Raw genomic sequence first — 288,358 nt, 5'->3', positions numbered from 1 at the left:
CCCTACTTCATTACCAAGACAACCAAGTGTAATGAGTGCCAAGCAAGCATCAAGCACTGAAGCTTTTTTCCTCATCAAAATGCATTAAATTTATCAGGTTTTGAAGCAGGCAAGTGCTGAGAAACTACTATACTATATTTTCATGTTTATTATGTTTCACATTTATTTATATGTCTATATGTTTTCCTTCAGTAGAATGTAAGTTCCTTGAGTACAAGACTTTTTTTGGTTTTCTTATTATCATATTCCCAGAGCCTGAGACACTGAATTGAAGCAAATCTTTTGTTCTTCCCACAGTTCTTGGAAAAAGAAAAATATGGCCAAAAATGATCTATGCCCAACTCTTGTCAAGTACTATATAAACCATCCTCAAAGAACAATTCAAACTGCTCCCTTGAGAAGAACTCAGCAGGTCATCATTCTAGGGGAAAGTTTCTCTTGAGAAATCTAGCATGGCACAGTGGGCATCCTGTCAAATACAAAATGTTTTAAGCTAGGAAATGGTGATGTGATGCTATTTCTATAGCAGTATGAGATGCTGTCAGGGTCACTAAAGATGATGCCCATTAAAGACATACTATTTCTGAGAGCCTCAAAGAAACCCCTTAGGAATCACTCTCTGACTTGCTGTATGTTAAAAGTTTGCGGGAATTTTCTGAATTCAGTCTTTTATGATTCATGGTTCATAGCAGCAACTTTAGCTAACTAGACCTTCCAAAAAACCTTTATGAAATATGTTCATTCACATGACAGGCATTTCTCACATAAAAATCATATGCTTTTATTATTACTGTTGTTAATATTATTTTTTTTTGATTAGCAAGCATTTATATAATATCTTAAAGTTTGCAGGGTGCTTTCCACTTTGTCTCATTTGAGCTTCAACAATCTGTGAGTTAAGTGCTATTATTATCCCATTTTATAAACAAAGAAGGGATGACAATGAAGGGGGTTAAGTGGCTTTCTCAGGGACACTCACCTACAATTAGGCCCTGTTTAGTTCATATAACTAATTCCCTTGAATTGGCCATATTCAAATTCACACTGCACATTTTCATTAGGTTGGAATTGATAACTATATCTTACCTAATTATAATTTTGAACAGTAAGAATTCAAATACATGCAAGTACTTTGCAACATTCATTATTTGAACAAATCAAGGCCTAGTTATAATAAGAATCTGAGGTAAGATTTAAGATTTAAGTCCTTCTGACTTTAATTCCTTCTATTTATTCAATATAACACTTGGCTGCTCTTCTAGAGAAACACTATAATGAAATAGAGAAAGCATCTAACTTGGAGTCAGCAGAAACTGGGTTTGAACCCCACCTTGATATGTGATCATAGGAAAACTCTCTGAATCATAGTGTTCTTAGCTCTAAAATGGGAAGAATTATAGATTTTTCTTGAAAGAGTTATGACAATGAATCATATTATAGAATTTCTGCAAAGTTTTAAGTTCTCCAACAAAATATTATTTCTTTTTACTAAAACATCCACAATTCATTCTATCCCCATCTTCAAATTTCTATTCTAATTTAGCCCTTGTTCCCTTCCTCAGTTGTACCCTAGAAAGGAATTAACAATCTTTTGAATACATAATTGGGCCACCTGAAAGTAAGGCACAAACAGTTAAAGAAAAAAGGTAATAAATCCAAGGTCACATAGCAATACTCTTCCTAATATACTATATGGCCTTAGTTTATAGATACAGAAACTGCAGTTCAGAGAAAGCAAGGATTTTCCTAGCATCACAGAACCAAAAGAATCATTATCCTATTTTATTTGAGGGACTATCACTGTAACAGTTCCAAAGTCATATGGACTATTTATGTTATTTTTCTTGTCCTCAGTTTTCCACTTTGTAAAGTGAGAGCATTGACACTAAAATGTCTCCAAAATCCTTTCTAGGTTTAACCTACTGTAACATAAGATCTTTTCCAGGAGGTAAAGATAGTTAACAAAAGATATGCTTCCTTAAAGAGGCCAGATGGTTTATTCATTAGTACAAGAATAGTGAAGATCTGTAAGGAGAATATAACAATGCAGTATCTTTGCATTTCTCTGAATTGCATTTTTCCAACAGTTTTCATTAATTGACCCAATGTGATGCCTGTATGTTATGGGATTGTACGGCTAGATAGTGGAAAACTTGCAAAACAATATTCAGGAACACAAAATGCTAAGGTTAAGATATAGAGAAGGAAAAAAAAATGAAAATTCAGGGATGGAAAATGGAATATGCCTTCATTTCTTCTAATTCTATCCTCAATCTGATCCTTTGTCTTAAGATCACCCCCACAATCATTCCCCCTTTTTCTGTAATCCTCAATTACCTTATCTATTAGATCCTCCCTTTGTAACTACAAACATGCCCAGATTTCCCTATCCTTAAAAAATTCTTACTAGATTCTGCCATCATTATTAACTATAATTATATGTCCCTTTTCCCTTTCTCAGCCAAATTCCTTGAAAAGTAATTTATACTCAATTCTTCACATATCTTTGTATCCCCAATGTTAAGCACAAGGTCCAATACATAGAGAGTACTCAAATATTGATTGATTGATACGTTTCCCTTTCTTCTGACTTCAGATATTAAATACAAGCTTAGAAGGATTAATGCAAGAGGATTCATCTCTGCCAATGATGACAAGCTTGGAACTCAATGTATACTGAACCATTCTAATCCATGCAGACTTCCTCAGATACAATAGGAATAGTACATGTGTCCAATGCAATAGTCTGGTCTTGTGTTGAGGGGCAAGGTATCATCCCAATATTTAGGAGAGCATTATCCCAATATTTCTAGTTTCTGTGTAATAACCAAAGAATTTGTACATTGTTGCAGTCCTGGGGATGAAAGGGACTAGAAACCTGAGAGAAACAGATAGAAACAAACAGAGGAAGGATGAAAGGAGAGGAGGAAGAGGAAGAGGAGGAAGAAAAAAGAGAAAAATACTACTGTATTAGGTGATATGATTAATTTTGGCAAAAAGGAAAGATGCTGTGGGTGAGGACAGAAATTACAATGAGTTTTGAGCCTCCAAAGTAGGAAGATTCTTGTATATAGCAATTCTATCTGAAAAACATAGTTCTAGAGTTAGACGGGATCCTAGAGCTCTGAAGAATGTGAAGAAATACATGAAAAGAAACTAGCTACTCTGATGGACACTGAGGTTTGTCTCCTTTCTTTCTATTCTGAATTTAAGTGTCCTAACCATAACACATATAACTTAAAGCAATTTCGTTATCTATTGATCAAAAAGATGCAAAGGTAAGCCAATGCTTTTCACAACCGTGGCTCATCAGGAAGAAAGATGGACAGGACCAGTCTTATATGTCATGGCTTAATTCCAGAGATGATCCCAGGTCACTGGGTACAACAAATTGTGTTAAGTTCTTTGCATTATTTGCTGGGAGACTTCTTTTGACCTATCCTGTTTCTAGTTTCATTGCCACCTGCTTTGACCAACTCACTCTTTCACCAACTCTTGTTGCTACTTTGCTACCAACTATTTCAGTACAACATTCATTTCATCAGAGTCATAAATAGAATGGAGTAATAGGGCTTTGTGCCAGGGCACCTAAATTTAGGTTGTTGAAGGTACTTCAGCAACATGGAAAGAACTGAATTTAGTACCCACTTACTAAGACTAGTGAAAATAGAATTCAACCGGATATTTCATCTCCTCCTGTGAAATCCCTAAACCAGGATAGATCCTTCCTACTCCACCTTCACCTTCAATTGAGTTTTTCTTTAAAAGTTAATTTCACAGTATATTTTGTTACATTTACCCCAGGCAAAAGAATGTTACTTTTAACTTTGGTCCTTAGGATGTTTTGTTATTCTGCTTTTCATCACCTTTTATTTTATGGATCTATCCTTTGTCTCTAACTACTTTGGATCCTACCTATTACTGGCCATTTTATTACGGACAAGTTACAGTCCTACTCCCAATCCTTTCTCACTAACAATTAGTTGACCCTATGTTACCAGTTTTGAAAAGCTTCCAAAAACTCCATGCCATAAGCTTCTAGTCTGGATAGACTGGAGATAAGACATTAGTAATTCCATGCACTCAAACAAATGACTACTTATTGATCTACATACAATTATGAGTCTAGGGGAAAAGATAATTCACTATCATTCAGTTGTTGTCAGTGCTTTTAAAACTAAGTGTTCATGATTTTTTTTTAGGAAACGTCTCTTGCAGACTTCTTGGAGGGATTTCTCTTTGTCTCTGTCTTTTTGTCTCTTTGCTTGACTCTAGGTAACTGACTTAGATTTTGTCTAAGTTGAAACTATGTAAAAATGTTCTTTTAGCTCTCATCAATAAGTGACAAAAAAAGTACAATATGGTGTCCTGCTATAGAAAGTTGTTTGTGTAGGGAACTAAGATCAGCTCCTTTGGGAAACAGAAAAGAGTATGACCAGCCTGTATCAGCCCTTCTCTTACAAATATATGGTACTATATATTGTATATGTGGACATTTTTGTAATCTAAAGGGGCAAAGAACATTTTTGTAATGAAAACTGAACTTAACATAAAGAGGAAAGTAGACAAACAGATTGTTCTGAGAAGCTGACAGAAGACTGTCTTAAATAAATATACTGAGAAGAGATGGTTTGAAGAAAAAACACTGACTTGGGTAATAATGATTTCAAGGCATTAGGTCCATAAATTTATTTTCACACGTCTGTTTTCAGAGTTTTGAAGACTACAGCTTATATATCATAAATTGATCTTATCCCTGCTTTAACAGCTAGAAAAATAGCAGATATTTAGCTTTGCCCAACAGAAGAACTTTGAGATACAGAACGAAAGCAGCAGAGAAGTACTTTTATCCAACAAGTGATATGTATAAACTATTTTCTCAAAAGATTAAGGACCTCAAACAGACTTGTTGATATTTGCCCTGGACATATGGATTTCCCTAGCATAAAATTAAAAGTAGCATGAATAGCTCTATTTTGCCTTTATTGACCATTTTATGAAGTTAAGTTCAAATTTCTTGGTTCTTGACTTTCCCCAGAAAATAAGAAAGTCACAAGACTTCCCTCCTTACCTCAGTATCTCCTAATCCCCTCTAATAACAAATCATTTTCCTCAATCTTGTTTTTCTCATTCCCTTCAATTATATAACAACTATAGAAAACAATGACCTGGTAAACAATTAATGAAGGGACGGGCTAAAAGGCTTTGGTTCTTCCTTTTGAGAACATAGTTTTCTCATGAGACAAAGCTGCCTCCAGCAATCTGGACAGGAAAATCCACCTTCACCCAGATCACTCTAGTTGTTTTTCCCTTTCGTGAGCTAGAGTCTCCTGAAATATAATGGGGAGGGGGTTTTACAAGGAGTAATCTTGGGGATTTTTTTGGGGGGGGGCAAAAGTTCACCTAGACTGAATTCTGTTTAAATTTCCCTCTATAGTGGTTGGGTACGGTCTAGCCCATAATGAACAGCATGTTCCTGAAGGGTTAGGGATAATCCCATCACTCAGCCATGTCTTTCAGAAATGGCTTTCTATGGGGCTGAGTCCTAAGTGAGAAAATAAAAATAATTGGTTATTAACATAATAAAAATTCTTTCAAAGCTTTGCGATTGCTTTCAGAAACTGTACACATATACTTTTTTGATTAAACTTTCAGTGGAAGATAAAAAAAGAAAAAACTTTGACAGCAAATGGGTCTATCTTGTTGCATTATGTTTTTTGTGTCTTGGTAAATCAAACTAACTTCTTCATATTGCCTGATCAGCCAAAGAGGGGGAAAAGTATAAAGAATGAAAACTTTTCTGAGGAATTTTCAGTCTTCAGAAAAATAGTCTCTCTCTGCATTTCTAATCCTGGCTGGGATTGGAGATTATAATGACAGATAATAGAGAAGATAATTATATCTTCCAGTGTGCAGAAATTCCTGACATTATAAACTGACTAAAAATTAAATTTATGACTGAAATATAGGCTATCTACTATAAATTCTCAAATCATGTTTTGAATGTCTTTATAAATGCTGATTTTTTTTGTTTTGTTTTGTTTTTTTTGCTGAGGCAATTGGGATTAAGTGATTTGCCCAATCACACAGCTAAGAAGTGTTAAGTGTCTAAAGTCTGCTTTGAATTGAGGTTCTCCTGACTTCAAGGTTGGTGTTCTATCCACTGTACCACATAGCTGCCCCTGATGCTGAATTATTTTAATGAATTTGGGAGTGCCAAGAGTACTCTGTAAAATTTGCAGTAACTGGGTACTCTGTAGAATTTGTTTTAAGGGAAAATAAGAAACAAGATAAGGTGAATTTAAGAAAGTAAAAATAAAGAGAAACAAGAATCAGAATATAAAATGAAAGATTAGTTTCAAAGTTGGTAGGCTTTAATCAAAGCCACTGAAGATATATAAAAGGGAAAGAGAGAAAGTATAAGTAAAGATGAGAGGAAAATGTTTAGAAAAGCTATAGAAAATTGAAATCTGTTTGCACCAGCAGTGTGAATGTTGGGGAGGATTGAAAATAAAAGATTTGCAGTTTTAGAAAAGAGAATTGAAAAAAGTTTGATCGCATTGTGATAAGAAATCTTTGAGAAATTTTTAGAAAAATGACTTCACAATATCAGATAGATAATATCATATTAAGTTATAATGTTTACTAAATAGAAATGCTCAAATATAAATTTGTTGCATGAAATTATTTGGATGAAAACACTAACATTCTATTCTGGGAGGACCATTTGAAGGAAATGTCCTAACCCATAGTACCTTTTGCTTTCCAAAGGAAGGAGATAGAAATGCAAGACAAAGAGTTTTAGTGTTAAAACTTCAGGGAAGAATAAATGTCTTGGGGAAAGGTGAGATATGCACTTTATCCATTCTTAAAGTTTCCAGAGGGATGGATTAGAACATAAAGGAATTGAAGTGACTCTTTGGGTGATTTTATAAATGACTCAAAAGCACTATATGAATCTTAGTAAATGTAAGTATTCTCTACTAATCTTGAATGCAATATGTCTAGAATGCCAAAAGTGATAGAAATGAATGATTCTCTATGCAAGATAATTTATAAAGACCTTTAACTAAATTGCTGTTACCTGACTGATAGTAAGTTTTGTTTCATGTTTTAAATACATGATATTGTATATGTTATTAATGTTTCTAAAGTTTTTTTCTTATGCTGTAAAATTTCAGAAACCATTATCATAAATGCTGTTAGAAAAGTAACTGTTAAATTATGAATTGAATTGTTAAAAGAATACAGTCAAAATGTTTGAAAATACTTAATGGGGTGTATTTGCTCTAAAATGAATAATAATAATAACTTACTATTGAGAGAAAAAGTAACAAAGATATCTTTGAGTTATTCTTATCTGTGACTTTCTTCTTGGGCAAGATCATAAGATCTTCTTAACCTTGCTGACTTGATAAAATTCATAATACTGAAGTTTGAGAAATTAGGACCACCTCTAGTCAAAGGGAGGACTTATAGATTGACATACCAAAGAGTGAATTCTATCCCATAGATTACTGGCTATCAGAATCAATAAGAGTGGCTATCACTCTTGAAAATTATTAAATCATATCTATTAACAAGTAATATTTATTGACGTTACATCTCTGAACCATTTTAGTAGCAATAGGCCCTAAGTCAAACATTTCATTTTGCCTTAAAGGTTAATAGGCAATACTAATGTCTTAAGCTGGAGCCTTATAGTGGCCATAATTCTTTTTCTGGAGTTTTGAGTCAACTATCAGGTATTCACTGTATGTATTAAACTCCAGAATGTGGTTAGTCTTAATTTCTAAATGAAGAACAAATAAAATATAATAGGATTTGTTTCTGAAACCCCATGAACTGCTAAATAAGTCATTGTGAGGATGTGACTACTTGGTATGTTTATTTCATCATAACAATATGTACTCTGTGGATTCACTCTTTCTCATAGATACTATACACTTTGGTGGAAGATTGTGACCCAAGATTACATATGTTTTATTATATTATCCTAGTTCTTGCTTTCTAGTAAACACATGTTATAATTATTTCCTTTTTTCTAATAGTATTTCATTTTTCCAATTATACATATAGTTTCCAACATTCATTTTTGTAAGATTTTATGTTCCAAATTCTATGTTCTATTTTCTCCTTCTTTCCCTTCCTTTTTCCCTCCCCAAGACAAAAGCAATCTGATGTAAATTAAATGTGTATAATTGTTATAAACATATTTCCATATTTGATGTATTGTACAAGAAAAATCAGACCAAAAGAGATCAAAGGCCAAAAAAGAAAAAAAAAAGCACACAAACAAAAAAGGTGAAAATATTATGTTTTGATCCACATTCAGTCTCCAAAATAATGTGATTGTTTCTGCTCTCTTCTTTGCGTTTATTGAATAAGTGTTGTTCCTGAGATTTTTTCCACTTCTTGAGATTATTTTTGCTTTTTGCTTTACATTGAGTAAATGTCTTTTTTTTTTTTTTTTTTTTGAGGCTGGGGTTAAGTGACTTGCCCAGGGTCACAAAGCTAGGAAGTGTTAAGTGTCTGAGACCAGATTTGAACTTGGGTCCTCCTGAATTCAAGGCTGGTGCTCTATCCACTGCACCTCCTAGCTGCCCCCCTTGAGTAAATGTTATAATTATTTCTGTTCTGGTCTTTACTTCTATTGAATAAATGCTATAATTATTCTTATGTTTCACTTCTACTCAGCTGTGATCTGAGTTGTTTTGTGTTTTCATTTAGCAAATGCTTCATGTTTAAGAGTTAATGGTGTCATTGAGACTGATTTTGCATAGATGGGAAGCTCATTGGTAGGAATTCATGAGATACTGTATAAGCAGTAGGGATATATCCACTGCATCCTGATAGAATTATCCCCATATTCTGAGAAAGGTTAATTGGTTAATTAATTAAGACTTTAGTTATGACTGATCCTCCAATGGAAAGGATCCTTAAATCCTCTAATGTAGGGATAGGTTGGGGCACATGAGCCAAACCAAAAAGAAAGAAAGAAGGCGATATCACCATGTTGGGTTCCAAGTCTATAGGCAGTCTGGACTGCACATTTTACACATAAAGATTTTTACAGAGATGACAAAGCAGGCATACATATGGATCAATAGTTATTGATATCTTCTCAATAGTCACTATTTAGCATTAAGGGTATCTAGGATTTCTTTAAACTGTTCATTATCCTTCCTTTTTTTAGATATCTTGAGAATACTTTCAAAATTCCTTCAAACATCCAGCATAGATTTGGTTTGTATGTTTAATAAGTCTCTCACACCAATGCAACAGTAGTTTCTGGTCTTATCACTCCAAATTTGTATTCTGTTTGACTCATGTGAACTCATTCCTCTTGGGAAATTGCTGCTTCCTCGCATTCTGCATACTATTCACAAATCTCTTCAGTTTTTTGGTGTAATGGAAGTAAATAGTTTCATTATAAAAGGAAAAATGAGGAGGCGGAGCCAAGATGGCGGAGAAGATACACCGATTTTGTAAGCTCCCTTCTTCCCTCATTACCAATTAGTTAAATCAGCCTCAAAAATAACACTGGACTGATAGAAACCACAAGGACTTGGAAGCACGACTTACTAGCTGAAGAGAATCTGGAGTTTCAACAGAAAAGGTCGGTTCCCAGGGGAGGAAGAAAAAAGGCCAGCACAGACAGGGTGAGGTGCTAGCACACTACGTCCAACGAGCTGGGGAGAACTCTGGGATCAGAGAAGCCACTGAGATAGAAGAATCTGTCACAGGCTGCTAGCTCTTCTCTGCTTATAAAACAGCAGATCAGAAGAGAAATCAAGCCACTTTAAAATATAAAGCCAGATACTAGAACCACCCCAATCCAGAAGTGACCTAACAGATCTAGGTGGCAGTGCACCCAGCTTCCGCTGCCTGGGGCTTCACCTGGGGGTAGTTAAGAGCTTGAACAGCAGGGACACAGCCTGAGGCAATATCTAATCCACATAGTGCCGGTCTTGGCTGGAGGCTGTGGAACTCAGCACAGAAGTCCCAGAGAAGTGGAACCTTTGAAATAGGGACTGCGGTTTCTGGGCAGACACTTCCAGTTTGAGCGCAGGGGCTTTTCAAGTCAGCTGCTGATATCCATGCCCCACGGGATGCATTGGCTGGGCTTTGTTTCGCCTTTACTGATCAGTCTTAAACCTCAGGGAGGTCTCTAGGAGACACAGCGGGGTCCTTCATTGGGCAACCCTCTACAGCTCACTCATACTAATCACCTCTGAGGCACTTCCAGGGATGGGGAGGGGAACTCTCTCCCAGAGCTATCTCTTAAATCAGGCACAGGACCACTGCATCCATCCAGTCTGGGAGGAAGCTGGTATAGAGATAAATAAATAAACTTCTTACCCCAAGGACAGACCCCAAAAGATTTTTTAAACATGAGCAAAAAGCTAAAGAGAATCATTGATTCCTTCTACACAGAGAAAGAGCGGGTATCCAAGCCCGAGGAAGTTAATAGCAGAGAGTCAATAGATAACAGCCTACAGGGAAACGATACCTGCTCCCCATCACATAACTCTCTCCTAGAAGAGACTATTAAAAAGTTGAGAGTTTGAAGAAAAATGAGGAAAGGAAAGAGAAGCTATGATAGAGAATAACAACGTTCTGAAATTTGAGTTGAAAAAAATAAAGAATTCACAGGAGATGCAGGGAAACAAAATTTGTGAATTAGAAAAGGTTAAAAAATCACATGAAAGTAGGGTTTCTGAATTGGAAAAGATAAAAAATTCTCAAGAAAGTAGGATTTCTGAATTGGAAAAGATAAAAAAGTCTCAAGAAAGTAGGATTTCTGAATTGGAAAAAGAAAATAATTCTCTAAAAAAATTAGAGAAATGGAAAAAAATTCAATAGAGCAAAATAATTCATTTAAAAACTCAATTGGGCATATACAAAAAGAACTAAAAAATGTGAATGAAGAAAATAACTCATTAAAAATCAGGACGGAACAAATAGAAATGAATGATTCATTGAGAACCCAAGAATCAGTCAAACAAAACAAAACAAAACAAAACAAAACAAAAAAACAAAAAAAAAAAATGAAAAGCTGGAGAATAATGTCAAATATTTACTGGGAAAATCTATAGACCTCGAAAATAGATCTAGGAGAGATAATCTGAGGATCATTGGACTTCCCGAAAACTATGACCAAAAAAAGAGCCTAGATTCTATTTTACAGGAAATCATCAAAGAGAACTGTCCAGAGATAATAGAAACAGAAAGGAAAATAGGCATTGAAAGAATTCATCAAACACCTTCTGAAAAAGACCCTAAAAAAAGAACTCCATGGAATAATGTGGCTAAGCTGCAGAATTACCAGACAAAGGAAAAAATATTGCAAGGAGCTAGAAAAAAGCAATTCAAATATCAAGGGGCCACAATAAGGGTCACTCAAGATCTGGCTGCCTCCACATTAAAAGATCAAAGGACCTGGAACCTGATATTCCGAAAGGCAAAAGATCAAGGATTGCAACCAAAAATAAACTACCCAGCTAAGTTTAGCATTTTCTTCCATGGGAGAAAATGGTCATTCAATGAAACAGAGGAATTTCATTTGTTTCTAAGAAAAAAACCAGACTTAAACAAAAAATTTGATCTACATCCACAAGACTGAAGAGAAACAGAAAAAGGTAAAAAGAACTCTTGAGAACTGTATCTCTGTTGTGGATATATAGAAAGTCCGCATGGATAATTTGATTTTACTGATATAAAAAAAGGGGGGGAGTAGTAACGGGAAGGGGGTAGTATCAGAAAAAGGAGAAGGAGTGATAAAAAGAGGGAAACTACATCCCAGGAAGAGGCATAGAAAATATACTATATCTGAGGGAATTTAGAGAGGGGGAGAAACATTGTGTGAATCTTACTCTCATCAGAAGAGGCTCAAAGAGTAAATAATTGACATATTTGTTTTTCAGGGAATTCTCACCTCATTAAAAGGAGGGAGAGGAAAAGGGAAAAGGAAAAGAGGAATAAGGGAAGGGACTTGGAAGGAGGGGGGAGGAATACTAAAAAGGGAGGGCTGCACGTCACAAGTGGGGTCTATAAATTAAATGTTGGGGAAGGGGTTCAGGGGGGTCAAGGGAAAAAGCATAATCTGGGGATAATATGATGGCAGGAAATACAGAATTAGTAATTTTAACTGTAAATGTGAATGGGATGAACTCTCCCATCAAACGGAGATGGATAGCAGACTGGATCAAAAGTCAGAACCCTACAATATGTTGTTTACAGGAAACACACTTAAAGCAGGGAGATACATACAGAGTAAAGGTAAAAGGTTGGAGCAGAATCTATTATGCTTCAGGTAAAGCCAAAAAAGCAGGGGTAGTCATCCTTATCTCAGATCAAGCAAAAGCAGAAGTTGAACTAATTAAAAGAGACAAGGAAGGAAACTATATCCTGCTAAAAGGTAGCATAAACAATGAAGCCATATCAATACTAAATATATATGCACCAAGTGGTATAGCATCTAACTTTCTAAAGGAAAAGTTAAGAGAGTTGCAAGAAGAAATAGACAGTAAAACTATAATAGTAGGAGATCTCAACCTTGCATTCTCAGATTTAGACAAATCACAAAACAAATAAGAAAGAAATTTAAAAAGTAAATAGAACATTAGAAAAACTAGGTATGATAGACCTTTGGAGAAAACTGAATGGCGATAGAAAGGAATATACTTTCTTCTCAGCAGTTCATGGATCCTATACAAAAATTGACCATATATTAGGACATAAAGATCTCAAAATTAAATGCAGGAAGGCAGGAATAATAAATACCTTCTTCTCAGATCACAATGCAATAAAAGCTACATTCAGTAAGAAATTAGGGGTAAATAGACCAAAAAGTAATTGGAAACTGAATAATCTCATCTTAAAGAATGATTCGGTGAAACAGCAAATTATAGAAACAATTAATAATTTCACCCAAGATAATGACAATGATGAGACATCATACCAAAATCTGTAGGATACAGCTAAAGTGATAATAAGGGGGAATTTTATATCTTTAGAGGCTTATTTGAAGAAAATAGAGAAAGAAAAGATTAATGAATTGGGCCTGAAACTAAAAAAGCTAGAAAAAGACCAAATTAAAAACCCCCAACCAAAAATTAAACCTGAAATACAAAAATTAAAAGGAGAAATCAATAATATTGAAAGTAAAAAAACTATTGAATTAATAAATAAAACCAAGAGTTGGTTTTATGAAAAAGCCAATAAAATAGATAAACCTTTGGTAAATCTGATCAGAAAAAGGAAAGAGGAAAATCAAATTGTTAGTCTTACAAATGAAAAGGAGGATCTTTCCACCAATGAAGAGGAAATTAGAGAAATAATGAGGAGTTACTTTGCCCAACTTTATGCCAATAAATTTGATAACTTAAGTGAAATGGATGACTTCCTCTAAAAATATAGGCTTCCTAGATTAACAGAGGAGGAGACAAATTGCTTAAATAGTCCCATTTCAGAAAAAGAAATAGAACAAGCTATTAATCAACTCCCCAGGAAAAAATCCCCAGGACCAGATGGATTTACATGTGAATTCTACCAAACATTTAAAGAACAATTAGCCCCAATGTTATATAAACTATTTGAAAAAATAGGGAATGAAGGAGTCCTACCAAACTCCTTTTATGACACAGACATGGTACTGATACCCAAACCAGGTAAGTTGAAAACAGAGAAAGAAAACTATAGGCTGGTCTCCCTAATGAATATTGATGCTAAAATCTTAAATAAGATACTAGCAAAAAAACTACAGAAAATCATCCCCAGGATAATACACCATGATCAAGTATGATTTATACCAGGAATGCAGGGCTGGTTTAATATTAGGAAAACTATTAGTATAATTGACTATATTAATAATCAAATTAATAAAAACCATATGATTATTTCAATAGATGAAGAAAAAGCATTTGATAAAATGCAACATCCATTCCTACTAAAAACACTTGAGAGTATAGGAATAAATGGACTATTACTTAGAATAATCAGGAGCATATATTTACGACCATCAGTAAACATAATATGCAATAGAGATAAACTGGAACCTTTCCCAGTAAGATCAGGAGTGAAACAAGGTTGCCCACTATCACCATTACTATTCAATATAGTACTAGAAACGCTAGCCTCGGCAATAAGAGCCGAGAAAGAGATTCAAGGAATTAGAGTAGGAAATGAGGAAATCAAACTATCACTCTTTGCAGATGACATGATGGTATACTTAGAGAACCCCAAAGACGCTGCTAAAAAGCTATTAGAAATAATTCAGAATTTTAGCAAAGTGGCAGGATACAAAATAAATCCACATACATCCTCAGCATTTTTATATATCACCAACAAAATGCAACAGCAAGAGATACAAAGAGAAATTTCATTCCAAACAAATGTTTAGAGTATAAAATATTTGGGAATCCATCTACCAAAGAATAGTCAGGAATCATATGAGCAAAATTACAAGGCACTTGCCACAAAAATAAAGTCAGATTTAAATAATTGGAAAGACATTCGGTGCTCTTGGACAGGCCGAGCGAATATAATAAAGATGACAATACTCTCCAAACTAATCTATTTATTTAGTGCTATACCAATCAGACTCCTAAGAAACTATTTTAATGACCTAGAAAAAATAACAACAAAATTCATATGGAAGAATAAAAGGTCAAGAATTGCAAGGGAACTAATGAAAAAAAAAAAGTCAGATGAAGGTGGTCTAGGTGTACCTGATCTAAAGCTATATTATATAGCAGCAGTCACCAAAACCATTTGGTATTGGCTAAGAAATAGACCAGTCGATCAGTGGAACAGATTAGGTACAAAGGACAAAAAAGGGTACATCTATAGCAATCTAGTCTGTGACAAACCCAAAGATACCAACATTAGGGATAAAAATTCATTATTTGAAAAAAAAAACTGTTGGGAAAACTGGAAATTAGTATGGCAGAAATTAGATATGGATGCATACTTAACATCATATACTAAGATAAGATCAAAATGGGTCCATGATTTAGGCATAAAGAATGAGATCATAAATAGATTAGAGAAATAGAAAATAGTCTACCTCTCAGACCTGTGGAGGAGGAAGGAATTTATGACCAGAGGAGAACTAGAGATCATTATTGATCACAAAATAGAAGGTTTTGATTACATCAAAATAAAAAGTTTCTGTACAAACAATACTAATGCAAACAAGATTAGAAGGGAAGTAACAAATTGGGAAAATATTTTTACAGTTAAAGGTTCTGATAAATGTCTCGTTTCCAAAATATATAGAGAACTGACCCTAATTTATAAGAAATCAAACCATTCTCCAATTGATCAAAATTGGTCAAAGGATATGAACAGACAATTCTCAGATGATGAAATTGAAATTATATCTACTCATATGAAAGAGTGTTCCAAATCACTACTGATCAGAGAAATGCAAATTAAGACAACTCTGAGATACCACTACACACCTGTCAGATTGGCTAAGATGACAGGAACAAATAATGATGAATGTTGGATGGGGGTGTGGGAAAACTGGGACACTAATATATTGTTGGTGGAGTTGTGAAATAATCCAACCATTCTGGAGCGCAATTTGGAACTATGCCCAAAAAGTTATCAAAGTGTGCATACCCTTTGATCCAGCATTGCTGCTATTGGGCTTATATCCCAAAGAAATACTAAAGAGGAGAAAGGGACCTGTATGTGCCAAAATGTTTGTGGCAGCTCTTTTCGTAGTGGCTAGAAACTGGAAGATGAATGGATGTCCATCAATTGCAGAATGGTTGGGTAAATTATGGTATATGAACGTTATGGAATATTATTGCTCTGTAAGAAATGACCAACAGGAGGAATACAGAGAGGCTTGGAGAGACTTAAATCAACTGATGCTGAGTGAAATGAATAGAACCAGAAGATCGCTGTACACTTCAATGCTGTATGAAGATATATTCTGATGGAAGTGGATATCTTCAACATTAAGAAGATCCAACTCACTTCCAGTTGATCAATGATGGACAGAAACAACTACACCCAGAGAAGGAACACTGGGAAGTGAATGTAAATTGTTAGCACTACTGTCTATCTACCCAGGTTACTTATACCTTCAGAATCTAATACTTAACATGCAACAAGAAAATTGGATTTACACACATATATTGTATCTAGATTATACTGTAACACATGTAAAATGTATGGGATTGCCTGTCATCAAGGGGAGGGAGTAGAGGGAGGGAGGGGATATTTTGGAAAAATGAATACAAGGGATAATGTTATAAAAAAATTATTCATGTATATATACTGTCAAAAATTATAATTAAAAAAGAAAACAAGAAAAAAAAAAGAAAAATGATTAGTGATATCAAAACACCAGCAAGAGTTGACATATAATCCTTAACATTTATTTAAGCATAAATGTCAGTCTCCTGAGTAGAAATCCTTCTTTTCACTTTAGAATCTCTTTGGAGCACTTCAAGTCCTTCCTCAGTGCTACTATAATGTACAGAAAGCAGTGGATAAAGAGGAATACAAACTTGCCAGACATAGTAGGTCACAACCGATACATTCTAAAGCTGTTAACTACTGCTGCTAGTCTTGCAAGTGATTGAGAACTATACCAAAAGTCATGGCTGCCCCTGCTGCTTCAACAGATGCTCTGAGGTCAGGAATCAGTGGTGGACAAGTGCCACTCTCTAGAGATAGAATATATTGTATCAAGCCTTTGCCAAGTCATGGGAACAAATGATTCCTGCCCATACCAGGTGGTCACATCAAATATCAAAAGCTACTTTTCACTCCCAACAGTTGTTCCTCTATGCTTTTTCTCCTTCAGGCTCTTTACACTATCCCTGAATTCTGCATCTCATCATCAAGTCCATTCATCTAACCTAATCTATATTTATATCCCTGGTTATAAGTATCTCAAGGGGAAAGGGCAAATGATGCTATGTAATTAAAACTTCTTTCTTTATATGGTTCAACTTCTCTTTCCCATTTTAATCTTCAGTTATACCATTCTGCTTCTCCATGTTACTTACACATTAGGGATGAGATATTAGTGTCCAAATGTTGTGATTCTAATATTGATGAAAATAGTTTGTTATAAAAATACTAATTGATGATACTTATTTCTGTTTCTCTCCTTCCAGGTTCACTTTTAAATACCTTTTAAAAAATCTGGCTTAATTAGGTTTCACATCAATATTATTGCATCCTTTCACTCCTCTACCATTTCATACAATTTTATGAATTGACATTTTTCACAATCCTCTATTATTTGGTTTTGCAAATAGATTTACATACTAAATTCACGTCCTTGGCTGCCACATCTTTTTTGCTTGGCAAAGAGATCAAGACTTTTCTGGCAGAGACAGAAGCAATTGCTTTATGTGAGTTGAATTTACATCAGAAATGGTGATAGTCTGAGTTGAGGGCTTTTCCTTTATCTGCTAATCATTTTTTTTCACTATTAGTTTGAATAGGTCATCTTGGAAGTGTTGAATTGCTGGCCATGCATCTGACTATTCTTTATACTTCTAATTTTGTATTGATCTCATAATTTTTCATTGGTTTAAATATGTTTTCAATAGAAAGGACTCTAAAATCTCTTGAACTCCAGTCATGCATACCAACTGCCAGATGGATAGCTTTTCCTAGATGTCCCATAGGCACTTTGAATTCAACATATTCAAAAATAGAACATTTTACAGCATCCCCATATACCTCAATCTTTTACTCTTCTAAACCTTTCTGTTTTGGCTGAGTACCCTCATCTTCCCAGCTATCTAGGGTCTTTCTTGGCTTTTCTTTATCTATCCCTCATTCCCTGAATTCAATCATTTGCCAAGTTTTGTTGATTCAACCTCCACATATGTCACATGTCTTCTTTCCATTTATAAGACTATCACCTTAATTCAAGCTTGGGATTACTGTTAAACTCTCTTAAAAGTTATATTTACCTTTAATTTTCCCTCTCTCCAAGCAAGTCTCTATAAAGATGCCAAATTAATCTTCTCTATTCATTGTTTCAAAGTCTTATTCTGAGAAACTAGTGCTTTTTAACTTTTTAATCCATCTTATAGTTTGAGGTTCTACTATTTGGAGACTAAGAGTTGAACCAAGACCTACTGGATTTATTTATCACTTATTTTTCACAGAAACCACAAGTTTAACCTCTGAATTTGAGATCTTTCTTTTCCTAAGAAGAAAAAACATTCATGTTGAATTGTACTTTATTGTACTTCTTTTTGCTTTCATGTTGAGTTAATGTTTTTCTTCAGTATATAATTATTTTTAAGCTCATACTTTACAAACTAAAAATTCCATAGTTTTCCTACTTTGTAACTTTTGCAAAAAAAAAAACAAAAAACAAAACAAAACCTGACCAATTCTTTCTCACTAACATACACTTTCAAAAAATGGCATATTCTTTCAAAACCATTCTTGAATTAAGTATTAATTTCAAAAAAATTTCTAACATGCAATAAGAGCCAAGATCTTTAAATTAATATATTCCTTAGACTAATTATGAGAAACTTCTTGATATAGCCTCTAGTCTCTGAGCCTCCAAAATAGTGATCTATTTCTGAGATCACTAAAACAGTATATGTCTCTCAATACAAAGGTGTTTAAAGGACTAACGATTAATTCAGAAAAAAAAACTATACATTAATTCAGACACCTCTACCTTAATCAACTAGTTCTCAAAGAATGACACAGCCAATAAGTGTTGTAAGAAATAGAACTTTTTCTCTTTGCAAGCAAGCACAACTCAGCCTCAAACTATAGTGCTGTGAGTCTCCATTTCTAGCACTTCATATGTGTGTGAGACTTCAGTGTCATATATAAGCCTTCTCTTTATTGTTTCTTAATCTTGAGTCACACTGTCCAACATATGTTTTTGCCATCTTCTCTTAGCCATCTTTGCCCTGAGTCACCAAGTATTCATGATCATAAATTTAATTTGGAAGTTTTTATTGAGTTCTCTCCCTCTTCACTCCTTGCAACACATTTTGATGCATGAGCAGAAATTACCTTTATGCTTTATTTGTTTGTTTTGCATGTGTTCACTGAAAGCATTACAATGAGAGATGATCAATTGCCCCATGAAGTTCTGGCATGTTTCATCCTAATTTTCTCGTTACTTTTTTATGTACAATAGAATTAATTATACTAACTCCTTTCTTAGTTTCTCCAAGGAGAACCTGTGATCTTTACTTCTATTTAGCTGCAAATTCTCTTTATCTGGTTTCACTTACAGGAAAAATGTCAGTGCTGATAGGGTTTAGTTCGGTGCAGAGAAGATTTCCTCCCTTCCCCTGCTCCCTAGTGAGAACTCTCTAATTATTTAGATGTTCCAAATGGAGATTTACTATGATACACTGACAGTAACATATAATGGGAGTGTTAGGATTACTGAAATAGATAAAAAGGGTAGTGGTTTCAAAAGATGCCAAAATTCTTATGCTTTTCTTGATTCCCAGTGCCAATGAGAGTCTAATCTCTTTTTCTTTCTCAATAATTTATTTTTTAAGTAAGAAGTATTTTTATTAATCTTTCTCTCCCATTAAAGAATTTGTCTTTAAAACATGAAAAATAAATCCCTCAATGCATATCCACATAATTCAAAACAAATTCCCAATTAGCCATGTCTGAAAATATATGTCTCTTTTTGCATTTTAAGCATATTCCCTCTCTTTCAGAAAGCAAAAATCACATTTCATCTTCATTCTTTTAGATTCATGGTTTATCACTGTGTAGATCAGAGTTCTAAAATCTTTCAAAATTATTTTTCTTTATAATGTTATTATATAAGTTGTTCTAGCTCTATTCATTTTTTCTCTACATTGCTTCATAAAGTCTTCTCAATTTCTCTGAAATTATCCATTTCATTACTCTTCAGGGAACAATAATTTGTTGACTTATTCTTCAATAGAAAGACTCTTTTTAAATTTTCAATTTTTTAGCTATCAAAGAGTTCCTATAAATATTTTATATAGATATAGGTCCTTTTCTCTTTTTTTAATTTCTTTGGGGATATAAATTTTTTCCCTAGTTACCTATATGTATTCTAATTTTTATGATATACTATGGGAAAAAAAAACTTGTTAATTTTATGTTATCAAAACCTGTCCATTTGGGGCAGCTAAATGGCACAATGAATAGAGCACCAGCCCTGAAGTCAGGAGGAATTGAGTTCAAATATGGCCTTAGACATTTAATATTTACTAGCTGTATGACCTTGGGCAAATCATTTGAACCCAATTGCCTCTCCTCATTTAAAAAACATAGTTAAAAAAAACCAACTATTTTATTTTTTGTGACCCTCTCTAACATTTAATTAATCATGAATTCTTTCCCTGTACAAAGACGCAAAAGACAATTTTCCTTTTTGTTTCTCCAATTTGTTTATGATAGAACTGTTCTAGGCCATGTATTCATTTGGAGTCTTTCTTGGTATATGGTGTGAGGTATTGGTCTAAATTGTACTACCAGACTGCATTCTAACTTTCCCAGAAAGTGTTGTCAAATAATTAGTTCTTTCCCCATTTGTGTTTTTGAGTTTATCAAAGATTATATTACTATACTAGTTTGCTTATATATTGAGTATCAAATCTGTTCCATTGATGTCTATTTTTTTCTAACCATTAAAAATAATTTTAATCATTACAGATTTGTAGCACAGTTTGGAATCTGGTATTGACAGAAGTTATTCCTTTCTACTTTTTTTCATTATCACTCTTGAGATATTTGACCTTTTGCTCCTCAATATTAATCCCACTATTTTTCTACTTCCATAAAATATTTTATAGTTATGTGTTTATAGTTTATATAGTATGTGGTTTATAGTTATAAGTTTTATAGTTTATATATCTTTATAATGTTTTATGGTTAGATATAGTTCCTGAGTGAATCATGGAATATATACTCTAAAGTATTTTAAAACTTCTATACTTATTTTGAATAGAATTTCTCTTCCTTGTCTTGCTGGGTATTGTTAGTTATATAAAGGAATAGTGATGATTTGTGTGAATTTATCTATATAAATATTTAGTGAAGTGATTAATTACTTCAATTAATTTTTCATTAACTGTGTAAAGTTCTCTAAATGCACCATCCTATCATCTTCAAAAAGAAATAATTTTGCTTTCTCTTTGTCTATGTTCATTACCTAATTTTTTTTTGTCTAATTTTTATAGTTAGTGTTTCCAGTATTATGTTAAATAGTGGCAACACTAGGCATACTTGTTTTTGCTTTAATCTTATTGAAAAGGCATGAAAATTTCCTCCTTTACATATAGTGCTTGCTCTTGGATTTAGATTAATACTATTGATTATATTTAAGAAATTTCCATTTGTTACTATTATATTATAGAATTTTATATAATTATAATTTATTATATATGTTTTATTGGCATTATTTTAATAGAAGTGTGTTGATTTTTTTCAAAATCCTTTTAAATATCCATTGATATAATCATATGGGTTTGATTATTTATATTACTGATATATTTCATGTTGGAACTAATCCTACATTCCTTGCATAAACTCAACCAGGTTATAGTAAATAATCTTTCTTATCTCTTATGGTAGCTCACTTGCCAAAATTTTATTTTAAAATTTTGCATCATGTTTCTTAGTATTATTAGTTTTTAGTTTTCTTTATTGTATTTCTCTAGTTTTATATATTGATACTATATTTCTACTATAGAAATAGAAAAAGTACCTATTTTACATGAATATTTGGGCTTTCTTTTCTTTTTAAAAATGAGTTGTTTATTTTGTTATTTTTTCAATTATTAGTTTTTATTACTTCAACTTGATTTAGGATGAGGGTGAGGATTTTTTCATGGCAGTCAGAAATTTTCTTAGTTGGTTCATGGTGGGTTCTTGAGTCAGGCTTCACAAGTGAATGGTGTGGACAAAGGCTACCTGGTTCTGGTGAAAATCCAGATTAGGCCTCCCTTTTAAGGGTCTAAAGGAGCTATTCTTATGCTGATCTCTACCTGAGGACTTTCTCTGCTCATAGAACTCTAGAATCTCTTCCTCCTATGAGTTTTGGCTGGGATCTGTCCCCCAAGTAATAGGCTCAGAGATTTGTTTCAAGCTGGGCTCCCAACAAAAGGTATAGAACTGCTTAGTCTGGATTTTGACTGAGGTCTTTTTCCAGGGTCTTGACTGATCCCATTGGTACCATGATGGAATGCATTAGAATAACTACAGCTGCTCTCTTCCGTTATCCCAAACTCAAGCTAGCTGGTGTTGGGTCCTTTGGAACTCAGGCCTAAGGATTCTAGGACTTCTTTCTACCTCATATTCTTTAATAATTTTCCCTTCTCTAGTTTTCCAATCTTGATATCTCCACAAGTTTTTAGGGGTCCCTCTGTTGATTCTTTAATGGATGAGGAAGTTTAGAGGTGATTTTTCTTTCAATTAGTAGAGTTATCCATCTCTTAGTGTTTTCTGGGATCTGAGGTCTTCTTAGTCCTAGCAAGCTGCTATCTTCCTATAATCCTCCAACCTAAACTTCTTAGCTCACTTATTACTTAATCGCATACCCAACCGTGCCCATGCTGTAAATTCCATTCTAATTCCTTCCTTTTATATTTGGCTGGACAAGTTTTTATATGTAAGCTCTCTGGAATCTGCTCTCTATCCTGTAATTTTAAGTGTAGGAGTCTAGGGTTTAGATAAATTCTCTATTCTTATATTTGTGTTACTTTTCAACCCATTTTAGTCCAGGCATTCTCATATTATGTTCCTATGGATTTATAAAATGACAACTTACTCTCCTTCTCCCCCCTCATTTTCAGTTAAAAAGACTGTTTTCTAACTGGGTCCAAAAGCTATCTCCCTACCCCACCCCCCAAACCCCACCAACTCTCCACCCACTGGATTGTCCTTGTTTAGGCTGTAACTTTGTCTCTCAGATTCTTCTTTGTGTCCTGCTTTTGATGTCTGGTTGCTTCCCCAGCAACAGCTATTTCAACCAGTCACCAAGTATGGAACAAGCCCACACTGAGATGAGGCAGTATGGTTCAATGAGTAATGAATGAGTAAGGGATAAGGAATCAGAGATCATGGATTCAACTTCTGACTATGCTACTTTCTAGCTGTGTGATCTTGGGCTAGTCACTAACTGTAAGGGTCCCCAATGACACCATTTTTAAATTGATAAATTTGGACAAAGTGAAATCTGAAATATTTTCCAGCTTTAGATCTGTGGTCAATTAGTTCAGGTTTACCTGTAATTGCATTTGCTAAACCTTGTTGTCAACAACAAATCGTGAGATGTAAACACACAGTAAAACTTCATTATAAAATACCTCATTTCATGACCAACAGGATGATTTCAGAAAGACCTGGAGAGACTTACATGATCTGATGCTGAGTGAAATGAGCAGGACCAGGAGATCGTTGTATACTTCAACAACAATACTATATGATGATCAATTCACACTCACCGAAAAAACTCTGAGAGATGACTATGAACCACTACATAGAATTCCCAGTCCCTCTAATTTTATCCATCTGCATTTTGGATTTCCCTCACAGGCTAATTGTACACTATTTCAAAGTCCAATTCTTTTTGTTCAGCAAAACAACTGTTTGGACATGTATACATATATTGTATTTAATTTATACTCTAACATATTTAACATGTATTGGTCAACCTGCCATCTGGAGGGGGGGGAAGGAGGGGAAAAATTAGAACAAAAGGTTCTCGTGTATATATCTGGTAAATAAAAACTATTTAAAAAATAAAATAAAATACCTCATTTCTTATCCTGAATATCATACTCTATCCCTCATACAGAAAACAATAATATGCTACATGTCCTTCACTAGAACATAAAAAGATGTTATTTTTTAGCTTCAACATGACAACAGAAAGGTTATTCTGACTTCAACAAAGACATGAAAACTCAGATACACATTCCTAAAACAGGATTTTTTGGAGTCTCTTTTGGTCACCACATTAAAAAAATTTTTATTAAACTCTTACTCTTGGAAAGCTTTGGACTAGATAGTGAAGAGCTAATGCAGGGTATCAACTGTCTTTTTTTTTTTTTTGAGACAATTAAGAGTTAAGTGATTTGTCCATGATCATATAGCTTAATGATAGGAACTTCCCTTGTCATGACGAAGCTAATACAACTATTATCAGGCATAATCAAGTTCCAGACTATCCTGTTATATAGAATGATTGTGAGAAGGGAACTCTTTATCAACTTCCATTGTCTATCCCGCAAATCTCTGGGCATCTTTAAATAACCTTTGAGATATTGAGATATTGATTGATAGACCTTTTTAAAAGGTCTGGGACTTGGTCTGCCTGGTGCATTTCATCTCTCCTCCTTGATTCCTCCCTCTGAGCTATCAAATACTTCCTCCCATTCCTGAGAAATCCCCAAGTTTATATTTTCCTCATAAAAGATACTCTCCTGATGAAAATCTTTGCTAAATCCTTTCCAAGAACAAGCCAGTTATGAGGTATTCTCTCTCTCCCTCATATGTTCTTCTCTTCAATGACATCTTTTTCCTTACAATAGCTAACACTAGTTAGTATGCTAAACTCTATGGATTTAGGCTTTCAGTCAATGGCATACTCAGGCCTCATGGCATATTCCTTAGATTCTTCTAAACTCATTTCCTTTGTCCTTTCCATGGTAAACTGATTATGCTCCCAAATCTATTTCATATTTACTACTCCTGGTACCTCTTATTATACCTCTTATTTTGTCTATAACCTCTTCTCCTAAATAAATCCACCTTTTGGTGAAGAAAATGGTCATTGTGAACTTATCACATGATTTTTTTGAACTAGGAATTGCTATCCTGACCTGATCAGCTAATAAGGGTCTGAGTTCAGATGTGAACTCAGGTTCTCCTGACTACAGGGCCAGTGCTATATCTATTGCATCACTTAGCTACCTCATACCAAAAGTCTTTTTTAAAATTTCAATTCTCTCTAGATCTTTGTGGTTGTTTATCATTTCACTTGTGTTTGACACTCAGAGAGATAGGAGTGGTTTTTCATTTTCTTCCCCATCTCATTTTACAAATGAAAAAACTGAGACAAAAAGGGTGAAGTGACTTCTGCAAGGTTATGCAACTAATAAGTGGGAGGCTAGATTTGAACTCAGGTTTTCCTGACTCCAGGCCCCAGAATTCTATCCACTGAACCAAGCTGCTCTAAAATTTTATTCAAAATGAAAATTAAAAAAAAAAACTTGATGCAATTATACATGGTGTTTCTTCACTTCTATTCAAAGTTGGCACACTTCATAAATATTACAAATGTCTAAAATTACAGCTAGTTTAATTTCCCAACACATCACTCACAATAATGAAAAAAAATTGTTGTGGGAGAAGAAAAGAATGTGATACTTCTATAAATATTTAATCACTTAGCAGGATTTGGGTCTTTTAGAAAGAAAAACCAGCTTTACATCTAAGAAATTTGGATATTTAAACTCTTCTCCAATTCTCTCCTTTTCAAAGCATAGATCCTTGAAATCTGACACATCTTTCCATGGAATTATGGTGTTTCCAATGTATAAAACCAACACATTACTAGTATTTGAGTCAGAACAGACACTTAAGTGAACACACTTACATATCAAAACAAGGGCTTAGCAGGAAACAAATTGCTCCATAAAAGAGTGAAGAATTATAGGTAGTTTTCTACTGATACCCAAATAGTATGTTTATGGAATTCGTTTTAGACCTATTTTTCTTGAAACCTGACCCAGTTCCTAATCTCTTTATCTGTAAAATTCCTGACCACTTTTTAAATCCTTAACTCAAATATCATCTCATCTTGGAAGCCTTGTCTAATCCCACCCCCCACAACCTCAAGTAATGACTTCTTCTCTCAAACCTCAGCTTCTGTTTTGTAAAGCTTGAATACGTGTGCATCTTATTATTTTTTATAACTATACCTGATTACCTTGCCTGTCTCTAAGTTCTTTGAAGGCAGAATTCTCTTAGGTAAACTTTTATTTCCCAAAGGGTGCTGGATTACATTATGTTGCACTGTGCCCTACATATTGTCTCAGTGGCCCAAGACCCAATCACCTGAGAGAACTAGCACAACCAAATTGTGAACCTGCAGCACTGAGGATCAAGCGTGCACCAAGATGTACAAGCACCCATAAAATTTGATCTCTTACAGTCAGCTGTCTTCTATATATACATAGGATCTTTAGTGCAACTGTTCTTTCTCCAAATAAAGACAAGAAAATGCCAGGGTGATTGACAGGTGATGGGAACAGGATCAGAGCCTCCCTTTAAAAAAAAAAAAAGGTCCAGACAAATTCCATCACACTGGGGAAGGAGGTGGGAAGTTCTTATTTAAGCAGTTGTGATTAAGGCACCAGACATTTCCTGGAAATGAATGAACTACTTGGAGGTGTTATTGGCCCAAAGTATCATTAACCCCACTTGGTAATTAATCTCAGGAAATGCTGAACTCGGTAGATCACTGTTAGGAGTTAAAGAGACAACTCAATATAGGTTAAATATAGACATGCTATTAAAATGCTCCATTCTGACATAGCTCCAGGCAGCTAATGATGAACAGCTATAGGGCAGCATTTGGCAACAAGGGGCATTGCTGGAGAAATGAGTGCATTAGCTCATTGAATTAGTCCTTCTCAGGACCTTCTGAGTCTATTTAAAAACAAACAGAAGAAATTGAGGTTTCATGCTAATGAAACAATTGTAGGAAAATATCTAAGAAAATGGATATGTAGTATCCTTCTGTAAGCTACTGAAATCATTCTTACAAATCACTAATTTGTCTCTCATCCTATTTTGGAGTGTTTGACATTAAAAGTGTTAGTATTTGATTTCAAAGCAGTCAAATAATCTCAAGAGATCTAGATAGAGAAGTTTAAAGGGAAGCTGGGACGGGACATATCCCCTAAGAAAACTGAGGGCTTTGTTAACATCATTATGCTCAGGGGCTGGCTTCTCACAGTTAGGATGACATCAACAGAACTGAGAAAAAAAAAAGACATGAGATCAACTTAACCACAAGAAGAGCATCATAATGAAATATTAATAATGATAGCTCATATGCATCCATTCACATAATGCCCAACATCTACAGGATATATATATATATATATAAAATCTCTTTTGATCCTCCCAGCCCTCTCAGAGAAGCAGGCAGTGTGGACCAGAGAATAGAGTGTTCTCCTCATAATTAGCATTATCTAAATCTGGGATCTGGTTCTATATATACAAGCTGGATGACTCTGGGCCAGTCAGTCAATTTAACCACTCGATGCCCTAGGCCAATATTATCAAGTTTCAATCAAAACAATGGCCATTGAATAGTACATAAAGATCCCTGTGGGCTACATATTGATGTAGAAAACCACATATTAATATTATCTTTATTTTATTTCATTTAATTTATTTTGTTAAGTATTTCTCAGTTGCATTTTAATCTAGTTTAGGGTACACTGGGGAATGTTGTATACCATGAGCTCATGACCACTCTCTAATAACTATAGGTAATAGAGCAATTGCTGACTTGCATTAATAGAGAAAATTTCCCTGCCAAAGTTCATTAAAACAAAGAAATATAAAATGCAAATTCGCTTTCCCAAAGTAGAATCTAAACCCTATGAAATAAGCTCATTCTCTAGACAGAGAAACTGAGGCTCAAGAAAGTTAAATGAATTAAGTCATATAGCATGTATATAACAGAACAAAGATTTGAAGTCAAACTTTCTAATTCATCAATGACAATGGGGTTCCCCAGTCAATGTTAGGGCAATATCAAGCTCCAGAAGAAGCAGCAGCATGTAGTATACATTAAGCTCTAGATTTCTTGGAGTCAGGAGAACTTAGGTTGGATTTCACCTAAATCACTGTGTATCCCTAGATAATTCAGTTAACATCTCTATGTCTCAGTTTCCGTATTTGAAAAAAATAGGTGGGTTGGTATCAATGGCCTCGTAAGACCCCTTCAAACTCTATAAGCCTATTTTCTTACAATGATAGTTCTGCATAACCTGGACATGGTTCATTATTTCTACAGAGGTGACGAAGTGGTAATGAGCAGAACAACCTACAGAGATTTTTTGAGTTTGAAGAGATTTTAGAAAAATGGTAGGAAGAAAGGAAGGAAGGGAGGGAGGAAGGGAGGAAGGAAGGAAGGAAAGGAAGGGAGGGAGGGAGTTAAAGAAAAGAAATGAGGGAGAAAAGTAGGAAGAAACAAAGAAACATTTATCAAATCCTTATTATGAACCAGGCACTGTGCTAAGTGTTTGATAGATATAATCTTATTTAATCTTTGCAACAATCCTGGGAGGTATTAGTAGTATGCCCATTTAATAGTTGAGGAAACTGAGGCAGACACTGTAATGCTGGAGAAACTAAGGAAAGACAAGAAATTAGTTTTTAATATTTTAATAGTGGAGAATTTGAGCAAACCTGTTGGATGAAACTCATGTCCAAAAGATGTCCAATCCCTAGCAATTAAGGCACAGACCTTTTATATGTTCTTTTAGCTACACAAGATATATGGCCTGAATAAGGCAGATAAGGAGGGGACAAGGATACTGGATGCAGGGTAAGCCATAATTCCAGGGAAGGATCATAACCATAGTCCTAACAGGATGCCAAGATAAGGAAGTCAAGGGTAGGAGACATGTCTGAGGGGCAAATCCTAGCAGGCATTTGAGAGTCTTATAACTCTTTGGAATGTAAAGTGGTCAGAGCTTCAATATTTTAATTCTCTCAGTCCTAATGGCCAGGAAGGGAGCTTTGCCATAATAATTTTATTCAGGGAAACTGAGGCATTACAACACAGGTCAAATGAATTGCCTAGAGTCACATGTCTAAGGTCAGATTTAAACACATCTTTTTTCCAGGGTGTGCCACTTCACTTGCTTCTAGACTGCTTTTAGAGATCATCAAGAGCAACCTTTTCATTTTATAGATGAGGAAACTGAGTCTCAGAGAGAAGTGTCTTCCTCAAAGCCTGGGTTCCAGTTCCAAATTCTGTGATCCTTTCATTACACCATATTTCCCAGCAAACTGCCTGTACAACTAAATTTTCTGGTATTGATTGAAAAACAAACGAGGAAATAGGTAGTTACCTGCTACTAGGAAGATGATTCCTAGGCTTTTAAGGCCCCTCAAGACTTGTCACTCCACTACTTAATTCTTGTTGATGAATTATGTGAAAACAATCATCTAGACCTAGGATTCTTAATCATTCGGAATAATGTTTTTAAAAGCATAAAATAGAATACACATTACTATAAAACTAAGGGAAAAGGAAGACAAACACCTTACTAGATCTGGAGGGTTAGATATGTTCCAAGAATGTTTGCATTTTTTTTCATTCAACAAATATTTATTGAGGGTCTAATAATTATGCTTGATACAATGGGACCTATAATAAATGATGACAAACTTTCTGATTTATTTTGGATTTCTCCAATCCCTGTTGTTCAAAAATACATATATCTTCCTGGGTTCTTTTTGTTGGTTTTTGTTTGGGGGAGGTTTGAGAGAAAGTGAGGCCATAACTTGCCTATGATCAGTAAAGTGGCAGATGTTAATATTGTATTCAATTGCTATTTCTACAAATGTAGAGGTTTTTCCTGCTGCATTCTAAATATAATCAGATAGACCAAACATCACCCTGGTACATCATCTTTCACTGCTTGAAATGCTAGGCTAGTTCTGGATGGCTGGGTATCAGGCACAGCATGTTCAGTTCTTATATCCTGAAACTCAGAGAGAGCCATTGGTTTGGGGAACACATATCCTCTTCATACATATGTAATTAAATAGGCAGGTGAAACAAAAAAGACAGGTGAAATTGGATAAAACAAAGGCACATAAATGGAGATATATTACATTTTTTCTTTTTTTGTGTTTAAGACAAATATTACAAATTATCCCTGGAAGAGGAGGCACAAAATACACTCTCACTCTGGAGGAGAGGAAACAGCTTCCCTTGAAAGAGAGACTGAGGCTCTTTTCAAGTCCTTTGCAGGGGAATCAAGTGGGAGAGACATAAGGGAATATGAGGGGCAAGTATAGCTTCCTATTTTATTAATTATGCCTTAAACTAAGTACTAAGTTCTATTGTTTCTAATTGCAGAAGGGCTGCCAATGCTTTTAGTTCCTCTAAATTCAGCAGCCTAGGGCAAAGCTAATGCTAATTAGCTTTGTACTGATTATAGTTTTTACTCTACATCTCCAAGAATATAAAAATAGAAATACCCTCGTCCTTCCAGAACTCAGGAAAAGCAACATATCCCCCAGCAATGTGATGCTAGAGTAATTCTGTCTACCAAAGCCTTACAAATTCAGGGGACTTTAGGAATCATAATTAAAATGAGATTCCAAAATATTCCACTAATTCCTCAAAAAATTGGATGATTTGGGATAGACTGCTGGACCTAGAGTTAAGTCCTCTCTCAGATACATATTACCTCCATGACCCAACTCAAATCACATAATTTCTCTCATTCTTAGTTTCCTGACTCACAGGGTTGTTATAAGGATTAAATGAGATAATGTTTATAATATGCTTTTCATACCATGAAGTGCTATATGAATGCTAACTATTAAAATTTCTCTTGCTAAGTGGTAGATTCTGTATGGATAAAAAGGTAACAAAAGGTTAGTAAAGAATAATTGTAGAGAGTCACAGTTAGTGGGGGAACTCTGGGTGAGGCATAAAACCCTTCAGCCCAGAGGGAACCTGCTGACAATGTCTGATTTGACTCCCTAGCTCCCCTAAAGTCTCTTGGTCTTCCTGAGAAGTCAGGAGGTGGTGATAACCTGTGTTGTAATTGAAGCAGAGTGATATCCGGTGGCAATGAATGGAATAAACGGACTCCCTATTTTAACCATCTTCAGGAGTCTCGTCTCATCACTCTTCCACTAAGTCAGTATATTTTTTCATCCTAGAGTGGGGGCTCTGGAAAGCACAGTATATTTTGTAATTCCAACTTGGGGGCTCTAGAAAGCAGGGCACAATAAATAATTTCCTTGCAGTTCATAGAGCTCTCGATACTCTAATTTCATAAACTATTTTGTATTTATTTATGTACCTGCTGTCCATCATCCTCTACACCAGTAAAATGTAACCTCTTTAAGGACAGGTACCTTTTCATTTTTACATTTGTATCCATCCCTGTATCTTGTAATACACTTGTAGGCACTTAAAATACTTGTTGAATTGGTTTTCAATATTTTTAAAAAATTAGTGATATAAATCAAAAATTTTATATTACCTACATTGTCCAAAATGTCCTTCCCTTTTATGCATACACAGAGGTGGGGGTGGAGAAATAGTTCAGCAAAATTAAACCAGCTCATTGTTCAGTTCGATGTTCCATATTCTCAGTCCCCTGTCTCTGTAGAGAAGGTTGGAAGATGCGTTCTCCTATTTCTTTTTTGGGGTCAAGCTTATCTATCACAGTAACAATGTTCAATATTTAATGGATTTTCCCTCATTTACATTGTTGCAGTCACTGTTCACATTGTTTTACTGGTTCTTATTTCACAGGGGAACTAGGGGGCATAGTGGAGAATACTGGACTTGGAGTTAGGAAGACCTATCTTCATGAGTTCAAATGTAACCTCAGACTCTTTTACTAGCTATGTGACTCTGGGCAAATCACTTAACCCTGTTTGCTTCAGTTTCCTCATTTGTAAAGAGAAATAAATAGAACACCACTCCAGTACCTTTGCAAAGGAAATCTTATATGAGATCATGAAGAATCAGACATGACTAAACAACAACATATATATTTTTCCATACTTCCCTTTCAATTAAATTTGATTGAAATGAACACTATGGTATATGTTTTGGTATATGTAGTATGAAAGGCACTGTACTAAATATTAGAGATGGGGATAGAGATTCCACCTGTGTTTTCATTAGCAGAGAATTATTAGATGAGACATCTCCTTATACCAAGGGTCATATTCTCTGAAACTTGCAGTCTTGGTTAAATGGTTTGTCCAGTCAGAGACAGGATTTATAGCTAAGTCTTATTGGATTTGAATCTAGGTTTCTATCCAGTATAACACACTGTTTCTCATTCTTAGGAAATACAAAAGAATCAAAATATGTAGTATTTGACTTGAAGAAACTTTTATTTTATGCTCATGTACATATAAAAGTTACAAATATAAAACAATAGGAATGAAGAAAATCGATAAGCCCAAGTTGAATTGTCTAAGAATGGTCAAAATTAGGAAATATTTGAAGGATTACTGGAAGAACCTTTTTTTTTTTTTTGAGACCAGGGTTGAAAATGGAAATTAAATGTTACAATGGAACTTTCTTATGTTTTCATCCTAATTCTGGTTTACACATTAGAAAACACTTTAACAGGGAAAACTAGAAATTAGTATGGCAGAAATTAGATATGGACCCACACTTAACACCATATACAAAGATAAGATCAAAATGGGTCCATGACTTAGGCATAAAGAATGAGATAATAAATAGATTAGAGGAAGAGAGAATAGTCTACCTGTGAAGGAGGAAGGAATTTATGACCAGAGGAGAACTAGAGATCATTATTGATCACAAAATAGAAGATTTTGATTACATCAAACTAAAAAGTTTCTGTACAAACAATACTAATGCAAACAAGATTAGAAGAGAAGTAATAAACTGGGAAAATATTTTTACAATTAAAAGTTCTGACAAAGGTCTTATTTCCAAAATATAAAGAATTGACTCTAATTTATAAGATATCAAGCCATTCTCCAAATGATAAATGGTCAAAGGATATGAACAGACAATTCTCAGATGATGAAATTGAAATTATATCCACTAATATGAAAGAGTGTTCCAAATCACTACTGATCAGAGAAATGCAAATTAAGACAACTCTGAGATACCACTACACACCTGTCAGATTGGCTAAGATGACAGGAACAAATAATGATGAATGTTGGAGGGGATGTGGGAAAACTGGGACACTAATGCATTGTTGGTGGAGTTGTGAAAGAATCCAACCATTCTGGAGAGGAATTTGGAACTATGCCCCAAAAGTTATCAAACTGTACATACCCTTTGATCCAGCATTGCTGCTATTGGGCTTATATCCCAAAGAAATACTAAAGAGTGAGAAAGGGACCTGTATGTGCCAAAATGTTTGTGGCAGCTCTTTTCGTAGTGGCTAGAAACTGGAAGATGAATGGATGTCCATCAATTGCAGAATGGTTGGGTAAATTATGGCATATGAATGTTATGGAATATTATTGCTCTGTAAGAAATGACCAGCAGGACGAATACAGAGAGATTTGGAAATACTTACATCAACTGATGCTGAGTGAAATGAATAGAACCAGAAGATCGCTGTACACTTCAATGTTGTATGAAGATGTATTCTGATGGAAGTGGATATCTTCAACATTAAGAAGATCCAACTCACTTCCAGATGATCAATGATGGACAGAAACAACTACACCCAGAGAAGGAACACTGGGAAGTGAATGTAAATTGTTAGCACTACTGTCTATCTACCCAGGTTTCTTATACCTTCAGAATCTAATACTTAACGTGCAACAAGAAAATTGTATTTATACACATATATTGTATCTAGGTTATACTGTAACACATGTAAAATGTATGAGATTGCCTGTCATCTAGGGGAGGGAGTAGAAGGAGGGAGGGAGGGGATAATTTGGAAAAATGAATACAAAGTATAATGTTATAAAAAATTACTCATGCATATATACTGTCAAAAATGTATAATTATAAAATAAAATAAAATAAAATTAGATTTTCAAAATTACAAAAAAAAAGAAAAGAAAAAAAAACACTTAACATAGACAGCAATGTGCCATGGATTTAAATAACAGTATCACAGTATTTGAGAGTTGGAAGAGACAACTTCTACTCTAACCCATAACAAGAAATTCTCCCTATATCATTACAGGACATGTGATCTGCCAACCTCTGCTTAAATTTCTCCAATAAGAGAGAACCCATGCCTTCCCATCTCATTGTTATTATCTTTCTTATATTTTCATGGGTCCCAAACTTACATGTCAGAGAAAAAGGAAACTATATTGATGGATCACAATAATCAATATCCCTGGACATATTTAATCAACTAATTCAAGTAATTATTCCCCTTTCCCTCCCTCCCTTCCACTTTCTTCACTTAGGAGCATTGTGGTCTGTCTTTTCTCCCCATAAAGCATCAATACCAGATGGAGCTAGAGGCATGATCTTACATTTAACAGGCTAATGGACTGATCATAGTAATTTAATATGAGCAAGATTGATTAGGAGGTCTCAATCCTGCATTTCCATCATAGGATTTCCTTTCACAATATGTGTAATAGTGAGCCTGATTCTCCCTTCCTGAAGAAAAATTACATCGCTGTATTTGAAATGCAGAGAAGTTAATGGGAAGAAAAACCAGAATTGAGGATCATACATTTAGTAGTAGAAGAGACATTCAAGGAAAAACCAGTGCCCAAGATCCTATAAATAGTAAGTTGTAAAACTATGATTTGAATGTATGCCTGGATCCAGAATCTTTCCTTCCTATTCTTCTCTCTTCATTTTCTCCACCTGTATCATTTAGGGCAGTTCACTAGTGCAGTAAATAGTGTTTTGGTCCTGGATTCAAGCCTTAGTTCAAATTCAGCTTCAGACATTTTTTTTTTTTTTAACATTGTGACCCTGGATAAATCACTTCTGTTTCTCTCAATTTTCTCCTCCATATAATGGGGACATAATGGCACCTACCTCCCAGTCTTGTTATGAAAATCAAATTAAGGGAATATTTGTAAAACACTTAGCAAAGTGCCAGGGCCAGATCGGTGGCAAAGTAATAGAATGCCATGTGAGGAATCAGAAAGACTTGAGTTTAAATTTGGCCTCAGACAGCTATTTAACTAGCTGTGTTACCCTGGGCAAGTCACTTAATTTGTTTGCCTCAATTCTTTCATCTGTAAGATGAGCAGGGGAAAGAAATGGCAAACAATTCCAATGTTTTTGTGTTTTTCTTTTGGCAAAGAAAACCCAATATAGTATAGTGAAGAATCAAGTGAAATTGGATTAATTAACTGAACTACAACAAAGATCCTGACATCCAGAAAGCATTTAATAAATGCCTGGTCCCTCACTTCCTTTCTCTTATCCCTTTCTTCATCTATTTCCTTCCTTTTTCTTGTTTCCTCTTCTGTTCCTTCCCCTCCCATTTTCCTTCCTCTTTCCTTTCCATTACTTTTATTTATACTCTCTCCTCTTCCTCTGAAAATCTTGAAGTTGTTTTCATATATGTTCTAAATTTCATTTTCTAGTGCTTGAAGAACAAATCTAATCCTTCTCTTTGTGACAACTCTCCAAGTATTTAAATACATCATTCAAAAACCAACAAGATCACTCCAAGTTGTTTGTTATTGTTGTAAATAATTAGATGGATTCATTTCTACCTAAAAGAGTAGAATGCTAGAATCTACAAACAAGATATTTAAGAAGTCAAACAAACCATAGTATTACATTTCCCACTAGGGAATATTCATGATATTGCATAGATGCAAATAGCTAGGAGATTGAAAATCAAGGTGGATAAAGTCAATATTCCTATAAAAAGGATAGAAAACAAACTTGAAATCCTGAACATTTGTGGATAGCGTACATTGACTCAAAACAGTCAATCAGATTGCTCCAGTTTATTTATTGTTCCTTTAAATAGAGTCTCAGATGTATTCCTATGTAATGGAATGAAATATTCTTTTAAAATTTAAATTTCATTTTTAGTTAACAAGCACTTATTCTCTCTCTCTTTCTCTCTCTCTCTCTCTCTCTCTCTCTCTCTCTCTCTCTCTCTCTCTCTCTCTCTCTCTCTTACCTCCTTCTATCATAAAAAGAAAAAGAGCAATAAAATCTCAGTACCAAAAATTGCAAGGTAAAGCAAAACAACTTTCCACATTGACACAGAGCAGGCACTTAATATTTATTGACTGATTATATCCAAGCATGTATGTTTTATTCAATGTGTTGAATCCAGAATCTCTTTAATAAGAGGTATATAGGATATTTCATTATTAGTTCTCTGGAATCAATTGTCATTGCATTGATTGATTGCATTAAGTCTTTCAAAGTTGTTTGTCTTTAAAATGTAATTGTATTGATTGCTCTCATTGTTTTGCTCACTTCACTCTGAATGAGCTCATATAGACCTTCCTAGGTTCCTCTGAAACCATACCGTCCTCATTTCTTATACATATTCAATAATGTTCATATATCAAAATTTATTTTGCCATTCTCTAATTTTTAAGGGTCCATTTGGTTTACTAGTCTTTGCCATTACAAATCCATCTGCTATAAAACTTACATATGTGTGTGGGTGTGGGTGTGTGTACATATATATTTTTTCATACATTTTCCTTTTTCTTTGATTTCTTTGTATATAGGACTCTGACACGGTAATGCCAGAGATACTGAGGCAAGATAGAGATAAAAGGTTTTTAATAGTTTATTAGAGGGAGAGTTTGGACTTGTTGGCTGGATCAGACTCTTGTCTCAAAATATCCAGCAAGGAGCGAGGGATTCCAGGGATTCTTATAGGGCTTCAGGATCAGGGAAACAAAGGCAAAAGGGGGATAGAGCACTGGTGAGTGGGAACTTCCAGAAACAGACCATACATTCGGTTCTGACAGAATTCTGATAAGTTGGTAAAACTAGGAGCCAGGATGTCTGAGGTAGGAGATATGCCCACATATCTGAGATAAACCATCTAATGGCCAGGAAATAGGGTTGACACCAGGGAGACTGAGGCAGAACAATTCAGGGAAACTAATGCAAGGAAACTGAGGCATAACAATACTATAGCATAAAAAAGTAGATACAATTTAGTTACTTTGGGGGCACAGTTCCAAATTGCTTTCCAGAATGTCTGGACCAAGTCAGTTCCCCACAGTATTTCATTGTCACCTCTTTTCCTACAGTACCAATAATTGTCATTTTCCTTTTTTAAAAATCATATATATTTAACAATCTGGTTATTATGAAGTGGAACTTTAGAGTTCCTTTCATTTAAATTTCTCTAATTATTAGTAATTTGGAGTATTTTTTCATACGGTTATCAATAACTGGAATTTCATATCCTGAAATATGCTTGTTTATATTTTTAAACTAGTTCTCAATTGGGAAAAGGATTTTGTCCTTATAAATTTAAATAAATTCTTAATACACACAAATATCTATCTATACATACATACATAAATACATTTTTGATATGCAATCTTCATCAGGGAAATTATGTAAAGATGTTTTCCTCATTAATTGTTTCCCTTCTAATTTTAGTTATGTTGGTTTTGTTGGTACAAAGACCTTATAAAATTTTACATAACAAAAATTGTCCATTTAGTTTTTTATTATGCTCTCTATTCCTTCTTTTGGTCATTCTTCCAGCAAAATATTCTTAATTAGATAGCTATTAAGAAATTATGTGCATTGAACTGATGCTGAGTGAAATGAGCAGGACTAGGAGATCATATACTTCAACAACAATACTGTATGATGATAAATTCTGATGGACATGGCCCTCTTCAACAATGTGATGAACCAAATCAGTTCTAATAGAGCAGTAATGAATTGAACCAGCTACACCCAGCTAAAGAACTCTGAGAGATGACTATGAATCACTACATAGAATTCCCAATCCCTCTATTTTTGTCCTTCTGCATTTTTTATTTCCTTCACAGGTTAATTGTACACTATTTCAAAGTCTGATTCCTTTTGTACAGCAAAATAACTGTATGGACATATATACATATATTGTATTTAACTTATACTTTAACATATTTTTTACATGTATTGGTCATCCTGCCATCTAGGGAAGAGAATGGGGGGAAGGAAGAGAAAAACTGGAACAAAAGGTTTTACAATTATCAATCCTGAAAAATTACTTATGCATATATCTTGCAAATGAAAAGCTATAATAAAAAATTATGTGCATTTCAGCGTATTTTATTCTGTCCAATAATCTCTAGAATGACCACATCTCTTCATGTTGCTTTCAAAGATGCATGAGCTCAGCCAGGGAAAAATAAACCAAAAAGGAATTGGAAACTAAATAATCTCATCCTAAAGAATGAATAGGTAAAACAGCAAATCATAGACACAATCAATAATTTCATTCAAGAGAATGACAATAATGAGAAAACAACAAAAATTTGTGGGATACAGCCAAAGTAGTAATAAGGGTAAATTTTATGTCTCTAGAAGCTTACTTGCATAAATTAGAGAAAAAGAAGATCAATAAATTGGGCTTGAACTTAAAATCTAGAAAAAGAGCAAATTAAAAATCCCCAATCAAATACCAAACTTGAAATTCTAAAAATAAAAGGAGAGATCAATAAAATTGAAACTAAAAATCTATTGAATTAATAAATAAAACTAAGAATTGGTTTTATGAAAAAAACCAACAAAATAGATAAACCTTTAGTTAATTTGATTAGAAAAAGGAAAGAGGAAAATCAAATTGTTAGTCTCAAAAATGAAAAGTGAGAACTATCCACCAATGAAGAGGAAAGTAGAGCAATTATCAGGAGTTACTTTGCCCAACTTTATGCCAATAAATTTGACAACCTAAGTGAAATGGAGGAAAACCTACAAAAATATAGATTGCCCAGATTAACAGAAGAGGAAATAAATTACTTAAATAGTCCACTTTAGAAAAAGAAATAAAACCAGCTATTAATCAACTCCATAAGAAAAAATCCCCAGGATCAGATGGATTTACATGTGAATTCTATCAAACATTTAAAAAACAATTTACTCCAATACTATATAAACTATTTGAAAAAATAGGGAATGAAGGATTCCTACCAAATTCCTCTTATGATACTGACATGGTATTGATACCTAAACCAGGTTGGACAAAAACAGAGAAAGAAAATTATAGACCAATCTCCCTAATGAATATTGATGTTAAAATCTTAAACAAAATATTAGCAAAGAGATTACAGATAATCATCTCCAGGATACATCACAACCAAATAGGATTTATACCAGGAATGCAGGGCTGGTTAAATATTAGGAAAACTATTAGCATAATTGACTATATCAATAACCAACTTAACAAAAACCATATGGTTATCTCAATAGATGCAGAAAAGGCATTTGATAAAATCTAACACCCATTCCTATTAAAAACATTAGAGAGTATAGGAATGAATGAACTTTTCCTTAAAATAGTCAGTAGCATCTATTTAAAACCATCAGCAAATATCATTTGTTATGGGGATAAATTGGAACCATTCCCAATAAGATCAGGGGTGAAACAAGGTTGCCCACTATCACCATTGCTACTCAATATTGTATTATAAATGTTAGCCTTGGCAATAAAAGAAGAAGAGGTTAAAGGAATTAGAGTAGGTAATGAGGAAACCAAATTATCACTTTTTGCAGATAATATGATGGTATACTCAGAGAACCCCAGAGAATCAACTAAAAAGCTATTAGAAATAATCCACAACTTTAGCAAAGTTGCAGGATACAAAAAATCCACATAAATCATTAGCATTCTTATACATCACTAAAAAATACAAAAGCAAAAGATACAAAGAGAAATTCCATTTAAAATAACTTGATAATAAAAATATTTGGGAATATATCTGCCAAGAGAAAGTCAGGAACTATATAAGCAAAACTACAAAACACTTTCCACACAAATAAAGTCAGATCTAAGCAATCAAAAAAGTATCAATGCTCATGGATAGATCAAACAAATATAATAAAGATGACAATACTCCCTAAACTAATCTACTTATTTACTGTATACCAATCAAACTCCCAAGAAACTACTTTACTGAACTAGAAAAAAATAACAAAATTCATCTGGAAGAACAAAAGGTCAAGAATTTTAAAGGAATTAATGAAGAGAAAAGCAAATGAAGGTGGCCTAGCTGTACCAGATCTAAATCTATATTATAAAGCAGCAGTCATCAAAAACATTTGGTACTGTATAAGAAATAGACTAGTTGATCAGTAGAATACATTAGGTTCATGGAACAAAATAGCCAATGACTATAACATAGTATTTGACAGACTTAAAAGCCCCACCTTTTGGAATAAGAATTCACTATTTGGCAAAAACTGCTGGGGAAATTGGAAACTAGTATGGCAGAAAGTAGGCATAGACTCACACCTAACACCATATAACAAGATAAGATCGAAATGGGTTCATGATCTAGACATAAAGAATGATATTATAAAAAAAATTAGAAGAACATAGGATAATTTACCTTTCAGATTTGTGGAGGAGGAAGAAATGTGTGACCGAAGAAGAACTAGAGATCATTATTGATCATAAAATAGACAATTTTGATTATGTTAAGTTAAAAAGTCTTTATACAAACAAAACTAATGCAGACAAGATTAGAAGGAAAGCAATAAACTGGGAAAACATTTATATATATATATATATATATATATATGTAGATAGATAGATAGATAGATATAGATATATAGATATCCAAATGTATATTATATATAATATATAAAGAATTGACTCAAATTTATAATAGTTTGAGCCATTCTCCAATTAGTAAATGGTCAAAGGGTATGAACAGATAATTTTCAGATGAAGAAATTGAAACTATTTGTAGCCACATGAAAAGGTGCTCCAAATCACTATTGATCAGAGAAATGCAAATTAAGACAACTCTGAGATATCACTACATACTTGTCAGATTGGCTAAGATGACAGGAAAAGATAATGATGAATATTGGAGGGGATGTGGGAAAACTGGTACACTAATACATTATTGGTGGAACTGTGAATGGATCCAACCATTCTGGAGAGCAGTTTGGAACTATGCTCAAAAAGTTACCAAACTGTGCATACCCTTTGATCCAGCAGTGTTTCTACTGGGATTATATCACAAAGAGATCTTAAAACAGGGAAAGGGACCCACATGTGCAAAAATGTTTATAGCAGCCATCTTTGTAGTGGCAGGAAACTGGAAACTAAATAGATGCCCATCAATTGGAGAATGGCTGAATAAATTATAGTATATGAATGCTATGGAATACTATTGTTCTGTAAGAGATGTCCAGCAGGATAATTTCAGAGAGGCTTGGAGAGACCTACATGAACTGATGCAAAGTGAAATGAGCAGAATCAGAAGATCATTATACATGGCAACAACAAGACTATATGATGACCACCTCTGATGGATGTGGCTCTCTTCAACATTGAGATGATTCAAATCAGTTTCACTTGTGCAGTAATGAAGAGAACCATCTATACCCAGAAAGAGAACTATGGGAACAGAGAGTAGAATACAACATAGCATTCTCACTCTCTCTGGGTTTTTTTTTCCTCAGTGTTCCTTTTTCTTCCTTCTTGATCTGATTTTTCTTGTGCAACTGGATAACTGTATAAATATGTATATACATATTGGATCTAACACTTATTTCAATATATTTAAAATATGTTGGACTACCTGCCATATGGGGGAAGGGGAAGGGGGAAGAAGGAGAAAATTTGCAACAAAAGGTTTTGCAAGGGTCAATGTTGGAAAAATTATCCATGCATATGCTTTGTAAATTAAAAGCTTTAATAAAGAAAAAAAAAGATGCACGAGTCATTTTTAAAGAGAGGCTTTGTCAAATCCTTAATTGAAATTCAGCTATCCTTTCCTTGTAATATTTTCTCAATCAATCTGTATGCTAAAATTTTCAAAAAAGGAAATGAGAGTAATCAAAGATTAGGGCTTAATGAGTTAGTGTTAGGTGGTAGTGTTCATTGCTTCCATTACAGAAGTTGTTAAGGATATGCAAGAAACCAATCTGCTGCAGTTTACTATGGCTTTATCCTTTGAAATTTCAAAGACACTATATAACTTTTGTCCAGCAGAAGAATTAGGTTTCATAATATAGTCATAAGTTATTGCAGTATCATTATCACAGAAAGCTCTAAATGTTTTATATCATGATCTCATTTTTACTTTTAATATTCTTACCATTTTATAGCGGGAAAAGCTAGGGTATAAAGTCATCAAATCACTTTTCAAGATCAATTGTAGAGGTCACAGATAGTGAAGGAACTCTGGATGAGGTGTAAGACCCTTCAGCCCAGAGGGAACCTGCTCAAAATGTTTGCATTGGCTCCCCATCTCACCTAAGGGCTCTCAGCCTTCCTGAGAAGTCAGGGAGCTGTGACAACCTGTGTTGTAATTAAAGGAGTGTGATACCAACTGGCAATAAGTAATCTACATACAATAGTAAGTTGTTTATGTAGTCCCTCATGGGCAGTATATAGTTAGCACATGTGCAGTGTTGTTTTAGTTATACAAAGGTATTAGAGTATATAAGGCTGAGAGAATTTGGAATAAACAGACTTAATGTTTGGCCATCCATGTGAGTCTTGCCTCATCACTCCTCCACTACTAAGTCCAAGGATTGGGCTGGTCTAGAGAGCTAGTCCAGACATTATATTTTGGCACCCAAATGTGGGGGCTCTAGAAAGCACACAATCAATGAGTCAATCTCAGGGCTGAGATTGGAGTGCTGGAATCTGTTACTATTATTCAGATTGTTACACTAATTTCTACAATCTGATATTCTATTTTGGTATTTCTATTGTTAAATAGAAAGAAACATGGCTGTTCATTCTAGCAACTAAAAGTATGTCTTATTGAATTGGTAGTTGCCCAATGCCATATAGCTTGTTAATGGCAAGTTAACTGATTTATCCTCTCTGGGCCAAAATGGGAAAATAAAATGAGGGTGATTATATGAGTCTGACTGATATGCCTCTCAAGAATCACAGCTGAGCCCAAGATGATAACATAATATTTTACCACTAATGGGTCAAGCTGTTTGCTGCACAAAGGACTCGAAGGTTAAGCACTGGAAGATGACCAATGGTAGATAAACAATGAGGCTTTTGCAAACCCAGCAGGGAAATTAGAATTGTCTAAACACAAGTAGCTCCAAATCCAAATCATTGGCATGGGCTTTTCCCCTTATTGGTGGAAAAAAATATACTGTCTTACATTCATCAGAGTTTTTAAGTCTTCAAAGTTGTTTGTTTTAAAAATGTTATTGTATAGATTATTTTCATTGTTTTGTTCACTTCATTCTTAATGAGTTCATATAGGCCTTCTCAGGTTTTTCTGAAACCATATCTTTCATCATTTCTTATACATATTCTATTATGTTCATATATCAAAATAGGGTAGGGGAGTGGGAGGGTGTTGCTGAAAGGAGAGCATTCTCAATGAATTTCCTTCAAATTGCCTTTGAGTTGAGTTCTTTTCTGATTTTGAATTGCTTTGGATGATTCTGGCTTCCAGATTCAAGACAGAAGAAGAAAAAGGCCAACCCCACTTTGGGTTGATGAAGGAAAAGACTTCAGGAAGACATGAAAGGAGTTGTAAATCTCCATTATATCCCCATGCCTAGCTTGCTACACTAGACTCTGGAAAATTTTCTCTCTTAATTGAGTTGAGTTACCTTATCCTCATTCCTTCAGTCTATATTTTCAGGTATTTTTTCTTCTTTATATTGTTGTTTCTAATTTCCATTTTACTAATAATTTGGAAAAATGGGGATTCTTGGCTAAATGCTATATGTACTCATTATGAAACTGGAATTTGATAGGAAAGGGGTCAAAACTTGGATATAAGGCTTAGAATCCTCCTTTCCCACATAATATTGAAACAGTGGTTAGAGATTAGCTTAAATTTGATTATTTTCCCTAGCCTAATAATATTTCATATATTATTTCATATATAATTCTAGTCCAGTACCCCATCTCTCTGAGAAGTGCAGGGTTACCAATCTTCTAGCCCAAACCTATTGGCAGGAATTAGTCTTCCTTGGAGAATTGTAGGCTGAAAAGAGGCTGGACCTCCTTTGTCTCCCTTTGAGGCACACAATGACACACCCTACCCTACCTCATCTCTACATTCTCATACTACATGTCAAAGGAAAAGGCTTTGCTATGTATAGTTCTCTCTACACAATGAAGATAAGAGGTGGATCACAGGGCATAAATAATTTGTAATAAGGAAAAAAACAAATTACAACTAGGTTCTATATATGCTACAGAGATGAATTGTTAGAGGAGTTCTAAAATCTCTTTCAATCCTCTATACCTTTATACAAATCCTATCTACAAAATACTATTTATTACCCTAAAGATGGGATGAGAACTCCATAGCAAAATTAAAAGTACCCAATAAGTAAAAAAAATAATAAGAAGAAGAATTAGGACTTTGATTCCCTGGTAGCAACTGAATAATTCAATACTGCCACTAAATAACCTTGAGCTAATCTAAGCAGCTAGTCATTCAATACTTGTTTCTCAGGACTGGAAACATTTGTATATCTCAATGAATTGTTGCTAGACAAATAACATATGGTCTTAAGCATGAGGGAGGAGGGAAAGACCTCTTATTTTGTCATTAATATTTTTTAACTCCACATTATATAGATTGGAACTATGTAAATGTCTCTCCCATTGCTTTTATGAAATACCTTTGGCAACTTTGCATAATGGAAATATAATTGTGACAACCCTCTGTTTCAGAATCTTCCAGTCAATACTTGGTAGGGTGCAGATATATTTCCCAGCAGGCAATCTCCACTCACACATAAACACCTTATAAAATGACTTTCATAATTCTGTGTGAGCAGTAAATTTGTTCAATGCAAGTCATGCTCTGTGGGGATCCTGATTTTCTGTGATGAGATCAGAAAAAGAACTAAAACAGTCAAACCAAACCAGAGGTAGGCATGTCTGTAGTTGAAATGGAAAGAGGACTAAAAAGAAGAGGGATAAAACCAAAAATTTGAATACAGTAAATGAGGTAGGGAGAATTTTAAATATGAATGAATAAATGAATGACATAAATTACTGGATGGATGGGAAGATGAAATGAACGAATGGATGGATATGGAAGGATGAATAAATGAATGAATAAAAATTATTTATTAAGCAACTATTATTTGTAAAGTAATGGGCCAGAATAGGGGTACAAGAAGCTCACAGTCTGTGGATAGAGCACCATCCCTGAAGTCAGAAATACCTGAGTTCAAATCTGACCTCAGACACTTAACACTTCCTAGCTGAGTGACCTTGGTCACTTAACCCCAATTGCCTCAGAAAAAAAGAAGCTCACACTCTAATTGGAATTATTACATATAGGAGGGTCCAATAGAAAAGACTGGGGATGTAGTGTAGAACAAGGGAAAAGTTCCAGAAATAGGGGTTTGGTTGTAGGCATACATAGTTAGAATTCCAACTTCATCCTTTACTACCTATATGACTTTGTATAAGTCACTGAATTTCCCTGGGCTTCAATTTTCTCATTTATAAAATAAGAGGTTGGATTTAATGCCCTCTGGGATCCCTTCATGAGAATAGATAATATATTCCTCCACTAATGTTTCCTAATCCTGGAAATTCCATATATATTCATTCAATGCTTATTGTGCACAAGGCATTGTGTTAGATGACAGGGTTATAAAAACAAAATAAGGAGTTCTCTCAATAATAACTAGCATTTCTATTGCATTTTAAGGTTTACAAATCCTTTTACAAATACCATCTTACAACAATTATGAGAGGCAGGTGCTATTACTATCCTAATTTTACAAATGAGGAAATTAAGACAAATGGAACTTACGTGATTTGCCAAGGGTTTCACAGACCAGTTTTGATCTCAGATATGGAATGATTTGAATACAACTCTTCCTAACTCCAGTCCCTTCATCTATCCACTGTACCACCTTATTGTCCAGATAGCTGGAGGCCACTGTATCTCATAATCAGGTCTTGGTCTCAGCAGGAGGAGCTGAAGACTTAGAATCTACCTCCTCATTAATATATCCACCCTTTCATTGATTGTTAATCAGTCAGAATTGATTTCTATCCTCAGATATATCTCCCCTTTTCAAATACTTTTTAAGCATTCATTGTTGGGGGATGGGGCTTCTCTGCTTTCCAAGAGTGCTCTATCCTCTATTTATTAATTACTTGCTAACCATAATTACTAAATTTATTATTAATCACCCAGAAACGATGTCTCTTGGACTTTTCAGCTATAAGTGTCTGAGGCTGGATTTGAATTCAGGAAAATGAGTCTTCCTTACTCTAGTCCCAGCATTTTATCCAATAAGCCTGTTGTTTTCTGTGGGTTTACATTTTACTAATTCCAGCAACTCCTACATTCAACTCAGGAGGTATAATATTTACATAGACAAGTTAAAATTTCATGATTTGAGGAGAAAAAAATGTTAACAAATCAGTGTCAAAAATTTTCATCATCATAGATGTCATCTTAGATGAGCTTTGAAGGAAGCTAGAGATTCTAAGAGGCAGAGATAAGGAGAAAGGGTATTGTAGGCATGCAGGAAAGTCTCTGAAAAGGGGAAGATGAAATGTTCAGGAAAGAATATACAATTTATTTGAAGAAGAATTTCTGGAAAGGTAAGTGGGAACCAGATTGTGAAAGACTCCAAATGCTAAATAAAGGAATTTGTATTTTGTCCTAAAAGAAATAGGGGGCGAAGATTTTGGAGGAGAGAAATGGTGTGATCAGAATTATGCTTTACAAAGAATATTTTAGCAGCAATATAAATTGTGAAAGGAGAAAGCCTGGAAGCAGAGAAACAATTTAGGAGGATTTTATAATTAACTAGGAGAGAGGTGATAAGGTCCAGAAATAAGGTGATTGTCATATGAGTAGAGAGAAGAGGAATGAATGGGAGAGATCTTGTAGAGGTTGAAATGCTAAGAAATGTCAAATAATCAGATATTTTGAGGGGAAGGAGAGGAAGGATAGAGAGGACTTAATGAGCCAATGTGAACAAAGAGGCAAATGAGCCAAATAGACTGCAAATTGTATTATAAGTGAACCCCAACATACCTGATTACCACTCTGTAATCACAAAATTAGAAAATGACATTTTCAATGGAAAACTCCCCCCATGCTCAAAATAATGTGGGACCCTTGATTCAATCAAGGATTGCTTGAATACTTTTATAGATTCTCAAAGAAAAACTTACTATCCTGAAAGATCATGACATTGATTCAAGAATAAATACAAGCTAGGCTTTCATATTTTCATTTATTTTTGACATTTCTACTAGTCTAATTTTAAATCTTATACTTCTCTAGGGTGCTTCATCAAGATTCTGAACTTCCATTGATGGAGCTGGGAATTGGATTAATTAATTTGAAAAACAGAATGGAATTAAGGTAGAATTATATACCCTTTGACAGTGACACCAGTACTAGACAACTATTAGAGGAAAAAAATTACACAATACAAACACACAAACACACACATATATATATATACACATATACACATACATAAAGACACACGTACACACACATATATATTCATATACATACTATAATATGTGCACATATATTTCATATATATTTCACTTGTTGTTCCATGATGCTGTAGCATATGTAGTAAGTAACTATACCCTAGTAAAATTGTCTCAGCAGATGGGTTAGAACAGGTTGAGAGTAACCAACAGGCTTCACATTTACCATGTGAAGACTTCCACTGGCAGAAGGTATAGATAAGAACAATTTGTTCCAACAGCCACAAAGGTGGCTGAAGCAGGTGCTATGGAACATCAAAGACACCACAGTCAACCAATGTATCTTAGCCATCACCAGTTGTCCTGACTTTTGTTTTGCTATTAGACTTCAGTGACTCTGGAAGAGAGAGTGAGGCTTATGACTTTGTGCTACTCTATCACATTTAAATACAATCCATGCAGAGTAATATCACCTCATGGTGTCATTGGACCTCTTTGAAAACAAAGGATCAACAAGAAAGAACAAAACATATATACATATCATATGTATGCATAGGTGTAATATACATATTATTAGCTTTTTTGGGGTAGCAAAAGACTAGAAGTAAAATGAGTGCCATATTGATTAAAGAATGGCAATATGAATGTAATTGCATGTTATTGCATTGTAAGAAATGACAAATATAAAAAAACAAATCTGGAAAGACTTGTATGAACTAAAGATACAAAGAACTGGGTGAATTATCTACACAATGGTTATAAAACTATAAGGAAAACAGTAGTGGAAAACATTAGCACTCTGATCAATGCAGTGAACAATCATGGCTTCAGAGGGCAGAAGGTCAAACGTGCATTCCTTTTCTCCATGGGGAGGTGGTAGACTATAGTAGTAAGATGAGACATATATTGTCAAACATCACCAGTACATTGACATGTTCTGCTTTCCTAAACATCTTTGTTATTAAAATGGATTGTATTGTAGTATCATGAAATGAAAAGGTCGAAGGGAATTTTTAGTAAGAGACAGCAATGCAATAAAGTAAAAGAGGTATTAACAAAATATTTGTTTAAGAAAAAAAAGATTCTATACTCAGTCTCTCTACTTCATTTAGGGAATATCTTTTCCATTCCATCCCTATCAAGCAGATTTAATAACAAACATCTATTATGTTTTCCTTGCCCTTGTTTTGCTATTCAAGGCAAATTGATTACCAGACATTTCATTGATCAGAACTTTTAGGTATTCCTCTTAGCTAACCAAAATGAATGCCAAAATATTGTTTACAATCCTCCTTTTTTCTACAAAAGAAAAAAGGCATCTCAAATGTATTAAATGTTGAAAGAAGGAACATGATAGATGTCTTGTGCAGACCTTCTTTTTATAGTTTTCAGAGCAATGATACAGAAATGATCATCTGTCTTTGTCATTTTAAGGCACATCTCACCATATATTTGACTGCCAGGCAACCCAAAACACTGCATATGTTGGCTGAAGCTCTGACCCATCAATTCAATGGAATTTTATTACTTTTGCAGGAAAAAGATTCCATTTTCATTTTCACAGTGTCTTGGGGACTGGCTTTATGCCTACTTGCTGGTGTATTTTTTTTTTAAACAAGCATGCTGTGGTTGTGTTGCAAATCCCAGAGCCTCACTAAAACTATCATTTCCAAATGTTCTGGCTGTAGGTTAGATGCACCCCACAGGACTTGGTTTTGAAATGGATGTGAACATTAAGAGAACAAAAACAGAGGGTGTAAGTTTCTTAGGCAAACATTAAAATGGACTATTTTTGCCACTTTGTAAACTGCTGTTGTTTTCCAAAAGCTCAATCATAACTTTGCTTTTAGCAATAATTTTACTTTTATATTCAAAAAGCCTCAAAAATGTGCAAAAATCATGATTAATTAACTTACTGGTTATTTTCCAATACTATGGTCCTTCCACTTATGGAGGTTTTGATCATAAAAATAGAAAATCAGATTTCAGTCTTAGCTCTCTAAGGTTCAAAGCAATTTAATGATTTGCCTATTGTAACACAACAGATAACCATCAGACCTAGAATTTGAACTCAGATGATCCTATCTCTAAACTCCAACTCTATCCACTTGTTTCCATAGGACTTTCTAGGCACTCTAAGTAGCATATCAAATTGTAAATGGAAGGGGAGTGTCTAGCTGAAATATGTAAAGGATCTGAGATTTCAAATATGTTTTTGATTTGGGTGATAAAGGAAATTGCTTGAAACATATGCATTATAATTAAGTTGTCTAGGGTCAAAAAGCTAATAAATGTCAGAGGTCCAGTTTCACCCTAGCTCCTTCTGATTCCATGTCCAATCTTTTATCCTTTATACCCTAGACCTAAGAACCTAGACATGAGTTTAATTCTGGTTTCTAACATAAATAGGTGGTGTCTCTTAGCAAATAACTTAAGATCTGTTTGCCTCAGTTTTCTCAATTATAAAATGGGGATAATAATAGCATCTACCTCATAAGGTTATTGTGAACCTTAAATAATATTTATAAAGTACTTAGCACAATACTTGTTACACAATAGACAATAAATATTTGTTACCTTCCCATCTCAATATATCAAAAGCAATTCTCTTAAGACTTTCTTTGCTTATCATGTGATAGATGGATTGAAAATTTAGTTTTTCAGCTAACCAACCAATTGAAAAATATTTTCATATTCTAGGGGGATTTTAGAAAAATTAAAGAGACATCTTTAAATTCCTTTTTTCAACTCCCATAGATACTAAATTTAATTCTTGAAAAAAACATAATTGTAGATGACCTATTGGCCTCTAAATGTCCAGTAACCCATGACCTCTTCTGACCTCAGAAGGAAGTAGATGTCAATTCATCAATAATAATGCTTCCTTGAGCAGCTGAGATTCCAATTAGCTGTAATGTAAGTATAGGTCTTTGGCTAGAATCCATGTGTCTATGACAGTTCTGGTGATCTCAGGATGATTTTTGTTTTTTGTCTTCTAGACATAGTATAAATTAATCAAACAACCAAGTTATCTATTAAAAATCATTAAATAACTGATGTAGAACCCCAAAGAGTTGAAGTTTTCATCTACTAGAGGAACAAAATTATATGTTAATGAAAATGAGATTGGGCTTTTCTATGTAATTAGAGATCAAGGGTATCAAGAATGATGGGTAGGCATTTTCTAGGGCAAAGATATCCCAAAGCAATTCAAACTAAAAAAATTCTAAGGGAAGGAAGACTATCTTAATCATGTTATATACCATCTAAGGAGAAGTATTAGAACAAATTATGAGAACCAGGACTTTAGAATGACTGCAATCATCTTCATGTGGAAAGATATAATAATGGAAAGAATAATAATAATTGCTAGCATTTATATAGCATTTTATGGTTTGTAAAGTGTAATATTTATATTATCTCATTTAATCCTCACCAAACTTGGATTTTGGTGTTATTATTATCACTATTTTTACACATGAGGAAACTGGGGCAATCAGATGTTAAGGGACTTTTCAGGGTCACATTGGCAGTAAGTGTCTGAAGAAGGATTTGAACTCAGCTCTTCCTGCATAAAGGCCCTGTGCGCTATTCGTTCTGCTATTTATTTGTTTCTGTATAGTGGAAATAAAAAACTTAGGTGATCAGAAACAAGCTTACCCTGCATATGTCATGCATTTAATATTAATGATACTGGCTTGTCTTCCTGCTAGTCTATAAAATCCATGAGAGCAGGGTTTATATCTAACCTTTGTATTTCCCCTAGTGCCTAGCATAATCTTCTACACATAAATAGTGCATAATAAATATTGGATGAATGATGAACTCCTTTTCTGGAAGTAACAGTCAAAATTCTCTTGGTATAGGATTATTTATCTTAGGTGCATTCAGTAATGACCAAAGCTGCCTCCCAACGCAGTATTACTGACTCATCCCTCAATTAAGTCTTTATCTTTTCAAATTCAAATTTAGCTGTAACAGCATGAGAAATTTTTATAAAAATTGTAGAAACAGTTTTAAACATAACCCACTCCCAACACACACATAAATACACGTTCTGGAATAAATAAGGGAATAAATAAGTTCCAATGTTAGTTTCATCTATCTCAATCTCAAATCCTGAATTTATAGACATAGATAAAAAAATCAATCTTATTGGCTATAATACTTACTAGCATTATAAAATAATATAGGTATACAAACATTTTTAACAAAATATAGAAGGCTGAAAGAAGGTTATCTTATAGAGGAGACTGACTCTTCTATAGAATTCATCTCACCAAGTACCATACCTGTCAACTATTTTTCAGCTTCATCTACATCTGCAATATACTTACCTTCTCTCTTTGTATTCTTCATTCCACTCCATTCTGTCTATATCTCACTCTTACCTTTCCTTCTTCTGTCTTTCACTCCCCAAAACCCTAAAACCATGATATAATCTGAATTCCCACCAGAATTTACCAGTAGTCTAGTCCCTGGATTCTCTTTCTACTAGGAAAGTCTTTTAAAATGTCTATAATCCTAGGAAGCTCATTCAAAGTTTCCATGATTCTGGGTCTTAGTAGCCCAAATCTGCAAGAGAATTCTTCCTTAATCTTAAATGTTGTCTAGTTAGGCATTAAATAACTGAGCTAGGCCAACTGCTGTCTTGTTTAGAGAATGTATCACCAGGGGCAGCTAAGTGGTGCGTGAATAGAACACTGGCCCTGTAGTCAGGAGGACCTGAGTTCAATCTAGTCTCAGACACTTAACAGTTCCTAGCTGTGTGACCCTGGGCAAGTCACTTAGTCCCAATTGTCTCAGAAAAAAAAAGAGAGAATATATCACCAATCTAAAAAACTTACTTATATTGATACATACATTTACATTGCATGTAACACTATTTTCAAGCACTATCGAATTTACCAAATATTTTCCTCCTCCAGACATGAGGACAGTTAGTTATTTTTTGTTTTCTTCTGTATTTTTTGAATTGAACCTATAATTTCATTGGAGATAGCAAATTTCCATTAAGAAATGTCCCCCTACCCACAAAGATCTGTAATTGTTATCATTTATATCTTGGAGAGTTGCCTAGGAAAATGGAAAATTAAGTGACTTGTCCTGAGCCACACAGCCAATATGTGTCGAAAGAGAGATTTTAGTTGAAGATGTTCTGACTCTAACTTTAGTTCACTAAACTAAGATGTGAAAGGAGTGCAGTCCAGGAAGGGGAAAAAAATAGGAGGAGGGAGGAATGTGCAAGGACATTTTTGCAGTACATAAAATAGGTCAGTCTAGCTGGATTGGGAGAATTATGTAAGGGGATAAAGTAATGTAGGGGATAAACTTGGAAAAATAGCTTGAACCCAGCTTACCAGAGACCTGGAATGACAGATGAAGGTACTTGGGTTTTACCATATATGTAATAAAAAGAAGTTTTTGAGCAGAGGAATATGACGGAAGCACTTTAAGGAGATAGTTGGCATGTTATATATGCATGCATATCATATACAATTGATTCTCAAGCAGAATCATGTTTAAATCATTATCTGAAATAAATGTTAATTTAAAGGAAAAAGAAAAGACAGCAGATGCCAATGACAATTTATTTTTTTATAAAGACTTATATAAAGAACTTTAATTTTTTTTAGTCTAGTTTCTCTGCTTTCTCTATATATGTGATTCACATGCTCTCACATCATATTTACATAATTCATATTTTGCACAGGAAGGCAGTATGGACTTCTGGGATCAAAGTAGAAAAGGGCTCATTAATAATATTGAGATTCTTAAGGTAAGGAAACCAAACATGGGAGGCAAAAAGGAATCCCGTACTATTGACAAATCTGAGGCAAAGAAGACTTGACCATAAATTTTTATCTAAGGACTTTTTGTGACTCAAATATGTATAGGTTTTTATAGGTATTTATACTGATACTAAAGCAGTAAGTTATTAAAGTCATTAAATTCAATTAGAATATTTATTAAGCTACTTGTATAAAATGAGCCCTATACAAAGCACAAGGGGTAATATTATTTATTAATTTAATATTTAAGTTAAATATTTTTCAGCACAAATGGGAACAAATACTCACTGGCTTCAAGGAGTTTAGATTCTATATACAGTTTATAGATAAAGAAATAATTTACTGGATGAGCAGGAGATTCTGAAGTCATTTTAAACCTCAGGATCACTGAAATATGGGCACTTACAGGAGAGTGAAAGTCATAGTTTCCAATTCCAGGTCAGAGAGAAGAGCTGAAGGAGGACCTGAGGCCAGAAACACCATTCTCACCACCACCACCACCACAGGACTGGAGTTAATTATATTAACATGCTCTCATTTAAAAAAGAAATGAGCAAGGTAAATAATTACCTATCCAAAAAGAATTCTTAGAACTAAAGCTCAAAAATGATAGAAGTAGATAGAATGTGAAATATAAGAAAAACATATCTGGAGAAAAGATCAAGAAGATAAAACATAAGAAATAATTGAACTACCTGAAAGCTATGAGTATAAAAAGAATTTTGACTTATAAGAAATAATTAAATATAATTGTCCTGAAGTGCTTGAACAAGAAGGAAGAATTTTTTTTTAATCTGCCTATCACCACCTAAAAGAAATGTTGTGAAGAAAATCTACAGGAATATTATTGCTAAGTTTCAAAAATTCCAGATCAAAGAAAAAAATTTACAAGCAACAACTATCATAAAAAATTCAAATACACTGCAGCTACATTTAGAATCATACTAGACTCATCAATGGCTAAATAAAAGAGTATAGGTCTTAGAATATTATATATATATGCTTATTATATATTAAAATTATATATTAAAAAGAATTAGGATTGCAGTAAAATATTACATTTAGAAATATTAAGCATAATGATAAACAAAAAAAGGACATTGAACAAATTGCCAGTCTTTCAGAATTTTGTAGCAAAAAAACCTGAACTTAGAATATTTGACATTTAAAGCCAAGAGAAATATAAAATAAACATCAAAGATTTATTTCAAGTGACTTAATAAGAACAAATTGTTTATGTTTTATAGATGGAAATGGAAATCATATCCACCTATATAACATAAACAATTTATATGTCTAAGATTAGTAATTGCATAGTTCAAAAAAAAAAGATTGGGTTAGAGCTAAGTATGATGCAATTCTAAAAAAAACAAAATTCTGCAGGGAAAAAGTAAAAATAGTAATTATGCTATACTGTACAAAAGAGGTACAAGAACAAGAACTGACACAGAGGAATTAGAAGGGGGGAAGGCTGGTAGTTCTGAAATCCTACTCATGTTGGGAATGAGTTAAAGAGAGAATAATACATATATATCCAGAAGGGTATGCAACTCTCCAAAATTTATAAAGAAATAAGAGGGGAAGGGACTAGGATAAGACAGTGTATAGAAGAGTGGGTAGATTAATAGAAAGATAAAGGGGCAGCTAGACTCCCTAGTTGTGTAACCCTGAGCAAGTCATTTAACTCCAATTGTCTCAGCAAAAAAAATAAATAAATAAAAATAAAGAAAGAGGGAAAGTGAGGGAATAGGCTAAAGGAGAGATCCTTGGGCCAGAGTGGAAGGTAAGTAATAGCAATGCAAGTTAATGTGTAGAAGTAAAGTAGAAGAGTTGGCAAGGATAGATAACAAGAGATACAAACATAATATTAATGCCTAGGAATAGAATTTATTAGGGAAAAATGTAAGTGTAGTATTCATAGACCTCAGACAAAGTCAAAGTTTAAAACTTTTTCATTGAAAAGTTATAAATCTTTATTATATGGCAGCCATATTATTACTTTTTTAACCATTTAAAATGGATATAGTTTAAGATTAGATTATTATGTCATAGGAAATGATGAGTCAGCAGATTTAAAAAATATGAACAGACTTGGAACTAAGAAGGATGATGTTATCCACCTTCAGAGAATCAGAGGGAAAATAAGCATGGTACAAACCTTGCACAGATGAATGTATATGTGTATATATGTGTACTATTATAGGTATCTATCTATATGTATGTATGCATGTGTGTATATATATATATATGTATGTGGGTGCATGTATACAAATATAGCCATCTATACATAAATATAATCATAATTAACTGTAGCCTACTTGGAGAGGTGGAGGTAGGAAAGGAGAAAAAAAGAATAAAGTAAAAAGTGCACAGCAGAGAACAAAAGAAAAACCCACACAGAAGCAAAGAAGAGATGAACAATTCTGAATACAATATTATCCATTATTATATATGCTTTTTTGAAATGGAAATTTATTGTTACATATTTTGAATCCTCCCATGTTCTGCTATTCACTAGAAATGACATTTTTTCTTTTTGTTATTTTTCTTTTTCTATTTTTTATTTGTTTTAAATAAATAAATTCATTTAGTAAAAATAATTTTTAATTAGAAAAAAATTATTGAAAAAGGTAGGTGTTTCTGAATGGCAATCAATTATGATTGGTTAACAATCAATGAGAGAATGCATATTATATTGAGAATCAGGCTTATTCCAATGAAAATCTTCTAGTATGAGATACTGAGCATCCAAATTTTTGGTCAAAGAAACATCAATTTCCATATCATCTGTCTGACAAAAGGGAGAGTCTACATTTTCCCAGACCTGGTGAAATAAACACAATAATCAAGAGTTCATCCATTCACTAAAACTTAGAATTTCTTTACATTTTAATGATATCTTACTTTTCCCTGGCTAGGTAGCCACATTTCTGTCTGAGGAAGTAGAAAAGGGGGAAAACCTTAACCCTAATTCAATATTAGTTATTAAACACAAAAAAAGAAATAATCATTTCTCTCAGAATCCAGTTCCTCAGATTCCAGACATGAAACTCCTTCCATTATATCACACTTTCTTAGTTACATTTACTCTGTCAGGACCTCATAATTTGAGCATCAAAACTCAAATAACAATATTGTACACTGCCATTGAATCTGCCATTTCACAAAGTGATTTCATGTATCCTACCTTCTTTGAACTTCATAATCTATAATTTGTAGAATCCATAGATCTAGAGCTAGAATACATCTTAGAAGCCATCAAGTCCAATCACTTTATCTTAAATATATATATATATATATATATATATATACACACACACACACACACACACACACACACACACACACTAAAATTAAGACCCAAAGTAATCTCATAGGATTTTAGTTCTAGAATACTAAGGGATCTAAGAGGTCTTCAAATCTAATTCTATTAACTTACTTAGTGGAAAATAAAGTGACTTATCAAAGATCCCAAAAGTAGTTTCAGAGACAGAAATTTGAACTTTGGTCTTCTGACTTCCAATCTATCACTCTTTCCACAACACCCTACAACTCCTTATCTATTTTCATGAGTAAGTATTATTTTTAGATTTATTTAGATTTATTAGATGAAATTAAGAATAAGTGACTGAATGACTTTTCCAAGTGGCATAAGTTTTTAATAGCAAAGCCAAAACTCAAATATAGGTCATTTATTTGTTTATTTTATTTATCTCACTGTGGTTTCTTGTGTGTTCTTTGTGAAGAACAGTGACTATCAGGCCTTCATTATAGCTAATCTTGACCTCTCACCTCACCATTCTGAGAGAGTGGGATTCCAGGCAGCTGAGGCAAAAGACAGATTTTTGCAGCAAATGATTGAGCTCACCTAGCTGTATATTTTTAAAGAAATCTCAATGATAAATAATTCATGATATTTGATTCAAAGGTTTTTTTATTTTTAATATGCTACCACATTCTTCAAACAGTTATCTACAGCCCCTTTTACTGCTGTTAAAGTGACTTGGTTTTCACTTAAATGATGGATTACCTGTTTTCTCTTTTGCTTATATATGTCACAATTTTCAAGTAAATAAAATCTCTGTACTGCTGTGCAAGGAATAATATCTTCTTTTAGTGACCAAGTAATCCTCAGCACCATTTATGTCTTTTTTCTTAATTCTATTTTTAACTGTATGGATATATATACATATATTGTATTTAACACATACTTTAACATATTTAACATGTATTGGTCTACTTGCCATCTGGGGAGGGGTGGGGGGAAGGAAGGGAAAAATTGGAACAAAAGGTTTTGCAACTGTCAGTGCTGAAAATTTGCCCATGCATAAATCTTGTAAATAAAGAGCAATAATAAAAAATAAAATAAAATAAAAATTCTATTTTTAATTTATTGAATAAAACAAGTATTTCCATAACATAAAATATGAAAAAGATGATTGTACATGAAACTATTATACACAACTAGCTATTTCTTTTAAAATACAACAAAGTTATTATGTAAATTTATTTTTCCAAGCAAGAGATCAGAGGTAGATACTGCAATTTGAGCCATAGTTCTATGTAGCACTCCTTTTTTACTATTACTAATGCTCTTATTTTAAAACAGAAGCAGCTTGAAGGCACAAATTTCTTTTTATTTATTTGTGTATACTCAGCACCTAGATTAGCACCTGAAATATATTGTTTAATAAATACTTGTGGAAAGAATGAAACAGTGGTCTCATTTTATACCTACCCAGAAATATTTGTTTAATAAACCAAACCATTTTTGCAAGTACAACTACATTCAGCATGCAGTTGGAGTTCTCAAAATAGGTTTTATCTTTCAGCATAATTTGTCTTTAAATGTATTCTAAAATCAAATCATCCAAATTTGTGCTGTAGCTATTAGAGAATATTGCCATGGTGCTATATTTATTTTCTTTACAAATTTCTTAGGTGTGAAATCAGAATCATGATTCGTATTCTTCACAAAGGAATGATGTTAAAAATCTTCAAATAACTGAATTCAGGTTTGGAGACTTTCACCAACAAAGATGTTCCGAATATTCTAAAATATTCCTGATTCTGTCGTATGATGTCTCATAATACAATATATTTCCTGGGGTTTATATTATATCATATATTGATGAGAGAGGCAGTGTGATAAAATACTAGACTCTGAGTCAGGAAGAACTATGTTCAAATTTTGTTTGTAATATTTAAAAACAACTGACCATGGGTAAGATAATCTCTCTGAGGTACTGTATAGGTTGAGTAATTAACCTCATTGCTCTGTAACTGAGTGAAGCTGTGAGCCTGACTCACAAAAATCCCCCTCAAGTATTGCTGATCTCACAAGAGTTTGGAGGACAAATCTAAAAGAAGCAGGTCAGTGGAAAAGCAGCAGATGACACGAGCAGCTCAGTGGAGGATGTAGCCCAGCAGCAGATGGCAACAGCAGCACAATAGGGAAACATCTAGCAGCAGCTTCCTAGAAGGAGAGTATCTTCTCCAACCAGTGACCACTTTCCTTCCACTTTCAGCTGCAGAACTCAATTGAATCTGCCTCAGGAGGGAGAATTCCTAATTATGGCACTGCCTGCTCTTCTTTGTGCTCTACAACTTAAAATATTAGGGAAGGGTTGGAGTAATTTGTCTGAGGGTCATTTCAAGCACTAATTAGCAGTGTGACTTTGGGCACAGTAACCATGAAATTTTCATTAATCTGCTATATTCAAAACATCATGATTGGTGCTGAGTACTAAAGGGTTTAAAAAAAATAAAGGCATTGTCCCTGAAGTCATTGAATTCACAATTTAGTAGGGATGATAAGACATGCATATAAATAATGATACTACAAAATGGATTTGAGAAGTCTGTTAGAGAGATATGAACTATTTTTTCCTCAGTAAAGTAAGGTGCTTGGGCCAGATGGTATTTAATGTGCCTTTCTGACTCTCACATACTGAGTCTTTAAAGGACTTATAAGGAAAGGGGGCCTACTTCTATTATTCCTGTATATCTTGGATGCTTTATAAGATCAAAATTTAAACACCAAGTGACATTACTAACCAGTATCTTAGTGGTGTTCTGAATACAGCACCATATCTGGAGTCAGGAAGAACTAAATTCATATCTAGCCTCAGACACTTAACTATCTGTGTGATCTTGAACAAGTCACTTAATATCTCTTTGTCTCACCTCAACTATAAAATGGGGATGACACCTACTTCCCAGGTTGTTGTAAGGATCAATGGAAATATTTGTCAAGTGCTTAGCATAGTGTCTGGTATACAATAAACAGATTATTAGTTTATTTTTATTCATCAACTAAGAAGGATAAAGCTCTAGACAAGACCCATGTTCATCATGGAAAGTTTATACTTCAACTTACTGAAGAGGGCAGAGCTTTCCATGGTCCTGAGAGGAAAAGTGTCCTTGTATCACCTGCTTTTTCCTCTCCTTTAATTGACACACCTATCTAGTCCAAAGATTCTTAACCTGTGATCCATGAATTTTTTCAAAAAGTTTGATAGAAATATTTCAATATAATTAATTTTCTTTGTGATACTATGTATTTTATTTTATGCAATTAAAAACATCATTTTGAGAGGTTCAAAGGGATCCATGATACATGAAACAGTTAAAAATATCTATGCTAGTCTAATTCTCTGATTAGTTTGTATTTACTCAATCAGAATAGCTCTGAGCCTTGATACTATTGGTAAAGTCGATCTCCTCCCTTCAGATAATATTTTTTTACTAAGTTATGGTTATGTAATTATGTAAAAATGGCATTAATTCTCCCCCCGCATCACCACCATCATGGGAACATATAGGCATATTTGGATACTCTATATGATGCTTTTTTTTATAATAAAGAAATAAACAAAATATAATAGGTCATTTCTAATATTTGCCCCAGATTCCCTTAAGTTCAGGATTCTTTTCAAGCAGTAAACAGGCCTCTCTCAACATAGGAGTTCCAGTTCATTTTCTTGTCTCCCCAGACTCCTTCTCCCTTTCCTGACATATACCCTATAGCCATTTCTGGAAGAGAACACAGTGTAAGAAATGCAGCATACATATATGTGATATAACACAATTCCCAATTTATGTTCAGTTTATAGTACCCATGAGGACTGACACTTGATGAAAGATATAACAACTCAGGATCTAGGTCTCAGTCTTTGTGTCATAAGACTTGGACTTGAGAAGGCCCTAGAGCAAATGAAATTTCTATAGTTGACACTTTTCTTTCCAATGCCTTGTTGTGAATAGGGATGTTTAATTGCTTCTCACCAGGTTCAGCTCATTACTTGAACAGGGAAAATGAATCAATGGCAAGTCTAAGAAAGGAAAGCCTACTCTGACCTGGAAATCTTCAGTTCCCTTTTCTGATAGTCAAAAGATATGTCATACTCCTTATGTAGCTTTGGTCGCTTCAAGTTTTTATCTTTATGAGCAGTTCTAATCCAAGGCACAGAAATGTGGTGCTCACAAAAATTGCAATATTTTACTCCTCTCCATTTATATGTGACAGATTTCAAGAGCATAGAACCAGAGATCCAGAACCACAAAAGCCCTCATAGGGAATCTTTTCCAATTCCTTTCATTTTGCAAATGAAGAAACAGGACTAAGAATTAATTTGTCCAAGAATATACAGGTAATAAGTAGCAGAGGCAAGATTTGAAGCCTCTCTCTTTCTCCATATCATGCTTCCTCAGTAAATAATACTCTGCTATAACAGACTTCAGAATGCTTAAAAAGCCCAGCTTCACATAAGCTTAAAAGGCAGTACAGACGAACTAAATGAGTAATTCAATAAGAAGATATTTCCATCTCGGTTGTCCATTTTTTTTTTTTTTACAATTACAGAACATGAGTAAACCAAATGCACCAGGGAATGTGCATTTGCTTCATTCTTAAATCAGCAAGATCCATTTACATATGTACACCTGCTCATTTCCTGAATGAATCAGAGTTGCATTAATGTATCATTGTTTCATTAAGACAAAGTGAATAGGCCCATCAGAGAAAGTGTAGGTGTGGCAGAATATCACAGAATCATAACATTTCAACACTGGTAGAAACATTAGCAGTCAAGTAATTGAAGTCCATTTTTTTTTGTCTTAACTTTTTTTTTCAACTAACAGGAATCTGCCTTCTCTCCCCCTGCATCCTTCCCACCAGAAATTATAAGAAGAAAAACCAGAATCCTTGCAACAAATATGCAAACAAAACACATTCTCACATAATCCATGTTCAAAAATGCCTATCTTACTCTGCATATCTAGTCTATCTCCTCATCCATCAGAAGGTAGGCAGCATTCTAAATCATGAGTCTTCTGGAATCAAGGTAAATTATCATGTTGATTGGAGTTCTTAGGTTTTTCAAAAATGTTTGTTTTTATAATGTTGTTATAGGATAAATTGCTTTCCTTGTTCTGCTGAATTCACTCTGAATAAATTTAAAGTGAGATTCAAATGATATCCACTGTCCCCAGCCCTTCCTCATTTGAATAGGTTTCTACTGATGCCCTCCCATTATTTGAGGTGGTCTCCCCATCTTTTCCTGCTCTTCTGCAGCGTATCTTTTCCTCTTCCCTTTTTTTCTCCCTGTAAGAAAATCAAAAGATAACAAAAATAATTTCCCAAGTCCTCCATCTTATTTAATTTCTTTTACAACCCTTGCTAAAATTATATTTGTTTATGAGAGAGCCAGGAAAATAGCTAGTCTTTTATTGAAGGGAAGAAAACATTGACTCATCTCAATTAAACCAATCGAGGGCCTCAGGGACTCGACTTGTGGGGCACAGTTAGGGCAACACGGTGTCTTGCCTTTGTGAAGGCAGAACCAGATGTTTGAACTCTTCACAGATACAGCCCACTATTCACTTGTAAGTGTTGGAAGGGACCAGATTGTACTCCTCCTTAGTCCCTGGAGCTGCCTTTGGGGCTAGCATATTGTAGGGATTCAAATAATTCCTTTGCAGCCATCATGGTAATCACTCCAGTATCTTTGTCAGTGAGATCACAAATGGGATAACAAAGAGTTGGACGTGTTTCAGTTATTTGTTTTCTCCATCTCTGTACCTCTTTACAAATGATATGCTATATTTGAAATGCTTGGAAGAAGCTAAAATGGAGTAAAACAATGATCTTTAATCACTGCTTCTATAATATGGCAAGCCACTAGAACCACGGCCTATAGGGAAAATCAGTTAACCAATCAGCAACCATTTATTAAGCTCATATTATGTTCCAGGAATTATCCAAAGGTTTACAGATAAGAATGCCTTCATTCAGCTTTTATTTTTAACAAGTGAAACATGTGTGCATCAAATAATGGGTTAGTGTATACCTCGTTGAGTATTGGGTTGGTACCCTGCCATTTTCCAGGGGAACAGTTCTATGTGGAAGGGACTTGAGCACTTTGACATGAGAATCAATTCCTTTATTTGATACAGAGCAGAAAGAAATACTGATTGGATGTATCTTAACAAGGGAATGACTGTGTTCTATGTTATTCTTCTCTTTCTATCTAAGAAACATGCCAGGGCTATTTGAAACTCTTCCCAGAGAAGAGAGAGAGATTGGTATCTTCCCCCCCCCCCATCCTAGCTACATGGAAGTTGAGAATACATGGCAGCTTAAAAAGTACATGTCTAAGTTCAAACAAGACTGAGTGTGGATCTTGGATCTCTTGGGTGCATTTTTTGCTTTACATTTCCTTTCCTGAGTACAGATATTGAGGTAGATATGTTCAGGTTTAGAAGCAACCTTATGAGTTAAAGAAGTCTAAAGATTCTGGTCCCTTGTTTATAATTGATTAGAAGCATCAAAGATAATGACCACTTGTTAGAGGTTAACTACAGGCTAGCTTTGCTAGAATATGTAGACTTGGAGGAAATTGCTTGGAGAGCACAAAGTTGAAATGAGATGCAAACTATTCAATAGCCCTACAAACTACATTACATCTTAATGTAAATAAAATAGAAGTCAAAATTTCTTTTTGCAGTTTTCTTTTGAGGTTTTGGTGTTTTAAGCATGTATTTAGGGTGGAAGAAATAAATAACTGTCTAGGACTTGATTTACAATCAACATTGAGTCCTTTTCTGCTTCCTCCAATCTAGAGATTCTATACATGTGCCAAACAGCTAAGCTTTAACAAGACTTTCCTATGACTACATTTTATAGAGCTAAAGACTACAAGAAAACAGAGATTGGTTATTTTTTAAGCTGGCAAGGCTTTCTTGGTACTCAAGCTGTTCTGCTGTGTGAATCCAGGATTTACTGGAGAAAAAAGAAATTTTGAGAGAAGTACAAAACTATATTCAAGATAAAAATAATTTGAAAAAGAAGATATTAGCATTTCAGAGGATTAGAAAAGAACACCTGTAAAAGATAGTGTCTGAGATAAAGCAACTAAGAACTATGAGAGATAAAGGAGAAAATAGAGCAGGGGAAAAGATCACAGTCTTCAGGTGAATGAAAATCAAATGGAAGATTTTTAAAGCAATAAAAATGTGCAGGGAGGGCCAAATAACAGGTAATTGGAAAAGACAGAGGGATAAGCTGTGTGAAAAATAGTCTTTCAAACTAGAAGAAATGCTTTTTGCCACTCCAAATCACAGCTGCTTCAATAAAACTTTGGTGTATGCTTAGCAACCAGCAGTGATGTGGAAAGGAAGAAAAGAACAAGTTAGAGGTCTAAATCTAACAATAATTCGATATGAACCTGATAACCAAGATGGGAGACAGAGAGAGATTTGGAGAGTAATTTATAGCTAGTTGCACAGTACCAAAGAGAGTCTGTGATTCCATGAAAGATTATAATTTTATGTGAAGTATAATCCCCATCATTGGGCATCAGTGTTGGGAATAATCTTAGATAGGATTTGGCAGGTACACAACGGCCAATGAATCTGAAGGCATAAAGTCATCACAGATACCTTCTAGGTAGTAATAAGGCATAATGGTAAGACTACATAAGAATATAGGATTTTGAGACCTGGCTTTGACACTTCTGACCTAGGTTGCTGCCTCAATTTCCTCAAGTGTAAAATGGAAACAATAACATAAACACTTTGTACTACACAAGTCTGTTATAAAGAAAATTATGTGTATGCTTGCAATTAAGGAAAGGACAGAGAAATGAGAGTTATCATTTTTTTGGTCTGACCCAAGCCCAGACTATGGGGGAGTTACCAAAAATCTATCCACAGATTCCTATTCCCCTGAGGACTGGCACACCAGGAGTGTACATTGACACTCCATGCTGAATGGACAGGTCCTTGGAGATTCTAAACCCCTGCCTCCCTTTTTGCCTTCTCACTCAGTCATTCTGAGATTCTGAGAATGATTGCTTAATTTCACACATCAGCAATACCAACATTTCTTTCTCTCCCCAGATATCAGGGCAGTATTTCTGGTCCTGGGTGGACATAGCACCACCAGAGATGTTGACAGCTTCGCCAGTCCTCTTTCTGCCTATTGCAGCTTTCTCCCATTAATGTTAATAAATTTGTGCAACTGACTTGAACTCAATGGCATTAATAATGGTCTACTGTTAAATAAGTGATAGTTATCAAAAGTGGAGCAGACAGGAATGTCATGAAGCTCATACGAGATAATGGATAAAGCACTCTGCAAACCTTAAAGGTAGCTTTACCAAAATGGAAGCTATTTTCTTATTGTTGTTATTTTTTATTAGCCTAGAGTCACCAGTCCCTTAGTCTGAAGATATCATCATTCTCTAAGCCTTCTATTGCTCTCTTACTGAGTTCAAGCAATGTGCACACAGCAGTAACAGGCATTCTGGTAAATATTTAACAATTGTTTTCAGAAAAAAAAGCAGTGTATAGCACCTTTCTAATTTTGCTGCATTTTTCAAACATTATTGGCATTGGATACAAAATCAAATTGTGTGTATGCATGTGCATGTATATGTTATTATTTTATTTATTTATTTATTTTTGCTGAGGCAATTGGGATTAAATGATTTGCCCAAGGTCACACAGCTAGGAAATATTAAGTGTCTGAGACCAGATTTGAACTCAGGTCCTCCTGACTTCAGGGCTGATGCTCTATGCACTGTGCCACCTGGCTGCCCCTTGTATGTGTTATTATTATTCTACTGTCAAAATGTTTAAAGACAGTAACCCCCTCCCTTTCTGACAGTCCCACCGAAATCACTAGCCTAAGGTGGGAGTTAGAACATGTTCATTTGGAAAATTAAGGTGTGCCCAACAGGGAATAGGAAGGAGTTGTTTGTGAGAGGAAGAAATTTATTTGGAAGAGGGAAAACACCTAAGGACCTGAAGTTCAAGTAAAAAAACTCTATCATTTGTTCTGTTTATATGACTCAAGGACAGTTTTTATGAAGGACTTGGATAATCCCTAAAAGTTTCTTTTAATTCTAAATCCCTCTTTCTAATATTTTCCTTTTTGGAAGTAGTTTCAGAGAGAGAATCAAAAGCCAAAGTTTGGATGGAATCAGATACAAGGTCAGAAATAGATGGAGAAAAACCAAGGAGGAAATGTCAGGGAATGTATGGAAATAAAGGTTTGGTGAGAGCAAAAATAAAAACTGAGGAGGATATGGATGGGATTTAAGCAAAATCAGGGAGAAAATGAAAGAATTAGAAGGAATAAAGGCTTGGTTTGGTTGGAGAAGTTTGGGGAAAATGGAGTCAGAGGACAATATGGAATGTAAGGAGCAGAAAAGTTGGAGGAATGGTCTTTTCCATAGCAAGAGGATATAATTCATCAGGGTCAGTGGCTTGAATACATCAAGACCAACAAGATACTCTGTTACTATCTCTTTGGCTATCTTGGCTATCAACTCCCTGTTACCATTCTTTGTAGTGAAGAAAACAGAAGCAACATGAGCTATACTTGGGACTAGTCATGTAGAAAGAAAAATAAAATAAGTCTTGACCTTTTAGAAGTTTACAGAACTAGATCTTTGATATCATTGGTTTAGGAAACTCTCATGTGAGGAAATTTCATCTACCAATGTAGATTAATCCTTTCCCTACAATTCAGAGTTTTAGAGAGTTTCATAGATCACTTAGAGGTTAAGTGACTGACCCAGAATCAGACTGTATATATGTTAGAGGTAGTACTTGAATTCAGATTTTTCTGGTCAGCTCTATCCAATGCTCCTGGTGCTTCTATATGTAAAAAAAAAAAAAAAGAAAAAGAATTTTGTAAGAGTGGGAAAGGCATTATTAATAATACCTGGAAGAATTAGAAAAAGGCCTCATATAGAAGGTAACCTTTGAGCTGCACTTTGAAGGAAATTAAGAATTCACAGGGTTGCAGCACTGGAAGACAGGCTGTACAAAGATCACAAAATTAGTAAATATCAGAGTATCAGGGCTATGACCCAGCTTCCTAACCCAAGTTTCCTACCTGACTACAGATTCTTTCTTATAACCCAGCTTATCACAATAATACTAAATTCATCCCTTAGTCTAGTTATCTTAAGCGAGTTATTATTTTTTTTTAATAAGATAACATGAAGAGGGAAGAGAGAAAATTCTTTGCCATCTCTTTCCTCCCCCTTTCCCCTCCAGTTGGGTATCTACAGAGTCAGGTCTGATGTCCTATATATTTTTAATATTCCTAAATTCTAGAAACATGAGTACATATGTAAACACTGTCATATCGTTTAAATGGGCCTGTAACATCTCATCTCAGCCCTTCACCAGCATCATTGGCTTGACAGATGGACAAAGCATAGCAATTTCCAGAGGTGGATTTGGTCATATGTCACAGTTGGATGGGAGACAAATGCAGTTGTGTTCCTTACTTTTCACTAACATAGTTGTATTTTGGCTCTCCACACAAATTCCTTTTTCTCCTTGGCTTTTTGGTTAGTTTATGGCATTTATCAGTGGCCATACTTGATTGCTCTGGGATAGGGCTTTCTGACAGATATAGGTGGATTCCTCAGGTAGAGTGCTCCTAGGGGTGACTCTGGTTTCAGGATTGTCTTGTGAGAAGCTGAGAATTAGGAGCCACTTTTTATTTTTTTAATTATAACTTTTTATTGACAGAACCTATTCCTATGTAATTTTTTACATTATCCCTTGCACTCACTTTTGTTCCAACTTTTCCCTTCCCTCCCTCCACCCCCTCCCCTAGATGGAAGGCAGTCTTATACATGTTAATTATGTTATAGTATATACTAGATACAATATATGTGTGCAGAGCTATACAGTTCTCTTGTTGCACAGGAAGAATTGGATTCAGAAGGTAAAAATAACCTGGGAAGAAAAGCAAAAGTGCAAACAGTTTACACTCATTTCCCAGTGTTCCTTCTCTGGGTGTAGCCGAGTCTGTCCATCATTGATCAATTGGAATTGGATTAGCTCTTCTCTATGTTGAAGATATCCACTTCCATCAGAATAGATCCTCATACGGTATCATTGTTGAAGTGTATAATGATCTCCTGGTTCTGCTCATTTCACTCAGCATCAGTTCATGTAAATCTCTCACTTGGCTTTCTTTAAATCAGAGGGTCTTAAACAGGAGTCAGTGAACTTGCATACTGAATCTGAGTCAGTAAAATTGTGTCTTTTCCATTCACTATATGACTATGGAAAAATAACTTTTCTGTACATAGTTAGAAAGCATATATGATAGAAATAATTTCTTCTTCACAGAAATGTACATGCTAAGTCTTACAGCACTTTGCAAAACTGGGATTTAACATAGCACTTGGCAGATTATTGTTAAGTCACATTTGACTCAGTGGCCCCATATGAGATTTTCTTGGCAAAAATTCTAGCAGCGGTTTGCTATTTTCTTCTCAGTGGATTAAGACAAACAGAGGTTAAGTTACCTGCCCAGGGTCACTTACACAGCTAGTAAGTGTCCAAAGCAAGGTGTGAACTCAGGTCTTCCTGACTCTAGGCCTAGAGCTCTATCCACTGAGTGACCTAGCTGCTTTCAGATAGTAAGTGCTTAATAAATGCTCTTTTATCCAGTGACATAAATGTCAACTATTGTTATATCAAGATTTCCTTTTCTATGTAACTGAGGTCACTGGTTCGACTTTTTTTATTTCCCAGTACTTTTCCTGGCACAAAGTAGGCAGTTAATAAATGCTTGATGACTTGACTTCATATTATTTCACATAACTTATTTCAGCCTTTCTCTTATATAAGCTATTTAAAAACTGATTTAAATTAGTTGGATTTTTCCATTTCCAACCAGATATTCTGATACTATATAGCCAAGACCTACACATGAGTTCCTAGAGGTACTTCTGATTGTAACTCATCCTGGGTTTAACTATGTAATAAATTCATATAAAAGAATCTTAGTGGAATATTATTGTTCTATAGGAAATGATCAACAGTTTGCTCTCAGAAAAACCTGGAAAGTTCTACATGCAAAGTGAAATGTGCTGTGAACATATTATGTTAATAACAAAATTTTGGGATGATCACCTGTGAATGACTTTTCTACTCTCAGCAATACAATAATCCACAACTACTCTGAAGGACTTATTATTAAAAATATTATCCATAACCCAGAGAAAGAACTGATTATGTCTGAATACAGATTGAAACTTTTATTTAACTTTACTTTTCTTAAGGGTTTTTTTTGGAAGATGGGTGAACCTATATTTTCTTTTACAACATGACTTTTATGGAAATGTTTTACAAATAAATTAATTAATTAAATGATCTGAAAAAATCACCTGATTTAGCCTTTATGCAAAGTATACATTTCCTCTACATCATTCAAAAATTAAAGATCTTTGATGAAAAAAATTACTTATTTTCTAAATAAAGTAGCTTGTGGTTTAGTACTGATCTGGGAGTCATGGAAAACTGAGTTTAATTCTCTCTCTGATACTTACTTGCTGTGTAACTAGGAGCAAGTCACTTAATCTGTTTTCTCATCTGTAAAATGGGGACTGGCAGTACTTATCTTTGAGGATTGTTGAAGATCAAAGGAGATAATGTATATAAGCCATTTGGCATACTTTAAGCATTATGTTGATGTCAGTTACTAAATGGGGGGTTGAAAAAGTGCCTCCCTCTAATATTATTCTTTTGATGGTATAGTGAGGGATAAATGCTGGACATGGGGTAAAAAGACCTGGGTTAAAGTTACATAATGTCACTTGTTAACTGTGTGACAATAAGCAAAGGACTTCAGCTCTCAAACCCTCAGTTCCCTCATATGGAAAATGGGAATAACAATAATTATATTACTTATATCATAGAGCTATTTTTAAGAATAAATTCTCCTTGATGTATTACAGAAGCACTTGGGTCTTCTTCAGTCTTACCCTAAATCATACAAGAAGCAATCTTAGATGACTTTCCATCATGAAGATTCATAGAGACTTAAGAGCCCAAAGACACAATGAAGGAGGAGGAGAAACTGGTGACTTTACTTATTCTTCAGCTGCAGGAGGTAGAAGGGATGACATGGGCAGAAATTATGCCAATTAAGTTGTGGGAAAAACTATGAAGTCACCATGGCAACACAACATTAGGAAATGTCAATAACAAATGTCAAAATTAGGAAACATCTAAAAACAACAACTTCCCAAAGTGGAATGTGTTACCCTGAGAGAGAAGAATTTCCTGGTCAGTTGAGGTCTTTATGCAGAGGCTGAGTGAGCATCTTCCAAGAAAGTTGTAAAGAAGTCATTCTTTTTCAGCCATTGACTCAATTCATTTGACAACACCTACTGATAACTTCTCTTCTCAAAGTTGTATTGTCCTTTTGTATATTTTTTTCCTGAGGCAATTGGGGTTAAGTGACTTGTCCAGGGTTACACAGCTAGGAAATGTTAAGTGTTTGAGGTCAGATGGGTCCTTCTGACTTCAGGGCTAGTGCTCTATCCACTGCACCATCTATCTGCCCTTGTATACATCTTTATTATTAATGAACCCTTGTGTGAGAGGTAATATGTAATAGTTATAGACTTATCAAAAGACTTGGGCAGACAAACTACTGGATATCTTCACAGTATCTATCATTCAGGTCACATTCTTGCATTTTATTGCAGGTGTATACTAAGAAAATGGCCATCTCTCTCCCTTGCAACACATTGGTTCCTCTTTTCTACTTCCACTTTACCTCTTTTAGACAACTCCATACAGCCCCAATTAGCTGGTAAACCCTAGTTGGGTTGGGAATCACTCAGAAAGACAGATGAAGAATTATGGAAATGTGAGTTTTTAATAGTATTTTATTTTTTACAATTACATGTAAAGATACATTTTTATTCATTTAAAAAAATTGAGTTCCAAATTATCTCCCTCCCTCCTTCATCACCTCTTTTCTAAGATAGTAAATAATTTGATATAGTTTTTATATGTGTGATCATATAAAACATTTCCATATTAGTCATGTTATAAAAGAATAAACAAATATAAAAAATAAAGTGAAAATAGTATGCTTCTATCTACATTCAGACTCCATCAGTTCTTTCTATGGATGTGGATAGTTTTTTCTATCATGAGTCCTTTGGAATTATCTTGATCATTGTATTGCCAACAAGAGCTAAGTTGTTCATAACACAATATTGCTGATACTGTATGCAATGTTCTCCTGGTTCTGCTCACTTCACTTCGCATCTGTTCATATAAGCCTTTCCAGGTTCTTTTAAAACTTGCCTTCTTGTTATTTCTTATAGCCCAATATTATTCTATTACATCCATATGACACAACTGAGGAATCAATTTATTGTTGTTCATTCCTGCCAACTAGCAAACTAATACTGATCATAGAGTTTTCTTGGCAAAGATATATTAGATCATTTTGCCATTTCTTTCTCCCATAAATTAGGGCAAACAGTATTAAGTGACTTGACCAGAGTCACAAGGCTAGTAAATGCCTAAGGCCATATTTTAACTCATGGCTTTCTGAGTTCAGGTCAGGCTCTATCCATGAGCCACCTAGCTGGCTCCAAAGGCACCAATCAAAATCAAAATCACCCTTCTTAAAATCTACCCAAGAAAATTAATAGAAAGCTAAATGTTACTTAAGTAGGTGTTATATGTTCCATTCATACATCCAAGTATTGGTAGGGAGAAAAAACTATATTCTTTCTTGGGGAAGACTTATTCAGTGATCCAAAAAGTCATTCTTTCATTCCTTTATTTTACTGATGTGCTTAAGAAAGGCAACTACAGAATGTCCCCTGGCTGTTGAAATATTGTGAGTCTCATATAGAACAAGAGACAGATTGCTTTCTTTAACTCCCCTGAGAAAAAGCACCCCACATAAGCAAACCAAGAAGCAGCTACATATCTACAGGCAGGAAAAATAATTACTTATTTTCAAAAGAAGTCACAATTCCCCTACAAAAAAAAAAAATCCTACCACTCATGAATTATCATCAACTTGCCTTTACTCTATGAATTTACTCCCATCATTGTTAATTTCATTCCTCTTTCTCTCTCATTAATGGTAATCTTTTAGAACAAACAAGGGGCAACTCCTTGACACAGTGGATAGAGTGCCAAGCCTAGAGTCAGGAAGATTTAAGTTCAACCCACTGTGACCTTGGGCAAATCACTTAACCCTGTTTGCCTCAGTTTTCCTATCTGTAAAATGAGCTAGAGAAGGAAAAGGCACACTTTTGAGTATCTTTGCCAAGAAAACCCCAAGGGGGGTCACAAAGAGTCAGGCACAACTGAAAAGTTAAAGAATTAGAACAAATCTGGATCAAATGAGTTTATTTATCTGGGGGGAAGGAGGGCTTTTTTTTTTAAAACCTTATTCAAATACCACAATTCTTTTAAATTCTACTTCCTCCATAAATATTGATCTGACTATTCTAGGTCACATTATTATGTTTCATCAATTTATATTGCTTTTATAATTGTACTACATTTCTTAGCAATTAATTATACATTATCTATATTATTCTATATGTTTCCTATATATTAGTCCTGTCACTTCAAATAGAATATCTAAGTTCTTTGAGGGCAGCTACCATGTCTTATTTTATGTTTCACACAGTGTTTAATTAAGGAAGGGAGGAAGGGAAGAAATGAGGAAATCATATGGTCATAGAATTATGTATATAAGGGCCCTCACTCAGATGCCATATGGTCCCCTCTACATATCCAATCAGGTCTATACTTGAACTTTTTATTGGCATTTAATAATTTCATTCTCAGAATGAAAAAATGGTTATGAATTGAAATCTTAGATATAAATCACATTTATTTCAATAACAGCTCTCATGGTAGAATTAATATTTGAGTCCATCCATTAGGGAAAAATATGTCTTGAGTTGTTGTTTTTCTTCTTTTTGTGGAACCAAGATACTAAAGAACAGAATAATTTTGAAGGTATGAATTAATGCTCTGTGTAAAATAATGCAATACACCACATAAATTGTATTCCTATTGTGTGTTTATAGTTCTCCTATTGGCAACTAATTCCATTGATTGCAGAAAGTCGAAGAGTATTCTCCAGTGATTTCCAAATCAAAATTAATTTAAATCTTATTGAAATTCTAACATTATCTTTTGCCTCTGGGTTATCAAATTAATTCATGAGAGTCTTATTACAAAGTGAACCTACTAGGAAATGTATGTGAAAAATTTATAAACAAAAGCCTTAGATTTATAGAGATAAGTGCTTTAAAAAAAAAGAAATGTTGCTAAATTCAAAAGGAAGAAAAAGCCTTATTTATTTTGGGTGAATTTAAACAGTTTAAAAAATATTATTCTAACTAGGCTCCACAATATACTACACCATGATGTTGTAGAAGACAGTTGACTTCTTATGACCTCACTATCTTTAGCTATAAAATGAGGAAGTTAGAGCACTAGGTTGAGGGTAAGAAAGTACTAAGTTCAAATATTTCCTCATTCGCTTAATAACTGTGATTCTATACAAGTTTTTTCATTTCTCTCAATCTTAGTCTATTCATCACTAATACTAGCATAATAATAGAATCTAAATCAGAGTTTTTAATATTTGTATCCCAGCTTCTACTAAAACTGCACAGAGTAGATGCTTAATACATCCTTGTTGTTTGATTGTTATGAAGGGAAAAAATGCAATAATGTAAATAAAGTGCTTTGTGAACTTTTAATGACAACTGGAATTCATATAGTGTTTTCAGGCTTACAAAGCACTTTATACAATCTTATTCAAGTCTCTCAACAATACTGTGTATTAAGTTCTATAGATATTTGGCCCCATTTTACAGATTTTTAGAAACTGAGACTCAACATTTAATTGATTTGTCCATAGTCTGACACTAATAAATGACAAAGGAAAGATTCAAATTCATATTTGCTCTGATTTCAGCTCCAATATTATTGTTTTTATAATTATTAACAAACATCAACAACATGAAGAATAAAAAAGAAATTTGTATGTGGAATAGCAAATATCTATTAAACAGTTATTTTTTTTTTTTTAAATGTAGTCCTGATTTCACCAGGATTTCTTACCTGGTTAGTGCTGCCATGTAGATGAAAGATGCAAGTAGATGCTGCCCCAGACAAGAATAAATTAAAAGCTTATATCTCCCATAGTGCTGGTAATACACTTCTCTTCCTTTTAGAAGAGGGATGAGTTAAGTAGAGTCTAATTCAATCTCAGCAAGTAGCAACATAACTCCTTGCCTTCTTCCTACTTGAATAAAGTGTCCCCTTATAATTCACTGTCTTTTCATTGCTATCATTTTACTCCAATCCTTAATGGAAAAGAAATTTTAATTAAGTTAATTTTAGTCCGGCATAATTAATGATAATGCAGGTACAATTTTTTTTGTCTTTTTCTAGCTATTCCAATCATGACTCTTGATTAGCATCTGTTTGAGTCCCTCTTCTACATCACAGCACTGCCCAGGTGAACAGCACATGTAATTAGAGTTACATTCAAATTATATATATATATATATATATATATATATATATATATATATATATATATATATATATGTGTGTGTGTGTGTGTGTGTGTATTGTGCATTTATATTGTGTATACATATATGCACACCCATATACACATGCATACAAACACACAGCTATACACTGTGCCAAATTTATGTGGTTTTATATACTATATATACACACATATATAAATTTGACCTAATAAATATATATATTTAATTTAACTAATAAATTTATATATTTCATAATTTATATAATTTTGTATAAATGTTTTATTTTTATAAATATTTATATTTATTTAAATAATTATATTTACTTAAATATTAAATATTTATTTTTATAAATATTTATAATATTTCATAAATTTATATAATTTAACCATATATATATATTTAATCTTATAGTAGCAAATCTTCCCTACTTGTCAATGTCCTCTTCTGAACTTTACTTTTCCCTCTAATGCATATTTTAAAAATGTGTTTCATTGGGACCTCTTTTCTTTCATTACTCTTTTTCCTATCCTATGTTTCCTCTTTTGTAAAATAAGGATCATAAAAATTCTACCCAACCTTTCCAATTAGCTACATTCTTAAAATAAATGAAGATCCTCCATTTCTTCTTAATACCACTTCAGAAGACTTCTTAGTGATAAAAGTCACTGCCTCTGGTACTGTCCTGATTTTTCTTCAATACTTTCTTTTGCATTCCTGGATCTCTCTTCTACTGATGCAGAATGAAATGAAATCTATTTTAATCTGACCTACTTGACCAGTAGAAATTATTATTATAAATTGAAAGTTTGAAAGACAATGTTCTTTCCTCCTACAGTAGAATAGGTTAAATTCACAAAAAGAGTGAAAAACCTTTTTTTTTTTAAAGCTTTTTATTTACAAAACATATGCATAGGTAATTTTTTCCTACATTGACCCTTGCAAAATCTTTTGGTGAACAATCTTTTAAAAGTTAAATATGAATTAATATTCGCTGGAGCCTTTAGGTTCTCCTTTCACTGGAAATGTATTTGTATTGTAAGCATTGTGGTAATGGAAGACACATTGGTTTTTGCAGGCAGAGAACTTGGGTTCAAATCCTACCACTAATACTCATTGATTGATTTTGAGAAAATCATTTAACCATCTCCAGCCTCAGTTTTCTCATCTGTAAAAAGACCATGTTGGACTAGATGGCTTTTGGCCAGCTCAAGACTGTGATCTTTTAATAGTTCTAGAGATTAATGGAGATTCTGATGTCTTAAACTCACATCATGTTTCCAGTGGCTTCCTCTTTCCTTCAGGATTAAATACAAAACTTTCTGGTTAGGGCAGCTAGATGGCTCAGTGGGTAGAGCACCACCCTGTAAGTTAGGAGGATCTGAGTTCAAATCTGGCTTCAGACACTCAGCACTTCCTAGCTGTGTGACCCTGGGCAAGTCATTTAACCCCAATTGCCTCAACCAAAAACAAAAAAATAAAAAACAAAACAAAAAAAAACATTCTGGTATTCAAAGTCTTTCCTAACCTAGTCACTCTTACCTTTCTAGTCTTCTTATACCTTAAGGCCATATACTCTTTGATGCAATGACAGGGCCCTCCTGTCTGTTCCACCAACAAAACACTCTAATAATTGCTTCCAGAAATTTTCTCAGGCTGTCCTCATGCCCAGATCTTTCTCCTTTTTATATTATAACTACTGACTTCCAAGGTTTCCTTTAAATTCTTGCTAAAATTCCACCTTCTTCAGGAAATTCTTCCCAATTCCTCTTAATTCCAGTGCTTTCCCTCTGTTAATTATTTACTATTTATTTTAGGTATATCTTGGTTTATAAATGTGTGTGTGTGTGTGTGTGTGTGTGTGTGTTTTCTCCTTCACTAAACTGAAAGCTCTTTGAGGGCAGGAAATGTCTTTGGATTCTTTTTGTGCCTCCATCATTTACCACAATATCTAATATATAGTAGGTGCTTAATAAATATTCACCAGAGAAGGTAAAATAAGATGTTTAAGATTACTTAGACATTCAGGACAAAGTCTTTTGGTTCTAAATTTGTTGTTTCTTCCAATGACATTATTAGGACAAAGTATATTTGCTCCACAGTTAAATATCCCCAAATAGCGTGGAAACCATTAATAACTACCAAAACTTAACAAGGACAAATGACTTAGCCTTATATCCAAAATCTTCCACTATCACCTGACTTCATTTTACCTTTTCAATCTTGTCTTTTAACACATACACACACACACACACACACACACACAAACACACACACACACACACACACACACACACACACACACACACACACACACACACACAAAACTTCCTTCCTTATACTTGAAAAGCTTTACCAGAAGCAGCAAGAAGGTTTAATGGATAGAGCACTAAACCTAGAATCAGGAAAACCTGAGTTCAAATACAGACAACCATGTAGTCTATGTAACTGTGGGTAAGTTTTTTCACTTCTGTGGGCCACAATTACCTCAAGTGGGAATAATATATGGAGTGTTATGAGAAATGAGACAATATTTTCAAAAACTGCTTACTGTGGTTTCCAGCACATAGGAGGAGCCATATAAAAATACCTATTCCCTTCCCTTTCCTTGCCCTTATCTCTTGATATTCTATCCATCTTTCTCAGTTTTTCAGTGATGTCTGACTCTTCCTGATCCATTTGGGGTTTTCTTGCTATTCTTTCTACAGCTTATTTTACAAATGAGGAAACTGAGGTAGAGTTAAGTGAGTTGCTTACAGTCACACAGCTAGTGAGTGTCTGATGGCAGATTTGAACTCAGGAAGATGAGCCTTCCTGACTCCAGGCTCAGCACTCTATTTACTTTGTCATGTAGATGTTCTACACGTCTTTCAAGGCTTTGTTCAAATCCTATCTCCCTGATTCCCTGCTCCTATCCCACAACAAGAAATTATTTCTCCCTCTTTATAATTTTCTTATGAACTTGAATAATTAATGCATTAATGAAGCACCTATTATATTAAAAGCACTCTGGCAAGGCTGGATATAATGGAAAAGTAAAACTAAAAGACCCTCCTCTTAAGGAGTTCACATTCCAATGGGATCCAGTGGTCCTCAAACTTTTTAAATAGGGGGCCAGTTCTCCCTAGACTGTTGGAGGGCTGGACTATAGTAAAACAAAAGCTCACACTCTGTCTCTACCCCTTAGCCCATTTGCCATAACCTGGTGGGCCACAGCCCCTGGTAGACAATACATGCAGAAGTTTGGATGGGAGGATTCTATGATTCTTAGGACATAGCAGTAAAGCAGATGGCAATATCTCTTTCATGTTTTTCTACTTAAATTTCTAATACTGAGCCAGTTGCCAGCGCCAAGGACTTTGGTGACAAGCAGCTTCCTTTTGAGATTCTTGGTAGCTGTGGCTGTAGCACCTGTAAGAACAGTTGCCAGATTAGATCTACACAAGGGTTGTTTCCCAGAATGAGGGCTTTGGGCACTGGGCTTGAAGCAGTGGAAGTCAAGATTCTAGGATATCTCCATCAAGGTCTGAGGGGATATGGTGATCAAGATGGTGGTACTTGATTTGACCTGACTAGCACATTCTGCCTTTTATCTCTTCTCCAGCATGTCTTGCTAGCTTGTCTACCCTACAAGTGGCATTTGAAAAGCATTTGGTGGTGATAGCTGCCCCTTTTCCATAGGAGTTTTCTGTGAAGATTGGGTTGGAATTAGGAAGGATGATCTGGAGAACAGCGCTGCCATTTTCAGGGTTCCTGTGTTCATTTGCCTGTTAGTGACAGTTATTACTGGTGGTGATTTTTTTCAGTGATTTTACCCTTTAATGATGGCTAAGGGGGCTGGTCTAGAAGCAGATCTAGTGGTTTGGGGTACACTACTATTAACGAGACTTCCAGTTTCAGGGATCTGGGTTGGTTTCAACCCAGGGATTACAGGAAGATGATCATAGTTAAAGTGATGACAGAATCCTGTCCAACTCATGCTACCTCCTGTCCCATGCTCTACTACTCAAACCTTTATACTATAATTTGTATTATATTTATTTGAGTATGTGTCTTCTATTCCTATTCTAGATTGCCACCCTGTATTATTTATTTTTAACTCCCCCCCAATGCCCAGTTAATAAGCTAATAATGTAGCTAATAAGAATAGTAAGTGCTTAATAAATTTTATTGAATGAAGTTATATGGCAAACTGGAAAGCACTTTCATTTTGGAACCAGAAGATCTGGGTTCAAATCCTACCTCTGATAGTTACTACCAAGTGACCCTAGGAAAATTACAAACTCAATGATCTTAGTTTCTTCACCTGTAAAATTAAGGAGTCAGACTAGATGGCCTTTCAAGTCCCTTCTAGGTCCAAATCAACAAACAAATGAATTTATAATTGCTATGCTTTTTGAAGAGCTGAAAGGAATTTGATACCAGCTGTCACCTGTGACCAATCTCTGTGTAACTATATTTAAGATTTCTTCTTCTGCTTGTTCTGCTGTAGCTTTGGAAACCAGGTTAAGATTTGTCAGAATTATTTGTAGAGAAAATAGTCTCTCAGTGAAAGTCTTCCCTTTGAATCTGAAAATTGTGAAAATCAAATTGATTCCATTTAGTTATTGATTCCATTCTGTATCACTGCCGACATTTTTGTAACTGTCCAAGTCATGTTTCATTCATCTCAGAGTTCAGTTTGGAAACTGGAAAGTCCTTTATCTTGCTCATTGTCTCTGAGCTAAGCTTAGAATTTCAGATATTTTGATAATCACTGTTCTATTCTTCTGTCAAGGAAATCTGTTATTCTTGAAGAATGCAGGTGAATGTCAGAGAAACTGATCTGTTATGCAAAGCAGTCTACTCCACTATCACTAAACTGTCTAGGCAGATGGACTCAAATGATGATCATTTCTAAGGACAGGATAGCCTCTCATTCCTAATTTCCAGCCAATCATTTTCTTCCTCACATTTATGATGTTACAAGCTTTGTGACCAGTCATATTGTTTTACTCATCTGTGATGCTCACTTCTATTTTTTGGTTTTACCTCCTTTATTCTACAATAAAAAGAATGCAAGTCCATTTTGAGGACTTAGCTTTGTTAAAAAGGATAAGATCTTGTTTATGGCAAATTTGTACTTTGCCAATAAATTGACTATACTGGAAATTTTGTGCCTCAGTTTACTTTAATTTTAATCATAACAAGTCCTTGATCTTTATATTTACTTCTTAAGTCTTTTCTGTGTCCTAGGTACGAGTATTATAAAACTCAAATGAAATAGTAATCTTGCTGCACTTTGCAAACCTTAAAGTGGTATAAATGCCAGTATTATTATTTTTAGTCTCCAGTCACCTGGCCACAAGTCTGGTGATGATTTAATCTTGAGTTTTTATTGAACTATTGCAGAGCTCAAACAATGTTTATAGACCAATATAGGAGTGTGCTGGTAAATGTTTAACAACCAGGCTATGGGGGGGGGGGGAAGGAACCAAAACAAAAGTATGTATGTATGTATGTGTGTGTATATATATATATATATATATATATATATATACACATACAGAGAGAGAGAGAGAGAGAGAAAGTTTAATCTACATTATTAGCACTTTTAAAAGCCTAAACAAAACAATAAATTACACCATGATTTGGAGCAATTGCTGACTTGTGATGTACATTTTCACACTGAAAATTTAATAATGCTTATTCAAACCACATTCCTACTTAGATACCCATGTTCAAACAGATAACTGAAGTGTTATTCAACTATTCAAAAAACCAAAAATTTCTATGCTCAGATTTTATACTTGAAGAAATTAGCTTTATTGTTTTTGTTGGTTTGGGGAAACAAAAGAAAAATTATGTTTAACTCATATTGGCTCATGTTGTCTTCCCTGGATGTTTGGAAAGAGACATAGCTAATCCACTTCTTTAAATAACTTTTATAGGCTCCATTTTTTTTAATGGAAACAAATCCCTGGGATGAAGTTTTAGTCTTATGTTTTTTATCCTGAGACTTGTTCAAAGCTTCCACTTTCCCTTTATTTTGCATACATCTGGCCATTTGAGCACAAATTTCCATCCATATAGGGAACCATCAATACTGTGGTAGCCTGGAGATATTTTATTCGAATATATTTTGGTTAAATATAGTGCAACTTCCAAGAAAGAAAAAAATTTTTATGCTGCATGTTTTCAAAATGTTTCAGTATTTCAATGTATTGAGAAAAGCTCTGATTTCATCCTTGGGGAATGCATATTGTAACCTCTCCACAATTACATAAAATATCCCAAGAATTTCTATGGACAAAGAAAAAAAGATCATTACCCTGGATGAGTAGGAGACCCAGAGAACATTAGGGTCAAACTTATATAGAGTTCTAGACAAAGAGCCAGCAAAGCACCAGTAGGTAACTGTTTTATCATGTGAAGGAAAAATATCAGAATTAGGACATTCTGTGAATGAGGATATCCTCTATATAGCATAAGGAGGATTGAAAAATGAGGGTCAAGAAAGAGGAAACTGAATTCCAACTATATATATATATATATATATATATATATATATATATATATATATATATATATATATAGAGAGAGAGAGAGAGAGAGAGAGAGAGAGAGAGAGAGAGAGAGAGAGAGAGAGAGGTAAGGTCTCAAAATTTGGACCTAAGGTGGTACCACTTCCTAAGAGATATCTGCTACCCCTGGTAACTTGACTCACTCTCACCCAACTTTTGCAAGCCAAAGATATAGAAAGACTATGTGTTTTTATAGTGACTTAGATAAAAGTATATGTGTCATGTTTATTAATTTATAGATGACTTAAATACATTTAATGGTAGCTTCAAGTTCCTCAAAATATTCAAAGCTCCTACATCTTGATACATTAAAATGGTTCCCTGGAGCTAATAAAATTTAATGTTATAGGGAAATGAGGTAAATAGATGCTATAATGGATAGAATGACAACTCTGGAATAAGGATGACTCATTTTCCTGAGTTCAAATCCAGCCTCTGACACTTATTAGCTATGTGACTTTGGGCAAATCACATAACCCTATGTGCCTCAGTTCCTCATCTTTAAAATAATATAAAGAAGGAAATGTTGAACTATTCCAGTTTCTCTGCCAAGAAAACTCCAAATGGAGTTAATAAGAGGTGGATATGACTGAAATGACTGAACATTAACAAAATATGGATAATTGAAAAATCCTACATGTGATGTTAGGAAAAAAACTCCAGACATATAAGAACAGTTGAAATGTGACTAGAAACAGTTAAGAAAATGAACTGGTAATTGGAGCTCAATTTGAGACCACAATGTGATACAGCAGGCCCAAAAGACAATGAGATCTTAGATTATACTCAAGAGATGCAATGGGATCTATCCATACTGTGAATTAGCTCCCACTCTGAGGTCTGAGCCTCCTGGTGACCCTCACTTATTCCTGACCAGACCAGGCTGTTCTCTTTCGCTAGACTGAGATTAATGAGGATTCAGGACCAGGCTATTTAGGGTGTTAGAACTGTTTTATCAGATGTGGTCTGGGGGAGGAGTAGTGTGCATAGTCTTATAAGTTAAAAGATAGATTACTTTTAATAGTAAATCAGGAAATTACAGGTATATATGCAACCAAGAGAATTCCTAGGCTCCCTAGAAATAAACTAGGTTCCAATGAACTTTGGGGACCAACTTGAAACCATGTAAAGGAATAGTAGTCAATTCAATAAGGATCTATCAAATGTTTACCTACATCAGCTGGTGGCACAGTAGAAAGAATAACAGAGACTTGAAGTCAGAATGACCTCATTTCAAATCCAGTATCAGACACTTACTAGCCCATAGTAACCCTGAGTAAGTCATTTAACCTCAGTCCCCCATCGGTAAAATAGGGAATATAATATTAGTTATTTTCCAGAGTGGTTGTAAGGATTCAATGAGATAATATTTGTGAAGCATTTTGCTATAAATTCTATAAATATCACTTGCTATTATTAAGTATCCATGTGCCAGGAACTGGGAACATAAAGATAAAAATGACATAGTCCCTATCCTCAAAGAGCTTATTTACTATTGATATAGTAAATGAATACTAGATATATGCTAGTTCGATATGTATTAGGCCTGTTGAGACAGTTAAATTAAAAGACTGGGAGATATGTGATAATATTATAAAGGGCATGAAAAAAATCATTTAGGCCATAGAGAAAAAACAATTAGAAAAGAGCAATATCTTATGGAAATGAAGACAGGAGAAAGTAGCCATCATTAATGGTGTCCAACAATTTCAAAAAGCTATAAAGGGCTCAAGAAAGATGAAGAGTAAGAAAAGGCCATTTGATAAAGCAAAACAAGGTTTCAGTGAAATAGGAGTTCTGAAACCAGAATTCAAGAAGTGTGTATGAGAGGAGAAAATGAAAGCAGAGAGTATGGGAAATTCTACCATTGTCATTGAAAGGAAGAAGCATAGGAAGATAGTTTGAGGGGATGGTATGGTCAGGTTGTTATTGTTCATCTTTCATTCTTGTAGAAAATCAATAACGTCTTAACTTGCAAGTGGATTGGATTTAAATGAGGCAGAGTTGTACAAAGTCAATGGCCTCACTCTCTCCTCCAAGTCATTGGACTTCGGTGGTAAAACATAGATGAAGGTAACTGGCAGTGTCCCCAGATGCAGTGGGAGACCTTGGTCTTTTTAAACTATGCTCTTTCCCAGGTCTCAGTTTGTATGAGGGAGTTTGCCTATTCAGGAGTCAAAGACTTTTAAAGAAAGATACAGACTTGAGCACTCAGAGGCAAATGAAGCAGTAAATAGGAAGAGATGAGAGGTAAAAGAGAGATGCAGAGGCAGACAGAGATTTCATTCTCTAAGTGAGGAAAAGAGAAAAAAAGGACACAGATAGAAAAGAGACAAAGACGAAACAATGAGAGAACAAAGAGAGACAAGGCTGAGATGAGAATAAAGACAAAGACAGAAAGCAGGCAAATAATGCTCCCAGGTGGTAGGTTCCTGGAAAGCATGAACTGAAGGCATAAGCAGAAGGATTCATCTCAGCTAAGATAACAGCTATTTTGGGCACCAAAATAAAGAAGAGAATATAAGAAGATATAGAAGAGTTTTTAAGTATAAGAAAACTGATAATGGAGAGTATCATTTTACTTAGAAACTAAGAGTCAAGGGCAGAGTAGCCTAGTAGAAAGAGGTCTGGATTTGCCGTAACAGAACCTGGGTTTTAATTTCAGTCCTACAGCTTACATGATCCTAAGCAAATCTCTTCCTTTATGAGCCTCAGGATCTTTATCTTTACAGTGTTGTAATAGGCCCCTTCCAAGAAGTGCTAATAAATTTCCAGAGCAATTTCACAACCAGAAGGTTATATTCCAGCCACATTCTGCTGCATTCCACTGAAATCATTTGTCTGAAATAGCAGACAATGACTCCATTACAGGGGAGTTGTGACACAAGATTCTCTGTCTCCCAGATTGTCTTAGCTCCCTCCACACTCCACACCCCAAGTCATTGCAGTGCCTTGTTTTCCTATAACATTCATAATTTGGGTTAGGTTATCTCAGGGCAGAGAAAGGTCTGCTTCAAAAACAAAAATGCCTCTTTTTGAAAGGATTCCCATTGAGTCTTTAAAGAATTTTGCTACAGAATTCTATTCCTCTGAAGCATCCTTCTGAATAAAGGATCATCTCCCAAAAACATAAAGAGAGAGTAGTGGAATTCCAGTTTCCCCCCTTTTAGGCAAAGGACACAGAAAGATAGAAAAGAGACAGAGACTAAGAGACAAAGAATGAAAGCAGACTGGGGCAGAGATAGAGACAAGGACAGAAAACAGACATAATAATCCAAGATGGTAAATTCCTGGAAGATTTAGGATTGAAGACATAAGCAAAGAGATTCATCTTGGCAAAGAGAAAGGCTATCTTCTGCCCACATTTTGCTGCATTCCATGGAAGTCTTTTGTCTGGAATAGCATGTCACAGACAATAGCTCGAGCACACAAAGGACTGTGACACAAGATTCTCTGCCATGTGTTCCAAGATTGCATTTACTCAATTATAAGTAGGTCATTGAGATTATCTTTCATTGATCTAGAACTCAAGATCCATTTAATCCAACCCTCTCGTTTGACATTTGAAGAAATCAAGTTTCAGGGCTTTATATAAGACTATACAAGTCATAAATATTGGAAGCAGCATTTGAACCATGGCAATCAGACTCTGGAGACATATTTCTTCTATTGTATCAGGCTGCCTTGAGTGAAAAAAAATTGTCATCCAGAAAGGGAATGACATATTACAGAAGACAGATTAGATTGGAGGAGGGTTGTTTTAAAAAGATAGAAGGGCAATACATTCCAGAAAGGTAAATTTCACCTACTATACAATTATTTAAAAGTGTATGCATTAAGAGGTAATGGCCTTACTAGTGGGCTTATATCCTAAAGAGATTTTAAAGAAGGGAAAGGGGCCTGTATGTGCAAGAATGTTTGTGGCAGCTCTCTTTGTAGTGGCCAGAAACTGGAAACTGAGTGGATGCCCATCAGTTGGAGATTGGCTGAATAAATTGTGGTATATGAATGTTATGGAATATTATTATTCTATAAGAAATGACCAACAGGATGATTTCAGAAAGACCTGGAGAGACTTATATGAACTGATGCTGAGTGAAATGAGCAGGACCAGGAGATCATTATATACTTCAACAACAATACTATATGATGATCAATTCTGATGGGCGTGGTCCTCTTCAACAATGAGATGAACCAAATCAGTTCCAATAGAGCAGTAATGAACTGAACCAGCTACACCCAGTGAAAGAACTCTGGGAGATGACTATGAACCACTATATAGAATTCCCAATCCCTCTAATTTTGTCTGCCTGCATTTTTTATTTCCATCACAGGCTCATTGTACACTATTTCAAAGTCTGATTCTTTTTGTATCACAAAATAACTGTATGGACATGTATATATATATATATTGTATTTAACTTATACTTTAACATATTTAACATGTATTGATCAACCTGACATCTGGGGAAAGGGGTAGGGAGAAGGAGGGGGAAAATTGGAACAAAAGGTTTTGCAATTGTCAATGCTGAAAAATTACCCATGCATAGATCGTGTAAATAAAAAGCTATAATAAAAAAGAGGTAATGGCTTGCCCATCACTGGAATATTCAAGTAGAAGTTAGATGATCACCATCCCCAACAATCTCTTCAACATTTTGCACCTCAGAATTCTGTAAACTTGCTTAAGGGACACAGCTACAGGGAAGCTATTAAAACTGGCCTCTGTTTACAGGATGTCCCAAAGGTCAGACTTTCCTGGAGAGTTATGAAGTCCCCATCTTCCAAACCAAAGGAACATATGGGTATATAATAGTAAAGCTTTGCCCATCCCCAGACTATTTGTGCATTATTCGACCCATGCAAGCAGTCTCTCTTCCACAGTCAACTTACAATTCAATTAAAATGGAATCCTCCAGAAACTACAAAAGAAAACTCCATAGCAACCTGCTGCTCCAGGATCTGTGAATGCTTGTGACCCTGGAACACAATTGATATGCCCTATGTACTGCAGTCACCTTTAAATTTCTTCAGAGAGCCAACTGTCAAATTTTCAGTGTGATCATTTATCTGAACTCAGCAAACATTGTAAATTAAGGTTTGATTTATGTTTTATTGTCTAGACTCAGAAAAGTAATCAAGAAAAATGTTAATAATGCAGATTAAACTTAAAATTGTGTCATATGCTCACCTCTTTTTGAGAGTCATTGTTAAATAATTACTAGTACATATTTGCTTAGAACCCATCAATAGCAAAGTGAGGGCAACAGTATCCATGATTGGCAAATGTCATCTTGTCATATTTTTATCCTGTGAGATGGGGAGAGTGGGTCTTGGTCAGAGCTGCCTACCTTACTCCTGACTCCTGGACAGAGTAATTCCCTGAAAACTGGCCTTTTCTCTCCTCTTGGCTCCATGTGGGTCTTATGTGGAAAAGGCTGCCATAGCAGAAACATAGCTATGAAAAGCTTGCTATTACTAGGGTCCTCTTAAAAGCACTGTCTGGGTGAAGCTGATGCAACAAAAGGAGTAGGGGACATGGCTAATATAATGTGACCATCATTAATTAGCTGTGTGACTTTAGATAAGTATATAACAGCTCTGACTCCCAGTTTCTTCATTTGTTCAATGAAAGAGTTGTATTAGATGACTTTTAAAGTCCCTTTCAATTCTAAATTTATGTTTCTATGATTTTCAGGGCAAATGAATGATGTCATGATCTTATAACTATATAATTCCCTCATTAGAATAAAAATTTCTTAAAACTATATAACCTACCCCTTTAGAATATAAATTTCTTGAGGACAGGATTTATTTACTTATTTTTGCTTTTTCTTTGTATGTTCAAAAGTACATAATAAATGCTTGTTGATTAATTGATTGGTTAGTCAGAGATGTGTAAAACCCAGAGTCATGTGCCAAAGTCTAGTATTGTTCTCTTTGAGTATGTTTTGTTTATTTGACTTTTCCTCAGCCCCAGCTTGGATCACTGAGATAACTTCTTTCACAATTCCTGCCTAATGTTTTATTTACTTACCATCATCATCTTTGAATTGCCCTTCCATCACATTTTAGTTATTGTCTGATCATAACATGGATTATGTCTTTTTTCCACTGGAGAGTTACCTCCTTTAGACCCTTTTAATTGCTATTAATCATAAGCATGTGCTGGACTCTAAATCTGAGACATCCAGAAATGCTTTTATTCTGCCTCACCCACTCAGTTCCTGTCTTCTCCCCAGTTGGCAGATCCTGATGATGTTGGCAACATTCCTTAAATGGGTAACCCAGATGGAAAATCATGTTTATAAGCTAAATGCCCCCATCCAACAACTCTTCAATTTCTCCTTGAGCCCACTTTTTAGGGAAGTGTGATTGTATTAGAAAGAAACTGGTTTAGAAGTCAATAGATTTCTACTGGAGTTCAAACTCTTCTACTCTGGGACCATGAGTAAGTTCCTTCCTCCCTTTGGTCCTTGGAAAATTAATGAGTTGACCTTGTGGATATTTTGGGTCTTTCCTGTCCTAACATTCTATAACTCTATGACTGAATATTTCATAAAGGACCTGATTTTCTTACCCAAGCATGCCAGAATTCTGTGAGCTATTTGAGTAGCAAATGCCCTTGTTATCAGAAACCTAACACAGCTACTGTATGTTTTCATTGGTAAAATAACCAAATATTCCCAGGAACTCAATTCAATTAAACAGGTTTTTGCAAAGTCCCTTAAGCTCACTGGCTTTGTAGTAGAAAGCCTCGTTCAAATCCCAGTTCTGTTCCTGACTAGCTGTGTGACCTTGAATAAACCATTTAACCTCTATGGGCTTCATTTTCATCATTTATTAAATGAAGGGGTTGATATAGCTGGCTTCCGAGGTCTCACAAGGCTCTACATCTATAATCCAATGATCCTGTCACATGTCAGGCATTGTGCCAGATGCTAAAAAGACAAAGACAAAATGAAAATTGGTCCTTGCCTTTAAGGGGTCTACATTCAACTGGGGCATTTAAATTTTTCTCAGGCCAGGAATACTGATTATCTCTATCCACCCAACTAATCCACTAATGCTTAATTATGAGACATCCAGGAACCATTTCATTCTGTTTTCTGATCTCTAGTCCAATAATTGTCTCAAAAAAAATGAGATTGATTTGCCATGACTTGTTCTTGATGAAACCATTCTGGTTCTTTGTGATCACAGTTTCCTTCTCCAGATGTTTACTAACAATCTTTTTAATTATATGTTCTAAATTCTTCCTGGAATGATTGCTTCACTGTGAAGGCAAATGCCTCCTTCCATTCCACCTGAAATGTAATAGAAGAGCAAAGTGACTCAGAGAGTCCCACCACAATTACTAGGGAGGCTGTGCCAGCAGTAGGAAAGACCACCATGATAACTCAATTAGGGTGGTTTTGTTGGGACCCCCGGACTTGCAACATCTAGTCCAACTAACCCTTCAAATGGAATATCTGAACAAGCCACCCAAAGTCAAATTGGAAAGCCTTATCCAATGATTATTTGGTAGTAGCTCTCCCTACCTATTACAGAATTATCTGTAGATGATAATTACAAACAGCAGGGTAGCACAGTGGATAGAACCAGGACATAAAAATCAAAAAGATCTGAGTTCAAATCTAGCTTCAGGCTCTAATTTCAGTCATTTGCCTTCTGTTTCCTCAAATGCAAAATGAGGAAAGTAATAACATCTGCCTCACAAGGTTGCTGTGAAGATCAAATGAGATATTTGTAAAGCAATTAACACAATGTCTGGCATATAGACCATTTCTCTAACTAGTACAAAAAATTGATTCAACTGAACCACAATCTTAGTCTCCATAAGTTTAGCGCTGGAGCTCATCAGTGTTCATGATCCTCTCATTAACTGATTCCTTTATTCCATCCTGTGACACATAAAAGACCAATGGAACCTCTTACTAGATCCAATTTCACTTTCGAGTGAATAGTAATAGACACAACTAATCATTCATACCCTTAATGAGAAGACTTCCATGGCTTCCTATTGCTTCTAAGATAAAATACAAACCTTCAATCTGGTATTTAAAATCCTCTACGAGTTGGCTCCTGCTTACCTTTGTTTCATATGATCACCACCATCTCATAAACTCTGCATTCCACTTAAACTAACCTACCAGCTATTCCTTAAAGGTAATATTCCATCATCTGCCTCTGATTTTTTGCAAAAGATGGCCCCCACACCTAGAACCCCAGCTTCTTTTGAAGTCCAGTTCAGGCACCATCTCCAAAAGACAATTATCCTGATCACCATAACTCCTATCCCAACTAATCAGTTATTTCTCCTTCCTGCTCCTTCTCAAATTATCTTGTATTGACTTACCTGTCTATGTATAGTATCTCTCTAGTAGGATGCAAACTTCTTGAAGACAGGGATGGATTTATTCTCGCATTTGTAGACTCTAGGCCTTGCACAATATTTTACACATTGTAGGTGCTTAAATTTGTCAAACTGAACTGAAGCAGAAGATCTAGCCTCCTACCCCATGACCATGGTAATCAATCCCAAGAGTTTTCATGAAAAGAGATTTGCTGTTATTTCTCACTGAGCATATTATTTGATTCAAAGAGGGGAAAAAAGAAGAAAATTGGTGTAACCAAGATAATATTAAAGCCCAGTAACCAAAGCATTTTCATTACATTATTTTTCTATTAGCACAGTCTGTGATAGAAAGTAAGTATTTAATAAATGCTTTATCTATCTCTGGTTTCAGATAAGAAAAACTCCCAACCTCAGTCACCCAAGGAAATTAGTGATTATGGGGAGAAAGGACAACAGAGAAGGCAGATCTTTGTTGCAATATTTTTTCCATTATTGAAAAAAATTACATCATTGGAGAAAGACAATAGCAGCACAGCTTATTGAAATGTTACAAGCAATTTTGCTTTATATTCTTCCTAATAACATTATGAAATCCTCCCTTTTCTGTAAATGCCTTTTTAAAGCACCATGAAATCCTACAGAGAGAAATAAAACATGTAAAACATTTCCACGCATGATTTGAACATCATCATCATCATCATATGATAATCTTTCATGTGGCTCTGGGACTTAAGCTCATTAAGTAAAGGACTGAAGGCTGGTATGTTTGGTTTGCATATCACTTTTAGGCACCAGTGCACGCCTCTCTTTAGAAACATAGCTGTTATAGCAAAGGAGAGGTTTTGCAGTTACCCCTTGCGGCATAGGTCCACTGTTGGAGATGGAGTGTGATGTCTTTCCAAAAAAAATGCACGGAGACCTGCTTGAGATTTCTGATTTAGGAACCTAGTATGGAAAGTAAATTCCAAATCTCTTAGGCACCTGTGAAAAGGACACTCACTTTCAGTCAAATTAGAAATATCTATTATTTATCCTAAGACTACAACGCTGATATGTGACTTTCATACTGACACAGGAGGACCAAGATTTAAAGGGAAATGTATCATTTGGGTGAAGGACAACACAATTAGTTTGCCATGCAAAGACTGAGGACATGTTTCCAAATGAAATGTGTGCACAGCTTTATTTACAATCATGTTAAGTGCATGCGATTCCCTAGTTTCACCAAGCAGTGTTAATATCTATGGAGGGTCGGAGATTTAGCATTTTTCCAATTTAAGGCTGTTGCTGATGAGCCCTAATATTGCACCAAGAGCAGCTTCACTCATATTGCCCCAAAATTTGTCTTCCTATTGGTTGCTTCATGGTAATAAGAAAGGGCAACATGCCAATGGCCATGTGAAAAAAAAATTAGAAAAATAGTTCACCCTTTTCATTGTTTTGCTTTTTGTCAATGAATTTTTCATTCTTGTTTATATCCTTCCCCTATGGAAGTATATGGTAAATTAAGAATCATAGGATACTTATATTTTTACTTGATGTGTTGAGTGATAACCTATAGCAATCCATCCTCCATCCACATCATCATTAATACTAGAAACCAAACACAGACAAAAAAAAAATGAGTTGCACTGATTTAGACAGAATTAATGTCATTTCAGAGGAAAAGAAGGGAGATTTAGAGGGTCACAAGTAAATAACTGCCAATACTTTCTCCATAGCATTATATTCCATGGCATTCACTGTAATCCATTCTTTTATGTGTATTTCTATGCTTTAATTTGAATGTGTTTATAGTACATAAATAAATGTAGTGTTAAACTGAAGTTTTCATTCATTGGGCTGCCAGTGAGCTCAAGGTCAAAGGTCTCAATTAGTTTAAATACAAGTAAGATTATGTCAATGTGGCATGAAGTCATCTGACTATTCTCTCCTTTAGAGAAGGTAATTGTAAGCTCTAGGGAGGACATCATCCTTATTTCCAGTCTGGCTTCCCACATAGAGAGTGTGTATGGGGGGGTCTCTATCTATATAACATGTAATAAGTCATGAAAGTTAGGAAATATAATTCTCAAAATTATAGAAAATATATCAGAATCACTGAATATTTCCATATCAAAGCAGTATGATTCATGTGTCAGTAAATTAGACTATAAGATCCTTAAGGGCTGGAACTATCTTTTACTTCTTTTTGTATCCCCAGAATGTAGCATAATGCCTAGTATATAGTAGGTATTTAATAAATATTTATTAATTGATTGACAGTAGACTAGGGAAGTTTTCTTCATAGGTTCATATAGCTAGAAGGGACCTCAGGGAGTATCTTCTAGCCCAATCTTCTTATCTTACAGGCGAAAACACCAAAATCTAAAGAAACAAACAAGCTGCCCAAGACAACATAGGCTGATGAAGGGCAGAATCAAGGTTAAAGACCCAAGTCTCCTGACTGCCATGTTCAGGGATCTTTCAACTATACGTCTCCAATATCATTTATTTAGTCAATGAGGTCATCCATGCCATCTTCTCCTCCAGGTCAAACTATCTTTTCTAAAAACAACCTGAACACTCAGTTCATCTACTAAGTGCATACTAAGTGTATGTTCTGCAAAATCACTTTTGTCTTCTGCCTGCTCCTTGAAGAACCTGGAGGTGTAACACTCAAATAAAGGGGAAACAAAAATCATTTGGTAATGGGCAAGTCTAACCATGTGTTTAATCAAAGACTCTAGCTAAAAGAAAGGTCTCCTTTTTAAAAAAAATTTTTTGATGAGTAAAGGAGCAGAACCATCAAGTAAATTTAACCTGATCCTGAAAAGAAATCATCCTTCATCAATTGCCTGTTTGCCCCACCTCACCCCTCAAAAAAAATGTTACATGTACTTCTGCTAAGATATTATCTTGTGGGAAAAAAATAGGGATTAAGCTCCTTATTTTTCCAATCTCTCAGAAAACAATCTAAATCTTGCAAAGGGCTTTAGGTCTCACCAAGCTTTTTGATATGTGTTCTTATTGGATCTGTCTACACTGTAGGACTTAATTTGTTTTTTTTCTTTTCTAGGCTAAAAGCATTATTTGTGTCTGAGGATTATTTTATACATGGATGGAATTATACACACATGTATATATATATATATATACATATACACATATGTATTATATATATACATATATACATATATTTATATGTATGCTTTTTCCTCCTATTGCTGTATTAGTAACTTCAGTTATTTGAGATCTGATGCAACTAGAAAAGCTTATATTTAGTAATCCAGCAAATGTACATGTTTCATTTGGTGTAAAATGTAGTTTTGTACTTTGTATTATTTTGTTCCTTCCAATTGTTGTCTTTCTACAAGGTGACAATAAAGTGCATGATAGTGTGTTCATATATTTTAATAAGCAAATGGGTAATATATACATTTCAAGATGACAAAATATACATTCTAAATTTGGCGATAAAATATTAGGCTGGATCTACATTAGCATTGCCATATTCTATAATCAGCCTCAAATGTCATCTTTGTGCTTCTCTCTTATAACTTTCTCACTACCAAATTCTACCTTGTAGATAGCTAGAAATGCATAAGGATAATTGTATCTCAGGCAGCCCTAAATAGACTAAAGTTTGCTTTCAGAGGAAGGAAGAAGCCTCCAGGATGCCTCAGTTTGTGGGGCAATAAAATGGAGAAAGGGCCATTATCAAGATCTAGAATTTAGAGTGATTAGGAAATCAAGCAAGTGTGAAACCCACTAACAATGATTTTGGAGGCCTTTTTATTCAGAAATTTCCCATGGATTAGATTTGCTGGTCCATTTTAATAGGATTGGTGGATACACATAGTAAAAACCATGGCTACCCTTGTATAACTTTATGTACAGCTACACAGGGTTCCATTATATAATTAGAGGATTTTATGAGTCAAAGTCCTAATACACTTAATTCAGACATTTATTTGGGCTGACCATAATCCTATCTGGAGTAGGCAGGGTACTTGGTTCATGGTTATTCTCAAAAGGCCTAAAAGTTTCTTCCATAGTTGTCCCATAGTCCCCTAGCCAAGAGAAAACATGAAATGGAGCCTAAAGAACAGAAAAGGTAAGTTTGGAGAAGGAAAACTCCAAATTTGGAGAAAGGAAACACCACTGTATGTGTTACATCTGCCCAGCTGTACCTATATGGGAAATGGTCAAGAAGATTTCCATCCTAGAAAATCTTACCAGATAGATACCCATTGGTCAGGAATATTATACATTTGTCCCTGGCCTGGAAACCAGGAGATAAACTAGAAATGCCTAGAGGTCCCTTTTAGTAGTATGATCCTATGGAAAATCATTCTCCTAGGTTAATTGACCACACAACCCCAAGGCTATAAATGGAATTGAATTGAATCATTAAAACCTTTAACAGAGAATCCTTGTTTGATCTGCTCAAAGATTAGGGGATCAGTGAAAGCATGCAATCAAATATATCTCATTTTGAATATATAAAGTTGACAAAAGACAATAGTAAAGATTGAAGTGCACACAGTGCTGGGACCTTAAACTCACTAGCATTTACTTATTTTTAGCAAAAGTCAATTTAAGTGGTTGTCTCAACACACTAGGTGGGCCATTGTTTCCCTCCCCTATTCTGGGGGGTTTGTGGAACATTCAAGAATATCACATTTTGGTTATTTGTTCATCATTTGGCTTGTCATCACCAACCAAGTCCAGGTTCTAGGGAAGAAAGTATGAAATAATAAGAGAGAAAGGGAGTTAAAAAACAGAGTTCTTCAATAAGGAAGGAAAGCTCAAATTTAAAAGTTTTTTTTTTAAATGAAAATGCTTCTTCGAAGGATGACAAAATATAATGAATAGTATTAATGGCACTTAAACTCTAAGCACTTAAAACATGTTGTTCTTAATTGACTAAATTTGGTTGATGTACAGGTTTTTCCCTTGTTTGGAGACATCAGGGTTGGATCTCACATCTCCACCCCACTCCATCCAAAAGTGACAGAGCCCTGAGATGCTAATGATGCATGGTCCTCATCTATCTCTAGGTATCAGAAATTGATAAGTTTTTGTAAAATGTCATATTCAGCTATAGTCAATTGCAGGATGCTGACAACATGCAAGGCAGTAGCTTCCCACCCCACCCCAACCCCTTTATCTGCCCACATTAAAAGCAAAATTCTGCCAGAAAGCCTGAAAAGGGAGAATTTAAAACCAGTTTGCCTGACACTGGACACATTAAGGAAAACACAAGGTTTGCCATTGAACAATACAGTAGTTGAAGCTGAGTTTTTGCCTGTTATTCAGTTCATCTGGGCTACCCCTCAGAGAAAAAAAAAGAAATTCAGTATATTTTTTGTCATTGGTTAAGGTGATATCCACAGTGTGATGTTTTTTGTTGTTCTTTTCTTTCTTTTTAATGAGAAAAGTAATTGCACCTTTTAACATGTTTGCTCTGATCTGCTTCCAACATCCAGCTGGTCTCAGGTTCCATGGACATTCTTTTGGAGTTTAGAAAGATTATGCGTTAGATGATTCTAAAAAAAATCAAGCTTAGAGCACTTGCCAAAATGGAAAATGAATTTCTAATAAGTTACCAGTTCACCCCAATCATTTCCCTTTTCACTATGTATATTCAGGAAACATACAAGATGTTCAGGAAATAGGACTCCACTGATAAGATACATAATTCTCACCTTTTTTTTTTTTTTCTTTCAAAAGGCTGGTCTAAAAAATAGCTGCCCTTTCCCCCCCAACTATAATGCCAGGGTGGTAACCTTCCAGTTATATTGCCATGGTAACTGTCTCCCATAACATTTCACCATGGTAACCTACTTGTTGAAACTCCCAGTGTGTATTCTACTGTCACTATTTGAAGTGCTGTACTTTGATTCATTTTGGCAGAGCCAGCTTTCAGTCATTTATGGCACAGTGAAATATTCTTCAATGCTATGTAATTCAGACTAAAGAGGTTCATATAAGGCACATGTCTCAATATGTATATAAAAACACTAACATCACATTACATTTAATTTCTGTCTTCAAGTAATGATTTGTTTTCATGTTCCCTTTCTTTGGTCTCGGAAGGTATCACACCATTCTCCATCTCCGAGTGCTGTTGGATACAGTTAGTCAAAATAGCTGTGCTTGAGTTGTCTGAGTTGCACATTTTTTCTGAATCTTCTTCTTTTTTCTCCTCATCCAAGGAATAATTCCGGAAGGTTTTGTAAATTTTCTGAACATCCTCTGGGACACTCTTTTTAAGATCTTTGTTTTTCCTCTTGGTGAGTTTGGAAGACGAAGACCCAAACTTGTTGATGATATTGTCCTCAGATGCTCCCTGCCCATGTTTGTTCAGATGCTCTGACCCTTTTAAGCGCAAGTTGTTGGGTCGGTTATTGATGCTCTCCTGTGACGAGGCTTTGAAGCGCCCAGTCTCCAGTGCAGCAAAGACGGAGCGCTTTTCAGGAGATAGCATGTCCAGGGAGTGGGCCCTCTGATCCAGCCCCAGGCGCCTGCGCTCCATGCTCCGGATTGTGGCTGCCCGCTGAAGCTTGTCATGGATCTCCACACTCAGGCGTCTCCGTGTCTCCCTGAACTCAGCTGTCACATTGGCTTTCCACTCAGCCGCGTGTGCTTTTATTTCACCCACCTGGACAAAAACAAAATTCAAGATACCGTAAGGGAGAAAAGGTTTGATTTTAATTACACATCTAATTCTTCTTTTTAGAACACTGGCTTCACATCTGTTATCTTCCTATGAATAATTTATGTGTGCATGATTTATTTATAAATAAAGAATTGTAGTTGAATAAATAGGATTAATAGGATAACATTAATAAACTGAAGACAATAACCATAATAACAATAATAACAACACATTTCTATAGCTGTAATGGTCCTTCGGTGGTACTTAAATAGTGCCTTAAAGTTTACAAAATTTTTTTCCAACACTGCCAGGAGATAGCATGAATATAAGTTTCCTGAAGGCACAGATTGTTAATTTTTATCTTTGTAGTTCCAATATTTAATATAGTTTTTGTATACAATAGGTACTTAATACACACTTTCTAAATGAATGACTTAATGAATGAAGGCAGGGAGATGTACAGGTAGTAGTTTATATTTCTAAAACACTTTAAAGTATACAAAGCACAGAGCCCACAAACAAGTTACAAATTAGGAGGAAAAGATGGCTAATTCACAATGTACAGATGAAGAAATAGGCTTAGATTAGCTAAGGAACTTCCTCATAGTCACACAACTAATATCAAAGCTAAAATGAAATTATAGGATGTGGAAGAATATATTATAATTTCAAACTAGTATATCAGAATTCTAATATTTGCTGTCGCTGTCACTGTCTAGCGAGTGCAAATATGATCAAGTTATCAAATCTCTCTGGGCATCAATTTCCTTAGAAAAAAATTCGACTAAATGATCTCTAAGATAGCTTTCAATTTTAAGAATCTAGAAATTTATATTCTTTTTGTGAAACCAGAAACTCTCAAACTGATTGATCAGTAATTAGTGTGGTTCACAAAGTCATGGGAGTTGAAATCTGAAGAGCTCTTAGAAATATGAAATTCAATTTATCACCATTAGTTGTCCCCCAAGAGATGACTAAAATTTAATTAGAGATGTACCATAATACTGTTCTTGGTGCCCATGCTGTGATAACATATATATAAATCAGACCATTCCATAAGAAACATTTTGCAATATATCTGATTATTTAAGTTCCTTTGTCAATGTTTAAGAACTACTCATTTTATTATTATTTTAAGTAACTTTATTTTCAAAATTATGCAAAGGTAGTATTCAACATTCACTCTTTTTAATATTATTAAAGCTTTTTATTTTCAAAAGATATGTGCATGGATAATTTTTAACGTTGATCCTTGCATAGCCTTGTGTTCCAAATTTTCTCCTCCTTTTCTCCATTCCTTCCCTAGATGGCAAGTAATTCAATATGTACTATATATGTTAAAATATATCAAATATATCAACATTCACTCTTGAAAAACCTTGTGTTCCAAATTTTTTCTCCCTCCTTTCTCCCCCTCCCCTCCCCTAGGCAGCAAGTCATCCAATATATGTTAACATGTGCAATTATTTTATACAAAACTACTTATTTTAGAAGTAGTACAATACAACTGAAAATCAATGGAGTTAGGATCCCAGAGACATGGATTCTCGTGTCATTTTAACGTCTTTCTACCTCTGTGATTTTGACTACATCTCTTAACCTGACACTAGGCCCTAGTTTATTTATAAAATGAAGATAAATATACTAGACTTGCTTATATCACAGGACTTGTATGTAGCTCAAGTGAGAAAACAATAAAGAAGTGCTTCAGAAACTGTAAAGTACTAAACAAAGGAAAGGTATACATTTGTTCATTCTTGCAATAAAGATTAAGTGCTTATTGAGCACAGAGTACTATAGTAGGAATGAGGGAAGATATAAAACTAAGGTAAGACACAATTATTAACTTCAAGTAACAAAGTCTAGTAGATAAATAAAATATAAAGCCCTGGTTATATATAATACTACTTATATATAATACTTACTTAATCCTGTTTGACTTATTTTTCTCATCTGTAAAAATGAACTGGAGAAGGAAATGGCAAGCCACTTTAAGTTTTCACCATGAAAACCCCACATGAGATCATAGAGAACAACAACGAAACAATAGTAAGAGACTGGTGAGATTTAGAGATATAAGGCAACTTGTCCAAGATGACACAGGCAGTCAGGTTCAAATTCAGGGCCGTGAGCTCCAAATCTGCTGCTCTTTCTGCTGTACCAGATGCTTCATGCTATAGCAGCAGAGTGAGATTCAAATACACAAGGACAAAGACCCAGAATTGAGTAGGCTTTGATGAATGGAAGAAATAACATGCTCCCTTAAGTGGACAAGTAACTTGAATCTTTGCAGACAAGAAAATCGATATTTATACAGTTCCCTTTTCTCTCCCCAGCAGCAGTTTCTACTGATCTTGTTAGATAACTCGGGATTCCAAATTGAAAAGACATTGACATAGTTATTTTTGCCAACCAGGAAAATGAGACTCTGTGCCCAAAGCCAGCAAAAATGAAGTGGGAAATTCATCTTCTTATGTACTTATCACATTATATTTTGCATTAAATTTATCAGAATATGTTTGCATCTCTCTATTAGATTATAAACTCCATGACGTCAGTTGCCATATCTTATTTAACCTTTGCATCACTCAAAATACCTAGCAAAGCACTACCACTGTGCATGAAAAGTCTCTAATAAAATGACCACATTCAGCAATCATGTATAACTTTTACTATAGTTCCTGTGTTGATGACATAGCCCTCCTGCCCATTTCTTCCAGCTCTGGCTTTCTCTCACTAATTCTCCTCAACTCATGGAAGAAAACAGGGGGATCAGATTACTCCTTGCTCCCCAAAGCCAAGTTCTTTTCCTATTTCCATGATTCAGTAATCTCTCCTATTTTTGCAATTCATGCTATTTGTGCCTACCATTATGTTAAAATCCTAATATCTGTTATCTATAGACTTCTAGGTAATTCAGTTTCCTTCCTCAATGAATTCAGTACATGGCTCACAATTTTTCTTTCTTCTCCAATTCTGGTTCTCTTTCCATATAAATATTGACTCAAACACTATAACCATCTCACCCTACCCATATCACATGATATCTCAAAGCCTCTACTCCATCTCAGCCACACATAAAGATGGTTTTAATTTGATCTTACTATCATCCACAAAATATGGTCAAAATGTTAATTACCTTATTCAATCATAATCCATTGGTTTTTCATTTCTTTTTATGCCTTCCCTACCAAATCCTAATCTTTATCAGTACTATGACCTCTAATCCCTTGACCAGTAATCCCATTCCATACCATCTCTTCCTTCAGACTGTCCATCTTCATCCCTACTCTATCACTTGTTTTTATCTTCTTTCCTAAAAAAGATCCCATTTTTCTCCTTGAAGACTGCAAGTTTCACTAAGGAACTCAGCCCACCTTATGACATCATAATAAAATTTTTGTCTCTTGATGTGAAGATAGGCTGAGTATTGAATTCTTTCTGGAGAACTCCCCACCTTCATGACTTCTTATACCCCATCATTGCCACTATCGTTTTACTTTTTACATTTTGTTTTCTCTTTACTTTTTTTTTCCTCTGCTTCTCTTTCTCTTTACTCTGTCCTTCTCACTGGTACTGACACTAACACTGACATTGTTGAAGATGGAAAGGTTTTTGGTGATCCCCTAGTCTAAGCTAAACATTTAATAAATAAAAAAAACTCAAATCCAAAGAAGTTTAGGAATTTGTATAAAACTCACCCAGCAATCAGGTGACTTAGTAGGTACAAGAACTTATGCCTCCTAAATTCCATCTGCTCATATATCTCAAGCTGGAAAAGACCATCTATTTCTACCCTCTCATTTTATAGAAAAGGAAAATGAGATACACAGAGGTTAAATTTCCCAAAGTCACATAAGTAGTAAACACCAGAGGCTTGAATTGAACACAAGTCATCTGACTCCAGATCTTGTATTGTTTCAGTTGTGCCATGATGTTCACCCCCTTACCCCTACCCTTGCCATTTAGATCTCTTGTCTCTATGCCAGCAAAAGATCCATTTTATATTTCTTTATCCTTTTTATTCTTCATAAAAGCATGCCATTTTAAATCTTTTTATTTTTTATTCATGATGCCTTTCTTTATTCCAGTGTCTTTCATTTGGTTTTCATAAGAATTGATGCCTATGGGTAAACTGTATTTAGCAATTGGAACACATTTCTCTCTGCTGATCTAAAGCACAAGGGAGATAATGAGATTGCCTGAACTTTTAACTCCTCATGACTGATCATTATTGTTTGACTTGGTATGCAGTATAGTAAAAGTTCATAATAACAAACCAACAAAGAATCCTTATATCTGCATTGCCTAATCATATGAGCGTAAATACAATTGAAGAAAAATTTTCTTAATCTAAGCTTTTTTCTCTTCTCCAGATTTCTTTCTCTGACCACTAATAGAAGAGAGTCTCACATATAAATCAACCAATGCTTGATCCTGACTCATGTTCTAATATTCCTAAAGTTTTTTTTCCTTTTTCCTTTTATATTGTTTAGTGTGATATATTCAAAAACTAGGTACTCAATGTTAGAAGATTAATAATTAATAATCCATCTTTTCTCCCCTAGTAGGAAAGAACTTAGAGATTAATACTCTGTTTGGTATGTTGGTTAAAAATATAATTTGAAAAAATGTAAATTGACAAAATTTAGTAAGAATTATGAGAGTCAGGACAAGCACAAACATTAAGACTATCTTTGGGTTGATCTGATATTTCCTGAAATAACTAAAATAAGTGGGAAAAATTCCATACCTCTTCTTTTGTCTTTTTAGACAGAACTCGAAGCCAGTCTCCAATCATACTGAGAACAGCAGCAAAGTAGGCAAGACCCACCAGGATCCAAAACCATACTAAGGGCTTATACCACTCTCGATAATTGATACCGGCATTTCCCCCTGAAAAGAACCAAATATTACTGTGATTATTTTTATATATTAGTTTTGCAACATCCCATGTATTTTAGTCCATCAAATTAAAATATTCAGTTATTCCTTTCACCTCACAGGAGTTAGGAGCACAATGCTCCCCATGACATGGAAAAGCTACATAAAAAATTTCCCTCTCTTAGTACCAAAAAGGGAGTCTGAATTTTTTCATTTTCTTTTATGTTTTTTCTATAAATTTGGCTTATTAAATAACATCATCCATATATTTTATGCATTTCTGAGTTTCTAAATCTTTTCCATGTCATCTGTAGCTTTCATATGACTTCCCAAATATTCATTTAATTTCTTATATTTCTTATAAATATTCTGTTTGGTATCCAGGGATAATGATATATCAAAACCTCGATAGTGAAAATCATAATATGGAAGTGATAAGTGAATTAACAAGATTATTGAATACAGAATAATAGAACTATTCAGTGCTACAGACTTTTCTACTGTTCACTAAGGAAAACATATTGTCCCTTAGAAGGGATCTTAGACTGTCTTCTCATTCTTAACTAAGAAATATAATGTTATGAAAATTTGAATGAATAACTTTATTGTTCACTTACATTTAACTTTAAATTATGTATTATGATACTAAGTTAAACCAAAGGGAGTAATCTGGGCCATTACTTTTAACTTCCCTAATTATTTGAATGTAAAATAAACATTGTGAAATCATCTTAAATGGCTTGTAATTCTTTAATAGATTCATTTCTACTTTTCCATAAATGCACTTAGCCAAAAAGGAAGAGAATGGTTTAAGGTGAAAAATGGAAATTTTATAATTACTTGATTCTCTATTCAAGTAAATGTGAGTTAGTATCAATCATAGTTTGTTTCTATGATGACAGAGAACCATTTATTTCTACCAATTATGACCATAGAATATGAAAGTTGGGGAAGGGAGAGGGAAAAAAAAGCTATCAGTTGGAGAACAGAAGGGAATTGGAGATGATATGTCCCATGTCTTTCTTTTACAATTAATCAGTAAAATGAAAATAATTTGACAAGTTGAACTGATCAGCTATTTGGCTGCATTGATTTTGGTGAACATTCAATAAAGTCAAATTATTTACTCCCATATAGGCACAAGATTTTCAAACAGTTGTATAAAATATATATCAGCTATTTGCAGATATATACCATCTATTTGCAAATATATGCCATATATTTGCCTGATCTGAATTAAGGTGGGGCTGAGAGTAAGAAATTTTACTCAAATATTCAAGTGGATCTGTGATTTCATAGATTCTGATATTGCCTTTAATGATAAAGATCAAAATTCCTCTGTGCTTGCCTATTACTATTGTATGCTTGTCCATGACCTTCTACAATTTCACACCAGAGTCCAACCCAAAGTCCTGAGGGGTTTCCTCACTTTCTCTCAAAGCAACAAGGATAGCAATGGAGCACTCAAGCCTTCCACTTACAATACCAAGCTCTCACGATGTGACTAGCCCATCTTCTTTTTCAATCATAAATTTACTTGATAAAGTATTTCATCAAGTTCTTCTTTAAATTTTTAGTTATTTATTGCAACATATTCACTATCATCATGAATACTCCCTGTGATACTAAGTTTTAACTTTTTGCAAGATTGTTTTTATTGATATTTTGTATTCATGCTACTTTCATTTTTGTATCTAGATATTTCTTCTACCCAATGAGCCACTATTTTTAACAAAATTCATTTACATTAAAGGCAAATTTTGTAGGTTAAAAATCAATTGCTTTTGATAGTAACATAAAATTACATATTATGAAATATATTGTGTAGCTATTACGTAATTATGTTCATAAAATAAGTCTCCTTTCCAATCTGTCCTCTACTCAACTATCATATCAATCTTGCTAAAGTGTAATTCTGTCCATGTCATCTCTCTATTCAGTAAACTCTAGTGGTTCCCTTTAATATAAAATGCTCTGTCTGGCTTTTAAAGCCATACTTCCTTTCCAATATTCTCATGCATTACTCTTCTCTGCATAGTCTGCAATCCAAGGACATTGGCCTTTTTGATGTTCTCCACACAGGGCACCCCATTTTCCAGTTCTTTCTTACTAATTGTTCCCTAGGCCTGGAATGCCCTTGTTTCTTAATTCTATATCCTGGCTTCCTTAAAATCTAAATTCAATTTAAAAATAACAAAAAAAATAAGACTAAGCTCAAGTCCAACCCCCTACAATTGCTGGAATATACATAAGATCTATGTCCAATAATTAAAGAGTTTAATATTGCTGAAGGAAGTGAATCATATCTGTCTTGACATTTTCCCTCTAAATAGAACCTGAAGAAAAAAGAAAGTTGGAGTCAAATGATAGGAAGGCTTCAGGTTCTCCTTGGAAAGTCCAATAAAGGAATTAATGGAGTTTGCTTTTGTGTCTAAAGACAAGAAGAAACATTTCATGAGACATCTGATCATTTTGCAATGTTCTGCTTTTTTACTGTTCTGCAAAAAGCAGAATTAAGTTCAACTGACTTATCAATATCTGACACCAGAGAAGGGAGGGAATTCTATAAAGGACTCAGTAAGATCCTCTGAATCAAATACTTCAGTGAAAAAGGTGGAAACAAGTAAGGATGATCAGAAATATATAGTCAAGAATATATATTAGGAATAAGGAATAGACACTCCAAAGATGTATGGACTACAGAAGCTTCATTGACTCTACATCATTAGCACTTTCTTTGAGGCAGAGAGAGGTTAAATGATTTCCTGAGGCTCCTCATGAGCAAAGGTCAGTGTCTGAGGTTGGATTGGAATTCAGGTCTTCCTGACTGCAACAGATCTAATGTTTGCTCTACTGTGCCTTGTGTGCAGGGGACAGGGACTAGTCCAGTTTGGTGGACTATAGAATTTAAGAAGAGAAGTAATGTATATTAAGTCTGGGATGGTATAGACTGGAGCTATATTGTAGAGTTGGAAGTCCAACCAAAAAGCTTGTTTTATATTCTATGGGCAAAAAAGGGCCAGTAGAGCTTCTTGTGCAGAAGACAAACATAATCAAAATTTTAAATTTTAATTCTGAATTATTCATACAACTTATGAATCATGAAAATTGAACACTGGATAGAAGGATTTTAAAATAAATAAAGTCAGCCATTTTTACTCCTCTCGCTGCAGACATCATTACTCATCACAAAGAGGTAGAGAATTTATCATTTCTAGGATGGCATATGTGGGTGTTGCAGAGTGCCTTCATTTTAAGCTTCATAATTATAATTTCCATCATATGTTGATAATTAAAAAATCCCCAACGATTTGGCTACATCTACCACCATGAAACTCATGTTGATAGGGATAAAGACTATACCTGTGATTTTACTGGTATCAGGATGGAACTCCCTGGTGAAGAAACTCCCTCTATCAAGGCAAGTCAGCACTTGCTCTGTGACTTAGAGCCTACTTGAGTTGTCTAAAGCAAAGATTCTTTAAACTGTGGGTCATGAACCCATATGGGGTTATATAACTGAATGTGGGGGATTTGCAAAATATTTGGCAACAGTAAAAGGTTGCTGAATGTAATGACCAAAAATTAATTCAAAATCAAGTGCACAATGAATCTGAGGTATTTCTGGCAGTACTTGTCTGTGCTGTATCACATGACTTCACTACAGGCTTGGTTCTGAACACACATATGCACTTTGTACTGCACGTGCATGAAAGCTGCCAGAAACACCTCAGCTCAAATTCTGAGTGGAGTATTGTAAAAATTACCTGGGCAAAAAGGAGGCACAAGGAAAAACCTTAAGAAGTCCTCAGTTAAATGACTTGTTTAGGATCATCCAGCTACTCTATACGACAGGGACAAGATGATAATTCAGATTTTTCTGACTTTGAGATCAGCTATCTATTCACTACACCATTTTAAGGAATGGGGATTTTGGAGGGAGATAAAATGAGTGGGGGCAGGGACAGGGAGAAATGACCTGATCTGTGATCTTATCTTTGTAGGAAACCTCCTGACTATTTACAGTCTTAGAGAGATACCTGGACATTGAGGGGTTCAGCAGCTTTCCCATGTGGAAAGACCTCTGGGCTTGAAATCAGAAAGGCTTAGGGTCAAAGCTCTAGACACTTAGTTGTATGACCCTAGTCAAGGCACTTTACTTCTGTCTGCCTCAATTTCCTCAGTAGTAAAATGGAAATAATAATAAAAATAAATAATAGCACCTACCGCTCAGGGTTGTCATGAGGATCAAATGAGATAATATTTTCAAAGTACTTGGCACATTTCAAAGTACTTGGTGCTTAAAAGATAACTGACTGATTGTAGTTCTACAACTGCTGCCAACTTTCTAAAAATCCAAGTATTCCAGCAAGAGCCAAGTGAATAACAAGCCCCCAACAATTCACTTCATCACTCTTCTTTTCTTACAACAGCCTCCTCAAGGACTAATTCCAGAAGCACTTGCTCAGTGAGTAATACAGATTCTTGTTCTTCAAGGTCTCTCCAGGATGTTTCTATTTGCAGCTATTCCACCTTGAAGATAAGCATTGACCTTTGCAGGCCATTTACCCAATAATGACGTCCACTAGGGTGTGCTAGAGAATAATGCAATTAGTGATCATTTTAATTGTATGCCTATTTTCTAGAATCCTGCCGAGCAGTGTTCCCTCAAAGTCAGGCTACAAGATGGTATAGCAGCAGCAAAACTCAGCTGGGGATAAATTCAGTTGATAACAAAATCAACCAGCAATTAATTCTATTCAGCCCAGTTAGCAGAAATAATCTTTCTGATACAGCTTAGCTGGGGAGCAGCCTAGTAGAAAGGCTACCAGGCCAAACTAGGCAAGTGATCAAGCATCTACTCAATTTTTATTTTTAAATGATGTTGCCTGATTCCCTGGTGCACTTGGTGTAGTATTACTATGAATTAGTAATAATTAAAATCCTGCCTTTTATTATTCATACATTTGTTCTGATAAGGCTACAGGACCTTTTCAATTGATGTAGGAAGCAAAAAAAACAAAACAAAACAAAAAAACTAAAGTCAATCTCAATCACTGGAATTTTCAGAGCACAAGTGAAATATGTTCCTTATAATAGTTAGCATGTATATAGTGTTTTAAAGTTTGTAAAGCACTTTATACACATTATCCCACTATACTCAGTCATGTTCTATTTTTACCAGCTGAAGCTAACACATGCCAGAGATTTTTAGCCATGTAAGAAACCCTCAGAGAGTTTTAAAAAATCTTCTTTTAAATAATCATCCTTTAAAAATCATCACTATAGGTCATTTCATCTGTGCCAACCCAAATGTATATAATAAGCACTTAATAAATGCTTGTTACCTGTGTGTCTGTCTTCAGATCATGAGTTTCAGCTGAGAAAGGATTTATTTTTACATTAATTTTAAAATGTTTTGAAATCATATTAAAAATTGGGCATGATTAATTATTGATCGCCTTTGTGAAAGAATTGGCATTATTGGACTAGTAGGACTCTTAGAAACCTCCTCCCTTTGCCTGTGAAGAAATTGAAGTCAAGGGAATTTAAGTGAATTGCCCAAGATAACTAATCATCAGAGAACATTGAACTCTGATTCTAGATCCAGTGCTTTTTGCCCTTGTAACATATTGCCATTGACATAGATATATAGTACTAGATAATATAATTACAGAAAGGGAAATAATTAAGGTAGAGATGTTTAAGGATATTATGGAAAAAGGGAAATCTTCCATAATGTCACCATTCAAATGATTGTTTAAATAATATTGTTGAAATTCCAAGAATAGGTTTATCTTTATTTATATCCCCAGCATTTTAGCATAACAACTGATATATAATAAATTCTTAATATATATTTGTTGACTATTAACTAACTGATTAATTCATTTCTACTTTGTCAGTAATCCACAAAAAAGTTTTAAGATAAGAAGATACGTCTACATGCATCTCCATTTTAAGTAGAATGATCATTTTATTCTAACCATATATCTTGGTGCAATCCATCAGCTAATGATGTTTTTGCTACCAAATAAATTGGTTGCATGTTGCCGATGTTCTAGAAAATTCTAGTCAGAACTGTCCTGTAGAGATCTGCTGCTTCGAATTTGAAGACAATCAAGACTGTTATAATGATCCTTCTTTATAAATCAATCTCATGTAAGTTATGCTTTCCAGTGCTTCAATCAACTTGTGGAATTATTAAAAATTCAAAATTATTAAATAGCTGCATTTTATCTTTTATCAAAAATATTTTTTCCTATTTACAATTATTTATAATTGTAAAATCATACCTGGAGTCATTGAAATCAGCCTGGAGCATTCACAAGACTTATTATCTGATGCATATTTTCTGTTCACCTGACCCCCAGCTTTTTGCTGTCTATAGGCAGCTAGGTCCATTTCAATGAAGCCAGTATTTTTAAAAGTGAATGTTTTCAAATGGACAATTATTCTGAATGCACAAAAGGAAAGAATGGACAAGGGAACAATTGCCAGTTTGGATGTTGAATACTTCAGTATTAATCACCTCAGCTCTCTAATTTCTAGTGATAGATCTTATGAAGAGTGGCCTGAAGCTCTATGCAAACCAATAGGAGTAACACAAAATTATAACCTGATTGGTTCTCTGAGTCAGACAATTAGAAAGCAGACAATAGTGCTGTTATGTATTATTTGGCCTAAAGGAGCCTTTTTCTACTTTCCTTATGGATAGCTTTCCATAGAAGAGATCATCTATCTTTGAGTTCTTTTCTATAGCATTCACAAGCAAACAAAAATCGTGTATTAAGCACAGATTATGTGCCAGCTACCATACTAAACTCTAGGATACAAAGAAAAAAATTTAGTCCCTCTCCTTAAGAAGCATACAGTCTAATGAAGAAGACAATATATACATAAGTTGGTACATACAACCAAAATAGGATAGAGATGCAGTCTTTGAGTTTTCTGTCCAATGTTTAGCCAAAGACCAGCAAAAACAATGACAAATAAATTTGATCAAATATATTAAATATTCCATTATGGCTATTTTAATAATGAAAAGGTTCATTTTCTAGTTGGAAATTAGTTAATTAGCTAGCTAGGAATGACCCCAATGGAATGAAAGTTAAAACAGAAGGAAGAAATAGGATGTCCATATTGTCCCACAATTATGTTCAAATGACACTTAGGGAAGGGGATTATATAGAAAATAAATGAAATCCCACTCTGTTATCTAACACCAATTCACCACCACCACTACCACTACTATCACCACCACCACCATTACTTTGAGGAAGATAAACCTGATGACAATCTTTTTTTTTTAATTTTCTTTTAACAAGACCTCTTTGATTATAAGGTTATTGCCATTCTGTCCATTACAAATACATATTCAATTGTAATTCTTTATTGTTATGATACCTTATGCCAAATAGTCCTCAGAAGTCTATAAATTGGGTCAGAGAAAGTCTCAGATGTTTGTCAGTATCACCAGGGAACTACTAAACCAATCCCAAATATCCATTGCAATCTATCTTGTAAGAAAATATCAATATATTGTATTAGTTACAGGCAAAAAAGGGCTATTATTGAGTCAAGAAGTATTAAAGCATTTGACTTCCAGATATCTTATTCACATTATATCTACACTGAATGGGACTTTCTAATATTTCATCTTACATTTGTTATTGTCATATTGAAATTCTATTAAATTTATAGGTTATTCTATATATTCTACTTATTTCCTGAAGCTATTATCTAAGTTATCAAAATTAATTTATTTACTGATTCTCTGGTGTTCTAACTAAAGCATCTTATCATTACCAAATAAGCATTATTTTGTCTACATTTTACCTTTGTTTTTGCCTTTCATTTCTTTTTTTTCTTGTCCTATTACTATTTTTAGCCTTTCTATATTAAATAACAATGGGAAAAGGAGGCAGCCTTACTTTACTGTCTATTTTTCCAAGAAATCTTTAACGTTTCCCTATTGCAAGCTACAGTAGTTTTTAGTTTTTAATATATACCTTTAACTAAATGAAAAAGTAGCCCTTCTGTGTCTATACTTTGGAGGGGGTCAGGGAAGGGTTTAAGCATAAGAATGTTGTATTTTGCTAATGGCTTTTTCTGTATTTATTGATATAATAATTGATATAATCAGAGTTTCTTATTTAATATGATTAATATAATTAATTCCAAGAAGAATTGTTTTCCAGATATGGGACATTTTTTTTATCCTTGACATATTTTCAACTTAATCATAGTGAAAAATTGCTGAATAAATTACTAATCTTTTTGCTGGTATTATAAAATTTTTAATCAATATTCATTGGTGATATTGGTCTATCATGTACTAAGAGAGTTGAGAATTTAGTATTTGGAAGGAGATTCATTTCACTTATACATAATTCATAAAATTGTTAGAGAAATAAACTTCAGAGATGTGCAAAACCTATCTTCCTTCTGCTTCAGGGACTTGGTACTGTTTGCATCTTCCAAGCCTAAGGATTTTAAATGAGACTTTGCCCTAGTGTGCCACTATTATGTCTAGCTACAAGGAAGCACTAGTATTCTGAGTCATTTTGATTGTCAGATTCCACAAAGATATATCAGCAGACAGATTGGAAAAATTTCATTAAGAAAGATATTCCCATTCCTTCCCTTTAATACATATGCATATTCACATATACACATGCACACAAACACACACACAAACACACACACACACACACAGAGATTCTAGATTTCTTACCTGCCACATAATCACCAAAACCAACAGTGGTCAATGTGACAACCACAAAGTATATGGATTCCAAAGCTGTCCATCCCTCTATGTACTTAAAAATGACTGCAGGAATTGTTACAAATACAATGCAGCCTGCCAAGATGAATAATATGGTTGAGATCACCCGGATCTTTGTCTGACTCACTTGCTTTTTCTAGAAGAAGAAAAAAAGAGAAGAGAGTAAAATCATTTTCATTATCCCTTCTTTAGATGTCAGAGACAGATCATGTTTTATAATACCCTAAATCATTCTACAACTGCTTCCTTAAAACATATTTCCTAGAATCAGATAATTCAAAAGTTGAAAGAGATATTAGAGTCCATTCAAACCAACCCAAAGTGTTAATACTCTCTTTAATGTCTCTGACAAATATTTATTCAGCCAAAACTCATAAGAAAGCCCATTCTATATATGACCAGCTCCAATTATTAGAATATACATATACTATAACTTTATTATATACATATAGACACATATTGTCAAGCATGTTCTCTGTCTCGAATGTTTTTGTTTTGTTACAAAGAAGGGTTGTGGCGTAGAAAATTATATTTATTCAAAAGACGCAAAACATTTAAAAATGTTTTTTAAAGTAGAAAAATAGTGACTTGGTATTTGAAGTGGAAAGATAAAATACAACTAAATGAAAATTGGATTAAGTGGCTTCCAATATTCCTTCACAATTTTCAATGCTTCTGTTGAAGAAATATCTAAAGAAATGCCTGTCCAGATAAGACTATCCTTGTTTGACCAAATTCATAAACCCTTTGCAAAAATGCACAAGGAAGGTATTTCATGATTCTGAGAGAAACCAAGTAGTTCATCCATCAAAATTCTTGCTAGAGAATGATTATATCTCAGAAGTACAAAGTGCTAGGAATTGATTTTCTAAAATCTTCTCTTTCTTCCCTTTTCTCCTTATTCCAATTAAAGAAGTCTTCCTAAAGTTTTTATAATAAAAAGATTTATAAAAAACATGAGTCTTAAATAATTTCATGATCCCATTTCACAATATCATTTTATTTTTACTGGATTTATAAGTTATAATTTCCCTTGATATATTCAATATTGCAATATATATATATATACATATATATATATTTTCAATCAGTAACTGGGAATAACAGAATATCTGTGTGCTTGACCCATATCAGTCCTTCTAATTCTCCACTCCCATGATCTACATCTCTAAAATGATATTTATAGAAGAAAAAAGGAATATTGATCATCTACATTAAAATTCTTAATAAAATATTCACCATTTATTAAAGGCAAATAATTTATCAAAAATAATCTGTCATAGTTGTCGTTTCAGTTGAGCTTGGTTTTTTGTGATCTCATTTGGTATTTTCTTGGTGAAGATATTAGAGTGGTTTGCCATTTCCTTCTCCTACTCATTTTATAGATGAGGAAACTGAGGCAAATAGTGTTATGTGACTTACCCAGGCCCACACAGCTAGTAAGTTTTTCCATTCCAGGTTAAGCTCTCTATCCACTGTGCTAACTAGCTATCTTATAATAGTAGTTAAATAAAATAAACATAAATCTACTTAACAATTTTACATGGCATTAATATTAAAGATTTAATTTTTTTTGAAAGCAATGATTATCAAGTAATAATATCTTGTTTTTTGTGTAGTGTTTTCTTTCTTTCTTTTTTTTTTTCCTGAAGCTGGGGTTAAGTGACTTGCCCAGGGTCACACAGCTAGGAAGTGTTAAATGTCTGAGACCAGATTTGAACTCCGGTCCTCCTGAATTCAGGGCTGGTGCTCTATCCACTGCACCACCTAGCTGCCCCCCTTGTGTAGTGTATTAATGTTTCCACAGGGCTTTTACATGTCATTTGAACCTCACAACAATCCTATAAAGAAGTCAACAAAGAACTATTTTTCCTATTTCCCAAAGTTGGGCCTAGATCTTATGATTCCAAGTCCAATCATATTGTGAAATATGGCAAAGTATAAAAAACATGGTAAACAGGGCAGCTAGGTGGCGCACTGATAGAGCACCAGCCCTGAATTCAGGAGGACCTGAGTTCAAATTTGGTCTCAGACACTTAACACTTTCTAGCTGTGTGACCCTGGGCAAGTCACTTAACTCTAGCCTCAGGGAAAAAAAAAAAAAAAAAAACATAGGAGAACTTTTTCCCCCAGGCCATGGATTTTCATTAGGAAGTTTGCTAAATCTGCCTAAAAATATCGAATTCCTTTATTTTACCTTAAAAAAATCACAACTCTGACCAGAGACTTCATCAGAGTAAAAACCACAATGTTTATTTGCTAAGCGAACTCTAATTGCAAGTAATGGGAACATCCTATTTTACTTTATAAACCACCCTCAAACACATAAGGAAATTAAAATTAATTAGGTGTTTATGAGACACTTGTTAAGTAATAAATTAGGATCTGAATGCAATTAAAATACAAATAAAGTTGAGGCTTAAAAACAAGAGCTGAAAGTACAGAGGGAGCCAATATTATTCCCAAAGCTCAGTAGAACAATAGAAAGGAAGACCACAGGGCAAAACAGAGACAGAAATTGTAGCAAGGATACAGTGTATAATCTTGATTTTTCATTTTGTTGTGGATTATTTGCTAAGGACTAATAGCTCATATTTGCAGAGCATTTCCCTTACATACAGATAGTGCAAGTATTATTATCTCAGATTTACAGATAAGGAAACTGAGGCCTAAAGAGGTTAGGGAACTCATTCAATAATAGTAAATGGCAGCTAGTAAGTACTACAGCCAAGACTCAATTCCAGGTCTTCTAGCTGAATTTGGTCCTTTCATTATGCTACAAAATGGTATCAGCACAATTTACTTTCTTCCCAGCATCCAGCAATTCAACAATGGTTAGTTCAATTGATACCTGCTTAGGGAAGTTTTAATAATAGGATATTTTAAAGAATTAGGAAATTAAATCTCTTGTATATACTACACATTACTATTTGAAGTACCTGCAAAGATGCTTGTAGGCTTACTATCACCATCCTGTTTCAGACCATCATTTATAATTCAGCTGACTATTGCAATAGCTTTCTAATCAGCTTCCATCACTCTAGATTTTCCTCCATTTCATCCATCCTCCAAAGTCATCAAATTAATTCCCCTAGATTATAACTCTGATTATATTACCCCTTCCTTCCACTTAAAAATTTTCAAAACCTTCCCATAACTTACTGACCAAAATCCAAACTCTTTAGCTTGACATTCAAGATCTTTCTCTTTTTTGTCCCAACAGAACCATAACTAGTCATTCTTGTGAGCAGAAGTAGGAGCTCAAATAATACTTGGATTGACCAAGATAAAATGTTCCCTCCAATCAATTTTTATGACAAATTTTGTAGAGGAAGCTACAGGGAAGTAACCCCACAAGGATTCATGGGAAGACAGAAACATTGGGTTACTTACTGACTTTAGGTCGGAAAAGATTGCTACTGGGGGAGGGGAAGTGTAGGGAAATTCAGGAAGGAGCTTAACTGAGACAAAGGTGTCAACCAGGATGAGGAATCTGGGAGCTTTCTGGTTTTTTGTTTGTTTGTTTGTTTTAATCTATTTTTAGTCATTTTAAAAATATTTATTTTATTTTGAATTTAAATAATAAAATAAGCATTTCTATAACAATATACATAGAAAAAAGATGATAGTATGTGAAACTGCAAATATATAACATACAATTTGCTATTTCTTTTAAATATATAATAAAGCCATCATGTAATTTTCTTTTTCACCATTCCCTCCACCCTAGAGATGGCTACTTTTGGACACAAATATGTGTATATGTGTAAAAACATTCTATTCCTACTTCTATTTATTAGTTCCTCCTATGGATGTAGTTAGCATGTTCCTTCATATGTCCTTTGCAGTTATTTTGGATATTTATAATAGTTAAAATGACTTAGTCACTAAAAATTGTTCTTAAACAATATTGTTATTACTTTGTACAATGTTCTCCTGATTCTGCTTATTTTGCCCTTCATTATTTTGTGGCAAGCCTATCCATGTTTTTTCTAAATTCATTGAACTTATTTTTTCTATTAGCACATTTTCTATTAGTATTCCATCACAATCATATACCCAACTTCTTCTACCACTCCCCAATTGGCGGACATTCCAACAATTTATTTGCCACTTCAAAGAGAACCACTATTTTATTTTATTTTTTAAATTTTTATTTATTTATTTATTTATTTGCTGAGGCAATTGGGGTTAAGTGACTTGCCCAGGGTTACACAGCTAGGAAATGTTAAGTATCTGAGGTCACATTTGAACTCAGGTCCTCTTGCCTTCAGGACTGGTGCTCTATCCACAGCACCACATAGCTGCCAAAGAACCACTATTTTAGAACAGATAGATTCTTTTCTTTTTTCCTAATTATTTTGGGAAACAGCCCTGGTAATGGTATTGTTTAAAAAACGTTCATTTTTAAATTATGAGTTCCAAATTATTTTCTTCCTTTCAGCCCTTCCTTTGAAAACAGAAACTAAGAAGGAAATTAATATAATAACCATTATACATGTAAAATCATGTAAAACATATTTCCATATTAGCCGTGTTTTTAAAAACAAGGCAAGAAAAATTAAGTGAAAAAAATGTGTTTCAACTTGCACTCAGAGTTCATTGGTTATCTCTGAAGATGGATAAAATTTTTCATCATGAGTCTTGGTATTAGCAAGATCATTGTATTGATCAGAATAGCTGAGTCTTTCACAATTGATAATCTTTACAATATTGCTGTTACTAATACAATGTCCTCCTGGTTCCACTCCCTTCTATTCATTAACAATTATATAAGTCTTAATGAGGTTTTTCTGAACCTATCCCTATCATTATTTCTTATATAGTATAACTTTCTAGTTTTACTAATTTTTTTTCATGAGAAGGTACTAATCTATAATGCAGGAATTAAAGTGCTATCCTAACCTTAGTTTTCTTGAGACACATTCCCGTTGTACCACTCTAATTATGGTTTCTGGTCCCAACCTACCTTTCCAAAACTACTGCTATTTTTTGTTCCCCAAAAAGATCTTTTTTCTTCCTTCACCTTTGCTCACTATGTTTCCTATGTCTGGAAAGTTCTCTTTCTCACCCCTGTTCCCCCTATACCCTTCCACTAGGATAATGGAACCTCCACCAGTGCAATCTCTATTCAACGCTGTGATCCTAATCAAATGTCATTTCCTCCATGCCTTTACAGTTTCTCCTAGTTGTAAGTAAGACATCACTTCTAATATATCTTAAATAACATTTTCAGTCTTTGGTAAATCACTTAAATTTAGTGGACTTTAATGTATTCTGATAGATGTGGATATCTTCAATAAAAAGAAGATCTAATTCAGTTCCAATTGATCAGTGATGGACAGAATCAGCTACACCCAGAGAAGGAACACTGGGAAATGAGTGTGAACTGTTTGCATTTTTGTTTTTCTTCCCAGGTTATTTTTACCTTCTGAATCCAATTCTTCCTGTGCAACAAGAAATTCGGTTCTGCACATATATATTGTATCTAGGATATACTATAACATATTTAACATGTATGGGAGTGCCTGCCATCCAGGGGAGAGGGTGGAGGGAAGGAGGGGAAAATTCAGAACAGAAGTGAGTACAAGGGATAATGTTGTAAAAAATTACCCATGCATATGTACTGTCAAAAAATTATAATTATAAAATTAAGAAAAAAAAAGAAAAAAATTTAGTGGACTTCAGTTCACTCACTCATAAAATCAGGTTGCTGGATTTGACAGATTCTAAGGGATCTTTCAATTCTAACACTATTTGATTGTTAGGATTACAAGGTGAGAACTCAGGTTGACTTGATAGAGGGGGCAAGCTCATTGGCTGGGGTGGTTCTTCCCAGAAGCCCTTGCATTATCCCACGCCCATTCTCTGGGAGAATAAAAGAGAGGACTCCCAGAGATAAAAGGAAGACTCTGAATTGCATCAGGCTTGACGGGGCTCTCTGCAGGAAGGGAAGTCACTTCTTTGGACAAGAGTTAACAGCAACTGCCTGGAGACAACGGTTCGTTACAGGAAGAAGAATCTGTTGGAGAGATTTGAGTAGAAGACACAGCAGATCTCTTCCCAGAGAGTGATCCGGCAGCTTCTGGAGACGACAGCTCGCTACATTTGGCGCCCAACGTGGGGATGTTAGGATTACTAAGTGAGAACTGAGGTTGTCTGGATGGTGACAAGATGAGAATTCAGGTTTTCTGGACAATTACAAGGTGAGAACTCAGGTTGACTTGATAGAGGGGGCAAGCTCATTGGCTGGGGTGGTTCTTCCCAGAAGCCCTTGCATTATCCCACGCCCATTCTCTGGGAGAATAAAAGAGAGGACTCCCAGAGATAAAAGGAAGACTCTGAATTGCATCAGGCTTGACGGGGCTCTCTGCAGGAAGGGAAGTCACTTCTTTGGACAAGAGTTAACAGCAACTGCCTGGAGACAATGGTTCGTTACAGGAAGAAGAATCTGTTGGAGAGATTTGAGTAGAAGACACAGCAGATCTCTTCCCAGAGAGTGATCCGGCAGCTTCTGGAGACGACAGCTCGCTACATTTGGCGCCCAACGTGGGGATGTTAGGATTACTAAGTGAGAACTGAGGTTGTCTGGATGGTGACAAGATGAGAATTCAGGTTTTCTGGACAATTACAAGGTGAGAACTCAGGTTGACTTGATAGAGGGGGCAAGCTCATTGGCTGGGGTGGTTCTTCCCAGAAGCCCTTGCATTATCCCACGCCCATTCTTTGGGAGGATAAAAAGAGACAGCACTGGGCGCAGAGAGCAGATCGGCCTGAAGAAGGATAAGAGTTGGAGGAGATTCAGAGCCAGGATTCAAGAGCAAGTGAGAAAACATCCAGGCAAGATTTATATCTTGCATGTCCACTCACATAGTGGACTTCCAGGTCCCATTTTTGATGGAAATTCAAAGGCAGATAGCCTTCTAACCATGTTAGCCAGTAGTCCTTTATTTCAGGAAGCACAAGAATCTCATTCTAAATATCATCAGGCTGCTCGAGCTTTACGTTTACAATTTGGAATCACAAGAGAGGAAGCTAGGAGCATAGTAAAAAGCTGTACAGCTTGTCTTCCTTTCCATGCTCCTACACTCCCTCCAGGGAAGAATCCTCGTGGTTTGAGACCCAATGAAATCTGGCAAATGGATGTGACCCATTATAAATCTTTTGGTCGTCTATCTTTTATCCATGTAGTGGTAGATACCTTTTCAGGATTCACATTTGCAATGCCAGCAGCAAAAGAGACAGCCCGAGTGGTCACTGAATTCCTTATACAGGCTTTTGCAATTATGGGTGTGCCACAAGCAATAAAAACAGACAATGGACCTGCATATACGTCCAAACATTTTACACACTTTTGTGCACAGTATAAGATTTTACATACCACGGGCATACCCTTTAATCCTCAAGGGCAGGCAATAGTAGAGAGAAGAAACAGAGATATTAAGACACTCCTCCAAAAACAAAAGAAAGGGGGAGCCACAGGTAGCCCTAGGGAACTTCTAAATTTAGTTCTCTATACCATTAATTTTCTAATTTTTGACAAAGATGCACTGGCTCCGGCAGACAGGTTTTATAACCCACCAGAAGGGCAGTGTCCAGTGCGAGCATCTCCACTGTCCTTAGATAATCGCCAGGTGATGTGGAGAGATCCAGAAAGTGGTGAATGGAAGGGACCAGATAGGTTAACTGCCTGGGGGAGAGGGTTTGCTTGTATTTCTTCAGCAGGAGAAGGAATCAGATGGGTGCCAACGAGTCATATTCGCCTTGTCCATCAGAGAGAGACAGAAAAAGAGAAAGACCTCAAAATAAAGGAGAAGATCTAAGAAACATCTGACACTGAAAGAGCATGGATAATAAGAAGACTGTTAAAGAACTTTAAAAACCAGCAGGAATCATTGGACTTCCTCACACAAGATGAGACTAATGGACAATGGACTTATGGACATTTATAAATTTTCAATTTATGATTATTTGATTATGTTATATACTTCTAGAATGTATTATGTTACTATGTTACTATGTGCTTATGTAATTTATGTAATTATCTGTAATACTTCCCATATTGATGGATTTATGTTTCAAGGTCATTTATGTAATTATCTGTAATACTTCCCATATTGATGGATTTATGTTTCAAGGTCATGACTGCCCTATGTTCTAAATCAAAAGAAAGGGGGAGATGTTAGGATTACAAGGTGAGAACTCAGGTTGACTTGATAGAGGGGGCAAGCTCATTGGCTGGGGTGGTTCTTCCCAGAAGCCCTTGCATTATCCCACGCCCATTCTCTGGGAGAATAAAAGAGAGGACTCCCAGAGATAAAAGGAAGACTCTGAATTGCATCAGGCTTGACGGGGCTCTCTGCAGGAAGGGAAGTCACTTCTTTGGACAAGAGTTAACAGCAACTGCCTGGAGACAACGGTTCGTTACAGGAAGAAGAATCTGTTGGAGAGATTTGAGTAGAAGACACAGCAGATCTCTTCCCAGAGAGTGATCCGGCAGCTTCTGGAGACGACAGCTCGCTACATTTGATCTCTTGACCTGATCTCTCATTTCACTTTCAATTTACAACTAGTAGTAGAGATGTTTGTGGGTATATTTTATTTTCCCTTCTACACTATAATTTCCTAAAATCAAGTGGATGCCCATCAGCTTGAGAATGGCTGAATAAGTTTTGAAATGTGAAGGTAATAGAATATTATTGTTATAAAAATGATATGCAGGCCAATTTCAGAAAAATCTGGAAAGACCTACATGAATTGATGCTGAGTGAAATAAGCAGAACCAGGAGAACATTGTACATAGTAACAAGACTATATGATGATCAACTGTGATGGACTTAGCTCTTCTCTACAATATGGTGATTCAAGGCAATTCCAATAAACTTCAAATGGAAGAGAACATCTAAAGAGAACACTATGGAGACTGAATATAGATTGAAGCATAATGTTTTCACCTTTTTGTTTCTATGTTTCTTTCTTATGATTTTTTGGGTCTGATTTTTCTTGCACAATATGACAATTATGGAAATATGTCTGAAAGGATTGCACATATTTAACCTGTATCACATTGCTTGCTGTCTTGGGGAGGGAGAAGGTAAGGGAGAGAGGGAGAAAATTTTAGAATATGATGTTTTATAAAAATGTATGTTGAAAACTGTCTTTACATGTTTTTAGAAAAAATAAAATACAATTAAAAATAGACTTGAAGGCAAGGATCATGTCTTATTCACTTTTTTGTCTCCCAACTCCAGCATCTAACACATTAATAGGTGCTTTTATTTTTTAATCTACTATCCAATCCTATGCAACAAGCATATATTTCCACAAATATATGTAAAAGTACTGTGTAAAGCACTGTGGCATTATACTAGCAACAGAAATACAAAGACAAAACAAAAAAGGTCCCTGTCTTCAAAACTGCATGTATAGCACTACAAAATAAATCAGGATAAAAGGAGATAACATGGATAAAGTAATTTGCAAGCCATAAAGTACATATAAATGCTAGGCTATTAATATTATTATTATTTTTATTAGTCTGATTATCTACTGTTCCAGTTATCTACATTTCTGTTCTTCTCCATAATGCAGAAAGAACTCATAAGAATGTTATAGACAATGAATTTTTTTAAAATAAAAAGCAACAAAACCGTTCATCTAGGTATCATCTAGGTTGCCAGTTTACATCGCCTCTATAATGGTTTTTCAGTTTCTACAGTTTAATATTGTCTAAATATTTTTACAATAATACCAATATCTGCTGTTGAGGAATGTTTTCTGATATCTAGCCTAGAATTTTACCCCTTTGTTTCTGGATCATTGTTCCTTCTCCAACCATCATCTTAATAGACACATCCTTCCCTTTCTTTTAATTCTCTCATTTCAGTGAAAAACTGTGCTTCTTTTTCATCCTTTCTCCTATTATTCTGGTTGTATCAATTGAGCCTATTCACAATCTCAGCTTACAATCCCTGAAGTCTTTTTATTTGCCCTTCTATTAATTTTCTCTGCCCTCCTCTCTTCCAGCTTTTCATTATCCTTTTGAAACTACAGGGAATTGCAGATGATATGCCTGATATTGGCATCTAACTAAAACACTGTTCTGATAGGCCATGAGCTTTCATCTCATCTTACTTCCCCTTTCACCCCCACTCTCTCTCCCTCACCACATGCAGAACTCTGCTGTTTCTATGCAGTGATGTTGCTAGGCAAAATCACCTCCATTTACTAGCAGCCAGAGCAGGGAGCAGAAAGCTTCTCAAATGCCAAGATCTGATTAAACTTAAACATCCCTCGACTAACAATATAAAGTGTATATGTTCAAAACTAACCTTATGATATTTTCCTGGAGACCTGTCACTCATCTAACTTCATTGTTTATGCCAGGAGCACCATGAATCGCCCAGTCTTCCATAGGATCATGGGTTTAGAGCCTTATAGGACATTTAACCTAATCCCTCATTTTATAGATTAGGAAAGCATAGGAGTTAAGTGAATTGCTGATTGGTCACATATGTTCAAAACCCTGGTATTTTCTTCTGCTTCATCTCATATCCAATCAATTTTCATTACAGGTAGATTCTATCTCCATAATATTTCTTACATACATATGTCCCTATCTCTTGCTTCCCAAAATAAAATGGAGATGATAACAGTATCGACTTCACAGGACTATTGTAAGGATCAGATGAAAATGATATTTGTAAAGTGCCCTGAAAACCTTAAAAGACTATATAAATGCTACATATTATTATGAATGAATAAAGAGAGGAAGGAACTCTAGCACTGTAGAGACCATTGAGAACTAGCACTGTACTAAAAGTTTTACATATATTTGGTCCTTGTAACAACCCTGAGAAATAGGTATCACTGCTATTCCCATTTTATAATTGAGAAAATGAGGCAGGCAGAAATTAAATGACTTGCTGAGGGTCATACATAGTAACTGTCTTTGAAAAGAGTTCCAATGTCCTCTTTCTGTTCTATCCCTTCCAATTATTCTTTATATTACTTCCATGTTATTCTTCCTAAAGTATTAATTTGATCATTTACATCCACTGATCAAAAATGTTTAGTAGCTCCCTGTTGTTTATCAAGTAAAATTCAAATCCTTTTGTCTGATATTTGAGGTCCTCTACCTTTGGTATGACTCCATCTTTACAATTTTATTTTATATTATCCCACTATCACCATGTACTCTACTATCCAGACATTCTGAAATACCTCCTTTCCTTTGAACATAACCTGATCTTTCCCATTTCAATTATTTTAAATTATGCTATTCCCCTGACATGAGATGTCTTTGCTCCCTTTTTTGGTTTGTTGAATTTCCATGTATCTTTTAGGTTAAACTCAATCCCCAAAAAAGGTAATTTGGAGTGATATATAAAAAGTGACAAAAATGCCATATTCTTTGGCCCAAACATTCCATTTCTAGGCACTAACTCCAAGGGGTTAGAATAGTATCTATATAAACATCAAAATATTTTAACAGCATTTTTTTTGTGGTAGCAAGAAAAAAACCTCTAAATTTAGTTGATTTACATTTAACAATTCCAATGGTAAGAACCTATCTTTAGCCAATAATATTATAAGAAAGGAATTGAAAAAAAAAAAAAGAAAAGTAGGGAAGAATAAAGGAATGAAGGAAATAAAGGAGGGTGGAAGGAGGGAATGAATAAAAAGAAAGAGGAAGAGAGTAAGAAAAGGAAGTGATAAAGGAAAAAAGGAAGGGAAAGATGGAGGGAGAGAGAAAAGGAGAGAGAGAGGGAAAGATGGAGGAAGGAGAGGGAGAGATGGAGAGGGAGAGAGAGGAGAAAAAGAAGAAGGAGAAGGTGAAGGAGAGGGAGAGGGAGAAGGAGAAGGTGAAGGAGAGGGAGATGATATGATCCTAATTTTGGGAATTCACTGCTATTTAGTTTGTTTCTGTAATTGATAATTGTAATTGATGGTTGCTGTTCATTTTTTGTTTTTATGGAAGACCAATGATACCGAGAAGGTAATGCTTTAACTTGCAGGTGAGCTTGTAAGACAGAGCTGTGCAAAGTCATCAGCCTCACTTTCTCTTCCCGAGTCATCAGAGTCCAGTGGCAAGATATAGGTCAGAATGACTGGAGATGGTCCCTGTTGCAGTAGAACATCTTGACCTTTTTATACTAAGGACTTTCTGAAGTCTCAGAATGTCTGAGGCATTCAATAATTAAAGGCTGAGGAAGAATTGAGGCAAAAGATGACCTAGTTTGCCTTCACAAAAAAAATTAGTCTGGGAGGGGAAAACCCTCAGAGTTTCTGACTAGAAAAGAAAGAGCAGCTATTTACATTCACTCTGAACTATCAAAACCCAAACAATGACCAAATAAGGCTTGGCCTGGAACCTTTAATGGCCAATCAGTGAAAGCCAGATTGATTTGGGTTTAAAGGAATAGTCAAATTGCTCTATTTGGAATCCAATGCATTTTATCAAAACCTGGTTTTTCATAGCTATATTTCTATACATAGATATATATTGATATTGATATAATGGAAAGTGTATTAAGAATCAGTGGACCAGAGCTACTTCCTACCTGTATGACTTTAGAAAAGTAATTTAACCACCACTAAGTTATTAGTAATTAAAGTCACTTTAAATTAAAATTAAATTAAAGTAATTAAATTGCTAAGATAGAAATGGAGTTGAATCTCTAAAATCCATTCCAGCTTTAAATCTACAGGAAGGCATTAGACATTTATGTTTGGTATAGGGAATATTAAGAAACTTAATTTTTTTTCAATGTGATAGTCTAAGAGTTGATTAGTATGGATCATGAACCCATGTGGGATCCTATAATTGAAAGTTGGAGTTACAAAATTGTGATTTATTATCAATAAATGTTTGATTTCTATATCTATTTTATATACCCAAGAATGCATAAAAAGTTCTTCAGTGAAAAGGATTGCAGATGGAAAAAGTTTAAGAAGCCCTGGATTAGATTAGAGCACTAAGAGGCACTACTAAGAGCACTAAGATAAGGTTCACACAGGTCAATGTGTCTGAGTTAGGACTTGAACTCATCTTCCTGAATGAGTCCAGCACTCTGTTGCTGTTGTTTCTCCTTCATTCTAGAAGAGGACCATGACATCAAGGAGGTAATGCCATAATATGCAAGTGAATCAGATTTAAGTGAAGCAGGACTGCAAAATCACCTGCCTCACTTTTCCCTCCATTACCATCTGAATTCAGTGGTCAGATATAGATCAAGACAAATGGAGATGGCCATGATAACTCAAGCACAAAAGGCTTTTCAGGCTCAAATATTATCCACAATATTATATCAGGATTCCTCTTCTTAAGTTTATGATTATAATATTCTTCTCCTTCATTCACTCTATGTGAAAATGGCTTTGCATAATTATATCTCCATCTTCTATAAAGACAGTTTACAGGTATTTCTGAAGAGCTCAGTATATATTTTCATTTAGCTGTCAAAATTCCATTTGAATGTTTTTGTAAAATCTTTCTCTCAAGGAAATAAAAAAGTTATATAAACAAAAGAGGGGAAATAACTCTATGAAATGTTTCCTATGAGACATATGAATAAAATAGAAATCCTGAAAAAAATCAAACTTTTCTCTGAATTCAGGAGATAGTGGTTTGTCATTGAAAGACAAGTAGCTGAGAATTAGATGAAAACTGAGCTCACATCTTGGCCATGATACTGTATGATCTTAAATCATTTAACCATTTTAGGTCTTGGTTTTTTGAATGCTAAATAAGGCAGTTTAACTCAATGACTGTTAAGGTGGTTTCCATCTCTAAATGCTATGATTCTAAGACTAAATGACAGATCTAAGCTTCCTTAAGTATGTTGTCTTTGTTATTTTTTTTCCCTTTTTGGTGAGAATACAAAAACTGTTTTGTTTTGTTTTTTAAATCTGACTTCAACCTGGGTTTACCTAGTTCTGTGCAACATTGCTTTTTTAGATTAATTATTATTATTTATATCTTAGGTTTATGACTCTTGGTCCTCTAGATTTCTTACTGAATTTCCTATGGACTACATATTACTAGAGTTTGATTCAGGCCCAGTATTTGTGTATGTGTATGTGTGGTTCTATGCATTGAGAATAATGGTATTAATCAAAATAATGGCCATCAATTGGGGAATGACTAAATAAGTTATGATATATGAATGTAATGGAATATTATTATTCTATAAGAAATGATTAACAGACTGATTTCAGAAAAGCCTGGAAAGACTTACAAGAAGTAATGCTAAGTGAAGTAAGAAGAACTAAGAGAACATTGTACACAGTAACAACAAGATTATGGGATGATCAACTGAGATGGACTTGGCTCCTTTCAACAATAAAGTGATTCAAGGCAATTACAAGAGACTTGTGATAGAAAGTGCCACCCACATCCAGAGAAAGAACGATGGAGCCTGAATGTGGATCAAAGCATAGTATTTTCATTTTTTTGTTCCTGTTGATGGTTTTTGCTGGATTTTTTTCTTTCTCATGTATTTTATCCCTTTTGATAAATATGGACAAATAAATATTTGACAAATATGGAAATATATTTAGAAGAATTGGACATGTTTAACCTATATAGGATTTCTTGCTTCTTGGGGAAGGGGGAGGGAGGAGAAAAATTTGGAACACAAGGTTTTGCAAAGGAGAATGTGGAAAACAATCTTTTCATGTATTTGGAAAAATAAAATATTATTAAAATTGTTAAAAATAATGGCATACTATTGTAAACATGGAAAAATAGTATAAAAATATTGAACTGAAAGGGACCTCAGAAATCATCTAATCTAGATTCTTCATTTTACAGATGAACTTTAGGTTCACAAGTCATTCAGGTCATTCAGGTAGTAAGTGGTAGAACTAGGATTTTAACTAACTTCCAATTAGTCCAAAATTAGCAAGATATATTAGCGCTCTTTCCCTCTAAAATAAATTGTATTTCCACATCACTTTACCATTTAATAATAATGGTATAATATTTAATAGGTCTTTGAAAATAACTTTATATACTTTATTCAAATAAGTACTACAATACCCCTGTAGGTGTAGGACAAATGATGAAGGTATTATTAGTCTCCGCTTTATAGTGACTAAAGCTAGTAATAGGTAAAGGCCTTGCCCTTGTGTCTTGCCTAGCATGCCAGAAATAGGATTTTGAAACTGCATCCAGCATGATTCAGTATTCTTTCAATTACACTATATTCCTCATAACAATTCTGCAATATAAGTTGTACCAAGTGTTACAATTTTGGGGGATCAAACCTATGATTTCATTGATATACAGAATTGTCTATGAGGAAACTGCCTCTTCCACTAGAGATGGGTCATATCTACAATTAATTGTCTTAAAGAGTTATTTAGGGCACTTAAGTGACTTGCCTAGAATCTCAGAACCAATAAGCATCAGAAGTCAAAATTAAACAAAGCTCTTCCTGACTCTGAGGCCTATTTTCTTGTCCAATAAGCCACAGCTATGGATGCTTCTCAAAAAGTACAGGATAGAAAATGATTATTTTCATAGAAATTGAAAAAATTGTAATTGTTCAGTTGTGTCTGATTCTTCATGACCCCTTTTCAGGTTTGGGGGGTTTTGGTTTTGGTTTTGTCTTCTGTGGTATTTTTGGCAAAGATATAGGACTGGTTTGCCATTTTCTTCTCCAGCTCATTTTACAGATAAGGAACTGAGCCAAGTAAAATTAAATGACTTGTCTAGGATCCCACATCTAGTAAATATTCAAGGCTGGGTTTGACCTCAAAAAGATAAAACTTCCAGCTTTCTAGCCCCGTGTTCCATCCACTGTACTACTTACCTCCCTAGCTAGATAAGGAAGACAAGATTCAAATTAAAATTATTTTCTCCCCCAAAATAAAAAAATGATAATAAATTTTTTAAAAATAAAATTATTTTCCCACAATACCACAATAAATGGTAGAGCTAGGACCCAAAGTGAGATCTTCTGATTCCAAGGTTAATATTCTTTTTACTATGATACATTGTCGCTCTTTCATCATGGCATGGGGGGAAAACTCTAGGGTCTATTTTGACCATTCAGAGCTATGATTTATGGTTTTGTTGAGATGCAAACACATCACCATGGTAATGTGGCTGAACGGAAGATGATTCTTCAAGAAGGAATGGTAATAGGAATAGCCTCAGAGAAAGGTTGACTTTCACCACCATCATTATGTTTACTGCAAAGATCCAAGATCTGGTTACTGTCTCATTTTCTCAACATCACAAAGAATAACCAAGTAGCACCTGCAGTTCTGTACACTATTAATAGTGCTTTTAAAGCCTGTTTGCTTACTGTCTCCATGGCAAGAATACTTGCTCTGAAGTCATATTAATGGGAGTCATGCAGCTAAATCCCCATGGAGGCTACTGAAAATTTCCTACTCAAAAATGCAATACACAAAAGGCCTGTGCCTAAACTTGCAATCTTTGCCAGGTCAGAAACTGCAGCAGCAATGGCAATATCTACACGAATCCTAGCTTTTCCATTTGCTATTTATGTGGAATTAGACAAATAATTTCATCTCTTTGAGCTCTAATTTCCTTAATTATAAAAAATAAGGGGACTTTACCCTATGACCTCTAAGCTCTCTTCATGCTCAAAATCTATGACATTTTAATACTTTCACCATCTGAGAAAGCTAAAATATGCCTTTGTTTTCCACCAGGAAAATCAAATATATAATTCTTACATTATATCTACGATACCACTCTACTGAAAAAGGCAGTGATAATGTACCCAGTGGAAATAAACCCAAAGTTCATAGATGTTATAGACTCATAAATGTTTTAATATACCTAGAAAGTTCTTAGCATTTCAATGAAAGAATAGGGAATAACACACTCATAATCATAATCTTATGTTGATTTATGTTTAGAGTAATTTGCATGCATACATATTTTCTTTCTCTGTCTCTCCTCTCTTTGTCTATCTCTATCTCTGTCTCTGTCACTTTCTCTGTTTCTCTCTCCTTTCTGTTTTTCTTCTCCTCTCTCTTCTCTGTGTCCTTTTCTTGAGAATGAATCTTGCCTTGAAAATGTCTTGCCTAAGCAGAATCTAAAAGTGCATGTCCCAATGATGATCAACAAGGACACTTTAATCTCACTTCATTTTTCCTGACCTGAGTCAGATTGTTCTCTTTAGGCAGCCTAGTAGACTCTTCTCTTAGGAGATGACCTTACAAGTCCCAGACAATTCATATGCATGCCCTATAAACTTTAACTCTTCTGCAGATCAGAACTCCCAAACTCAAGCTCCCCAGAAACAGGAATAATAGAAGTGTTCAACCACATCTGACCATTATCTCATTTAATCTCCATTTTTATATATGTGGAAATAAAGTCTCAGAAAAGTTAAACTTTTTTTTATCAGATCACAAAGTCAATAAGCAATGGAACACTCTAAGTTCTCTGCTAAGAGATAAAGAAAACATTCATATAATCTACAAAGTTGGAACTAGAAGAATTCTTAGAAATCATATAATACAATTCATTCATTTTATAATTGAGAAAACTAAAAGCAGGAGAAATAAAATGTCTTTTTTCAGTCACATGGCTAATAAGTAACAGCCAAATTTAACTCCAAAGGTACTGAGTACTTCAAAGTACTCAGTACCTTTCAGCACTCTAAAGCACATTCCCTTCTTTATTTCTATATTTGCTTAGGATTCTTATCTTAAAGAAAGAAGGAAATAAGCATTTTAAAGTATTGTATACCAGACACAAATATTATCTTATTTGATCCTCACAAAAGTCCTGGGGGTAGATACTATTATTATTGTCACTTACAGTGAAGAAACATGAGATAGACTATAAGTGACTTGCCCAGAGTCACACAGCAGATGAGCTTCTGATGGCAAACTTGAACTCAGATTTTGTTGACCACAGGCTCAACACTATAACTACTGTGCCACCTAGATGTCTCCAAAACTCTCTTTGAAGCCATAAGACCTGAGCAGAAAACCCAGATATTCTATTTATTAGATGTATGGTCCTGATCATGTCATTTCCTTTATTTTATAGACTTCACTGGCTCCATCTATAAAATAAAAGTGTTGGACTAAATGATCTATAAATTCTCTTCTAGTGCCAAATCCTATAATTCTGTAAATATTGTCTCTAGTCTTCATAATTAAATAATTACAACTAATCTAAAAATAGACAAGATTTGAGAAGAAGGGAGACAAAAACATCCTGGGCATAAACATTACTTAGGTTTAAGGAGGAGAAAAGGAAGAGAAAAGGTACTGGGCTTGAAATATAAAAATAGATTAAATGAAAAGTATGGAAATGTGGTTCCTTGTTCCCAGAAATCAGCTAAGCACCCATCCAGAAGGACAAAAAGAAAGAGATTTGGGAAGTAATGCTACTATTGTCTGTAATGTTAATTTAGATTACTATTATGGCCTGATTCACTTTTCTCTCTATGTAGGCCTTAACTTGCTATAGCTAGACTGGATCAAGTCTGATGACCCATGTAATTTATCCCAAGTCCAAATCCCCTTTATTCATGTCTTTTATTTTTGGATGGAAGGAATCAATAATGGCTCAAATATGATGAGTAAGACAGGCATAAGTCCATCTGTTATGGAGGAGGCTTGTCCCAAGGGCATAGATAGTTTCTTCTTAGAATGTATTGATCTCACAAAAGAAAGAGGAATGAAATATGCATATATGCTAAAAATACAAATGTGTGGGTAGGTTTCTTGTGCCCTCTGCTGAGTGTGCCTTATGCCAGATGCTCCACCGCAAAAAAGGGCATTAATTTTATCATCATATATGCAAGTGGTCTTATCTGTGCAGGGACAGGAAGTAATTCATTGAATAGTCCTAACACCATTTTATGGTAAGCAATTCTATATTCAGAGGACCTGAATTAAACCCCTGTTTCTGACAATCATTGTATAAACCTTGGCACATCATTTAAGTTCACTTGAGAGTGTTAGATCAGATGGTCCCTTTTAAATCTAAATTTTTATTCCTATAATAATAATAAAATGAAGAGAGAAAAGGTAAGGCACTTCTTAATTATCCAAAGTTCAACTGCCTAATTTATGGATCATCTTACTAACCTTTATCCCTACTCTTTGCTTTTTACTCTCTCAGAAATTACCTTGTATTTTAATATCTGAGAGAGAGAGAGAGAGAGAGAGAGAGAGAGAGAGAGAGAGAGAGAGAGAGAGAGAGGAGAGATACATATATTCTTTTAAGTGTGCATGTTGTCTCCATCAATAGAATATAAACTCCTTAATACAGGGATTCTTGAATTTTTATCTTTGTACTCCTGTAGGTCCTTAATAGATGTTTACTGATTATCTGAAAGCACTAGAGAGAGGATACAGAAAGAAAATTTGAATCTAGCTATGATGCTGTTCTTATTAACAGTTCAAAGTTAAAAGCAATGTGGCAAAAGTGACTTGTCCAGGGTCACATAGGTAGTAAATATCTGAGGCTAGATATGAATTGAGGTATTTCTGACTCCAAATCAGTACTTAATCTACTACAATTACCTAACTCAGCTTCTCTGAGATTCTTCCTTTCAGAGTAAGGTGCCTAGGAAGCCATCTCTTCATTGTCTGCTTGGCTTTGCTACCATGGACTTCATCATGCCCAGGTGTCAAGTATTCCCTTTCTACTTCCTTTTTATGTGTTTTCTTCTCCTATTAGATTGTGAGCTCCCTAAGGGCAAGAACTAATTTTTGCTTTCCTTTGCATTCTCAGAGTTTAGCATGGTACCTAGCACATAGTAGGTGCTTAATAAATATTTACTGATTATTACTGACCAAAAGGGCAAACACAAGTTATAGGTAGCAGTACTTATCTTAGTTATGAGCAAGTTATGATAATGACCTAGCATCATTTGGTTAGCCCCAAAGCTTCAAAAGTAGTTTGTTTTCTAGTTGGCATGAATGGTCCCTTCTTCAATTACAGATACATCATTTGTTTCCTTCTTAGCTGTGTACATATATATGTATATATAAAATGTAGAAATGGGGCTGATAGAAACAGATTAGATTAGAAATAGAAAAACAATGGAATTAATAAAATGGTGTTAAGTGAGGAAAGACTAAGAGGTTGAGAAAGATGAAAATACATAATTACCAATAATACCAGTGATGTTGAATAGGATGAATTCACCATAAAAAGGAAGGCTAAAAGAATAGATGAAAAAGCAGGATTGAACAATATGTTATTTGCTAGAAATACACTTGAAACATACAGATTTATGCAGTAAAAATTATGGACTAGAGAGGACTTTATTTTGTTTTTGGAAAACTAAAAAAGCAAGGGTAGTAATCATGATCTCAGGCAAGACAACAATCAAAAAAGACAGGGTTAAAAGAGATAAATAGGGAAAGTAGAAGTTGAATTATACATAAAAAAACAACAAATAATGAAATCATAGCAGTTCCTAATATACACATAACAAATGCCATAGTAACTAAATACTTGAAGGAAAGTTAATAAAATTACAAAGGCAAAGATAATAATTGGGGACCTCAATGTATCATTTGAAAACCTAGACAAATCTAACAAAAAGATAAATAATAAAGCACTTAAAAATTTGAATAGAGTTTTAGAAAAATTATATATGATAGCTGTTTTACAAATATTGAAGATTAGTTTAAAGGAACATACTTTTTTCTCAACTGTTCATGAGACCTTTGCAAAAATTAACCATGTGCTAGGATACAAAAGTTTCATAAACAAATGCAGAAATGTTGACTACACCCTTTATTGATCACAACACAACAAAATCATATAGAACTTTTGAAGAAAGTAGTCATATGTGGAAACTAAATAGTTTAATCAGAAAATTGGTTGGTCAAATAGCAAATCATATAAAATGATAAACAATCTCATTATAGAAAATAATATTCACCAAAGGAACTAACAAAAGGGAACATTTCAGAGAAACATGGGAATTTATTCAATAACAAAAATGTAAAAAATAGCTACTTCAAAAGGCCTAAAATTATGCAACACAATAACCAATCACAACACCATAGAATTGATGATGAAATATGTTATCCTTTTCAGACAGAGAAGTGATGGACTTAAGTTGCAAAATGACATATATACATTTTCAGATATTCTCAATGTATTAATTTGTTTTGCATGGCTACAAATATTTGTTACAAGGGAAGACTTTTTTAATGGAAGGGGACAAATTAGGAAACTATAGAAATAGTAAGTGTGATTTTTTAAGAAAAGGAAGAAAGAAAAGAAAAGAAATGAATTATTAAAAAAATAAACACAAGAAAGCATGAAGATTTCACAACAGAACACAGACAAGTAGGACAGTGTTGAGCTACCATGATAGAATTGAAATATTAAAAGAAAAAACCACATAGTGAAAATTAATAGCTTTGCAGCAACAAACAAGCATTTATTAACTTCTTACTATATATTGGGCATTGTGCTAAATCTTGAAGATATAAATAAAAGCAAATGCAGTTTCTCCCCTGAAGGAGCTCACATTCTAATGAAGGAAACAATATGTAGAGTACTATGTATATAATAAAATAAATACAGTGAAAAAATACCAAAGGAAAAGCCAAATAGCTATCCTCTTTTTCTCTTCTTTGTATAGGGCAATATTAATGTTTGCTGATGAATATCAAATTCATAATAATTAAAAAAGATTTTTTTTTGTCTAGAAAAAAAGGAAATTGAAATAAGGCCTGAATCTTGTTTGAAAATTTAGAGGCTCAGGAGCATTTTACATGAGTAAAAACATTAGCTGGATGGTGTTCTGGTTATATCATAGTTTAGATAATGACATCCTGCCGATTCTAATCTATTCTGCAGCTTTTTTGGGATGCATCTCTACTGCTCAGTTCCTAACCAGAGGCACTGCAGAGTAGTATGTTTTCTAGCAAACAATAACCATTCCTATGACTCCCAATTAATTGGTAATAGTCTTGTACAAACATGGATGCTAAAGTTCAGATTAGTAAGGAGAACAATATCAATGAGGTGTTTACAGCAACATAAACATGGAAAGTTACACACAAAGCTCAGGGGAAAGAACTCTCAAACTTCACATACATAGTAAAGAAGTAACTAACTCATAGCTGCTGGTTGCTAGAAGTTCTTTGCTCCTATTTGATTAATGTTCAGAGAGTTTTCCTTAAGCACAATGAATCTATGTCTCTCTAGCTCCCAACGCAGACATTGTCTCCCATTGATTTATAAGTGCTATGTGACACCAATGGGGAGAGAAGTCCAATGTTCTTTAAACCCTTTAGAGAGTTTAGAGAGGGTACAGATATCTATGATGAGAGGAGACCAGACCCCTCCTTTACTTCCATATATTTTCTTCACCTAGAACTACCAATTTTTCATTCTTTTCACTTCATTCATTCCAATTTTTCAAATTCTCTCATTTCAGCTACCTCCATATGGTTTTTTAAAGCGGGTTTTACTTCCTTAGAGTTCATGAAGAAGAGAAAATATTTGTAAACAACTGTGGTGTATGAAATTAAAAGTATTGATAAATCTTTGTTTAAAAGGTATTTGAGATTTCTATCCAAATACTAAAATATAATCAATTATAAAAAATCCCACATTAATATAGTGCTTTAAGGCCTACAAAATACCTTCTTCCTATGCCCAAAGTACTAAATCACACAAAGCCTTTGATCCAGCAGTGTCTCTAATGGATTTGTATTCCAAAGAGATAATAAAAGAGGAAAAAAGACTTACATGTGGAAAAAATGTTTGTAGCAGCCCTTTCTATGGTGGCAAGGAATTGAAAATTTAGTGGATGCCTATCAGGGAATGGCTGAATAAGTCATGATATATGAATGTAATGGAATATTATTTGTGTATAAGAAATGATGATCAGGTTGATTTCAGGAAAGCCTGGAAAGACCTACTTGAATTGATGCTGAATGAAGTGAGCAGAACCAAGAGAATAGTGTACACAGTAACAGCAAGATTATGTGATGATCAACTGTGATGGATTTGGCTCCTTTTTTAAACAATGAGATGATTCAAGGCAATTCCAATAGACTTGGGATGGAAAGTGCCATCTGCATCCAGACAGAGAATTATGGAGATTGAATGTAGATAAAAGCATAATATGTTCTTTTATTGTTGGCAGTAGTGTTTTTTTTCTGGGTTTGTCTTTTTCTTTCTTGTCTTTTTCCATTTTGATCTGATTTTTCTTGTATGGTGAATATGGAAATATGTTTAGAAGAGCTGCACATGTTTAACCTGTGTTGGATTGCTTGCTTTCTTGGGAAGAGGGAAAAGGAGAGAAAGGGAGAAAAATATGGAACACACGGTTTTTCAAAGGTGAATGTTGAAAACTATCTTTGCATGTATTTGAATAAAATAAAATACTATTATTTTTTTAAAAAAACCAAAAATATAATTCCTCTCAATAACTATGTATGGTACAAGTATTTTCAATCTCATTTAAATATGATAAAACTGAGACTTGGAGAAATAAAATAAGATGCTTAAGGTCACACAAACAGTGCATGATTTAGGGATCAAAATCCCATTTCTTGACTTAAAATAATCATTTCACTACAAATATTTACTTAATTCAAGAAAAAATGCTACCTGTGGCACATTAGAATCTTTTCATTAAAGAAAAAAATTTCATTAAGGTTGATAGTTGTTTATTTTTAATTATTCTACCATGAGATTGAAAAGCTAAATTTGATGTATTTACAGGATAATTCAGGAGGTTAATGTGAAAAGGAGCTATAAGACAGTTCTGTCATTTCCTGGGCAACCTCTCAATTTTAATGACAGAGTGCCCACAGAAGGAGGTATCTCACACACAATGCCATCTGGACAGGTCCCCATTTTTCCTCATTTCTTTGGGCCTTTAAAGAGTAGGTAGGAAATTAAAATAACTACTTTTTTTAAAGGATCATTAAGAATTGTTGAAATTTTTTAGAATGCTATTATCATATGAAAAGAAGTGTAGCATAATAAAGAGGATAGGCTCTGGAAGCTAATGATATTAGTCTGAATTCTGGCTCTGCTACTTACTACTTTTGCCTTATTAAAAATTACAAAATGAAGGGTTTGGATTAGATGATTTTTAAAAATTCCTCTAAAACTTGAAATCCTTGAAAATTAAAAAGAAAGTTGCCCCAGGGCATACAATAATTTGTATAGTATATGTACATATATATCATAGAATATATTTGAGATATCTTTATTTTCTATTTTGACATCAAAAACATCAAATCCTTAATAAAAGATCTAAAATTATTTTGAAATATTTTCTACTATATTACTAAATATATAAAATGGATTCTTTATATTAAAAAGTAATATGAATTTTAAATTGTTCCTTACAAAAACTGAGATTTCTACACAAATGGGAAACTCCACTAATTCAAATAGATGCACTATATTATTTGTACCCACATAATGGGAGGAAATCAAGGAAAACTAGAATCCAAGAGAAAGTTTCAGGAAGCAGAATAGGATAATCTCTCATCTTACATCAGTTCTTTGTAGGCATATTTTTCCACATATAAAGAATTACAATACTATAGTAACATAACATGAAAAATGGAGGGTGAGGAAAAAATAAATGTTGCAAATACATCTCTTTATTATTATTATTATAGTTTTTATTGACAAAATATATGCATGGGTAATTTTTCAGCTTTGATCCTTGCAAACACTTCTATTCCAACTTTTCACCTCTTTCCCTCTCCCCTTCCGCTAGATAACAGGCAGTCCCATACATATTAAATATGTTAAAGTATATGTTAAATACAATATATGTATACATATTTATACAGTTGCACAAGAAAAATCAGATTTAGAAAGAAGGTAAAAATAACCTGGGAAGAAAAAGAAAAATGTAAGCAAACAACAACAAAAAGAGGTTGCAAATACATCTTAAGTCAAACCACATTTAGTAGCCAGATAAACAAGTCCTTTCATTTCTTTGAGTCAGTTTCTTTATCTAGAAAGTGAATTGGATTGGATATTTTCTTACAAACCTTCTATTTCTTTTTCTTCAATATTTCAATGGGTTCTATGATCATAAGACCACAGAATTATAGATCTAGAACTAGAAAGGACCTTAAAAGTGGTTTTGATCAATTCCTTCATTTTACAGCAGAAACTGAGGTTCAAAGAACTCAAATGCCTTAAGGACAAATTTTAAACATGGTAGTGTAATAGTTAGGAAGGAATCAGGAAGACTTTAATTCAAAGAGAGCCTGAGATTTGATTAGTAATGTGACTTTTGTACAAACCATTTAACTTCCTGCTTCCTCAGTTTTCTCAATTGTAAAATGGGAATAATAACAACATCCACTTCCAGGGCTCTTGTGAAGATCAAATGAGGTAATATTTGAAACTTCTTTGAAAATATTAAAGTATTATTATAAATGTTGGCTATTATTGTTATCAATTTGAATTCAGTTTTCCTTCTGCTTCATACATGACCTCATCAGGGTATGGGTAATTATTTCATAAGTACTAATCACAACTGATGGCCATGCCTTCTCCTATTTTGACTTATGCCCAAATCTTTTCCTAGTCTTAGTAGTAACCAATTCAATACAATGAAAGCTTTTCTTATATTGTGTGTATCTGTCTATCTGTCTGTGTATAATTATATAACATAATATGGGCCCCACAAACCAAGTGACTTTATCCCCCACCAAAACTTTGATCTTCTTTTTGTCTATTATCTTTCCCCATTAGCATGTGAGCTTCTTAATGATAAGGAAGGGCTATTTTTTCTTTGTTTGCATTTGTATTTCTAGTGCTTAGCACATTGCCTAGCACATAGCAAACATAAATGCTTATTTCTTTGAGGATTTTTTTTTTTGCTACTTTCATGTAAAAGTCATTTTTGGTAAGATGCTATGTAATATTTACATGTTGCAAATATTTAAGTTAATAGACTTATTGGTGTTCAGATAGTGTACTGAAGTACCTTCTCTAAAGCCAAGATTCTACAATCCCAAGGATAGGTAAAAGATCCAAAACCATGTCCATCAATTGGAGAATGGTTTGATAAATTATGGTATATGAAGGTTATGGAATATTATTGCTCTGTAAGAAATGACCAGCAGGTTGAATTCAGAAAGGTTTGGAGAGACTTACATGAACTGATGCTGAGTGAAATGAACAGAACCAGAAGATCGCTGTACACTTCAATGTTGTATGAAGATGTATTCTGATGGAAGTGGATATCTTCAACATAAAGAAGATCCAACTCACTTCCAGTTGATCAATGATGGTCAGAAACAACTACACCCAGAGAAGGAACACTGGGAAGTGAATGTAAATTGTTAGCACTACTGTCTATCTACCCAGGTTACTTATACCTTCGGAATCTAATACTTAATGTGCAACAAAAAAAAGTAAGTAAGTGTGTGTCGAATTATCAGAATCATGAGGAAACTAAAAAGCACGTCACTGAACGAACAAATGAATAGATTGGGAATGTTTATCGCAGAGTAGTATTATAAGGGAAACATGATAACATTCTTCAAATATTTGTAGATTTGTCATGTGTAAGGGGGATCACGCCTGTTTTACAGAGGACAGAAATCAGAACTATATGTAGAAGTTACATGAGGATATATATTTCATTCAATACAACATTCTAATAATTTTACCTAAAAGTATAATGTATTGCCTCTGGTGGGAGATAAGTTCTTGGTCTTTGGAGGACTTTAAGCAAAGCCTTGCTGATCACTTTCCAGAGATATTACATGAGATTCAAAATTCATGGATGGGTTGTAATTAAACAAAGAAATTTCTAATTGCAAGATTCCATGATTCTATGAAACAACTAGTCTGATTTGCAAATAAATGTTCATGTTTTCAAATGAAAATATAGCTAGATTTTATGCCAGCTGTGTCACTGATCATCAAAGAACATCTGAACAAATATCTTGCCCTTTCAATGATAGGCCAATAACTAAAACAGATGGGCTATTATTTGTTTGGCTCATAGAAGTATCAGAAGGTCACATGACAAATGTAAAGAACCTTCTGACTTTCCAGTAAAGAATTCTATAAAAGAGGAAAGGATTATTATTCTGCCAAATCAGTTCATTATGGAAGAATTAAACTAACCTTGAAAAGCTATAGTGAAAGGGTTAGAGTAGATGGAAATGATCTGCCCTTTAAAAAGGATTTTGTGTACTAATAAAATACATAAGTGTTCTTAAAACTCATACCCTAAACTCATAATTCAAAATTACCCAAACAATTTTATATAGATGTCATTATATGGCATTACTAAAAAATCATGAATTCCTCTTCCCTACACACCACAAAATCTTGACATATAACTTATTTAATTGAATGTGGTATAACCCACATACCTATTTTCTCATCTCTGCAAAATGTTTGTGAAAATAATCTGCACATGTTCCAATAAAGATCTGATTTCCAAGTTAGTTGCGAACTTGCCACAAATACATATACATATGCATGAATAAGTCATTCCCCAATAGGTAAGCAGTAAAAGAATATGAATACTCAGTTTTCAAATAACAGAATCTAAGCTATCATCAGCCATATGAAAAAAAGTTCTAAATCATTAATAAAAGAAATGAGCTTTGAAATAATACTAAAATTACATGTCATACATGCCAGATTGTTGGAAATATAAAAAGACTAAATTAGTAATAGTTGGAGGGACTATGAGAGGACAGGTGCACTAATGCACTGTTGGTGAAGCTATGAATTGGTCTAATCATTCTGGAAAGCAATTTGAAATTATACTTAAAAAGCAATCTTTCAATGAATTGACAAGTATTAAGTGCTAGTCATGGGCATACAAAACCCTCTATGGCTATGTATGTTGCTTGTGCAAAATAGATATGAAATTTTTTTACTGTACAGATCCAAATTGACATAAGCTGGGCCAAGATAATTATATACAAAATAACTACAGCAATGTAAATGAAAAAAAATAACCACAATTAAAGGTTACAAAATTGCAAACAAACTTGGCCACAAAGAATTAGGGTGAAAAGAGATGGTACACTGCATAAAATCTGAGATTATGTTTTAAGTGTTGATTGGTTTAAAGATTTTTTATTTTCTTCCTCTTTTTCTTTCATTAAAAAAATCTTATAAGAGATTGGTTTCTGGGAGATAAGAGGAGGAAGGAAACCTAGTTAATGTAAAAACAAAATATCTCAATGAACTTATTTTTAAATAGATGAAAAGGATTAATATTTGTACAATTATAAAAGACATATTAACAGAACAAAAAATAGATAAGTTAAATAACTCAAAATCAGAAAAAAGGAAATTGGTCAAGCCATAAAGGGACCTCAAAGGGGAAAAAAAAGACCAAAAGATTTATAAATAAATTTTATCAAAGACACAAAGATCAATCTTAATGTTACACAATTTGCAAAAATTAGAAAAGAGATTCTACTAAACTCTGGCTATCAGGCTTAGTTACAAATACCTAAGCCAGGGAGATATGAAGCAAAGAAAACAATAGATCACTTTCCCCAATGAGCATAAATGAAAATGATCCAATAAATAATAGTGAAAAAATTATAACCGCATATTAAGAAAATTACATATGATAGCCAAGTTAGTTTTATTACAAAAAAATGCAGACTTGGTCCAATACTAAGGAAGCCATAAAAGTAATATTAATAACAAACAACAAAAATTACTTGATAAAAAATAGCACATGCAGAAAAATATTTGACAAAATACAATGCCACTTTATATTGAAAACATTAAAAAGTACAAGAATAAATGGACCATTCCTTAATATGATGCATAAATACAAGAAAATACTTAAATACAAGAACTATCACCATCATAAAAGAGAAATGCTAGCAACTTTCCAATAATATTGGGATAAATTAAGAATTTATAACCAGGATTTTCAAAGATGATATTGTAAACAAATTAGATGAAAAAAGAGGAAAACAATTTTGATAACCATAGAAGGGGAAAAATTCTTAGTCAAAAAGTTTCTATACAAACAAAATTAATCCATCTAGAATTTGATCATCAGTTAACTAGAAAAAAATCTTTGCACCAAATTTTTCTGACACAGATCAGTTCTCCAAGATATAAAAGAAGTTTATACAACATATTAAGAGCCATTCCCAAGTAAATAAATAGTCAAAGTATATGAACAGATAGTTCTAAAAGAAAAGGAAGCTATCAACAATTATGGGGAAAATACCACAAATCTTGAATAAGAAAAAATAAATGAGCTTTTCTGAAATTTACCACATACCCTTAGTATTGGAAAAATGGCGAAAGGAAAATAGCAATTGCTTGAAGGACTGGAAGCAGCTTACAGGCCAGTGACCTTAAAAAAAAGTAAATCAACCTCTCTTGGACTCAGTTCCCTTATATGTTAAAAGGAAAGAATAAGAGTACTCCGTGTTATTGTTATGAAGATCAAGTAAAATGATGAATTATATAAAAAACATTGCAAATCCTTCTTAATTAAATATTTTATTTTTCCCAAGCTATATGTAAAACAATTTTCACATTTTTTTAAAACTATGAGTTCCAGATTCTCTCCCTCCCTCCCCACATCCATTGAGAAAGTCATGTGAAGCTATACAAAACATTTCCATAAGAAGTTATATTGCAAAAAAAAAAATCCCCTCTCTTCAAAAAAATCCTCAAGAAAAATAAAGTTTAAGAAAAGTATGCTTCAATCTGCATTCAGACTATCATTAGTAGCAAGACATTCACAGCTGATCATCCCATAAAATTGCTATTACTTTGTACACAGTACATTTCACTTTGTATGAGCTCATGGAGGACTTTCTAGGTTTTTCTGAGAACACACTGTTCATAATTTCTTATAGAAGAATTTAGTATTCCATCATAATCATATACCATATTTCATCCAGTCATTCTCCAATTGATGAACATCCCTTTAATTTCCAACTCTTTGCCCTGACAAAAATAAATTTTGTATATATATAGGTCCTTTTCCTTTTTAAAAAAATCTCTTTTGGGATACATGTGTTGTAGTGGTATTATTAGGTTAAAAGGTATGCATATAACCCTTTGGGAGTAGGTCTACAATTGCTCTGCAAAATATTTGAATCAATTCACAATTTTATCAACAATGCATTAATGTCTCATTTTTCCACATTCCCTCCAACATTTATCATTTTCCTTTTCTGGCCCTAACAAGTATGAGATTGTACTTCAGAATTGTTTTAATTTGCATTGCTTCAAACAATAGTGAATTGGAGTATTTTTATATGGTTATAAATAGCTTGAAAACTGTTCATATCTTTTGATTATTTATCAATTAAGAAATGACTTGGTTTTTTTTTAATTTCATTCAATATCCTACACGTTTGAGAAAGGAGACCTTCGTTAGAGAAACCCGCTTCAAAATTATTTTTAAAATTGTTATTGCTAACTGTATTTCCCCCTATTTATTCTATTCTCTCTCTCTCTCCTTTCATCCTTTCCCTCCTCAAAAGTGTTTTGCTTTTGACCACCTCCTCTCCCCATTATGCCCTTCTTACTATCACCATCCCCCCTTCTTGATTGCTCTTCTCTTTTTCCTTTCCTGCAGGGAAACTAGATTTCTATACACATATTGAGTGTGTATGCTATTTCCTTTTTGAGCCAATTCTGATGAGAGTAAGGTTCACTTACTCTCCCTCCCCTTTCTTTCTTCACTTCTACTATAAAAGCTTTTTCTTGCCTCTTTTACAGCAGATAATTATATCATTCCACCTCTCCTTTTCCCTTTCTCCCAATACATTCCTTTCTTACTTCTTTATTTTGTTAGCTAGTATCCCTTCATATTCAACTCAAGCTTGTACCCTTTGTCTATATATACTCATTCTAGCTGACCTAATAATAAGAAAGTTCTTAGGAGTTACAAATATCATCTTTTCATGTAGGAATATAAAAAGATCAATCTTATTAAGTCCCTTATGATTTCCCATTCCTGATTACCTCCTTCTGCTTCTCCTGAGTCCTGTATTTGAAAGTCAAATTTTCTATTCAGCTCTGGCCTTTTCATCATGAATGGTTGAAAGTCCTCTATTTAATTTTCCCCTGAAAGAAATACTCAGTTTTGCTGAATAGGAGATTCTTGGTTGTAATCCTAATTCCTTGGCTCTCTAGAATGTCATATTCTAAGCTGTCTGATCTTTTAATGCAAAAGCTACTGAATCTTGAGTTATACTGACTGTGGCTCTGACATACTGGAATTGTTTCTTTTTGGATACTTGTAATATTTTCTCCTTGACCTGGGGTTCCAGAATTTAGCTTGGAGTTTTCATCTTGAGGTCTCTTTCAGAAGGTGGTCAGTGGATTCTTTAAATTTCTAATTTCCTTCTGATTTTACAATATGAGGACTTTTTTTGATAGTTTCTTGAAAGATGATGTCTAGGTTCTTTTTTATCATGGCATTCAATTAATCCAATAATTTACAAATTATTTCTTTGGGATCTATTTTCCAGATCAATTGTTTTTCCAATAAAATATTTCATGTTGTTTTTTTCCATTCTTTTGGTTTTGTTTTATTGTATCTTGATTTTTCATAAAGATATTAGTTTTCATTTGTTCAATTTTAATTTTTAAGAAATTCTTTTTCTCACTGAGCTTTCAAATCTCATTTTCCATTTAGCCAATTTTGATTTTAAGTCATTCTTCTTCTCATTAGCTTTTAGTGCTTCCTTTTGCATCACTCTCATTTCTCATCCCAATTTTTCCTCTACCTCTTTTCTTTGATTTTCAAAATCCCTTATAATTTCTTTCATGGCCTAAAGACCAATTCTTATTTTTCTTGGAGGCTTTTGATATAGGAGCTTTGACTTTGTTATCATCTTCTGAGTGTGTGTTTTGATCTTCTTTGTCAATATAGTAACTTTCTATGGTCAGAATCTTTTTTCTTTTGCTGGCTTATTTTCCACAATTTATTTATCAGCTTTTAACTTTTTGTTAAAATAGAGCTCTGTTTCCAGGGTGGAGAATGCAATGTCTCAAGCTTTAAGTTTTTGTACAGCTGTTTGCAGAGATTCTACTCTGGACTTGTAACTTTGCAATTCTTTTGAGGTGGTATAATGCAATAAGAAGTGTGTTTACTACTCTTCTAGCCTATCTTCTGATCTAAGAGTGGCCATAATTACTCTTTTCTTCCTTGGAACTTTAAAGAGCATCTTCAATCCACTGTGGCTATAAGTTTCAATGTGGTAGTGCTCCTCATCACCCTGGGACGTGAGCCAACCAAGATCAGAGTATGGGCAAAGCAGCAGAGTGCTAGCAAAGGACTTCCCTATAATCTCTTTCTGATCAGCTGTTTGACCCCTATGGGCTGAAACGTCCAGAAGCTGCTGCTACCACGTTACTAATACAGTGGCTCCCAAGGCCCACTCCTGATTTGCTGAGGTTCTCCTCACATCCTAATGCAACAAACCTTTCCATATGACCTTTCGAATCATCCTTGATGTCTGTAGGCTGCAAGATCTGGAAACCTGCACTGCTGGCATTGATTCAAAGGTCTAATAATTCAATATAAGATAGTTTGGGAGGGAGAGTTCTAACATTTGTGGATATATAAAAAGGTTTCATGCATAAAATGGCAGTTACATTATTTGTAAAAGGAAGAAAGGGACTGTATGACGCAGAAGTTAAAAGGGAGCATGTTCTAGCCATGTAGAATTTTTTTGAAGACAAAAAACTGGTTGATAGAGTATTGTATGAAACAAATAGGTCAGTGTAACTAAGTCACATAATGTGTGAATGGGAAGTAATATCCAAGGATCTGAAAAAAGGAGGTTGGGGTAAGACAACTAAGGGCTTTAAAAAGATAAACAGAAGGGTTTCAATTTTTATCCTAGTGGCAACAAGAAGCCACTGGAATTGATTGAGTAGAGAGATATATAGTCATATCTGCATTTAAAGAAAATTGCTTTTAGCATCTAGAGGGTGTCTAGAGTGACCAGAGAGTTGATGCTAATTTGGAGTCTATTGTGAGAGGCAATAAGAGCCCAAGGTTTTTGTGAAGATTAAATGAGATAACATTTATGAAGCACTGAGCCCAGTGCCAGGCACATAGTAGGCATTTTGTAAATTTGAAAGAAAAAAAGTTGAGAAGTGTTGGAACTACCATGTTAAATGTGAATCTTTTTAAAGCTATCCTTAGTGAAAAACACTATAAATAACAAAAGTTTACATAAAAAGTTTCAAAGAAAGTCTCTTTTTTGCTTATATGTTTTCCTTTATTGATATTTATTAAATTCAATCAATATTCCTTAATTATCCACTTACTATATGTCAACCAATCTGTTAAGCACTAGATAATAAACTTATTAATATAATTTCTAAATTAATTTTGATTAAAGTTAAAGAAGTTTTGAGTAATTAAAGTTAAAAGAAAATAAAAATAAAGAATTTTAAAAAGAGGGAAGCAATTCTCTCCTAGAGCAGCCCATTGTATCTTAGCTGTTAAGAAGTTTTTAAACTTTTTTTTATATGTAATCTAAATATAATTTATTTTTATTATTCCTAGCCATATCCTTTGGAACAAAACCAAAGATGCTTAATAATTCATTTACCTGACTTTCTTTCAGAGACTTTGGAGACAACTTCAAGCAATTGTCAAGAAGTATAGTCACCAATCATCTGGGTCACTCTCCTGTTTCTCCATATAAGGAATTACACATATCTCTATATGTATAGGAAATGGACATTTATAATCAAAAGACTTGCCTACAACATTGAGCAATTCAGTAGGTCTCAGGAAAATAAATTTAGTACATGCCAGAGGCAAGACATGAACCCAGGTCCTTCTGGAACTCTATCCATTATATCAAGCTGCCTGCAACTAAGTCCACTGCTGCAAACATCGTTTAGACCAGTCAGCTTAATTTTCCAAGTGACTTTTAAACTTTTAAACTTAAACAAATCTTTGTGAATTCTCTTTCCAATTGGCTCTTGTTAGTTTTGAATAATCTGGACTTTAAAAATAAAAATGGTTGGTCAGTGCTTAAACCAGACAAGCCACACCTACAAAAGATTTTGAAAACAATCCAGAGCCATTTTAAACCATATAATTTTCGATCTAGAAAACACATTAGACATTATCATCATAAAATTAAAAAAAAATCTCTCAAAGGTATTTCAAATCACTAGTAATAATAGAAATGCAAATCAAAAACAATGTGGAAGTTTCAGGTCACAACCAGCAAAATGGCAAAGGTGACAAAAGAAGAATATAGTCAATGTGGGAGAAGCTGTAGAAAGACCAGCTCTGTGGGGAGAACTATGCATCTCTTTGACTGTTCTGAGAACTCAGTAATGCCTTTTCTCTAACTACATCCTCTTTTTAGCTCCTTGTCCCTTTTCTGGAATCTGCCAGACCAGAAACTTCTATTTTTTGTGTAACCTTGATGATTGGTACACATCTCTGTTTGTGACATCAGAAAGTGAAGCCCCCAGTTTGACTTTCTTATGTAAATACATTACTACTCCTTGCAAATTAAAATTACCTGGCACTCTTCAGCACTGGGGAGCTGTCCTGATGCTGGAGTGCTGAAAAATGAAGGAGTTCCACAAAATGAACCCAGAAAAGTTTTTTGTTTGTTTTGTTTTGTCTTGTATTTTTTCCCATTTGAGAATGCATTAAGATACTATTTTGTACCAAAACAACTTAAATTCATTAAAATAACAATCAGGTAGGTCATTTAGTACACAAAGCCAAAGTCTTAATATTATATTGTCCAGTTTTCAGTGTATATCTATAAAGAAGCTAATCATTTCTTCTAGAATAATTTTAAATACTTTCTACATTCCTGAATTCCCATGTACCAAGTACAGAAAGCAGTTTCTTAAAAATATGACAGTAATCTCTGTTCCCTCCTTCTCCCATAGACTGAACACTATCTATGAAACATCTCTAAATCTTATCTCCCAGGGCTAGAATGCATTTCTCTCCTATCTCTGCCTCAGCTTCCTAGAAAACTAAGCTCAACTACTATCTCTTCATGAAACTATTGTAGTCAGGGTTTGACTCAAGTCATTTTGGTGCTTCAGGTGAGAATGAGATCATCTTGATGTTCAGTCATTTCAAACATGTTTGACTCTTCTTGACCTCATTTGAGCTTTTCTTGGCAAAGTTACTACTCCTTCAGATCATTTTACAATTGAGGAAACTAATGACTACTCAGAGTAATACCACTAATAAGTATCTGAGGCCAGATTTGAACTCAGTAAAATAAATCTTCCTAATTCCAGGACTGGCACTCTATTCACTGTGTACCTAATTGCTTGAGGCCCATTTAACAATTAACCAAAGGAAATTAATTTAAATGTATAAAGGAGAAACAAGAAGATATTCAGTAAGGTTACAGCAATAATACAATTTAGCACAGCTTCTCAGAATGTCGGCCATGTCATTAGGACAGTTGAGGAAAAGTAATTCCTGTTTCTTTGAGGGCATAGTTAATTGAATTTAGGTCACTAGGAAACAACAGCAACTTCCTGAACCTTAGTTCCCTTGAATCAGTTAAGTCTTGCTGATAGCTTTAATGCATTTTAAGGAAAAACTAATCTAGCCTACATAGCAAATCTTGCTCTTACCACAGAGGCACTTCCTGATCTCTGCAGTTGTCAATTCCTCTGTAGATTAAAAATACTTTTTCTTATTTAATATATACTTACATGTGTATACAATCACTTCCCAAATGAAATTATGCTCCTTGAATGCAATTACTGTTGTGCTTTTGTATTCATATCCCCACGTACTGGTACAATGTAAGCCCTTAATAAAATGCTTGTTGATTAAATTGATTGATCAATGATTAACACCTAATTCTTCTTTAAATCTTTAAGTCTTAGCAATCATTATCTAATTAACATTATCTAGACCCAATTTTTTCATTTTACAGAGGACAAAGCTAAGCCCAATTTATGTTAAAATACTGAATTATAATTTCATAGTTTTAGTGGCAAAGCCATGACTCAGACTATTATTATGAATTTTATAATCTGAGACAAAAACAATAAAAATAATGATACAAACGACAGTTTAATGGGAAAAAGAATAACCAGACTTTTCAATATAGATAGCAGAACACTATGAGTATAAGATGCAGGGATGGCAATTGCTTCCAATTATGAGATATATGGATGGTGGTCTCCATATTACCATAAATAGGGTATCATACCCATCCCCAATGCTCGTATACTGGGTCAAAACCTGTGGTCAAAACCCTAATTATAGTTATGTCATTCTTCTTCCATTGCATGTTCTTTTTACTACGCTGGTCTGCTTTACTATATGATTAATGAGAAGTAATATACAGGCCTTAAAAACCTAATATGTTAGGTTAGCTAGAAGAGCTTCATAAATTTTATTTAAATGACACAAAATACAGTTGAGGCATGGTCAGCCTGATTAGGATGGTGCAGTAAGCTTTTCTCCATACTCAGTTATACTACAGTAATGGCCATTTTATTTACAACCCAAATAATACCTGCAGAGTCTTTTTTTTTTTTTTTAACTCATGCAAGGCAACCAAAACAGCAGCAGTTCTTAAAGTAGCTCTCAAGGGACCATTTAGAAATGGTAAGGAGCTAAATGAAGACCATTAAAATCAGTAGTTTATATTCAGGTTACTAAATAGTCCTTAAAGGAAGGTATAATTGGTATCTCTCAAAAGTAAAACTTCAGATTACACATTTTTTAGTTTCTCTTATAGGAAATTTAAATCTTAGTGTCTATGCACTTAAATTTTAGATCCCCCAGTCAAAGTAAGGAGAAAAAATGAAGTGATTATCTAGATTCATCACAGGTTCACTTGTCTAGATTTGGAAGGGATCTAAAAGCCATCTGGCCCAATGTGTCACTCAAGAAATGGGAAATTTTAAACTCTAGAATGTTAAGTACTTTGTCTAAGGTCCCAAAAGCAGTAAAACTACAGGTATGGAATTTGAATCTATGTCCTCTGACTCCAGAGAAAATATTCTTTTTTACTCTAATATACTGTCTCCTTAGTCCAATGAAATAAACATTTTCCCTAGTAATATGAGTAATTACCTCAGTTGCATAAACTGCCCTAGCTATGACAGTTGTACTGTCCAGATGTATCAAACTGTCCAGATCATTAATATGGAGATGAGGTAGACAAAGGGAAATATAGAAAATCTACCTGGTCATAAGCAGAAAAGATGTTATTTAAATTTTATATCTCTCCTATGCTAACTCAGTTCTTTGTAAGCAATATGTTCTTAATATGTTAATATTTATTAAAATTACTCTAGCCTTTTATTTTATTTTTTTCCTTTTCTCCATTCACAGGCACACTGACATCTTAGACCTTTGTGAGCTCTCACATTGGCTATTATAATAATCTTATAAGTAATCTCATTTTCAGTTTTCTTCCAACTCCAACCCTTCCTCCATCCAGATGCCATACAAAATAGTCTACTCTATTAGGCATTTAAAGAGCTTTACAACCTGAGGCCATCTTACCTTTCCAGGATTCTTTATTATTTTCCACACATTCTACACTCTAACCATGCTGACTTATTTACTACTTTTAACAGATGACACTTTATCTATCATATTGGTACCTTTGCATTGACTAGAAGGCTTTTCCTTCTCACTTTCTTAGTTTCTTTGGATTCCTTTGTAATATATTAATTCAACACCTATTGAAATATTTTTCTCCCTTCCAAGTTCCAATTCAGGTATCATCTTTATAAAGATTACCCTTATCTTCCCAGTTTTATCTCAAACTCCACCTTCTAAAAGAGGCCCTTCCAGATTTCTGGTACATGCAACCTGGGCAGACAGATATTAGTGCTAACAATTTACATTCACTTCCCAGTGTTTCTTCTCTGGGTGTAGCTACCTCTGTCCATCATTGATCAACTGGAAGTGAGTTGGATCTTCTTTATGTTGAAGATTTCCACTTCCATCAGAATACATCCTCATACAGTATTGTTGTTGAAGTGTACAGTGATCTTCTGGTTCTGCTCATTTCACTCAGCATCAGTTGATTTAAGTCTCTCCAAGCCTCTCTGTATTCCTCCTGCTGGTCATTTCTTACAGAGCAATAATATTCCATAACCTTCATATACCCCAATTTACCCAACCATTCTCCAACTGATGGACATCCATTCATCTTCCAGTTTCTAGCTACAACAAAAAGAGCTGCCACAAACATTTTGGCACATATATGTCTCTTTCCGCTCTTTAGTATTTCTTTGGGATATAATCCCAGTGCTATCTACAAGTTCTTGTGTTAGAGCTAGGAAATGCAGAAAACATCTATCAATAGTGCATACTATGTGTGAAGAATTATTCCAGGCACTAAAAATAAAAATAAAAAAGGAAAACAGTTCTTCTCTTCAAGTAGATATTGTGAAAAAGCACTATATTTGAAATCAGAGGATATGGGTTCAAAGCCTGGATCTGATATATATTCTATTTAAATCCTTCTAAAAAGGAAGGATATAATATATAAGTTATCACTTCTGTCTTGCCACTGGCCTTTAATGATTAAAAAAAGCGTGAGACTGATGACTATACAACTCTGTCATTGTCCTTTTTGTAACTGAAGAACAAACAACAAAAACAATAATGTTTACATAAAAAAGTATAATGTAGGAATAATTATTTAAGAATAAAGAATTTGAGGACAGAGAGATTATTTTCAACTGGGAAGATAAGGGTAATCTTTATAAATAAGGTGATACCTGAGTTGGAACTTGGAAGGGAGAAAAGGATTTCAATAAGTGTTGAATTAGTATATTACAAAAATGGAAGGTATCTTTAGGACTTCTAAAGGATGAAGTAAAAAAAAAAATAGCTAATAGTCATTTTGGCTGAAAAATCAAATACCTGAAGGAGAGTTGGGCAAAATTAAGAAAAAAGTAATTAACACATGGACCCTGAAGGAAGAGAAAAAGTCAACAGGCAGCGATGAGAGAGTGTATTCTAGTCAAGAAGGATAATTATCTCACTGTAGTTTGTGCTGTCAAACCATACTCTTAGTGCTGTATTCTCTCTTGTATGTTATATTTAAAGAGGGACACTGACAAATTGGAGCACATGCAAAGGTAGAATTGGAGGGGTCCCAATGCCATGTCCCATAAGTATTGGTTGAAGAAATTGAGGTGAATATGGATGAAAAAAAGGCTTAGAGTATACATATTAGCTTTATTCAACTATATGAAGCATGATCATGTGACAAAAAGCTAAGACTGTATTTCTACGACTTTAAGGAGCATAATGAAGATCAAGTAGGTATAAGTAAAAGGGAAGAAGATTTGAGTTCAATATAAAGAACTTTCTAGCAATCATAGAATCTCTCAATGGAACAGATTCTTCTAATATTAGTGAAGTATTGAAAGATACATTACTGTAATTATTCAAGCAAAAGGTAACTAACCAACTATCACAGATATTGCAGATGGAATTATTCTATGGACTCTTACTCTAAGGTCCTTCCAAGTTTTAAGATATTATAATGTGTTAAAATGTCAATCTAACCTGACTTCAATCTCTTATTGGATAGATAAACACACTAAAAGGTCCCTAGCAAAGTCAGTATTTCACTAAACCCACTCCCACAAATAATAATAATAAGGGCTAGCAATAATATTATACTTTAAGGTTTGCAAAGTACTTTATATGTTATTTCACTTGATCCTTGCAACAGCCCTGTAAGGAAGGTATTATCATATGCATTTTATATATGAGAAAATTGAGGCTAATAGAAATTACATGATTTGCCTAGGATCAAATGGCTAGCATTTGGTAGGACACTTGAGCTTAAGTATGACTTGATTAAGATTTCCTGATTCCAAATCTAAAAATCTATCTACTATGCCACCTACTTGCCCTAAGACCAACTTGATGACTCACCACAAGGCAATAAACCTGGATCCAGATCATTATTTCAATGCAAAAATTGCCATTAATAAAAGAAAGATCCAGAAAGACCATCCTGAAAATTCCATCCCTACAATTTAAATGTTTTTGATGAAAGAGAAAATTGTAAAATTTCCACAGTTCTGTTTTAGATTAGCTGTACAACTATTTAGAAAAAAGATAGGGAAGACTTTTAAAAACCAATAAAGTTGCTTGCAATTATCTTAGTCTTGAGAACAAAACATCAAAGGTACACTATTAATTAGTCATTAAAGAAAAATCTATAAAGAGGAGATATAGCAATATTAGATTTCTTCCTGTATAGCTAAAGTTGAGGCTTATGGAAGGGATGGATACTAGTGAAAGTAATTAGTTGGGTTTTTTGGGGTTTTTTTTTTTTTTAATTGTGCCTCAGAACCAAATCTCTAGAATTTCTTATAATAATTACAAAATGAGCTTATGCCCACTTAAAAGAGATCTTGTTCTCAATTTTTAAGAGCCTGTCTGGAATAAATAAATAAACAAACAAACAAACAAACAAACAAATAAATAAATGAGTAAATAAATAAATAAATAAATAGACACATAAGTAAATAAATAAATAAATAAAAAATTTTTAAAAAGAACTTGTCTGAAAGTGAAGAGTCCTAAATAAGAAGATTGATGGGATTACTGGGGAATAAGAAGTGTTGGATGGAAGAAAGAAAATGGTCACAGAGAATGGAGTCTTATAGAATGGCAAGATATTACATTTTGTTGAAAATAATGGGGAAAAGCAGCAGAAATTCTCTCTCTATGACTATCACTGCCCTTTATTTCAACCCAGGAAACTATTTTATGGCTTGATATCATGGGATTTTCTGCAGCCTGTTTTTGTAGATATAGTTTAAACCTAAATGCAGAAGAAAGATTCTTCCATCTGAAGCCTGTTATTTGGACCCTGCTAAGATTACTATAATAATTTAGAGTAGTTTAGATTAATAATGCTTATATAACAGGAACCTGTGCAGCTGTATGGCTTAGCTATTGGCTTTGTTCCTTCTACTCTAGTATTTTAATGCTTTCTGGAGGCTTGCTAAGGTTCAGGGCAATTTTCATGGTCTGGCACTAGAAAAATAGTTGGCAGATGATAGGAATTGGAACAAGACTGTGAATATCTCTCCCTCCCCCCAAAAATAAGTCATAGTGGGAGGTGCTAAAGGTGGTGGAGAGATCCTGAAAACAAATCTTGAAGCAAGGAGGAGATAATTTCTAGATGCCTGGTCTTTCTTTCTTTTAAGGACCAGTACCATATTTTTAATTCCTTATTGGACATTTCCAATGGATAACCAAAAGGTATCTCATTTTACACAAAACTCATTATGTAAGATAGAACTTATTTTATTTCCTCCTAAAAACCTCACCCCCCTCATTCTTATTTTCTTATTTCTATTAAATGTACCTCCATTCTTATGGTCATCTAAATATTCAATACTGAAGTCATCCTCAAATTTTTCCTCTCAATTTTACTCCACTCCCCACCATTTAATCATCTAACTAATATGGACAAGTCTAACTCCTTATTATCTTTTATAGTCATCTTCTTCTCTTCACTTATTCAGCTACCAATTTAATTCAGATTCATCACCTCTCACCTGGAATATTGCAAAGCTTCTTAATTGGTCTACCTGCTTCTATTCTTTCTCTACTTCATTCTTTACACAAGTCTAAGTTATTCCTCCACTCAAAAAGATACAAAGGCTCTCCATTGCCTTTAGAATAAAATAAAAATCCCTCTGTTTAGCATTGAACATCCATCACAATCTGACTCTCACCTCCCTTTCCAGATTTAATACACATAACTACCTTCACACATTCTATTTTCCAACCAAATTGACACATAGGATCTCTAGGAGTATGCTTTACATATAGCTAAAAGATACCTTCAAAATCTTTTAGTCTAACTCCTTTGTTTACAGATAAGGAAATTCAGGAAATTAACTGATTTGCCCAAATTCACCTAAATAATAAACATCAGAAGCAGAATTTGAACATAGATACTCTTCCTCTACCTTCTTCATGCTTTTGCTCAGGCTGTTCCCTAGAAAGCACTACCTTACCTCTACCTTTTAAATTCCTAGTTTCCTTCCATGCTCAGTAAAAAATGCAATTCCTAAAGGATTTCCCTCCTAATCTTCTACCAGTTTCTAATGCCTTTTCCCCCACTAGAAATTTTTTTATGCATTTCATATCTTTTAATGTGTTATTTTTCCTAATAGAATTTAAGTTCCTTGAAGAAACTCTACATTTTGTTTTGCCGCTATATTCCCAGAGCATTAGTATGTATTCCTACAGCATTAGCCCTGAGCTTAATAAATGCTTGCTGATTGGTTGATTAAGGAAACAGTTCCTTAAATGAGCTATGAATCTCTCTGACCATCATGAAAACAGTCACATTATTATCTAATGCTAATTATAATATGACATCTTTCAGGATTTTATAACTCTAACACTTTAATTATTATATATATAGTCACAGACACTAGTTTGTGTCTATAAATATACATATCTGCATATGCTTCTTCAAACAATTGTAGATATTTTATAAAAATGACTATTGATATTTTTTTTCTCCCACAAAAAGTCAGTTATCTCTCAGTGTAAAAATTCAGCCCACCAAAGTGTACCCACTGCCTATTGGGGTGTAAGGTTGGTAGTGTTAACTGATCTCTGATGAGCATTTTTATTACTAATGGGAACTAGCAGCTGAAGTTAAACACATGGAGCTGAAAATAACACCCTGTTTCTAAAAGAAGGATTTTATTTCCATGAAACAGTAATTAATTTAGGTTAACTCCTTCACGCCTGTGTGCCAGTTCAGAGGCATATGTGAAGAAGCTAATGATTCTTTCCAAGATCCAATTTTCATACTTGAGATTCTCAAGTATGCGCTGGTGTAGAGCCTGGCCTTCGGTATGCCTTTGGCAAACAGCATCTATTACCTCTTAGAAAACAGAATGATTAATCCACTAATTGACTATTAGTAACAGATTAGAATTGTCACCATCCTTTAGGAGCTGGCAAATTCTGAAGTCTCAAAATAATTATGGCACCTATAAGTCTGGTATGATTTACATTGTTATTATTATTACAATCATCATCATCATTAGCCAGCCACACCCAGTCCTCTGGCTCAAAGAGCAAGTAAACATCTAAGTCTCACCCTTAGAGAAACAGAAGAAAGAAAGGAAAAAAAAAAAAAAAAAAAAAAAAGGTGTCTCTTGATTTCACAAGAAACAGTTGAAATATTTTCTCTAATCACTGTGAAGAAGTACACAGCTGCTACAGAATCTAATCCAAAGTCCAATAACAAGAGTAGATGAACCCAGGAAAGAACTCTGTCTTGTTTTGGGGGGCTTTTGTAGCATGTGATGGTCTACACATTATGTCAAACAAATTCAATATTAAGGCATAAGTTGGCATCAAACAGTATTCATATTGCCCTAGATAACATTACATTTTAAAACTAAGTCAATATGCTGTCACAGAAATTGTTATATATGAATTAGTGACCCATTTTCTATTTGAGCTTGACAACATTGTTCTAGAGCAGAGATAAGTGACAAAACTCTCTAATATGACAGAACCCAGTTACACTGGAATTGGGAAATGTTTAACAAAATAAATAAAAATACAATAAAGATAATGTTGATTTGTAGTTTTCTAAATCAATATGCAACCCACAAGGATCTGTAGCCTCTTAAGTTTGATACTACTAGTCTGGAGCACTGAGAAATAAAAAAGTGACCTGCCCACCCAGAAGTGGGATTTGAAACAGATTATGAGGCAGCTCTCTATTATCTGACATTACTTCCCCACACAAAATAAATACCGGGTAATTGGAGGGAACAGAAGGATCTACTAAAGGGATTAGGAAAGACTTTATGTAAGAGGCAGCACTTTCTCTGAGTTATGAAGATGAGAAATATAAGAAATATGAGTAGAGTAGGTTTTATATATTATTCAGTTATTTGCTTTCATACATGTGTGTGGTAGGAGGAGGAGAAAGCATAAATATAGTGAGAATAGTACTGGATTTGGAGTAAAAAGATTCTGGTTCAAATGTTGGACTTGACACTAAGGATTTATAAATGATGGAGAAACTTTCCTTCAAGTCCTCCCTACGTCACTAATAGCTGTCTGACTATGGCCAAGTAACTTTCCTAAGCCTCAGTTTCATCATCTCTCTAAAATGGGGGTAGTAATACTTGCATACCATACTTCTGAAAATACTTTGTAAAGGAAACATTCTGTAACCCTTAATTACTACATAAAGGTATTATTATAGACTTAAAATATCCCCAGGGAAAATTATTGGATCTTGTCTTTTCTACCAAAACTCCACTTGTAATGAGCATATGTTAGCTGATAATTTGCATAGCTGGGAAGTATTCCACTAGTTCTCTCTAAATGCTAATCACTTCATTTTCCAACATAATGCTGAAGCATTTTACAAGTAAATATGTTTTATTTATATTAGTAAAACCAGTTTGAGAATATGAGAAAACCTCATCACTATAAATTAAATCAGGCCTTTCAGTAAAACTTCATATCAACCAGAATTACTGTTAAAATAAAATGCTAGATTATAAATGTCCATCTCAAACTTCAGTTAAGTCAGACATTTTTGAGATGCTTGGGTTTAAAGGAATAATTAGTACTGGCTATCTTTTTGTCTTCAGAAATATGCCATAAAATAGGCCATAAGAATCACAGGGGGAAAAAGCAGCCTCACAATTCCTTGAGTATGGATTATTTTACCACTGTATTTTTATTCCTAGAATTACAGTGCCAGACACATAGTAAGTGCTTTAAAATACTAATTAGTTGATTGAATAGATGGATTTTTAATGATTTGTTCCCTTATATAGAAAAATTATTTTTAAAACTGAAAAATATCTCAGAGGTTATCTAAACTTCTCATTTTTACAAAGAAGAAGGAAAGGAAGAAGCATTTATTAAGCACCTATTATGTGTCAGATACAGTGCTAAGCACTTTACAAATATTTTCTCATTTGATACTAACAACAATATTGGAAGGTAGGTACTATTATTATGGCTGTTTTTGTTTTTGTTTTACAATTGAGAAAACTGAAGTAGATAGAGTTCTCAAATCCTGTCCAAGATTATATATCTTCTAAGTGTCTGAGAACAGATTTGAACTCAGCTCTTCCTCACTCCAAATCCAGTGCCCTATCTACTGTGTCAGTTACCTGAAAAAACATGAGATCAAGAAAAAGTAAGTGAAAAAAAAATGGTAGAACCAGTTGAGATTAGTTTCTTACATTTAGGACTCTGGTTTTCTGGATGTTTCATTACAATGAAACATTTCCCAAGTTCAAGATGAGTGCTATTATTTGACAATGAGGTCATTGTCAAATAACTTTTTTTTTTCATTTTTAAAAGAGTTCAAAAACACTCTTTAAAATGCTACATCTCTAGAAAGCTGTGAACATCAATGAAAAAGGCTTTTAGCTGAGCTCCACACAGTTTCCACAGTGATTACTACAGAGATCAGGTGCATCCCTGTAAGGGCAAGCAGTACTCCAGGGCAAATATTTTGAGATTTGTTAAGAGCCAATTCTCTGAACTACTCAGATAAAACATGAATGGATAGCACACTAAGCCAAAAATCTGTGTTCAGCATCAAATTCCAAAGCAAGTTCAATCCCTGGAGGTTGGCCCATTTAAAGAAACTGTCTGTGGTTAATTCTAAAAATAAGACAAGGTCCTAAACTTTAGCAATATAATACTTCAGGAAAAAATGTAGTATTTCAGCACATTAATTGTATGCTTTTATCAGAGAATGTAGTGGAAGAAAACTCTCTTCCGAACGAATAACAATTGGTACTAACCATTAGGCCATTGATGGATTCTTGCTAATGTCTGAGGTCACTTTAAAATTTTGACTATGTACAAACAAGGATGCTTTTAAAAGACAGCCAGAATTATACTAATAATGAAAAATTTGGTAGATACTCTCCTATTAAATTTAATCTTACACCTAAAGAAGATAGGCAATCACTCATATGGTGTGACTTCAAGGATGCTGGGAAGAGTCTTATTCTAAAAGACCTGTCTTTTCTGTTGCTTTAAGAAATCACTTCACTTCTGGAGTTGTGATAAATAAATATTAAACTCACTTTTGTGTGCCCAGCAGCATTATTTAGAGAAAATGTTGTGAGAAGTCTAGCCTCCTGAATATCCCTTTCTCTTCATTCAAGTTAGGCTAATAAATTCTGTGATCTGACTACCCAGGGAACTAAGGCTAATTGGCTTGGCTTCCTATTTACTAAAAGGTAAACATGGAGTCAAGGCCTTTCATATGTGGCTGATGTCTCAGTCATGGGAATCCCCCATAATCTCCTTTGCTAACCAGATAGATACCTTTCAGTTAGAGATGAGGCAAAGCTAATTAAAGTAGCGTTGTTGAATATCCTTTACATACTATTGTTAAATAAACTTCTTTTTGTTGATTATTAAAAATATATTTCATTCTAAGATAGGACCAAAATTTCTGGGAATCCGCCTGAGTCAGGTTCAGATCATTACAAAAGTATTTCTTGAAATGTGACATTACTAAACTTCCAGGATCATGAACACAGTACATCTGTTGTAGCATTAGTAACTATGTAGGATAAGGTCATAAAATTAAATTACTCAATTAAAACATAATGTGCCACTAAAAGTTCTTCCTGGATTCTGGATGTGGAGAATTAAAAAGTTGTCAAGGTAATAAGTAATTGAGACAGAGGTCTGACAGTACTTACACGAAAGACCTGCTCCACTCTTGCAATACTTTTCCCAAAGATAGTTCCAAGCTGGTCTCCAATTCCCGCCAATAAGAAGCCAAAGAGTGGAATTCCAAAGATGGCATACAATATACAAAAGATTTTGCCTCCTTCGGTGCTTGGAGCAATATTTCCATATCCTAGTGTTTTAATAGAAAAAGAGAAGGAAGCATAAGGCATAGGAGAAATCAAATTAAAGAACAAAATAGTCGGTTTTATTCTCTTTGTCCAGAATTCTACATCCTTCATTTTAAGAACTTCAGAAATTACTACTGCCATTTAAAATATTGAAACAAAATAAATCATAAGACAATATAGATGATCTCAATAATTTTTCTTCCTTATTTTATTTACAAACACAATATCATAGAATACTAGTTTTAGAGTAAGGAATATCTTATTTGGCATCATGAGCAATGTACTTCACTTCTCTTCTTAGTTTCCTCCTCTGCAATTGTAGTCATTATGAAAGCTTAAATGACTTTTTAAAACTCAGACATTGATATAGGGAATTTTCAATGAAGAAATATTTTCTTGCCATTATAAATCAACACTAAGTAGTAGGAAAAAGATGACTGGGGGTTCAGCAACCTATATAGAACCATAACAGTATATGTTAAAGATTGGACTCAAACCAAGGTCTTCCTGACTCTGACTCTATCCTCTAACCTACATTGCCTCTCTGGGAGACTTAAGATTCAAAAGAGATAATGTAAAATATTTTACAGATCTTAAAATTCTTAATTAAATGTCAACTATTATTATGTGTTAATCCTATAAACTAGATGCATGAAGGAACATAATTAGTTCTAGATTTGGTGAATTTGTGGTTTTACTTCTTTAGTTAGCCTACTTTGTGCTTTAGTTATAAAAACTTGCCCATTTAAGGAATTTTTTTAAACCTACAAAAGAATAGTTTCTAACCAAGATACTTAACCTTTTATGTCCTGGAACCCTGTGGCAATATGATGAAGCCCATGGACTCCTCAGAATACTATTTTTAAATGCATTTTTAAAATACAGGATTACAATGAACATGAAATAGATGTGACATAAAGTTATGATTGTTCCTATCTATATTCAGAGACCACCTTTGAAATCTATCCAACGATCCAAAGTTTACATAGATTCAGAAGATTCCTGTCAATCATATAAGTTGTACAGCAAGGAATGAACCATGAGAAAAATGAGCATTTTGACTTTTAAAGCATTAAATGTTTGGTAAATCCCTGTTAAAAGCTCAGTTACAACAAATGTACTATTTAGAAATATTTTGTATAAACTGTAAATATAATGTACCATAAAATGCTACCTCTCAAAATATAAAAGATCACAAACTCCTTGAGAGCAAGGACTGTCTTTAATTGATTCAATTTGAAAAGCATACATCAAGTACCCAACTATAACCAAAGTACTTACAAGATATTTTACCATATGCAGAGATGAAGAAATTGGGGTCCTTCCCCTTAAGGAACAACAAATATTGTAGAGACAGACAAGACAGGTATGTGCTGTCTCCTCCATTAGAATTAGAGCTTCTTTTGAATAGGAGCTGTCTTGCTTTTCTATTTATATCATCAATGCTTAGTCCAATGATTTTACATGGAGTAACCTAACAAATCCTTAATCCTTCATTCCAAAGCAAAAATCTAGGACTGCAAAATAAAAAGCAGTAAGTTGATGACTAAGGACTCAATTGTCTTTCTTGTCTTTATATTTCTAATGCTTTGCACAGAACCTTGCACATGACAGATGTGTCATAAATATTTAATGTTAAATTGAGTAAGAACTTCATTTGTGAAAAGTCCAAATATTCATCTGTTTACATAGTAGGTATCAAATAACTATTTATAAGGAATTTAGCACAGTGCTTACCACATAGTAGGTGCTATATAAATTTTATTTCCATCTTTTCTTTCCCCCTTTGTTCTAATATTAGTGATCTCAAGGATTAACACTGCAAATCCATCTTTATAATCAGCAGAAGTGCCATGAATGCACCATCATACTCAATTAATATTTGTTGATTTGAAATAGAATGGAAGTGAGAAAAAAGTATTGCTGATGGAAAAGGAATTTGGAATGTAGAACATTTTTAGATATGTTAAACTAGTTTATTTCATTTTTTAAAAAAGAAAGAAAGCAGGAAAGCACATCATCTAATCCAGTATCTCTCATTGTGTAAATGGGTCCTCAGGGAAGTTAGGTGATTTACAAAAAGTCACAAGATAGTAAAAATCAGAGGAGAATTTGAACCCAGAATGTTAGATTCTTTGATACTTTCTATCATACCATGCTAGTATTGCCAGTATGTTATTGTTCTTTTATCTTTTTGGAGAGAAATCTGGAATTATGCACAAAGAGTTATTAAATTACTTATACTCTTTGATTCAGCAATATCATTACTTGGTCTATTGGCAAAGATAAATGGAGGGGAGGGGAAGAGAAAAGAACTATATGTTCTCTTTAGAGTGACAAAGAATTGGAAATTGCAAAGATATTAATCAGTTGGGGAATGACTAAAAAAGTTGTGGTTTATGATTGTGATAGAATACTACTGTACTATAAAAATAACGAGTTCAATGATTTTAGAAAAACGTAAAAACACTTGCACCAAATAATGAAGGGTGAAATGAGCAGAACCAAGAGAACATTGTATACAGTAACAATAATATTGTTTTAAGAATGACTGAGCAAAGAAGTTATTTTGACTATAATAAGTACCCAAATTAATTATAAAGGACACATAAAGAGATGCTATCTGTCTCCAGAGAAAGAAATGATAAATAAAAGTATGTAGAGAGTAATTTTACTCATATTTATGCTTGTATATTTACTCAAATATATACTTATATATGCATATATATGTCTGATAGTAGCCATTTCTAGTACAGGAGGAGGAAAAATATTTATATTATAATTTTGTTATATATTTGAGAGGAATAACAAGTTATGCATAGTAGATTTACAGTTCCATAAGCAATCATCTTTTTTACAATACCATGTTATGGAAATTTTTATTTTGTTCCATAAATTAAGAATAAATTTTTAAAAATAATCATTGTCATTTCTCAGTGACTATCTGTCATCATAGAATTCTGACATTAAAAAAAAGAGTTAAGGCGAACAATTCAACATTTTGGCAATGTCTGAAGATGTCTAGCTCATTACACCCATAGAGTCCATACAGGAATCATGAACTACTGTTGATTCCCTTATGACACCATTGATCACTACACTGATCACTGATTGCAGTCCTGAAAGCTTTCAATGTTTCTTTTATACAATTGTGATCATACTGAGAATATCATCCTTATTTTGCTTATTTTGATCTGCCTCAGTTTTTTAGTTTTTCCAAATTTCTCTGAATTCTTCCTGACTATATTTCTCATGGTAAAAATTCCATTAATTATTCTATTAACCCAGCTGATATCTGTGGCTATCATATATTGCATATGTTGCTAGACTAAAGCTGAAGAGATACCAATAGATATTGCTAGACTGAGGCTGAATAGATTCTTCCTCTGAATTACGCAAATATAAGTGGGAAATGTGATTTCATCACTATTAGGTACTCCTAGTATGGTAAATCCCTTCCCCAACACAAATCACAGTATCTTCATATTTAGTAGGAAATTACCTAAGGTTAAGCAGCATGCCCAAGATCATAGTTAATATGTTATAGTATCAGAAATATTTGAACTTAGATATTCCCAACTTCATGCTCAGCATTCTATCTTCATATAACACTGTTATCTTCTTTTAGTAAATTGAATTATTCATTTCAGAGTGAGTTATTTAATGTGAATAAATGCTTGATTGTGAGCCTAATTATCAGCATGTCAGTCTCATAGCTAAATCTGATATTAGAGGTTTGCAAAATTACTCCTCCACTCATTAACTGATATCTCTTCTTCTGTAGGGGTTGGCTCATTTGGCTATTTCATTGTCAACTTTCCAATCAGAATTATTAAAATCTTTTATCATAAATTATCTGAATTAAAGTTTCCATTTCTTAAGCAGAGTTTCAGAGTCTTCATAATTGTTCCATGTTTTACGATTTTTTTCAAATTAGTCATAAGTTCTGCACTGTTTCTTTTCTAAATTATTTTTGAAAATATCCTTCAAAAGTATGGACTGAAAAAAAAGTATGGACTGAAAGCCCCTTTAGAAGGATCCTATTTAAATATAAATAATACCATAAATAAGATAGTAAACAACTTACATATTTTGATTTGGCCCAGTCAAATCTGAATCTGAAATTTTCTCTTAATTTAGCAGTAGGATTCTGAGAGTAAAATTATCCCCAGAATCATTCTGCTAATTAAAGGAAATTTTCAGATCCCCCTGTCCCATAAGTGTCTGATAATTTTGTTTGAATATATATATATGATTTTCAGTCTAAATATGTCATTAAGAGACCAAGTGCAGACACATGCAAATACACTCAAGCTCTGAATGCCCTAAATGGATGGCTCAAGAGAAACACATACTACATTCTAGGTTCTAAATAAAGATCTCCCCCACCTTCTGAATAGAGAAGTCCCAATTGACTGAAGTCTACAAGTGTTAAATGTAAAGGAAAAAATATTGATCTGGTGTTCACTGTATTTTTGGCTTGCTAAACAACTGCAGCTTAGAAACAATTCAACAAAATTTAACTTTATAGTCTTTATCTCTTAGCCAAAAATCAATCATGAACCTTGATTGTCCACAAGGATCTGATTGACCAAAGGAGAATGGGGAGGGGGGGGAGGAAAGAATTGATAAATACAAGGGAAATAACTCTTTTTAGTTTATGTCCTTTTTATCTTCCTAAAAGCTTGAATCTTACCTCCTACATTAGTTGACATATGTCAAGGATGATGATAATGTTTATAACACAATTTTTAGAGAATAAGGAGATACTTGAAATGTTTTTGCTTGGTGGCTCCAAATTCTAGCTAATTTATTTACCTAACACTATTCTGCTCATTTAAGGTTGTCTTTAAGTAAAATCTCTTGAATCATTAATTTTGAACAAAATTAAGTTTGTCCAAAAGAACTAGAAGAATGAGTAATTTTGTCATTTGAGGTTTATCTGTCTTTCTGGTAACCATCTTTGTGAAACAAGCTTCCAAAGGAGTAGCACAAATTAGGAATTTGGTTTTTATGTGATTATTTGGATAATGTGAGAGAATCCATTATGATTTTCTATCTTTGTGACTTTGTAATACGTCTGAATGTACTATCCATTTGCATGTGAGCCAACCAGAAGTGTCTCATTCTAGAATCAAATTATAACTAGTGATTTTGATGCTCTGGGAAAGCTGCATAAAATACGGGCTCAGATCACAACTTTTTAAAACAAATGTAAGTGAGTAGAAATGAAGAGTAACCCAGAATATTGATCCCCAAGTGTGAAGGGCAAAGGACACCATTATTGAGGTGGTAATTTCCAAGAGAGCAATGAAAAGGGTGTGATTGTGGGAGAATCTCTACCTTGATGAAATATGATATCTGGAATTTTTTAAAGAATTATGAGAAAATAAATTATTTCTACCTTTCTGAAAGTATAGAAGTACTGTCAGCACCCTCTAAATTTCAGTATTCTGTTTCAAACATAGTAACCTCCCTCCTGGTTATGATTCAGCCAAGAATCCATTATTGTAAAATATAGAGAAAATCATATATGTAAAATTTAATTTAAAAAATTAATGATATTTTTCCAGTCATCTTATTTTGCTGCTATGAAGCAAGTGTATTAGATAAGTGACTTTGTCTTTTAGTCACTTCAGCAAGGAAAGTGCTGACCATCTTTTGCCAATGGAAAATAAAAAAAAAAAACCCTTATTGTAATCAAATGAGTATATAACACAATTACTTTATGCCAAAAGCAGAATCATTTTCATGTCAGCCAGTAGTTTAGTACTTTCATGATCCAATAGGGAAAGTATTGCATTTGGATCGAGAATACCTGTTTTTGACTCCTAGCTCTGTCTGTGAGAATTCTCCCTCATTTATTAGCAAATGAATTGACTTTAAAAGTTGAACTGAGGACATATTTTATCCATTTGCTTTGAGCAGCAAAATGAGTATTTAAATTTCTATTATTCTAAAATGAAATAACTTTTGGTTGGTTAAAATTAAAATCAAAAATAAATATGAAGGGGCAATACAAAGTCACGAAAACAGAGAATTCTAAGAGAAATATTTCAGAGTCCAAATAAAATCACAGGCTATTTTGAACAAGTTACATATCTACTGATTTTATAGTTCCCATACTTCAATACAGAAAGATAGCAAATTACAACATGACAAAGAGTAAACTAAAAAGTAAACAAATGCCTTAAGTCACCTAAATATAAGGATTATGGTCTACTTCAGAACTATGTACCCCTTGTATAGAAAGAAAAACTATTTGATTAGTATGGAGGTGGAGCCAAGATGACTTGATTAGGATTAGGGTTAGATTGGAGGTAGCAACCTAGCCAAACTCTTCCATCATTCCCCTCCAAACAACTTTAAAATCATACTTCAAGTACAATTTTGAAGTTGCAAAACCAACAAAAAGTCAGATGAGACATTTTTCCAACTTAAGATGTTGGCAAGAGAAATCTAACAACGGGAGAGGCTAGCCCAGAGCACATAGGGTGGCAACACTAGCAGGGGGCCTTGAAGACCCACCTTTCCTCAGATCACAACATCTTGCTCTGAAAACAGCCACACACAAAAGCCTGAAGCTTGGGACAGTCTCTCCAACACCAAGAAGAGCAGAACTCAAGTTTAATATAAAATTCAAAATCAAGAAGAAGACTGAAAAAGAAGCAAATAACAAAAAAAACAAAAAAACAAAAAAGGAATTTGCTCAAAAAAGCTACTATGGTAGCAGGCAAGACTAAGATACAAACTCAGAAGAAGACATTAAATGGAAATAGCTACAAGCTAAGCCTCAAAGAAAATTGCTAAATGTACCCAAGTCCAACAAGAATTTGTGAAATCAGTAAAGAAAAAGATAGGAGTGACTGATAGAAAATTGAGAAAAGAAATGAGAGCAATACAAGAAAATTATCAAAGGAGAATTAACAGTTTGGTAAAAGAGACACAAAAATTTATTAAAGAAAACAAATCTTTAAAGAGCAGAATAAGCCAAAGGGAAAAGGAAGTACAAAAATTTCACTGAAGAAAAGAATTCCTTAGAAAGCAAAATTGTCCAAGTGAAAAAAGAGGTACAAAAGCTCATTGAAGAAAATAATTCCTTAAAAATTATAATTGGGCAAGTGGGAAATTAATGACTTATGAAGTTATGAAGAAAGAATAAATCAAAGTCAGAAGAATGAAAAATAGAAGAAAATGTGAAATATCTCATCAAAAAAACAATTAACCTGGAAAATAGAGCCAGGAAAGATAACTTAAGAATTATTAAAGTGCCTAAAAGGCAAGATTTAAAAAAAAAAAAAAGAACCTAGATAACACATTTCAAGAAATCATAAAGGCAAACTGCCCCATTATCTTAGATCCAGAAAGTAAAATATAAATTGAAAGAATTTACCAATCTTCTCCTGAAAGAGATCCCAAAATGAAAACTCTCAGGAATATTATAGCCAAATTCCAGAGCTCCCATGTCAAAGAGAAAATATTGCAAGCAGCCAGAAAGAGACAATTCAAATATCATGGAGTCACAGCCAGGTTCACAAAAGATTTAGCAGCTTCCATGTTAGAGTGGATGGCTTGGAATGATATTCTGGAAGGCAAAGGAGTTAGAATTACAACCTAGTATAACCTACCCCCCAAAATCAAGTATAATCCTTGGTGGGGAAATAGATATTTAATGAAATAGAAGACTTTCAAGCATTCATAATAATAAAAAGACCAGAACTGAATGGAAAAAAAAAATCTGACATTTAAGCAAAAGACTCGAGAGGAATATAAAAAGGTAAACATGAAGAAAAATTCTTTTAAAAACCTGATACATATTAACTACTGAGAACTTTATCATTCTTAGTCAAGTTAAAAGCAGTCCACATAGGCAAAAGCATGGGTATGAATCTATTGTGGGATGATCATAAAACAAAAATGAAGAGGTGATTATCTCACAATAATGAACCCATCCATAAAATGGAAGTAGATAGCAGAATGGAGCAGAAATCAGAAACTGTTTACAAGAGATATACTTGAAACAGAAAGATACACAGAGAGAGCTATAAGGAGCTGGAACAGAATTTATTATGCTTCAATTGAAGTTAAAAGGGCAAAGGTAGTGTGATCTTGGAAAAAACAAAATCAAAAAAAGACAACTAGAAGATAATATAAGGGAAACTTTTGACAAAAACGTTGATAATAAAGTAATATCAAAATATTTTACAAGTTTCTCTGATAAAATTACCTTTTCTCAATTATATAGGGAACTGAGTCAAATTTATAAATATAAGAACCCTTCCCCAATTGAAAAATTATCAAGGAATATAAACAGGCAATTTTCAAAAGAAGAAATCAAAAATGTCTCTAATCATATGAAAAATGCTCTAAATTACTAAACATTAGAGAAAATCAAATTAAAACAATGCTGAGGTACTCTCTTACACCAATCAGAAATGACAAGTATTGAAAGGATGGGAAAAATAATTACACTAATAAATTGTTGGTTGAGTTATGTACTGGTCTATCCATTATGGAAAACAATTTGGAACTACATCTAAAGGGCTATAAACTGTGCATGATCTATGATCCAGCAAATACCATAACTAGGTATATTTCCCAAAGAGATAATAAAAAAGGGAAAAGGAGTCACATGTACAAAAATATGTATAGCAGCTCTTTATATGTGACAAAGCATTGGACATTGAGGGGATACCTATCAACTGGAGAATGAGTGGACAAGTTATGGCATATGATTGTAATAGAATAGTATTGTGATATAAGAAATGATGAGAAGGATGGTTTCAGAAAAACTTGGGAAGACCTATATGAATTAATGCAAAGTGAAGTAAGCAGAACTAGGAGATTGTACATAATGATAGCAACATTGGAATGATGATTAACTCTGAAAGACTTAGCTATTCTGTTCAGTACAGTGAATCAAGACAATTCCAATGGTCTCATGATGAAAAATACAATCCACCTCCCAAAAAACAACTAGCCAACTCTGAGTGAAAATTGAATTATAATTTTCTCACTTTATTTTTCTTGCTTTTTTATAATGTGGAAATATGTTTTGCATTATTTCATAGGTATAATTGTTATTATATTTTTTGCCTTTTCAGTGGGTAGGGATGAAATAAGCAGGAGGGAAAGAATTTAGAACTCAAAAATAAATAAGAATGTTAAAAATAAATAATGGACATTTTAGAGAGATAGACAGAAAGAGAGATAAGCTATTTGAATAAAAATTAAATTCATATAAGATCCACTAAGGCCAAAAAATTCATTTCTGTTCAATTCAACTCAATGTCAACTGACTGCACAGCATTGTATTACATGCTTAGAACATACAAAGATGAATGGGGTATTATACAATTACTATACACTTTATAATTAATGTTTTGCAATGTGTCAAACAAGTGAATGAAAGTGATTTCATAAAACATGAAATTTAAGATTTTACTTTGCCTTTAACTAGTGGTTACATATAATAATGTCACATGTATTTAGCAATCTCAGAAAATGGTTCTAGTTTTTATTTTATTTTAAACATTTTTGTTAGAAATATATATTTCCCAAAAGGCAATATATTTTAAGCTATTAAAGCTTAAAACTGCACTACAACTTTTGAGAAAGGCTGCATTTCTAAAATGAATTAAAACTTCCCCTGACTTAATAAATAATATACTTTTTCTTGGTAACTCAAGGATCTAATTATGGTGCTTGAGGAAACTAGATAACACAACTTGGTGTAACTGGGTGTGTGTCTATGGTATTTTAGGGATTCTTTTACTCTCAAACTGTGATTTCATTTATGTAGGAAGACTTGTGAAAATTCTCTCCATTAATATATTTCAAAACTCATTTGTAACATATAGACTTAGACACAGTTAAGAATTGCCTAGGATACTAAGAGGTTAAATTACTTGCTAGTATGTCCCATAGCTAGTAGGGCAGAGGTAGTATTTGAAAATGGAGTTTATTGTCTCCAAACTAGTTTCCCATCCCCTAATGACCTCACTATTGCTTGCTATGCTATGTCAAATCTGTTTAATTTTTAAAGCACTCCTAAATCTCACAGAGCCATTCATTTTCACAGATAAGTGAGAATTTCATTTCTGGTGTCTTACCCCTGGTCCTGGTATTCTAGTTATCCTCAGAGAAAGCACCAGAAGCTCAAAATTGTGCCATGTCATGGCTTTATCATCATCAGTACTAGACACAAAGGAGCTAACTATATAGGCTGGGGGCGATTTGTCTCTGCAAGAGCCTTCAATCTTTTCAGAGATTTAGAGACAAGGACACCCACAAAATTGACAGGAACCCATATAGAGACACAAGCACAAAAACATAGAACATCTTCACACTCAGATCCTATGGACAATAAACATTCTTCTTGTTCTGTTCCCATGTGCATTCAAAAACCAAATGACATTCTATCCTAAACGCTCACCCCTACTTTACCAGTTACCAACAGCAAAGTGACATCCTAACCATGCTTTATGAAGGGCAGGAGGCTAAGAGAAAGAGAGGGTAACAACTAACAAGATGCTCAGACTGTCTTCAGCTCAGTTGACCAGCTGCTATCTCTTCAGAGTCTATTAATTAGGATGTGACCTCTTCCTTTTTTTTCATTTAAATGATTGGATTTTGTTGACATCGGTTTTTCCTCACTATTCAAATTTCTGTGCTTATTTCCAAGTTCATGTCTTTCAGGTAGCTGAAGTTTCTGAAAGTTGCTATCTGATAAGTGGAGAGTTAATCTATTTACTTTTTTAAATTCTACAGTCAAAAAAAAATCTAGCATAAGATAGAAGCTAAGTCCCATCTATCAATGTCAAATGTTTTCCAAGAATGTGATTAGGGAAAAAGAATTCAAATATCTTCTTTTTTACAACTTTCCATATTGTGTCAGGGATGAGTCCCTGCAGTGTGAATTGCAGGATGACATAAAGTTTTATTTCCATTTGAACTCCTGAAGATGTTTTATAATTCCTTCTGGGCAGCTTTCCACAACTTTTGGACTTCACCTTGGATTTTAACTGATGGCAATAACCTGCCATCATAATCTATAGGGAATAAGATGCTTTCTAAGGAAGAAGAGTATTTTTTCCCTCTATGCCCAAATCAAAATCACTGTGTCTTCTAATTGTAGCAAATAAGGTTCTTAACTTTACTAGCAGAAACAGTTTTAACCTTACTAAATAAATCCTTCAAGGTTTTTTTTTTCCATAAGACTCAGAAACTTATAATTCACATACAAAAGAACTTAATTTTGGGTTTCTAGGCTAACAAGAAATCCAACAGTGACTCCATTAGTTAATGAAAGGAAAAGTGTCAGAGGTGATATATAGAACATCTCTTGGCTAACAGTGAATGACAGCCTCTGCTGTTGGTATAGTGTGAAATATTTCAACATTCGGGGTACATATGGATCATAAAATGAACAATGATCTATCCTTCTCTTCCAGGGATTCAAGGTTTTAAATTCAACCAAAATCTCAGAGTCTGAATGATTGTTTATTCCTTCTTTCTTGGAAGTAGCTGGGAGTCATAGTAGCTAAAGTGCTGGGCATGGAGTCAGGAATAACTGAGTTCATATCTGTTCTCAAATGGTTATTAGCTATGTGACTCTGGGCAAATCACATTTCCTCAGCTGTAAAACAAGGATAATAAAAGTACTTATCTAGCACTTATCTAATTGTGAGGATCAAATAAGATAATATTTCTCAGACATGGAACAAAGTAGGTACTGAAAAATGTCTTGCCAGAGATAACTGTAAAGAAAACATTTCTTTAAAATTATATTTGTTGTTATTATGAATTTGACAAACTCCAAGGAACACAAACATTTCTATATGTAAAGAACAGGAAAATTATACATGAGATTGTGAATATCATTATATACAAATGAAAATATATACTCAGTTCAACATATCAGTTCCTGACCTGTCTCACTTATTTGTTGATTTGTAAACTTCTCTCTTATCTCTTCTTTCCATTTTCTTTAAATATTTCACAAATGCCATTTTTTCCTTCTTTTTGACATTATTATCACTATTTCTTCCTTCTTTTTCTTTTCTTGTAACAAGCTGACATCATCAAACAAAACAAGTCTTTACATATTGGTTTTGTCTGAAAAGATAAACTCATATTGCCTCCACCACCTCTCCATCAAAACATAGAAATCATGCTTTAGCATGAGTCCTCTGGAGTCAAGGTGGTTGTTGATCAGAGTTCTTAAGTCTTTCAGGATTTTTCTTTTCAAAATTGTACTCATTATGGTACATAGAAAGATCATTGACTCTGGAGTGAAAAGACATGTTCAGACCCCCCCCTTCAAATGTTTTACTAGCTGTGGGATTTTGGACAAGTCATTAAGTTTCCATTGACTTTAATTTCCTATAAATTATGAAATTATGAGATTGGACTTGACAGCCTCTGAAGTCACTTCCAGTTCTAGAATCATGCATTATCCTGTACTCACCTCATATTGTGCCAGTTCATACAAGACTGCCCAGGTTTCTCTGAATCTTTCATTCTTTGTAAATTTTTCTCAATAGTATTTTATTTTTCCAAATACATATAAAGATAGTTTCCAACATTCATTCCTGTAAAATTTTGTGTTCCAATTTTTTTCTCCCTCTGTTCTTGACATCTCCAGCCCCATCCAAGACAGCAAGCAATACAATATAGTTTAAACATTTATAATCCTTCTAAACATATTTCCACATGTCATGTTGTGCAAGAAAATCAGACCAAAAGGGGAAATAAGTATAAGGGGAAAAAAGCAAACAAACAAAAAAGGTGAAAATATTGTGCTTCAATCCACATTCCATCTCCATAATTCTCTCTGAAAGCAGATGGCATTTTTCATCCCAAGTCTATTGGAATTGTCCTGATCACTGCATTGTGAGAAGAGCTAAATCTATCATAATTGATCATCAGTTGGTGTTACTGTGTACAATGTTCTCTTGTTCTGCTCACTTTACTCAACCTCAGTTTACATAATTTTTTTTTGCAATGAAATAATATTCTATTCTATTAATACTCAGTAATTTGTTTGGTCATTCCCTAATTGATGAATATCTTCTTAGAGGAAAGTGTCTAATAAACAGTAAAGCATTTTTACAAGAATTATCAATACTTTAATTATTACTCACTATACACAGTCCCTTCCAAATCTAGTATGCAATATATACAGTCCCTTCCAAATCTTTTCCAACCGCTCTTAATTCTACTGTGTTCCCTCTGTTGGTTTTCTTTTTTTTTCCTTTTTCTTTTTTTTTTCTTTTTTTTTTTTTTTTTTTTTTTTTTTTGTTGTTGTTGAGACAATTGAGGTTAAGTGACTTGCCCAGGATCACACAGCTAGTGTTAAGTGTCTGAGTCCAGATTTGAACTCAAGTCCTGCTGACTTCTGCGCCATTAGCTACACCACCTAGCTGCGCATCCCCTCCCCCATTGATTTTCAAAGTTATCCTATATACATAGTTGCTTGTACATAGTTGCCCATTTTCTCCCCATTAGATTATAAGCTCCACTACAGCAGGGATATTTTTTGCTTTTCTTTGTAGCCTTAGTTCTTAGCACAATGCTTAACACATAGTAGGTGGTCAATAAATGCTTATTGATCAATTGATTGATTATTTTCCAGTTCATTGTTCTAAAAAGTAAATCCTTTTTATTCTATTTTTAACTTTTACTGGAAGACTCTACAACCAAAGAATAAGTTTGAATATAGGCCACATCTGATTTGCAAAAAGCTGAAGTATGAGCTTGAAATTCACATAATTTTTCTTTTTTGATGATTGTGTATACAAATATACACATATACACTATGCATATGTATGTATGTGTGTATATATATGTATATGTATATGTATATAATTTTTTATTTATATATACCCACATACATTTTGGGAGGTATTGTGAATGTGAATAAAGTGCTAGACATTTAGTTAGGAAAAATTGGATTCAAATTCTGCATGACATCTGCTAGCTATATGATCCTGAACAAGTTACTTAATCCAACAAGTTGCCTGCTGACAAAAAAAAAAAAAAAAAAAAAAAAAAAAAAGACATTGGTGGAAGGGGGTCCCACAATGGGGAGTACCTTGCACTGATGAAATCACAGATCATATTTCTATACATCCTTTTTTCTTTCAGAGATATGTCATTTTTGAGTCAAACTCCATATTTGAGTATTGTTAGAATATAGACTAAATTCTTAGTCTATACTGATCCATCTCTGTTCCTCTATTCTATAGTGTTTATCTATACTATAACTTTTGCATCTGATCACATAGTTTTACTTTCTAATTATTGTAGGGATTTATAAGTAGATTATTTTTAAGATCCTTCAAATATTAATACAATGCCAATAATACATAAATTCTTTGAATATCTTGGGTGACTCTTGAGGCTTTATGCTTTCATGTGAAACTTTGAAACTTTGGGTGTGAAGGTAGCCAAGCTTTTTGTGAGCCTGTCACTTGTATAGGTAGTAATTTTAATAAAAAAAAAGGAGTACCTATAGTGGTGATGACTGTCCCAGCAAAGAAAAAGGCACTTCCAAGATCCCAATGACTGCTGTTGTTGGAAGAATTTCCTATGGGACTGACTCCAGCATTGTCTGCATCAAGCGCATGCTGCAAAGAAAAGGAGACAAAAGTGAACCTTGTTTCACAAAATTATTTCCTCTATATTACATTTTCATTAGATCATTCCAGTGATCCAGAACTCTTAGTGGCTCCTCACTGACTATTACATCAAGTGCCTTTTTTTTTTTTCTCCCAGTATTCAAAGGTCATTCTGAAATGGCCACATTTACCTAGCCAACCTTAAATCCCTCTATTTCTCCACAGGAATTCTCCTTTCAAATAGGGTAAATCTCTTCACTGCTTAATGTTTGTTCTGTCCCACCTCTTTGCCTTAGGTCATGTTATTTTCTCTGTCTGAGGCTCTATATGGACTTTTTCTGGATTAAATAAATGAGAAGGGTCACTTCTCTAGGCTTTCATTTCCTTATTTATTATATAAGGGAATTGGATTAGCTATTCTCTAAGGACCTTTCTAGTTATAACATTCTATACATAAGAGTAGGAGATGGCATTTCCTCCCTTCTAGCTTTCTGAATCTTATCCATCCTTCATGTCTTCCACATCGAATTCCTCAAATTCTTAGTCTATGCTGATCCATCTCTGTTCCTCTATTCTATAGTGTTTATATATACTACAACTTTTGCATCTGATCACATAGTGAATTTATAAATAGATTATTTTAAGGCCCTTCAAATATTAATACAATGACAATAATACAAAAGTTCTTTGAAAATATTTTTTTTTGAAAATCTTTTTACTATGTCTTATCGATGATATGCAGCAGAATATTGAATAAATGGGAAGATGAATGGATGAATTAAAATAATTTATTAAGAATTTCCTATGTGCCATCCCAACTAAGGGATGGTAAAACAAAAATAAAAAACAAAAAAGTTCCTGCCTTCAAAAAACTTATATTTAGTTAGAGGAACATAATACATATTGTCCTACAGTGTAGTGCTTTGGGTGAGGAAATCATAGAGATAGTGAAAGGAGAAATATGACAGTTAATTGTGAAGTTTTTTTTCAAGAATAACTGTTAATTATTGTTTAAATTGTAGAAATAATAATGCTGGGAGTAACAACCTCAAAGTTGTCATGAGGATCAGCTAAAATAATGTATATAAAGTGCTTTACAATCTGTAAGACTTTATGTATCAAGAAAGCAATATAACAGAGTGAATAGAGAATTAGTCATAAAGTAAGAAATAGTGATAACAATAACAATAATAAAAATAGTTAACATCTCTGTAGTATTAAAGTTTGCAAATACTTTTTAATTATTCACATTTGATGCTCAAATTTCCTCCTTGAAAATAAGTACTCTTATTATTCCCATTTTGCAGATGAGGAAATTGAAGTAGAAAAAAGGTTAAATTATTTGTTCAAAATCACACATAGTAAGTGTCTGTTATAAATTTTGAACTTAGGTCTTTCTGACTCCAACTCGTGGGCTCTATCAACTTCACCTGGTGGACTGGAGAAAAAGTCTGGGAATCTAACACTTAAGTTCTCAATTCTCTAAGACTATAAATTTCAGAGTTATTGCTAATCTGTATTAGTTAAGAAATTTCTTCATTGGGAGTTCTCTACAGCTATGAAATCAAAAGTCTGTTTTTTTTTTAAGTGCTCAGTAAATATCTATTATTGCATGTAAATACATGAGTTTGAGGGGAGGAGATTCCATATAAATGAAAAAATCAAGGGAAATACTATCCATGATTTGAAAGTGTGGTAGATGGAAAATTAATGGGTATAATCTGATAAGGATTGGATAGAAAAATGAAATTTCACCTAACTAAACTGAGATTCCTGAAAGATTTCCACTGGGGATTGATAGGAGAGGAAAATAAAGATTGGGGGTAAAAGAGGAGAACAATTAAATAATTAGAGAAAAAACTGACTTGGATAAAAGGGGAGATGATGGAATCATTGAGCATAATTGAGGAACATCTAAATGGAGATGCTATTAAATAATTAAATTTGTTGAAATGTGAGTATTTTTATACCAAATAGCTCATAGTATTAACTGTTGAAAACTATGCTTGGTGGCTGTATCTGGATGATTTAAAACCATCTGGTCTAAAATGGAAAAAAAGAAAATTTCAGACTCTTTCTATTTTGTTTATACGGTACTAAATGTCTGGATATTTGAAAATATCCAGCCAATTGACTGAACAGTTAAAAAATTTATCATGGATAAGTTACTTTTTCATTGCTTCTTGCTTTTAAAAATGTGTGAAATATTACGAGATCATAACCAGACACTCCTCATAAGTTATACTCTGACTTACTAGAACTCACAGTCCAACCATTTGAAATTGCATCAGGTTGTGATTTTTTTTTTTTGTACTTATAAACTATCCCTACTGGTAAGAAAGTACAGCTAGGTGGTATAGAGTACCAGAGCAAGATTCATCTTCCTGAGTTCTAGATGCTTACTAGCGTTGTCCCTAGACAAGTCAACTTAACCTTATCTGTGAAATGAGCTGAAGAAGAAATTTATAAGAGATTTATAGAGAGGCAGGTTTCTAACTCAGTTTCTCCCTAAGCTAGTACCTGTGCTTTTTTTTTTTTTTTTTTTTTTTTTTTTTTTTTTTTTTTTTTGCTATACTACACTATTTTATTCACAGAGTTAGATAAATCTAGACTAATCTTCTCCTAAAAGAATATCTGCATGAGTCTCTCCTCAGTGCTTAAGATTAATTGTTCCATGTTCCATGTCTAAAACTTCATATGGAATTAGTGAAAGTTTGGGAGAAGAGAGATCCTAGTATTCTGACTACCTGTTTCAAGAAAGAAGAAATGAAATTATAGATTCCCTTCATATCCCTTAAGGGAAAGAAAGACTTTGAAAAGAAGCCAACATACAGAGGAGCTGGAACTTCAATCATGGTCCCTTATCCCTATCTTATTACTATAGAGATTTCAGAGAATTTTCCCCTGAGATCTTCCCAATGGGGATGTTGATTCAATTCTTGTATTATCTGCTATATATTCTCATCTGTTTACATTCTTTGATTTCTAATTGGTATTGGCTTAGGTAAATGGTTTGTTTGCTATATGTGTTGACTGAACAACTGGCATCTGGTGGGAAAGGACTCAAGTCTTAGAAATATACCTTGGGGCACTCTTTCTTCATTTAAAGGAAAGTGATAAGGAGCTCAGTTTCAACTTAAAAATTATTTCCCCTAGATTAATAATATTTAGAGGAGTAAATAAATATAATTCTATTCTGGAATCCTTTCTCTGATTAAAGCAGAGTTGCCAGACCATGTTGCCAACTTTATGACTCCTCTCCTACAAAGAATAAAAGACTCCCTTAGAGAAGGATAAATAAAGGAGACACTAGAGATAACTATCCATGCTTTCCTGAAAAACACAACTAGATAGACCTATGTGGACACGTATAACCTACATGGACAAATACAGCACATACAATCTTACATTCTCAATAGGTCTAGTTGGTTTTAAAGAACAAAGTCCTAAAAATGTCTCTTTCTAACATCCTAGTTCATCCTCCAGTTCTAAAAGTTATTTTTAAAAAAGTGTAAATCTATACTGAGTGAAACATTTCTATAGCTGATTTGAAAATGACAAAGTGGGAGGGAAAAGATAATTCTTCTATTCTGGGGCCAACAAGAACTCCACAATTCCATAGTACAATAAAATAGAATTCCATATATCACAGTCCTGCATATTGAAGGGCAACCCTGAAGTGTTTCTACTATCCTGGAATGAACTATGATACCCAGGGGAATGCTAACTGTCTCAGGCTTTTCTTCTATGATCTGTGCATTGTGTGAGGTCATTTACTTCTATGTTTCACTATTACACTCCAAAAGAAAAAAAGACTCCATCCAGTGAGTGGTAAGTTGGCACCAGGCTGACTGAACAATCAAAGCTGTTCATACCACAAGAAAGTGCCTTAACAGCTCTTACTCCAGGGACAAAAGGCAAGAATTTCATTTTGTCAATGAAATTAGAGTATGAGACCCACATGTACTTTTTTCTAGAGCACTCTTGGGAATTCATGATTTATTATTCCAAGGTTGGGGTTTTTTTGTTTTTGGGTTTTTTTTGGCTTGCGGTTTCAATAATGTGGAAAAACCGAGGAGGCTCTTTTCCATTATTGGAACACTCTCTTTGAGGTAGAAAAAGATAATTGGTGAGCTATATTTACCACAACTCAGAAATACCATCAAAGGATCAAAAAGTGGTTCTTGCAGATACTGTGAATCCCCAGGTTCCTATGGATTTCTGGGCCTGCTTGATGTAACATATTTAACTATATGGTTGTGTGTAAAGGAACTTAAGTGAGGGATAGAGGACCACAGTATTTATAGGAAGTTCAATATTAATTTATTGACCACAAATAGCTTTTCATTATCTTTACTTCAACATTATTTCATCTACAAATAATGCACAGAAGAAAAAGTAAAAATTTTCAGGGCTTCATAAGGTTAAAAAAATTTTCAGGCTAATGTAACGAATGTGTTTGGTAATGATGTTCAATTCAATACAACCGAAATCAATTCAGCATTAAGGACTTTCTTTATACAAGATACTTTGCTAGACTTTTGTAATATGAAGATGAAAAGCCACTTTAGTGCTGCCCTCACAAAGTATATGATAAGCATAAGGAAGATAAAATGGATTATTGATTTAGAGCTAGGACATGAGGGATTTTGTCCAACCTTATTTGACAGATTAAGAAGCTGAGGCCCAGAGAGGGAAAATGATCTTCCAAAAGTCACATGCACAGGAAGTAAAGGGGAGATTAAAATCAAGTCTTCTCATGCTAAACTTACCACATCAGCTACTCCAATGTGGCAGGATAGACAGACACACATAGAAACCAGAATTATCATTGCAATTGGCAGAAGGAACTCCCAAGTGAGAAAACTCTTACTATCAAGGGAAACTGGTGTTTTCTCCGATTGGTATAGTCTTAGGGAGTTGCCAGGTGCACTTATAGGTTAAGTGCTTGCCCAGAAATCTTATTTCAAGTATGTGTCAGAAGCAGGACTTGAACTCAAGTCTTTCTAGCTCCAGTTTTCTGTACCCTGTGCCATGCTTTGTGTTCAGTCATGTCTGACTCTTCATGACCCCATTTGGGGTTTTCTTGGCAAAGATACCTGAAGGAGCTTGCCATTTTCCTTTCCAGCACATTCCACAGAATGAGGCAAACAGGATTAAGTGATTTGCTCAGGGTCAGAAAGCTAGTAAACTTCTGAGGTCAAATTTTATTTCAGGTCTTCCTCACCCTAGCTACCCAGAACTTTGAGTTCTAAGAAGTTCTAAGAAGTTAGATAGTTCCTATGTGAGAATATATATTCCCAAATGAGAATATATAGAAATATAATAAGAAATATAACAAGAGGATAAGATGAAATAGGGAAATAAGTTATAAATACATGAAGAGTTCATAATAGAGGATACTATCAAATAAGGCTATAAAAACTCTGATCTTAAATACAGAAAACACAATTTTGGATTTCTGTTTTCTTTCCTACCCTGCACATTTAGTCCAGCTCCTAGCTATGATAGTGAAGAGAGTAACATAAACAAATCCTGGGATAACTGATCTTACTGAAGAGCAGGAAAGGAAAGTCACCAATATTCACCATTCCCATCCTCATTGTACTTGTTACTCAGAGAATAGGTGGGGAAGCAGTCAGACAAGCTATTTAACTAAATTAACTGACTATTCTGGTACAGCCATCTAGACCTTGTCTCTGAGATTCCTAAGAACACAGACCATGAAAAATAAAGACAGGCAGGAGGTAACAGGGAGGAAGAAAAAAGAGACAATTAAATTTATCTTAGGTCCGCTGCCCAGTTTTATTAAATGATGAATAAAAAAATGCATTGGATCTATTTCTGTCTTGCTTTAGTTACAGCTGTTTACTGTGGGTTTCTCAGTGCTTAATTCTATTGCCCCCGAATTGACAATTCTTTGAATAATAAGCATAGTCAATTGAAACTTATTCTGCACTTCTCTCATCATCCCTATAACTATCTACCAGGATAGAATAGAATACTAGGGCCTCTTAGAACTAGGGGAATCAAAGAAATGGAGATGGTGCCATAAAGATTCAGAGCTTTTTTTTTTTTTTTTTTTTTTTTTTTGGTCCAGAAGAGAAGCAATGTAACTACTCTGTCAAAACAACTTGTAAGACTTTTTTCAATGAGATACATAATAGTCCAATATAGAAGATTGTGTGCTGGATTTGAATCCTGGATTCAAATTCCATCTTCAGGTCTAATATTTATGAGTTGTTTAACCATAGCTAAATCATTTAGTTTCTCTTAGTTTCACTTTACTTATCTATAAAATGGGGATAGTAGTACCTAACTTAGAAGGTAATTATGAGACTCACATGAGATAATGTATATAAATCATACTTGAAATGACTATATAAATGTCAGCTAATTAGTTCATTTTAACTTGTGATATGTAATATTTGTTTTCCATACAAAGATCTAACAGTTTCAAATGCCATAACATAGATGATTAATCTCATCTCCTGGCTCCATTAAGTAAAACCTAAAATTTTCCTAAGCTCAAAAAAAAGTATTGACAGAAGTAATCCTAAGTGAAGGGACATTCAGTAGTCACAGATGGGTCAGATCAATGGAATAAAACCAACATTCCTCTCCAATTCATTTACAGAATTAATGTAATATCAACAAAAGAAAATGGAAGGAAGGGATGGAGGGTGGAAGGCAGGGAAGGAAGTGAGGAAGGGAGGGAAGGAAGGAAGGAAGGAAAGAGAGAAGAAGGAAGGGAAATGGGGAGGGAAGGAGAAAGGGAAGGAGGGAGGGATGGAGGGAAAAAGAAAAGAAAGGAGGGAGGAAAAGAAGGAGGGAGGGAGGAAGGAAACAAGCTATTGCCCAACTGGAACTGGCCAATTAAGTCCCCAGTGAGGCAACTATTACCCCTCAGTTTATTATTTGTCCTTCATTCTCAAAGAGGCCCACATACAAGTTTATTATTTTCCAGGCACTGTGCTGTGTACAGTGAGGGTACAAATACAAAAGCAAAATCACCTTCAAGGAGGAGAGGAAATATGTCTGCAGCAGCAAGGGCAATGGTAAAATGTTACTGGTATATAGCTGAATGGGATGTGAAACATGATCTGGCCTGACACATACTATTTATTGTGATCTAAGTATGTTTGTATTCATTCAGTCACTAATCAAAATAGCTCAGCCTCAGGGTAAGAATTCCAAAGCCTGAGTGGATTAACTGAGGAACTAGAGGCATGACAGAGCTTTAAAATTCCTTTTTGGCCACCATCACTTTCTTTCCATCTCTCCCTGTGCCTCATCTGTCCTAAAACCATTTTTTACTCTTATCACGACACCCAGTTCCAGTTGTTCCACATTTTTCTTGCTCTGACCTCCTTTTCCTCTCTTCAAAATCTTACCCCTTAGCTTTTAACTCATCCTTCATTCTTCCTAAGTTCTCCAGTTCAGTAGAAATATTCACAACCTCATAGTCATCCATGGCTCTCTCCTCTCCCCTACCCATTTAGGTGATAAATCTTGTCTAGTCTACTTCTGTAACAATTCTTCCATCTGCCCTCTTATCTGCTCCCTAGGGGCTCAGACCTTCAGTATTTCTCAACAGGCCTTTTGCAATAGTCTGCTGATTGATCTTTCTCTTGCTATAGTTTCTTTATTCTTTATTCTCTCCCCTACATAGCTGTCAAACATATTCCTAAAGCATAGGAATGGCTATACCCCTGACTTAGTCATTATCCATAAATATTCCGTCTCTGTGATTCAGAATAAACAAATGAATGAATGAAAAGAAAATATTATTCAGTACTTGCTATTTATTTGCCATGCACTCCTATTGATTTTAGGATAAAATACGAACTTCTCTCTAAAGTCTTTCACAATTGGCTCCAATCTATCCTTCCAAGCTCATTTCTCGTTTCTCACTTCACACACTTCTATTCTAGCCAGACTGCCCCTACTTGCTTTTCCACCATACATTGTATCCTGTCTCCTTCCATTGTATCTGTGTATAGAATGTATAGAATGTTCCACATGTCAGGCAATCCTTTGTTCATCACTGCCTCTTTGAATCCCTGGCTCTCTTGAAGATTCAGATTAAATAATCAACTTTAAAGATGAGCCTTTCTTAATCCTCCAAAATTATTTTGCATATATTTATTTTGGTATATTCAGAAAAATAGTTAATATTTTACAGATTGCAAAGCACTTTCCATATGTTGCCATTTGATCTTCACAACTCAGTAAGTCCATTTTACAGATGTAGGAACTGAACCTGAGAAAGGTTCAAAAACTAGTAAGTCTCAGAAACAAGACTTGAATTCAGGTCTTCCCAACTCCAAATACTAAGCTCTATCTACTGCATCATCTAGATTTCTGTTGTAAATTTTTATTCATTTTGCTTCCTTCAAATAAAATGCAAATTCCTTGAGGACTGCAATTATTTCACTGTCTTTGTATGCCTAAATCCTGGTTCTATGTCCATGATACTATAGGTGCTTAATAAATGTTTGCTAAATTAAATTAAATAAGAGTGTGCTATATGATCTCTAAGGTCCCTTCCAGATTTAATGACTCAATGCCTTGTGCCTTTATTAAGAAAGATGAACACAAGCATAATTATTTTTCCTGCCTTGATTCCCCATTTGCAATTTTATTTTCCAGAACCATGATCATTTTCATTATTACTCTTTTAATTTCTGAGTTAAGGAGATTTAGGTCTTCTTGACTTCCCAGAGACTGAATCAACAGGCACAGGGACCATGATAATAAGGCTCCTGACGCCACTGGGGAGCTAAACATCACTACAGGCTCAGTCTTGTAAAATACAAATAACTTTCTGCTTGATCACCTCACTTGGATATAGAAAGGTTCCTTATTTGGGGAAAACTGTTAAAAGGCATCACAGCATTCTCTGAAGGCTCAATCACATGAAACAAACAAACCCCTAACGCAGGCAATGGTGTTCAGCATGACATACTGTGCATCACCTGCTGCTGTTTTATTTGCTATTGAAACTTCCTGAACAAAAGATAATCCATTTAATATGACACAGATCCTTTCCATGGTAGGGAGAGGAAGACAGAAAGGCTGAAAAGAGGGAAGCAAAGAAAAGGGTGGGATTATTTAGATTCCACTGTTCTTTAAAAGTATTTGCATAGTCTAATTAGCAGTGATCCAGTGTCATGTCAATTGCTTAATAATCACAGTATGACAAGCTGTCAAATCTAAAAAGATCATATAATTCAGAAGGCCTTAATTTTTCTTGTGTACTATGGGTCTTTTTGGCAGTCTAATAAAATATATGGACCCTTTCTTAGAATAATGTTTTTAAATACATAGAATTACAAAAAAAACCAATTCAATTGAAATTATCAAAATATCTTAGTAACAAATTCCTAGACCCTGGGTTAAGAACTCCTAATAATAGTGCAACCTCTGTGTAACTTTGGGCAAGACACTAATTGTCTCTGAACCTCAATTTCCTTATCAATAAAATGATGTTGTGACCCTTGCCCTGAAAAGGGTGAAGAAAACAACACAAATATCAGAAAGGCACATTCAAGTTTGCCTGGAAAATAGAGGTGAGAAGGGCAACAGAGTGATATAAGAGTCTGGATAGATAGAATGGATCCAGAGGGTAGAGGGCTTTAATGAATTCCATAAAATTCAATCCTTGCCAAAAGCAATTAATCAGCAACCATTTATTAAGTTATTGTATGCAGGACACAGTGCTACCTGTTTTGAATACTAAGTATATATTTACATATCTATGCATACATGTATGTGTATATGCAATATATATGCATAAACAAAATAAATGCAAATTAAATGTAAGGTAGTCTAGGGATAGAGGATGCTAGCAATTGAAGAGATTAGGAAAGGGTTCGAGTAAAAGATGAAATAAATCTAAAATGAAATAAATTCTTCAAGGTAGGGATGAAGATAAAAACAGATGGAGATGAAAGATTACATGTGGTGTGTGAGGAACCGTTTGGCTAGATTGCAGATAAAGAGAGTCAGACTAACACATAATGAGGCTGAAAAGGTAGGTTGGAACCAGACTGTGAAGGGCATCACAAGCTAAAATGAGGAGCTTATATTTTATTCTGGAGGCAAAAGGAAGCACTGGAGTTTATTAAGTAAGGGAATGATATGGTCAGAACTGTGTTTAAGAGAAATAATTTCAGCAGCTCTGTGGAGTGTGGCAGGGGAAAGGAAAGCCTCGAGGCAAGGAGATCAATTAGGAGACAATTGCACTAGTCCCAGCAAGAAGAGATGCAGGTCTGAATTAGGGTGCACTTTATGTGAATAGGAGGAAGAGAAAGGAGAGATATAGTGGAGGTAGAGACAGGAAAATTTAGTGAGATGAGGATGAGTAAGAAGTTGACAATATGTTGCATATTTTGTTAAATTTTACTTAATCGTTTTACTTTGGTATGACAGATTTCTTATGAAGTGGCAACACTCTGTAACATGTTTGTAATGTAAATGCCAACAAATAACATCAATAAAAATGTTTAAACAAAATTGACAATAAATGCCAAAGTAATAAAACACTCAAAGGGAAAGTTAGAAGCTGTTAGTTGTGGTCTTAGTTTTGCCACTTACTAGCAGAGTGTTTCTGGCCAAGTCACACAATAGTATTAATAATGACAACAAAATTTATATAATATTTTAAGATTTGCAAGACACTTTACAAATGCTAACTCATTTATTCTCACAGCAACCTTAGGAGGTGTCATTATTAACTCCATTTTCTAAATGAAGAAATGGAGAAAATCAATGATTTACCCTGGATCACCCAACTAGAAAGTATCTGAGGCAGGATTTGATCTCAGGTCTTCCTGACCTGAGCACCTTGGATGCTTTTACTATTTCATTCTATTTCAATTTTCTAATCTATAAAAGGAAGGGTTGAGGATTGAATTTTGTTAGTACAGGCCCATACCAATCAAATTACCAAAGAATTATTTTGTAGAGCTAGAAAAAAAATTACAAAATTCATCTGGAAGAATAAAAAGTAAAAAATATTAATGGAATCAATGAGGGGAAAATGTGACGGATAGAAGCCTAACAGTCCCAGATTTCAATCTATATTTCAAAGCAGTAATCATGAAAATGTAGTGGCTAAGATATAGAATATAGATTAGTGGAATAGATCAGGTATATAATACACATTAGCAAATGACAATAGTAATTTAGTGTTTGGTAAATCTAAAAATTTCAGGTGTGGGAGCAAGAACTAACTATTTGGCAAAAATTGCTGGGAAAAACTGGAAAATAATTTAGCAAAACCTAGGTATATATCAGCATCCCATTCTGCATACCATAAAGTCAAAATGGGTAAATGTTAGACATAAAGGGTGATAAAATAATTTAGCTAGTGGATCAAGGGAAAATTTATCCAAGATCTATAGATGAGGAAAGAGTTCGTGACCAAACAATAGATAGAGAGAATCAGGGAAAGTAAAATGGATAATTCTGATTATATGAAAATAAGAAGGTTTTACACAAACAAAACCCATGTAGTCAAAATTAGAAAGCAAGCAGAAAACTGGGTAAAATAATTTACAGGAAGATTCTGATAAAGGATAATATCTCAACTACTCAAGGAATTGAGTCAAATTTATAAAAATAAAAGCCTTTCCTTAATTGATAAGTGGTCAAAAAATATGAAGAAGTAGTTTTCAGAAGAAACCAAAGCTTATGAATAATAATATGAAAAATCTCTAAATCATTATTTGAGTATTCAAATTAAAACACTTCTAAGGTCTCACTTTACACTTATATTAGCTAACATGGAAAAAGAAAAGAAAAATTATAAATGATGTAAGGGATATAGAAAAATAAGGACACTTGTGTATTATTGGTAGAGTTGTAAACTGATTCAGTCATTCTGGAGAAAAATTTGGAACTATACCCAAAAGGCTATAAAATTAACCTTTGACCCAACACTACTAGAGTTATATCATAAAGAGATATAGGTGTGAAAAAAGGAAGAGGATTTGTTTGTACAAAAAAAAATCATAGCAGGGTTTGTTTGTTTTTTGTTTTGGAGTGGCATAGAATTGAAAATTGAGGAAGTACCTGGGGAATGGCTAACGAAGTTGTGATATGTGATTGTCATGGAATACTATGGGGCTATAAGAAAAGATGAGAGAGATGGTTTCAGGAAAACCTAGGAAAACTTATATGAACTGATTCAAAATAAAGTGAGAACTAGGAAAACATTGTACAGAGTAACAGCAATACTATAATGATAATTACGAAAGACTTAGCTCTCTGATCAAGACAACAATCCAAGACATTTTCAAGCACCCATCATTAAAAAAAATACTTTCCAACTCTGGGGAATTGATGGATCCTGAGTATAGATTAAAGCATTTTTTTCCCACTTATAATAGCAGAGGGACAATGACAAAAGAAACACATTGCAAACATTCAAGTTCTTCTTTCTTCATCCTTCCTTATAGAATCATAGAATCTATAAATTTGAAGAAACTTCAAATCAGTCTCTTACCAAGTGAATAAAATCCATGATAGCTGATCATCTCAACTATACTAAAGTTAAGGAGGAGTCTGATACCTCATGAACCTTTCCCTCCTAATACCAATTGTGGAAGAGAGTTCCAGTTATGTCAATCAAATCACTACATTAGGAATCTACTGTATATTCAGCCCTTTGCTTGTAGTTATAAGAAAGAAAAGAAATGACATCTGACTTGGAAGAATCAAAGATTTAAAAAAATAAATAAATAAATAAAACCTAAAAAATTATAAGGGCATAATTTTAAAGCTGTAAATTATATGGTAATGTTGCCATAAACAGCTAAGAATCATTAATTGCTTATAACCTTGAAGAGATTATCAGTCTCTCTTTGCTTCTAAAATTGTTTCTAGCCAGATTATAAAATTAGAGCTAGCCAAAGCTTCTATAGGGTCACTATTTCTACACCAGGGCAGCTAAATAGTGCAGTGGATAAAGTACCAAGCCTGAAGTTAGAAAGGCTTAAGTTCAAATCCAGTTTTGGGGGCAGCTAGGTGGGGCAGTGGATAGAGCACTAGCCCTGAATTCAGGAGGACCCGAGTTCAAATCTGATCTCAGACACTTAACACTTCCTAGCTGTGTGACCCTGGGCAAGTCACTTAACCCCAGCCTCAGAGAAAAAAAAAAATCCAGTCTCAGACACTAGCTGTATGACCTTAGCCAAGTTATTTGACCTTGATCACCTCAGTTTCCTCATCTCCAATAAGGTGGAGTGGGAAATGGCAAACTACTTTAGTATATTTGCCAAGAAAACCCTCAAATGGAGTCGCAAAGAATCACATATAACTAAAATAACTGGACAAAAAGAAAATTTTAAAGTGGTCTTCATACAGGAAAAATGGCTATATTTTCTTTTTCTTTTTTTTTTCTATATTTTAATGAAGGGAGAAAGGAGAGAGGGAGTGATAGCGAGAAAGGAAGGAAGGAAGGAAGGAAGGAAGGAAGGAAGGAAGGAAGGAAGGAAGGAAGGAAGGAAGGAAGGAAGGAAGGAAGGAAGGAAGGAAGGAAGGAAGGAAGGAAGGAAGGAAGGAAGGAAGGAAGGAAGGAAGGAAGAGAGGAAGGAAGGAAGGGAGGAAGGAAGGAGAGGGAAGAAAGGAAGATCAAAAATCAAGTAGACACTTCTGTGTAGAAGAGTAGTACAGCTCTAGGGAGTGTGCTTACACAAGTGGCTTTCCTTCTGTGTCAGTGTCTGTACTCCCTTGTGTCATGCACGTTCCTAAGGGTAGTCTTGTTCAGTGAGTATGTTTCAGGGTGCTGAAGGTCTTAATACATAGTAAACATCAACAGTGTTAGTGATGACACTGTGTCCTTCCCTATTCTCTTAGGTAAATCTATGTCGAAAATAGTGGGACCCTACTAGGAAGAACATAAAAGACTATCTGTGTTCTGTTTCTCAGGACCAGTGTTGTCTCTCTCATCACCTCCTGATGCCATTTAGACATCACCACTGCCTCAATCTAATGCAGAGTAGGATAAAGAAATATCTAAATAAATAATAATGGTGCAAAGAGAGAATAATGAGGGCAAAAGAGAGGTCCAACCAAAATACTTTAGAAATCTGAGGACAGTGAAATAACTTTCAGCTGAATGAAAGCAAGAGAGTGTCTGAGAAGGCTTCATAGAATGATGGTACCTGAACATGGGGTTGAAGAGGATGAAGGGATTACATTCTCAAATAGCATTCAGATACTGTCCATAGCTGGGATAAGACAAGACAAGGACAGAAAATCATAGGATCAATAATTGAAAGAGTACATTAAGATCATTCATCCTCCTATTCCTCTAAGTATACTTGTCTCATCTTTAAAATATCTTTATTTTTCCCTTAAGACAATTGTCCTATATTTCTTCTCTTTTTCATACTTAACTTCTTGAAAAAAAAATGATGACTCACTGCTTCTATTTCCCTACTTCCTTCTCCCTTGACTATAATCTGATTTCCAACACCACTACTGTATTGACATTGTTTTCTCAAAGACTATCAATGACTTATCAACTGCTAAATATGAAAAGCCTTTCTCAATCCTCATCTTTGTTGATCTCTCTGTAGCTTTTGAGATTGTTAACAGCAATAAAAATACCCTATTCTAACATATTCATTGATTTCAAGGACTTGACACTATTCTTTCCTAGTTTTTCCTAATCATTCTAGCCATTTCTTTTCAGTTCCCTTTGAAAGAAACCACTAGATTAAGGGTCATATTTGGGATGTGCTAATTGTGTGCCATTCACGACTGTCCTGTGCCCTCTTCTCTATCTCTTCATTCTCTCCCTTGGTCATCTAATTTGCTCTATTATCCTCTAATGGGTTCAGTGATCTTCTCTTTGCATATGCATCCCAGTCTCCAAATTCCAGTCCTATATTACCAACTGACTGCTGGACAACCCCATCTGTAAATACACCAGATGTCCTATAAAGATTTCAACCCCTTATGTAAAAAACAAAGTACATTGCCTTTTTTCCAAAATCTACCCTTCTCCCTCCTACTGCACCAGATGATCCTGATGTATATCTTTCCACTGAATCCAGATGGCTCTGGAGGAAAAAGTGAGGCTGGTGACTTTGCACTGCCCTCCCTCACTTAAATCCAATTCATTTGCAAGTCATAGCATCACCTCCTTGATGTTGTCATCCTCTTCAAGAAGGAAGGACCCACCTTCCTTGCAAGTTCCATATTTATGTTAAGGACATAAGCAGTCGATTGATAGTCTCAAAGTTATACTTGATTCTTCCCTGTCCCTCACCATCATTCCAAATAGTTGCTAAGTCTTGTCAGTTCTATCCTCATGTCTCTTGCCTCTATTCCCTTCTCTTCACTTACAAAATCACTGTTCTACTGCAGTTCTTCAGCATCTCTTGCCATTGCTGTTATTGTAATATACCCATACATGTTCTTACTGCTTTCATTCTCTTTCTTTTCTAAGTCATACTTCCCCATAGCTTCCAAAATAATCTTCCTAAGGCATACCAATGCCTGCTCGAAAAATGTCAGGGATTTTTTAGATAAAAAGCCAACTTCTTACCCTGGCATTTAAAGCCCTCCACAATCTGGCTCCATCCAACTTTATTTCATATTGCTCCCTTTTTATATACCCTTTGTAGTAGCCAAATCATATTTCTAGGTATTTCCCAAATTCAACTCTCCAATTCTCATATTTGTGCATTAGAATATGCTATCCTTCAAATCTAGAATGAATGAATTTTCTTCTTCACTTCCACCTCTGAATTTCTAAGCTTCTTTCAAAGCTCAGCTTAGCTATCCCCTTTTCATGAGCTTTTCTTAATCACTCCAATTATTAGAGCTGATGCCTATAAAATTATATTTGCTTATCTCTTTAAGTCTTATATTCCTGTATTCCTTAAGTCAAGGTGGGGTTTTTTATCATTTTTTCTTTGCATTCCCATGCCTTGTACATAGAAATTGCTGAATAAAATTTAATTTGTGGAATGGGATGGAATGGAAAAGAAAGGGATGTTGGAACTACACTGTGGCAGACTTTGAATGACAAGGTCAGGAGTTCATAGTTTATAAACAATGAGTAGCTACCAAAGATTTATTTTTACTAAAAAAAATAATACAGTAGTGTGGTATAATAGAAAGATCTGTGCCTCTGGAGTTAGAGGGCCTACATTCAAATCTTTACTACCTAGGTGTCCTTGGGCAAACTTCCTCCTCTACAAAATATAGCAGCTACTTCACTTGCCCGATGAAGACCTTTCCAAAACAACAACAAATGACTTTGTGACATGATTGATCCTATCATCTTATTTTAGAAAAGTTACTTGGACAACTGAGTAAAGGATGCTCTGGAGACAAGGAGATCAAAGTCTTACATTTAGATTCAGAAAAATCAGCTTCTGAATTATAGAATGAGTAATGCCTAATTAGACAGTGATTTGTTTGGGGGAAAAAAAAACCTAAAGGGTTGTAGTGGATTATAAGATGAATATGAGTAAATAACGTGATGTAGTAACCAAAAAGAATGAATGTGATCTTGGGCTACATTAAAAGAGGCATAGCTTTCAGGAATAAGGAGGTCAGTCATATTCCCTCTAGACTCTGCCCTGCTCACCTAACAGCTGATATTTTATGTTCTGTTTAGGTTATTATGGTTTAAGGATATTGATAAATTAGAGAGTTTACAGAAGAAGATATCCAAGATAGTGAAAACCTAGAGTCCCTGTTGAACAAAGATCATTTGAAAAAAAAAAAAAACTACAGATGTTTAGCATTGAGAAAACCTGAGAATTATTGGGGTGGAGTGATAAAGCAGAGAGAAATGGGATATGTTAGTTGTTCTCAAGGATGTAAAGAGCTGTTCATGTGGAATCAGATTTAGATTTATTCTATTTTAGCTTCTGAGGGAAGAATCAAGAGCAAATAGTTGGAGATTGGAAAGAGTCCAATTTAGGCTTAATGGCAGGAAAAATTTCTAATAGTTATAGCTGTCCAAAAATGGAATAAGTTGCCTTAGGCAGCAATAGCTTCCCCTCCATTGGAGAATTTTAAGCAAAGGACAGATATCTTTGGGGAGTTATCTTAGTGAGGATTCCTTTTCAAATATGAATTGGACTGGATAGCTGGTAAGGTCCCTTCAACTCTTCTTAGTATAATTCTGTGACAAGGTTACTGAAATAGTCTTGGGAAGAGAAGATGGAGGTCTGAAAGAGAATGATTGCAGTGGGAATGAAAAGGAAAGGAGGGGGTTGAGGAAATTTAGGGGATTTTGCACATATGGAAAATGTGGAGTGGTTTAATTTTGCTCCTAATGAAAAGAAACCTATCCTGAAACTTTACTTTAAAAAAAGTACATTCAGCAGAGCTAAGGCCCATATTAATGCCATTGTCCTCAATTTATTATCTGCCAGTCATTTCAGAACTTGGTGCATTGCAGTAAGACTATTCTGCCAGCTTAGACAACTTTGTGTAGGAAAGTCATCCAAATAAAGAGCCACAAAGACATTTCAAACTCTACAAAAAAGTATTTTTAAATGTAATTTTTCTTATGAGATGGATTATAATTCTTTGTGATTTTGTATATATATGTGTACATATACACATACTATTTTAGATTTTAGGCTGCAATTGCAAGCAATTAATGTTAATTATGATATAATTATGATATATATTTATATAATATGTAAAATATTATTAAGTAATGCAATGGCTTTAGGAACATGTGATTCTCAGGAAAGGTACCATGCCTATAAGAAACCCTCATAATCACTGGTAGTCAAACAAATTATAAGATTTGAAAATCTTACACAATATTATACAGATAATAATGTGTATCTTTAGATAAATGTGTGCATATATGAAGATACATGTGTATATACAGCCATATTCTTGATACTAGTCTATAAAAATAGAGCTCTTTAAATTCCTATGAAGTTATTTTTGAATTGCAAGCAATAATGATGCTAATTTCTTTATCAACTTTATGGTTTAAGCTTTTAAACCATCTGAATATACATTTTAATATTCTCTAAATTAAAGAAAAACAATTCTCAGACCTAGAATCAAAGTGATAAAGAACCTCAAGTAATTCCTAAAAACCCAAAGAATTATTTTGTGACTTTATGGAAAATAAATTAAGAAATGTCTTTTCTGCCTGTTAGGAGGTAAAAGAACTTATTTTCTCTTTTTTTTCCCTCCTAAAAAATCTGAAAATATTTAACGAAGATATAGATCTACTTAGGAGACTTACAGACTCAGAAGAGTTGGGAGACACATTAGAGATCAACTATTCTACTCTCTTATTAGCAGATGAGGAAACTGAAGCCCAAATGATAATGTATAGTAAGTGCTTAATAAATAATTATTGATTAATTGCAGCATTAAACTCTATCTGAAGAGTGCTAAGGCTCTTATATTAGTAAGGAAAATATGCTGGTTCATCCAATAAATTAGTTTTTCATAAAAGAGAAATCTGGATCACTGATCTTGGATTTTAAAAGGAAAAGAAAGAGTTCTCTCTCTTTAAAAATAACTGGAACATAGCTATAAATTCATGTTTAATTCTAAAGGGGGAAAACTTGTATTTCTATATATTTTAAAGTCAAAGATGCAATTGCAAGTAATTAATTTTAAGAAGTAATATAGACCCCAAGAAAGGTTCTACATCATAAAAGCTGTCAAAAAATTCCCATAGTCAATGACAGCCAAACAAATGACAAGATTTGCAAATATTGAGCAATGCTATGCAGATAGTATATAGAACTTTAAAGTGATGGGCCTAAAGAGTCAGGAATACCTGAATTCTAGCCTGCTTCTGACCCATAGTATCTGTATGACCCTAAACAAGTTACTTAACTTTTCAGTAATTCAGGCAAATTCCCTAAGACTTTACTACTATATCATAGATAAAATATTCTGTGTTGGTGGACAAAATTCTCCTACCAAGAATTCCCTATGAATAAATGAGAGATTTTTTTCATATTCCCATATATAGAGTTATTTTTATATATATATATATATATATATGTGTGTGTGTGTGTGTGTGTGTGTGTGTGTGTGTGTGTGTGTGTAGGTATATATATGACCCTGGGGCCAGAAGGGATTATAAATCATTATCTAGTTCAGTGGTATTCAATTCAAATAGATATAAAGACCATCAAGTCATGTGAAAAAAAAATCACGGCAAGCTGAATGTTGACTTAGAAAAATAGATGTTTATATTACTTATGTTCTATTACATTTATATTTATTTTGTTAAATATTTTCCAATTAAATTTTAATCTGGTTCAGGTTGTACTCAGGACTATTGTTCTGGTGTTGTGTCTTTGACATCTCTAATCAGTCTATGAGGTAGCTAGGTAGTACAGTGGATAAAAATGCCAGCACTGGAATCAAAAAGACTCATGAATTCAAATCTGTCTTCAGACACTAATTGTGTGACCATAGGCAATTCACTTAATCCTGCTTGCCTCAGTTTCCTCATCTATAAAATGGAAAAAGGTTGGATGAGATAATCTTTAATGTCCCTTCCAGATCTAAATCTATAATACTATTATTATCCAATCTCAGTAGTATTCATCCAGCTACGGGTTTTTCCAAAGAGGATAAGCAATTCATATATATTTTGTGCCAAACATCACAGCTGAGCTTCTTGGTGAAATGATTTATTTGCCCAGTAAAGCATTTCCCTGAATGCATTTTTCTGCCTCTGTAGTCCTTATTATTAAAATGCTGTTTTAGTTTTCAAATAAACACCTCAGTGTAGGGCCAACCTCAGGGAAAACAACACTATGTGAAGACTTTCTATTTGATATCCCTGGAGTTTTGCTTCTTCTCCCTGCTCTGAGGTTGGGAGCAGCTGAAGCAGAAGGATTTGCTTCTGGAGTTCACCAATAACACCATCACAACAGCTTAAAGAGTCAGAATAAGAAATAAAGCTCTGATGTCAGTAGTGCCCCTATGGTAGGGACCCTTGTCACACTACTGTTTTTAAATGCTTAAGATATACATAGAATTACAATGGAATCCAATTATATTGAAAAAAGTTAACCAGAATATTAAACAAAACAAATTCACGAATCCCAGGTTAAGAAGTCTTGCTCCACTGGTTCTGGATGCATGTGCTACTACATCTCTGTTCTTGACCTTTCTGTATTCAAAATTAGACCTTCTGGTAAAGAATGGGTGCTTTATTTATCAAAATGTCAGGTAACAAAATGTTTGGAGAAATTAAGATATTGGATGATAAAACTAGAACCCCAAAAGATTGTAACAACCTATAATAATCTGAACCTGGTACAAGAAAACTTAATAGGGCTAAATGTAAAGTTGTATACTTGGGTTCAAAAAATAAGAAGCACAAGTACAAGATAAGAGCATCACGACTAAGCAACAATTCACATATAAAATGGGTTAAGAGTATGGTTAGGATAAGGGTATGATTCAGTTATGTCCTCAGAGAGATGGGATGAGGTCTGAACAAAAATAGTATAACCATGATATAGACTAATCATAAAAGAAAATAAAAAGAACAGCCACAAACTTTTCTTGGAAAGTACAAATATCAAAAACTAAATGAATATTTAAGGAAAAGCAAGTTAAATTTATGTAACATTTAAGTGTTGCAAAGTGATTTCCACACATGATCTCATGATTCTTACTGAGAAGAACAAAAATAAATTAAAAAGAGAGAATACTCTCCTAAACAAAATATCTCCCATCAGGAAGAAAAGTCTCTACACTTTGAACACTGATCATCTTTGTACATGGCTCTAGTTCTTTCTTTTATAACATTAGTACTGCATCTTGGAAACAAAAGGCCTAGAGGGATAGGGCCTCAGGAAGAAGAAAATCAGAGAGAGAAAAAAGATGGAGGAAGGAGGTGGAGCCCCATGAGAGAAACACTTGTACATTCTGTGCTTTTCTAGGTAGTATATTGCCATGTAGAGTCAGGAGTCAAAATCCAGAGCAGACATTCCTCCATATCCCTTTCAAAATTAACTACTGCATATATGAATTTGAGCATCCTTTCCACTTTCTTTAGGACCATGGTCACTCAATTATTCCTTCCTCAATTGCAAATTATAATTGCAAATGCTGTATAAAGAGAAACTAATTTATCTTCTTTCCAACATGTTTTATTCTCCCACATCTTGAAAATAATATCCATTTTATTCAGTTATTCTCACTTAGCTACCCTTCTAATTGTCTATTTACTTTCTGAGACTTCTCCAAGAGTAACTTACACCCACTGCCTCCATTTCTTCTACTCATTGCTTCTGTGACACCTTGAATCTTGGTTCTTGTCCCCACCACTCTAATGGAATTGCTTTCTCAGACAACACTAATGCTAACCAAATCCAATTCTCAGTCTTTTTCTCTCTTAATCTTTCCCAAGCTTTAAAAACTATTAACCACTCCTTTTTTTTCTTGAAAATCTCCCTTTCTATGGCCTCTAAAACAATATACTAGCCTAGCTTCAAGCACAGAGCCAGTGTTCAAAAATTATTTATTGAATTGAAAATCTAAGATAATGCTGAATAAAACCTACTAGTTGGTTATCATATCCTTCTCCTATGATGCACAGTAAAGTTACCTAATGTATCCAAAGCTTAAGTAGACTCATATGGCTCTCTAATATCAAATTCTGCGAAAGTCCTTTCCCCAAAAAAATAATCCATGAAATGAAAAACTTAATTATCCAGAAAGCTGACAGTAAATAGCTTTTTCCTTCAGTGTAATTATTTTATAGTTGACAAGTAGAAGAATCTGTTGATTCACTCATAGCTCACCTGAATCAGTGTATCTAATTCCTGTGGGCCCACACACTTGTGGTCCTGAAGGAACTCTGCCTTCTCCAAAGCAATTGTATTCTTCTGGCTGCTCTCAAAGGGTTGTTCAAGTGCCCGGAAGACAAGACCTCCTGTGACCAGATAGACCACCACAACCACAAAGATGGCCACGACTGTTTTCCACTTCATGACGGTCTGTAAGCCCTGGGAGGTATTTTCCATGCTGGCAACCACTGTGGCTCGAGAGGAAATCGAGAGGCGTGGGGCTGGGTAGTGCCCGTTAGTGACACTCTTGGGCTGACAAGTTGGTGCTGCTGCAGGAACAGCCACTGAAAAAAAGGGGGGAGAAAAATAAAATTTGTTTATAGATACAAAAATTGAGATTTGCCTAAAACAAAGCACAGATGTCTTTCTTGGGACAGCTTTCAAACTTAGGGATTAAAATTAGCTTTCCAGTTCTGCAATTAAAGCATCAGATCAATTGCTAATAGCATGTTTTGAGTAACAAAATGAGAAGTCATGGAATATAGGGAGAAAACACACACATGTATGTAAACTATCTGTATTTTTATGCATCCTCCTATATCAAAATTTATAAAACTATATCCATGATTTTCTATATTTTTCTTCTCTTTGGATTGTATTTGATGATAAGCATGATACCCACAAAAATTACCTCCACATTTGAAAAAATCTGTGCCTTTGAGCTCAACTTGAACAAGGAAACACCTGTGGAAAATAAGCATAATAAAAAACATCACCTGTATAGCTGGTCTGTGCCATCACAAGTATCAAGAGCTAAATGATAGTGAGTAAGACCCAAAAATAGTTAAAATCAAATCAAGCTGAATATTTAGAATTTATCCAGAAATACAGGTGCATTATGGAAGGCAAAGGAAAAAGCATAAAGACAGAAATCTGAATACAATAAAGAAATTTTACCCTTCTGACAATTACCAAATTTTACTTTTTCACTTTTCCTTGGCTTTGAAGCTGGGGTGATACTCTTCTTGCTGGTAGTCATAATGATTTTAATAGATTTGCCTCATCCTAAAACACCATTACTTTTTAAAAAGTTTATCCTATTTTCTTATAAACTCTATCACTTCATTATGTAAAACATATAAATGGGTCTCTTTTTCCTGACTACAAGGAAGGAAGAAGAAAGCTGACCATGGTGAGTGGTATTCATGTCAACTTTTTCTGGATTCTTCCTAGGGGTCCATGACTTTCAAAAAATAAATAGGCCTTTAGTAAAAATTATTAAACTTAGAAGAATTATAAAAATGTGAAAATGTAGAAGAAAACTCCTTTCCATCTATTAGTAATAGATTTTTCCCTAGTGTATATCATCCCTGCATTTTTCCCTAGATTTAATGAATCTCAGGATATCCTCTAAAGTAAATTATTCCTTATAGAGACGATTTCATTATCTTGAAAATAAACCAATTCTCCCTCATCCTTGATGTAATGGCAGGAAGCTCTTGATAACCTTTTCTGCATAATTTTAAAATGCATTACAGAAAATTATGCTCATATAGGAATCAATGCCCTGCCCCCTTCACCCAATTTCAGCCATTCTTCATTTTTCTCATTCTTTGTAAAACGCCTGTCATAGCCCTTTCATGTTGCTGTGTAAATAAGATGGCAAATATAATTGCCCAAGAGGAGCAAATAATATAACTCCAATGGGAGCCAAATCGAAAATATCTCAAGTTCTAGCAACTTGACTGGGGCAGAGACTGGGAATATTTGGCATACTGGAAAAGCTACCAAAAGGTTGCAAAAGATTCTTGATTTTTTTTTTTTTACTTCATCAATATAGCAATATGAAATTGCATGTTTCAGAATCTAGAAGAAGGTCTAGGCAGCACTCTGCAGAGCACTGAACTTGGAGTCAGAGAAAATTACGTATTTACATAATGCCTACTATGTGCCAGGATTTTAATAAATATTATCTCATGTGATTTTCACAATGACCTTGGGAAATAGATGCTATTATTATTATCCCCACTTTACAGATGGAAAAATTGATCTTTGTTCTTGTTGTTCAGTCATGTTTGACTCTCCATGACTCTACCTGGGACTTTCTTGCAAAAATAGGGGTGTGCAATTTCCTTCTCCAGAAGCAAACAGGCTTAAGAGACTTGTCCAGGGCCACATAGTTAATAAGTATCTGAGGCCAAATTTAAACTTATGAGGATGAATCTTCCTGGCTTCAGCTCTGGCACTCTTATCTACTAAGCCACTTATTTTCTCAGAAATTGAGCTACCAAGGGCAGCTAGTTGGTGCAGTGGATAGAGCACCAGCCCTGAAGTCAGGAGGACCTGAGTTCAAATTTGACCCCAGATACTTAACACTTCCTAGATGTGTGACCCTGGACAAGTCACTTAATCCCAATTGCCTCAGCAAAAGAAAAAGAAAAAAAGAAATTGAGCTATCAAGAAGTCAGATGACACACCTTGGGCCATACTTCCAGTAAATCTCTCAGGTCTTCCTGACTTGAGGTCCAGCACTCTATATACTGTGCCACCTAGCCAGAATGGATACCATTTCAGGTACTTCTTATCTTTAAACCTATGGGACTATCCCCTTGGGCAAAATGGGACTGTACCATTCACTAGTATTTGCTTAATCTCTCTAAGTTTATCTATCTGTAAAATGGAGGCAATAATAATTTCACTGGTTTATTTTAATAATTAATTAAGTCAAAATTACCTCCTTTGTTCATTTTAATGTTAGTTATTAAGATATAGGATATTTCAAAGATAGATTAATCAACCATTGCCTCTCAGAATTCTTCAGTGTCCTGAGATTCTCTCAATAATTTGCTATGTGACTGAGGACATTTTATTTGCTATCTCTGTATTTTATAACTTTAGATCAAAGATCCAGAGCCAGAAGGTACCTCAGAGGCCAGATGAGGAAGACATTTTCCCAAGCTGATAAACAGCACTTCACAGAGGTGTGAGATCTTTTCTAGCCTATGAAGAAAGCTGACTATTACAGTTTTCTTACCAATGACTCTTTGTTCAGTAAAATGCCTTAATAATTTATGAATCCTAGAAATTGATTATGGACTAATCATGTTTCATGCCTCAAAAAGACACAAAAGTGATGGTGAGCAATGAGCAGAGTAAAAACAATAGGAATAGCATACTGGCTAATTCATTTAAATAAACTTTCATTACTAGTTAGTTACCAAATTTCACTTTTTCACTTTTCCTTGGCTTTCAAGTTAGGGTAGTGCTCTTCTTGCTGATAGAGTCATAATAATTTTAATAGACTTGCCTCATCCTAAAACACTATTCATTTTTTAAAAGTCTATCCTATTTTCCTATAGACTATCACTTCAAAATGTATAACATATAAATGGGTCTCTTTTTCCTAACTCCAAACTAGAAGATCATCATCTAGAAAAGGGCCACAGTTACCCAAGCAGGTAGCAAGACATATATATATATATATATATATGTATATATATATACAGAAAACAAATAAATCTACACTAGAACACTGGGAGGATGAAGAATTTACTTGACTAACCTGGAATGTGGCCCCTATGATCAAGACTTCTAACTATACCTCAATGAGAAGATGTAAAAAAGAATTCATTCTATATAGACGAAATTAGGCATAATTGGCTTGGAGGAAGGAGGAAGAACAGAGAGAATGGCTAGATAAATTTCTAATTTATTCGTTGAACAGATATTTATCAAATGTAAACAAGTATTGTATCAGGGTTAGGTGAAATGATTTGTTTAAAGTCCCCTAACTAGATTCCCCAGAGACACATCCTCCTAATGAGGGAAGAGAAAGAAAGATGCAAAGCAATCACATGGTTATTCACTATGTCTAATTCATAAGTTGCCCTGGCCAGAGGCTCCTTCACCTGGTGGCCATACTTCTGGCTTTAGGCCTCTTCATGCTTCACTAGACTGGTGATAGCAGCATACAGAGTTTATCCGGAGCTATATTTGAAGCCTGTCCAGCTTATTTGACCCTGCCAGAACTTATGTTCCAGTGGTACCAACTGCCAAACTCCAGGGTCACCTCCACACCAAAATGAGACATAACAGAAAGATAGATTCAAAGAAAGAAATTCCTAATGCTTTATGGTAGTTGATGGAGGATTGAATTTCTTCCATCACACATTTCTTTAATTTCTATCCTAATTAGAAAGGAGGTAAGAAGTGAAGCCTGGAGAAGAAAGGAAAAAGAGGAGAAAAGGGAGAATAAAGAAGGAAAAAGGGGGAAAGGGGGATTGATGTTGGAGTCTGAGGGCCTAAGAAACAGGTTGACCCCAAATACACTCTACTTGGGTATCTTTGAGCAAATTCCTCAACCTCCTTCAACTAGTTTTCTCAATTATAAAATAAAAAGGTTGGACTAGATAGCCTTTGGAATCTCTTCCAACTCTAAATCTATGACCCTATTATCCCAGGACATTCTTACTATAAAGGTCGGTCTTCTAAATCTAATACTTTGCTTTAATATTAAGAGTGGGGCTTGTTTTGTTGGTTTTAGTTGTTAGGTTATTGAAAAGAGAGGCTGGGAACAGGGACCCCCAAGTAGGAGTTCTCATTTAGAGGGGGCAAATGGAATGATGAGATAGATTCTCAACCCAAGGTTATACCTTCCATAGGCCAGGAAATCCAGCTGCAATTTTGTCCCTCTTTTTCAAGGTCTAATTACTCTTTCCCCCATTTTTTCTCTGTGACCTCATTCACCGTTCTTTCTACTGAGTCCCACTGGAAATTATAAAAAGGATAGCTGAGAGGGACTGATGTTGCAACAAGGTTTAGGAGAAATAACTTTCCCAAGGTACCATGTCTATATTCATCCAAGGGACACATCCCCACAAAATGAAAAGGGTGGGGCAAACAGATGGAGAGAGTAATCTGTATACCTTCCCAGGAGGGAGAGACACTTCTCTGGAAAGTCTGCCTGATACCATAACATCATGGGGATTTTCCCAACCTCCTTCACAGAGGTCATTTTGAATATGAGATTTTAATTGGTTTAAGAAACAGTGTTTTTGATTAGTAGTGACAATAGGAAAGTTACTATTAACTTAAACCCCAACTAAACTAAGCAGCCTATATTTTGGACTAAATATACTCCAGCAATCTGGACTTGTTGTTGATGGTTGCTGTGCCTCTCATTTCAATCAGCATGAAATAAAATCAAAAAATAGGGAGACATTTGTGGTGAGATTTATACACTTAAGAAAAGTAGGTTGGTCTTGAGTAATTGATTTGGAAGGACCCCTTTCTTATCTTTAAGTTTCTAAGACACCAATAAATACCATCTCATTCATAGTTCTCAAATTCAACTGAGCAAATATGAACCAACCACCTAATTGCATGCAGAACATTGTTCAAGGCATTGGTTGAGGTGGAAGGTTTAGATAACAAAGTCTCTACCTCCATAAAGCCTAATAAATAAATATTTATTGAATGGTGCAATGCTGTTACCTGAGTAGATGATGGCATTTGCTCATAATTGCAAAATCTCAAGAAGGATGACTTAATGGATTAATTTTGTTTATGGGAGAGTCAAGAGAGTGTACTGGGTAGAGAGCAGACCTCAACCTCAAAGAGACTTAAAAGTCCCACCTCTGATATGACCTGGACAGTCATCTAACTCTTAGTGGCCCGTGGCAGAAAACATTATATGGCTCAAATAAGATTATGAATTTAAAGCGTTTTGTAAACTTAGTTGCCTAAAATAAGTGCCAAATTTTTATGATTAATAATAATTATTAGTCAGGTGATGGACTCATTGTTCCAAACTTCTAGTTCACTCCTGCTGGGCTCAAGCAGGACTGTTAAAAAAAGTAAGCATGCTTATAGAGAAATATATGGGTATGCTGGTAAATACTTAACAATCAGATTGGTGAAAGAGAGGAAATATATGCATACACTTTTAAGTTTCATCTGCATTATTAAGACTTTATTAAGTCTAGATAATCAACAAAACAATAAATCAAAACCCTAATTGGCAGAAATTAATTTCTGAAGTGTAAATGATTATACCAAGAATTTTAAAATCCTGAAACAATCTAGTTAGAGCTGGATCCAGTTTACCCTGGCCCAGAAAACTCTTTAAAACTATATGTTATCTTGTATTGGTCAACCTGCCATCTGGGGGAGGAGGGGAAGGAGGGAAAAAATTAGAACAAAAGGTTTGGCAAATGTCAATGCTGTAAAATTACCCATGCATATATCTGGTAAATAAAAAACTATAATAAAAAATAAAGCAATGGAAACAAAAAAAAAAAAAACTATATGTTATCTGTATTCATCAAGGGAGTTTATTCATTAGAAAGTTCCTATCCAAGACCTGGACTAAAATAAATTGATAACTAATGCTACAATAGAATGATAAATAAATGAATGGAAAAAAACCATCAAAAGGCTTACTATTTGCAAAACCCTATAGTAAGGAATACAAGTAGAAAACTGAGAGATCCTGCTTGGTGTTCATATTCTGATGGGGAGACAAAACATATTACAGACTTCATTTGCAAGTTTCATGGAAAGATCCTGTGGTTGCCCCCTAGGATGAAATGGTAAATATTATACAAACTGGAAGTAACTCATTTTGTATAATAGGAATTTAATTTAATACTTAATTGTACATTATTTTCTTAAAAAGAATACTCCCTAACATCTTCTCCTCCTACTCTTCTCTACCCTTCAACTTTCCTGACGCACAATTTTCTCTCTTTCAGTCATGTCTGACTCATTATGATCCCATTTAGAGTTTTCTTGGCAAAGATACTGGAGATGTTTGTCATTTCCCTCTCCAGTTTATTTTACAACTGAGGAAACTGAGGCAAACAGGGTAAAGACTTGACCAGGGTCACAAAGTATCTGAGGCCAGATTTGAACTCAGGAAGATGAGTCTTCTTGACCTCAGTTCTGGTGCTTTAATCTACTGTGCAACCTAGCTGCCTGCCCCACAAGTAGGTAACTTATTATTCTAGACATGTAGGTGCCAAAGTGAAGAGACTGAACTTCCTAGAATCAGGAAGACCTGAATTCAAATTTTCAGCTTTAGTCTCTCAATAACTCTATGATCTGGGCCAAACATTTCACCTCTATCTGCCTCGAGTTTCCTCATTTGTAATATGGGGATAATAATAGTACCTAATTCCTAGGATTGTTGTGAGGATAAATTGAAATAATATTTGTAATCTGCTTTGCAAACTTTAAAGCACTATGTAAATGCTAGTTATCATTATGGATTGAATTGCCATGATTATTATGCTCTTCCACTTTATTATTAAGGAGAATATTCGTTGTTGTTCCCCCTTTGATTAGAAAAAGACCAATGACATTATGAGGGTGATGTCTTCACTTGCCCATGAACTGAATTTAAGTGAAGTAAAGCTTAAAAAAGTCATCATCTTCACCATCTATTCCAGAATCATTAGACCAGTGGCAAGACAAAAATCAAGAAGACTGTCAGTTGCCTGGATGAGGGAAATGCAGTGTTGTAAAGTCAAAAAAAAAAACCTTGGGTTCAGAGTTATTTAGAGCAATTTAGGTTTGAATCCTACTATCAATGGGGAAGTAATTGAGCTTTTCCTAATTTCTCATCTATAAATTAAGAATAAAAATACATCTAGCACCTATCTGGCATATGTTATTTTAAGATTCAGGGGTGATTATATATAAAGTATGTATCAAACTTCACAGCTATACATGTCAGCAATTAATAAAGCAAATTAGGGAATATTGTTTATCACTCCTCATTTTTAAAATATTGATTTTGGCCTGATTTTTCTGGAAAAAAAGGTTAATAAAGCTTCTAACATTTAAAAGCTGAAGGGAAAGTTTTGTTTTTTAAGTAAAACCTGATTGCAACTCACTAGTGGGACAAAAACCAGCCCTACCCTCAAAGAGTTTACATTCCCTTAAGAAGAAAGAATAGGTTAATAAAGAAAACACACACACACACATATATGCTAATAAAGAAAAGATATAGATATATATAGATATGCATATATATGTGTTTTTACTGTGTCCACTTCATTAGTTTCCTTAGCATTTTATTTCTTTTTCTTTCTCTAGTTTCAAAGAATGGAAAGGGAGAGCTTGCCATTCAGAATCATACCTCTCCAACAGTCCTAAGGTCACGGCAAATCTGGAGGGATGAGGGAGAAAGAGGTCACTAAGGATGTTGAGAGATTTCTACCTGGATCAGGAGATACCCACTTCTAGCATCATCATCTCAAGTGAAACTTGGAGAAGATGGGCCGAAGCTGAAACTATACCAAATTCACAGTCATATACCCGCTAATTAAACCATCATTTATTCAATAACATTCAATTGGTGGACATTATTTGAGATGTTGGGAATAAAAAGATAAAAATCAACTCTACCCTTAAAGAGTTTACATTCTCTTGAGAGGAAAGAACAGGTTAATAAAGAAAAAAATGTGTATGTATATATATATACACATATATATGTGTATGTATATATATGTATACACGCGCACACACACACGCGCGCACACACACACACACACACACACACACACACACACACACACACAAATACAAAGTCACTTTTGAAGGGGGAAGAGCAGTGCCCCCAAAGGAGTACCTGGCTCATTACCCACTACTCTCCTTCACAATCTTGTAGTTTGTAAACTACTCAAACTCAAACCACCTTCTTACTGTTCTCCATACACAACATTCCATCTTGAGCTTTTTCTGAACCTTTGCTCAGGGCTACCCGGACAGATCCCAAGATGGTGAAACCCTAACAGAATGTAGGTTAAAACGAATGATTATCTCACAGAGTCATCTTCCTTTCTCACTCTCTCTTAAGAGGAAAGTTTCCTCTTCTGGACCCTGTTGCTTCTTCCAAAAGCACTGAGAGGCCTATTCTTCTTTCTTATAAGCCTATTTACTTTTCTGTGTTTAAGAGCTTGCTTTGTTTCCTTAATTCAGCAAACATGAGATATCTATATCTATATCTATATCTATAGATATATAGATATATGTGTGTGTATTTTTTCTAATTTATGTATCAGTAAATACATATATATGTGTCTATATAGATATGCATGTATGTATGTATGTATATAACATAAACAACAAACAACTGAACCAAAGATTATTAAAATTCTATCTTAAGAGAGGTGATTAGAAAGTTTGGGAGGGGAGGAAAAAATTGAAAACTTCCATATTTTGCCAATATATAGTTCTTGGCTAGGCTTAGGATAAAAAAGAGCATTATTTATTCATTTTAACAATTTTCTAAGGCAGAAAGAATATATTTATCAGAATTTCTCTAGGCAAGTGAGTCAGCAACAGAAATTAAGCAGCTGACTGACTGGGCGGGCATTGAGTGAGGCATCTGCCATTACTGTACAGATTTTTTTTGGAGGAGGGATGAAAAGAAAACCACTCCTCCAAAAAGTGGAGGTTGAAGGGAGAAAGTCACTTTCCCAAAGTTGAAAATAGCCTGAATTACAAAAAAAGAATGGGAAGGGGAGGGAGAAGTGAGATCTACTGATGTCTGCCAATTTACCAAGCACTAAAAATGCAACATACTGCATAACTAAAGTTAGTTTTTAATTCCCTAACCAACCATCCCCATTCCTGTACTATGCCATTCCCTGAACTGCCCCTTCCACCAACTCCTCCTCTCACTCCAATGGCTACTTCAGAATAACCTCTCCACTAAGTGTACAGTAATCTTATGGTTTCTTGGCTTTTCCTATTAGGAAGAGAATCTTTGGTAAACACATCCATATGCTATCAAATTAATGAGTCACCCTTTCCAAGGAGATTTAACATTTGAAAAAGGACCATAGGGAGAGAACAATGATTAACACTGTGGAATTATTCTAGAATGGTGGAATTCAGGTAATGTGACTGGCACCTAACCAGACAAAGATATTTTTAAATAGCAGGTCCTGGTCTCTCAAAAATCAAGCCCTGCAGCTGACCACCTGCTCTGCCTATGAATAAGACTGGCCCTGATCCACTGTTTGAGAGACAGGATACTATGCTTTAAAAAGATTATAAGATATTGAATTAAGAGAAATAAGTTTAAATCCCAGCTTTTTATACATCCTAGGTGTGAGACCTTCCAAAATGCACTTAGCCTTGCCAAGTCTCAAGTTCCACCTCTCTAAAATGGGTTAATATCTACTTCACAAACTTTCTAAAAAAAAAGATCCAGTGAGGTAGTACATGAATCGCAAGCTATTAGATAAATGTGATCTATGTAAGGTTTTATTCACATCTTCACAAAATAAACAATCTCTTACCATCCTCTCCCCATTGTTACCTTCTATGGAGAATTAGACCTTTGGGAAAAGACAACCAACTCTAGGAAACTTGCATGATGAGAATCCTCAGTAATTTTAATGAGGCAAATGAACTTTCCTTCAAAGCACAGGCTGAATTGTATTGTAGGAAAAAAAGACTAGATCTGTAATCAGGGGAGATGAATTCCTTGCCTAACTAGAAAGCTGATTTGACAGAGCAGAAAGAACTTTGGAGTTAGAAGAAACCTGAATTCAAATTCTAACCATTAGCAAATCAGTCCATATCTGTAGGCTTAATTTTTTTTCATCTTTAAAAATAGCAATAATTATATCAAGAGCATTCTATGCTAATAAAGGGTTTTGTAAACCTTGAACCACTATATAAAAGTAAGGTATTATTATCTCTGTGACCCTGAACAAGTCACTTAACTATTCTAAGCCTAATTCCTGCTTCAATGTTTAATCAAGTTGTGGAAGTGACCTTGTGTTCTGAAAGGCTATATAAGCCCTCACAAGCACTCATAGGTCCCAGGAGGCTGGAAAGCTTTCAATCATCAACCTGCCAATGCATAATATCTTATATTTAATGACTAGCCTAGCTAAGGGTCCATTTGTCACAGTTAAATTATTCCATCTCCTGAAGGGTTACAACAGAAGTCCTAGAATCTCACCAGAAGTCATCCTGCTTCAGCTTAATTTTTTCCAAGGAACAATATGGTGGCTGCATCCTACCCCATGCCTTATGCAAAGAATTATTATACTTTAGATTTTTTTTCCAAATGCTTCCACCTAAAGCTTTCTGCTCACATCATCCTTTTTGTTTGTTATCTCCTCTGATTCTTACAAGAACCCTCTGAGACAGGTTATTGTCTGTATTTTACAGATGAAGAAACTAAGGGTCAAAAAAGCAAGTGGCTTGGCCCAGATCCCAAGGCTAACAAACCACAAAAGCCAAGGCAGAACGCAGGTATTTTTGCTCCTAGTATAATAAGTTTCACTGCCCTGAAATGCTCCTTCAGCTATCAATATGGAAAGACATAGTACTACAAAAAAAATTAAAATGGCATTTTTTAAATAATCAGATTTAGTATGAGCAAAAATGAATAAGAAACTTTATTCAGAAAAATAAAAGTGTTTCCAGACAGTATCTTACAACATGGATTTTCAATTCAGCAGCATCCCCTAACCCCTGCATAGTCTAACATTAATTTCCTCTAAAGTGAATTCTCTAATGCAGTATTAGTGCTGCTGACATCAGCAGCACTCCTGTGATTTACTGCAAATGCAGTCATCGATGGCTAGGGATGAATAGGATGATGGAAAAGAGGAATATAAAAGGAGAAAAGAGTTCTCCTGATATTCCTTAGGGAGTGGGGCAGTAGTTAAAGAAAATTAGTACTAATTCAACAATCCAAAAACAAGGTTATTAGTATCTTTTATAAGTACTGTTGTTGTTCAGTGGTTTCAGTCCTGTATGATTCTTCATGACCCCATTTGGGGTTTTCTTGGCAAATTTACAGGAGTGCTTTATCATTTCCTTCTTCAAGTCATTTTATAGATGAGGAAACAGTCAAATGACTTGCCTGACATCACACAACCAGTAAGTGTCTGAGGTTATACTTGAATTCAGTAGAAATCAGAACCCTTTTATAAGTATATGTGAAAATTATTCAGTTACTGACTGCAAAATTTACACACACATACACACATATGCACACATATACACAGACATAAAGACATCATCACCCTTAAGTTCAGATCTGAGTTTTCTATGTCAGGAATAGAATGACTTTCACTTGTACAATACTAGGATATTGATTTTAAACTTGTAGGACATGGATTAAAAATAACAGCTCTGCCACTTATTGATTTCATTATAGAATCATGTGTCTAAAATTAGAATGGACTTCTGAGATCATAGAGCCCAACCCCACCCCCCCAATTTTATAACAGTGGAAACTGAGTTTCAGTGAGGTTCAATAACTTACCCATGATCACATTAGGTATAAATATCAGAGGTAGGATTCCAACCCAGCTTCTCTGACCACAGGGCCAAGGCTTTCTCAGCAGGCCATGCTGACTCCTTTCTGTTCTCCTTACCTGGTTGTGAGGCTTGAACATACCAAGTGCTTTTTAGTGTATGAAATGCTATATAAATATTAGCAATCAATGCCCAAGAGTCAGCAGAGTGCATGAGCTAAGCAACCACTGAGCTGCGGGCTATTGTCCAGCCTGGATACTGTCCAGATTTCATCAGGACTTTAGGCTGCTACCTTCTGGGTTCCCATCTTGTTCCAACAGAACCAATCATTCTTTCTCCCAACACACACACACACACACACACACACACACACACACACACACACACATACACACGTTGCAGAGAGCTTCAGGAAATATAGTTTGGTCAACTAGATCAAATGGTCAGGACCATTGGAAGGTTAGATCAATTCTGAAATTAATATAGAATTTTAGACGCTCTTAGAAAAGATTCTTAGGAGAGAAATTTTAGGATCAGTTTTCATCAAAAATCAATATTGCTGAGGCAACCCTAGGACTGTTGCTCTATGAAATTTTAAAATCTACGAGAGCATGGACTATGTGTTTATATCTTTGCCATATTTTAGTACACAGGGATGGCTAACTTTTTAAAGATATGCAGAAATTAGGCATAAGGACAGAAAACTGAAGATTAATAGAATAATAACTAACATTTACATTGTTATATTCATATATTTTATGTATATATATATATGTGTATGTATGTATATATATTGAGGGAAAGCATTAGATTTAGCTTTATATGGGAAAGGGTCTTCAAAGTACCTTCCATGGAATATGCATGGAAGCTGAGCTGAGCTTCTCTGATTATTTCACATATAAATGCCTTGGCTCCATGCTGAAGTGTTTTCATTTGGGAATGACACTGCTGTTCATTACTGGGGATGATGATGAAGCCGTCGCCTTCAGGCTCCTTCATTCCATGACTCTGGTGCAGTGGATAGGGGACTGATAAAGATAAATGGTAACTGAACAGGAAAAGCCATCCATCAATAGGCTAAAAGGGCAGAGAATGGCTGCTCTCAGCCTTCTTTTTCCAGTCTGTAGAGCATGTCAGGTCTCTTTGAGGTTCTCCTTGAGACTTCCTTCAAGGCAGAGAAGGGTTAGTTACTCACTTAACTACCCATACTTTTCAATTTCTCCCTGTTCTCCGAAGGTACAACATAAACAGGAGGGGAAAGTAACATATGTGACATCACAATCAAATCTGTATTTTCAAGGAACCCTCAAAGATGCCTTAGAGGGCCCTGTTTCCAATGAAAAGCTTACTCAACCTCTTTTTATGTTCTGAATACTCTCAAGATAATGTTATTTATTGTTGTTTTTTGAGGGAATTAGTTATAATTAAAGAACATGCTAAATTTCAGTTAGCGTTTAATAAAAAAATAAAGAATTATATGATATAGCATATTGTAATATATAATGAAAGAGATTTAATATATCCTAATATATTAATAAAGCATAATATGAACACTCAAAATAATGTTTTTTGAGTTTTTTGAGGAAATTAGTCATAAAGAACATGCTAATTTCAGTTAGAGTTTAATAAAAAAAAATTAAGAATTAATATAATATAGTATATTGTAATATACTATAATAAAATAGATTTAACATATCTTAATATATTAATAAAACATATTATGAGCACTCTCAAAATAATGATTTTTGGGTTTTTTTAGGAAGTTACTTATAATTAAAGAATATGCTAAATTTTAATTAAAGTTAAGTAAAAATTAAGAATTATTATATAATATAGTATATTGTAATATACTATAATAAAATAGATTTAACATCTTAATATATTAATAAAACATGTTATGTTGTTATATTAATAAAACATGTTATATTAAAATATATTTCAATTTTTAAAATTTCCCCTTCAAGCTCATAAACCCCCATGACTACTTGTCAGGAATCACTCTCTAAATTATTAGGTTGATACTCAATATATAAGAATACTGAAGTTGGAGGCATGGGACCTGAGTTTGGCCTTTATCTCTGAACCCTCCAACCTCCATGATCTTCAACAAATCTACTTACTCCTTTTAGGCCTGTTAGTTACCTCTCTTGTAAAATATGGAGCCAGAATGAGATGACCTCTAAGGTTCCTTCCAGTGCTAAATCTGTAGTCCTGATATTTTCAATATTCCTGAACTCAGTATCTCCAAGGCCAGCCCTCGATTTGAGACACCTACAACATTGCATCCTGCCAGGCACAAGATACATGACTCTGGATAGTGCCAGGGGAGAGCCATTCTGCCTAGCTAATGAAGTTTGATGATGCAGCTTGTTTCCAGCCAAGAAAGATGCTTATTCCTAACTGCTTTTTGCTGAAGTGAAGTCAGTCCTGCATCTTGTATTCAAACAATACTTAATTGCTTTAAAATTATCTAGAAAGAAGAAATTTGAAATATGCTCTTGTGGTTATGTTTCCTCATCTTACTTTTTTTGATATTTTTTGGCAGAAAATAGGGCAAAAAAAAGAATTAAATCAGGAATAAATGGATATAGCAATGACAGCTAATACTGAAAAGCAGATTTAGGGTTTACAGAGCATTGGTTGAGTCTCACAAGAACTCTGGTAAGTGATTCAGGTATTATCTACATTCTGCCAATAGGGAAATCTATCTGAGAAGTAAATAACTTCTTCAAGGCCATAAGGCTAATAAAGTAGTTTTCTGATTTTAAATCAACTGATTTTTCCCCTCTATTTTATTGTGATGTAACTTCACTGATAGATCTAGAATAGATCTCAAAGAACATCTAGTTCAAACCCTAATTTTTACAGATCATAGGAAAGAAGAAAGGAAATAGGCACTTATTAAGCACCTACTAGGTATCTGAAACTTTACAAATACTGTCTTTGATCTTTACAACTCTGTTAAGTGCTATTGTAATCTTCATTTTACATTTAAGGAAAATGAGGCCCTACGATAGGTGATATGGCTTACCCAGAGCCATACTGTAAGGGAGGCAATTTGAATTCATTTCTTTCTGACTCTGAGTCCCAAAATCTCTGTACTATGCTGCTTTGCTTCTTCTTGATTTGCCAATGACAGATTTCAAACTGGAAGAGATAAGGAAGCTGAAATCCAGGGAAATTAAATTTATCCAAAGTCACACACATATTGATTATCAGAGGCAGAATTTGGACTCAGAACTTCAAGGCCAATGGTCCTTCCATGGGCTACATTGTGTTACTTGATTTTTTTATTTATTTCATTTTAAAAAGAAACTGGACTCAAGATTTTGTGAGTGAAAGTTATATCAATCCAGTTTGGCAGTGTAACTATGCGTGCTTAATGGTAGGTATAAATATGGGAAATAGATTATAGTCCAAATTTTTTCAGGAAAGGTTGTGTTCCAAAACATCACTTGTAAGCTAATTGCATGGAACTTGAAAGCACTTATCCAAAAATAGAATACTATAATTTAGTTAAATTCTCAGGCTAATCTAAAAAAGTGAAAAACTTTTAAACAATCTTATTCACTCAATCTCCTCTCCATTCTTACTGGAGAACCTAAACATCATCTGAGTTACCACAATGTCCTTTTAACCAATCCTTCCCACCTTCAATATCTCTACAAAAGCCTATCAATCACACTGCCTCATCCCTAATCCACAGCTGTGGTCCTGTTCCTTCCTTGGAAGTTAGGTGGTAAAGTAGATAGTGTGCTGGGTCTGGAATCAGGAAGACCTGAATTCAAATCCAGCCTCAGATACTTCCTAGCTGTTAGACCCTGGGAAAGTCACTTACTCTCTGCCTGTCTCAGTTTTCCTGTAAAATGGGAGAAATAATACTTATCTCCCAGAATTATTCTAATAATCAGATGAGATTGTAATGGTAAAACTCTTAGCACAGTGCTTGGCACACAGTAAGTCCTTACTAAGTACTTTCTTTCTCTTCCTCCTTTCAAAACCATTTAATGACCCTCCCCTACCCCAGCATCTTTTATATAAATCTTTAAATTGACTTTCAAAGGTCTTCTATACTGTGGTCCTTCCCTCTGAATTACATTTAATATTATTTATTTTCATATGCCTTATGATCTTATCAAACCAGATTCATATTCATTTACCAAATACATACTGTACTTGCCCCTCACTTCACTATTTCTTACAGTTTCCTGTGCCTAAAAATGCTCTGCCCCCATATCTCCATGAAGTGAAACCATACTCAACCTTCAAAGTCCGGTACAAATGCTACTCCCTTCAGGAAACTTTCCCTGATCCCTGCCTCCTTGCCAAAAACGTACATGCCCTCCTTAAATTTTTCATCACATTTCTCATGCACTTCTCAGGTATTGTCATCCAGTATCACTTTAGTACTCTGATATGTCTGTGATTTCCTTAATACTGGCATTTTCCTTTCTGACGAAAATAGAAAACTTTAATGCTTTTTCATACTTTGTGAATCTTGTCCATATCTTTCCATAAATCCTTTGGAGATGATCCATAGGCTACAGTCTTTCTTGCTTTTAGTATCATACACACACACGCATATCCCCAATTACATCTCAAATTTTTTTATTAATTTCCAAATGCTATCCATCCTTCCCTTCCTCCCTTCCTACCTATCCCACTCCTTTCAGTGATAAGCAGATTTAGGTTATACATATGCAATAATGTAAAACATTTCCATATTAATCGTTTTGTACAAGAAAACTTGGATAAAAGAAAAGAATAAAGGAAATAAAGTAAAAAATATAGTCCTCCTCTTTTTTAACTTATAGCTATGCCATCCATATTTTAGGGCAGCTATATTATTAGCACAGTAGATAGAATGATCTGCATTGGAATCAGGAAGACTCATCTTCCTGAATTCAAATCTGGTCTCTGATACTAGCTGTGTGATCTTGGTCAAGATCCTATAAAATGAGCTAGGTTAAGAAATTGCAAACTACTTCAAGACCTTTGTCAAGAAAATCCCAAATGGGGTTGCAAAGAGTCTGAAAGAACAGAAAAACAACTAAACATATCATCCATTTACATGTTTGATCTTTCATGTCTTTAATAGTGTCTCTTACTTTATTTCTTATATGCATATCTTCAATGATAATGTGTAACAATCAATTTATAGCCTTTCTTCCAAATTTCTTCCATTTCTTTTGGTTTGTCTACAATTGTGATGATTCTCATGAGATTTTCAAATCTCATGTTTTACAAGCAATTTACCATCACTGGGGAAATGTTGACATTTTAAGGGAATCTACTTTTGTGGTAGAGGTAGAGGTTCAGGATTACTAAGAATGCTGCACAATTTCCCAAGTGTATTTTAGCATTATCTTTTCTTCCTACTCAATTCTGGGTCCAGTTTATTATTCACCTTAAGACTTTATTCAAGATATTTACACTGATACTCACTATACAAGTGTGTGATATAATGTGAGCATTCATCCACATTATTTTTCCAGTTTGAATACTTTGACCAATCTCTTTTATACTGATTATTATATTCAGGAGGTGTCTTCTTAATAATCTGATGCTTGTTGAAATTAGTAAAATATTATCCTAACTAGAAAAACTGGAAAATCTCATTATCCATAGGAATTCTTTTTTATTCAACTTTGTGTAATTGTAATATAATTCTCCATGTAATATAATACATTGATGAGCATAACTCTCCCTATTTGATCTCATTTGACATCAATGTATAGATTGTTGAATAAAGTTTTCTCTGTAGTCACATCTGTCATAATCTTTTACAATTTTAATGTATATATAGAAGATAAGTTTAGAAGAGACTTTAAGGTTTTGATTTGTCACAGTGAGTCAATTAAGATAAAAAATTATAAAGCATCCTGTAAATATTAAAGTGCCAAAGAAATGTTTGCTCTTATTATTGTTATTATTATTATAAATGCTATTTAAAATGACATCTGACATTTTTATAGGACTTTAAGGTTTGTGAAGTTTTTTATATATCTATATCCTTCTATCTATCTATATATAGATGCACACACATTACATATAAAATTTCATTTTATTTTCTCATCTTTCCTATGAAATAAATGTTACAAGCACTGTTTTTATTCTCCATGACATGACAAGAGAAAATTACAGATAAGAAAATCTAACATTAGGGCTAATGGAAAAGGCTGGAAGTACTGAAGATTCAGATGCAGGCTTGATGGTAAGACCAAGAGGTCTTTAGGCAGTAGAATCAACTCATATGGCAGTACCTAGGAATTTTGAAAACCTATAAGCAGGGCAGATAATAAGACATGAAGAACCTGAGAAAGTATTGGCAAAGTGAATGATAAAGGGTTCCTGGTGATCCCCCACAACATCTGAAGAATTATTCTCAGTAATTCCTAGGGGATTGACCAAGAAAAATAAACAATTATAATCTCTTTCTGCTTACCTGTCCACAGGTTCTGGAGGGAGGGTAGGAGTAAAGATGAAATGAAGGAATAGAGGAAGAGAAATCTACCCCTTCACATCTGCCTGGAGCCCCTATTCAATTTTAGATCCTCTGACTCCAAGTAGATAAAAGGTGATATTTAGCCCAGGTTCTCCAACTCAAATCCACATTCATTCATGCTGAAATTAAATTGCTTCAGAATTAGAATTAAGTTTGACAGCTAGACTATGGTGACCTTTGGAGGTCCCTTCTCACCCCAGGATTCTGTGATAATGATTTTCCTGTTTCCTATGTCATTCTATGAATTTAACTTACCTATATTATTTTTCTTTCCTATTATCAGACAACCAAGAACTAAATATCACAGTCAATAACTATTTACTTGTTTTTTTAAGTGATTATTACACTTCAGGTTTCATTTCTTTTTGTCACTTCTCATCAAAGAAACTTGGTGTGAAAATGGTAAAATGAACAGCTAAAGACATGTGATTATTTTTTTCTGGAAAATGCTAATTCAGTTCATGTAATCTAAAGGATGCAGAGGAACTATATAAAACTAGACCTAAGAAATTGAAATGACTTTTCCTTATATAATCTCTCAGTTCTGAAGAATTTTATTTGTTGGGGCAGCAAGAAGGGTGTCCTCCACATACACAGGGTTCTTAAACTTTTTCCATTCGTAACATGTTTTTGCCCAAGAAATTTTTTGCCCAATTAATATTATTCATATTTTCTCCAGGCTAGCTCCAGTGGAAATCAACCTAAATAAAAAGTTATAAACTGAACCAGTGACATAATTGGAAATAGAAATGAAGAGTTCTCTTGATATATTAATCAATGTTGTTCAGTCATTTAATTTATGTTCCTTTGTAACCCCATTTTGGGTTTTCTTGGCAAGGTTGTTGGAGTGATTTGCCATTTCTTTCTCCAGCTCATTTTACAGATGAGGAAACTGAGATAAACAAAGACGAGTGGTTTAAGTGTCTGAAGCAAACTTAAATGCAAGTCTTCTTGATTCCAGGCTTGGCATTCTAGCTACTATATCACTGAATTATTCTATGGACAATAAGAAGCTAATCATAGTGAATAAAGAACTGGTCTTTGACTCAAGAAGCCCTGAATTTGAGTCTTACCTCTGAATCTTATTGGTTATATGTCCCTGAGCAAGTTATTTAACCTTTCAATGAATCCCAGTAACTTTCAGACTATACATTTTCAGAAAAGATACCACCTAGGAAGTATTAGTAAATGAAAGAACAGGTTAGTCTCTAACTGTATACTGATCAATAAACACATTTAGATCTAATTATAAATGGAGTAAAATTCTGCTATGTAGTACATTATTCTATTATTTAGGAATTGCTGGATTATAGTAAAAGAAATAGAATTCATGTGATGGCTTTAAATGCTCTCCTTTGAGTAGAGTTCATGAAGAAGGAAGAAAGGAAGGAAGGAAGCAAGGAAGGAAGGAAGGGAGAGAAGGAGGAAGAGAAGGAGAGAGAGAGAGGGAGAGAGGGAGGGAGAAGAGAGGGAAAGATGGAGGGAGGAAGGGAGTGAAGGAGGAAGAAACAAAAGGAAGGAAGGGAGGGAGGGAGAGAAGAAGGAAGGAAGGAATGAAGGAAGGAAGGAAGGAAGGAAGGAAGGAAGGAAGGAAGGAAAGAAGGAAGGAAGGAAGGAAGGAAGGAAGGAAGGAAGGAAGGAAGAAAATACATATTAAATACTTATTTGGCATTAAGCTAAGTGTTTTACAAGTATTATCTCATTGAATTTTATCTTTGTTTTCTAACACCAGTATCATAATGTATTCTTATTGTAACTATAGCTTTTATCCATCAGCTAATCTGAGAACATTTCTTACAATTACAGCTATAACTAGAAGATAGGAAGAGAGGATTTTTCCCCAAGGGAAACTAGACATGGGGACATGGGAAGCCTCCAGTGATATTCTGCCACTACCATATTGCACAGAATTATGGTGGTAATCTCAGAAATCATTGCTTTCATAAACAAGATGGCATCAGAACATTTGATTTCACATCATAAGGTCAGGAATGAATAGTCTTTGGCTAGTCCCTTTGCAGTAGAAAGAAAAGTCTTCTTGACCTACCAAAGTTTAGACCATTTAGTGTGGCTGCTTATGATTTTATGATGTGATAGAAAAATCACTGAATTTGGTATTAGGAAACTTGGGTTTTGAGTCACAGATCAATGAGTCTTAACTTAAATGGCTAAGTAACTGAACAAATCATGTTTCTATTATATCTACACTTAGCCAAAGCCAAATTTTTAGAAACTTTTAAAGCATTTAATGGGTCAGTTAGAAAATAGGAAATAAGTGTTGGACCTGGAGTCGGGGAGACCCCTCTTTCTGAATTCAAATCTGGCCTAAAGGCATTGACTGGTTGTGTGACCCTGGGCAAGTCACTTAACCTGTTTGCTTCAGTTTCCTCATGTGTAAAATGAGCTGGAGAAGAAAATGGCAAACCACTCCAATATCTTTGCCAAGAAACCTCAAATGAAATTATGAAGAGTCAGATATGACTAAAATGACTAAACAACAACTAAGTCATTTAATATGACATTGAAATGTTTGGCATAAAACCGTTAAAAGGCTAAAAACCTGTTTGTGGGTTTAGTTACTTTTAGGTTACTTTTAAAGCTTAGGAAGAAAAAAATTCTATGAATTTTTTCAACTCAAGATTAAAAAAATGTTTGGTTAGTCAATAACAATTCAAAAAAAAATTTATTAAGCATTGAGGCACTACACTAGGTGTTGAGAATATAAATATGAAAAACTATATCGTTTCTGCCCTCAAAGAGGTTAAATTTAATAGAGATTTTAGAATGGGGTAGGCAGATAACTAGTGAGAATAAGAAAGGTACACGGGAAAAGTTAAACAAAGGCCTAAGATGGGGAAAGAAAGTATCTCCTCTATCTAGGAGATCAAGGAAGACTTGTAGGAAATGGCATTAGAAATGGACCTTAAAGCAAAGAAAACATGTATTGAATCAGATTAAAAGCCATCATGATAGGTTTAATTAATACACTGGATTGTATAATTAATCTTTAGCTTCCTTCAAGAATCAAATTGGGTGCCACCTCCTATGAAAGGTTTCTTTCTTTATCTCCCCTAGTTGTTAGTATTGTCTCCCCCCCTAAAGTGATCATGAATGTACTAATTTCTTCCCAATAGAATGTAAGCCCCTTAAAATCATGGATTATTTTCTCGTTTGTCTTTCTTTACCTTTGTTATCACAATTTCTTGACCATAATTGCTATTATTGAGGATCAATTTTGAAGAGGACCAATGACATCATGGAGCAACGTCTTGACTTAAATTGGATTAAGTGAGTCTAGGCTAGACAAAGCTGTCAAATTTGATCTCTCTTCAAGAGTCATAAAAGTCCAGTGGCAAGACAAAAGTCAGGATGAATGGCAATGGCCCAGGATGCAATGGATGACTTCAGTGTCTCCAATGTCTGGCCAAATTCTTAGTAATACACAGCACCTGCTTCAGCCATCTTCATTGACGTTGGAATAAATTGTTCTTCTTCCATTCTACTGGTAAGAGTCTCTACATGGGATTATACATCCCCCTAATCCAATAGGTTTGAGACTCATTAATCACCTTCTACTTAGCCTATCTGCTAAAGTGTGGCTCCTGAGCATGCTACAGCTTCTTAGAGCCATAGATGAGAGTTGTCACAGGTAGTCCTCAAAGGGATGAGCAGCCTTAACCATAATAAGTGATTAATAAATGCTTTGGGTCATAAATCTAGAATTGGCCATTCTCCAATTGATAAATGGTCAAAGGATATGAACAGACAATTCTCAAATGATGAAATTGAAACTATATCCACTCATATGAAGGAGTGTTCCAAATCACTACTGATTAGAGAAATGCAAATTAAGACAACTCTGAGATACCACTACACACCTGTCAGATTGGCTAAGATGACAGGAACAAATAATGATGAATGTTGGAGGGGATGTGGGAAAACTGGGACACTGATGCATTGTTGGTGGAGTTGTGAAAGAATCCAACCATTCTGGAGAGCAATTTGGAACTATGCCCAAAAAGTTATCAAACTGTGCATACCCTTTGACCCAGCCGTACTACTACTGGGCTTATATCCCAAAGAATTACTAAAGAAGGGAAAGGGACCTGTATGTGCCAAAATGTTTGTGGCAGCTCTTTTTGTCGTGGCTAGAAACTGGAAGATGAATGGATGCCCATCAATTGGAGAATGGTTGGGTAAATTATGGTATATGAAGATTATGGAATACTATTGCTCTGTAAGAAATGACCAGCAGGAGGAATACAGAGAGGCTTGAAGAGATTTACATCAACTGATGCTGAGTGAAATGAATAGAACCAGAAGATGGCTGTACACTTCAATGCTGTATGAAGATGTATTCTGATGGAAGTGGATATCTTCAACATAAAGAAGATCCAACTCACTTCCAGTTGATCAATGATGGACAGAAACAACTACACCCAGAGAAGGAACACTGGGAAGTGAATGTAAATTGTTAGCACTACTGTCTATCTACCCAGGTTACTTATACCTTCAGAATCTAATACTTAATGTGCAACAAGAAAATGGTAATCTAGGTTTTATTGTAACACATGTAAAATGTATGGGATTGCCTGTCATCGGGGGGAGGGAATGGAGGGAGGGGGGAATAATTTGGAAAAATGAATACAAGGGATAATATTATTTTTAAAATTACTCATGCATATATACTGTGAAAAAAATTCTAAATTAAAAAAAATAAAAATCTAGAATTGGAAGGAATCTCAAAGATTATCTAGTTCAACACTATTATTCTACACTTCAGTCTTAAGTACTCTCTCCATTGATATCAACTTCCATTTCCTTCTTTTTTAAAACTACCTTGCTTCTATTTTGCATTTATTATGCATGTTCTTATATGAGCATGTTACTATCCCCTAATAAATATTACTTTGAGAGCAAGGAATCTTGCAGTTTTTTGTCTTTGTAATCTCAGTTTATAGCACAGTACTTGGCACATAACTGCTGTTCAATTTTTTCAATTATGTCTGTTTCTTCTTGGCCCTATTTGGAAAAGATAATGGACTGGCTTGCCATTTTTTTTCCAAATAATTTTACAGATGAAAAAATGGAGGCCTCCAGGGTCACACAGCTGCTAAGTGTCTCAGGCCACATTTGAATTCAGATTTTCCTGATTCCAGACTCAGTGCTCAATCCACTATACCACCTTGCTGCCCATGTGGCCCATAGTAAGTACTTAACAAATGTTTGTTGATTGCTTAAGTTCACAAAGATGATAAGCATCAGAGATAGAATTTAAACACAGGTCCTATAACTCCAAAGCCAATGTCTTTCTATGGATGTTGAATGAATGAATGAATGAAAAACCTAGAAAAGAAAACCCCTTGTTCCATTTCATTTCTTATGAGATTTTTTTAAAGTTAACCTGTGATTTTATTTGCATGGGGACCTTCTGGTAAGGAAGCACCTTTTATCAACATTGACACTTATCCTGAAATTTATAGTCTTGGAGAGCTGTCCTGTGTTCAAAGAGATTACCTAGTCAGTGACTAGCAGTTACCAGGGTCACAAAACAGTATTATGTCAAAAGTGGATTTCAACTCTGTTCTTCCTAACTCTAAGATCAATTCTCTACCACCAGAGAGCTGACTTTAGAGTCAAGAGTCAAGATATGGATTTAAGTTCGATATTGAAAATATAAAAATCTTTCTTAGCAAATGAGCTGTACAAAAAACAGGTGATAGAGCTTTTTTGACCCATGGGCCGTAGTTTTCCTACTCTTGCACTATACCATAATGCCTTTTATAGAAGCCTGTGAAATAACCTCTATTCTTTCATTATTGCAGGAATATCCAGCAGTGGGAATCATCCCCTGAAAACCTTCCCAGGTAGGTTGCATCATAGGAATTTGCTAGGCCAGCTGTAGTCTAACACTTTGTGACTGCTTAATTACATAGCAGATTAACAAGAATAGCAAAAGGAAAGCTTATTGTTTATGAATAATCTCAAAACAATGGTGGTATGGCCTTGGCACTAGTGAATAGACAGCTAGACAAGTTTTTAGAGTCAAGAAGACCTAAGATTGGGACATCTAGATGGTATAGTAAGCAGAGCACCAGTCAGGAGGACCTGAATTCAAATCCAGGCTCAGACACTTAACACTGATTAGCTATGTGACCCTGGGCAAGTCACTTAACCCCAATTGTCTCAGGAGAGAGAGAGAGAGAGAGAGAGAGAGAGAGAGAGAGAGAGAGAGAGAGAGAGAGAGAGAGAGAGAGAGAGAGAGAGAGAGAGAGAGAGAGAGAAAAGGTTCAAGTCTTCCATCTAATATATATTGTGTGCCCCCAGGGAAAATCATTTAATCTCTGTGTCCTAGCAACTCTGTAAGAATAGAAATTGCATGAGTTGATCCAAGACAATTTTAATAACTTTAGATGGAAAATGCTATCTGTATCCAGAGAAAGAACTATGGAAACTGAATGTGCATCAAAGCAAAGTATTTTCAACTTTTTTGCTTATTTGCTTTTTCATTCTTGTGGCTTTTCCCTTTTAGTCTGATTTTTCTTGCACAACATGACAAATATGGATATATGTTAAAATGTTTAATTTGTATATGTACATATATAACCTATATCAGATTGTTTGTTGTCTTGATGGGGATGGGGATTTGTAACACAAAATCTTATGAAAATTAATGCTAAAAACTATATGTGTGTTTTTAAAAATAAAATACTACTGGGGAAGAAAGTGTTGATTTCCATTGGTAGAAAGCCTAGGCTTTCTAATGTAATTACAGATCCAAGCCAGAAAAAAAAAAACACCTTGCATACACAAAGATAAATTCTTGGATTTGTGCCCACAATTTTACAGAGCTAGCAGTTTTCAGGTGAGATATAATGCAAATGTGCTGATGGTCACAAGGGAATACCAAGAACTGTTGTCTCTTCTGATTTCAGATGCCACAAACTGCTATTATTTCCTGAATCAATTTTACTTTCATAATATCTCCTGCCTGTACTTCCTTCCCATCTCTGACACTGTGACCATAGTGGAGCAAGCCATTATCACCTTTCATCTGGAAAATTGCAACACCCTGCCAATGAGTTACTCTATCTCAAGACTCCCCCTCCAGTTCATCCTACCCTAACCTGTCAATATGATATTCCTAAACCACAGGTCTGATCATGTTCCCCTATTTAGTAAACTCCAGTGGCTCCCTCTCACCTCAAAGATCAAACATAAAATATTTTATTTGACATTTGAATCACTTACTTTTCCTCCACCTACCCAATCTTTCTACCTTAGCCCCCTCCTGCATCACTTCTGTGATCCAGTAATATTGGCCTCTTTCCTGCTGTTTCTATCCCATGATGTTCTATGTCCCAGCTCCATGAATTTTCATTGGCTACCTCATATTTTTGAAGTGCCTTCCTTTCTCACTTCTATCTCCAGACTTTCTAACTTTCTTCCAGTCCCTACTAACATAACACTCTCTACAAGAAATATTTCCCTAACCCCCTTATAGTTAACACTCTCTTCTCTATGTTGATTATCTCCAATTTATCCCACATATATCTTATTTATACATTTTTTGCATGTTGTCTCCCCCATTAGATTGTCATATCCTTGAGGGTAGGGATATATTTTACTTCTAAGTAAAAATAGTTTTCAGGAACACATCAAATTAATCGTAGGATCTATACAGAAGTTCCACCACTGTCTGTAGTTTCTAGATCAATGTTCCCTATCAGCTTTTCTCTTGACAGGAAAAGGGACTGAAACTCAACCAATTGCTACTAACTGACTCCAGGCCTTTGCATCATTGACCACATTTCTCTGGGATCATTATCCTCTCCCAATAGATTATTTTCACCAGAAGATCATGAATACTCAAAATAGTTTATTGTCAAACTGCATAAAAACTCTTCTGGTCAAGGCAATATTGGTATTCTGAATTGTGGAAAGAGTTTTTTTTTTTTTAACCTCTCAGAGATCACATAATTCAGACCCATCATTGGAAAGTCAAGGAAACTGAGGGCCAGAGATGCGGAGTAGCTTACCTGAAGTGTCAACAGCAAATTTGTAGCAGAGTTTACACTAAAACTTTGTGCCACTTATTTGCAATCTAGTGTTCTTTTTCCTCCATCTAGCTGCCACTTTTTTTGAAAATAACATCACTGTAGAATTTGACTTTTCTGAATACCTTTAAATGTCCAATTTTAATATTTATTATATGTATTTTTGAGGAATTTTGAGGAAAATTATATATTCAACCTGTTCCAGGGCAAAAAATGATTGGATTGTAAGGTTTTCTGGTAGGAGACTATTTCTGTTACAATGAAATGTCAACTCTATTTGGTTTAAAGCTACAAAATACCAAATATATTAATTGTTGAACAAATACAATAATGTTTCATTTATACAGAGATCACTTATTCTGGTAATTCAGTTATCTGGCATTCTACCAAGAACTGGATGGGAGGAAATCAAAAAGAATTCTGATATGTATATGTATGTGTATTTGTTTATCATTTAATGTATGCATATATATTCATGATATATGTACAAATATATATACACTTTTCTATGTATTCTGTATAAATATATGTACATATATTCATATATATGTCACAAATACACTAAAGAAAGCTCATTTCTTTAAAACACTGACACAGAACTCCAGAGAATCTGAGTTCAAATCCAACCTTAGACCTTTACTAGGTATATGAACCTCAGTAAATTAACCTCAGTCAGCCTCACTTCCCTCCCACAGTTGTAGTGTCAAATGGCATAATATCCATAAACAATATAACACATAATAGATAATTTAAAATATTAATTTCCTTTGACCAATCCATCTATGTAAGTTCATATGAAAAGAAAGAAGGAAGGCAGGGAGGAAGGAAGAAAGGGAGGAAGGAGAGGGGAAGGGAAAGGGGAATAAAAGATTCATTAAGAAATAAAATAGCTGACCTTCATTTTTCCTTTTTTATTTTTAATTGTTTTTAACAAGGATTGACTTGTTGGGAGAAAAGATAAACACAATCAGACAGAAAGAGGAGACAGACAGACAGACAGACAGAGAGAAATGCGGAGGGAAAAAGAGACAGAGACAGATGTAGGTAATGTAGAAACAAAAGATATAATAGATATATTTTTATCCCTTCCTGAAGAATTAATTGCCTGAATATTGTATTATCCATTAATAATCATTTAAACTTTCTAGTCTTTTTACTACCTATAATTCCACCTTTTATATATGTGCATATCATATATATGTATTTTTATCATATTTTTGCTGCTTTAGACTATACATCCCTAGAAAGCATGGGCTGTGGCATGTAATTTTTCTTCCAGTGCTATTTATATTGAATATTTAATAATTTTCTTCATTTTAATTATGATACTGATGATGGCATTGAATTCATTATTATTCAAATTTGTTTGGGAAGAGTTCAGTGACTGTACAGATAACTCTCACAAAGTAAGGAAAATCCACATTGTTCTACTAGATTTCCATTAAATTGTTTTAATTTATACTGAGGATTTCAAGGTTCATATGATTCAGTTCATTAGAGTAGGAATTCTTAACTTGGGATATGTGAATTTTATTAGATAGATAGTTAATTAGAGATAAGTTGATAGATAATTAGAGAGAATGATATAAATACCTATAGTTCAACAAAACTGAATTTCTTTGTAATCCTATGTAGTTTATTTTATGTATTTAAAAATATTTGCCTGAGAATGGGTCCCTAGGTTCAGATTGCTAAAGGGATCCATGGCACACAAAATGTTAAGAAACTGTGTTGCAGCAGTATATCATTGATTGTTGGACAATGATCTCACATATGGAGAATCAATGGTTAAAGGAATGTTCACAGTGGGATTTGAAAATAACTCAATATTTATTAAACCTCTATCACCATCCCTACAAAAATAAAAGAGATCTTTTCCCCCAACCTCAAAGACATTGCATATTTCTTTGTTTCTTGGGTTGTCATGGCCAAAGATTCCATCACCTAGTGAGAAGTCTATTTTTGATAAACCTCTCCATACACAGACACCTCATGGTCTTTTGACAGCAGACATTCTGTCACATAGCCAACTCTCAAATTCTAGCTCAGTAGAACCTGCCAAGGCTTGCCCTATGATACATGGTTTTCTAGAACCCAAAGCTACCTCTACCTCATGATTAGGAATAAAAATGGAAATCCCTAAAAATAACTGACTTTCTTTCATGTAACATGTAACATTACAAAGCACTTTCCTCATGAGTCTATAAAGTGTGATAGGAGCAAGGTTGGACTAGCTCCTAAAATCCTACCCCTATGCATATTAGGCTAGTTCTTTTCCTTAAGATAAATAAAAACGGGGGCAGCTAAGTGATGCAGTGGATAGAGCACCAGCCCTGAAATCAGGAGAATCTGCGTTCAAATGTGCCTCAGACACTTAATACTTCCTAGCTGTTTGACCCTGGGCAAGTCACTTAACCCTAATTGCCTTAGTAAAAATCAATCAATCAATCAAAATTCTCCTTGAGATCTCACATTCATGATTCCTGGAAATCTTTTTACTTCTTCATAGAGTCCTCATGATATTCACATTAAGCACAATTGCTGTTCTGACAAATGGTACTTCCATTGAGCTTACAAGCCAGCACTCTATCATAAATGGTCTCATTCCCTAAGATTATGAGCATTGTCAGGTAGCTATCCTTCTTCATTTGTCTTTAGGTACTTCATATATCATTAGCTACTGATCTTCTGATGGTTAATGCTAAATTTTCTGCTCAACACTGAAATCTCTAGTGGGACTTCTGGATCACCTGTTGAAGCAATCTCTCTCCCATAACATGATCCATTGGGGTATAGGAGGAAGAATAGAGAGGAGCAGAAAGAACATGGTAGTAGAAAGGAAGGATAAAGAAATTCTCTCTCTCTCTCTCTCTCTCTCTCTCTCTCTCTCTCTCTCACACACACACACACACACACACACACACACACACACACACACAATGATTTTTCCTTAGAGTTTTAGCTCCCAATTCCCTGGTTTACCAGTCGACTGACTCCAAATCAGAGCAGAAATATTTCTGATTTTTTCAGAAATGAGCTATTTCCTTCATAGCATCACCTTTCTTTATCCAATAATCAAAGTACTTAAATCTTCTCAAATTTGTTAAAAACTTGCTTATACCTACCTTATACTTTTGGTTGGTTGATATCATCAAGCTATCTGGATATTCTGTGATTTTATTAATTTGGGAGAAAACTCCCACCTTTACAAGTAGAGGATCTCTGAGGATCCTCCCAATTCTACATAACATTATCCAGCCTTACAAGTCTCCTTCCCAGATTCCACTTACCATTTCCCATACTCAACAATTATCACTAACATAGCTATATCCCTTGAATTTTAGTACAGAAACAGAAAGCAAAGAAAAATGGAGCAAAAATCTTGAGGAAGAAAGACTCATTCCCCATCCTGTAGAAACTGTACAGTCTGGTTCCATTCACTCTCCATGCTCTTTGTGTTATATATGATGTCTTCAAAGCAATAAAATTCTAACTGTGCCAATTCATCCCAAGGTTTCTGGTCTCCATATTTCTAGATCCTTATAGACTTATAAATCTTTGTTTATGGGTATATATGCCTATAAACATTATATATATATATATATATATATATATATATATATATATATATATATATATATATATATATATATATATATATATATATATATATATATACACAAACACACAAATATACACATATGTAAATCTAATGATACATAAACACATATAACATTATACCATAACTAATATAAAATTATTTTACATATCTATATATGAATATATTTGCTATCTTGGATTTTTAAAACTGCAAATTCCAGCCTTCCTCAGAGAATGTATACAAATTATATTATTTGGTGAAGGATGTATATATTTTGTATGTATTTATATTGGTAAGTTGAAGGCTTTTCTCCTTAATATTAGATTTTTGTAAAATTTTCCTCCTCTAACTTTATCTAAATTGACATCCATAAGTAGAATCCCAAGTGAAGTTTTAAAATCTTTTTAATAAAAGTTTAATCATCTTCCCCAAGGAGCAAGCCTCAAGACCATTTCCCCTGGCAATGTGAAATGCTTTTTGTTCAATTTTATGGTCATTTCTGATGCTTCATGACCCCATTTGGGATTTTCTTGGCAAAGACACTAGAGTGGTTTTCTGCTACAGTTTATTTTACAGATGGGGGCAAATAGATACAAATGACTTGCCCAGTATCACACAGCTATTAAGTATCTGAGGCTAGATTTGAACTTAGGAAGGTGTCTTCTTACTTCAGGAACAGTATTCTATTCATTATGCCAGCTAGATGCTCCAAATGAAAAATGCTAATTAGAAACAATAGAAAACTCTAGGATACTTAATTGCCTGTATTTACCAAACCAATGCAATTTGTTGCAATTTCATTATTTTTTCTTGGTTCCTAAATTACTGAGAAGATCTCTCCCTGTTTCCAAAAACATGATATCCTCAGCCTGAGTGAGATAGATTTTCTATAGTAATCTGTTCTACAGATAACCCATTTCCACATGCTAAGCAGATATGAGAAACATGAGACTTCTGTCCTATGCTTACCATTTCAGTCAGTCAGTCATTGCCCTAGAATCCCTAATAGTTAGATGTTTGAAACATCTCTTGGTATATGCATCAAAGATGGTGCCTTTTTGTGTAAAAAGAGGAGGCTGATGAGCCATTTTTGGTGATGGCAAAATCATTCAGAAAGAAAATTTGTGATATAGCTAATATAAGAAAGAAGAGGAATAAGAGAATCTGATTGGTTCTCCTCTTTATTTATTTTTGAACTTCAAAAGTAACTCTGACCCAAATGGAAGGAAGGAGTTAGGCATCCAATAATGTATCCTGCAATTTCTCTTGTAAGGTTTTTAATCTAATTAACCAGTGACATGAGTTAAAAATCAAAACTCAGGTGACACAAATGAAAGTTTCAGAAACCAAAAAAATTCATTTTACAATATCTTTCTCTATCAGAAATGTGGTTAAATAGCATGTTATAGTCAATTGAGCACTAAGTTTTGTCGAGTTGTCTAGTTTGTCTTTGGACATCTTTCCTCCCTTCCTTTGAGTTGGAAAGATTATAGAGTTCTTTGATATTATGAATATCCACTTAACAACCTCATTTTCCTTCTCTTATGGTAGTAAATTGGCTGTAGACTTCAAGTGGTTTCCTGAAACTCAACCAATCCTCTAAGTAGTGCTGGAGATGAACAGAATGAGTCACTGTTTCCTCCACTAGTTTTCAGCTAAAAAAAAAACATCCTCTGCTTTCTGTCCTGAGTTGCTTTGAAGAGCTGTTGTGCCCTATTCGTTTCAATTTAAAATGGTGCATTTCATTCTAGACACTGCAGTGATAGGCACTATGTAAATAGATAAATGAAAGAAAAGAAGAAAAACACAAAGAGAGAGCAAGACAAGAAGCATTGTATCTCAGGGAATCAAGACTTTAAGAAAATCATCTTGGAAACTCACAGATTGCCACATACATAGAAGGCACATCCTATTAGCTTCACTCTGCCCTGGAAAGCCAGACACCAGATCTTGTCCTAGCTAAGCCTGAATCAGTTCTGGCTTTTTTCAAGTCTTCTTTGTATCATTACTTTCTTTTTTATAGCAACAAAATTATATCTAAATAACTATAATAATATCATTCCCAGAGCTTTTCAAGTGGGGAATAAGGAACATAAGAATTCAAAGAAACAAAGGCTTCCCTGAAAGAATTCTTAATTTGAGATCATATATTTATATATAACATCTATATTAGATTATACATTATATTATCATGATTCTATTATAATAATGTTATCTGTAACAATTATATATAATATATAGTATGTATATAATAAATATAATATCTATATTGAGCTAAAGAGTTGGTCCATGGTTCATTACCAATGATGAACCATGGACCAATTCTTTAGCTCAATATAGATATTGTGCCAGTGATATCAAAAGAATAATAGTTTAGATGCCTTTTCAAAGAATGCTGTAGGTCTACTTCTGTTCATGATGATCATGTTACCTTGGTTTCCAGAAAGCCAAAAGCAATGAAGTTTCAGACTAACATTTGGTTTGAGAGTTGGAATTATGAAAAAGCATGGAAGTTGAATCTGGATTCAATATCTGGTTCTGATACTTGTCATCCCTATGATCTTAGGCATTCTATTGAACCTCTCTAGACCTCAGTTTCCTCATCTGTAAGATAAGAAAGTTGGATTACATGACCTCTAATGAACACTTCAGATATAAATTTATGATCTCATAGACATGAAATTATATATACAATCCTGAATAAGCAATATGTCTATTTATTCTTACAGTGTTTAGAAGCAGAAAATCAACAACAGAAGAACATTTTTATCTAGGAAAACATTTTTCTACAGAACAGAGAATCAAACTTTCAGGATTGGAAGAGATTTTCAAGATCTAGTCCATCCCTCTTCATTTTATAGATTAGAAAATTGAAGTCCACAGAGATGAAGTGACTGCTACATAGTCAACAAATCAACAAATATTTTATTAAGTATCTACCAGGTGCCAGGCACTGTGCTAAGCAATAATAATATATTTTAAAAGATCAAAAAACAGACTCTGCTCATGTACTTACCATGTATTTTTTAAAATAGCATTTCATTTTATTTTTCCAAATACATGCAAAGACAGTTTTCAGCATTCACCATTGCAAAATCTTGTGTTCCAAAATTTTTCCCTTTCCTTCCTTCTACCCCCTCCCCAAGACAGCAAGCAATCTGATATAAGTTAAACATGCAATTGTTCTAAACATATTTCTATAATTGCCATGCTGCATAAGAAAAATCAGATCAAAGGGGAAAAATGCAAGAAAGGAAAAAAAACAGCAATAACAAGGTGAAAATACTATGCTTTGATCCACATTCAATCTCCATAGTTCTCTCTCTAGTTATGAATGCCAGTTTCTATCACATCATTGGAATTGCCTTGGATCACCTCATTATTGAAAAGATCCAAGTACATCACAATTGATCATCACATAATCTTATTACTGTGTACATTGCTCTCTTGTTTCTGCTACTTCACTCTGTATCAGTTCATGTAGGTCTTTCCAGGCCTCTCTGAAATCACTCTGCTCATCATTTTTTACATAATAATAATATTCCATTACATTCATATACCATATTCAAATATCAACTTATTCAGCCATTCCCCAACTGATGGACATCCCACTCAGTTTCCATTTCCTTGACAATAAAAAGGGCTGCTACAAACATTTTTGCATATGTGAATTCTTTCCCCTCTTTTATGATCTCTTTGGGATACAGACCCAGCAGAGACACAGCTGCATCAAAGGATATACCTTATACTTCTAATTGAACTTGCCCTTGCTGCTCCTAGTTGAGGTTGGGAGTAGTAGTTAAGAGAGAAATCCCCTTTCCTTGCTCATTATTTCAAGATAGGGAGAAATGTCAAAGAACAAGTTCTCAAAAGTTAACAGTTCTTGAGTACATCTAAATTGCTTATATAGGCCACAAGACAGGCATCTGCTTCTCAATTGACCCAAGTCAGAAGTTCCCTATGTTCCATTATCTTGATCCATCCTTATTATTCTTTCACCAATTAAGTACATTCTGGTTTGACAAGTTAAATGAAAGGTGCTTTGGGGCATATTAGTCCAAATCATCAATTTTAGACAACTTTGATCACTTGGGCAGAATGTCCTTTTGACACAGTTCTTAACTGCCTCTTCCAGGACCTTGCAATGAGTATCAACAATGTCCTTGTTCATGATACAGCTAGCAGCAGAACCAAGATTAGAATCTAGGTATTTTACTTTGTAATCTACGAAATTTTCCACTACTCCATGCTATGTTTGAATTTCTAATTAGATGTCTTGCCATATAATCCTTAATATGTTAAAACAGCTTAAAATGAGACACTGTATATTAAAATTTTAGCTCATTGTCTTACCTTTCCATATAAACAAGAACTTTTTCTCAGTTTTCTGATCAATTATACCACTATTCTTTCTTTTCCTTAGACTTATAAATTTACATATTTTAAACTTATTTTTCATATGTCCCTATGTATTCCACAATTCAAAGTTCTTTTCATTTTCTCTCAAATTTAACACTTCTTACTAATCTAAGCCTTTATTGTCTTACACAGGAAGTATCAGTCTACTCATTGCTCACTTTGTTCAAAGTTTCTCTCTACTCCAGTTTGTTTGTTTTATTGCATGGTGAGTCTCCCTATATTGTGTTTTGATAAGTAAATGCCCAAATATTTGTTAAGTTTTTGTTATTGTCAGGAGTATTACTCTTTATATCCCATTACTTTACTAAAATCATTTGCTATATCAACTAATTCTGTTGTCTATCTTGATTTTCTACATATACAATAATGTCCTCAGCAAATAGAAATATTTTAACATCTTCATTATTATTTTTCCTTTAATTTTCTTTTGGTGGCTTAGTATTATTGACATTTCTAAATCCATGTCAAATAAAAATGGCAAAAGTATTATATCTTCTTAGATTTGAAGAGTTTCTAGCGTTTTTTCATGTAAATATACAATATTAGCTCATGTTTTAAATGCATATTTTTATCATATTAAAGAAATATCTCCTTATTTTTACATTCTTTTATGTTTTAACATAAGTGATATGTTTTGCCAAGGGTTTTATTTGTTTCTAATTATATATTCATGGGGTCATTTTATATGATATATGATTTATTATATTAATCATACTTAAATACAAATCCTATTTGAGAATAATTATTGATGTACTATTAAATCTTTTTTGCAGGAATTTTACTTAGCAACTTTACATTTTATATTTAAGGATATTGGTTTATAATTTTTTCTCAACCTTTGTCCATTTTGGTAATCAATATTCTATTTGCCTTATAGAAAAGGAATTACATTTAGCATCTTTATATTTTTGGAAAAGTATATGCTTGAATTACTTATTTAAAAATTTGGTACAATATTATTGTAAATTCATTTTCCCTCATTGTTTTTTTAAATATTTTTTGATGGTCTATCAGATGTCTCCTAAGTTCTCTATGTTTCATTTACCCACTCCTTTGTTAATTGTGGTATTTTTTCTTTTTGCAAATAACTTTCTATTTCTTTTAAATCCTCAAACTTGTTAGCATAGATCTATGACAAATAATTTCTTCAATTAAAAAGAATTATGTTTGCCCTTATTTTGATCTTTCACTTCTCATTTTAGTGATTTATGCTTGTTCACTTTAAAAAATACACTTAATGCGTATTGATTTGATTGGGTTTTTTTTAATTTTAAAATCTGATATATTTATGACTTTTAAATGTTTTCTTGCTTTCAATTGAATTAATATTTCCAAATTTAATTATTTTCTTGCTTTCAACTGAATCACTATTTCCAATAGCTGCTTATTTTTCTAATGTCATATAATTTGGGGGGTTTTCCCATACATTTTTAAAGTGAACACTCAATTTAAATTTTAGTCTTTTTCTTATTGAAGTAGGCATTTAACTCTCCAAATACTATGTTAGCTGTATTCAACAGATTTTTTTATATGCAAGGTTTATGTTGCCATTTGTTCTTTTGTATTATATTATTTTGTATTTTTAATTTTACACAGGATTTAATAAACCTTTTCTGAGTTTTCATATAGACCTGTAACTTTACTCATATCATTATTTACTACTGAACTTATTGTCATTTTTGTTTATGAATATAGAATATAAAATATCTTTTTTCTTTATCTACTTATCTACATTTTAATTTTGACCCAGGAGTGATTATTTTTATTTTTCCAGAAGTCCTTAAAAATAATGTATGTTCTTTGTTTTCTCCATATAACCACTAGATACTATTTACTTTACTTAACATTTTCTTTAGGTCTGTGGTTTCTTTCTAAGTCATCTTTTTGTGGAATTTCTCATATTCTTATCATGTAGCATTACCAAGTATTATTGAGTTTTTAAGCCATTTCTTACTGTAAGTCTGGGTGTTTTTCCTATCAGAATTTTGCTATGGAATTATTATGTATATGTATGTATATATACACATACATATGCAATTCGTGTATAAATTTAAATTGATTTCTTCTCATTCTGTATGTATAATTTTAATGTTTTAAATTTAACTTTGACTTTGACATCATAAATGTTATTTCAATTTTTCATGAAACAGGAACAACATGATGTATTTTATACAACCTTTTTTATTTGAAGTCATTTTAAATTAATTTAGATATTTCTGATTGAACATATTTCCTATATGCAGTACATGGTTTAATTGTTTTTAATCTATTACATAAATAATTCTTTCTTCTTCTTTTCCTCCTCCTTCTTCTTTTCTCCTTCTCCTCTTCCTTCTCCTTCTCCTCCTCCTCCTTATTCTTCTCCTTCTTTTTCTTTTTGCAAAGCTCAGCTCATTTACATTGCCATTACAATTAATAAATGAATCCTATCCTTGTGTTTTGAGGGATTGTTTTCAGTTGGAAAGGAATATAACTTTCTTATTTTTATATCACCTCAAATATTAAAGAAGCAATATAAATAAATTCCTTCATCAAAAGTAACTACAGAAGACTTTTTAATTTGGACTTCTTTTTTAGGGATTTTTTAGAGATTAGAGGGATTATGTTTTGTGATTATTCTATCCCTATTCATTAAATTTCTTATTTTTCATGCACCAATATATAAAAGCATCTTCACAATTATTTGAGGCTTTCATTTATATTGATTTGAAAAGTGTGAATTGTTTTAATCACTTTCTAAATTTTTCTTTCTTTTTTGACTTGTTTACTGATTTCCTTAAACTGTATGTCCCACTCCAAAATTTCCAAATTCCAAGTGCTTTTTTGTATTTGTACTCGTCTCCATATAGCATAACAAATTCTGTTAAGTAGCTGATTCTGTGTTCATGGATTATATTTCCTAATTTTGTAAATGTTATATTCCAGTTTCTCTGATTATTTCTTTTCTTTCTAGAGAAGTTCATTGTCATCCTACATGGCATTTCTTGAAATATTATTTCTGTTCTTATTCTTGAAAATTGTAAGTTTTTTTCTTAATCATCATGGTATTGAAATTTAATTAAAAAATATATAAGGCACTGAATCTTGTTTTCTTCTTTAGATCCTATGGATTATTACTATTTGTATATTGTCACTTTTCTTGGTTCTAGAAAATTTATTTTTAATGACATCCTGCAAAATAGTTCAGATTTCTAAATCTTATAGGATTTTTCTAAATCTTATAGGATATCAATAATTCTGAGGGTATCTAGACTCATCATATTGACTTCAATCACATGTTTTCCAATTGTTTTGCATTATCTATAATTTAATTTTCCATTATAATAATTCTGATTTGGTTTCTTTCTACCAATTTTTTCATATCTTCTATGATTATTCATATCTTCTCTAATTTTTGAATGATCCATGTTGATAATTGTTCTAACCATACCCTTACCATTTTTTGTCATGTTTAGATATTAACTTAATTTCTAGGAGAGGGTTCTAAAAACTCATGTTAGGAAATTCTTATAAGTTTTAATTCTGGATTGATTTCTTTCCATGTATGAATTTTTCATTTGAAGATGATTTTAAGATTCTTTCTATTTTTTCTTATCTGCCTTGCTTCTTTTTACTTTTTCGCTTTCTTCATATTACTTTTTAAAATTGCTTCAGTACTCTTCTTCAATCTGCTAGTTTTTCATTTAGGTTTACTTTCATTTTCTTGTGTAATTTTATTGTTACTGTTATCATTGGGTTTGGGATCTTATTGAATTTAATGAGATGTTTCTTGTAATGCTTTTATCACAATGACTCATACAGTAAGTGTTTAATAAATTCTTGTTTCTATCCTTCCTTATTTCTGATGTACCCTTTTTGTTTGTTTGTTTTAAGGCTACATGAAGATACTAGATCCTTCTGAACTTCTTTTTCCCTCCCATTTTGATCAGAAAACCCACCTCTATCTTTCCTCTGCCACACCCACAACTTATTCCACAAATAAAGAGAACAGATATTAAAATTAAGAAGAAAGGAAAGTAACAGCCTATGAGATGGATAGAAAATCAGGGCATTGTGTTTTTAAAATGCAAAAACATAATGAGAGTTTCTTTAGAAGAGCATGGAATGAAGAGAGCAAGAAAAGGAAAAGAGATGTTATCTTATATAACCAGCTTTGTCAACTAGATAGTTAAGTGTAAGTAAATAAAATATTTATTCTTTAACACACTATAACCAGAACCTGGAAATTCATACACTCTATTAAAAAAGCCAATTGTACATCCTCTAAATTTTGTTTTGTTTTGTTTTGTCTTTTTACTGAAACAAAAACAATGGACAGTGGATATGGATAGGAAGAACAGCTCCTTGTTGTCCTTTAAGACCCTTTAAATCCAGACGGAACTGTTAGGTAATTTCTTCCCACACTGAGCATGAATGATTCCACCCTGGGACTGACTAGATGATTCATGACTCCTTGCCTGGAACTGCCATAATCATTCAAAGTCAAAGCCATGTTGTTCACTTTCCTCCTGGCTCACTCTGGCATCTGCCATGTCTACAAAGCTTTGAGTATTTTACAAGTCTCAGCCTCATCTATCATGATCCTCCACAGTTCAATAGTGTCACCATTACCTTGTATTGAAAGATTTTTTTCCTTTCAAAGAAATCCGCTAATAGTGTTTGTTGATGAGTTGTGGGGAAAATACATATGAATATAAGATAAAATTCACTCAGAGAGAATTGCTCCCCTATGCCTTCTGCTGACCCTTCAAACTAATTCTGAGGCCAAATCCAGTATTTAGGGATGTCACACAGACATAATGATAGGTAAAGTTGAAGTCCATAAATCACTTGATGATTATGTAGAATTTTGCATTAAATAGATTGACACAAAAGGTAAAATAGTAAATCTCCCAGCATAGATCAGCACAATATAGGACAAAAGAGGGCTTGTTACAAGGTAGAAGGAGATTACATTATTTCACAGGATGCTTGCTTCTCTGTAAATGGCCTGTCATACCCTGGTAGTTCCTAGGTACCTGCAATTGCAAGAGACACACACACACATCACAGACAAAGAGCCAACTAAAGCATCCTAACTTCTTCCTTCACAAAGTGCTTTTGTCTATCAAAATAAATGATGTTCTCTATGAAATTTACAATCTGCTATAGGGAAAAGAGATTGGTAGGAGTAGTCATTTGAAATGTGATTGCAGTTCACCAATGAAGGAGACTAGGAAAAACAGTGCTTTTTTCATATCTGTTGAATGAATTACTGGGCTTCAAACTGAGAATTTATTTCTCCCATAATTTTCATTTATCTAACTCTCCAGATTTATGTGTAAAGTAACTGAACTAGACCAACTTTAAAGTTCTTTTGCACTAATATTCTACACTCCTTCCTTTTCTTTGCCATGACCTTTGAAGGAAATGGCCAAAAGGACTAGACAGGTCAATTTATATGTATATGTATATGCATATGTATAGATATAGATATAAATATATATATATATAAAGATAAAGAGGTATAAAAACTATCTTGATTATATTTATCATAAGATTTAATGAAAAAAATTAGAATTCTTGTGATCAAGACACTAGTCCTACCCTAAGAAGGTGACTACATCAACAAGGAGGTCATTGGTCTAGGTCATGAATTCAAATCAAATCTTTTTATAGGTCAAACCTATGATTTCATTGGTATGAGAAACTCTGGCAATATGGTATAGTGCCCAGTTTCTTAATCTCTGGTTCATGATTTCATAACCAAATATGGTTTTATTTATTTTTTATTTATTTATCATTATTATTATTTATTATCAGCAAATGTTTTATTTGTATACCTATATTATATAACCTACATACTTAAGGTCACTTAAAAATTTCTCAGGTGAAAATGAGTCATAAATGGAAAAAGTTTACAAAGCAGATAGGGTACCAAACTTGGATTTAAAAAGAACTATGTTCAAATCTCCCCTTAGTTACTGCATGACCCTGAGAAACTCATTCTTTCTACTTCAATGCCTCCATTTTCCCATCTATCAAAGGAGGGAATCAGATGTGATAGCCTCTAAATATGTTATTTTTATTGGAACCTCATCTGCCAGTGTACCTACCTAGATAATTTATAGTACAGAGAGCTGCCTGGGTCCCAGAGGGGTTAAAAGACCTGTTCAGAGTCATCCAACCAATATATATCAGAGATGTGAATCCAAGCATTTCTCACTCTGAAGACAACTCTCTATGCACTGTGCCATGGCTGAGCAATAATGCTAGAGGATTGGGGCATAAAGATGAAAAAAAATTATGTAAACCCTTCTCTCAAGAAGACGGGGTGGGACTTTTTCATCACATTGTGATTCAAAATAAATATTACAAAAGCAGAGCAAAAATCCAATCAAAAGCTAGGAGAAAATGAGAGGAAGGAAATATTTTGAGTTGTAGGAATAAAATAATTAGACTTCCTGGATGACATTTCACCAGGACTAGACCTTAAAGGAAGAGATGGATTTTAACAGATAAAGATTTAGTTCCATTCAACAAGCACTTATTAATCACCTTCTATGAATAAGGCATTGTGTTAATAATCATAGCTAGCATTTATATAGCATATACTTTGAGCCAAGCTAAGAACTTTACAATTATTATCTTATTTGATCCTCACAATAAGCCTTCATAATAAGCAATAAATGCTATTATTATCCCCATTTTGCAGGTGAAGAAACTAAGGCAAATAGAGGTTATATGACTAGGGTTATATAACTAATAAGTACCTGAGGCTAGATTTGAATTTTGGATTCCAGACCCAGTTCTTTATTCACTGCACTCCTTAAATGGTATGTTCTAGGGAAAAGGAAAGAGAAGAAAGAAAGAAAAAAGAAGAAAGAAAGAAAGAAAGAAAGAAAGAAAGAAAGAAAGAAAGAAAGAAAGAAAGAAAGAAAGAAAGAAAGAAAGAAAGAAAGAAAGAAAGAAAGAAAGAAAGAAAGAAAGAAAGAAAGAAAGAAAGAAAGAAAGAAAGAAAGAAAGAAAGAAAGAAAGAAAAGAAAGAAGGAAGGAAGGAAGGAAGGAAGGAAGGAAGGAAGGAAGGAAGGAAGGAAGGAAGGAAGGAAGGAAGGAAGGAAGGAAGGAAGGAAGGAAGGAAGGAGGAATACATATAATACAATGAATACATATAATACAATATACATATCAAAATACATATCATAGGTCATTAGAGATAGAATCATTCACTCCTGTGGTTGAGTAAGATAGATTAAAGATGAAGGTTTTTAGGAACTTGGGAGGGTTATGACTTGAGAAGTGCATGTATTAAAAGAATCATTAACATGAATACTAAAAACACCAAAGATGACAGAAGGGACTGAGCGGGTGTAAGTCAATTTCTGAAATTACTGAAAAGTGTAGGAAAGTTTCTTGGAGATTAGTAAGTGACATAGTCAATGATAGAAACAGTGTCATACAAATATAAATGGTGTGAATTTCAGAGGAGAGATTGTTGTATATAGTTGGAAGATCAAGCTTTAGGAAATAGCAAGAACATCAGTTCCTCCTCCTAGTCTTGTGAGTTAGGAGGCTAACCCAAGAACGGTTGATCACCATTAGGGAGAGTGATGAGGAATGTGGGGTGTCTTCAGGAGAAGATCAGAGATGTTCAGATTCAGCTTGCCCAAATGAGCAAGGGCCATGTGTTTGAGACCTCTGACTCCAACCACTAAAGTCTCCCAAATTTTTGTTGCCTTTTAAATTAAATAGCGGTTCAGCCCTGGGGGGTTAGTTCTATATTGTCTGCATTTAAAGGGTCCTTGTTGGCCTTTGATCACCACTTGACCCTCAGGCTGCCAGTGGCCCACAACACTCCCAAATGCCACTCAAACGAGATTAAAATCTAATTGAGAAATATTTAACAAAATAAATTTAAGATATCTTAAGAGGACTGATAATATTACATTTTAAAACTAAGTCAATCTGTGACCCAGAGGGGACCTTATGTACAGATTAATTGCCCATTTCTACTTGAGTTTCACACCACAAGTCTGAGCAATTGACTTCTTTTGACTGTTTCCTACAGGTTGCAATTTTCATTAATCCTTCATCCTAAACTCCCTAACCCTGCCTAGCAAACCTTCCATAATTCTAATTTCATTCTAACCTTTCTATCTGAATTCATGGTGATCCATTCAGCTTTTCTGTTCATTCAATCAATTAGCAAGTTAGTAATTACCAACTATGTACCAGACTATATATTAGGGGCTGGAGATGTAACTACAATGAAAAAAAAATTAACTCTTACTCTCAAAGAGCTTACATTCTACTTATAAACAATTGTTTTAGCCATAGTACTTAAAACTTTAGAATTACAGATCAAAGACTTGGCAGTGCATCACAATTGATTAGGTAGCTCAGAGGGAACAGAGAAACTGCCATGCACAATAATCAAGAAAAATATCTATTTTCCTCTTACCTTAAAGGGTATAGAAACTTAGGAGTTTTGTGTGATAAAAATTTTAAACCTGAGACTATACCAGAGATTTCCATGTTTCAAATATCCTAGCCATATGTAAATCTTCAGAGCTCAATTTGCAAACTATTAATAGAGAATCAAACATTAAATGGGAATACCTATTATTCTCAGCGTTTTTTATTTTAGGAGTATTTCATTTTTCTAAATACAAGTAAAGATAGCTTTTAACATACATTTTTGTAAAACTTTTAAAATTTTCACTCTCCCTCTCCAAAACAGCAAGCAATCTAATATGGTGCAGTCCTTTTAAACATATTTCCCTATTTGTCACATTGTACAAGAAAAATCAAACCAAAATGGGGGGAGAATATGAGGAAAAAACAAGCAAACAAAATGATGAAAATATTATGCTTTAATCCATATTTGATCTCCATACATCTCTCTCTGAGTCCTATAGGCATTTTCCATCCCATGTCTATCAGAACTGTCTTGTTATTCCCAGCTTTTGTCAATACAACTAGAGTCAATATATGAAAGTTAAGGGAAGATGAATTTCATGCACAAAGTAAAATACTTCATAATAACTAGAAGCGTCTAAAGATGAAATAAACTAATTCATTACAAGAGTGAGTTCTCCATCACTGAAGGTATTCAAGTGGAGCTTTCTCAAATATAATATAGACAATATACGCACAGTTCATTGATTGTACATCAATTTTTGTTTTAGGGTGAGGTTTGATTAGATGACTACTAAGGTAATAGCCTGTTCTATAATTCAATGATGTTAGGATTCACAATGAATCATGCTTCATCAGTGACATATCTGTTTTTCTGAGATTACCTAGGATCCATCAAAGTAAGTATTACCCTTAACCTTCAAATTCAAATTCTCTTCATAAAGTTTTAAAATAAATTAAGTGAATCCATCTTCCTCTTTGGAATCCACAGACCTCACATCTAGTTGTCATAGGTTTTTGCTAATTTTGACAGAGACAGCATTCATTTCACAAGGGGCAGTCAAGTGAAACATTTTTCACCAGTCTAAGTAATGCACACCTAGCCTTATTTTAACCCTTAGGTCTATGTTTAAAACTGTATCAAGAAATAAAAAAGTCATTAACTTTTTCATTATCAGTAAGCCATAACTACTGAAAACTATTATCACTATGTGACATGCAAATCATGAATTCATAGCACTATAGCTCCCAAGATGGAAAGGACCTCAAACGCCAGCTCTCTCACTTTACAGAAAAAGAAACTGAAACCCAGAGATTAATTAATTTGCCCAAGAACAGAGAAGTAGGAAATATCACTGATAAAATATAAACCCAAATTCTCTGCTTCCAGAGTCAGTGCCTTTAATTACTTATCTCTTTGTACCTAATTTTGTCATCTATAAAACAGAGATAATATTTTCACGATATACATCAAAGAGCTATTGTGGGAAGGAAAAAAAAACCTTTCCAAAATGTACAGCAATATACAATGTATCCCAAAAGTCTCAGTTGTAAGACTGAGTTATTAATATGTTTTCAAATAAGATAATATGCATTAGCTCTTTAGCTTAAGACACTATATAAATATAGAGAAGTCTCTATTAGCCCAAACCTGTCAATTAAACATAATTTTCTTCAAATCTTTGGAGAAAGAACAAACTGATTTTGAGAAAATAGGTCTATCTTTAATAAAATAAACTTTGCTCAAGAGCCTTCATCAATAAATAACATTCGTTAGACTCCTTCTATGTGTCATTCATTGTCCTAAGTATTGAGAATACACACACACAAAAAAAGAAAAAAAAACATTCTTTGACCTCCAGGATCTTACAGTCTAATGGGGGAGACAACATACAAACAAATATATACAAAAATACTTGGCCTTGGTATGTTGCCCATTATTAAATTTTGAGTATGAGCATTTACCCCTCAGAAATCAGCAAATTCTACAAATTATGACTTGGTTTATTGCCTTGCTGATTGTCTAGATTTGAAAATTCATTTAAAATTTTAAATGCAGATCTAATTTAAAATTATGTGTACCTACATCTTATCCTTCTCACACCTTCATCTAAACCAGCTATTAAACATTTACCAACATACCCTGGACTTGGCAAATAAGAAGTTTGCTACTGTTGGTTTGCCACAAATATTAGTTCAAGAGAGTTAACAAAACAAAAGCCAAAGAACTGAGGGTCTGGCTTCAAGAACAGGGAGAATTGTTCAGTGATAATCAAAGACTGTGAAATGTTGGTCTTTCTGTTCAGTACTAAGAACAACTATACATGCACAAAGTAAAAGATGCTTTCCAGGCTAAAGAAGAAGGTAAAAGTCAAAGAACTTATCTTCCATCAAAAACATCAGAGCAAATGAAATCTAAAGTCTTTTTTTTAAAATAGAATTTCAGAGAGAAAACAAGCATAGATGTAAAGCAGGTAGAAGGGAGTTAAGAAGATGAAGAGCAGAAGAATATGACTTAAAGAAGGACAAATAAACACTTGGAGATAAGAAATGGGAATGAGGCACATATCCCCATTCCACCTCCAGAGGAATTAAATCATCTAAGTGCGAAGGAAATTTTGTGCTCTAAGAAATAGTGATGTCTATCTACAGAGGCCATTATATGAGAAGTTGCCTGATAATGGTGAGAAGAAGAAATGAATAATATATTGTTGGTGATTTCCTGCTGACAAGATCCATGGCAATTATTTGTCAATTTGATGTATGCAACAGGTTTTAGGACACGACAAAAATAATCTGAAAATCTGTATTCACTTCTGGCTATCCCCTACATGAATCACATCCATAATTATGTAGTGAAAAAATGGTGCCACCAGATGAAACCCATAAGAATCGTGAAATCTTAAACAAAGAACTAAAAGAACTCAAGAGCATAGATGATATTTTCATCACTACTCTCTGTTGAAGGTAGGGGACTCAAAAAAAAAAAAAGAGCCTAATGTATATCCTGTTCTCCATAGCTGAAATGTTCTTGTATCTGAAATTCTATCCTCTTCTGCCTCTCAGAATCCCTTTTTGTCCATTGAACCTCAGCTCAAACGTATCTTCTCTTAAATGATTCTTTTTCTGATCTTTCAAATGTGTTATTGATCTCTGTCATCCCCTTCTTGAAATTTACTCTGTATTTACTAATGTTGGCACATGTTGTATTCCACAATGAAAAATATTTATTGAATTTTTGGGTTTTTTTCCTTTGAGCAGGGGTGTGATGTGGCCAGTATTCTGTGTTTATATCCTGTTATCTATGGTTTAATATTAATCTGGTAACAGTACTACCATAGGTACTATATTATTGTTTTGTATTCTTAGAACCTAGCACAGTGCCTAAATATATGTTTGTTTGCTTTTATTTAAAATCATTTTTATTTCTTTAAAAATATTTTATTAGTATATTTTGTTTTTATATTATCTTTATTTCTGAATTTTTATTTCCTTCTATGCAGGAAGCCATCTCTTGTATGGAGAAAAAAAAAGTAGCTAAAACACCATCACAGTGGCTTAGACAAGTTTTATTGAACAAAACAAACATTAGCACCTATTGTGCTTCATAAGAAATAGCATCCAATAGTTGAAAAAGTATGAGGACTTAGAAGATCTACATTCCAGGTCTGGCTCTGCCACCAACTCATTGTGTGACCTTAGGCATAATAACAATTGAATATTCATGTATGAAGCTCTGTGCTAGACTAGGTGGGTAGGATACAAAGATGAAAAGACAGAGCTTTTAGAACTGAAAGGAAGCTTAGAGTCCCTCAAGTTCAAGCCTTTCATTTTACAGATAAAGAAACAGTTCCTGAGAGGTGCATGACCCCACGGTTACTAGGATGGTAAGCAAGAGGGATGTGGAGAGGGAGATTTCAAACCCAAGTTTCCTACATGCCTAATCTAGTTTTTATTCAATACATCATGGTCCCAATCCTTAGGAAGCTTATGATAGGCGAGCAACTTCTTTTTCTTGGGTTTTGATTTCTTCATCTGTAAAATTAAGGTATTGTACTAGATTATCTCTAAGATCCCTTCCATCTTGAAAATTCTTTGATTATATGATCATATGAGTCTATGATTATATAGCTTAAAGGCTATACCAGGTCTTCCCAACACACACACACACACACACACACACACACACACACACACACACACACCCTCTCTTTCACAACACAGTACATATATTCCTAGGGAACCAAGAAAAGACTAACTTCTGCCCTGGCATCCATTCTACAAATTTTCCCTTACTACTAGACACCTCAGATAATGCAGGGTAGATTTTGGTTTGTTCAATCTGGATTTTGGATTTTCTCCTCCTTTGTTCTTGATAGTTTTAGGAAACTGCCTGGGGGAGTACAAGTGATTTTTTAAATATCCAGTTGAGTCATTTCAGGAGAGCTGTACAGTCTTATCTGTGTCTTGTTTCTCTAGAACCTAGCATAGTACCTTAACATATGCTTGTTTGTTTTTATTCAAAATCACTATTTCTTTGTTTAATTCTTTTAATTTTTGTTGGTATCTTGTGTTTGTTATAATCTTTTCTAAATGTATCTTTTTCCCTTCTATCCAACCCATATCAATCCTATAAACATTTATTAAGTACCTATTTTATGCCAGATACTGAGCTAAGTGCTGGGGATACAATTAAAAAAGAGAAAGTTCTTGCCCTATAAGAGTTTGTGACTTGGGGGTGAAAGGAGGGAAAATCAGGGGGTATATTGTTCCTTGGACTGTTCCCTGGAGTTAAAAACAGGCACAGGAGCTGATACATAATGGAGTGATCTGAGTGTTCAGTTTCTGCCCTCTATAAAGAAAGGTTTGGAAGGAGTTTGATATTCTACCCTCCAATCTTGAAAATCAAAGAAGAGAGGAGGCTGAGAGAAATAGTGTCAATCAAGGCTTGAGTTAACAGCATGATGATGACATTAGAAGAGATGAACTTAATCTGAAAAGAGAACAGTAGGACAGAAGACTGACAGGCTAGGATTGGACACACAGGTCTGGGAATCATTAGCAAAGAGGTCAGAACCAATTAGTGCAATATTACAGAGTCCTGGAGGACCCTGACAATTAATGAACACATTATGAATGAAGAACCAGCAAAGAAAGCAAGTAAAAGGAACCAGACTGAGGTTAACTGAAAGTTAACCACCAAATGATAACTTTTCCCCACTAAGCAACTAACGAAATTGGTTAGTAAAGTATATAGAAATAAATGCTAATGTCTTACCTCTACAACAAATATAAAATCTTCTATTTAACATTCAAAACCTTTCATAACCTGCTCCCTCCCTTTCTAGCCTTCTTACTTCTTGCCTTCTCCCCTGACCCCCATCTTTACCCCATCATAAACTCAAAGGTCCAGTGATACTGCTTCCTTTCAGTTCCATCTTCAGACTACTGGAATTCCACTTTATTGATTCTCACATCTGGAATGTTTTCTCTCTTCATCTTTCCCTCCTGGCTTCCTTCAATTTCCAGCTAAAATCTCACCTTCTAAAATAGACCTCTCCTGAAACTCCTTATTCTATGGATTATCTATAAATTTGTTTACATGGATTTTCTTTTTACACATAGGTATTTTTATGTTGTCTCTCCCATCAGATTGTAAGCTCCTTGAAACTAGGGACCATCTTTAGCCTTTTTTTTGAAACCTCAGTACTTAGTGCCTAGCACTGGAAAAATACTTGTTGACTCAGTGCATTGGTAGAGTGAACATGCTAATAAAATGATAGATCCTTGAAGTTTCAAAATGTTTATTTTCTGACACTATTATATTTGATGAGATAAAATTTGGCGAATAAATGACTCTTTCTTTACCCTAACCCAAATTGGTCTGGAAACCATAACAGGCAGCCAGAGTACAGAATCCACAAGTTCATATTCCATCTCTCAACAGCACTATCTTAACCTGACTATGCAGATCCCACCTAAAGGGGTTCTTCCCTTACCAACAGTGTACCCTAAGTACTCCTAGCTCCTCACTATCAAGCCCTACCTTAGTGCCGTAAGGGCTACCAGTCTTTTCTGTTGCTTTGTTAAATTATCCTATATGTAGTCTTCCACTAATAATGACTTTCTATTTTTATTCCCAGTGCTTAGCACAACACTAAATAAATGTTTTTCTGTAATGAAGAGTTTCCTCTAGAATTTGACAGGACCTCTCCCCTCTGCTCATTTTCCCAGGTCAAAAATAGAACACTAATGCCATTGATGCTACTGTCACACCTACTAGTAGTCCCACAATCCTGCATCATCTCATTTTAAACTGCAACTGTTTAGCTATATCTAATTCTGTATCATTGTGTTATTGAATCACTGAAGTTGGAAGTTTGAGAATGAATCTCAAAAAGCATCTGCTCCAATCCAAATGAAAATTTCCTCTTCAATATTCCTGACAAGTGAACATGTATGCTCTCAAGGAAAGACCTCCAATGATGGGGAAGTTCCCAAGAGCACCTATTGACTTTTGAATCACTCTAATTGTCATGAACTTTTCCCATAAAACAAAACAAATCTGTCCTTCTGAAACTTCAACTCCCCACTCTTAGTTTTACCCTCTGAAGCCAACAGAACCAGTTGAATCCCTCTTTCACAGATAGCCTTTCAAATAATAAGCAATGGTAGAGAATAATAATATATTATATTTATGTAATATAAGCACATTGTATAATATATAAGCATATAATATATTAGAAAGTGTAATTTTAGAGTTAGGAGATCACCTGACCCAAGTCCATCATTTATCGAGAGCTTAAATCATTTATTAGTAAGGAACAGATTTAAGACTATAATAGTAATATAGCAACAGCAATAACTCACATGTCTATGATGCTTTAAAGTTTACAAAGTTCATTCCTCACAAACCTGGAAAACAAGTACTGCAGGTATTACTGTCCCTAGTTTATAAATGAAAAGTTTGAGAAGCTCAGTAATTTATTCTTGACTATAAATTTAAGAGTCATAATCTCATATCTCTCAGTCTAGAGCACTTTCCATAGCATGACACTGTGGATATGAACTTTTTTTAGAGGGTGAAGACAAGTAAAAGGACTTGCATTTCTTCTCTGACCAATGCACAGATGGCTCCAAATATTTATTCAGCATGAATAATCAATGTAAGCAAATGCTAAGCCTGATATCTTTGGAAATTAGCAATCCTTTGGAAAACTTCCAGCATTCTGTTTTCTGGAAAAGAAAGCACCCTTTAAGATAGGCAGGATGTGAAGAATTCAGAGGAACATGTATCAACAGCTACAACATAAAGCAAGCAGAATTAAAAAGAATATAACCAATGACTAAAAAAAATAGATGAAAACAACTCAATAAGGCATCAGAATTCAGATTAATTGCCATGACCAATCTCAGCTCCAAAGAACCAATTACAAAACTTCCATTCCTCTTCTCCATGAAACACAGTTGTTTCCTGCAAGTATGAAATATTGCATATAATGTCAGATGCAGCTTCTAGAATGATTTGTTTTAATTGTTTCTTTACTGTGTGAGGAAAGTGATATTGGGAAGATATCTAACCTAAACAACAAAAAGTGTTAACAAAACTTAGTGAAGAAAAGGAGGAAATTGCTTTGTTTTTGGATTTAAAAGACCTGGGTTCAAATCCCATCTCTCTCATAACTGTGTAATCTTAAACAAACTACTGAGCCTATAGATCCTAGTACTTAACACAGAATGTGGCACATAATCGATATTGATAAATGGTTATTAAATTAAATTGAACATATTGAATTTCATTATTAATAAAATGGAGATAGTAATTTATGTACTACCAACTCCACAAAGATGCTACGAGGATCAAATGAGATAACAAATATAAAAGGTTTTGCAAATCATAAATTGTCATGTAAAAATTTATAATTAGAGCAGCATTATATGAGAAAAATAATCATAGTTTATGATAATTACTCTAGAATTTTCCCTCAAAACAATTCAACAAACATTAGTAGTTTATGACAAGAGAAAACTGGGTAGGAAGTCAGGGCTTGGAAATGCACTCCATGGAGCACTAAGAGCTGTGGCAGAAGGGTCAACTGCATGCCTAAGCACAAGAACCTGGTGAGGAATGAGAAGTGGATTTGTAGGAGGTCTGAAACCAATGTGATTTTTAGCATCATACTTAGCCTCCTCAAGATCCCAGTAAGACATAGAATAAAATCCTGACATGGGAATCATTTAAAGAGAAGACAAGAACTGGCCAAAGGCAGAATCCACAATGGACCAGCAGATTGAGACAGAAGAGGCAGTGAGGTACAGGATAGGTAGGGCCCTGATGCAAGGCACTTCATCTGAATTGTCAATGAAAATAGCAACCAGAATACATGGGGGAGCAGTACAAGGAAGTGGGGGGGGGATCAAACCTCCCAAAAATGTCTGAAAAAAATTGACACAGGAGTACAAGATTTTAAATCTAAAAACTGACACTAGAAGTATGACTAAACAGAAAAAAACGAAATAAAAATTTTAAATGGGATGAGAGAAGTTTAAGACATAAACCCAGAATAAAAGTACTATAACTATTTTTTAAAAATAGAAGGAAATGGTTTAGCCACAATGATTAAAAGAGTGACCCAAAGAAATGAAGCAAGAGATAAATGAAAAGGAAATGAGAGTTCAGACAGGAAATATTGAAATATTGTCTCAAATCTACCCCCTCCCAAAAATAGATCAATGTTTAGCCTAGCTACCTAGACTTTGCCATGTTTCTTCACAAGAATGGAATAGCTAATAAATTCTTCAATCCTAGGTGAAAATATGGACCTGTCTAAATAGCTTAGAACAGATAATAGAAAAACTTACCCAAGTAATGGACTCCTGGAAAAAAACAGAATGAACCAAACAAATCAATGACTTCATGAGGCAAAATGAAATATTAGTATAAAAAAAGTAAAATAAAAGTAGAGAACCTATTCTCAAAAATAACAGACTCAGAAAACAGGTCAAATAAGAATAGATTAAGGATCACCGAACTGTCTAAAAGTTATAACTAAACAAAAACTTCTATATACCATATTTCAAAAAACCATCACAGAAATTGTCCAGATCTATTAGAATCAGAATGAAAAATCAAAATGGAAAGAATTTGTCAATCACCTCCTAAAAGAAACCTCAAACTGAAAACACTTAGGAATGTAATATTACATATCCAGTTTCCAAATCAAAGACAAAAAAAAAAAAATTACTATGAACAACCAAAAAGAAGTGTTCAAGTACCAAGGGACCACAGTTAGCATCACAAAAGACTTTAAAGAATCAGAGAATTTGAGAATTGCTAGGAATCTTAAATGGCTCTCTAAGGCAACCCATACATGAAAAGAATCTCCTCTACAGCATATTCAGCAAACAGTATCTAGCCTCTGCTTGAAGATCTCCAGTGAAGATCACCTCTAAAGGCAGTCTATTCCACTTTTGGATAACTTGAATTTTTCAGATGTTTGAAAGAACAACTGTTGTAAGGGGAGGGGAAATCTTGGAATATAATATTCCAAAAAAACACAAAGTAAAATTTGCAGCCAAGCACGCTTTACCAACAAAACCAAATATTGTTGTACAAGAGGAAAATACATCTGTTGTAAAGTTAGAGATTTCCTGATAAAAAGACAAGAGTAGAATAGAAACTGTAAAATACAAACATAGGAATCAAATGAAACCTAGAATGAAAAATACATTTGAGCAACTAGAAGGTCCTAAAATGATGATGAACTGCATATATTATAAGATGGAGTAAAATCTCTTGAAAATGCTAATATTGTCAAGGCTCACAGAGGAAGTTAAGTGAGACAAAGAAGACCTAGGTATGGTTTCATTTTGTTATGTTTGTTTTAAAAGAGAAGAATAGGGAAGAAAATTGGAATATACTAGGTAAGAAGGGGGTAGGCAGATTAACAATTTACTCTCAATTATAAGGTTGTGTGAAAAGAACATGAAAACATAGAGGAAGTGGCAGAGAGAAATAGTAAAGGAAAGGTTACACATATACAGTTAGTGTTGAAAGATGTAGGTAGTAACAAAAATAGAATAATAGAAGAGATAAATAGGAAAACTATATGATACTGGAAGAAACCATAGGTAATAGAATAACACAAATATTTAATATATATACACCCATTACCACAGAATCTAAATGCTTAAAGAAAAAGTTAATTGAATTACAGTGAGAAATAAAAAAGCTATATAGTTGAGAATCAATATGTCCTTCTATTATGACCAACATAAATCAAACAAAACGGTAAATAGGAAAGAAGCTAAAGAGGAATAAAATTTTAGAAAAACTATATATAATAGATCTCTGGTGATTATTAAATAGAAATATAAAATGATATATGTGTTTTTTCTCAAATATGCATAGCACTTATACAAAAAGACCACATTCCAGGACATTAAAAAAACTCAGAAAAAAGGCAGAAAAAGCAAAAATATTCAATTCTTTCTTTACTGATCACAATGAAATAAAATTTTGATCAATAAAATCATTTGAAGACAGGATTTACACTTAAATGGAAGCTAAATGATATAATTAATTAGCAAGTCAAAACAAAGCATAACAACAACAAATAATGTTTTTTAAAATTACAATAGTGAGAAAATAAACCAAAACATTTGGAATACAGTGAAAGCAACCTTAGGAAGAAATTTATCTCTCTACATATTCTAACAAATAAAAGAAAAAACAAATAAATGAATTGGGAATGCCACTAAAAGAACTAGACAAGCAATAAGTTTAAAAATTCCAAACGCAAAAATAGAAATTATGAAAAATCAAAGAAGAAATAAACAAAATTGAAAAGAAATAGGCACTGAAGTAAGAAAATTAGGAGCTTTTAAAAAATCTAATAAAATAGATAAGACATTTTATTAGCTAATATGCTAAAAAGAGGGAAAACAAACAACCAACATTTTAAAAAATGAAAAGGGAAAAGTCAAAATAAAGCAAGAGGAAATTTAAAAGTTGGTACAACAAAATAATTTGCTTCAATTTAAGCATATTCATTCTGGCTCTCAGAATAGGAAATACATTCTCTAAACTCACAGATTATGTACTACAGAATTATTCTTCCTAAACTAGTAAAACAGTTTAAACTCCCTAGGGAAAGAGGATTATGCTTTATCATTGTTTCTTCCAACATGTCCCCTTTGAGTACCCTTTTACAATGTAAAATAAGAATGCCCCTTTTAAAAGAAATCCAGGATTAGCCATCTAATCTTTGCCATATTTTTCTACAAAAATAGAATAGTTCATAAATGTCTCAAATCTACCCCCTCCCAAAAATAGATCAATGTTTAGCCTAGCTACCTAGACTTTGCCATGTTTCTTCACAAGAATGGAATAGCTAATAAATTCTTCAATCCTAGGTGAAAATATGGACCTGTCTATTAACTGAATACTAAGCATATGTTTGCACAGGGGAGATCTGCTAACCTCTTTTACAGCCTTTTCAGTGCCAGATTTTCAAACATAAATATGATGATTTTAAGAACTGTTATCTGAGAATTCCAGAGAACTTGAAGCATACTGAATGCATCATTTTAACATAAGAGACTTCTGCGACTCTGTCCTTTTCTGTTATTGTTCTTTATAAACCCCTTTCTTTTTCCTTACTTGCAGTCACATTATTCATTGAGAAGACTGATCCAATGGAAAGAACACTTGAGTAGGAAATCAGAAAAACTGAGTTCAAGTTTTTTGTTCTGCCACTAGCTGTGTGATTTGTAACCACTTGACCTTTCTAGACTTCAGGTTTTTTTTCAAAATTTTTTATTAAAGCTTTTTATTTTCAAAACATATGCATAATTTCCAAGATTCATCCTTGCAAAACCTTGTGTTCCAAATTGTTTTTCTTCCTCCCTTCCCTCTACCTCCTCCCTTAGACAGCAATTAATCCAATATATGGTAAATATGTGCAATTCTTCCATACATATTTCCACAATTATGCTGCCCAAGAAAAATCAAATCAAAAAGGAGAAAATAAAATGGAAGCAAACAATAACAAAAAGAGTGAAAAACCTATGTTGTTATCTACACTCAATCCCTATAGTCCTCTCTCTGGGTCCACAAGATCGCAAGATCATTGGAACTAGCCAGAATCACCTCATTGTTGAAAAGAGCCACATCCAGAATTGATCATCATATAATCTTGCTATTGCTGTGTACAATGATTTCCTGGTTCTACTCATTTCACTTAGCATCAATTCATATAAGTCCCTCCAGGTTTCTCTGAAATCATCTTTATGATCATTTCTTATAGAACAATAATATTCCATCACTTTCATATATCCAAACTTCTTCAGCCATTCTCCAACTGATGGGCATCCACTCAGTTTCCAGTTTCTAGCCACTAGAAAAAGGGCTGCCACAAACATTTTTGCACATATGAGTCCCTTTCCCTCCTTTAAGATCTCTTTGGGATATAAACCCAGTAGAAAAACTTCCAGATCAAAAGGTAAGCACAGCTTGATAGCTCTTTGGGTATAATTCCAAATTGCTCTCCAGAATGGTTGAATCAGTTCACAACTCCACTAACAAAGCATTAGTGTCCCAGTTTTCCCATACCCCTTCCAACGTTCATCACTATCTTTTTCTGTCATTTTAGCCAATCTGAGACGTGTGTAGTAGTACCTTAGTATTGTCTTAATTTGCATTTCTCTGATCAATAGTGATTTAGAGCACCTTTTCATATGACTAGAAATGGTTTTAATTTCTTCATCTGAAAATTGCCTGTTCATATCCTTTAACCATTTATCAATTGGAGAATGGCTTGAATTCTTATAAATTTGAGTTAATTATATATTTTAGAAATAAGTAGGCTTCAGTTTTTTAATCACAAAATGATGGATTCAGCTTACATGATTCCCAAGATCCCATCCCGCTCTAATGTCTCATCCAATATCCAATATCTTGTTCATTTTAACTTAAGGGACAGAATAAAACTTGTTGAACTTCACTAACAGAGGTGAAAGACAGCCATTGTAGTCAGTCTATCCATTTTCAAGCAGAAGACATTGGCCAAAGTGCAACATCAAAAGGACATCATTATGATTTTTTTTAAGTTCTGCTATAAAAGGCTTGCAGAAGACTTGGGGGCAATTTTAATTTTATAGATATTGAAGAAGGCCAGGACCTTATGAAAGAATAATAAATTTAAATTTAAGTCTGATTTTGACATCTAAGCTACTTGACGGTACTTCACTTAATTCACCTAAGTGCAATCAAAGTCAATCTGTTCTCAAATTGCATTCATTTTGTGCTATTAAATTGTCAGGCAATAGGGCTATAAACAAAATATCATAATTAGTACATAATTCTATAAAGTATATGATTGCCACCATGTCTTAGTTCAATTCAATTCAATTTCTCAACAATCATATTATATTTTTTCAAACAATAGCTGATACAGCAACTGAAAATCATAGAATATTGGACTTGGAATTAATTTAGAGATTGCTACATTGGGGTTTGCCTTAAATGACAGATGAGGAAACTGAAACTTAGAGAAAGAAAGTAATTTGCCTAAGGTCATATGGTAAATTAGTGGATACAGGATAAAATTCAAGTACTCTCTAAGCATGAGTGCATGCAATGTTCTTTTCAATATATCATAACGTTGCTCTACTCCCTAGAACTTGTTTCTTAACCATTAAATAAATTTCATAAAGGAAAAAAAATTTGAAAGGGCAGATAGATCGATGATTTCCTACAAAAAGAAGTAACAGATGTCATAATCTTATCGTTTCTACCTCCACAGTATTTCTTCCATTTGTCCTCTTCTCTATATATACACTGTTGCTAGATAGTAGCTATCTACTCGCCCTACCCTAGTATTTACCTTGCATTTATTTTGTATATGTCTTGTAGAGGGGCACCATAGACAGGAGTACAGGCATATCTCAGAGATACTGTGGATTTGGTTCCAGACCACCACAATAAAACACTCATGAGAATTTTTTGGCATCCCAGTGCATATAAAAGTTAATATTTAACAAGGTTTTGCGAGAGTGAATGTTGAAAACTATCTTTGCATGTATTTTGAAAAATAAAAGGCTATTATTATTAAAAATAAAATAAAATGAAAAAATTAATGTTATACCCTGCTGCAGTCTACTAAGTGTTTAAGCATATTATATCTTTAAAAAAAAATGTAGGTCTACCTGCCATCTGGGGGAGAGAGTGGGGGTAAGGAGGGGAAAAATTGGAAAAGGTTTTGCAATTGTCAATGCTGAAAAATTACCCATGCATATATCTTGTAAATGAAAAGCTATAATAAAAAAACCCAATGTACATACCTTTCTTTAAAAATATATCATAGATAAAAAAGGCTATTCATCATCTGAGCCCTTTGTTAGTCATAATTTTTTTTGATAATGGAGGGTATTAACTCAATGTTTATGGCTGTTGACCAATCAGGGTGGTAATTGATGAACATTTTGGTGACAATTTCTTAAAATAAGACAACAATGAATTTTGATGCATCGGTGAACTCTTTCTTTCACTTGAACTCTTAGAGACCAATGGAGACATATTAATTGTCCTAATGTTAACACTATTGTATTTCATGGAATAGGGAAACCAATAGAACAGTGAGAAGACACACATTTTGTAGCTAATTAAGTTCACTATCTTATATGAGTGTGGCTCATGATGCCCCAAAACAATTACAATAATAACATCAAAAGTAACAGATCATCATAACAGATATAATCATAATAAAAATTTTGAAATATTGTGAGAATTACCAAAATGTGTTAGAGACAATATGTGAACATTTGCTGTTGGAAAAATAGCACTGATAGACTTGCTCAACACAGGGTTGCTACAAATCTTCAATTTGTTTTTTTAAAAAACTCAATATCTGCAAAGTGCAATAAAACAAAGTGCAATAAAACGATGTATGCCTTTATAAAATGTATCCTTGAAACCAGGAAGAATAGGATTCCTGCTCTACCATGGACATATTCCCATTGTATAACTTTGAGCAAACCTTTTAACTTCTCAATGTTCTAGGCATCTCTCTATGACTATAGGTTGTGTAAAAATTGACAGCCTGAATTAGTAGGGAGAGTTTCCTCAACTGGGAGATCCTTATACCAAAAACAAACAACTCTCTCTTTGTTTTGTATATACACATTTAGATACTACTGTCTCCCCCAAAAGAATACAAGTTCCCAGGAATGTTTTCATTTTTACCTTTGTATTCACAGTACAGTAGGTGGCCTGTCTATTGACTGGTTTATTGATTATTTTATGATATTATTGTTTTATTTTATGATATTGTTATTTATGCAAAAAGTGACAAGGGAGCCATTTTTAGTTTAATTTAGTTGAAGCAAAAAACAAAACCTGTATCACTGATCTACCAGTTTTCCTCTCTTTATGACCATCTGTTTCCACTTCAGTCCTCTGAGAATTCTGAATGCTAGAAAACTGAGTTTCCCAGGAATTTATCCCCTGAGTGTCTTTGATAGGCCTTTGCCACTGAAACCATGACTTGGTTAAGCAAAAATGATTCTGCTTATCCTCTTTACTCCTTGAAATGCAAAAACACCACACCTCACTCATTTTATTCACCCTCACTTTACAATGGAGTAAATGAATGAAGTTTAGTTAAGTGGCTCTGTAGATAGTGGTTCTGGAATCAGAAAGACTCATCTTCCTAAATTCAAATCTGGCTTCAGACACTTTCTAGCTTTATGACCCTGGGTAAGTCACTTATGTCTCTTTGCCTCAGTTTCTTCATCTGTAAAATGAGCTGAAGAAAGAAATAGTAAGCCACTCCAATATCTTTGTCAAGAAAACTCCATGTGGAATCACAATGAGTTAGACACCTCTGAAAACAACTGAACAACTACAAGTGAATGAAAGCTGAGTATGACAAAACTGTTACTAGCAAGGTTTGCCTCTAGAGAAAGAATACAAAATAACACCTTAGGCAATTATTACTAAATCCTCTCAAATCAGTCAGAAGAAGGAGACTGCTGGACTCTGGAAGTCTATGGCTGTGCAAGTCAGTTCCTGGGAAGAAGAAAGAAAAAGGAGAACCAGAGGAGATTTTTTTCTGTTATATAGTTGCAGCTCATGAGTAGGGAGGAGAAGGAAGAGAAAGGAATAGAAGTAATGATAATTTTTTTTAACCTTCCTAATTTAATTATTGATTCTTGATATTTTCTCTTAAAGAAGTTAAAGTGCTGTCAAAGACTAAAACTGCACAGTAAAGTTTTGAACCTTCGAAATTTCAGTGTCCTAGGAAAAGGGGCTATTCACCCAACTGAAGTTAGAGCTCTGGAATGTGCCGCTGCAGAAAAGTTGCCTACCTATGGCCTACCATTTATTTCCCACCAAGCTCACCTTTGGTGAGATGTGTGTGTTAGTATATATACACGTGCACATATACATAGATTGATAGATATATGGTTATATATTTATATTGTAAATAGATTCTATATGTAGTGTCAATATTATATAGCATATAAACATAACATTCATATTCATATAACATTTGAATAATTTAATGTGTTATGATTATATGCTATAATATATCAATATTTATACAAATATGTTAATTTCTATGTATATTCACAAATATTGCTGGAGGAATATAAGCATCCTATTTATAATCTGTTTCTGAATATATAAAATGGAATTTATATCTACTCCACTGAGTGACTGGTCAATAAACATTTATTCAGCATTCACCATGTGTGAGATACTATAAGAATTCAACTGTATTTCTTAATATTGTATGAACATATAAGACATTGATTGTTTATAAATGTATTTTAAAAGACACATTCTTATTTCCAGGATAGATTTGAAGATCAATTGTCAGGTTGCAGTTTATTAAGCTTCCAGAGGAGTTGGTGTAAAGAAAGCAATATCACTCAGTTCATGAGACATTTGTTGAAAAAATGAATACTTTCCTTTTTACCTCCCTTCTGGAGGAAAGTGGAAATGCACTTTTACATGGTGGGAAAAACAAACAACAAAAAGCCAGCACTGCTGCACACACCAAACACAAATTTAGACCTGGAATACAGACTAATTGTCTAGATTATGTCATCTTTCAGACTTCCCTGGGAGAACTATTAAAGAGCATTCTTGATGCAAAACTGGACATATGGCTTTAACTTGTTCCGTTCCCATACTAATCACTTAGGAGGAGATTAAACATCTGTATGGCTAATTTCAGGAACAGTTTCCCATACTTATCAAACACAAATGTGTTTTTACCCTTTCCCTCTTGGGCTGAAGAAGCATTTTCCAACCTCAGTAGTAGCAGTTGCTGAGTACATATTTCCTTTCTACGCCCCACCCTATCTTATCTTTCCTGAGTGGAACTGGAGAGGTAGTCAAAGTAAGAGTATAGTAATCACTGCTCCAACATTAATAAGATTGAGTCAAGACTTGGAAGGGTCCCTTTGGGCTCCATTATATAACGGGTTCTGAGCCATGAGCCATCCCTGAGGGAAATGTTACAGCAAATTTTTTTTTTAATCTCTGCTTGCTGCCAGGATACCTTTCCCACTAAGGACACGCTAGGCAGACAGCCACATCTGACTCCAAGTAAGTATACCACCCATTTACCAGAGAGACAAAGATCACCAGAAACAAAGGAGCCATAAGGGCTCGCTCGAAAAAAAATTTTTTTAAATAATATATTTTAATACAACCATCATTATATATTTTGCTGCATTTTATTCAACTAGCCTTCTATATCTCTGAGTAATTCATCTATAAAATATGTATATTTTAAACCCCAGAACTTAAAAATACCTATAATAGTAGTGTCGATTTTCAGAATGAATACACTCCTGCCTCCTTCCCCCACCTGCTCCGCGATTCCCAAGAGCATTTTCAAGCTTAAAGACACACACTGACAAGAGCAAGGTTCCTTCTACTCGCGGAGTAGGGCACATGGAGAAAAGATTACTCCAAATCCGCATGCTGTCACCAATCACTAGGAAAGAGAGAGAGGAGTTGTGGAAGAGGGAGTGAAAAGTAAGAAACACCAACCTTGAGGATCCCAGTTCACCTGTTTTCTTGGAGTCTCGATTGGAAATTTCATTGCTCCGTTGCCCGAAAAGGGAGAGAAAATGAAATAAGGTCCCCAACTTCTCTGCCTCAGTGCTGCAGACCAACGAATTAATTTCAAATGATAGAAAAGCCTGGATTGATTTGGCTCAGCAACCTCAGGGAAAGCCCACCAAGAAAATATATATATACGATAAGAAGGAACTAGAGAAGGATTCACTAATTTTAGTTGTATGTGTAAAGAGCAGCTGCACCCTGAAAGGAATCAAAAGTAAGATCTAGCTGGGGGATTGTTAGAGAGGAAGACCCCAGTAAGATAAGACAGACTGATCCAAAATGTGATCCCGTCAGGTGCGAGGTTCTGCAGCCCAGATGGTCTAGTCCATGTGCTCAGAGGATAGTGAGAGGGAGAAGCCCACTGCAGTATTACTACACATATCGAAGGCGTGTGAGCACACACATACATGCGCACGTCAGCCTGGCACACTGACTAGCACAAATGCAGTCCGCGCTCGGAAGCCCCTTCCTTCTCCACCACTACACCCACGGCACATCTAAACTATACCCGCCCAGCATCCTCGGCACCAGCCATTAAACAGCCTTAGCGCAAAGAGCTGCACCAGCCCCCACTTTGGGGAGGTCGCAGGAGGCGGTGCAGCACTGGGCTGGTGAAAGGGGAAGGGGAGGAGAAGGGAGACCATCCCGGCTAAATGCAGCAGCAGCATCACCATCACCGGCGGCAGCAGCAATAGTAGTAGTGGCAGTGGCAGCAGCCCATTTAGCTGAGAGGAAAGGCACGTTAGCTTTGGAGGGAGTTCGCCAAACTAAGCGCTCCTCATTTTTAACTAAGGGAGCTATTTGATAACTTGTAAAGGGAAGGTCGTGGGAGAGGCGAAGGGGAGAGCCCGTGTCTTGTGTGCATTTAGAAGGGAGAGAAGTTCGTAGCGGAGTGAAGGAGACTGGACTAGAGACACTGAGAATTAGAGAGATTGCGGGCTGCCTGGAGTCCGGAAACTATATCTACTTACTGGCTTGGATCTCTCGGCTGAGTGGAAGAGGAAGAAGGAGGAGGAGGAGGATGCGGTATTGTTAGGCGGAGTTTGCAGTCAGTCGGAGACACGCTTGGCTGGCTGGTGGAAGCAGCCGCAGCAGCAAGAGAAGACGCCCTTCCTTGGGATAACCTCTTTGCGATGGATTCTGTCCCAATCCCCCTAACTCTCCTCCACCTCAAGCCCCTCTTGCTCCTATTTCCTTACTCGGGTTGGTGGTTAGAATTTCTCCACCTCCCTCTTTCGAAGGAGACCAGAAGAAATCCATAAGCCTTTTGTTTGCTGAGACTACTCCCATATCTGGCGGGCGTGATCTCTCTCTCTCTCCCTCTCTAACCGCTTAGGGAAGCCTCTCTCCCTAGACGCAGCTCAAACTCCCTTCCCAAGCTACATACCATATGGCTAGGATTGCTTCACCTTAAGGACAGGGAGGGGAGTTAGAGAGGGGGAAAAAAAAAAAAAAAACAAAACTCGGGCAGGAGAGGAGTTCTCAACAGCCTGGCTACCCCAGGTATCAACGGCTCCAGCTGGCTCCAACACAGTAGTGGAGGTTCCTGCCCCAGGAACTGATGGTTCTTATACATTTCCTCCTTGTAGGTCATCATCTTTTGCTTCCCTGAGCAGAACTCGACAGGACATTTGGCACCCGCTGTAACATTCTGTTCCACTGTCACAACGTAAAGCCAAGTATATGATGGCAAAGGTTGAGTGGGTGTCCTGTTGGGAGAAGGTGGTGAGGCCTCGACTTCTGAAAAAGCCTCTCTTGAAAGTGAAAAAATGATCTTGTTGAACTGGGTAATCTCTAAAGTCTTTTCTAACTCTAATCTATGAATTTGATAGATTATTCACTGGGGGAGCTGGGGAAGGAATTCTATTTATAAGCAGTCTCTTGAATGAGAGGCAGCTTTGCGTAAGGGATAGAGAGCTGGACTCAGAAAACCGCTTCAAGTTCCACCTCAAACACATCCTGATTGTTTGACCCTGCTGTAGTCACTTAACCTCACAGTGTGTTAGGCAATTCTTTAAGGCTCTCAAGTTTGCCTTAATAAAATTGTACTTATCAAGGAGATTGCTCTATCAATGAAATCACAGGTCCAGTCCATATTCCTATTTTATCCATTACATGAAGAGGGAAGTATTTAAAGATGGATATGGGGTCCTGAGACTAATTTCTTAAAGTCTCTTAAAGGATACTCAAACTGGAAGGAATTGTAGAGATCATTTAATCCCATCTCTCAATTAAGGAAATCCAGTGCTGCAAGTGGTCACCTAACTAGCAAGTCATTGATCTGAGCTTTGAAGCCAAGCTATTTAACTCCTAAGTAAGTGTGCTGCACAGGCTTCTGTTGGTTATTTTGTTTATTTACAGAAAATCATTCTCTTCTTCATTCTTATATCTCTCTGATGGGACTCTAGAGGCTGCTGAGAAGCTTTGTGTTAACCTTGGATTTTCTCTTTTTTTATAAATCCCAAGTGAGACACTCAGCTTTCTAACTCTGACCAGAAAAAATATTCTCTCAGAAGCTCACCCCAATCTGTACTTTGTCATTTAACATCAGGTTGGATTCAAACTAGCTCCCCATGTTGGAGTCAAAAAGTGTTTATGGCAAGAGTTTTTAATCTTTTATGTAAAATGGAAATACTTTTGACAATCTAAGTGAACTGTTTGGACCATTTTTGAGAATGTTATTAAATACATAAAATGAAAAGACAGGATTATAAAATGAACTGGTTATACTGAAGTACAATTATCAAAATATTAAGAAAAATAAAGTCCCACATACCATGTCAAGAACTCCTGATCTAGAGATATTATGATTGTTGGCCTGTCACCTCTTGATGGAATACTAGGGTTGGATTTGGATTTAGAATGCAAATCACAGAATTCAAATATGGGTTCTTCTCTGAGTAACCTCATCAAGAGGAAATCTCTCTAGGCCTCATTTCCTTCATCTGTAGAAAGAAGTGTTTGGACTAGTATCTCCATCATCTTCTAGCTTGTGAATCTATGATGAGATGGAGAATTTCATTGGCAATTAGGAAATAGATATGGCAATAGCATAACAGAAAGAAAATTAAATTCAGAGTAGGAAAACTTAGATTTGAGTTTTGATTCTAGCTCATTACTTACTATCCATGTAACCTGGATGATTCATTTCACCCCTCTGTACCTTAATTTCTTCCTTTATAAAATATAGGTAGCAATGCTTATACTATCTATCTTACAGGAGTGTTGTGGCAAAAGCACTTTGTTTTCATGCTACTGAGCCATCCTCTTAATTCAAGTGCCCTATCTATTCCCCTTTCCATATCTTAAAGTACTTTGAAAACATGAGAGATTATTATGTAAAAAAAGCACAATCTACTATTATATTGATATGTATAGATCCTATGCTCACATTCAAAAGGGCTGTTCCAGAGATCCTTTAGAAGAATATTAAATTCCTATTCCCCTCCATCTCTCCATCTTCCAGTGTCCTTATTGTCCCTGTGCAGAGTATGGAATCCAGCTAATTATTTCACCTATGTCAGGATATCAACCCAGAGGAAAAAGAAAGCAATGTCAGATAAATAGAAGGAAAGAACTGATGGGAACTGGAATGCTGGCCATTAGTGTGATGGGTTATAGAAAAATAAGTTGATGTAGACTATGGAGAGCCAACCAATGCATCATTGATATGTTGAGTTAAAAGCGCATTGGATAAACAATCAAGAAATTTAGATTCAAATGCTGGTTCTAATACTTCCTAGGAAGCAAGTCTGTTCCATTTTCTAAATCTCAATTTCCTCATCTCTAAAATGAAGTGATAACTATACTGTATACCTCATGGGACTATGCAGAATGACTTTTTGTACACTATGAAATTGCTAATAAGTTTTCGTTTGATTCTCTTTCTCTTTAGCATAAAGAATATTGCCATTTAGATACCCTGGGCTCTTGGAATCCTAAACTATTTGTGTCCATTACAAAGAAAAAGGAAGAAAAGAAGAAGAAGAAGAAGAAGAAGAAGAAGAAGAAGAAGAAGAAGAAGAAGAAGAAGAAGAAGAAGAAGAAGAAGAAGAAGAAGAAGAAGAAGAAGAAGAAGAAGAAGAAGAAGAAGAAGAAGAAGAAGAAGAAGAAGAAGAAGAAGGAAGAAGGAGGAGGAGGAGGAGGAGGAGGAGGAGGAGGAGGAGGAGGAGGAGGAGGAGGAGGAGGGGGGGGGGGGAGGAGGAGGAGAAGAAGCAGAAATTGCCCAGGGCAAAAATAAGATCCAAAGATTTATCTACCAAATTAGAGCCTGAGCAGAAGTAATCATAAAGTTGGAAGTTCTTTGGAAGTCATCTAGTATCATAGAATAAGTTTCAGACTCATAAGAAATCCTTTCCAAGAATCTACTGCAATTTACAGTCATCATAACATGCAGTCATAATTTAGGAGAGTCACTCATTTGGGATAGATAGGAGGAAAATTGAAAAGACACTAACAGATTGCTGAATAAGAGATTCATAGAAGTTCCTACTTTATTTGGCAAATGATTTTTCTGTTCTCTTCTTGGGCATTAACTCTGCTAAATCATTCATTGCCCCAACTCCTCCCGATCCTCCCAACTCTATCTTTCCTTCAGCTAAGTTTGTAACAGACAACTTCATGCAATGAATTAAATAAATCTTAGCCTCCTTACATCACGAACATAAAATCCAAGTCTTGAAATATGTATATGTAATGAAATGTACAAATCCCCCTGGGAATTAGAACAATAACTTAAGAGACTCATCCTTTGTTGTTATTTGAACTCTCCCTACCTCCTCCCTTGTCCCAGCTGCCTCCCTCCCTCTGTTCCACCTTTTATTCCCACTTCCCCACTCCCCTTTTGTTACTGGTAACTTAATTTCACTTACCCTAAGTAAGAAGAAAGTAGTGGTCTGTAGTGAGTAATAACATCTAAAAAAGATGCAATGCAGAATGATTTCTTCCCTAGCTGTTCTGCAAGTTCCATGGTCATTGCTGCTGGTGTGTTAAGTCTTGTGGAAAGAAGAAAAGAGGCTGCCTGGGCTTCATGCGGTAGGAAAACAAAGCGTGCTGGAGCCAAGAGTCCCCCCAGCCTTTCTGCAGCTGCAGTTCTCTTTCAAGCTCCCAGGATCTCAGAGTTTTGCATCCTCCTCGGTGAAGTCCCAATTTAAATAACTCTATCCCTCTCAGGAAGTTATTTCTAATCATCCAAGTCTTTTCCGCAGTTTAGTACCTTCTGTACCAAGAATAAATCAATATTTGCGGCACCACTTTAATTGATGTGTTGTGTTGATCTAAGAGGGGGGAAATCCCTAAAATAACAGTAATCTTTACTGTCTGAGTTAGAAAGACAAGTTTTCTTGAAGTTGGTTTGCTTTCTTCCCCCCGATTTCAACCCTAATACTGCAGCCCTGGGTTTGTGTACACAGAAAGAGGGGGTTGCTGTGCAGGGAAAACATGGCCTGAATGATAATGAGCTGCTCAGTCAGATCAGAATTTAACATGATGGCAATGATGAGGCAGGAGTATTTCCTAAGAAAGCAATTCCCAAAGAGTGATGGAGAGGCTTTGGGGATTCCTGTCCAATGTTATTTCAGCAAACACAAAAGAAAGAGGGGGAGGAAAGAAAACTTGATCAGGCTTTATATTTAACTTGTTAAAAATCAAAACAAAGTATGTGTGAGATAGTAAGATTTTTGATGCATCGGTTTGATTTATTCATATGCTGATGGAGTTTATGAAGGATTCTAATCCCTCATGCCCTCCCTGACCCTGACCTTTCTCTACGCTGCTTCTGAAAAGCTGTAGAAGATTTTCAATAGCATTTTCTGAAATCTTTATATATGTTCTTGCATGTATATATATGAATAGAGTTAATAATAAAACCAATAGAGGTTTATACTAGTGTTAACTTCATCCTATAGTGCTAGAAATATTTTTTCTTCTCATAGAATTTCTACATTTTTCTTACCATTAATCACTCCTATGCTTTCTTCATTTTTTCAACTGGAATCTACAAACATGTTTATAGGTATAAATATGTATATGTAGATAATACACATATGTTTGTATATATAGCATATGATATGTATGCATATATGTGTATATGTAAACATACACATACACACACACACACATATATATATATATCCTAATTTGGGGTTTTGAAAAACTAGAGGCACATCGGCAAAGTACACACACCAAGAAATGGGCCTGGTGTACCACTCACCAAATCATTCTAAGAATATAATATAGTGCTTTAATATATTTTTTCACAATTCTGAGAGATAAGTAAAGCAAGCATTATTATCCCCATTTCACTGAGGAAGCTGGGACTTTAAGAGGGGAAGGACTTTTCCAAAATCATACAAATAGTAATTGGCAAAATAAGGATTTGAAGTCAGGTTTGAAGATTCAAATACTAGCATATTATGTGGGCAGATACTTTGCATTTATATCAGTGACTTAGTTCTCTAATGCTGGATCAATGAAAGCAATATACAGATTTCATAGAAATTGAAATAAAAATATCTAGATGACTTAAGTCTTATAACCAGGAACTACCTTTTACTTTCTAAGTTATTTTTTATTCAGTCACTCAGAAAACATTAAATACCTAATGCTCAAGGCACTGTGCCATGTACTATACAGGGAGGGGGAAAAGTACACAGACAAAATCACTGCCCTGTGGGTAATTATAGTGGCTTCGTAAAAGAAGCTAGTCTTGCTCTAAAATATTTTGCTGAAGCAATATTTCAAGCCAACATAGAGGTCATTTTACAGAACAACAGTAAGCTGATGATAACTTAAGTAAAGAGAAAATATGTAAGTTACATAAGAGAAAATATGTGGTTACATCTGGTCATTATAATAATGTAATGCCTCATATAAAATGTAGTTTACCCACTCTGATACCCCTAGCTTGTCCCATTCATTCTTATTCAAGTCTTCTTTCATGGACACTTGGAAAAAGATTGTTATTGCAACTCATCCATCCTAAATGTGGCCATGTTTCATTGTTTTGTGAGTAACTTCATAAATATTCACTACATTGATATGTTTAGATTTTTGTAATTCAGTCATTTCAGTCATGTTTGAGTCTTTGTAATCCTATTTGGGGTTTTCTTGGCAAAGATACTGGAATGGTTCTCCAGCTCATTTTACAGATGAGGAAATTGAGGCAAACAGGGTAAAGTGAGTTGTTCAAAGTCACACAGCTAGTGTCTGAAGTCAGATTTGAACTCAGCGAGTCTTCCTGACTTCAGACCCTGAACTCTATCCACTGTGCCACCTAACAGCCCAATATGTTTAGATAGTGTTTTGCTAAAAGGAAAACATAAAAATGTATCTAGTTGTTCATTATCTATAAAGGGTAAGGCCTTGTTTTCTTATCATTATAGGAAAACGTATTTGAACTATAATTTGGTTTTAAAATTATAAACCACTCCAGGAAGTTTAACTGTTTTTTAGGGACTTATCTTTGGTTGTAACTTACAATGAATTTCTGTCTGGCAAATATTTTTAAAAGCACTTAGGCTGCCCTACTGCATAAGAGTTTTGGCAAGTATTTCAACTGGGCCACCAATGAAAACCTGTGAGAATATGACCAATAGGAAAGCTTCCGGGTTTGAAATTTGATCAGCTGCCATTCTGTAGTATCAATTGAAATACATTTGCTTCTTTTTTATGTACTTAGCCAAAATTATTTTACTAAAGTGACTGAAGGAAACAAAATTTGAGAACTTTTACCAGGAAATCTTTGATTCATTGTGGAATACTTTAATACTGATCTTTCTAAAAGCTCAGCTTCTTTCAAGATTCAAAAACCTACCCTGATCCTACTAGTTATTAATGAAATTACCTATCTTCAAATTGCCTTACATTATCCTATTGTGCTCATTTTTTATTTCCTCAATAATTTAAGTCCTTGAAGGATGGGACTTTTTTATCTTTATATTCATAGGGCCTAGGACAGTTATACATAATAAGTATTTAATACATATTTTTGGAATTGAAATGAAATGAATTTGAGCTTTTAGAAGACAACTAAGCATGATATGATAGAAAAACATTGGATTTGGAAACAGAACCTGGATTAAAATCTTTGTGCTATTTACTGTACATATGGTATGTGAAAGCCCCTTAAAAATTATTTCTATCTAATATCATCCCATGATTCAGCAGACAAATGTTTTGGGTTCTAGGATTTGGAACAGAAATATAAGGCTCTAATGTGAAGAATTAGAAAAGAGCATGTCAAGATACTATCTAATTCAGGTTTATTCTACTGAGGAGGTTTATAACTATCCAAAACATATGAAAGTGAAATATACCTCAAATTTTTTTGGAAAAAGAATTCCAAAATCTCAGCAGCGTGTTTCAATATTCAGCAAAATTTATTCCAAAGATACTCTGTCACTTATTCTAAACTTCTCCCTCTTGTATTTTCACTGTTAGGTAGAAATGGAGAATAGTATACTTCTTACAATTATAATTCATATACTCATAGGTTGCTTCATAATTTATCACTGCTCTTCTTTATATAAATTAATTTCTATTTATTTATACTATTCATGAAAATATATGCAAAGTATTTGCCCTGTTGCACACTTTAAAAAAAACTAATCCTTTGTTCAACTAAATAGGAAGTACAGAGTAAAAAGAAATTTTATTACTAGGTTTTACTATTTGCTTCATGTAAATTATTCATTATTGGTACTTGAAAGGCAAGTTTGACTTCATAAGGCCCAAGCAAAATTACTAAATAATCTAGGTGAGTCTTCAAGTAAGATACTTGCCCATTTTTGCACTCTTTTTCCCTAACATGGGCTTCTTTCCACTTCCACTTCCTTTAAAGACTGTCAATTCTATCCCTTATAAAAAGTTGCCCTTAGGAAAGAATCTGTAAGAATTCCATAAGAATCATATACTAAAGAGTAATTGACTTATAGGAATCAAAGTGTTTTGTATTTCAATAGGAATAAGAGTTTTCAACCAAATGAAAAAATTTGAAGCAACTGTAAACCAATAAGAGAGAGAGATGCAGAAAGTACAAAGCACCATATCACATAGAAAATTATCCACCATGGCTTTTTGTAATGTCCTGTTGTCTCTAGACATTGTGGATCATTCTCTGGGAGGAGGTTTCTTTTCTGTAAATCCTTTTCTCTGTGAGCAGTTTTCTTAGGAGGCTTCTGGAGCCTCCAGCCAGAGCAAAGGTAGAATCTCAAATCTTCCTTCCTGAATCCTTGCTCTGAATCTCCAGTCCAGACTGCTCTCCAGGCTCAATGTTGCCTCCTTTTATCCTCTCAGAGAAAGGGCTTGTGGGTACTCCCATGGGCTTGTGGGAACTCCTACAGCCAATGGACGAACTCCTTTTAAAGGTTTGAACTAAAGGTGTGAATTCTGAGCTAGAGAATTGTTAAGTACCAACTTAGCACCTACTAAGAACCTAACATCTCCCCCTTGTTTTTGATTTAGAACATAGGGTGGTCATGACCTTGAAACATAAATCCATCAATATGGGAGGTATTACACATAATTACATAAATTACATAAACACATAGTAACATAACACATGCTAGAAGTGATGTAACAAATAACATGATTAAATAATCATAAATTGAGAATTTATACATGTCCATAAGTCCATTGTCCATTAGTTCATGTGCCAGAAATCCAATAATTCCTGCAAGTTTAAAGTCCTACAATAATCTCATCTTGTGTTAGGAAATCCAATGATTCCTGCTGGTTTTAAAGTTCTTTAACAGTCTCCTTTTCAGCCATGCTTTTTCAGTGTCAGTTGTTTCTTAGATTTTCTCCTTTGTTTTGAGGTTTTTCTCTTTTTCTGTCTCTCTCTGATGGACAAGGTGAATATGACTCATTGGCACCCATCTGATTCCTTTTCCATCTGTTTCCTTCTGTCTGTTAAAATACAAGAAAACTCTCTTTCCCAGGCAGTCAACCTATCTAATTTCCTGTTGCTCCTGTTGCTCAGAATTGTATTTAACTTTATTGTTATGTGATTCATCCTTTTCACCTAGTTTAGTTGGAACCTCCCCCTCCTGTTCTTTCTTCCTTTTTTTTAGTCTAACACTTTTTAAAGCCACTTGGATTAAATTGTACTATGAGGTGTATCTTTGCAAATTAAGTTTGGTTTGGAATTGTTTACCTAGTTGCTCTCCTACTAATTCCCACTCATCTAAATCCAGTTCTTTTTCCAGAGAAAAACAAGGACATATGACCTGCACAGTTTTTAAAAGTTCAGTCAATGCCTCCAAAATCACAATCAATCCTTGGCTTTTCATAACCTTGACAATGCTCTCTAAACATTTTCTTTGAACAGAAATAGAAGGCTGTTTTCTAAAAATTTGCCCCATTTCACTGAAATTCTACTTTAGCTCTTTAACAAAGTTTCCTTGTTACTCACGCTTATTTCTGGGTCAGAGAGACTTTTCCAATGATATCAGGATTGTGTCTGTCCCTGTTCAGGCGCCAAAATGTCAAGTCCAGGCTAGCTCCTCTGAAGGGCTCAGAGTAAGTCCTTTCCCCACGTTGGGAGCCAAATTATAGTGTCCTGTTGTCTGGAGCTCATTCGCAGATCATTCTCTGGGAGGAGGTTTCTTTTATGTAAATCCTTTACTCTGTGAGCAGGTTTCTTGGGAGGCTTCTGGAGCCTCCAGCCAGAGCAAAGGTAGAATCTCAAATCCTCCTTCCTGAATCCTTCCTCTGAATCTCCAATCCAGACTGCTCTCCAGGCTCAATGTTTCCTCCTTTTATCCTTCCAGAGAATGGGCTTATGGGAACTCCTACAGCCAATGCACAAACTCCTTTTAAAGATTTGAACTAAAGGTGTGAATTCTGAGCTAGAGAATTGTTAAGTACCAACTTAGCACCTACTAAGAACCTAATAGCTTTTCAAAGCTCTTCTCAGTGACTTCACTTTCATAAATTGCATTTGTCCTACAATGGTGTGGTGACCGCATTAGCACCCTAGGTACCTTAGAATCAGCAGGAGTCAGGATAAGCAAAAGCCTTTATTCTTGGTCTTTAGCGGTAGAAGTGAAGAGAGTGGACTCTCTGCAACCTCACCTCATCATCTTTCTTGCAGAACTGATCCTAGCTAGTCTCCCTGCACTTCCTAGTCCCTCCCACAGTTCTCTGTTTATACCAAATGATTGGGCCAGCACAGGATAGTGGGAAGGGCCATTTTCCAAGCTTTATAGAGTATTGTCCAATCAGTAATTAGCCTCAAGTGCTAGATTGTCCCACCCCAGTGCATTGACTCAAAAGTTTCAGCCCCTTAAATATCCCACTTTCTTTTGTTTTAGAACACAGGGGGTCATGCCATCCCTGATTTCTCAAGGAGGTGAGAACCCCAAAAAGGAGATGATCATTCCCCCCTGACATCTCAGGAAGAGAGGTGAAAAGCACCAAAGGGAAGTGGGGATTGCTATCGGGTTTCTGGGCTGAAGGGTCTTATTAGAAACAGGTATGCACAAACCCATCAGCATGGGAGGTATTACACAAGCACATAGCAATAATGCACAGGCTATTAGTGATGACTCTCCTCACAACTAGGGCAGGCTTAATGTGGTGTAACAAACATGAATTGTACATGCAAGTAGTGATATAACAAGCAATATAAATCAACATGGCCTTATAAATGATTTGCAGAAGTCCTTGAAGGAGGATATGTAAACAACAGTCACACATATCACCTTCTTCAGCAGCCAAGAGATAGTCCAAAACCAATTTATTGTCCATTGCTTAACGTGTCAGGGAATCCAATGATCCTTGCAAGTTTTTGAAGTCCTGTAACAGTTTGATCATTTCTCAGAAAATCCAATGATTTCTGAGGGTTTAGAAGTACTACAATAGTCTTATCATGTCTCAGAGAATCCAATGATTCATGAGGGTTTAGAAGTCCTACAATAGTCTTATCAAGTCTCAGAGAATCCAATGATTCCTGAGGGTTTAGAAGTCCTACAATAGTCTTATCATGTCTCAGAGAATCCAATGATTCCTGAGGGTTTAGAAGTCCAACAACAATCTTATCATGTCTCAGAGAATCCAGTGATTCCTGAAGGTTTTGAAGTCCTACAACAATCTTTTCATGTCTCAGGGATTCCAATGATTCCTGAGGATTTTGAACTCCAACAATTTTTGATGTCCATGAGTCAAACTCCATAACTGCCAGGCTCTTTCAGTGGTGGGCACAATCAGTGATGGAACTGCCCGATGTTTCTTGGGTCTTCTCCTTCATTTCAAGGGTCTGCTCCATCTCTCTCCAATGGACAAGGCAAATACAGCTCGTTGGCACCCATCTGATTCCTTCTCCATCTGTGGAGATACAAGCAAACCTTCTCCCCCAAGCAGTTAACCTATCTGGTCCCTTCCATTCACCACTTTCTCTCCACATCACCTGGCGATTATCTAAAGACAGTGGAGCTGCTCACACTGGGACACTGTCCTTCCAGTGGGTTATAAAACCTGTCTGCCAGAGCCAGTGCATCTTTGTCAAAAATCAAGAAGTTAACAGTATAAAGAGTGAGATTTTGTAGTTCTCTAGGGTTACCTGTGGCTCCCCCCCCTTTTTTTTTTTTGGACGAGTGTCTTAATGTCTCTGTTTCTTCTCTCTACTATTGCCTGTCCTTGAGGATTAAAAGATATGCTAGTGGTGTGTAAAATCTCATACTGTGCACAAAAGTGGACAAAATGTTTAGAAGTATAGGCAGGTCCATTGTCTGTTTTTATTGCTTGTGCCACACTCATAATTGCAAATGCTTGTATAAGGAATTCAGTGACCAATCGGGCTGTCTCTTTTGCTGTTGTCACTGCAAAAATGAATCCTGAAAAAGTGTCAAAACAACACAGATAAATGACAGATGACCAAAAGATTTATAATGGGCCACATCCATTTGCCAAATTTCATTAGGTCTCAAACCATAAGGATTTCCCTGGAGGAAGTGTAGGAGGGTGGAAAGGAATGCAGGCTATACAGGCTTTTACTATGCTCCTAGCTTCCTCTCTTGTTATTCCAAATTGTAAACATAAAGCTCCAGCAGCCTGAGGATATTTAAAATGAGATTCTTGGACTTCTTGAAATAAAGAAGTATTGGCCAACAAGGTTAGAAGGCTATCTGCTTTTGAATTACCATCAAAAATAGGACCTGGAAATCCACTATGAGAATGGATATGCAAGATATAAATCTTACCTGGATGCTTTCTCACTTGTTCTTGAAGTTCCTTTAAGAGCTGATATATATATATATCAGAAGCTACAAATTTTATTTGGGCTGTGGCAATTTTTTGTACCACATCTACTGAATAGGCTGAATCATATATTATATTTATATCTCCTGGATAATAAGTAAGCTAGAATGATTGCATACAATTCATTCTGCTGAGTGGACTAAAAAGCAGTTCTGACTACTCTCTTTATAGTTAAGTCATGAGAGTATACAGTGCAAATATTATGTTTGGATGCATCTGTTGGTCCTTTGAGAAGAACTTTAGAAACCTTTTCTTCAAGAATCCATCACCAATTATGTATTAGCCTGGTTATCTTTAATGGAGACCCGTGTGTAAAATTTGGAGCCATGGCTAATAAAATGTGCCACTCTAAGATGGTTTCACAGCATACATTAATTTGTGCATTGGTATAAAAGGTGTTTATCTTGTCAGGTCTTATCCCAGATAATTGTACTGCTTGCTTAATGGACTTTAATAAAATTCTAGCCACAAGCACTGGGTAAGGAATAAGGCTTTGTTCTGGTTGTGCTAGGAGGTTCACCTATTCTATCACACTGTCTCCTTGATGAAGGACTGCTGTGGGTGCCTTTTGTGTAGCAAAAACTGATATTTCCAAAGGGTTTTGAGTGACTCTTTCAACCACATTGGCTAAAGTCAGTTCAACTTCTCTTAAAGCCTCTTGAGCTTCTTTTATAAGCTGGTGTGGTGAGTTTAAAGCACTGCCTCCTCTTAAAATGTCATACAATGGTTGTAATTGGTAGGTAGTCAAGCCTAACACAGGATGCATCCATTGGATATCTCCTATCAATTTCTGAAAGTCAAGGTGTTTAGCTTCTCTGTTCTTAAGGAGAGTTTTTGTACTGTAAGCCCCCAAGGGTATACTTCATATCCTAAATATTGAAAAGGAGCACGTCTTTGAATTTTTTCTGGAGCTATGTGCAATTTGTAGTTCCTTAGTGTTTCTCTGGTCTTTTGTAATTCTTCTAAAATTTGTTCCTCAGGTGCACACCCCAATATATCATCTATGTAATGTAATAACATTACTTTTGGAAATGCTTTTCTTATTGGAGTAAGAGCAGCAGCAACATACATTTGACACATAATAGAGCTGTTTTTCATTCCCTGTGGCAAAACTGTCCATTCATATCTTTTATAAGGCTCAGCTAAGTTAATTCTGGGCACTGAAAAGGCAAATCTTTTCATATCCTCCTTATCTAGAGGGATAAAATAGAAACAATCCTTAATGTCTATAACCCAAAGAGGCCATTCTCGAGGCAATTGAGTAGGAGATGGAAGTTCAGACTGAAAAGTTCTCATAGTTTCCATCTGTTCATTTACTCTTCTTAAGTCAGTCAACATCCTCCATTTTTCAGATTTCTTTTTTACAACAAATACTGGAGAATTCCAAAGATTTAGAGAAGGTTGTAAGTGTGCTTGGTCAATTGCTCTTGCACTATATCTAATAAGGCCTGAATTTTATCACTACCTAAGGGCCATAGTTCTATCCAAACTGGTGTATCAGTTTTCCATTGGATAGGAACAGGTGAAAGTGTTGGCAGGCCTTCAACAGCAGCCCTGCCTAAAAAACTGAAGTACTCATTTTTAATTCTAATTGTTGTAAAATGTCTTTTTTCTTCTATTAAGAGGAGTAAAACTCCTGTTTCACCTTCAAATAGCCATCTCAAAGGGATAGCACTAACTTCAGTTGCTATTGATCCTCCTGTGCCAGACATGTAGGTGTCTGCCTTAATTTTAGGCCAATGGCGGGGCCAGTTGGCACCTCTGTGCGATCTGCACCAGTGTCTAACAATCCTTCTAATGGTATGCCATTTATATAGATAGTGAGCATAGGTTGGTCAGCTGTCACAGCTGCTGTCCAGTATATTCCTGGATTTTACTGCTTGGAATCAGAATCTGGGTGACTATCACCAGATTGCTTATTGGGAGTCTGTCTCAGTAAACCTGATGCTACTACTTCTCCTGGTTGATAAGTCACACATTGTCTACCTGTATTAGTGACTGGGATATTATCTACACATTCCCCAGTTTCCCATGTCAATGTATGGATGGACATTGTTTTGTAAGTACACTCATGAGGTGAAATGGTCAAGCCTACTGTGTCTTGAGGCAAGGGATCCATAGGCTGGAGAGGAACAGATTTCACCTCTCCAGGGGGTATCTCAGTTGTTCCAACTGCATACAACTTTATTCTCCTCAATTGTAATCCCTTTCTCCCATCAGGTTGCTTCCTAGCTGATTGATTGTGTAATCCCTTTCTCCCATTAGATGGCTTCCTGGCTGATTGGTCATATCTGGGTACTGAACTTCTAGGCACTCTCTGGATGTAGCATTGGCTGCCATCATGCCCCAAGTATTTTTTGCCTTGGGCCCTGGGGCTGGGCCCCTCATCCTGTTTCCCTGAATCAGTCTACATTTTGATGCCCAATGGAAGCCTCTGTTGCATTTTGAACATGGGGTTTTGGGTCTTATTCTCCCATCCTGTTTTTTCACTCCTTCTCTTTGCCAACATTGAGCTTTCAGATGCCCTACTTTACCACATTGAAAGCATTGACGAGTCTCTCTGGAAGTCTTTTGCCAAAAGGGACCCTGTCTTCCTATGTTGGGATCTTGGGAAGTCTGCACCATAGCCCTGCTATAAAAGGTATTTGTGCCCACTGTGGCATAGCTTCTTATGATCTCCTCTAAAGGAGCATCCTTGCATAGTCCTAATATAATCCTTCTAGAAACCTCATTAGCATTTTCTTTAGCAAGTTGCCTTACCAAAATGTCTGTTACTCTATTTTCACCATTAGTTCATATGATAGCTGTCTGCAAACATCCCACAAAATCAGTAAAAGATTCATTTGGTCCTTGTGCAATTTTTGTGAAGGCCTCACCCTTGTCATTTTCACCAGGGAGAAAAGCCCATGCTTTGATAGCAGCAGCAGCAATTTGCTTATATGCTGCTAAGGGGTAATTAATCTGTACTAAAATGTCTGCATAAGAACCAACACCTGTTAGTTGGTTATAGGTGATCGGAGGATTAACTCCACTATGACTATGTTGTTGGGCTTGTATCCTACAGAGCTCACTATATTCAGAAAGCCACAACACGTTTTGTCCATGTTCTAAGCATGTCCTTGCTGTAGATGTCCAGTCCCTAGGTGGTCAAGACTTCATAAGCCAAACTCTGTAATAACATCTTAACATAAGCTGATACAGCCCCATACAGAGAGCAAGCCTTTTTCAGGTCTTTGAGGATTTCTATATCAAAAGGAGAGTATCTTCTACATTCTTGACCTGAAGAGTTAAATTGTTGAATTACCGGATACATATTGATTTTCAAATCAGCTAAATCCTGCCCTTCTTCTGTGGCTTTAAGTACTGCCTTTTGCAATCTAGTCATAGGAGGGGATGATTGCTGGGAGGGGGAGATGCTGGTGATATTGTTGCCCCTCCCACTACTCCTCCTCCTTCCATTCCTGAAGGCGAAGTTGATGGGGGAGTGTCAAGAACCAGTTCCGGTTTAGGTGGGGTTGGTCAGAGCAAGAATCACCACGCCGTTCATCCTCACTTCTTGCTATATTGCTATTAATCTGTTCATTGTCTTCCTCTTTTTCCTCATACTTCCTCATCTGGCTGTTCTTAAAATTTTTCTTTTTTCTTTAACTTGCAGGATTCTTTAAGGCCAATTGTATTAGGTTGTATGTATAGAATATTTCTTTGGAAATTGAATCAGAATCATTATCATTACAATATTCACAAAGTTGATCTTCTAATAGTTTCCAATTATCTGCCCCTGTATCTTCTTCACTGAAGAACCAAAGGGATGTATGTTCTAATGTATCCACGAATCCATCAATCTGCTCCCAAGTCATAATTAAACCCTGTCTCTTTATCAATCTGAGTATGCTTCTTGTAGATCTCCTTAGAGGTGGGGTTGGGGACTCAGATGGGGGGGTGGGGGTGGGGGAGAATCTTTGCCTAATATCTGCCCTATTTCAGCTAGAAAAGGTTACTAGTTTAGCCCTTAACAAAGTAAGTTCCCTGTTTGTCTATTAAAATACTCATCCTATTTCCTGGTCCCTAAGGGCTTCTTCAGTGAAATTAGGGCCCTTGGATCTGTGTTGGGCACCAAATGTGGCAACCACATTAGTACCCTAGGTATCTTAGAATCAGCAGGAGTCAGGATAAGCAAAAATCTTTATTCTTGGTCTTTAGCAATAGAAGTGAAGAGAGTGGACAAGAGTGGACGTGTAGGATCTTTGTGACCTCACCTCGTCATCTCTCTCACAGAACTGACCCTAGCTAGTCTCCCTGCACTTCCTAGTCCCTCCCACAATTCCCTGTATACACTAAACAATTGGCCCAGCACAGGATAGTGGGAAGGGCCATGTTCCAAACATATTTTTATAGAGTATTGTCCAATCAGTAATTAGCTTCAGGTGCTGGATTATCCCACTTCAGTGCAATGACTCAAGAGTTTCAGCCCTTACACAATGGTCTATTATAAATGGATATAGTCTCTTTCCCAGACCACCACCACCATGCACTATTTCCATATTACTTTCTCATATTAGATTTTTTAACAACAGGAAAATATAAATTCTGATTTATGCTTGGATTTTAAGTAACTGGAGTTTAAAAGATCATTTATGATCATATTTGTTTTTTATTTTTTATCAGATCAGTTGAGTCTATGCTAATACCTTATAATTTCTGGTGTGGCCAATTTTACTTTTAAATTTTTTTTTCTAATTTTTGAAAATTATTTACTCTTAAATACTTAAGGAAACATTCATAAATACTTGTGGATGTATATTCCTGGGCTCCTAAGGGTTGCATAGCACCAAATCTTAGTGATTTAAAGTGATTGGACATTTAAAATAATCTTTTTTAAAAGGTAATTTCAATCAATGAGTTTTCCTTTAATTAACTTAAATAGAAAACAAATGAACCTCAGTTCATTAAAATCCAAACTAACTGAATTCCTCTTGCTCTCCATACATCCCACTTTTGGGGAAAGGAGACCTGACTTTGACCTTTATATCCCATCCAGTTTCTATCTTATCTTGTTCTTCTCCTCAATAAAACTTCTTGAAAAATGTGTTTATACTTTTGACTCTATTTCCTTACCACTTATTGTTTTCTCAATCCCTTACAACATAATTCTTATCCCCACAATTTCTACTGAAATTATTCAGTCAAAAGGCACAAAGAATGACTCAATTCTTAAATCCAATGATCTTTATTCAGTTCCTAAAGAAGAATACATCATGGATCATAACCTATGCACTAGAAGAGACCTCCAAGGTCACTTAGGCTAATCTCTTCATTTTAATAGATAAAAAAGCTAACACCCAGAGTGAAAAAGTGATTTAGTCAAAACCATACAGTAAATTAAATGGCAGAGCTGAGATTCAAATCTAGTTCCTTCAACTCCAAATCCAGAATTCATTCTATTACAAAATGATGCCATCCTCCATAATGTCTTTGTAACATTTGACCTTGCTGACCCCTACCTCCTCCTGCACATTCTCTCTTGCTTTGGTCTGTAAAATATTGATCCATCTTTGTTTCCTTTTCTCTTTCTAAGATTGCCACTGCTGGTCACTCATTGTCTTCCAGATTATAGGTGCCCAAGGTTCTGTCCTTAACATTCTTCTCTATATGATCTCTTATATGACAATTCCACTTATTCTTGTGACTTCAGCTATTTGTCTTGTTGTTCAGTCATGTCTGATTATTCATGACCCCATTTGGGGTTTTCTTGGCAAAGATACTGGAATGTTTTGCCATTTCCTTCTCTAGATCATTTGACAGATGAGGAAACTGAAGCAAACTGGGTTAAGTGACTTGCTCAGTATCACACAGCTGGGGTCTGAGGTCAGATTTGAATTCAGGGAGATAAGTCTTCTTAACTGCAGACCCTCTATCCACATCGTAATCTAACTGCTGGTTTCAGCTATTACAGATATACAAAATGCCTCCAAATCTACATGGCTATTTCTAATTTCTTTCCCAAGACCCAAATCCATATTTTTAATTTCTACAAAACAAAATATCCACTTTCATATCCTACTATCATATCTATTTCATCATGTCTAAAATTGAACTTTTCTTCCCTTACAAGCCTGCTCCTCATTTGACCTTCCCTGTGCCTCTTATAGCATCCCTATTTATTCAGCCTCCCATGTTCAAAATCTTGATTTTTTCTTCAATTCTTATCTCTCCCTCTGTCATATACAATTATTATCAAATGCAATACAGCTCATCCTATTCTACTTTAGTAAAGGCCTTAATTACTATCTGGTATACGGATGATTAGAATACCTTTCTTATACATCTTCATACTTTAACTCTCTTCCTTCCATACTTCATTTCACTACTAGATTAATTTTGATTATGCATAATCTGATCACATCACTACTCTGCTAAAAATCCTTCATGACTCTTAATTGCCTATCCAGGTTAAGCCCCTTAGGTTGACATAGAATTTCTTCCTCAGATTGACAATATCCTACCTTTTTCTCTTTAACTCATTTAACTCCATTCCATACTTTCTAGTTCAAATGAAATATTCATCATTCCTCTATCACCCTGTGTATTTCTCCCTCTACCCTTTGTTCACACTATTCCACATATCTGGAAGACTATCTACGCTTTCTTTTCATTATCATCCTTCAAAGTCCAACTCAAATGTTAACTCTTCCATGAAATCTTTGTTAATAATAGCAAAATCCACCCCCTACATACTCCCATCACACACACACACACACATAGGCTGGGCCAGTGCTTCCTTAACATGCCTATTTGCTGAATTGTCCTTTCCATGCTATTGTCAAATAAACTTCTAGTTATTAATTATCAGGGTTGCAAGTATCTCATTTCATTCTAATTGCAAGACTGGCCTGAATTAGACCTAGTCTAGAATATTTGTCATTAGTCGGAAAAGGATAGTCATGAACTTATAGCCGACCTCATGGTGGAAGTGGGGAAAGAATAATAACGAGCTTCGCACCCACCTGCTTCAGATGTACTTTTTGGACCCATGTCATGAGGGAGCCTCCACTGACTGTGGGAATCAGAAAATAGATTGTCAGTAGGAATTCAGCAACTAGAGATAGATGAGAATATGTCTGAGGTGTTTAGGAACCATTTCTGATGATTATGTGTTTTAAGCTGACATTTGTTTAGTTTGAATAATTTTATATTTAAGGTAATAGTGATCTCTAGGTCTATCAGCTTTGGTAGATCTGAGTCCTTCCTAAAGACTGAACTTAGGAATTGTCTCAAGAACTTAATGTTTAGTGAAGTGCTTGGAATTTTTTGTATTATATTTAGGATGTTGCAACTTATTAGTAAAAAGTCCTGGGAGAAACAATTTGAAAGTCCAGTGTATGACTCCTCCTCCCAGAGGCCTTTGTGAAATTGGTGATATGAACAAATATGCCAAATATGGCCCCCATTTAATTTTCTGAGGAAGAAAAGGTTGTGTCAGTATTAGATGTGATAATATTTGTAAAGTACTTAGCACAGAATATGGCACATAGTAGGAACTTAATAAATGCTTGTTCCCTTCCTTCCCTTTTAGAGGACAGGATATTGTTTATTTCACTCTAGAACCATGATTGTCTTTGCCAATTAGATGTAGGTAAGTTAACTCATTGAAACGGATCCCAATACAAGCCCTGATTGCCTTTCAACATTCCAACAGAAAAAGCAATTGATAGACTGGCAGCCAGATCATGTACACTAACCTTAGAGAAAACTGAGTCTGCATTATGTTTTATATTTTGTGTCTCTTTTTCTTAAACAGAAGTGGGGAAACAGTAATTTTTGAGATGGATGGTCATAGGCTGAGCCCAATATAGTGAGACAGCAGCATCACCTATGCCCATCCCTTGACCTTGACATTGGAGGTATCAGTGCCCTAGGCCTTCCCAGAGAGCCAGAGGCAACACTAAGGCTGTGGAAGGCCTATGTGTACTAGGCATAGAGGAGGAGAAAGGGAGGGAAAGTGACAGACAGAGCCTCCCTCACCTCCAAACAAAAGCGGCATTAGTACACATGGCTATAGCTAGCAGCTCTTAGCTCTGGCGCAAAAGGCTAGTGGAATATTGTAGGCCAGGCCTGATATAGGCCAATCTGAGGCTCAGATTCAGGAGTGAAATGAAATATTCCATTTGTTCAGTCATTTTTTTCTGTCATATCTGGATTCTTTGTGACCCCATTTGGAGTTTTCTTGGCAAAGATACTGGAGTTATTTACCATTTTCTTCTCCAGTTCATTTGACAAGTGGGGAAACTGATGCAAGCAGGGTTAAATGACTTGCCAGAATGACATAGCTAGAAAGTGTCTGAGGCCAGACTGATTTTAGGAAGATGAGTCTTCCTGACTCCAGGTCCAAAACTGAACTACCTAGCTGCTCCTGCTTAGTCTATGTAACAGTTGATAAAAGAAATTCTTATTGAATTTGCTTTGCTTAATAACACATGGAAAGGATACTCAGCAAAGATATAGCACTGATTCAAATGCCTCTGCACTTAACATGGTGCTATGTCAATCGGAAATATGTGCAAAGTATTGGGGAGGAGGCATTGATTCCATGTGCACTGGTTTTGTACTTAGGCAACCAAGCTCTTAGGAATCCATCACATATTCATTTGTATTATACTTCTTTTTGTGTATATCATATCATCTCCTGAGCTGTAAGTTCCATGAAAGTAAGAAACTATTTATCAATTTTTAAGATGTAATCATATAGCAAAAACTTAAGATAGAATGATAAACGGAATTAAATTTGTCAAATAACTATATGTTTATATTAATCCAAATATATAAAATATCATAACTTTTCATCATGAACTATTAGAGTTATTTTTGCCTAGGATCATATAACTAGTAAATATCTGAGAGTAGACTTGAATTCAGGTCTTCCCAAATCCAGAATCAGCACTTTATCCATTGCCTTACCTAGCTGCTTCTATAACCTCCATGGTTCCTCCATCATTGAGTTTTATTACTTTTGATTGCATTTTCCAAGTAAAAGAGTGTGAGGTGATAACACAAAGTTATTTTAATTTATATCTCTGATTACTGTTTAAAGTCATTTTTCAAATAATTATAATTTCTATTTTCTCTTTCTTAAATTGTCCACTCATATTGTTTGGTCATTTGTGTTTTGGATTAGGGGATAAATTTGTAAATCTTCTAAAATTCCTTATAATATTAAAGTTGACTTTTTTTTTTTTTTTTTTTTTTTTTTTTTTTTTTTTTTTTTTTTTTTTTTGAGGCTGGGGTTAAGTGACTTGCCCACAGCTAGGAAGTATTAAGTATCTGAGACCAGATTCAAACTCCGATCCAACTGAATTCAAGGCTGGTGCTCTATCCACTGCGCCACCTAGCTGCCCCAAAGTTGACATTTTGTAACAGATAACTTTCAAAGTCTTTATTTTTATTGATATCTCTCATTTCTAAATTTCTAAATGTATTTATTTCTAAATGCATTACTCTCTCCTCCCCTAATCTACCCTGCAAGCATCTTTTTAAAGAAAGATTTTAAAAGCAAGGGAAGATACTCAGAGAAGGAATTGGTTGTGTCTGAATACAGATTGAAGAATTCTCTATTTCTCTATCTCTCTCTTATTTTTAACTTAATTTTTCTTGATTGTTTTTATTTTCATTAGGGTGGAAGATCTATGTTTTCTTTCACAATTTAATTTTTATGGAAATGTTTTGCATAACTTCACACGTGCTTTTTTAATTGTGGGTGGAGATGAGGGAGAGAACCTAGAACTCAAAAAAAATTTTTTTTCTAAGACAATTGGGGTTAGGTGACTGCCCAAGGTCACACAACTAGGAAGTGTTAAGTGTCTGAGACCATATTTGCACACAGGTCTTCCTGCGCTGGTGGAATTCAAAAATCTTTAAAAACAGATGTAAAAAAATATTTTTAATGTAACTGAGGAAAAATTAAATAAATACATTTTTTAAAAGCAAGAGAAGGAAAAACATCTCAGTAAAAATCAATCACTATTCAACAATGTCAGAAAATATATACAATATACTATGTCCATAGTCCCCACCTTCACAAAGAAAGAGGGGAATTTTCTCAACTTTTCTCCGGATTAAAGCTTGGTCATTGTGATTACACAGTGCTTGACAAGCAGTAGAAGTTACTAAGTATAAAATTACCTATTATGTTCTGCTTGCACTTTTCAGCTAATTATCCTCCTCTCCAACATCCTTTTTAAGAAAACTTCATGAAGTGTTACCTGTATCACCTCATTTAGTTGCAATCATTCATTTCCTACAACATTCCATCTTTATTCATGGTTGTAAAGGGTTTCCCAAAAGGTTTTAAGTAGTTAAGAAGTTATTTAAGGTATTAAAGCTTAAAACTGTACTAACACTTTTGGGCCACCCTGTACTTCTGTGCTTATATTAATATGTATTTGGGATATGGAAGAAGCACATATCATTAATTTTTGTTATGTGTTTACCCTGTTGACAAAGAGACAAGATTGTATTTTCTGTTTCTTTTTTATACTTCCTCAGATTTAATTGCTCTATGTAGTTGAATACTCAAAAAAAAAACCCTGACAATTCCTTCCTGATCTAATTTATTCTCACTACCACCATCACCATCACCACCCCTAGTAACAGATGTTGCATGTTCTGAAAATCTGATCACAGTTGATCTTTTTTGTGCAAAGCCACTAGTTTTCAAAAAAGGGTACAAAATGTGTGCCTCTCTAGTTTCACCTTTCCCTTTTTATGAAATAGAACATCTTATCCTTTGGCTCTAGTCTTTTACATTAAAATGAAAGATAATATCCCTACTGTCCTATTTATCTTAAAAGTAACACAGTCTTTTTGCTTTGGAGCTTCTAAAAGTTATTTGTTTTTCTTTAAATAAGTCCTTGTTTCTATGGTCTGGCCTACTTATTGAATTTTCTTGAGTGAATAATTTCATATCCATATTAGCAGTTAAACTGCCTCTTTTTTGGTTTCTGATCTATTTAGAAAATATTTGGTCATTTAGTCATGGCTATAGTTAAGTTTATTTATTTTCCAGGGAAAAACTGGTTCTTAAAATAATATGGTTGTCTGGTTAATGTAAAGTCTATTCATTTATTTAACCAAACTTCAAAAATATCAACTTCACATAAGTTCAAAAGACAGAAGAATTTCAGAATTAAAGAAAAGAAATTTATAAATTATAATAATAAATTCTGAGTTCTAATTATAGTAATAGCTAATGATAATGCTATTATTTCCCCCCTACGGCCCAACTAAATGCAATCCAATTAATTCATGGAAAGTGAAAAACAAAAATACTCTGGAAATTTTCAGGACCTTGGACAGCTAAAAATAGACTTGAAATTGTATAGTAGTGGTGTGAATATGTAATATATTTCTATTTTAAAAGTTCTTTTCAGGTATATTTTGAAGCTATAATGGAAATATCAGTCTGGATGATATAAAAAAAATTGATAGGGCTTGAGGGCTTTCTATACATGAATGGAAAGTTAAATGACTTATCCTAACATGCCTGAATCAGATAATTTCTTTGTAATTTTTCTTCATCTAGTTTGTCATATTTCCCATAAAAAAAATTGACAAGAAATGCTATTTCAGAGCATGCTGTTATACATACTTGAATTTCACATGGCAACATGAATATGATCATGATCTCATATAACTATAGCAACAAATTTTGCTATTTAGGGGTAAACGTGCACCCTTGAATAACTTCCATAAATGCTTGTAATATTTAGAGAGCATACTGAAACAAACTTTTTTATAGGACCATATAAATTAGAGCCATGTGACACTTTGACTGTTCTGAAAAAACAACTGGCATTTATGCAAGAAAAAGTTACTAGGAATTTCTGGAAAAGTTATTTTGACCAAGAAATTTTACAGAGATTTTATCCCATGGAGATTACAGACAACAAGAAAAGACATACATACGTGCATGCACACACACACATATATGTGTGTGTGCATGCATGTATTATGTCTTTTCTATGTAGTATGTATATATGTTTGATGTATTTTATTCAGAAAAAAGATAAAAACAAAATATATAACAAAAGTTGCAGAATGGCTAAACAAATCATAGTATATAAATGTAATATGATATAAATTATCCATAAGAAATTACGAATATGGAGAATTCAGAAAAATTTAGGAGAATATGTATGAAGTGATACAGACCAAGGAAAGCAATGCCAGGAGAAAATGAAACAATGAAGTCAAATGAAAATGTCTGTCACAATATAAATAGAATCAACATAGCAAGGCAGAAAAAAATAATATTTAATATTTTAACCATATTTCCCATAATTAGAGGTCACTTCCTTTTCTGTTAGTAATTGAATCATTTTTTTTCATGGACCATACTTTGATGGTTTTGAACTAGTGCTGTCATTAATATTGGGGATTCCCAATGTGGAGTCTCTTTCAATCAGTGCAGATGAGTACCTGCCCTGCAATTTATAAAGTCTGAAAATTTTACTAAGGCATTTAAAGGTTAAATGACCTTCCAATAGCCACACACAGCTGGCATATATTAGAGGTGAGACTTAGGTCCTTCTGACTCCTAGATCAGAAAGAATATACTTGGTTAGTATAAGAGTTTTACTGATTTGTTTGTGGAGAAATGTATATATACTGGTATGTCAAAATTAAATGTTTAATTTTTTTCAAAGAATTTAAATGATCATAGTTGCAAATAGAACATTTAATATCATATTTGTGCTATATGATAAATTACAATACGATGAATAAACCCCCCTTGAGGCATTTTGGGAAAAGTCAGCTAATGAAGAATAATTAAATATCTACAATGCAGCACAGAGCATTCACAAAAATGCTTTCTTGTGGAAGTCACTATTGTCTTTCCTTATATTTAAGCAACCATTTGGAACACAATTATTCCCAATCTCCAATTGCATATCTGCAGTACCAATTACCTGGACTTTGCCCATTCTGTATCTGCAGGCAATAGTAAGAAGATTTATGTTCATGTGTCTGCTAAAGAAACAAAAGCCAAACTACTTGATATCCTACTAAATCTTTTTTGGTGTAGGATTAGGATATCCAAATGAATTTTTAATCTATACTCTATAAAAAACTGCAATGAGGTAAGATTTTATCAAGACTCAACCTGGAATTTGTGACCAAAGAAGAACTGGAGAACATTATTGATCACAAAATAGATAATTTTGATTATATTAAGTTAAAAAGGTTTTGTACAAACAAAACTAATGCAGACAAGATTAGAAGAGAAGCAATAAACTGGAAAAACATTTTTATATTCAAAGGTTCTGATAAAGACCTCATTTCTAAAGTATGTAGAGAATTGACTCAAATTTATGAAAAATCAAGCCATTCTCCAATTGATAAATGGTCAAAGGATATGAACAGACAATTTTCAGATGAAGAAATTGAAACTATTTCCAGTCATAAGAAAAAGTGCAGATTGGCTAAGATGACAGGACAAGATAATGACAAATGTTGCAGGGAATGTGGAAAAACAGGGACACTAATACATTGTTGGTGGAACTATGAATGGATCCAACAATTCTGGAGAGCAGTTTGGAACTATGCTCAAAAAGTTATCAAACTGTGCATAGTCTTTAACCCAGCAGTGTTTCTACTGGGTTTATATCCCAAAGAGATCTTAAAGGAGGGAAAGGGACCCACTCACATGTACAAAAATGTTTGTGACAACCCTTTTTGTAATGGCTAGAAACTGGAAACTGACTGGATGCCTATCAATTGGAGAATGGATGAATAAATTATGGTATATGAATGTTTTCGAATATTATTGTTCTGTAAAAGGTGACCAGCAGGATGATTTCAGAGAGGCCTGGAAAGACTTACATGAACTGATACTAAGTAAAATGAGCAGAACCAGGATTCATTATACCCAGCAACAACAAGACTATATGATGATCAATTCTGATGGATATAGCACTCTTCAACAACGAGATGATTCAAACCAGTTCCAATTGTTCAGTGATGAAGAGAGCCATCTACACCCAAAGAGAGTACTGTGGGAACTGAGTGTAGACCACAACATAGAATTTTCACTCTTTCTGTTATTGCTTGCTTGGATTTTGTTTTCTTTCTCAGGTTTTTTTCCCTTCTTGATCCAATTTTTCTTGGACAGAAAGATAACTCTATAAATATATATATATATATATATATATATATATATATATATATATAGGATTTAACATGTATTTTAACGTATTTAACATATATTGGGCTACCTGCAATCTAGGGGAGGAGGTAGGAGGAAGCAGGGGAAAATTTGGAACAGAAAGTTTTGCAAGGGTCAATGTTGAAAAATTACCCATGCATGTGTTTTGTAAATAAAAAGCTTTAATAAAAAAAGAAAATCCTATACTTAAAAATCTTTAAAAAAAAAAAAAAAAAAAAGACAAGCTGGTTTTCAAATGATTCCATTCTCCAAAGGGAATAAAGGACTCATAAAACAATCTGGAGGCCCTCAATTTCAATATTTTCCCCTCTGATCAATTATAGAGACCATCAGTTCTAGAAAATAAATGATAATGATAATAACAAATATTTATATAGCATTTTCAGATTTACAAAATGTTTTTCTCTCTGCACCTCTGTAAGTTAGGCACTGTCATGAATATATTAGTAGCTTCATTTTACAGATTAAAAATCCGAGGCTCAGATAAATTCAATGACTTGCCTGTAGGCTTAAAGCTAAGTAAGTAGCCAATGTGAGAATTGAATCCAGGTCTTCAGCAAAAGATCTGTATTCTCTTTTGTCTTTTTATAAAATTGGATGGTGGGTGAAGGGAGCTTTTTTTTTGTTTTCTTTTCACCAATGGTAAAACTAGTATTTTATTTCCTTCATGATACAAACAGATGAACTAAGAATGAATTTTTTAAATTGACATAAGAACTTGACATCCAGTAGAACATTTTATGAAGAAATGTGCTAAATGAAAAATTAGATATTTCCAAATCATTAGACCTCATAGTTATGTACTGTCCATTTTATAAATATCTTTATATATTGTTTTCCTCCATTTAAATCATTATCTAAAACCTCATTTTGTTCTGCAGATGCCCTGGAGTTATTGAGGAATTACTGATATGAACTTGGTAATGAGCTTTATATCTGCTATCCACAGGCCAACTAAAATGTTCAGAGAAGCTCATCAGTTAGTTAGATGGTCAAAGAATAACAAAAAAAATTGGCCATTGAAACTCTCAAAGACTTGTATAATGAATGCATTCTGTCTTAATGGAGAGAGTGCTTATATTTACAAAAGCCATGTCTTCCTGAAGTTATTTGCTTTAGGTTTTAATAGTTCTGGTTAATAATTACATTTAGGTACATTTTTTCAAATTTCCATTTTGTGTGTTTAAAGTAAAAATGAAAAAACCTCTTTTAACCTAAAAAAGGAAGTATTTCATTAAGGTTATGCTTGCTCAAGCCAGATTCCTCATCTTATAAAAAAATTAACATCCACACTTATTTATCAGCATGACCTTGGTGCTCAAAAGCTATGCCAGCAGTGCACAAAGTCTGATGGGCTCTACAAAATAGATAAAACTTCAAGTCAATGCCTGGTTATTGACTATATTCTGGTTCAATATAATCTCTAATAAGTGCCAACTTTCTGCAAGGAATTGTGCCTGGACCAAAAAGAAAATTTTAAATTCTATCCTCAAGGAACTTACATTCTACTGATTCAGGATGAGAGAGAAACAGGTTGTGATTTGGAAAAAATAAGTATCACACAACATGAGAAGTGATGAAGGAAAAAAAGTACAAAAAATGATATATTAAAAGAAAGAAAAAAATTCAATACAGAAGTGACAATTGATCTGAGTCTTAAAGGAAGATAAGAATTCTAACTGATGAAATTTAGGAAAGAACATATCATAAATATAGAAGATGACCCCTATAAATGCATAAAGATAAGACATAGTCTATATAGTTCAGGTAGTGGTCTAGTTTGGATGGAATGTTGAGTATATGAAGAGTAGTAATATGTAATACTTCTCCCCCCTCCCTCTTTTTTTGTTCCCACTTTTTAGTACTCCTCCATTCTCCTTTTCCCTTGACCTTTTTTCCAGATTGTAGCAAGAGTAAATGTTTCTATTTCTCCATCCCAGGGACAGTAATGCACTTTATAGCAGAAACACATGGAAATAGTATGCTTGCGTATGACCAGAAATCATAATTCAAGAACGATGGTCAAGGGTTTCAACTTCTTTAGGAATTTTCTGATGTAGTCTGTTCCCTAGAGAAAGAGAGAATAATCCCGTGTGCATTCTACTTGAAGAACAAAGCCAATGTGCTATTGACACAGAGTAGATCTGATTTTTAAAAAGGAGCAAATATAAACCATAGAATAGTACTACAAATCTTTGGACATTTTATAAAACTATGCAAAAGCGATATTGCCAAAATCACAAATGGTTGCCCTGATATCAATGCCCAATTCAGTTTTGCACACAAACCCCCAGCAAGTACTCTATGAATCAGATGAGTGCCTGATTTTTTGTAGCTTCTTCATGAACTTTGAGTACTTGGCATCTTACTCATTCTGTGGGGTGAAATAAAAAGTTTCATACCTAGTACGCATTTCATACAGTAGGTACTTTGCAAAAGTTAAAGAATCTATTAACCAAAATTAGAGAAAACTTAGATAAAAGTTATACCTAAACTTTATTTTTGTATATTTTCCTGGAATAAAACTCTTGATTTGGGACAGTGAGCCAGAAAGAAATAGTCATTCTTATTCCCCCAGATCTGAACCTGGTTTTATATGCACCTGGAGCCTTTTGAGGAACAGCTTACACACACACACACACACACACACACACACACACACACACACACATATATTTGCTTATTTGTAAACAGGTTGTTTTCTCCCACTAAGCTATAAATACTCCTTAAAAGCATGGAATAGTTGCATTTTGTCCTTGTATACCTAGCACCCAAATCAATGCCTAGCACATAGTGGGTTTTTAATAAAGACTTGAATTAAATTTAACAATGTCAGCAAACTTCAATAGAATGGAGTTGGATGTGGAGAGCTTCAAAAAATAGGCTAATGAATCTGTATTGTGTCTTATAGGTAACAAGAAATCACTGACAACTTTTGAGTAGAAGTAGCTTAATCAGACCTATATCCCAAAAAGATTATTATGGCTGGTTTGTGAAATATGAACTATAAATGAAGAGATAAGGAAATCTGTTAGGAGGTTGTAGTAGTCCAAAGAAGAAATGTCATAGGCTTTCACTAGAGTATCCCTTTCAATGGAGAGAATTCAAAAATCTCCCTTCACACACCACCCAATTTTATAAAAAGCAATAAAAAGGGAATACAGGTATTCTGTTGGGAAGTGACTGAGTCACATTTGAATTCAGATCTTTCTGGCTCCAGGCAACATACTCTATTCACTGGGCCACTTAACTGCTCAATTCGCATCTTTAGTGGACCAGCCATCTACCTCTAATCCTCTCCCTTCCAATACTTAATGTTTATAAAAAAGAGATACCTAACACTGAATCTACAAGATGGGTGTCCAGCATATCTCCTAACACTGACATTATAAGGAGGTTCAGTTGAATAAAAATGTATTAAATGGCTCACTTCTCCCAGGTGATTCAAGGGGGCTCTGGCCTCTTGCACCAGTTGAAACAGCTCAATCCGAGCCCACACCCCATGCACTCTTTGCCATCTCCCATGTAACACAGAGATTGAAAGCAGACACACTAGAAAAAACAGACCTTTCCCTATTGTTCCCAGCCCTCCTGTTTCCCTGGCCTGGTGTACATAGAGCAGCCTTACTATCCACCCACAAGCTCTAGGAGCCAGCCCTTCCAGTGGATTTTCAATCCCTTCCCACCCTCTGCCCCTCCAACTTCAACTTGGGGGTATTTTCCAACAAGATCCTGGCCTGTAAGGAAGACATGCACTATTTGTCCCAGGTCTGGTGGTCAGTGGTCAGTGGCCCATCAGGAAACCAGCATGGGAAGCTGCTTTACTGTGTTGCATGAAGATATACCTGCTTGTGCTTGCAAGCAATGGCTCACTCATAGCACTACCAACTGGGCAATGACCTTGCACTATTTTTCTAGATATGCCTCATTCCTCCAAAATCATCTGAAGGAACCCCTGGTGCATCTGATGTTAAAATTATTTCATAGAAAATAGTATCATATTTTTAATTTTAATGTAATAGAAAGATATATAGTTGAATATCACCAACTACATATTACAATTTCAGAATAAAAACTACTAGTCCATATCATATATGTTTATGACTATGTTTATAATGTTTACATTTCAGAATAATAGTGTCAGTGCCAGTCATGTGTCATTACTGGAGAAAACTTGAAAAACTGGCTGCTACTAGTATTATATCAGATTTCAAATTGCTTCTACCCAGGCACCAGATTCAGAGAACCTATCTCACTACTAATAAGTTCTGTGTTTCTTAGATTTTCAGTTGGGCAATTAGTTTTGTCTCCGCTTATGCTACTTTCTCAGTTCTTCATATTGGTTTTTTTTCCTGTAAACCCAGGCAAATTTAATTATTTAATGTTAATTAGTCAATATTTAATAAATAAACATTTATTTATTATTAATTTATAGGAAATCCTGTAAATTCAACAGAAATGTTATCACTCAGACTTGATAATATCCTATTTTTATTTCTCCCTATTTTTTCACCCCACTCATGCTGTACTTGCTGATTAACCAAAACTAATTCAACTCAATATTTTGCATTTATTTATTATTATATTTGTTATTTACCACCAATAGAATGTTAATTCCTTGAGGACAAACTCTGAGTTTTTGTCATTGTACAGCTAACAATGCATACAGGAAGAATATAGGGGAATGACTCATAATATGATGATTAATAAATACTAATTAACTGATTAATTAAACTAGGTGGTTTAATAAATAGCTAGTTGGATGAATGGAAAAAGTAAGAAAGTGAATAAATTTGCAATAATTTAGCATAGAACAATAGGATGGTGGATACAGTGATAGAAGAAATTCAGATGCCATCAAGTCCAACCCCCTGATTTTAAGTAATTTGTCCAAGATCACATACATTGCAAGCTTCAGGGACAGGATTTAAATCCAATTTGGCTTGAATCTAGGGCCAGTATTTGAATCAATTTGGTCAAAGACTAGTTCGACATTTACTGGCTGTATGGTAAGAGACAAATGAGTTAACCTTTTTGAGCTTCCTTATTTTCTTCAGTAAAATGGGTATAAATTGTGCCATTTGGAGGAAGGTGCTTTGTAGATTATAAATGGCCATGTAAATGTGACTTCTTACATGCAGTCATTTAAATTTCCAAATAGAACATTAATAACTAAGTTCTTCAGATACATTAAATTGTTATAAAGATCTATGGATTTGTGATCACTATAACTCCAAAACAATTTTCTCCCTCATAGGAGAGAACTGGAGCTTGAGGGACACAATAGCCATCTTCAAATATTTGGTGGTTGCCATGTGGGAGGATTACATTCGTTTTGTTTAGCTACAGAAAGTAGAATTAGAAGCAGTGAATAGAAATTGAAAAGAGACAAATTTTGGCTGGGGAAAGAAATTCTCAGTAATAACAACAAAAGCAAAATGGTCTACCTTGGAAGACAGTGAATTCTCTATCATTGTAGGACTTTAACATAGACTGGATGAATACCTGTCAACAACCACAACAACAATAGGATGGTGGATACAGTGATAGAAGAAATTCAGATGCCATCAAGTCCAACCCCCTGATTTTAAGTAATTTGTCCAAGATCACATACATTGCAAGCTTCAGGGACAGGATTTAAATCCAATTTGGCTTGAATCTAGGGCCAGTATTCTGTCAACGATGCCACAATGCCAGCTATGGAGGAGACTTCATTTCAGGATAGGGTTAGACTAGATGCTTTCTGAGAGCCATTCTCCAGTAGAAACTCCCTGATTTAATTTTGATTATTTCTTAATCTAGTCAAAAACATTGCCTACAAACAGCAGTAATCCACTATCAGTTTAAAACCATCAGCACGTTCTTCTGAACATAATTGCATCTATCTATCTCATAATTTGTCACTAGCATACAGCTCTACAATGTCACCACAGGGACTCAGAGTCTTCACTAATCATATCAAAATTTTAGTTAAAAGAATATTGTAGCTGAAATACTTAGGGCCAGGATATTTACCACTATAGCATCTATGTATAGCTATGTTGAAAGTGGTATCAGGAGCTGTCCAGCACAAGCAATTTAATAGTAAATGATAGAGCAGCCTGGTTTCACAGGCACATGCCCAAAGAAAGGTGAATTAGATGAATTAAATAAACTATTGAAATTATATTTTCACACATATTTCACCTTAAAACTACTGCATCCCTGAACAATGTCTTTTCATCTTATTTTAGTCTTCAATGTCTGGCTGTCATTTTCGTACTGATGCTATCTACTCCCACTACTGAAAACAGCAGGGATGTTTTCATTCTTTGTATTTACATTCTCAGTGTCTAGAACAGTACCTGATACATATTAGACATTTATAGAAAGCTTATTAATTGATTCTGCCTGCACCTTCTAAAATGAGCAATTTATATTGCTGTAAATGTTACAATGAAAGATAGGTAGGTAGGTAGGTAGATAGATAGATAGGCAAATGTTAGTTAGAGAACATCTAGAGAACTGTCTTTAGTTCTGCATTCTGTACTTTTAAGAACTTTGACAATCCAGAGCACATATAGAAGAGGTTAACCAAGATGGATACATAACTAGAGAGAATTGCATAATGGAGGTCAATCAAAATCACTGTTATCTTGCCTATTCTTTAGTTTGTTGTTCCAGTTATTCCCATTTAATTTTACTGATTTAGTACTCAGAATGAATACTAATATTAAGGGTCATTTGGTTAGATGACTTCAGAGATCCATTCTAGTTCTAAATTTTTGTTCCATGATCCTCATACCTATATGCTCTAACCACAAAGCCACCTGCAAGTACAATATCTGAATTTTCATCGAACCGTTATGGTTTCAATTAACTCTGTGCTGACTTCACACTACATATTAAAGCAATGTTCATACAGTAGACAGACATATGCTGAACATTTTAATGATGGTGACTGATGAAAACATAAAAACAACTCAGCCCTATACCTAAAGTCTTAAAATTTTAACATAGATAGAT

General features: G+C 34.5%; 1 protein-coding gene across 4 annotated transcripts; it reads right to left on the bottom strand.

Moving 5' to 3' along the window:
• Positions 1-94,578: 94,578 nt before the first annotated feature.
• Positions 94,579-264,909, bottom strand: KCNK10 (potassium two pore domain channel subfamily K member 10). Of its 4 annotated transcripts, none has more exons than XM_074289811.1 (7): positions 264,290-264,909; positions 192,482-192,810; positions 170,585-170,702; positions 155,914-156,074; positions 109,173-109,359; positions 100,305-100,447; positions 94,579-95,554 (listed from the first exon to the last, which is right to left on the bottom strand). In XM_074289811.1, exons 2-7 carry the CDS (start codon positions 192,701-192,703, stop codon positions 94,931-94,933), a joined length of 1,455 nt encoding a protein of 484 aa, XP_074145912.1. In that variant the 5' UTR covers positions 192,704-192,810; positions 264,290-264,909; the 3' UTR covers positions 94,579-94,930. The 4 variants fall into 4 exon arrangements, with proteins under 4 accessions (XP_074145912.1, XP_074145911.1, XP_074145910.1 ...); XM_074289810.1 differs by lacking the exon at positions 264,290-264,909 and adding an exon at positions 258,750-259,296; XM_074289809.1 differs by lacking the exon at positions 264,290-264,909 and adding an exon at positions 254,850-255,306.
• Positions 264,910-288,358: the final 23,449 nt, after the last annotated feature.

This window comes from Sminthopsis crassicaudata, chromosome 2 (assembly GCF_048593235.1).
Source record: "Sminthopsis crassicaudata isolate SCR6 chromosome 2, ASM4859323v1, whole genome shotgun sequence".
NCBI lineage: Eukaryota > Metazoa > Chordata > Mammalia > Dasyuromorphia > Dasyuridae > Sminthopsis > Sminthopsis crassicaudata.
This window is presented reverse-complemented; position numbering and strand designations above follow the sequence as displayed.

Bases quoted from the DNA above. Each gene is read 5' to 3' on its own strand.
- KCNK10 (XM_074289808.1), bottom strand. From the start codon at position 253,855: ATGAAATTTCCAATCGAGACTCCAAGAAAACAGGTGAACTGGGATCCT. The intron at 170,703-192,481 runs GTGAGCTATGAG...TTTTCTTTGCAG, and splicing joins AATTAGATACACTGATTCAG to CATGCGCTTGATGCAGACAA. The intron at 156,075-170,584 runs GTACTCCTTTTT...TTAAAACACTAG, and splicing joins GACAGTCATCACCACTATAG to GATATGGAAATATTGCTCCA.